Genomic DNA, 263,960 nt, shown 5'->3' with positions numbered 1-263,960 from the left:
CCTGCCCATCCCCAGGCTCTCCGCACCGGCCAGGCTGACCCCCCTCCCCCACCGCACATTCCTTCCAACACCCCTTTCCCTGCAGGGGCTCTGCCGAGAGGGGATCCACTCCCCAGACCCCACCCCTGTGGTGGAGCTGAAACTTTTCTGGTTCCCCTACATGCCCTCTCCGCAGTCAGGCCCCTCTCCTTTGTCTCAAGGGCGGTGGTCAGAGGTTGGGTGGCAGCTCTTTTCTCCATCCGCAATTTATCCCCAACTCAGTTTAACCTCAGTTCCCAACCTGAGGAGGAGAGGGACCCGAACCAGACCCAGTACCTGACCCTCACCCCGGAAAGGCTTGAAGTGATAGAGGCACAGATATGCGGGAACATCGGGTGGTCTTGGGGGGCCTGCAGGGGTGCCCACTGAGCAATGTGCTGTGTGACCCCCAGGTGACTGTAACTCCTTTGCTGGGCCTTAGTTCCTTTGGCTGTGAAATGTGGTGCTAAGTCATTATGGGCACAGACCAGTCCAAGCTTTCTTCCCTGTCTGGTTTCTGTTTTGTTGTTGTTGTTTTTAATTGATCTTTATTGTTGAAAGTATCGTCCCTATTTTTCTCTCTCCTTGGTCATCCCTGCCCCCCTCCTTGTCTGGGTCCCCTCCCACAGGCCCAGGTCTCACTATCAACTACTCCCACCTCACCCTCCCACAACTGATAGCCCCTTGATATCTGAGCTGAGCTGGGGCATTCAGTTTTGTTCTAGGTGCTGAAGACGGGACAAAGTCCCTGCCCTTGAGGAAGTACATCCTGAGTCGGGGTTGTGAATGCTAGCAGGGAACTGAGGAAGGCAGAAGATTATTTAGGACACTCTTCCCCTCCCCAATCTTCTTTAAAAAAAAAAATATATATATATATATATATATATATATATATATATATATATATACCGAAACCGGTTTGGCTCAGTGGATAGAGCTTCGGCCTGCGGACTGAAGGGCCCCAGGTTCGATTCTGGTCAAGGGCATGTACCTGGGTTGCGGGCACATCCCCGGTGGGGAGTGGGAGTGTGCAGGAGGCAGCTGATCGATGTTTCTAACTCTCTATCTCTCTCCCTTCCTCTCTGTAAAAAAATCAATAAAAAATATATTTAAAATATATATATATATATTTATTGATTTCAGATAGGAAGGAATAGGGAGAGAGAGAAACATCAATGATGAAAGAGAATCTTTGATTGGTTGCCTCCCACACACCTCACACTGGGGATTGAGCCCAAGACCCAGGCATATGCCCTGACTGTGAATGGAACTGTGGCCTCCTGGTTCATAGGTGGACACTCAACCTCTGATCTTTAATAGTGGAATCATAGGTAACAGATGGGCACAGTATGGAGCTGAAGGGACACTTCATTCACTCACTCATTCAGTCAGTCAACAAACTGTGCTGAAATCGTTCTTCCAGGTATATTCCTGGATCTTAGGGAGCAAATGAGTCACAGCAATGGGGTGATAAACCTTCCGGGGCCCTGGCAGCAGTGGTGGGGGACGGCCCTTCCTGGCCACCCCAGCCTGGTGGCAGCGACTAACTTCTCAGTCTGGTCAGGCAGCAGCTCAAAGTCTGATTGCAAGGGCTGTGGGAACTCTGAGATCCCAAGAGCTTCAGACTCTCAGAATCAGGGTCAGAGATTTGGAGATTACTTGAGTCCTAACGTGATTACCATAGAATAGGACATCTTACTCAGAGACCCATGAAATCTTTGAATCCGCCTTAAAACATCTTAGAATGTTAAAGCTCAGAGTCAAAGAACCTTAGAACAAAAGTATTAAAGACTGTGGGCTGCAAGTCATCGTAGAGGTTGTGGATTCCTGTCTGCAGCCCCAGGCAGGAGTCCTCTCTGTTGTCTCCCCAGAAAGGCCAGCACCCGGGCACCGCCGAGGATGGAGCTCGGTCCCGGGGAGGCAGCCCAGGATTCGTGCACAGGACCCATCTCATCCACAGCAAATCTCCCGGTCTCAGGGTGTGGTCACCTCTTTGGAGCGGCCGTCCTGGTTCTCACGTGCGTCCCTCTTGCCTCGGTGTGTATTGTTTCTAAGGACATATATTGCTTATACGGATAAGTCATTGCTGTCCAGGAAAACTATCTGCAGCCCAGGCCAGACCTCACCTTCTACCCACCACCTACCCCCAGTCTGGCCCTCAGATGGTAATTGGCCAGTGAGCTAAGGGTCCATGAAAGCTGGTGGGATGAAGGAGGGGTTTGCCTTGGTTTCCAGCAGGTCCGGTTGTCAAAATCACACAGAGATTTCCTTTCTTCCACACTCTTCTTTCTCTTAGCTCTCCGAGGCCTCGCCAACACTTTAGGGCAGTGGTCGGCAAACTCATTAGTCAACAGAGCCAAATATCAACAGTACAATGGTTGAAATTTCTTTTGAGAGCCAAATTTTTTAAACTTAAACTATATAGGTAGGTACATTATTATTAACTTAATTAGGGTACTCCTAAGGCTTAGGAAGAGCCACACTCAAGGGGCCAAAGAGCCGCATGTGGCTCGAGAACAGCAGTTTGCCGACCACGGCTTTAGGGGGAAGCTGAGGGCTATGACTCTCAGTGACCGCCCTGGGGTTGAAGGGTAAACGGAGGCTCCTGCTGTTGAGTAAACCCAGAATCCTAGAAAGTCACAGTGGAAAGGAACAATACTCTCTATTTACAGATGGGGGAGCTGAGGCCTAGGGAGGGGGCTGGGTCTGAAGACCCTCTGCCAGCCTCGCCAGACCCCTTCCGTAGCTCAGACTGGGTCAGAAGCCTCCTCTGTGCCACATTATCTCTGTGTCGTCGCCTTGTATTGTCCCCGGAGACTTTGGATGGGCAGGGGGCCTGCTCCTTCTCACTTGAGTCCCCAGGACCCAGCATAGGCTATGGCGGAAGAGGCATGGGAAGGGTGGCCAGTGATGCTTCACTCACCAGTGATGGGAGGTGGCTGCCTGAGTCTGCTGGGCTCCAAGCACAGCCTCCCTGAAGAAAGAAGGGTAAGGCTCCTTTAAATTTCCAAGATCAGCAAAAAAAATGTCAAGAGCCTTTGCCACATTATTCTTAGCTCTGAGCCCAGCTCAGCTCAGGCCCCGCTGGCTGCCACCCTCCCCCCGCACTCCCAGGCTGCACTTTCTGGAAGAAGTGCTCTTTGAGGAGTGGGGAGAGGGTCTGAACTGCAAGAAACTCCCGCGTTTCCTGCCTGGTTCCTCCAGTGCCTTCCGCGCCCTGTTGGAGCGGTTCCTGCTCTCCCCTCACCTCCCACACGGGCTCAGCTGGATATTCTCTAGGTCCCAAGAGGTGTGGGCAGCAGGAAACAGAAAACCATCAAGTTCAGCTGTATTCACACTGTGCGGAGGGGGAAACTGAGGCCCAGAGAGGGACAGAAAGCACAGCAAGTCAGACGTGGAGCTGGGCCCCAGTCCCCACCCGCATCTTCTACTGACCCAGCCAGGTAGGCAGGCCCAGTTCTGCCAGGTATTGCTAGCAGAGACGCAGCGTTCTTTGGTGTCCATGGCTAGAGTCATGCAGTCCTCGCCCTCTAAAATTCTAGGACAAAAGCTAACATCATCTAAGTGCTCAGTACATTCATATTCTCATATTGAGTACTTTCCGGTTCAGTAAAAATGTCCTCGTTTTAAACATGAGAAAACTGAAGGTCAGGGAGCCTAAGGGTGTCCAAGGGCATTCTGCAAAGTTGCAGTCAGAACTGGGATTTGAACTCGGTGTGTGTCCACGGGGAGGTGGGGGAGGGGAGGAAAGGGAAGTGACATTTAAGGGCTACTTCCCTGAAGCCAGGCCCTGGGCTGGGCACCCTAAACAGTATCTCACTTTTAATTATAGGACATTAATTGAACGGAAGTGTAATCCCTTTCTCCTTTTACGAGTACATGTGATAGACCTGGGGCCCAGAAAGGCGCCGGTAACCGGCTGTCCTCCCTCAGCTAGCCAGGGCCACCGCAGTCCGTTCTTCTTTGAGACGCTGGCTGGGAGCCAAGAATGTGCTCGCAGCCCGAAGCATGAGTCAGGGAAAGGCAATTTCTGCAATCTCTGATTCTCTCTGACTGGAGCCTTCAACAGAAAGGGCTGTCCTGAAGCTGCCACGTTGGAGGGTGGGAGGCCGGTGTGGGGGCGGGCAGGCACATCATCCCTCCCTGCTCCTCCCAGAGCAGGCAGGACCCACCCCCACCCGTCTGCAGTCCTGGTGCTGAGAAAAGCACACAGTGCCTTCGCCTACGACGTGCCTACCACAACACCCGGGAGACACACACCCACTGACACAACACTGCGGGCACACATGTCCACACACTGTGGCCCCTTCATGCAATGCACACACGTCTGCGTAACTTTCTAGCAACTCGAATACACCACACATGGCACAGGTGCTGAGTAGATACCTGTACACTGGCACAGACTCAAAGGGATGGGGGAAGTCTGTGGTTCTACACTCATTCTCTTTTTTTGTTGTTGTTTTTGTTTGTTTGTTCATTTTTTGTTAATCCTCCCCTGAGGAGATTTTTTCTGTTGCTTTTCAGAGAGAGAGGAAGGGAGAGAGGAGGGAGGGAGGAAGGTAGGGGGGGGCACAGAGAGAGAGAGAAGCATCCATGTGAGAGAGACACATCAACTGGTTGCTCCCCGCATGCACCCTGACTGGGGGCGGGGAGTGAACCGCAATCCAGGTCTGTGCCCTTGACTGGCAATGGAACCCACGGCCCTTCGATGTGGTGCAGGGCCACGCTCTAACTGCTCTCATCTCTTAACCCCTATTGCCTGTGAAGCCTTGGGGAAGCCACTTTCCCTCTCTGGGCTTCCATTTGCATTTGTAAAATGAGAGAGTGTGACCTTTCTTTGCACCCCACTCCCTGCCAGTTGGCATCTCCTGGTCTTCATCTCAAAACCTCATGCCTTTCTTGAGCATCTCTTATGTGTGTGGTGCCAAAACCCAACAAGGCAAGGACATAGATCCCATTGGGAAATGGAATGAGCCCAGGGCAGAACACAGGGACAGGGCTTCTGGGCAAGCCCGGGGCTCCAGCCATGCACCACTTCAAAACCCTCTTGTGGCCCCCATGGTCCCTAGAGAAAGTCCAAGCCCCTTCATTGCCCTACACCTTGCACCAGGCATGCCAATTTGCAAGGACAGGCCCAGGGTGCCCCTGGGCAAAGCTCTCTCCCTACTTAGGGCCAGAGCAAGGGATGATGCTCTTAAGAAAGCTTAGGTTTGGGGAGTGAGGAGTACATTTTATTTTGGGTGGACTGGGAGCTTCCTTCATTCTCCAGCCTTGCCCTCCCACGCCTCCTCTCACAGCCCATGCAAACAGCTCCAGCTGCCTGCAAGGCCGGGCCTGGAGGGCTGGTAGCATGGTAGTGTAGTTGCTAAATACTGCCTTGTCTCTTCCCTTCACCTGGTGCCACCCACTTGTCCAGCACCCAGTTCTTCTCTCCTCCCAGTGACACCAACAGCTGTGGTAATAATGATGCCCAATCAGCCACGGGGCTGCCCTCCCTGTCTTAGCATCTCTGACAATCAGGAAAGGGACTGGTGAGCTATGATCCCACCCCCATCCAGCCCTAATTTGCTTCAGCCCAGGGCAACCTTCCTAGAGTGATGGAGTACAAGAAGCTCTAGTTTGGGGGTCAGGAGCCATGGGATCTGTCCTAGCTCGGCTGTGTTTTAGCTGTGTGCCCAGAACCTAGTACATCTATAAAACAGGAATGATAATCTTGAGGATGATGAGAAGCACAGTTGAAACAATTTGGAAAGCACTTGGAGAACTCTCAATAATGTTAGCATCTTCACTCTACACACTGCTCATCTCTTCCTCTCCTCATCAAATCCTACCTAACCATAAGAAGCCCCCTTGGACCACTCCTGCTCTGTCCTCTGAGCAATCTCCTGTCAGTTCCACTCACGCCTGGCCTTGTACATACACATTAGGACAGCAGAGGACTATGACTAGTGTGAGGACAACCCTGAAGATGACAGCCTGGCAGGCAAAGGGAAAAGAACCCCGCCTGGGAGTTAGGAAGTTTGGGTGCCACCATCATTGAGGGACCGTGGAAAGTCACTGCACTACTCTGTGCCTCCGTCTCTTCATCTGTAACATGGAGATCTGAGCAAGGTCTGGAAGGATCTGAGGGATCTCGTTTTAAACTGGAAGAAGTGTTCATCCACACTATTGGCAGGAGGAAGAATTGGGACATCCTTTTCAGAAGGCAGTTTGCACCGGGAGCTTTAAAAATATGTGACTGAGCAGCCCAGCAGAGATTGGCAGAAAATTTTCAAAGTGATGAAAAGCAAGAACCTGCAACCAAGATTACTCCACCCAGCAAAGTTATCATTTAGAATCAAAGGCCAGATAAAAGAGCTTTGCAGATAAGAAAAAGCTCAAGGAGCTTATCACTACCAAATTACAAGAAATGTTAAAGGGACTTCATGAAGAAGAAGAAGGAGAAGAAGAAGAAGAAGAAGAAGAAGAAGAAGAAGAAGAAGAAGAAGAAGAAGAAGAAGAAGAAGAAGAAATATATGAATAATAAAATAGCAATAACTATATATCTACTAGTATCAATAATTACTTTAAATGCAGGTGCATTAAATTCTCCAATGAACTATGTTCATAGCAGCACAATTCACCATAGCTAAGATTTGGAAACAGCCTAAGTTCCCATCAGCAGATGAGTGGATTAAAAAACTGTGGTACATCTACACAATGGAATACTACACTGCGGTAAAAAAGGAGGACTTCCTACCATTTGGAACAGCATGGATGGAGCTGGAGAGCATTATGCTAAGTGAAATAAGCCAGTCAGAGAAAGATAAATATCACATGATCTCACTCATTTATGGAAAATAATGAACAACATAAACTGATGAACAAAAACAGATCCAGAGACAGAGAATCATCGACCAGAACGTCAAACCTCAGAGGGAAGGTAGGGGAGGGTGGGGGTAAGGAGGAGAGATCAACCAAAGGACTTGTATGCATGCATATAAGCCAAACCAATGTACATGGACAACAGGGGGTGAGGGCATGAGTGGGGGGGGCGGTAATGGGGGGATAAGGACACATATGTAATACCTTAATCAATAAAGAAATTTTTTTAAAAAAAATTCTCCAACGAAAAGATATAAAATGGGTTCTGGTCAAGATGTCAGAGTAGGTAGATGCTGCACTCACCTCCTCCCATGATGACATGAAAATTACAACCAGTCCAGCTGGAATGGCTTAGCTGATTGGAGCATTGTCCTATGCACCAAAGGATTGCTGGCTCAATTCCTGGTCAGGACACATTCATGGGTTGTGGGTTTGAACCTGGTTGGGGCATATACAGAAGGCAACCGATTTTTTTTTTTAGAGAATTATTTTCTTTTTTAAAAAAAATATATTTTATTGCTTTTTTACAGAGAGGAAGGGAGAGGGATAGAGAGTTAGAAACATCCATGAGAGAGAAGCTTTGATCAGCTGCCTCTTGCACACCCCCTACTGGGGATGTGCCCGCAACCAAGGTACATGCCCTTGACCAGAATCGAACCTGGGACCTTTTAGTCCGAAGGCTGACGCTCTATCCACTGAGCCAAACCGGCTAGGGCAGAAGGCAACTGATTGATGTTTGTCTCTCACCTCTCTCTCTCTCTCTCTCTCTCTCTCTCTCTCTCTCTCTCTCGTCTCCCTTCCTCTCTCCAAGTATGTCCCCAGGTAAGGATTAAAAAAAATAATAATAACAACTAAATTATAAAACAATCAACCTGGATAACCATCTCCAGATTATAAGTCCTATAACTAAGGATATAAAGAAGAAGCCACATCGAAACCAGTAGGAAGGCAGAGATGCAAAACAGGCTGGCCCCTCACCATCGTGTGGCATTTGAGAACCCAGAGGGATAGCTCAGTTGCAGAGGCCCTCCCTCTAGCCCAGAACATAGAGCCAGGAAGAGGAGCCCACATAACATCTGGCTGTGAAAATCAGCAGGGGTTCTATCTGCCTGGGTGACACGGAAGTTTGCTGGAAACTCAGGTATCCTCTTACAGCACATACTCTCACTGGCACATACTCACCTTGGGATCCAGTGGAGGGACAGCAGCAGCTCGGGGGTGCCAGGGACAGAGAGAAATGGAGTTGTGTGGTTTGGGGGTGAAGGCAGGAGGGAAGGGGGCCATTATCCCTGCATTGAGCCATCCCACATGGCTGATGGGTGGCATCTTTCTTGTGTTGAGTCTTCCGTCCACATGGAGGAATCTGATTCTACATTAGCCTAGTCAGCACCAGTAGCTCCACCCTGATGTCTTCCTAAGACAACTCACACACAGCCCCAGGCTCTCTCAGCACCAACCAGCCTAGGCTTGTGCAGTAGTCTTTCTTTAAAAACTTGAAGAATTCTGTCAAGCTTGGCGGTGGGGGGTGGGGGTGGGGGTGGGGGGTGGGTTCCAGAGACATATAGGGAGAAACTGAGTTGTGTGTCTTCAGGGTGAGGGCTGGAGGAATGGCTGCCATTGTCTCTGTGTTGAACCCTCCCCCAACATGACCAAATCTGAATCTGCATTAGCCTCGTGAACTCCACTAGCTCTACTCCGTTGACTCCTAGACAGCACCCCACCGCAGAGGTCCACAGGCCCCAGGTGGTGGGTGGCTGGCCTAGATGTACCCTAGGACTTTTGCTGAGTGGCCTCAGGTCCAGCACTGGAGCCAAATCTGAATCTGTAATAACCTGGTGAACACTACCACTCGCCCCATCCTGGTGACTCCTGAGACCCTGCCTCACACAACAGGTGTTCTGCCCGAGTCTTTCAGGGGCTGAGCCTAATGGCAAGCTGGCAGGTGGTAGTAGTTTGTGGGGTGCCGTGGGTCTTTTGTTGACTTGCCCCCGGCCTGGTACTGGTGGCAGCCAGTCTTGGTTTGTATCATGGACTCACCCACATGCATCTAGACCCAGCACAGGCAGCTACAACCACAGAGCACTCTGTAGCTCCTAACAAGTAGCCCTAGGCCAGTCACAGACAGTGTCTGACATTAACCTACACCAGACTCCTTCCTGAAAGACCCCAGAACCATAAACTCCAGTGGCTGGCTTCAGACCCCAACAGAGCATCACCAGATTAGCTCCACAAGTGGCATACTCAGGTCTCAGCAGGCACCTGACCCTGCTGGGGAGAATCCCACTCTGTGAGGTCAGCCCCAGCACAGCAGCTCAGACACTGTGGTCATGGCCAATCTTCACAGCTAGCCAGCCTGAGGATCAATACACAGCACTCAAGGATCAACTACAACAGAAGGACACTCATCTCAGGTGACCAGAGAGACTGTAGCACTGGACCTCCCAAGACACCCACTCACTATATAAGGCCACTCTGCCAAGACTGGGAGACATAGCAGATTTGTCTAATACATAGAAACCAACACAGAGACAGCCAAAATGGAGAGACAAAAAATAAATAAATAAGTCCCAAATGAAAGAACAGGAGAAATCCCCACACACAAAGAAAAGTAAATGAGATGGAGGCAAGCAATCTACTAGATACACAGTTCAAAACACTGGTTATAAGGATGCTTAAGGAACTTAATGGAAGAATGGATAAACTCAGTAAGAACGTTAACAAAGAGATAGTAAGCATTAAAAAGAACATAGGAACCATAAACACACACAGAAATGAAGACTACAATAACTGAAATGAAGAAGGAATCAACAGCAGATTAGGTGAATAAGAGGATCAGATCAGCAATTTGGAAGATAAAGAAGCAAAAAGCACTCAATCTGAACAGCAAAAAGAAAAAAGAATCCAAAAAAATGAGGGTAGAGTAAGGAGCCTTTGGGACAACTTAAAGCATACCAACATTTGCATGATGGGAGTAGCAGAAGGAGAAGAGAGAGAGAGCAAGAAACTGAAAATCTATTTGAAAAAGTAATGACGGAAAACTTCCCTAAATTGGTAAAGGAAACAGATATACAAGTCCAGGAAGCACAGAGAGTTCTAAACAAGATGAACCCAAAGAGGCCCACACCAAGATACATCATAATTAATATGCAAAAGGTTAAAGACAACGAATCTTAAAAGCAGCAAGAGAGCCCTAACTGATTTGGCTCAGTGGATAGAGTGCCGGCCTATAGACTGAAGGGTCCCAGGTTCAGTTCTGGTCAAGGCCACATGCCCAGGTTGTGGGGCTTGCAGGAGGCAGCCAATCAATGATTCTCTCTCCCCCTTTCAAGAGAAAAGCAGTTACTTAGCTATAAGGGAGCTCCCATAAGACTGTCAGCTGAGCCCTAGTCAGTTTGGCTCAGTGGATAGAGCATTGGCCCTCAGACTGAAGAATCCTGGGTTCAATTCTGGTCAAGGGCAATTAGCTGGGTTGCAGGCTAGATCTCCTGCCCTGGTTGGGCACATTCGAGAGGCAACCAATTGATGTGTCTCTCTCACATCAATGTTTCTTTCTCTCCCTGTCTCTCCCCCTCCCTTCCACTCTAAAAATTAATGGAAAAATATCCTCGGGTGAGGATTAACAACAGCAACAAAAAACATTTCTGCTATTTGGAGGTGTATTTCTTTTCTTTTTAAAAAATATATTTTTTATTAATTTCAGAGAGGAAGGGAGAGGGAGTGAGATAGAAACATCAATGATGAGAGAGAATCATTGATCAGCTACCTCCTACATGCGCCCTACTGAGGATCAAGCCTGCAGCCCGGCATGTGCCTTGACTGGGAATTGAACCATGACCTCCTGGCTCATAAGTTTAAGCTCAACCACTAAGTCACACCAGCTGGGCTGGAGGTGTTCTTCCCCGCCCCCCACCCCCCACCCCAAAAAATGTGTGATAATAATGGATAGAAAAGTAGATATAATACTCAGAGAAAAAGGCCAGAAGTAAATATTCTTTATCTTTCTTTTATTTATTGTTTAGGGGAGAGTGTGAACGCAGTCCCCCACTACCACAAATCATGCAGTCAAGTTTCCCACATTTGGAGAAATCGCAGGGGTCAGCACATCGGGGTGCGATGGATGAGCCTCACCCTGGGAAAACCACCTTCGTCATCATGGCATCTCCCCTGCCAGGTAAGTAAAGAAGGAAATATTCTTAAATGGTTCAATATTGTGCATCTTTGGAGATGAAGATACGTGTTATTTATATGTTCTCCTCTCTGCCTCTCTGAATTTTTTCAATAGCATATTTACTTTTATAATCTGGTTTTGTTTTTTTAACCAATAAACTTAATAGAAAAGAAACATCCAGTGGGCAGTGAAGATCTGAGTGGGGTCTGGGGACCTGGGGATGGGACCCTTCCTGCAGCTCTGGGAGAGATGGGAGCCTGGGGCAGGAGCCCCTCTGGCCAGGCCTGGCATTCTCCACCACAGGCCTGCTGGCTTTAGGCCTCAGGCTAAAATGAGCGAGACCCTTATAGGGTTTCCTGGGAAGCAGCCAAGGCAGGCAGGCAGGCAGGCAAGAATCCCTACAGTGCTGCCACGCAAGGGGGCAGGAGTACGTGTGGGTAAAGATACAGAAAAGAAGATGGTCAGCCTGCTAGTAGGAGCTTGAGAGCCAGAAGCTCAGAGCTTCCTCCTGAAGACAATTTAGTAGGGAAGTGACGAGGTCACATTGATGTTTATGTGTTGTTGTTTTCAAATATATTTTATTGATTTCAAAGAGGAAGGGAAAGAGAGAAAGAAACATCGATGATGAGAGAGAATCACTGATGGGCCTCCTCCATGTCCCCCACTAGGGATTAAGCTCTGCAATCCCGACAGGTGCCCTGACCAGGAATTGAACTGTGACCTCCTGGTTCATAGGTCAACACTCAACCACTGAGCCGGGCCACATTGATGTTTTAAAAGGAGTTCTATGCCTGTTGAATGGAGAATGACAGAGGGAGGTCAGAGAGGAGAATGTCACAATAACCCAGAGATGCTAGTGCTTAGACCTGGGCAGGGGCCATGGGGCTAGAGAGGACCCAGGAGGAGGAGGACTCTTGTGTGCCCAGCCTGGGTGAAGGGGTGGCAGATAACCCCCTTCCTGAGATGGAGGTTCTGAGGGAAGATGTGAGCTCCGTTGTCCATAGATTGGAGACATCCAGGAGGCTGTAGCACCCACGAGTCTGGCACTAAGGAGAGAAGGCCGCAGTAGAGAGGACAATCTGGGAGTCATGCACAGGAAAGTAATGGATGCCATGGATGGTGGGTGTGAGTAAAAGCAGGCGCAGAGGGTGAGAAGAGCAGAGGCTGGGGGAAAACAGGCCCACGCCAGGCAGAAGGGCACCTTTGCCACATCCAGGAAGGAGAATCAAGGTGAAACTGGCAGGGCCACGGATGGGGCAGGGCAGGAGGGAGGAAGGCCATGTGGGATGCAATGGAGCGCTGGCCTCCTCTGACCCCACCTCCCTGGCTGAGAATGCTGAGGGAGGACCAGGCTGCCTGCGTGGTGATTCCGTGGCCTGTGGGGTGGGTCAGAGCCTCAGAGCCGGGATCTGTACACTCGGCCAGGCCCCATTGGCTGGTGGGCAGGAGCGGGCGCAGAGACAGGCCGAGCTGATGCAACGTGGGCCTATCGTTGCAGCCCTGCGGAGGGGATGCAGCTGTGCTGGCTGCTGCCCAGAGGTTCCAGCAGGGAGGGGTGAACCGCTCTCAGGGAAGGCTGGAGCTCCGGGACTGCAGCCCAGTCGGGCCCCAAAGCCCTCTGCTCTGGGTTGGCTCTGGCTCAGGAGGGAAACGCGCCTTTCATGGAAGTCCCTGAGCCCTCAGCTTTGTGGCTGTGTGTGTGTGTGTGTGTGTGTGTGTGTGTGTGTGGTGGGGGAGGGCCCCCAGCTGATGCTGCACGCACAGTTTTCCCTCTCAGGCTTAGCATTTTCTAGGCAAGATGGGAAACAAATGGGAAAGGAGGAGCCGGGCATCTGCAGAGCACAGGCTGAGAGTCAGGTCCTGGGTTCCAGTCTGTGCTCAGACTCTGTATGCGACTTCCAGCAAGTCTCTGATTCCTCTGAGCCTCAGTTTCCCCATCTCTCTAGAGAGTTTCGAAAAAGAACTCAGAAGTTGGGGGCTGGAGCAGGAAAGAGGTCACCAGGGGCACAGCTGACAATCTAGGCGCCCAAACCAGGCATAGGAGAATGGGAACTAGTATTCATTCATTCATTCATTCATTTATTTATTGGAAGGGGGAGAGAGAGAAACATCAATTTGTTGTGTTTTTTGTTGTTGTTGTTGTTAATCCTCACCCAAGAATATTTTTTCATTGATTTTTAGAGAGAGTGGAAGGGAGGAGGGGAGAGAGAGAGAGAGAAACATTGATGTGAGAGAGACACATCAATTGGTTACCTCTTGCATGCTCCCCAACCAGGACCCAGATCGATCCTGGAAGTACATGCCCTTGACCCAAGATCCTTTAGTCTGCAGGCCGATGCTCTATCCACAAAGCCAAACCAGCTAGGGCCATTGGTTGATTCTTGTATGTGCCCTGACCGGAGATCAAACCCTCAACCTTGGCATATCAGGAGACACTCTAACCAGCTGGGGCTCAAGACCCATATTTTAATCACATCTGCAAATTTCCCTTTACCATGTAAGTTAACATATCCAGTGGTTGGGACATGGACATCTTTGGGGGCCATTCTTCTTCCCACCACAGAAGCCAACCCTGTGAAGGCCTTGGCGTGGAGGCAAGCACCCCAAGCAGAGGGAACTGCGTGTGTAAAGGCCTCAAGGCTAGAATGGACTGGGCATGTTCTTGGAACAGCAAGGCCACTCTTCTAGAAAGTGATAATACAGCTAGCTTCATCCTAATCAACTTCCTCCAGGGGGTCAATCCCACCTCTGAAGGTAAGTGTGGGGTACTCCATGGACCCCGAGCATCCAGGACAACCCTTGTAGAGCACCCCTTGGCACTTAAGGTTGTCTGCTCCATCCCTCCGCTTCTGGCTGGCCAACCCTCCATATGCTTGGAACGAGATCCCTGGATGTTTGAAGAGGGTTCCCGCCTGGGCCTTCACTTGGAGCTGGGGGCAGACTGACTCTGATGGAAGAGTGGGCCCAGCTCCTGGTACCTGCCTATAATCCTGCTCTTTCTCCCACTGAAGGCCAGGATTGTGTGGCTGGGGGAAGACGGGGGCAGGAAAGGTTGGACCTTCATCAGTGGCAGCAGCCATCAATAGCCGTATTGTTAGCTCTGGGCTGTGATGGGGAGGGCGCCAGTCTGGTTGAATGAGGCTTCTGTGCTCACTAGGTCAGGGTTCCCAGGTCAGGGGCTCTCCTGAGAGATGCCTCCCACCCTCGACCACTGTCCAGACCCTGCCATTCATCTTCCTGAGCATCCCTTGTACTGTGTGGCTCACTGTGCCACTGGCTTCTGGATGGTAATCTTTGTTGTTAGAATGTAAGCTCTTTGAGAAGGCAGGAACGGTCTGCCTTGATCACACCAAGTTCTAGCACCCAGCCCAGGGCTTAGCTCAGAGAATGTGTTCCATAACGTGTACAGTGCATGGATGGATGGACGAATGAATGAATGAGACACTGTTGCCGTTCTTGCTTCCTCTTCCTGGACCATTGCACCAGCCTCCTCACTAGCTTTCCTGCCTCTGGTCTCTCCTCCTCCTCACAGTTGCCAGGGGATCATTCTAACACACCTTCTAGTTAAAACCCCCTGGGTGTTCCCTGAGACCCTCAGGATCCAGCCAAGCCCCTGCCAGCCTTGCCAGGTGTTCACCCACCAAGTCTCATCCCTGCCCCTACACTGCTCCTTGAGCACACCTGACACTTCTCAGCCTGTGTGCCCTGGAACTTGTGGGTGCCCTTCCTCTTCTGTGACTCCTACTCATGGTTCAGGTGACAGGCTCCTGATTACCACCCCCAGCCTCCCCTGGGCTCCCACAGCCTCCCCACGCCACCCCACTCCGTGCTTCCCACCACCTCAGCACTAATTGTAATCGCCAGTTAACACCTTCGTCTCTCTCTGCAGACCCTGAGCTCCTCAAGGGCAGGCACTAAGTCTGACCATGTTGTTGTTTTTTGTTTGTGTGTTTTTAATATATTTTTATCGATTTCAGAGAGGAAGGGAGAATGAGAGAGAGATAGGGACATCAGTGATTAGAGAGAATCAGTGATTGGCTGCCTCCTGCACGCCCCACACTGGGGACTGAGCCTGCCACCCGGGCATGTTCCCTGACCAGAATCGAACCATAACCTCCTGGTTCATAGGTCGCTGCTCAGTCACTGAGCCATGCCAGCTGGGCTCTGACCCATGTTGGCTGGGCTCTGACCCATGTTTTGTTATAGCCAGGGCCCTGGACATGGTCAGGCACAGAACACACGCTCAGCAAAGGTGTCATCTTAACCTCAAGGTTGTGGGTGCCACCTGAGGCCTGACTAGTGGGCACTTCTACCCTCTAGTGGTAACATTGGGTCACTGCACTTTTCTGTGTCCTATTTTCTGGTATGGGCTTCACTAGGGTGATAGAATCCTACAACAGTGGTTCTCAGAATGGGTCCCCAGTGACAGCATCACCTTGTAACTTGTTAGAAATGAAAATTCTTGAGCTCCACCCAAGATCTGCGAATCAGAAACTCAAGAGGTTGGGCCCAGCAATCTGTGTTTTTTTAAAAATATATGTTTTATTGATTTCAGAGAGGAAGGGAGAGGGAGAGAGAACTAGAAACATCAATGGTGAGAGAGAATCACCGATCGGCTGCCTCCTGCACAACCCCCACTGGGGATCGAGCCCGAAACCCAGGCATGTGCCCTTGACTGGGATCGAACCCAGGACCCCTCAGTCCCCAGGCCGACACTCTATCCATTGAACCAAACCAGCCAGGGCCCAGCAATCTGTTTTGATAAACCCTCCAGGTGATTCTGATGCAGGCTCAAGTTTGGGAACCTTTCTTCCAGGAGCCCCAGGTAATGGAGGAGACAGCAGGGCCCACTGGGTAGCATCGCCCGCCAGCTAAAATCCAGGACTCCCAGTTAAAGTGGAATTTCAGACAAACAACTGTTGACGTAAGAAATATCCAAACCTGTAAAGAATTTTTATGAGTTTGAGCCAAACTGACAATAATTACTGGGAAGCAAAATCTCAATAAAATGGGAGTTTAACCACTTACTTTACATATCATAATCAAAGGAGAAGGCAGGGGGGTTACATGAAATCCACTGGTGATAGATTAGGGAGTTGGGGAAAAAGCAAAGTGGGGAACCCTCTGGGATTGGATAAACAGTTCAGACCATCCTATGTGGTTACTTTCCATCTGAGTTTGTAAGGCCACCACACAGGCCTCCCCTGAGCGTGTCAGGTTTAGTATGTGGTCCCTTTTTAGTCCACACAACAAATGAAGAGACACTTGCTTCTTTTACATTGGTGGGTATAGGACAGCTAACAATTAACATTTACAGCACGTAGAGATGGGGGGCAAGATAACAATGAGGGGTTCTGTGGGCTCTTATTCTGGTGGGTGATTGTCCCCTGAGGGATCTGGAATACAAAGGGAATTACTCTGACCTTCCAAAGGTAAGTCATTGTAGATCCAAAGAGACAATAGACAGGCTCGTTAAGGTAAAAATTGACCTTTGTCAAGAAAGATATCGGCCTAGGACGTGACTACCTGCCGTGACTCGCTTATAGGTAAGTGATTTTAATTTCAGACCATCCTATGTGGTTACTTTCCATCTGAGTTTGTAAGGCCACCACACAGGCCTCCCCTGAGTGTGTCAGGTTTAGTATGTGGCCCCTTTGTAGTCCACACAACAAAAGATTTTTTATTGCAAATACTGCACCAAATACATTTATTATAAAGCATTATCTGAAATCCAACTTTTACTGGGAGTCCTCTTTTCCCCCTTCTAAATCAGAAAATAATTGCCCATTACTATCAGCTTGGCTCTAAGCTGAGGACTCTGCTCTTGATTTTTAAAAATATTTTATAAATAACTGGGTTTTTTTAAAAAAAAAATTAAAATTGATTTTTAGAAAGGAAAGGAGAAACAGTGATCGGCTGCCCCCTACACACCTCCTTCTGGGGATTGAGCCTGCAATTCAGGCCTGTGCCTTTACCAGGAATCGAACCAGTGACCTCTTAGTGCATGAGACAACGCTCAACCAACTGAGCCACCCTGACCAGGGCTCTGCTCTTTATTTAATTTTAATATTTATTTATTTATTATTTTTTTTAATCCTCACCCAAGGATATTTTTTCATTGGTATTCAGAGAGCCCAGAAGAGAGAGGGAAAGACAGAGAGAAATATCGATGTGAGAGAAACACATCAATTGGTTGCCTCCCACACATGCCCTGACTAGGGCCTGGGCTAGGAGGAGCCTGCAACCGAGGTACATGCCCTTGACTGGAATCAAACCCGGGACCCTTTGGTCCACAGGCCGACCCTCTATCCACTGAGCCAAACTGGCTAGGCCTAATTTTATTTTATTTTATTTTATTTTATTTTATTTTATTTTTAAATATATTTTATTGATTTTTTACAGAGAGAAAGGGAGAAGGATAGAGAGTTAGAAACATAGATGAGAGAGAAACATCTATCAGCTGCCTCCTGCACACTTCCTACTGGGGATGTGCCCGCAACCAAGGTACATGCCCTTGACCGGCATCGAACCTGGGACCTTTCAGTCTGCAGGCCGACGCTCTATCCACTGAGCCAAACCAGTTAAGGCCTAATTTTATTTTTTAAAATATATTTGTATTGATTTCAGAGAGGAAGGGAGAGAGAGCGAACCATCAATGATGAGAGAGAATCATTGATCGCCTGCCTCCTGCACACCCCCTACTGGGGATCGAGCCTGCAACTAGGGTATGTGCCCTTGATTGGACTCGAACCTGAGCCCCTTCAGTCGCAGGCTGACACTCTATCCACTGAGCCAAACCAGCTAGGGCTCTGCTCTTGATTTAATGCTCTGGTGTCACCATTTTGAAATTCCTGATAATTTTTGGACATGAAGCCCTGCATTGCCATTTGGCATGGGTCGTCAGTCCCAGAAAGGGCCCTTACAAAGCCCCACCCTGAACATTCAGGACCCTGAGCTCAGAGGCAGGCGGGGTCAGACCTCCAGCAGCTGAGTGGTGCCACTAAGTTTCCCAGCCCCGTCTTCCACATCCCCTCCTTCATCCCTTCCCGGATTTTGGTAACTATCACCTCACTTTCTTGCTGCCTCTGTTCTCATCCCTTCTATTCCACCTTGCACACAGTGAGGTCCCTAAAATGTCTGCCCACGTGTCCCCCATGCTCAAAATTTTCTCTGGGTGTCTCCTTCCGCTGCTTTTATTATCAGAGCCATCTGCCGTTACAGAGCTCAGGGCTAGGCACTTCCCTTCATCACCTCCCGTGTTCTGCCACGTAATCCACTCGGGCTGATGCCTGGGTGAGGGGGTGCCGTGGGCAGGACCTACCTGCAGCGTCGGGTATGAAATAGGGAGTTATTGCTTAATGGGCACCGAGTTTCAGTGTCACAAAATGAAAAAGTTCTGGAGATGGATGGTGGTGATGGTGGCACAACAGTATGTGTATACGTAATACCACTGAACAGTACACTTAAAAATGGTGAAAACGTGAAGTTTATGTTATGTTTTGCTTTTTACTACAATATTGTCTTAGAGTTTTATTTTTTAAAATGTGTGTTTTTTAATTTACTTATGGATTTTAGAGAGAGAGAGAGAAACGTCAGTTTGCTGTTCCACTTATTTATGAATTCATTGGTGGATCAAACCTGCAACATTGGCATATTGGGATGATGCTCTAACCGACTGAGCTAACCGGCCAAGGCTAGAGTTTTATATTTTATTTGTGTGTGTGTTTTGTAGGTAATTTTTAGTAAATACTTAACATTTTTCCAGTTTAATTATTATTTTTATGCTTGAATGTGAACTGGTCAGTAACTTTGTAACCACTTTGATATCTTTCATTATCCCATTGTATCCTCTACGTATAATAATCTTTTCTTTAACTACCCAACACTTTTTCTTTTACTTTATTCCCACCCCCCACCTTTGGCAGCCATCAGCTTTTCCTCCAGAAGTATACTTTTGGTTTTTGTTCATTCATTTATTTGTGTGTTGTTTTTTTAAGATTTCACATATAAGTGAAATTATACAGTATTAGTCTTTCTCTGTCTGACTTATTTCACTTAGTATAATAACCTCTAGGTCAGTGGTTCTCAACCTTCCTAATGTCGGGACCCTTCAATACAGTTCCTCATGTTGTGGTGACTCCAACCATAAAATTATTTTCGTTGCTACTTCATAACTGTAATTTTGCTACTGTTATGAATTGTAATGTAAATATCTGATATGCAGGATGTATTTTCATTGTTACAAATTGAACATAATTAAAGCATAGTGATTAATCACAAAAACAATATGTAATTATATATGTGTTTTCTGATGGTCTTAGGCAACCCCTGTGAAAGGGTCGTTCGACCCCCACAGGGGTCGTGACCCGCAGGTTGAGAACCGCTGCTCTAGGTCCATCCATGTTGTTGCCAATGGCAAGATTTCATTCTTTTTTTTTTTTTTTGGTTAATCCTCACCCAAGGATATTTTTCCATTGATTTTTAGAGAGAGTGGAAGGGAGGGGAGAGACAGAGAGAGAAACATCGATGTGAGAGAGACACCTGGAATTGTTGCCTCCAGACCAGGGCCTGGGATTGAGCCTGCAGCTGAGGTTCGTGCCCTTGACGGAATTGAACCAAGGAGCCTTCAATCCGGAGACCATGCTTTGTTGACTGAGCCAAACTGGCTAGGGCAAGATTTCATTCTTTTTTATTGCTGAGTAATATTTTATTGCATATATGTACCACATCTTTTTTTTAAAATAAATCTTTATTGTTCAGATTATTACAGTTGTTCCCCTTTCCCCCCATAGCTCCCCTCCACCCAGTCCCCCCCGCTCTGCCCTTACCCCCCCTCCCCCACTGTCCTCATCCATAGGTGTATGCTTTTTGTTGCCGGGTCATACACTTGGAAAATGTAGCTATTTCCATCCGCGATGTGTCCCTGTGTTTGGCCTCACAGGGACCGTCTCAGCCTCACAGGGACCATCTCAGCCTCACAGCGGCCGTCTCAGCCTCACAGGGGCCGGCGCAGCCTCACAGAGGCTGGTGCAGCCTCACAAGGGTCGTCGCAGCCTCGCAGGGGCCATTGCAGCCTCACAGGGGGCGCCACATCCCACATTGGGGGTGAAGGTGCGAGACAGAAGATCCTCACACTGTCTCTCCTGCTGCTCCCTTGCGTATCACCGATGCTGGAAGTTTCTGAGAGCAATCTGCAGGTGCTGGACATCATACTTTAACTGGTCAACACAAAGTTTGGCATTCTGTCTTTTGTTGGGCAGCTCCTTGCTGGACAAAATCTCCAGGCGTTCTTGCTGGCTGAATATCTGGTATGCTTGCTTGGATTTCGTTTTCTACTAAGTGCACAGACTGCTTGTCTGCCATCTCCCCGCGTCCCATGTGAGACTGGATCTGGTGGACCTGTTTGTGCGTTTGCTGGTACAGTGGTTCCATGTTGCCAGCCCAGCTGGGTCCAGTTCCGGCTTCCTCCGAACCTGATTCTGCTTCTTGAGGGTGTCCCTTATGGGTGCGAGGAGTTGAAATCTGCAGTTTGTTGGTGGTTCCTTTTGTGCCACTGGCACAGCTTGGGCAGGGACGTAAATTGAGTAGGGCGGGGTTTCAGGGAATCACCAGGGCGGAGCAAACAGCAATGGTGTCTCTGCAACTCCTCGCCTCTCCACGACTCCGAGTCCCCGAGTGCCGGGCCAGCAAGCAGCTCTGCAAGAAAGCCACTCTCGCTTTCCGACCCACTGCAAGGCTGTCCTGCCTCTCCCCGAAAGGGTCTGGGACCTCAGAATCCCGCCCCAAACAAGCTCAGTGGATTAGAGAGTTTGTAACCCCTTTCGATTGAAAAAAACCGCACATCCAGTTGCAGCCCGCCTGGCGCGCGACTCCGTACCTCTGTTCTTGGCGCCTCTGCATATCCTACTCAGTCTCAATGCTCTTCTTTCTTTCCTTCCAGTTGTAGAGCTTCCACTGGGCCAGCTTTCCCACGGTTCTGAATGATAGCTGTTTTGTCTTATAGTTGGTATTTTCAATGTTGTTGTGGGAGGCAGCACGCACAGGTCTGTACCTTACGCTGCCATCTTGGTTCCTTCACCACATCTTTTTTTTTTTTTTAAATTATTGATTGATTGATTTTAGAGAGAGGGAGGGAGGGAGAGAGATAAAAACATCAATTTGTTTAAAGAAATTTGTAAACATATAAAACAACGCCACTCTTCTCAATAATTTTTTGTTTTTGGAAAATATGTGTCTCGTAAAAATATATGTTAACATTTAATAAGATTGCTATTGTTAAATTAATTACTTAAATTTTAATTTATAATACTTTAAATACAACACAAACTATGTAAAATAATTTCTCTATACTATATATAATAATTAAAATTATTCATTTCAATCATTTTGGGGTATGAAAATGGTTCTGAGAACAAGAAGTTTGAGAACCAGCGCTCCTGTTATTATTCTGCACTAACCAGTATTACCCCGCAGGGGGCAGCAGAGGCGGCCAAATGAACATGTCCCCTCCACATTTCTTTAGCTGAAGGTACTCAGCACCTGACTATTGGGTGTGACCCTCACCCTGTCTGTGCTAGAGACACAGAAGTAAATTCGTGAAGTTCAATCCCGCAGGTAACAGACCCTGGCAATTGGCAGTGGTGGGGCTACACTAGACATTCCCTCTTGTTAGCGTGGGGAGGTGCTGATAAACGGAAAGCTTGAAGTTACCGCGATGGCTCTTATTCCCACTCTGAAGCTCCCACCCTTTCAAGGCCAGGTATCCTTTTTTATGAAGTTGACACGGGCATTTCTCGAAGCCACCCCCAACCCCTCCACCATGGAAAAGGGGCCACCACAGAGTGTGGCTCCTACCTCAGATGGCCTTGTTCCTCCCTGTCCACTTCCCACAGCCATGGCTGCAGCTTCATGCCTCTCCTCATGGCCCCTCTCCTCCCGGCTGGGTCTTCAGCGGCCCCATCCCCACCCCCGAAGTGGAAGTGCTGCCTCTCAGCCTCAGGTCTGTGCCCAGCCTCTCCATTACCCTACGGTGACCTCCTCTCTTTCACGTGGCCTTAACTCCTCTACAAGCCTCCACTCTGCCTCCTCCTCCAGCTGCCGCCCAAGCACGCACCCTTTGGCAGCTACCCTGGGAAAGGCAGCCCTGACTGGCTCCAAGTGCACCCCTCCCCCTGCCTCCACCTCTCCCGGCCACCCTCACTCAGTCCCAGCTGTGGACCCCGGACACCTCAGTGCTGGAGCTCTTGGCCCTCGCTATCCTCTCCGTACAACCCCCTCTCCTCCGCTTTTGTGACCAGTCCTCCTCTGGCTCTTTCCTGGGCTCCATCCCGTCCACCCCGCTCCCTGTGGATTTTCTGCTTCCTCCTTGCAAGCCCACCCCCTCCCTGGGGCTACTCTCGTCTCATCCCAAAAGCTGTCCCTGGCTGTGGCCTCAAGCCTTGGCCCCTCTCCTGAGCCACAAACTCCTCAGATTCTCTATCTCCCTTAGCCCACACACCACACAGTAACGAAGAGCTTGCCTCCTTCCCCTAAATGTTCCAGGTTCAGACACTCATCCCTCTTGTCATCAGACTCAAAACAGGCCTCAGACAGATTCCCTGCCTCAGCCTCTCCTCCAAAGAGTGACCAGGGCGAGCTCTGAAGGGCAAACATGACCTGTAACCCCCGCTTAAACCCTCCAAGGCTCCCTTCTGCCCCCAGCATAGAAGCCAAACTCAATGACAGAGACGTGTGACATGCCCCCTGCCCACCTCTCCAGCCTCAGACACAGACTCTCCTTACCTTTCTGCCTTGGTGCTGTGGATCTGACTGTGGTACACACACACACACACACTCACACACACATACACACAAAGACACACATACACATACATACCCACATACCCACATACCCACTCATACACACATACATACACACAGAGACACACACGCACGCACACTGCTAACTCTGGCCTGGCTGACTGAACACCAGGTCTCTCTCTCTCTCTCTCTCTCATTGATTTCAGAGAGGAAGGGAGAGAAACAGAAACATCAATGTTGAGAAAGAATCACCGATCAGCTGCCTCCTGCATGCCCCCCATCGGGGACCGAGCCCGAAACCTGGGCATGTGCCCCTGACCGGAATCGAACCTGGGACTCTTCAGTCCGCAAGCTGATGCTCTACCCATTGAGCCAAACCAGCTAGGGCACCAGGTCTCTTTTAATCCGTACCACCTTTGAGGGGCCACTACTTTCATCTATGCTTTAGTCAGGAGGAAGCTAAGGCATAGAGAGGGAAGGTGACTGGGCCAGGATGTGTGTCTGGTGCCAAACTCGTGTCACTTTCCCTGTGAAGCTGCCCTCGATGCCACCCTCCCCTCCCCCTGCAGCCTCCTGTGCTCACAGGGCACTCTGCACACACCACTGCAGAGAGCCCTCGGACTGGGCACCCCTTGCCTGTCCAGTCCCTGGGTGCCCAATGTCTGGTCTCAGCTCGGAAATTATTGGTAAATGTGGGGTGAGCTTAGAGCATAGAGAGACACCCCATCCCTCGCTCTCTAGAAGCTCATACTCTGGTGGGAAACCTGACCCACAAACAGCCCAAGACCCAAGGGGTCAATGTCCCAAGAGAGGCCCAAAGAGCCGGCAGGGTCACCGGCTCCAGTGGACGGTACTGGGCTCCCCCCAGTGGAGTTGGTTGGGCAGGGTCCCCAGAGGGGTCAGCCTGTGTCCTGGGCCTCGAGGGATGGAGGAAACGCCAGTGGCTGAATGGGGCACACGCAGGCAGGAGACCTGGAGAAGGATTCCAGGCTGTCGGAGGCAGACCAGTAGGAAAGCAGGCTATCCCACAAGGGCCCAGAGTTCAGCTGAGTCTACAGACCCTACCAGACAGCAAGCTTCGGGAGGGCAGGGCCACCTCTGCCCGATGCTCCATGGTGCCCCCGAGCACAGCGCCTGCACATAGTGGGTGCACATAAGGATTTGCTGGAAGCAGGCCTCATGGGGCATAACGTTGTATACAGTGTGGTGCCCCTACTTAAGAGAGTGCTACATTCCTAATATAAATGTCGGCACAAAGTGGGTGTTTATTTGCTGCAAAAATAGGAAGCTGCGCAGCAGAGCTGAGGCGGCCCGCAGTAGCGACACTGTTAACTCCCCTCTGGCCAGAATATAAGGAGGGGGAGGTCCTCGGAGAGGTGGGGCACCGCCCATAAGGGCAGCCTTTTCTGTCAGCCCCAGAGGCCCAGGTTCAGAGCCACCTCGGAGCCCTCGTCACCCACCCAGGCAACCCACCACGACCAGGCCTCGGTCACCCTTCAGGAGCCTCTCTGGCTGCATAAAGGCCTGATTCTCCCAGATCAGGAGACTTCCTCCCCCTGGAGGGTAGCCAGAGGGTGAATGTGGGCATTGAGAACTGTTTGCTGGTCACCCCGTGGCGACCTTGGGCACTCCTCTCTGGGGCCTCGGGGGTCATGGAGGGTCTGTTCTGAAAGCCTTCTTTTATTCTGGCTTCTGCTCCTCCGGCCCGCTCAGGGGCCTCATTCATCTCCCCATGCCCAGGTCCCCCGGGGCCAGCCAGCACTCAGCTGAATGGGGGTGGGTGGGAATGCTCTGCCACAGAGGTGTGAGGCCAACCAGACCAGAAAGGCATAATTACAGAGCCTTCGAGCTGAGAGAGTCCACGCCAAAGGCAGACTTCCTGGAGGAGTCCAGGAAGTCTTCTTAGAGGAGGAGACACGTGATCAGGGAGATGGAGCATTCATTCGATAAGTACTTGCTGAGTCCTTCCTATGTGCCAGGCTCCGAGGATACAGCAATGAAAAGGCAGATGGGCGTTTGCCCCAAAGTTTCTTCCCTTCAGTCCAGCAGGGAAGTAGGAATTGACTCAGGAGAGAAGGGGAACACAGTCCCCCAGACAAGGGGTCAGCAGGAGCAACCACATCCGGGGGAGAGATGGTACCCTGCTTGTGGATGGAGCTGACTTTGGTATGAGGGGAAAAGGAAATTATCAGAAGATGAGGCTGCTTGGCAGAGAGTAATAATGGAGAGCCTGGAACACCAGGCGAGGGACTTATAACTTAATCATGCTGACAACTGGGAGCCACAGAAGGTTCTAAACAGAGGGAGAAGTTACAAGGTTTCTTTTATAAAAAATATTTTTTAATTGATTTCAGAGAGGAAGGGAGAGGGAGAGAGAGATAGAAACATCAATGATGAGAGAGAATCATTAACCGGTGCCTCCTATACACCCCACACTGGGGATCAAGCCCGAAACCCGGGCATGTGCCCCTGATCAGAATCGAACCCAGGACCCTTCATTCCGCAGGCTGACGCTCTGTCCACTGAGCCAAACCAGCTAGAGCACAATGTTTCTTTTTTAAAATATATTTTTATTGATTTCAGAGAGAAAGATGGAAACATCAATGATGAGATAGAGTCATTGATTGGCTGCCTCCTGCACACCCCCTACTGGAGATGGATTCTGCAACCCTGGCATGTGCCCTGATGGGGCATCGAACCATGACCTCCTGGTTCATAGGTCGACGTTCAACACTGAGCCATTTGGGCTGGGCAGGTTTCTTAGCACCATGACCAAGCTCAACACATAAGACAAGCGCAAGCTTCCTGGGGCCAACCTGCCCACTGCCGACCCTGGGTTTGGCTAGGAGAGGGCACCCCCCAGCCTGGACTTCAGCCTCCAGCTCCAGCTCTTCCCTGTGCTTCCAATCACACTCAGAGGCTGATGCACTCTATAGGGAGGAAGGGACAGAGTGTCTGGGTCCAGGACTCACTGAGGACTTAACCCTTAACCATACAGGCCCCACACCATTTGCCTTTTGTGGGCTTTGGGTGTGTTCGTGCTACCTGGTTTCCCTACCAAGTTCTCTCTTTCCCATATCAATACCTGGCATAAAACTTCCCAGGATACCCTTCTGACAACCAGTGAGTCCAGACTTGGGGTCTTCAGGACTGGGGCCTCAGCATGACCCTGTTGAGTTCAGGGTCAAGAGCAAGACCCCAGCAGAGTCCTTGGCTCCTGGAATAAAATCCGAAGTCCTTTCTGTCTGGCCCCGTCTGCCTCTTCACACTGCCCCGAGAGCTCCAGTCACCCCAAACTTGTCTGGCTCTCCAACAAAGCAATGCTCCCCCTCACTTCCAGAGTCTTACCTAGACTGGCCTCTCTGCCCAGAGCACTGCCCATTCCCTGAGGTTCCCCCCTAACCTGGCTAACCCCCATTTCTGGCCTGCACTGCCTATCGCTCCCTCAGGGAAACTTCTCCTAATCCCCCAGAATAGGCCAGGGGTCCCCAGAGGTGTTCTTTCAGATCCCATGCCTTTGCACATGCCGTTTCCTCCATCAGGAATAGACTCCCTCCATCCTCTGGAGCCTGGTGCCTGCCCAGTAGCAGCATCTTCATTGCCCTGTTACAGGGGAGGCGCCGGAGCCTCAGAGAGGCCCAGTGACCTGTTCAAAGCCACACAGCTGTGCCTAGAGTGCTACAGTGATGAGTGGGAAATATCCGGGCCAGCTTTATGGTCTTGAGAACATCATTTGGCCTCTCGGTGCTTCAGTGTCCTCACCAGTGAAACGCGGCGCCTCTGCATAAGGTTGTACGGTGTGAGCCTCCATTCCTTTGCTCCCCAGGCCATTCCTTCAACTTTCGCTCCTTCGGACATCAAAACCCGGCACTGCCCGCTCTGTGCCCCGCCCTGAGCAGGGTCCTGGGAACTCGGTAGGTACGAACCAGACACAGCTCCTGCCCCAAAGCGCTTGGGAGGGAGGGACGGGAGCAAAGGGCAGAAAGGTCCCTCACAATCCGCTGCTGATAATGATGTTCCTCCGTGTGTATGGGGCCGAGAAGGGGGACATGCTTAGTAACAAAGATCCTCTCTGTATTTTTCAAAAACTTAGTTTTCACCGCTTCCTGAAATCTGGATATTGCACAGCATCCAAGGCTCACTGGCTTCCCCACGCTGAGCCCTAGAAGCTGGGAGGGTGAAGAGTATCGTGAGGGCCGTCTCACAGCTCCAGAGGACTCCACTCATCCTGGGGATTCCACTACCTCGGGTAACGCACCTCCATCCTGTTTCTTTCCCTACCTCGACCCCTGTCCCATCGCATGACTCCTTCTCTCCCCTTCAAGGCGGTCTCCACGCCCCGGTCCCAGACAAATCAGTCCTTTTCACTTCTCCCTCCTCTTCACCTCGCCCTCCATTCAGGTCCCCAGGTCACCTTCCCTCCCGCTCCGCTCTTTAAACTACCCCCACCCCGTATTGTCCTCCCTCCGGCCTCACTGCTCCCTGTTGGCCCCGCCCTCTCCAAGGTAGAGTCCGCGTCCCGCAGAGCCCCGCCCTCCTCCCACTCTTCCATTGGCTCCTGCCCCCTGACGGCGCGGGCGGAGGGCGGGCACCTGGAGAGCGCCCCGCCCTCTGCCCCGGTGGGTGGGGCCTCGGGTGACTCCGCCCCCTTCTGGCGGGGCCGCGCCTGCTGGCTCTGGGGCGCTGGGCGGCGCTGCCCCGGCTCCGAGCTGCTCGGCCCGCAGCTCCGTGGGGGTGGGCGACCGGGATGACAGCGGCGGCGGCGGCGGCGGCGGCGGCGCGGGGCTGAGCGCGCGGCTTGGAGCCAGGGAAAGAGGAGGAAGTGGAGCGCGGCCCGCAGCTGCGAGTCAGCCGCCGCGCCGAGGTCCGCCCCATTTTGCCGAGCGAGCCGAGTCCGGAACCGGGAAGACTTCCCCGCCGGGCTCCGGCCCCCGCGGCTCCTCGCCGGCGTCCCGACCAGCCCCGCCGGCCCTGGCCCCGGCATCCGTCACGGGACGCTTCCAGCCCCACGGTCCGGGGCGTCGTGGCCGGGACTCCCGAGCGCACGACCCTGATTGAGTGCACCTGGGCGGGACGCTCCTGGCCCACCATACGGGTCCACGGTTGCGGGCTCGTTCTCAGCCTTTTGCAGCGGGTGTCGGAGCCCTCCGCCCGGGGATAACGCACGCTGTCCCCAGGACCCCGACCGAATGCACGGGAGCCCGGACACCCTCAGCCTCTTTCCCCGAGACCTGGACCTTCAGCTGCTCCGACCCGGTGCTTCGGACTTCCCGGCGGCGAGCGCCCAGGAAGCCCCTGCCAGGGTCCAGCGCCCCCTGAAGGGTCCCAGGCGGGTTGGACAGTCGGACTGAACCGGACCCGGGTGGTCCTGCGAGCCGAAGGTGCCACGTTCCTGCCGTCCCAGGCGAGGGGCTTGGTGCTTCCCGCGAGAAGAACACAGGGCCCCCTGCGCCCCCGTCCCCGCCCCGGCGGCCGGCGGGAGCCAAGAGCTGCAGGTGAGAGCCTCCGGGATGCCGGGCTAAGCGGCTTCCCAACCCATCGGGGCGGCGACCGGCCAGCTGCGGGGTGTGCCCGGCACTAGCTGAGGCTGGAGGGGCGCGGGAAGGGAGAAAACGGGCACTTATTGAGCGCCCATTGTGTGCGTGTCCGCGCTCCACCCTTGCGCAAGTGGTCCCTCATTAAGCCTCACTGATACTCGATGAGATAAAAGGTGTCGTGTAGTGTTACAGGGGCTTACAGATCGGGAAACTGAGGCTCAATGGGGTTGTGTGACCCTGCTGTTTTCACTCTGGGGGTTGAGACCGGGAGGAGGGTTAGGTCGAGGTGGAAAGAAGCAGAAAGTGAGGAGGAAAAGAAAGGAAGTGGATAGCCGCGGGCAGGATGGTGGAAGCGGTCAAGGTGGGGCCATTTGAGACACCCTAGAGCTGATCCCGAGGCCCAGGAGGTAGGTCTGCTGGCTTCCTTCCCTCCCATCTGTGGCCGGGCCACCTCCCAGGTCCAGGACAAGGAGTTAAGGGCAGAGGTGGGAAACTTCCCACCCTCACAGCTTCCCCCCTGTGGGCCTCTCTCCCCTGCCCCAGCCTGCAGGTCCTGAGGCTGAGCTTATGTGTTGGGGAGACTCACTGTGGGGGTGCCCCAGTCAGAGCGCATCATAGCCGGAGAAGGTGAGGCCCCTCAGCTCTCACCCAGCTCACACCCTTCACATGACTGACACGGTGTGTGGGGGAGGCTGGGGGGTGAAGGTAGGATGGAGTGTGTGTGCCAGCTGCCCCAGGTCCTAGAGCAGTGAGTGAGTGAGTGACTGAGCCGCAAGTCCGCTTGAGGAAACCTTCCCAAATACCCTGCAAGGTACCCCCTCCCCCGCCCCAGTGAGCATGTCCTGGGTGGGTGGCTGGGGTTTTTCCTACTCTGATGTGAGGTCAGAGTGACCACATATGACGCTGTGGGAGAGTCTGTGTGGTTGGTGCAGGGGCCCTAGGCACGCCAGCAGCCTCCTAGCCTTTGGCCCAGACTAAAGGTCTGACCTTAGCCTCCCCTGGCAGGGGGCCCTGCGAGACACCTCTGACCCTGGCGGGGAGGGCTTGTTCCAGGGCTCAAGGCTGGGGCTGCCGGGGCTGAGGGCAGTGTCCCAGATGTCTGGATTTCCAGGCAGGGGTTCCTTCTGCTCCCCACCCTCCCCACCCCCAGGGCAGTGCAGGGAGAGGGGTGTTGTGAAAGAGGGCTTGGCGTGGATTCTGTGGGCTCTTGTTCTGGGTGGGATGGGGGAGGGGACATGGCCTTGGTCTGAGCCCTGTGGCCTTGACTGGGACTGTTTAACCCCTGCTGTGCCCAGCTTCCTGGAGTGTAGAGGAAGCCACCTGGGAATGCCCCTGGGAGGTGGAGGAGAGTGGAGAGGTCAGACTGGAAGCTCAGTCCCTGGGGGTCTGCAAGAGGAAGTGACAGAGGGGCTTGGGATGCCTCCCCAATCTTTGGAGATTCAAACTCTCCTAATAATCCTGCCTCTAAACAAAGCTCCTTGTTAATGACTTCATTTCACACCCGTGATCTCATTTCACGGTGTGATGGAAAGAACCTGGAATGAGGTGAGCAGGGTTGGGAAGCCTCGTGGGACCTCTCAGATGCATCCATGGCTTCTCAGCCTCACCTGTAAAATAGGGTCAAGGCAGGCTGGCGTTATCTGTTCAGATAATGAGGCCATGATATCTGGCAGACTGTCAAGTGCTAAAGAGGTTGTGCATGCGTGTGTGTGTGTGTGTGTGTGTGTGTGCATGTGTATGTGTGTGTTTGCCATGGCTAGGATTGTTATTAATGGCTACATTGAGTGAGGAACTGAGGCTCAGAGAGGCGAAAGCACTTGTCCAGGGCCTTTGGGTTTGCTTCAGTGACTGCGTGCCAACTGCATACCAGGTGCCCTGGAAGTTACCCAGATGGAAAAGGCAGTGTGATGACTAGCTCACAACCGGGTGGGCGAAGTGGCACAGACAGATAGTGGTGAGACAGACCAGGTGGGCGTGAGTGCGCTCTGCCTCCCACTGGCCATGTGGCATTGGGCAAATCCACTCCTCAGAGCCCCAGCTTCTGCTCTATAAATTAGAATTCCTCCTCCATGAAGTTGTGTGAGGATTAAGTGAGATATAAATATATAGCGCTTGGCAAAATGTCTGTTTCCTTCCCTGTAAGGAAGGAAGCTTGAATTTTGACCAGGAAATCTGGGAACATTCTCAGGCTTGCTCTCCTGTGCCACCTTCCTGGTCTCAGAGTCCTCTGGAACCTGCTTGGGGACCCTGGATTCTGACCCCCACCCCAGGGCCAGGGTTGTGGGAGCTGGGACTCATTCCCTCTGGCTCTTTGTCTGGCCTCCCTTAGGCACAAAGGTGCAGTGAATAATTTATGGGTCCCCTCACACCGAGAGGCAGGCTCACAGAAATTGCTCTGTGCCCAGATGAGCTTCTGAGCTCGCCCCAGAGGAGGGGGTTGTTCCCGTTAGTGCTATATGAAGTCTTGGATGTGGGGGGAGGGAGGCAGGACAAGAAGAAAGTAACCTGTTATCAACCCTGGCCCTCTCCAGTGGAAACCAGGCTAGCTGGGCTAGGGTCAAGCTGTGGGCCTCTGATTCCAATGGGTGATGGGAAATGGCAGGGAGAGGCCCATGACAATGAGTAACCCGGGAAGGCTTCATCAAGGAGGAAGGTGTCTGGGTTGGGGCTAGAGGCAAATGGCTGTAGAGAGCAGGGATCCTGACATCAGCTGAAGGTTGAATCCTGGCTATGCTACTTACTCACTGTGAGACCAAGCAAGACACCTGGCCCTGCCAGGCCTCCATTTGCTCCTCTGTAGAATTAGGGTTAGTTATGGGTGTCTGTGAGGCCACACATATAAAGCACATGGCACCATAGGTACTTAGTGAAAGGGTGCTTCATTGTGAACGTGAACCTTGGGGTGGGCTAATGGCAGGGGAGGTGGGATAGGGTAGAAGCAGAGAAGTGGGTTGAACTCTGAGGTCCTGATACTGGGGTTTATGGGGTCAGTGAAGGGTGTGGAGAAGAGGGAGGGTAACCAGATGCCAGAGGGCCTTGAATGTCAGACAGAATTCACATTTCAGAAAGCAGTAGGGAGCCATAGCCAGCTTGGCTCAGTGGATAAAGTGACAGCCTGTAGACTGAAGTGTCCCGGGTTCAATTCTGGTGAAGGGCATGTACCTCAGTTGTAGGCTTGATTCCCGGCTGGTCCGGGCTCATGCGGGAGGCAACCAATTGATGTGTCTCTCTCACCTTGATGTTTCTCTCTCTCTGTCTCTTCCCCTCCCTTCCACTCTTATCTAAAAAATCAATGGAAAAACATTCTCAGGTGAGGATTACAAAAGAAAAGAAAGAAAAAAAGGCATCATGGAGTGCCCACTCAGAACCCCTTTGTGGCTACCTTCGGTCTGTAAGTTGGGGACCAGTCTCCTTTGTTGCGTCTTCAAGGCCTTGCCCACTGTAGCCACTGCATGGACCCTGGCTCACTGCTCATCACTGTCTCCCAAACACACCAGATGTAGCCTCATCGCTGCGTCTATGCTCGTGGGGTTCCTCCTGTCGGAGCTGCCATCCCTGCCTCTTCTCTGCTCATCTCCCCATCTGTTGAGGCCCGACTCCAGTCATAAACATCCCTGGATTATCCAACCCACTGCTCACAGCCCTCTGAATATTTACCACTTCATAGTAATAGTAATAAACAGTACCTACCATTGCACCACCTTTTACAGTTTGTAGAATGCATTCACATACTCATTAGTAACACTGTGATGATGATATTAACAGTAGCTACAGCTCTGAGTACTTATTATGAGCCAGACACTGCTAAGCACTTTCCGGACACACTCATTCACAACTCGGGGAGGTGACTGCTGTGGTCTCCAGAAACGGGGGCTCAGAGTGGTGCATTGTCTTGCTCAAGGTCACACAGGTCAGACTGAGGGGCGTGAGGAGTCAAACCTGTGCTCCTATCTGGGACTAAACAGACAGCTTGACAGCTTTTAGAAGATATCCCGTCTCCTCAACTGGGGCCAAGTACCTTGAGAGCATACTTCGCATGTAAAAAGCTTGGAAATGAGCCTTCTTTTCAAAGCGAAGGAAGGAACCCTGAGCTGGGCAACCAGGGCCCCAGGCCCCGGACTGGCTGGCTGTGTGACATGGCGAATCAGCCCCGCTCCGTGGTCCTGTTTTCCCGCAGGTGAGTGGGGTGGTGTCCGAGCTCCTGGCGCTCCAGCTTCTGCAGTGTCCTTCGTGACCCTGGAGGCAGAGGAGACCACAGCATCAGGGCCAGAGGATGTGGTGTGCTGGGCGGCTGTGATTCTTGGCCTGGCTGCTGCCGGGACAGCAGGCTCTGTAGTTAGCTGCTGCCTTTCCCGAAGAAGGGTGGTGCCTTGTGCTGCTGGCGGCACGGTCATTAGCAGGGCAGAGAAGACCCTGCGAATTGGGAGCAGCTGGGCCAGGCCAGGTTGGCAGTGCCGGAGGCAGGCTGGCCCGGCCACAGTGGGGTCATTGGCGGGGCAGCTGGCAGGGCAGCCGCTGCTCCTCCCTTTGCAGCCTCCAGGGCGGTGGCAAGTACCCACTGGGCACCAGAGCTCTGTAGGCTGAGGCCTGCCCTAGCTCCTGTTTCGGTGGTCCAGAGGAATCTAGTCAGGCCCCAAGGTGCCTCCTCCTAGAAGCTTGCAGGACTCCTCCCTCGAAAGTGGAATCCCACCCTCCTCCTCTGCAGAGCCATAGCCCTCACTCACTGAGTGTGGTCTGTGGATTGGGGCTGTGTAGGTCTGCTTTCCTTGCCAGCCAGTCAGAACTAGATTCTATGCCACCCCAACCCTCCCCTCCCCCCCAGAGTGCCTAGCAGCATGCCTGGCACACAGTGGCAACCCCCTGGGCAGGGGAGACCATGTGAGTTGCCCCTTGAGCAAGTGGCTCCACCTTTCCACTTGTAAATGGGCCTGGTAATGGTAATAACAGTGTTGCAGGAGTGAAGTGGGGTGATGGGCGGAAGAGGCTGCATCAGCCTGAGTCCACTTGCCTGTCTTCTTGGTAGCCTTGTGAACAAGTGACTCAGTAGGAAGTTGATTGAAGTCTAGCTGGTGATGCCAGGAGGAGGGGTGTGCCAGGTGGCAGGGAGGACTTCCCAGAGGAGGACACTTCGCTGTCTGGGGAGGACTCTGTGTCAGGTGGGATTTATAGAGCTGCAATTCCCATCACCTTCCCGGCGAGCAGGTAGTTGAGAGAGATGAGGAAGGCTCTGAGATGAGTTCAGGGCAGGGAGCAGGATGACCAGGGGCCTGGTTATTCTCAGGCCTTAGTGGCAGAAATGACCCAGTTGGGAGGAGCCATCTGGGCCCAGCAGGCAGATGCTGGCAGAGCGAGTCCTTCCTTAAGCAGCATCCATTTTCAAGTTCTCTCTCTCTCTTTCGGAAATGTAACATGATTGGAGATTTTAGTCTGTTGGGGAAACAGACATGAAACAAGTAAACACACAGATACAAAACTTCCAAATTGAAAAGAGTAAGCTCCTGAGGTGGGGCCAGTCCCATCGTTGTCTGTGGATGGTTGGTAGTCAAGGGTAATGCTCAAATCACAGGCCGAATGCACATACTAGCAAATGATTTAACCTCTCGGGCCTTCAGTTTCCCCATCTGTAAAATGGGACGATGAGAGCACCTGTTTCATAAGGTTGTGTTCAGCATTAAATGGATTATACATGTAAAGCGCTCAGAAAAATACACAGCACTTATTAAGTACTCAGTGCATGTTAGCTGTCATTGGCTGTATCTCTGGCACCTAGCAGAGCGCCTGAAAGAGGACAGGTGCTTGGGAATGGGTATGGAATGAATCCCAGGTAAAGGGCCGCTGCTCTGTGCAGGGAAAGAAAGGATGGTAAGCAGAGAAGGACACAGAAACAAAGACAACACAGAATGTGGCAGGGACGGCCCTGGGCTGGGGTTGTGTCTAGAGCTGGATGGAGGACTTCGGGACAGGCTTCTGGGTGGTGGTGCTCCCAGTGCTGAGTTTGAAAGTGTCATTGAACACACGCATGTGCACACAAGCACATGCACGCGCCCTGGCACTGCTGTGAGGCCAGCGCTAGGAATGAGCTCAGAAGTGAACGGTTTCTGTCTCAGGGTAGCCAGCTAGAGTAGAGCTTGGGAAGTCCCAGGTCTACTGGTCTCCACAGGCCTCCCTTTCCCACTGCCTCACTCACGCTGTCTCGCCATCTGTGACATTCTGTTTGAGGGCATAAGGAAGGCAAGAAAGCAATTTGGGAGGAAGTGTGGGCCGAGATCTGAGACCAGATCTACAGAACAGAATAAACAGGCCTTGCTCCCTGGACACACCCGCCGGCAGAGGTGGTCTCCCAGCCTTAATCCTGCAGCTGTTTAGCTTTGAATGAGAGGACTCTATTTTTTTTTTAAATGTCATGAAGAATTCCTCTCACGCTCCCACCCAGGAGGCTCAAAGGAGAGTTGTCTTCTACTGACCAGGGAGCCAGGACCCCCCAAGTATCTCAAAGGAGGTCACCCCAGAGGCACCCTGAAGTCAGGGTGCCCTTGTGCTGCTTGCACTCGGGGTTGGCTGTGGGCCTTGAGGACATGGCCTCAGCCCTTCTATTGTGCCTGTTTTTTGCCCGTCCTGTAACATGGGGTCAGCGCAGGAAAGTCCTTCTCTCCTTCAAGAGTGTGGGGTGGAGCACTTGTGGGGCGAGAGAGGCTTCAGTGGGCACCTGTGCCCATGGCTCTCGGAGTTTGCCACACACATTAGAATCATGTAGGAAATTTTAAAAGTCCTTCCTGGGCCCCGCCCCACAGTCCAGGGCCAGACCCGGGCAGCAATCGTTTTGTAAAGTGCCCCAGGTGAGGTCAGTGGGCTGTCAGGAATGAGAACCACTGGCCGCACTGCATGCCTCCGCAGCTTCCCCCACGGGACCTGCCCATCCCGTGACAAGGAGCTCATTGCTTTCAGCTGCCCCCTCCTCCATGGCCGTGCGTTCCCGGAGACCCCCTTGCCTGGGGAAACGGGGAGGTGGGAAGACTTTACAATCCTATACACTTGGGTTCCAACACCCCTCTGCTCTTTGCTTGGGTGTCTTCTTGGAGCCTCGGTGTCCTCATCTGGAAATAGGAGTGACAATAATCCCTTCCTGAGAGGGCCGCAGTGACCGAACAAGGCCACACACAGAAGCCCTAGCGCGGTGCCTGAGGGTCTGCACTGTGCACTAGAAGGCAGAGACTGGCAGAGCCGGCCGCGCTCAGACCCTGGAGTCCCCTGCAGGGCTCTTCCTCCTGCCCTAGCCACTGAGCCTGGAGTCTCAGAGATGCTGGGGGGGGGGGGGGGGGGGCAGGGGGGGGGGGGCTAGGGAGCAACACCCAGTCTCGAGGCCCTTTCCTCCTGTCCCCCTTCTCTCTAAGAGATAAGACAAGACAGCAAGCATTTTGTTTTGCTTGGTTTTGTTTTAATGGCCAAAGAGTCAGGCTCTCCTTAACAATGAAGCCTTGTCTGAATCTGCTTGTTTTTCCAATTGGACACCCAACTGCACCGCCCGCTTGGGGCCCCCCAACCCCCCTATCCCCACCTGGAAGAATGTCAGAGGGTTTCTTTTTCATCGAGGGGAGGGGGCTGGGAGACACTGGAGGCCTCTGTCTGGCCCTCACCAATAATTGACCCCAATTAAATGAGCTACCTTTGTTGGAAGCTAGTTCGCAAAAACTAATTCAAGGTGGTTACCGGGATGGGCTTTGGAGGCAGAAAAACTGGTGTTTGAGTCTGGACTTTGTCTCTTTCTGGCAACCTGACCCTGGGCGAGTCCTTTCAGCTTTTTTAGCACCAGTGTTTTCTCCTGTAAAATGCATACGTGGGATGCACTTCCTTGGGTTGTTCTGAGAAGCAAATGCAGAGCTTGGTGTGTAAAGCTCAGTGCCTGCCGCATAGTGAGCCCTCAGACACTGTCCACGATCTTCCTCTGCCCTGCCCCTCCCGTCACTGGCAAAGAACCTACTCCGCGCACCCAGCCTGCTCCACGTGTGGGGTCAGGCCCAAGCTCAGGCTCAGACAGTGGCGGCCTGCATCCCTGCGAACTGCCCTGTAATCGCCTGCTCCATGCATCCTGTGATTAGAGCAGACCCGAGGGCTGTTGGTGGTAGTGCTTGGTCTCCTCTCGCTGGCCCAGCCCAGGGTGCACCGTCAGGCTGTAGGGGGTAGCAGACGCACAGAGGAGAGTACAGCGCCAGGCCTAGCAGCCCCTGGGAGCAGTTATGGCCCAGGCCGAAGTGCACAGGGAGGAAGTGGTCAGCTCTATGGACAGGGGCTGTGGTCTGCAGTCAGGGAATCAGTCAGCCCAGGAGAACTATCGGGAGCATAAAACCTCAACTATTTTTCTTCCTTACTCCAGCCTCCCACTGGGCCTTCCCGTTGGGTGAACCTACTCAGAAGCCAGAGGCATGGAGCCCAAATCATTCCACTGAGAGCAGCCTCCAGGTCCCCAAGCCGGACGGAGGTGGATCTGGGAAGGCAGACAGGAGACATTTCTCACTCTGATGGTCAAAAGCCCTGGTCTCACCCTCCATAGGATGCAGTTTAAGGGTCTGTTATTACCTGGGTGTTCCTCTTATGCCCCCACCCCAAAGACAAGCCAAAGCGTTCCAACTGCCACAGCCCTCTCAGGGAGAGGAGTTCTGGGGTAGCCAGCCTTCCGTCTCTGTCTCTCCAGAGGTGCCTTAGCACCCCTTCGAGATTGGTACCCAGGTCCCCGCCCACTGTGCCCATCACTTCATCCGGCTCTGCCACCACTGGTCCTCAGAGGCCCTGGCTGTCAGTTTTCTCCAGCCTGATCACCTGAACAACTGTGTCTCTGTCCCTCTTAGTCAGGCCATGTGGAGCAGTGGTTCTGAAAATAGACTTTCTCCTGAAACCCTGGCTCCGCTGTAATATGGTTGTGGAACTACACGTGTGCCCCTTAATCTGTCTGTGCCTGGGTTTCCTCATCTTTGAAGTAGAGATAACATAGAGCAGCGATGTTGTAAAGATTAAATGAATGTGCCCTAGCCAGTTTGTTCTCAGTGGATAGGCCTGGGGACTGAAGGGTCCCAGGTTCGATTCCGGTCAAGAGCACATGCCCGAGTTGCGGGCTCGATCCCCAGTGGGGGGCATGCAGGAGGCAGCCAATCAATGATTCTCTCTCATCTTTGATGTTTCCATCTCTCCCTTTCCCTTCCTCTCTGAAATCAATAAAAATGTATTTTAAAAAGGATTAAATGAATGAATTAACATAAAGTGCTTAGGATGGTGCCTGGTGAGCAGAAAGTGCCCAGTAAGTGACAGCCTTCAATCATCACAAATGATACAGGCAGAACCCAGAACACAGTGTGGCTGGACCCTTAGTAAGAGGATGGGGACTGTCACCACCCTTAGTCTAGGCCAGTGATGGCGAACCTATGACACGCGTGTCAGAAGTGACACGCGAACTCATTTTTTTGGTTGGTTTTTCTTTGTTAAATGGCATTTAAATATATAAAATAAATATCAAAAATATGAGTCTTTGTTTTACTATGGTTGCAAATATCAAAAAATTTCTATATGTGACACGGCACCAGAGTTAAGTTAGGGTTTTTCAAAATGTTGACACTCCAAGCTCAAAAGGTTCGCCATCACTGGTCTAGGTTCTGCTCCAGTGATGAGGCTGTGACAGTTTCTCACAGCCTTGTCACGTGTGGACACTCACCTATCCGTTCTCCACCCCTCCCTGCAGTCCTCCTGCAAACCACGTCCTGTGAGGTGTGGGTCTCGTCCCCCCGAGCTGCAGTTGGACTAGATGTCCCCAAGTTCTGCCCCTGAGTCTGCACCAGGAGCTGGGAGGAAGAGGACTCAGGTTGTCCCTGCCCTGGAGGCTGGGGGTGGAGGGGAGTGGTTGGGGCACAGTCCAGTTCTCTTCCTCATGGGGCACCTGGGCAGCCGTGAGGAGGAGACAAGCAAAAACCGAGGAGCTCAGAGGAGAATGAGAGCAACCAGGGAGCTTCATTGAGAAGGGGCATTTGAAATGAGCCTTGGAGGTAGGCTGGGACCTCAGTTGGTCCACAGTGGATGGGAAAGGCCTTGTCAGAAGGGGGGAGAGTAAGGATGAAGCCAGGAGACATGGCCGTAGGGCTATAGCAGGAAATGGGGTGAGCAGCAGGCCCTCAGAGGTAGAGTGGATCTGGAAAACATTCGGCTTTCTGGAATCAGGCAGGCCTGGGCTTGAATCCTGGCTCAGTTCCTGGTTGTTTTGTTTTTGTTTGTTTTTTACTGTGGGCAAGTGGCTTGGCTTCTCTGACCCTCCATTTCCCCACTTGTACAATGGGGCGGCCCTCACAGGCTGGGCAGTGACACCCAGTGTGCTGAGTGAGGCTGAAGGCAGGCTGCTTCTCCACCTGGGGCTGCAGAGAAGTCAGGGACCCACGGCACCTGCCTTGGCCCATGCTTCCTCCCCCAGGAACAGCCTTATCTCCAGAGTGGGGCAAAGGTCACGGGGAGGCTGGTGTCAGGTGAGCTCAGGTGCCCCAGCTCAGAGCCGGCGCTGGTGTAGCCACCTGGCATGTCCTCCTTAGGTCTGGGTGGCTGTCAGCAGCTCGGGGGATCAGCCCTGGGCCCACATCAGCCTCTGACTCCCAGAATGAGCCATGCTGCCCTGAGCTCAGATGGCCCGCAGGAGCCTATGCAGACCAGGTAAAGGGAGTTGGGGGGCCCGGCAGGCCATGCTGGTGTTGCTGGGATGTAGGCCTAGAACTCAGAACCCTCTCTCTCTAGCTGGCCATACTGCGCACTCCCTCTCCTGCCTGATGAGAGTACCCTGGCATCTCTAGCTGTGCATGCAGGGCGGGGGGTGGGGGGTCAGGGGGGGGAGTTGTCTGGGCAGAAGCTGTGAGATGCCCTGGTGGCGGTGGTAGTGCCTTGAGCTTCAGAGGCCTTACTGAGAAGCAGGTGTGCGGGCTTCCAGTCCGTCCTGGCTTTGAAGACACTGGGCAAGTCACAGCCTCTGAGCCTCAGTTGCTCACCTATAAAGTGAAGGCAACAACACTTACCTTCGAGGTCTGTTTTGAAGCCACGGACGAGGCAGCATCTTGCCTCCTGGACGAGGCAGCATCTTGTATTTTAGAAGAGACTCCACAACCACCCTCATCCTGCTCCCTTTCTCTGTGCACTGTCCATTCTTGTTTTTTATTATTTTTTATTATTAAATCTTTATTGTTCAGATTATTACAGTTGTTCCTCTTTTTTTCCCCCCCATAGCTCCCCTCCACCCGGTTCCCACCCCACCCTCTGCCCTTACCCCCCTCTCCCCACTGTTCTTATCCATAGGTGTATGATTTTTGTCCAGTCTCTTCCTGCACCCCCACACCCCTTTCCCCCCAAGAATTGTCAGTCCACTCCCTTTCTATGCCCCTGATTCTGTTATATCCACAGGTTTATTCTGTTCATCAGATTATTTATTCACTTGATTTTTAGATTCACTTGTTGATAGATATGTATTTGTTGTTCATAATTTTTATTTTTACCTTTTTCTTCTTCTTCCTCTTCTTAAAGGGTACCTTTCAGCATTTCATATAATACTGGTTTGGTGGTGATGAACTCCTTTAGCTTTTTCTTATCTGTGAAGCTCTTTATCTGACCTTCAATTATGAATGATAGCTTTGCTGGGTAAAGTAATCTTGGTTGTAGGTTCTTGCTCTTCGTTGCACTGTCCATTCTTAATGCTGCCTCAGGAAGTTCTTCTTTTTGTCTAACTTAAATCTGTTATAATGCAACTGGAACCTCCATCCTCTTGTTGAGAGCTCTGCAGCGATAGACCGAGCCCTCTGTATAAACGTGCCCCATCAGTACCTGTGAGTGAGGCAGGGAATGGAGAAACGGGGAGTTGGTTTTCACCTTGGAGGCTGGGTGCTCAGCCGTCAACGGTCAGTACCTTCTGACCAGCGTGTAGAGGGGGGTGGGTGCATCATCTTGGCTGCTCACACTGCTTTTCCTCTCTGTGCTTGATCCATGCTTCAGAGGGATGACTCTGAGGCAGTGGGGAGAGCCCTGGGCTGGGCCTAAAAGGCCTGGATCCCAACATACACTTGACCCCTTCATGCTGTGTGGCCTGAAGCTAGTTAGCAACCTCTCTGGGCCACTATAGGCCTGTGAGGATTTCTGTGCCCGAGGGCCCAGTCTCTCCAGTGAAGATGTATGCATTTCAGCCGGAAGACCCTTTTTCTATCTCTCCCCCACCTGGGCCCAGCCAGCCTGGGAAGCTGGAAGATTAGCGTCCTGATGCATCCTGATGGCTGGTGGCGGTAGGAGCTGGGTCCACCTCTCAGACCAGGGCTCCCATGGGCAGGCAGTGAGTTGGGATTCCTGGTGGGATGGGTAGCGCCTTCCTCAGACCATGGATTTTGAGAGCCTGGATCTCCTCCTACTCACCTAGTTAAACTCATCTAGCTCAAGGGTGGGAAACGGTGAGGGGTGGGGGGTCAGAGAGGTGAGAGAAGACTAGCCTGAGGTCCCCCAGCGGTCAGTAGGGAGTGGTGAGGGAGTCCCCGTGGCACCTGGGGTAGGTTGTGCGTCTGAATCCTCAGCAGGTGTCGAGTTCGTGAGCCAAGTGGTTACCAGTGAGGCCGTGTCTGGTCTGGGAGGGGCTCTGTGGGCTGTGAGGGGGTTGGCTGGGCTCCCTCTCCCTAGGAAGAAGTTGGCCAAGGAATGCAGGAGGTGGAGGGATCAGGAGCCCCAGAGCCCTGGGCTGCAGCCAGTTCTGAATGCCCCCTGTGAACTTCAGTGTTTGGTTTCATGGAGGAATTAAGACTTCTTTCTTGTTGGCTTTGGACACATAATAGTTTACCTTTTATAAAGTGCTTTGATATTCACGATGTCACCGAATCCTCACGGCAGTGGGTGAGAGGCAGCATGGGACTTGTTTGGGAGGGCAAGGAGAGAGTGAGCTCTAGAATCGGACAAACCCGGGATCCAATTCTGGCTCCCACCAACTCCCTCAGGCAAGTGAGTAACCAGCTGAGCCTCAGTTTGCTCTTCCGTGAAGGGGACAATCATTCCCCATAACAAATAGTTAGCAACAGTTGTCTAGCTGGCTGTGCACATTAGGGGAGATAAGGTCTGTAACCACTGATTCAGTGCCTCATGCAATGTAGTAGTTTTCACGATTTTTATTATCAGCCCATTTTACAGATGGGAAGATGGAGGCTCAGAGAAGGAAGGTGACTTTCCCGAGGTCATGTAGTGATTTAGCTTGGTCCTCCGGACTTCCTATCTGTGGCCTTTTTCTCCAGCACCACCTTCTCTGTCCTCAAGTGACCAGGTGATCTGACCCCTCATCTCTCCAGTCTTCAACACATGATGCTGTCTGCGGAGGCCTTGTGCCCAGCCCCCCACCTAACAGTGCTTGCCGGGCACATGGCAGGCACTTAAAATATCTTTTTCCTGTGCACGACTATGTTGCTAAGTTGATGTAAAAACATAAGAAGTATTTTTCCAGGCAGCTAAGGTGTGTGCCCCCAAGCCCTCCTTCTGCTCCTTTATCCCCTTTAAAACCAGCCCTTGGATCGTTTTAGTTGGAAACCTTGTGGACAGGATTGACGCTTCCTTCCTCTGCACCATGCTGATGTGGTAACCGCTCAGGGATGGGCTCTGGGAACACGGACTGCTTTGCTGGGAGTGCCGACACTCTGCACCGTGTGCCCTGGACTGCGGCACCTGTTCAGCAATAGTTCCTGCCTTTCAGGTCTCTGGCTCTTCTCGCCCTGACCCTTCAGTCTGCTGTCCACAGACTTGCCTCCAGCAGCCCAGCACCTCCTCCTTCTCCCTTCTTACATGGGTGTGTGTGTCCCCTTCCTAATTTGATGCTTCTACCAGTTGAGGACTGAGAAATGGGACAATTTTTATTAGAGTTGTTCATCCATTCATTAATACCTATTCAGCCAGCCATTATTGATCCTGGAGTCTTGCTAGGGATTCATCCACCCTTCCATCCATCCACCCACTCACCCATCCATCCACCCACTCACTCATCCATCCACCCACCTGTCCATCCACCCACCCATTCTGATTGGGACCCTCTGCAGTAGCTTGTGATTAATCAAGACATGCCCACACACCAACCTGGCTGTGAGGCAGGGAAATAGGATGTACACGGCACAAACCAGGTCAGGACTTTATAGTCTGTAATCTGCCCCTGCTTCCATCACCACACTGAATCTTTCAGCCCTGAAAGTAGCATTATCCCCATTTGGTAGCCGATGAAAGCAGAGCTCAGCAGGATGAGGTCCCCTGCGCCGTGGCCAGCGGCAAGCACAGTACTGCAGTTGGAACTCGGGTCTCCAGCCTGGCCCGTTACCTGTTCCCTCTTCTGTGCTCCATCTGGGACCTGTATGACGCCCCATCCATTTTATGCTTCTGTCACAAAGGATTGTTGGCTTCGGTCAGACCTCTGCCTCCATAAAATGGTCAGCGCAAGGAAGTGTGCCCTTGGCTGTGTGCCAGCGCAAGCCTCCTTGGTGTCCATACCTTGTCCGCGGTGGACCAGGCCACAGCATCTAGTACGCACTTCCCAAACCGCTCTGAGCAGGCCTAGCTCCCTGGGATGGTAGCAGGTCCCAGGACAAGTGGCCATACAGGGTCCGGAAGTGCTCGGTCACGTAAGTCACCGCGGGACTTCTCAGGGCCTTTACTGTGTTGACGCGAAGGAAGGGTCCCCAACAGGCGGTACAGTGTGCAGGCAGCCTTGAACATGCAACTCCGTTGTCCCAGTGCCCGTGGCCTGGGGCTAATGTCCAGAGAGAACGCTTGGGGAAGATAGCACACCCTCACTTTCCCATCTCGTACACAGGAGCCTCCAGCTATCGCGTGATTCCTCCCCGGGCTGTGTGATTTTGAGAGGACCACGGGGAGCAGAGTTGAGCCCCAGGATGGAATTGATAATGATGGTGGCTGCAGGGGAACGTGGAAGGTGGGGATATTTTTGTTCTTCCATCCACCAAGCGAACGAATCTCAGACATCGACTGTGTGCCGGGCACAAAGCCAGCATTTGGAAATGCCAAGATGAGTCTGACTAAGGAACCTTCCGTCGCATTTCCCTGTGCCCACTAAGGGTTTTTAAAGAAAGACAAAGGCAAACCTTAAAAGGAAGCAGTGATTGTTTAAATCGTTCTGGGTCTTCGTGGTGGGTGAGGATGGGACACATTTACTCATTTCAGTGAAGCATTAGTGCCAGGTCCTGAGGGGTGTGAGCAAGAGGGTTCCAGGAACGCTTGGCCTGGGCAGAGGGAGCTGGTGTTGTAAGGGAGGTCAGTAGAGTGGGGAGGCTCAGGAGAGGGGGGGAGGGAGGATGACTTCCCCTGGGATTAGCCTGAGCTGGGGGGCGTGGAGGGGAGGAGAGGGGAGGGGAGGGGAGGGGAGGGGGAACTTGAGTGAGGCTTGCAGAGGACAAAGGTTAGCCGTGGGGGGCGGGATAGATAGGCTCTGACCAGTGGGAAGAGCAACAGCAGAGCAAAGGTATAGAGGCGACAACAGGTGGGTTACATCTTCAAGACGCTGTAAGGAGCCTGGGTGATGGGGGCAGAGGGAGGAAAAGCGGGTGTCTTTGAAGTTGGGCTGGGGGAGCTGGCTGGGGCAGATCCTGAGGTCCGAACACTGGCCGAGTGGGTGCCTACCTGACTGGGAGTGCCTTGAAGGCCAGACCATTTCACATTCATCCGCAGCACCTGGCTGGCCCCTGGTAGGTTTGTGGACTCACTGGACTCTTCCACTGTGGGACCTGGGACAAGTCCTTCCCCTCTCCGGACCCTGAGTTCCTCATGCTTGGGTCTGGTCACCCAGCCCACCCTGTCAGCTCTAAAGGACTCTCAGGGATTCTTGCATGTGTGCAGGGGAAGGTCAGACTGTTCCCCTGTCCCCCCCCCCCCCCCCCCCCCCCATCCCCCTGAGCCTCCGGATCCGCTGGGCGGCCCTAGTGGACCCTGGGTGGGGGCAGCCCGTTTGCTGGGTGGGGGTCAGGCTGGCTCTATGTTCTTTCTTCCTTCAGCAGTTGGCCCTCTGAGCTCAGGGTGAAGTGCCCTGGTGTCCTTGCTGGTGGCTCAGATGTGATTTGGGGGACAGGGCCGTGAAACCAGGCTGGGGTTCAGGGTTGTGCGCATGCCCCAGCTTGGTGTGGGGTAGGAAGTTCTGCTTCTTTTCTCGGTGAAAATGGGCCACTTGCTTCACCTCTGAGCCTCGGTTTCCTATCTGTAAAGTGGGAACAACAGTTAACTCCCACACTGGGCTTTCATAAGATACGAGATAAAATTGGTGAAAGCCCGTAGTAAACTGACTTACCCCACGTGCATGGAAACAGTTCTTCTTGGTAATTATATTTATTGGTCCAGTTTTCATAATCCCTCAGGCCTCTGGCCCACTCACCCCTTTCCCAGAAGTGCTCCCTAGTGACGGCTCACTGTTCTCCCTGTGACTTCTGCTGGGTTCATTTTATCCAGGCCAAAGCGATAGGAGGGCCATGAATTATGTACGAGTTGCACATGCAGATCAGGGTGTATTTTGCATTCCTGTTTCTGTGAACGTTTAAATAGCAAGAGAGTCAGCCTGCTGGGTCCTGGGACCAGAGACCACCCTCCTCCCCAACCGCATCCCAAAGGCCTGCAGGGTATTAGGTTTGGCCTCTGGGGAAGTGTGGGGAGCACATGTCAGGAATTCCCCCTCCCCAGCTTATCTGTACTGCTGGGGTCCAACAGGGTTTGCCCACATGCAGGGGACTCTGGCCTGTGTCCCTCATAACTGGGAATTGGGAGAGGGGGACACTGGGCCTGAGGGGGCAGAACAAGGCTGTCACCTCTCCATCCCCTCTACCTCCCAGTTGGTGCCAGGAAATGTCAGTCAGGGCAACTCCGATTTCTGGCATGGATGTGACTTTATCTCAACAGGGCCTGGGGCTCCTGCTCTGGGGGGCCTAGAAACTCTCACATATAGTGCTTGGTCAAAGCTGCCCTGCCCAGGATGGGGTGAAAGGGTGCAGGGCTGGGCTATGCCCAGCATCCTTTCCCCCAGAGACCTGTGGGTCCCTCTCAATGCCACTGAGTGGCTCCCAGATGGTGTCCTAGAGCCACCAGGGTTGGGGTTGAGGGCAAACAGCTGAGCTCGGCTGGTACCTGGAGGCATCACAGGGTATAATGGAGGATCGGTGTAAACTTGAGCAGTTTATTGAGAAAAGAGTCCAATGTGCATCAATTCTTCACCGTCTTTAAAAGGCCCGACACCTGGGTTCCTGTCCCAGATCCAGCAGGCCTTGGATTTCTGACATGGTCACCCTCAGGCTCAGCCTAGTCCAGTGGTTGGCAAACTGCGGCTGGTGAGCCACATGTGGCTCTTTGGCCCCTTGAGTGTGGCTCTTCCACAAAATACCACTTGCAGGCACGCATGTACAGTGCGATTGAAACTTCGTGGCCCATGCGCAGAAGTCGGTTTTCGGCCTGGGTGAGTCTATTTTGAGAAAGGTATGTTGAGATGGTTTGGACATATAGAGAGGATGAACGAAAGGAGATAGACGAAACAAGTATACAAGACGAGTGTCGATGGGAGAGTTGGAAGGGGTTGACCTCAGCGAACATACCTCAATCAGATTGAGGATGTTTTTAGCAAAGGCCAGCTTAGGAGTACCCTAATTAAGTTAATAACAATGTACCTACCTATGTAGTTTAAGTTTAAAAAATTTGGCTCTCAAAAGAAATTTCAGTCGTTGTACTGTTGATATGTGGCTCTGTTGACTCATGAGTTTGCTGACCCCTGGCCTAGGCCAACCTTGCCAGGTTGGTGTGAGGTCAAATCAAACTGCCCAGTGGATGGGACACCCAATAGGGTGCCTGACACATAGTAGGCCACTGGTTTGCAGAGAGGATCTCATTCCAGCTGAGAGCAAAGAAATTGGTTTTTTAGATACTTCACCTGTGGTCTCTCTAAGCAGGAAGGAGGGCATTTCTGTTGAGCTCCTTGAATGGTCAGAACAGCTTGGATATGTTCTCAAGCTATGACTCCAGCAGAGGACCCTCCACATCCCTGGGGCGCGGGGGAACCTCCCTCGGGGGCCAGGCTTAGCCGTGCAGCCAGGCAGTCCTGGGTGTGAGTCCTGACTCTACATAGTGGCCTATGACCTAGGCTGTGGTCGGCAAACTGCGGCTCGCGAGCCACATGCGGCTCTTTGGCTCCTTGTGTGGCTCTTCCACAAAATACCACGTGCGGGCGCGCACGTACGGTGTGATTGAAACTTCGTGGCCCATGCGCAGAAGTCGGTATTTTGTGGAAGAGCCACACTCAAGGGGCCAAAGAGCCGCATGTGGCTCGCAAGCCGCAGTTTGCCGACCACTGACCTAGGGTAAGTCCCTGATCTCCCTGTACCTGAAAAGGGAGGTAAGGGATACCTAACTCTCAGCTCCGTGAGACTCAGATGAGAAATTATCTATAAAACTCTACTGGGGAGCCCAGCTGGCATGGCTCAGTGGTTGAGCATCGACCTATGAACCAGGAGGTTGTGGTTCAATTCCCAGTCGGGCACATGCTGGGTTGAGGGCTCGAGGAGGGCATACAGGAGACAGCTGGTCAATGGTTCTCTCTCATCATTGATGTTTCTATCTCTCCCTCCCTCTCCCTTACTCTCTGAAACCAATAACAATATATTTAAGAAAAGAAAAAACTCTACTGGGGAAAAAGAAGCAACTGATACACAGTAGGTTCTTGATGGAGTCTGGGGTGGGAGGCCTGGGGTGCAGGCCGGTGGCTCAGGAAGCCAGGCCTGGGTTCCCCATGCGGGTGATAGGCAGGCTCCGTGAGGACAGTCAAGTGGCACCTTGTTTGCTTTCCTTCTTGGGACAGCTGGCTAATTAGCCTCTGAGTATCCCTGACAAGTGCCCATGTGCACGTTCCTGACATGTCACAGTCAGCCCTTGCCAGAGCATGTGGTGCTCAGCTGACCAGCCTTGGGCAGGAGGGAATCCAGAGAAGGATTCCTGGTGTCAGGGCCTCACCTGCAGCCTCCTCCTGCGGGCCTCGGGCTTCAGTCCGGTCACAGGATGCTTACCATCTTCTTGCGGGTTGTGATCACCCCCCAGGCCCACACTGCTGGGGCTGGTAGCACTGAGGGCTGCAGGGAAGGAACTAGCCCCTGCTCAGTTAAGAATAGAAGGCTTTTGTGTGACTTAAGTAGCAGCCTGATCATATCAGGCCTCCCAGCCAGGCCCTAGGTAGCTTATCGAGAAGGATCTGGTGCCATCGTGGGTCCTCCTGGGTGGAGGAGGAGAAGGGGGGTTGAGGTGCTGCGGGGCTTTCCCTGGACTTCTCTCTCATTTCCACGTGATGATTTTTTTCCATCGAGTAAGGCTCATTGCTCCTCCCTTCTTCTCCCTGGGGCTGGCTGGGGATCATCACCAGCATTCCTGGGGGAAAATCTCTTCTGGGAAGAGTTCAAACAAACAAACAAACTGGCTTCTGAGAGGAACAGATTGGTGAAAATGGCTTTGTCTTCAAGGAGAAAGCCAATGGTGGCAGCCATTTATTAAGCGCCGACGGTATGCTAGACCCTGAGCACAGCGTTTTGTGTCCTTGACTCATCTAACACTCACTAGGGTGCTGTGGGCGGTGTCCTAGTCCCACGATGCAGTTGAGGACCCTGAGATCCAGCTAGCACATGGCAGACCTGGTGTTGGAACCAAGGACTGTCCCGCCTCATTACTTTTGGGGGCAAAGATTCCTGAGTCGGGAAGAGGTGCGAGTCAGAATCCTTAGACCAGTGATGGCGAACCTTTTGAGCTCGGTGTGTCAGCATTTTGAAAAACCCTAACTTAACTCTGGTGCCGTGTCACATATAGAAATTTTTTGATATTTGCAACCATAGTAAAACAAAGGCTTATATTTTTGATATTTATTTTATATATTTAAATGCCATTTAACAAAGAAAAATCAACCAAAAAAATGAGTTCGCGTGTCACCTCTGAGACGTGTGTCATAGGTTCGCCGTCACTGCCTTAGAGGGAGCCCTGGGCATGGAGGACGCAGTCGCTCAGTGCAATAAGTCATGCTTTACCTTATGCTGGAGTCCATTCCACTAGAAAGAGGAACATCACAGGGTTGGGAAGAGGAATTATGATCCTATCACAAACAGAGCAGGTACAGATGCCTGTCTGTGGAGTTGGAATGGAACCAAACTTCCTCTGTGATGTAGGAAGAAACTGCTCCGGGCAAAATCATGAGGCGGCAGCTCCTGATTCCTGGTCCTCCTCTCTGGTGCCTCCCTCTCGCCCTCCCCTCAGAGATTATTCCCAGTGTGAGAATGGAAAGGAATTCTGAGTCACCTTCTGTGAGTCTAGATGGGAAGACTGAGGCCCCAGAAGGACAGGGACTGGCCCAAGGTCACACAGTAAATGGGCCTGGGAACACATAGTAGGTGTTCAAGAAATCCCTTCGTCCAGGCCAATGCCGGCTCCCCTGTGGGGCACTGCTTTTGTGCGGAGACCTGGAGGGCCTGTGATGGGCTGGGAGATGGAGTCAGCTGGGTCCTGCGAGGGAGGCAGGGCCCAAAGGCTGGCACCTCTGTCTACAGTGCCCCAGACTCATCTATGCTCACCCAAATCCTGCTCAACTCAGTGCCCCCTTTTCTGTAAAGCCTGCTTGGACTCCTCTCCCTAATACCCCTCCTAATCTCTTTCTACCCCAAGAATGGGACATTTTTTTAAACTGTGGTAAAAAGCACATAACACAAAATTCACCATCTTAATCATTTTTTTGTGTGCAGCTCAGTCGTGTTAACTGTGTTCACATTGTTTCACAGAAGTTCACAGAATTTTTTCATCTTGCAAAACTGAAACTCTATACTCATTAAACAACAATTCCTTCCTCCACCCCCACCATCTCCTGGCAACCACCATTCTACTTTCTGTTTCTATGACTTTGACTGCTTTGGATACCTCATATACATAGAAGCATGCAGTATTTGTCCTTTTGTGCCTGGCTCATTTCACTTAGCACAATGTCCTCCAGGTTCATCCATGTTTGCTACGTGGTTATAGCATGTGACGAGATGTCCTTCTTTTGTTGTGGTTGAGTAATATTCCATTGCGTGCATAGACCAGATTTTGTTTATTCATTTGTTTGTTGTTGGACACTTGGGTGGCTTCTACCTCTTGCTATTGTGAAGGGGGTGGGAATTTGGCAGTTGAATGGGCCTGGGTTGGACCCTGGCTTCCAGCATCACTTGAGTTTCGAGTTTGAGTCCTTCATCACTTGCTAATGTGTCTAATGGGGTTGTTGGCAAGGATTGATATTGTGCATACAGAAACGCCTGGCACATAGCAAGCTCCCAGGGAATGGTAGGTAGGATTTGTTCTCATTATCCGCTTTCCTTCTAGGGACAGATCCCTTTGGGGGTTTATAGGACTGTGGATCATTGGACCCACATACCCAAGCTCACCTCGACCCCCATCCATGAGGCCAGCTCAGCATCCGGTGAGTCTTAGAACAATGCAGCTGAAGAGCACCTAGGCCTAAAGAGGGGCAGGGACTAGCCCAAATTCACAGTCAATGGCCATGCCAGGATTAAACCCAGATCTCCAGCCTCGCAGCCTGGGGACCTTCCTGGTGCCGTCCCCAGGATCCACAGGGCTCAAGCTTAGAAGGGACTGGCTCTCCAGGGGCCTGTGTCTAATTCTGCAGCATGTAGAGTTGTGGGTAGCGGGCATCTTGGGCTCATCTCTGATGGGCACAGGCAGGTGGCATCCACCAGGCACCTCTGATCATCACCTTAGCCCATGGCTATGGACAGTGGAGCTGCCCCAGTATGAGGAGCTCGAGTCAAACTCATTTGCATTATGCGGGCTTGTCTAAGTTCCCTGTATTGCACCTGGGAGGTCATTCTCAGCTTTTGTTCATTAAATTTTCCTTTGCTTATTCCTTCCCTCAGTCATTTATTCTGCACCACTCCCTGGGGCTTGCTGTGAGCCTGGAGACAATCCGTGGAGGCGGTTAGTAAGGCATGATAGCGAACAGTGTGGATTCTGGGACCAAATTGCCTGGGTTCAAATCCTGGCTCTGCCAGTTACTAGCTCTGTGACCTTGGGCAAGTTGCTTAAGCTCTCTATGCGTCTGATTCTTCTCTAAGTGGGGGATAATGATGTTCTAGTTACTATGGTTACATAACAAATCACCCTGAAACTCACTGTCCTGTAGTCTTGGGGCTTTGCTCCTCCATGGCTTCCTCACAGCCTGGCAGCCTCCGAGCAGTCAGATGGTATACATAGTGGCTCAGGGCTCCAGCGGGAATGTTCCAGTGAAGGAGGCAGAAGCAGCATCACCTTTGATGACCTGGCCTTGGAAGTCTTGTAGTGTCGCTCCAGCCATTAGTCCCCAACCCCAGATTCAAGTGGGGGTGACATAGACCCTGGCTCTCCATGAGAAGAGTGTCAGAGCTATTGTAAAAAGAGCAAGTGGGAAGGGAAATGTTACTGCAGAAGTGTTTGGGAATACAATCTGCCACAGTCGTGAGAATTAGATGAGTCAAAACACGGGAACTGTCTAGAACAGCGCCTAGGCATTGCATATAAGAGGTAGTTGTATATATAGTCAAAAATAAGGGTGATTTTGAGCATATGTAATTTACTGTCATGTGCTGACTTTAGGACCTGCCTCCTACTACAGAAGCCTATTCACTGAACTGCAGCATTTCCCATTTGGGTATTGAGGGATCTATAGGAGTTCACCAAGCAGAGACAAGTGAGGAGGCATTCCTTGCAGAGCAAACTTGAACTCGCTGTGTAAGGGTGTGGAGTTGTTGAGTTGAGTTCCTGGGGGCAGGGACTTAGCTCCGGGTGGCTGGAGCTCCCCTGAGGGGAGCTGGGGGAGGCCAGGAAGGTGAACTGAGGCAGGAGAAGAAAAGCTTTTTGCAAACAGGGTTTGATCCTACAGGTCGCAGGGAGTCCTTAGCTTTTCCTCAGGCAGCCATGTGAAGGGCTGGAGTGCTCTAATGAGGAGCCACTTCTGAAGCGGCATCAGCAGGATGGGGAGGTATTGGACCACTTTAGTGGGGAATAAGGAGTGGACTTACGGGGGAATAGGGAGAGGTCAGGCATGATGGGACTCAAACCCAGGTGTTTGCCTGGGGCATTTGTGCCAGCTTTGCATGTGATATGCATACCCACCCTGGCTTGCTTTCCCTCATTTCTAGTATGATGCTTTGTGATTTTTCTCTGCTCGGAGCAGCTCTCCTGCAGGGGAAGGCAGGAGGGCTGGAGGGTGACTGTCTTGGAAGACTGGCGTGGAGGAGCCTGGCAGCCAACCCTGGGTTAGCAGGCAGGGCCTTCTCTGCTCCCTGCCCGATCTGTGGAGAATAGCTCTTGCACCCTAATGGTCTCCCCTTCCAACACCCCTCCCTACTCTGCAGGCCTGCAGGGTCCAAATGGAACAGATCCTGGGGGTTGTAATATCCAGCTCCCCTCACCTCACCGATGGAGAAACTGAGGCTCAGTGACTTGCTCCAAATCCCATAGTAAAGGAGCCAGTCTCAGGCCCTTCATGTGGCTGCAGCCAGGTGCCGTGGCACTGAGGGCTGCGTCCAGTTCAGGTGGGAACAGGTGCTCTTAAGGGGCAGGATGCCTCCCTGTTAGACCCTCCCCATCCCAATCTTTCCCTTGGGCCCCTTCTCATATGCAAGAGGAGGGCTGTACCTGCCCAGCCACAGCTCAGAGCTTTTAGGATCAAGATCCCTCCTTCTTCCCCGCCCTCATCCTGCCTTGCCTCCCAGTCACAGCTCAAATGTCCCTTCTGAGTGTCCTCGGCAGTTCCCTTTCCCAGGCACCAGAGAGAGAGAACTCAGCACTGGTGAGTTCACCTAATCCTCGGCCAACCCTGCTGGGCTCTGTGTTCTCCTCCTTTTACAGATGAGAAAACCATGGCTCAGAGGGACGAGGTGACTTCCCCAGGGCCACACAGCTGCTAGCCCTTCTTTTCTTTCCTTGAAATCATGTTCCCAGTCACGACCTCCCTCTGAAGAAGCATTGGCTGTTGAGGGTAGCTGGGAGGGGGCTTTAGGTGGAGTGGTGGGCATCTCCAGGTGGCTTGAGATGGGAAAGGGAGGAGCAGGTTTAGGGGGATGGGATGGGTTCCTATTTGGCCACTATGGGGGTGTGATTCCTCTGGGATGTCCAGGGTGGGATGACCTGAGGTTCATTGGGTATACTGGCCTTGAGCTTGGTCCAGGCAGAGACGAGTGGTGGATGATATCGCCCAAGGAGAGTGTGAAGGACAAGGGAGGGGACAGGGCTCACTCAGGATAAAGAGCAGCAGCATGGGTCCTGGACAGAGAGAGAAGCCAGCTTGGGGGAGGGGGAGGCTGACGAAGAGGGAATAGGGGAACCAGAGCAACTGGTGTTCTGGAAGCCATGGAAGGAAGGTGAGGTCCACAGTGTCAGGGAGGATTGGAAGCTGTCCGTTGAGCTTACTCACATGGAGCTCATGACTGAACTTGGGAACAGAGAGTAGTTGGTTTTGCAGCAACTGGAAGGGAGGAAGTGGAAACATGAGTGTAGACAACTCTTTGAGAAGTTGGGATGAAAAGGAAGGAAGGAAAGGGAGTGCTGGGAAGGGTGGAGGGGGACACACTGGGTGAGACTCCGGCCTGTTTTGTGCTGCCGGGAGAGGGGAGAGGAGATGTAGGAGGCAGGGGTGCAGGGAGAGGCCTCATCTGTGAGCATCCGCCATAGGCCTCTGCATCAAGGAGGGCTCCCAGGGGAGGTAGCTCTTGCTGGAGGGATGGTTGTGGAAAGTAGGAGCACAGGCGGTGGCACGGTGGCTCTCAGTCCTGCCCTGAGCTCCAACAGGCTCCAGGGCCTCTGTCTACTAGGTGTGGGGAGGATGCAGGGCCCTCACCTGTGGAGACTTTGGACCTCCTAGGAGGCAGGAGCTGCACAAAGTCAGAGCATCCTCATAAACTAGGTCCCAGGTCAGTGGTAGAAGCTCAGGGCTGGGCGGGCTTGGCCTGCGGTGGTTTTATGTCTCCAGTGCTCACCAAAATGGCTTCGTAAATGCTTCAAACGAGAAAGGCCTGGGAAGGTGAGGACATGGATTGGTCTGCTTCCAAAGAGGCCATGCCTTATCCCATCCCTGGCTCAGCTCCCAGTGACGGGGAAGTTCTTCCTCTGGATCTAGCCTAAATCTTTCCTGCTATGTGTTCCCTCCTGGTGAACTTGTTCAACCCAGCTCTCTGGAGCCAAACCCATCAGCCGGCCACTTTGAGTGGCGGCCAGTGTTTTTACAACTTGTTTTCATGAAGCCGGTTTGAAGTCTCCCTGCATTCCCAGAATGTCAGACCCGCCCTGATTCACAAGGGTTGACCAAAACAGTATGCGAGCCAACAGAGGAATCTGAGGACTTAGTCATCCCCCTTGGACCATCCACTGGTTCTCCTGCTTTCCTTCCAATAAAAAAAGAAAGAAAGTTAGCTCAGATGGCCAGGATGGAAGGCACTCGAGGATGTAAACAGGCTCAGATGATGCTGGTGGGCAGGGCTCAGGCCTCAGGCTTTGCACTGGGCTGACCCCTGTTCAAGTCTTGCCACAGGGGATCCTTGACAACTCTGTCTCTGAGCCTCACTTTTCTCGTCTCTGAAATGGGAGAATTAATGGCACTTACCTCATCGGTTGGGTGATATAGAAATAGACCCTGAGACCAGGATTTATGTCAGAATGACTCATATCAGAAGTTTTCCAGGAAAGAAAAAAAAAAACAAACCTGCTATGGGAATAGGAAAAAGAACCAGAAAGAGGAGAAGCAAGAATGTGATTTCAGGACAAACCCCTTGAGGGGAACTTAGCTTAGTTCCCAGCGCTCTCCGGACACGCAGCCAGAGCTGTGTCAGGGGCAAGGGCAAGGGCAAGGGCGCGGGACTTAGACCTCCACCCACCAGGTACTGGTAAAGGGGCGCCTGGGGGACCACTGGGCTGCAGGCAAGGGCATTCCAAGAGCCCGAGGCCAGTCACTCACGCACCTGTGCAGGTGTTGGCTGCTGGACAGGACCACACAAGCCAGTGTGCCCCAGAATGGTAAGAGGTCCCAAGAGACAGGGCGCAGCACGACAGAGCCTCTCCTGAGGATCAGTGTGCGGATTATGTGTGATAAAGTGTATACGGCGCTGGTGATGCAGAATCTGGCACGGAGGAAGCAGCAGTCAGCCGCAGCGCGTCTCACCTGTTAGAAAGAGGGCTGCCAAATGGTGTCCTGGGGTTGTGTGGTCAGCGAGAGGCAGGGCCTCTGAGAGCTCCCCTGTGTCCCCTTTGCTCCCCGAGCCCCAGCTACTCACAGTTTCTCAGCTTCTAGAGGCAGATCCCCACCGAACTCCCCAGCCCAGCCGACTGGGCCCCAGCCCCCAGGTTCTTCCCACAACTTGGTTGAGGGCAGTCTCCCCAACTCTGCCAGGCTGGGCCAGTGCCCTGCCATAGCCCCTCCAGAGAAGTCTGCCTGTGCACCACCCTCACCTCTGCGTGCACAGAGCCCAGTGTGGGTTGGTGACGAGCAGGGGATGGCACAGGGCCCAAAGGCAGAGATTAGGTCAGGGCCATGGAGGCACGGAGCCCTGTGGAGGAAATGGAGGCCATGGAGGCCCCTGGGGCCCATTCCCACTTCAACTGAATCTGGCTTTTCTTCCCAGCCCAGCCCAGCCCAGCCCAGTGTGTCTCCTATGCTTTTTCCAATAGAAAGTGCTGAGGGATCACTTCAGAAGTTGTGTCTCAGGGATGAACAAATGGAAGTTGTGCTTCCAGGACTCTGATGACTTTAACTGGTGATGTCAGCCTGGGTTGGCCCTGATGGAATCTGACCCAACCCCTCTCTGGCCTCCCCCCCACCCCATGATATCACAAGGAAGGTCACCCATGATCTGGTCTCCCCACTCAGGCCTCTGTGGTTTAGCTCTGCAGAGCATGACAGGCCTCGGTTCTGGTCCAGACTCCATCACATGCGGTTTGACTTTGGCCAAGTCACCTTTGCTCTTTGAGTCTCAGTGCGCCATGTTCCTAACCAGAGTTTTGTATGCGCTCACCTAAATCAGATGATATCAGCGCAGCGTTAATCCCCGTGTGACTGATACCCAGAGAGGTGAAGTGATTTGCCTGTGATCACACAGCACAAGTGTGGAAGTGAAAGGGCCAGGATCTGCTCATGGGTTACATGAGCACCTTACCCTTCATGTGCCCTGGCCCCCTGCCCACATCTGACCCAGAACCTGAACTAAGCTCCCAGTGGCCAGGATGAACAGAACCAGGCACCCGAGGGGACAGTCACTGCTATTTAGTCATTAGTTCATCTGACAACCGTTTATTAAGCACCTACTAAGTAAGGGGTTCTGCGCTCAGATGGGTAGGGTCCTGCTTTCTCCAGGCTTAAGGTAAGGCTGTGCCCTATTCTGAAGCCTGGGGTCTGGGATGAGGGGAGACAGATGGAGGTGGCCCCAGAGCAGGCTGGGAGTGGCTGGCCAGGGTGGTGGGTGCAGGGGAAGCAAGTTTGCTCACTCCCAGGTATTTGTTGCTGCCCGTGGGGGGTCCCCCCACTGGGTTAGGCTGGAAGATGGCTTTGATCCTTCAGCAAGTCCCTCTGGTGTCCCTCCCCTGGCTCCCACCTCCTTTGTTCACGCCCTAGCTCGCATCTGTGCACCATTAGTCCCTAGTCCCCTTCAGCAAAAGCTCTGTCTGTCCACGGGACCTCACGTCCTCCCCTGGCACACGAGAGAGCTTAGGAAATGTGTATTGGTGACTGGTTTATGTTGTCTAGGCTCGTTTGGGAGTCAGAGTATGAATCCTGGCTCTGCCACTGGCTTAGCTGTGCCCTTGAGCAAGGGACCCAGACCCCCTTGAGCCTCCGTTTTGTCATCTGTAGAATGTGTTGCAATGGGAGGCCGGCAGGAGTAAGTGAGAGGGCAGACAGAGAATCTTGGCCTTGTGCGAGGCTATGGCCAGCCCTCCATAAGTGGTGCGCCGTGGCACAGTAGATGGGCTCGGCATGTGCCAGGCTGAGTAGGAAACACAAGAGAGATGGAGTTAGGCCCTGGTCACATGGCTCAGCGTTTACAGTTTACAAAGCCCTGCCATGTCCCCATCGCTGGGCTCCTCCAGTCATCCCATGAGGCACTCCGGGCTGGTTGCAGAATCCCCATCTGACCAATGAGGACTGTAAGCCTAGAGAGGAGGCTGACCTGCCTTCCAGTGGCCACTGCAGGCTGAGAACCCAGATCTCCCGGCTCTCAGCCTCCTGCTCTCTCCTCAGCACCCCTGCCGCCTCCGGAATCCAGCTCCTGGCCTCTGGAAGCTCTTTGTGAAAGATGCTAGGAAAGAAGGTAATGTGGAGATTTGTCATCCCGGATGGCAGGGGGCTAAGGGTGCATTCTGGGCTTTAGCACGGATCACTGTGACCAGTAGGCTCAGAGTAAGGGGGCAGGAGGCGGGCTGGGTAGAGGTGGACTGTGTAGGGGTGCAGAGGAGGAGAAAACAGCTATGGGAGCCCATAGGTCATTCACCTAGCCTGGTGGCTGGGTACAGAATTTGAATTTCCCCCCAATATTTATAAAATCTTTAAAAATTTGAATATTTAATCTCTATTTAAATAATTTTATTTTAAAACTGTTATTTGTTCATTATGATGGGTATAGTTTTAATTTCCATAATATTTCCAAGAAAAACAATTTTTAAGAATATAAATTTTTCTTTCTTTACATTTACTTTAATTTACATTTTTTGATGGGGAAAAAAAATAATAAAATTCTGTACTCTTTAAATAGTTGCATTTTAGTTTTGACCCTTTAGATTACTACCATCAATACAGCATTTTCAAATGATGTGCAGATCATCGCTATAACAATATAAATAGAGTGATCTTGCTAAAATGAAGGCAATAATGTATATTTTATGAAATAATGTATGAACTCTGTCTCATTACTCATCCGAACATCACCAGCCCACCATCAAAACATCCAGCTGTGTAATAATAATTAAATTCCGTCTTCCTTGATATTTTGTCACTTTCAGTCATATAAAACCATCACTTTACATGCATATTTCACCTTTCCTTATGCAGACATATTTGTCAAGGTGGGGAAATCAAACGATTTTATTTAACAGTTTCAAATATCTGACAAAGATATGGAGACCTCTATTTATATTTTTGTTCTGGGCTCTGCAAATTTTGGGCCAGGCCTGCCTGTCCACTCCCTGCCCACCGGCTCTCCCTTTTGTGGGGCTTAGGCCACCCGTGCTGGTCATTTCAGCTGAACATCATCAGCTCAGTTGCCAGCCGCCCTGCCTTCCCCGGAGTCTGCCTTTTAGAAAGTGCTCTATACGTGCAGCGTCCGGAGCAACTCAAATGCCCTCGAGGGCAGTGACCATGACTTGCCCGGCACCTCCCACAGACCTGGTGCCCCTGAAAGTCCCTTACATTCCAGCCGTATCTGTGAGGGGACCCGGTGGGAGGGCCCAGCAGCCTCTGGCTCCCAGGCTGGTAGCCCCGGCCGCCAGGTTGTTCTAGTGTTTAATGTTCATCTAGTTGCCAACATAAAGAATTAGTATCATACTTCATGTCACATTGATTTGAGTAATAGGCGTTGTTAAGGATAATAGTCCCCCTTAGTCACAGGGGATGCATTCCAAGACCCCCAGCGGATGCCTGACACCACGGATAGCACCAGGCCCTATACAACTGACCCTGAACAACTTGAGGGTTCGGGGCACTGACCCCTGCGCAATAAAAAATCCACCTATAACTTAAGTCGGCCTTCGCGTACGCAGATTCCCAGCTGCAGATTGAAAATACAGTTGACTCTTGAACAACACAGATTTGAACTGTGTGTGTCCATGTCGCTTATGGGATTTTTTCCAAACCTGTGTTGCTCAAGTATATATACTATACTTTTTCTTATACATATGTACCCATGATAAAGTTTAATTTACAAATTAGGCACAGTAAGATATTAATAACAATAACCAATAATAAAATAGGACAAGTATAACACTATGTTGCAATAAAAGTTATGTGAATGTGATCTCTCTTCAGCAAACTAGCACAAAGCAGCATGACTTTTTTTTTTTTTCTTATTAAGTTGAGAACTTTCACCTTTTAATTTAAAGGAAGCGTTTTATGGCTTCTGTTGGGCATATCTGAATTTCCAGCATCACTGCTCTTGCACTTTATTAAGTGAAATATGGTTACTTGAACACAAGCACTGCGATACTGTAATGGCTAGAGGGCTGCTAAGTGACTAAGGGTAGGGAGCCTAGACAGTGCGCACAAAGCATGGACGAAGGGATGATGGATGTCCAGGGCCAGATGGAGTGGGACCCTGTGGCATTTCATCATGCTGCCCAGAATGGAGAGCGATTTAAAACTCATGAATTGTTGATTTCGGGGATTTTCTATTTAATAATTTTGGACCATGGTTGACCATAGATAACTAAAACTGTGGAAAGTGAAACCGCAGGTAAGGGGGGACTCCTGGACCATAAGATGTTCCACAGCCACCGAGCGCATTAACGGTGAATAACACTAATTCACAAGTACTTTTAGGACCACAAATTGGAAGAGGGAGAAAAAGCCCCCTCCCCCGCCCAGTAAAAGGATGCCCAGCATTACTGGGAAACAGATGAGGTCAAGTCTTCACTTAATGCTGTTTACAGGCTCTTAGAAACTACCACTTTAAGTGAAACGACATATATCCAAGCCAACTTTGGCATAGGCTAGTTGATATAAAAAAGAGTTAAGTTCCTACAGCATATTTCTGGTCACAAAACCATCACCAAAATTATAAATAGGGACCCAAATTATTTCTAATATTTTTTTTAAACATATTTTATTGATTTTTTTACAGAGAGGAAGGAGAGGGATAGAGAGTTAGAAACATGGATGAGAGAGAAACATCAATCAGCTGCCTCCTGCACACTCCCTACTGGGTATGTGCCCACAACCATGGTACATGCCCTTGACCGGAATCGAACCTGGGACCCTTGAGTCCGCAGGCCGACGTTCTATCCACTGAGCCAAACCAGTTAGGGCTATTTCTAATATTTAACATTGGAATAAATGTGAGCTGTACATACATTTAAGAAAGACGAATAAAAAGTAAAATAATGAGTTTCCAACCCACTTATTCTGGTTTAGGGTCAAGGATGGCCAGAGCTGGAGTTTAAATCTAGGTATCGGCATTCACTCATATCTGTATATGCATTTGTCCATTTATTTAAAGCCCGTATTCACTTCTTCCAATTCTTCATTTCATTGTAGAATGCTAGGCCATCACAGTCTTGTAGCACAGCCCCATGATCCTACAGGTGAGGGGATTGAGGCTCAGAGAAGGCGGCTGATGTACCTAAGATCGCACAGGGGTTTCACCGCGGGAGGATGGGTGCCGTGTTTGAGTTCCAGGTAAAAATCTGACTGTCCCAACCAACTTCCCTTCATCAGACTCTGCTACCCAGGCCCCCCACCACAGGGCCCTGGGGAGATCCGACAGGGGGTTTCTGTTTGAAGAGCCACTTCCTGTTTGGGGCTGAGTACTTCCTTCAGGTGACTCACAGGCTCCCGCTGGCCTCGTGCTGGGAAGCCAAGGAGGGGGTGGAGGCAGCCCCGGCCGTGCCACCCTCTGCCTGCAACCCCAGCTGGGTGACCCTGAGACTGAGCAGTGCCACAGACTGGAGGTAGGAGATGGAGGTGGAAGGAGGATGCTAAACTGTGCTCCTCACCCAGCTTGGTGGGCAGGGCTCTAAGAGAGCAGGGAACTCAGGCTGCCGCGGGCGGAGGGGCAGCCTCCACACCCAGCTATTCACTCCCACATCTGGTTTCCAGGGTAGCTGCTGCCAGGTGGGGGCTGACAGCAGAGCTGGGACCCCTTAGGATGAATTTGTGATACTTTCTCTTCCTTGCAAGACAGTAAAGTGTGATAGACAGTGCACTAGGCCAGGAGTGATGGACTTGGATTTCTGGTGCCAACTTTTGGTGACCTTGTCATTCTCTGCCCTTCTCTGGGCCTCAATAGCCATGCCTGTCTAATGGGGGGGGGGGGGGGGGGATGCTGGCTATGACATTTTGTGGCCCTTGGTGTTGTAGGATTTACATGAAGAGAACTGGGTTTGGCTGGCTGGTGTGGTTCAGTGGTTGAACATTAACCCATGAACCAAGAGGTTGCAGGTTCAATCCCGGTCAGGGCACATGCCCCGGTTGCGGACCAGATCCTCAGTGGAAGGTGTGCAGGAGGCAGCTGATCGATGTTCCTATCCCTACATCCCTCTCCCTTGCTCTCTCAAAATCAATAAAAACTTTTTTTTTTTTTTTACAAGAAAGAGGGAGAGAAAATTGTGTTTGAATGCTGGCTCTGCTCCCTTGTTGGATGTGCCTACCTCTCAGAGGTGCCATTTGAAAATCTGAAATAATAATCCCTTTAGTCATTTTACATAACGTAATCCTCAAGCCTCAACCCTATGGGTAGATATTATTGCTGTTTTATGCATAAGGAGATTGAAGCCCATACTAAGTCCACATAGTAAGAGCCAAGATTCTATCTTATGCAGTGGGACCCCAGCACCCATGCTGTGGTCTTGCTACTCAAACTGTGGTCCCTGCACCTCTAGCCTCAGCATCACCCAGGAGCTTGTCAGAAGCATAGACTCGCAGACCCCAGCCTAGACCTCATCAGCCTGCATTTGAACAAGAGCTCCGGGTGACTTCTTTGCACGTTAAAGTTTGAGAAGCCCTGCTCTACTGATATTCCCTCTGTCACTGAGGTCTTAGGATCACTGTGGCAGATGAAGGAAATGAGTGTGTTTTGTAAACTGTAAAGTGCGATACCTTCAGGACACTGTGGAGGTGGAGAGAGGCAGGGCTGCGGGTGCCCCAGGAATCTGTCCCTCAGTAGCAGGATATCACTTCCAAACTGTCTCTGAACCCAGCTCTGCCCCCTTCCCATCCAGGGCTGAGTCTTGGCTGTGTGTGTTTATTGCTGGTGTGTGGCTCCAGGGCCCAACTGGGTCAGAGAGAGTTTTCATGTTGGCATGAGCTGGTGCTGGGCACCAGGTCTGAGCTATCACTGCGCTGGGTCTGCAGGGCACCAAGAAACCTGGGTTCCAGCCCTGGCTCCGCCTCTGACACTCTGGGTGGCCTAGGCAGGCCCCTGGCCCTGCCAGCCTGTATCCCCTAAAGGGCAGTGTGGCAGCATCCTCTGAAGCCTGCAGTCTGACCTGGACCCCTTCCCTTTCCTCCTCTCTCCCCGTGGCCTGTTGGCACCATCTTTCCTCCCTGGTGCTGGGCAGGAGGGCTGCCCAGTGGGCCGTAAGAGCTGGTGTTGGGGGAGGTGGTGCATGAGTCAGAAGTAAGCCACATAATTTCGGTGCCCCAGATCCCGCCTCCAGCCCTCCAGCCCTTCCTCTGCGGCTGCTTTAGAACAGCTGGTGTGGCGGCTACCTCTGGAGAAGCAGGTCCCCGGGCAGCACGCAAGGGCCTCTGCCCGCCAGGAGCTGGGCACAGCCCCAGGTTTCATCCCAGGGCGGCTGGACCTGGGATCATGTTTCCGCGGGTCCTGGGGAAGGGGAGGGAGAATGGTTCAGGGAGCAGGTTATACTGGGTTTGGGGTCGGCCTGGTTTGTGGACAGCATGTGTGGAGGGGGACTGCGTGTGAGGAGTCTCGTGGCCTGCAACGGGGTCACGTGTGTCTCCTCGGCTCACCTACCAGCTTGGTGACTTCTCCAGGCAGAGACGAGGTATTGCCCATCTCTGGACCCCACACCGAACCCAAGGTGGGCACGGTGTGGGGGCTACTAAGGGTCAGGTGGGAGGGGAGAAGGCAGGGTGACCTGATGAGTGATCTGACCGGGTTTGTCCCCTTGTCCCCACAGCTCTCCCAGTGAAGCAACATCACCGCCTTCCTGACAGGACACTCCTGGGAGCCCAGCTCACAGCCACTGGTACCTTCTTCCAGGTAAAGAAAAAAGAAAGGCCCTAGCCAGTTTGGCTCAGTGGATAGAGCGTTGGCCTGCAGACTAAAGGGTCCCAGGTTCGATTCCGGTCAAGGGCACATGCCCGGGTTGCGAGTTCGATCTCCAGTGGGAGGCGTGCAGGAGGCAGCAGATCAGTGATTCTCTCCCATCATTGATGTTTCTATCTCTCTCTCTCTCCCTCTCCCTTCCTCTCTGAAATCAATAAAAAAAAATTCTTTTTTTTTTAAAGAAGAAAGGAGGCGGGAGAAAGGAGTTAGAGACTCCCAGTGGAGCAGCCCACTGGGCTCTAAAACAGTGGTTCTCAGCCTTCCTAATGCCGCGACCCTTTAATACAGTTCCTCATGTGGTGACCCCCAATTTCATTGTTACAAATTGAACATAATTAAAGCATAGTGATTAATCACAAAACAATATGTAATTATATATGTGTTTTCCGATGGTCTTAGGCGACCCCTGTGAAAGGGTCGTTCGACCCCCAAAGGGGTCGCAGCCCACAGGTTGAGAACCGCTGCTCTAAAACGATATCTGGCTCTCACATGGGGGCAGCACTTTACAGTTTACAAAAACAGGCAGGGCGAGCGGGAATCGTTGTCCCATTGTACAAGCAAGAAAAGGAAGAACGGATGCTCCTGCTTACTCAGGCGTCCCTGTACTTACCTAAGCACCTTACGTGTATAAGCTCATGTAATCCTCACAGCGGCCTAGGAGGCTGGCACTGTTATTATAACTAAGGAGACGGAGGTGTGGAGGCATTAAGGAATTTGCTCCGTTAGTAAGTGGTCGAGCTGGGTTTCAAACCCAGGCAGGCTGGCTCTCCGCGCACATTCCCAACCCCGTGATTTCCTGCTTCTCCAGGGCCAAGTCCTAAACTCATTTGCCTTGCCCTCCCATTTCCAGGGGAGATGTGTGTTTTAAGAGAGAATCCTAGAGAATGATGCTTCAGCCAAAGGAATGGATAGCATATAATGGAACAGGAGGCCTTGAGCCCTGGAATTGGCAGGAACCTCGAAGGTGTGCTGGCCACCGACTCCGGGACTGTCCTCCTCAGCAGTGGAGCAAGGCTGGGGTTCTTTGGTTACTGAAGGGAAACCCGGACATTTGAACGAGAGGTAGAAGCGTTGGGGCCCTAGGTCCTCAGACTTGCCTGGAAGTAGAGGGGCTGCTGCTCTTCACAGACACCGTGACGAAGAGAGATGTGAATGACCATCAGGAGTCCGGATTCTGTGCTAAATCTGAGGCCCCCTTATCCTAGATCGGGAACAGAAGTGTGCAAGCAGATAGATACCAGAGGCTTAAGGGAAAATTGTGTGTATGTGTGTGTGTGTGGGAGGGGGGGTTAGGGGGGGGTATACTTCATTGAGACCTTTTTTTAGGAACTTGACTTTTCTGTAAATGAGGAAAGGCAGAGGCAGAGCTGGGATCAGACTCGGAGGGCTCTGCAAGTGTGCGGCGGACGGGGCTCTGATTGGTTCCTTCTTTCCTTCCTTTGCACATTAAACCAGCTTTTCTGGCTGACAGACAAACGGGCACCTCTTGGTGCCAGCATAGTGCAGGGACCCGGGTCGCCTGCACAGTGGCTCCTCTAGCAGGGACGGGCCTGGTATGCTCGCGGAGTGGATCAGAAGCCTGCCTCTGGGGAAGCTTTTGGCCTGGTGGGCATGGCAGCCACGGAAGCAGATAATTGCTGAGCACACAGGCCTGTGATCCTGCCTCAGGAGCTCTGCCAGACGGCAGCACAAAGGGAGGAGGCAGTGGGCTGGGGGAGGCAGGGAGGGTGTCAGACTGAGCTTTGCACAGGATCCATTTGTTAAGATGGATGGGATGTGTTTCGGGGTGGTGGGGGGAGGGCTTTCCAGCAAAGGCAGGGCTGTGGGAAGGTGGGCAGTGTGGTGTGCTGGGAACACTGCAGTGTGAGAGGGGGTGGGGAGGGGAGGCGAGACAGGTAGGTATGAGTGGAAGGAAGCAAGGGAAAGACTCCTTAAATGGCAGGGCTTGTTTTTCTCTTCCCACCCCAGGGCCTGATGAGGAAGCCTGTTTGTGTCATAACCCCACTATTTTACATAAATAAATAAAATAAATCATTGCTCTCCATCCCCTCAGGGGGCAAAAACTCGTCCGAGACAAGTTTGCTCAGTGCACGTTTCTGCCAGACTCAGCTTCCTCCTTCTCCTCCCCTCATTCGGGTGCCTCCCTTCCCTGGGACTCGGGGAGGGGCGTTGGAAAAAGCCCACCTGGTCCCTGTGGCAGAATCCCTGGGCTCCTGGGAGGGGCTGAGAGTGAAAGTCGTCCCCTTCACCAGGCCCCTGGTCTGGCCCTTGAGGCCCAGCCTGAAGCGCTGGAGACATTTGCTCACGCTGCCTGCTCCAGGAAGAGCCTGTCAGTGCCAGGTTGTTGTTGTTTTTTTGTGGGTTTTTATTTTTTTTGGGGGGAGGGGGGTACAGGGGCAGGCCACTCCTCTCAGGAGGGCTCTCTACAGACCTGACTTAAGGAGTGAACCACTCAGCCCTCCAGGGAGGGCGGCCTTCACCGAGAGCGTGCAAGCCTACGCAGGCCAGGCCACTCTGCTGGGAACCACCACTAGGACCCATGCTGGGGATTTCTGCGTGCAGAGCGAGGCTGGATGGGAAGGCTGCAGGTCTTTCCTGGCGCTGACTTTTGATGATTTTTAATAATCTGAGATCCAGGGGTAGTTCTGTTGGATCGCACCAGGATTGCATGATTGCGTGAGTCTTGGGTGAGGTGATTCTAAGACTGTTTGCAGCTAGAGCTGTTGAGTCTGAGATGCTAAGCTCCGCTCTCTGCCCAAGCCCATATTCCCTGACATGGGAAAGTGAGGTCCTTTCTGTGCCAGGAGAACCCAAGGCCCCTGGGCAGGGTCCTGAGCCTGACTCCTGTTCAGCCAGTAGCCCCAAACTGTCCCAAACATGTGGTTCCGTCCCCCGAGGGCCTCGACTGCGGGTGCGTCTCAGACCTGTCCTGGCCTGCTCCAGCCTCCAGCCCTCGTCCGTAAAGCGGGGATCTGGTACTTACCGGCAGAGGAGGTGAGATGCTTCATTGAAACGATGTGAGGGAGACCCTTTGTTATAAGTACCGAGCGCTAACCGATTGCGCCACTGGAGCCCCAAGGGAGACCCTTTGTTAACAGCAGAACACTGGCCATGTGGTTAGAATGGCTCTGTGGCTGCAAAGAGGTGTCCCCCTAAAAGGAGGGTCCATGTCCGATTCTCTGTGAAGCTTTCTTGGCTCCCAGTAGTGCCTGGCACACTGTGGAGGCTTCTCAAACATTTACTGAATGACCTACAGAGCCTTAGATACGGGACAGGTGGTACCAGAGGCCACGTTCCCAGGGACAAGCCAGGAGCACTTCCTACAGGAGGACCCAGGCCTGGGATGCCGTGAGCCTGGCCTGGCCCCCAGGAAGAGCAGTCGGAGATCTCTTGGGACAGACGTGTTGTGTAAACAGGAGGCTCAGACATCCCCTCCGTGGCCAGAGGTTAATAGTGGCCCTAATTGTGGCGTGATTGATCTCCGAGGGCTCCTGCTGAGCTCCAGCCTCAGCCGGTGAGTAACTTTTTCCCAAAGAATGTTGCGCGTGACACCAGAGGCCTCCCTCCTGGCACCTCCTCTCCTGGGCTCTCCCCACTGGCAGCTGCCTCAGTGACAGATTTCCTTCCTGTCCCGCCTCTGCTTACCTTCTCTGTTGATTGCATTAAAATGTAGGGCTTTCTCTGAGGCTCGGAGGAGTGGAGTGACTTGCCCCAGTCCATAGCGTAATGGGGGCAGCCCAGATCTCTCCATGCAGGCCATCCGATGGGCAGGGCCATGACCAGCCCCTAACCTGGTCACAGGCCTCATTTTGATGCCCCCAGTCAGTGGCGGGCTAAGGACTCCCAGCCGTCAGCCCTGGGAGTGGAAGGGGTCTGCGCCTCAGACCAGACAAGGACTGAGGGATTGCCCCTCCCTCCTCCCTGAGCTGTCCCATCTCTGCTTCTCTCCCAGGGATGAGGAGCGAGCAGGTGGTTAGAGGGTTTTAGAAGTTGAGTGCCCAAAGGGATTTTGGAGACCATCTGGTGGTGTTCAACCCCCTCAGGATACTGACGGGAAAGCCAAGGCCAGAGGCTTCCGGAGGTCGCCTAGCCTGCTTGTGGCTGCGCTCAGCCACAGCCTGCAGCCCTGGGGTGGGACTGGGGTTGAGGCCCCAGGGAGGGCAGCCATGGCCAAGGAGAAGCAAAGCGATTCCTTCTCTGCATTTGTGCTTTGCCTCCTTCCGCAGGGCCCTGGCAGGCTGCTGGAGAAGATCGGGTCTCTGCCAGCCCCAGCCCTGTGCCCGTCATGGTGTGTGGGGGTTGCCCTTCTCTCCCGTGGGTCCTTGGCCCTACTCCGTGCCCTTTGCTCCCTTGGAGCCAACCAAAATATTGAGCTTGGCCCTTGAGGTGCAATTTGCAGTGACACATGCTGTGGCTGGCATAGACATGGAGGATGGCAGAAACGTGGGCAGACGCTTCCTCTGGGCTGTAGAGCCAGCCGCCCTGGATTCAAATCCCTCTTCTGTGCCCATTGGCTGTTTGGCCTTGCGGGAATCACTTAATGCCTTGGGTGTGGCCACCTATCTGTCAATCGATATAGATATCTAAATTAAATGCATATCTATTCAGTGAATAGACTTTTTTTTTTTTAAAAGAACAGTTTTAGGTTTATAGAAAAATTGATCAGAAAGTACAGAGGGTTCCTACATGCTCTCCCTCCCCGACCTCACAGTTTCCCCTATTAACATCTTACATTAGGGCGGTGCTTCTGTAACAACTGATGGGCCAACGCTGATACAGTATTGTTAACTAAAGTCCATGGTTTGCATTAGGGTCCATAGTCTATGGGGTTTGATAAATGTATAATGACATGTGTTCACCATTACAGTATCACGGAGAATGGTTTCAGTCTTTAAAGTCCCCTGTGCCTCCATCCCCAACCCCTGGCAACCACGGATCTTTTGTTGCTTCTATCATTTTGCCATTTCCAGAATGTCTTGTAGTTGAATCAGACAGTATGCAGCCTTTTCAGATGGGCTTCTGTCAATAGCAATATGCTTTTCAGGTCCCTTCGTGTCTGTTCGTGGGTTGGGAGTATATTTCTTTTTATCGTTGAGTCCTATTTCGTTTTCTGGATGGACCAGTTTGTTCATCCATTCGCCTGGGGCCCATGTTTCTAATCTGTGACAGAAGCCTGTCGAGCTCTACCTGGCAGGTTGATGACACAGGTCCGATGCTCAGCATGGGCCCGGCGAGCCCCACACCACCTTCTGCCACTAGCTTCTTTCGCTTAGCATACTGTTTTCAGGATTCTTCCATGGTGTAGCATGGCTCAGTGTTTTATTCCTTTTTATTGCAGCTTGGGTCCTTTTATTTGTTTTTCCATCTAGTTCCCATTTCTCAGACGAGTAAAATAAGGCTCGGAGAGAGCTAGCGACCTGTCTAAGCCAAGTGACAAGTCAGTTGCAAGAGACTAGGCTGGAACCTGGGCACTGACACCTGCCCCAGAGTCTTTCCTCTCTCAGGAAAAAGAGTGGGCTTGGGCCACAGGCAGCAGGATATGGGGGCCATGAGGGCCTGGCCGCCTGGGGGTCATGGGAGGGAAGAGGAACAGGGAAGTGGGTTGGGTGCCTTCCCGGGACATCAGGAGCTTTGTAGCAGGCGCTCCGTGCTTCTCAGGCCTGGACTCCTGGAAGGCCCTTCCCTGTGCAAACAAGAGTTCAGGGCAGGAACCAAGAATTCAGACAAATCAGGACTTGGTGCTGAGGGGTGGGGCTCAGAGGTGGGGGCTATCTCTTGTCCCAGAGTCAGCAGGGGCTCTGGGTAGGGGATTTCTTGCCAACTTGGCTGATGCCCTGGGAGGTGGCTAGGAGAAATCAATTGATCCTAAGTCATGCCGTTGCCCTGGCGGGAAGAGAGGGGGGAGGGGGCAGGGTCCGGTCTCCGGGAGCTTGTCTGAATGCCCAGCGTCTGAGCGGCACTTTCTGTTAGTAGAACTTCCAGGCCTCCTCGGCTGTACAGTCCAGGAAGCCCTGTGCCTCCTCCTCTTGCTGCCCGGTGCTGGCCACTGGGGATGTAGGAATAACTCAGGCCATCTGATCGGGGAGAAGGACGTGTCCACGGAACTTACACAGGGTGCCCGGAAGCATTAGGGATGCTCAGGGCTATGGGATGCTGGGGAGGGCTCTAACCAAACCTGGGCTCAGGGGAGGCTCCCTGGAGGAGGTGAAATCTGAGCTGAGATTGGAAGCGTCAGGAGGTGTCCATCAGATGCAGGGACAGCAGGTTCTGGAGTGGTGAGGCAGGAGGAACTGGAGGGGCCTGGTCACGTGCCTTTAAAAATCTTTCTCTAGCTTGAGCCGGTTTGGCTCAGTAGATAGAGTGTCGGCCTGCAGACTGAAGGGTTCCCGGTTCAAGTCTGGTCAAGGGCATGTACCTGGGCTGTAGGCTCAAACCCCGGCCCCAGCCAGGGCCACGTGTGGGAGGCAATCAGTCGATGTGTCTCTCACATAGATGTTTCTCTCTGTCTCTCCCCCTCCCTTCCACTCTCTCTAAAAATCAATGGAAAATACTCTGGTTTATCTTCAGATCGCATAAATCTTTCACCTTTTAAAGATCAATGGGAAAATATCCTCAGGTAAGGATTAACCGAAAAAACAAACAAAAAAATCTTTAGCTGGCTCAGTTGGGAGCTTGGATTGATGGCCAGTGCCTTCCTTTCCCAGGGCAGTGGCCGATGGGATGGTGAGAAAAGGGCTTTGAGGGATATGAGAAGCAGATTGGGGGTGGTGAGGAGGTCAGTGTCTATGCAGGGCCCGAGTGCACCCCCCGGAGACAGCCAGGAGCCTCTATCTTGATGGAGAAGCAAAGATTGGGTGGCCTTGGCTGCACCTGGTAACCGAAGCCATGGGAGTGGACGAGATGACCCCAGCAGAGCGTGGAAAGAAAAGAGAAGAGGTTTGCCTCCCGAAGAGTGCCTGACGTTATGAACAGTGTGAACATTTTCCTGGGAGAGGCGGTTCCAAGAGCCACAGTCAGCTGAGTCCTGGGCTGAGGCCCAGTGCAGACAGTTCTACTTCCCTCTTTTCCAGACCTGAATGGAATTTCCATGCCTAGGGATTGTATTGCTCAGCTGCGGGGGTGGGCGAGCAGGGAAGGGCGGAGGACACGTGGGAGCCAGTCCCAGGGTAAGGGGTCCTGGGAAAGGAGTGTGAGGGCAGGGGCACCTGGGTGTGGGCTTCTGCTTACGGAACACCCACCTGCGGTGCCTCAGTCACTGCAGCCATGGTCCCTCCTGGCACCCTCCCCACAAAATCTGGTCCCTATTGAAGTCAAGGCGAAGGCTGTTACCCCATTTTACAGATTCAGAAAGCAAGGCTCAGGGAAGAGCCCTGAGAGGCCTCAGCCACTATGCAAGTCAGCGGCTGACACAGGATGAATCCAGGCTTCTTCCTAAATATTAGCTGCCCCTGCCCTTCGTGAGGGCCAATGTGGTGGTCGACCTAATCTGGGGGCGCACTGGATGAGATCTGGCTGCGTAAAGCCGAGAGCATCCCCCACTTGCTCCCCAGGCCTCCCCAACCCCACGGGAGCTAATGCTAAGCCGACTGCAATAGCATCCCCATCCCTCATGTCCCCCAAGCCCACGGCTCGGCTCGACTCAGAGAATTCCCAGCAGCTGCACCAAGTTCTCATGGCTCCCCAGGGAACCACGGGCCCAGAGACTGCACCACACAATTCCAGCGATTAGGAGGCCCTGGGTCAGTCGATATTCCCAGCAAACCCCTAATGCATCTCTCTCCTCAGACTGGAGGCTGGACGCCCTATGCTGAGGCTAGCATTTGGTGGGGGCTGGGGATGAGGGTGGGGGTGGGAGGCAGAGGTCCCGAATGAGGCCCAGAGGTGGACATAGGGCAGTGATGGCAAACCTATGACACGCATGTCAGAGGTGACACGTGAACTCATTTTTTTTGGTTGATTTTTCTTTGTTAAATGGCATTTAAATATATAAAATAAATATCAAAAATATAAATCTTTGTTTTACTATGGTTGCAAATATCAAAAAAATTCTATATATGACACGGCACCAGAGTTAAGTTAGGGTTTTTCAAAATGCTGACACGCCGAGCTCAAAAGGTTCGCCATCATTGACGTAGGGGCTGGGCCTGAAACCCTGGGTGCCCCTGTGGTGCAGCCCGTGGGCATTTAGAAAGAGGCATCTTGGTGTGGGTGGGGGTGGGAAAAAAAGAAAAGAGGCATCTTAGGAGCTCATGTTATAGGCGCCAGCTCAGCGCTGCCTCCAGGAAGCGTGGCCTGACCCTCTCTGCCCTGTGTTAAGTGCCCACAGCCACCTTTTACTCTCTCGACCATACGCTGCACTTATGAGCCATTATGGCCCGGTGGTTGCAGGGGTCAGCGAACTTTCCCTGTGAAGGAGCCAGGCAGCGCTTTAGGCTTTGTGGGCCATATGGACGCGGTCGTAACTCCCCGGCTCTGCAGTTACAGTTAAAGCTGCCATAACAATACATAAACGGACGAGCCTGGCTGCCTCCCATGAAACGTTATTTATGGATCCACTGAAATGTGACTCTCCTATCATGTTCATGTGCCACAGATGTGTTCTTGTTTGATTTTTTTTCTCTTCTCAATCCTTTAAAAATGTAAAAATCATTCTTAGCTCGTGGGCTATACAGAAATAGTTGGCTGTCTATGGCCATACCACTTTGAACGCACCCGATCTCGCCTGACCTTGGAAGCTAAGCAGGGACGGGCCTGGTTAGTGCTTGGATGGGAGACAAAAATAGGTGGCTGGCCAGATACCGCCCCTGAGTTACCTTTTGCCAACCCCTGGGTGAGAGCAAGGCCCCTCCTGGAGCCAGACTGCCTGGCTCTGCTGTGTCACCTACGGCAAATAGCTAAACCCTTCTGTGCTCCGTATTCCTCATCTGTGCAAGGGAGATGGTAATGATAGTACTTTGAGATATGAAATGGTGCCGCCGCTTGCAGAAGCAGCTTTTGGCGGTTCTTCAAAAGGTTAAACCATATGACCCAGCAATTCCATCCCAAAGTACTGACTCAAGAGAAATGAAAACATATGCTCACAGCGGTGTTGTTCGTGACAACCACAAAGCAGTAACAACCCAAATGCCCATCAGCTGGCGAGTGGGTGAGATGGTATATCTGTACGGTTGGATATTCTTCAGCTGCAAAAAGGAATGCACTGATTGATGCTACAGCATGGATGACCCTTAAAAACACGGTGCCAAGCGAAAGAAACCAGTCACCAATGGCCACATATTGTGTGATTACATTTATATGAAATGCCCAGACCAGGCACATAAATAGAGACAGAAGGTAGATGAGTGATTGTCAGGGTGTGAGGGGTGGGAATGGAGTTGATGAGGGGTGGACGGGGTGAGTATGGAGTTTTTGCTGAAATGATGGAAATGCTTTGGAATTAGTCACAACTCCGTGACTATCCTAAAAGCCGAAAACGCTCAATACTGAATTATACACTTTAAAGGGGTGAATTTTATGGCGTGTGAATTATAGCTCAATAAAAAAAGTGATAACACTTATACCATAGGTTGCTGTTCGAGTTAGGATATGGACAGCACTTGGACTGGTGCCTGGAGCCGAGTGTGGGCCTGCTCGTGCCCCTCGCCGGTCCTGTGAGGGCCCTGAGGGGTCACTGCGTCTGTCCTGTCCACCTGGTCTCCAGAGCCCTGGACAGGGTCTGGTGCAAAGCAAATCGCTCCAGTGTCTAGAATCCATAGACCAGGAGCTGAGTCCTGGCTCCTTGGGTAAAACGTTTGCTGCTCTGAGCCCCACGCTCCTCATCTCTAAAATGGGACCATGATAACAGGGGTGTTGAGGGTCGGATGATGCCTGACATCAGGGTGTGTGAGGTGCCCCAGCCAATGGCCACTGGCTACAATGAGCCCCAGCTGGTATGTCCAGGGCACCAAGCAGGGCCGGGGCAGTTGCTCCTGGTGGCAGCAACTCAACCCACTAGACACATCCCATAGTTCTACCCACGAGCCCTGCTGGGCTGGGTCTCCCTGGGCCTGAAGGATTGAACTTGTCAGGCTCCAGATTCCCAGATTGACCACACCCAGCTCTGTGACCGCAGGCCAGGCGCTGCCCCCTTCTCTTCTGAGCCTCAGTTTGTTCAATTGTCAAATGGGTTTGGGACACACAGTACCTTCCACTCGAGACAGGGAGATGGTTATAAAGTGTTCGCACAGGGCCTGGAATATTTTAAATGCTCAGTACATGTCAGCTTTTATGATAATTTATTTATTTTTATGATAATTTATTTCAAAATATTTATTTGGGAAGTTCTGTGTGCTAGGCTCTGTTCCAGTTACTGGGCATATAGCAGAGAATAAAGCAGACAAAATCCTTGCCTTTATGAAACGTACATCATAGTGGGATAGGCAGATGAGAAACAAAAAAAGTAAATTATGACTGAGAAAATAAAGCTAAAAATGGCTGCGCGGTAGGGGAAGGGGTTGCAGTTTTACGGAAGATGACCTGGGGCGTCTGGTTGAGACAGATATTTGAGCAAAGACCTGAGGGGAGGAGGGGAAGGAGGGAACCATGCGGGTACTTAAGGGAAGAGCCTTCCGGGCAGAGGAGGCAGTAGCAGTGTGCTGGCCGGTGTGGCTGAGCGGGGGATTAGATCAGGGGAGGGTGGCAGGGGGCTGTCCTGGGAGACCTGCAGGGTGGGCATCGGACTCCAGGTGGGCCTGGGACCCACTGCAGGGATTTGTGCGGAGCTGACCCACCCTGACCTCGGCTACCATGACCTTTGCTGTGTCTAGGGTGACTCCTCACCCCTCCCCTGCCTCACAGCCTTGTGCTTTCTCCCACAGAACCAGCCTGGGGCCCCCATGGGCTCCTGAGGGCCGGGCACCAGGGCCTCGGGCACGAGCATGGTAAGACACCAGCCCCTGCAGTACTACGAGCCCCAGCTGTGCCTCTCCTGCCTCACGGGCATCTACGGCTGCCGCTGGAAACGCTACCAGCGCTCCCATGATGACACCACACCGGTGAGTCACACTGGGACCTGGGCAAAAGGACCCAGGGAGCCCCCGAGTCGCGGGGGGTGTGTGTGTGGGGGGGTGTGTCAGCTCTGTCAGGGCCCCTTCTGGGTTTCACTTCTCCTTCTGAAAATGCACCCATAGCAATTCTTGAATCTCTCTGACCAGGTGGGGAAGGCCATTCTGTTGGGGAAATACCCAGTTGTTAACTCTCTTCTGACAGCAGGGGGGCTGGTCTGCTCCTAAAGGCAGGGCAAGGGGGGTGCTCCAGGAGGGGTGCTCCAGGAGGAAGGGGTCACCCCAAGGTGAACAGAAGTTCTCAGCTTCTGGCAGATCCAGCCTGGCAGGCATGCAGGTGGGGGTGGCTGGAGGGGAGGGTGAGGAGGTGGGCCAGGCCATCGGGAGCCTGAGAGCTGGCAAGGCTGTGGCCTGGCACCAGGGCCCTGTCACCTGAGCCACGGGCCTGCCAGAGCTGGCAGCAGGTGCTCGGCCGGATAAGAAAGCCTCCTTCAGTGTTCCGCTCCCCAGCCAGGCTCCGGGCTGCGCTTCATCCCTGGGCGCTATCAGCCGGTGAATCTAGTTTCTTTTCTGAAGGAACCCAATTCCTTTAAGAAGGAATAGAGAGAGAGATAACTCATGTTTATCTAAGAGCTTTGCTGCCTGAAAAACAACTTTCTTCTTCCTTCCTTGTCTGAACAAAGAAGCCAGCTTCCCAAGTCAGATAGCCCGCAAACAGGCGGGAGTGGCCAAGGGTCCGGGTGGCGGCTAAGGGCAGGGCAGGCCTCTCAGGGCTACCTGGATGGGGGGGGGGGGGGAGTTGCGCCCCCCCCCCCCCCCCCCCCCCCCCGTCTCTTCTGCTTCTCTGCTTGTGACAGTGAGGGACGAAGTGCTAGATGAGTCAGGAGCCTGGGCTCATGGCTCCCACATGGTGAGAAGCAGGTACCTGGTGGATACCTGGCCTGATTCATGGTCATGTCCCCACTCCCAGCAGAGAGGCAACATGGCAGACTGAGGCAAAGGAGAGGAAGGGGCCTGCCCAAGTCACAGAGCAGGTCCTGCCCTGCTGGGACAGCCTTTTCGTCTTATGTGGACATAGGGTCTCCCCACAGTGGTGCAGACTGTGAGGTCAGGAGTCAGGCAGACCTCAAGCTCAAGTTGTGCCTCTCCTACTTGGACTGTCGATGTAAGAAACATCCAAACCTGTAGAGAATTTTAATAGACTTTATTTGAGCCAAACTGACGACAGTGCTGGGAAGCACGGCCTCAGATTGCTCCGGAGAATGACAGTTCTGCGGTTTCTCTCATGCGTTTAGAATTCAGGAGGGAAGATTACATGAGGGTGGGAGAAAGCAGGGCCGGCGTTGGACTCCAGGACCGTTAACAAGATCCTGGGCTCCCTTCAGGTTAGTTCCACTTCCCAGGGGTCTGCAAAAGGCATCGCAAACAGTGTGTTAACCTAGATGCACGGAACCGACGGACAGGGCTTGCCAGAGGCAGAGATAAACCTTGTGCTAAAGAAGTTATGAGCCTGGGGTGTGACTGTTCACCATGTCCCGCCCGGTTAGGAATGTGTGATGAGATCACCCTGTGAGGTTACTGTCGGTTAGGTTTACGACAGGGCCCCTCTGTTGTCCACAGTATGCGCTTGACTTTGAGCTTTCTCACCCATGAAATAGCACTCACACCTCTCAAGGACCTGCTGGGCGGACGGCATGCGATAGCGACATGAAGTGGCCAGCACGGTGCTAGCTGTGACTAGTCATGAAGACCAGAGATTCCCGAGGCCCACGCCCGGCCTCTCCACTCTGACTGGAGGAGGGGTAGGGTTAAGACTGTAGAATTCCTCGGCCACTCCGCTGTTCTCTGAGCTCCATTCTCCCCTCAGACTGGGGCCCGGCAGCCGGGCCTCCCCGGGTCAGGAAAGGCAGACGCGAGGGCAGCAGTGAGCTTCACCTGTGTGTCTTGTGCCAGGCGCTGTGCTGAGCACTCACCTGCCCGGGAGCTGGGTGTCACCGCCACCATTTCACTAGGGGAAACAGAAGCCAGGTTGCCAGTGACTTGGCCCAGGTCATACCAGCGGGTAAGGGGCAGAGCTCAGGTGTGACCCCAGGCAGTGTAGGTGGAAAGCTCTTGGTGGGGGTGGGGAGACAGCTGAGGCGAAGGAAGGGAGCAAATGGCTGAGCTTCCACGCAGACAGTCCCTTGGCTGTGGCAGTAGGCCCTGGAGGAAGGTGTGTCTCCCAGAACACACCCCTTGGTGGGCACGGGCCAGCCAGTCCTAGGCTGTGGGGTCAGGAAGTGATGCGTCCTAGCTGTGGCCAGCACAGGGCCCAGAGTGGAGGAAGTGGGGCTGGGGCTGGTTTTGAGCTGACTGGGAGCCTACGTGGTGCAGGCTCTGCAAATACCAAGGTCTGGGGCCAGGTGTGGGGCAGAAGCAGGAAGGGTTGCAGGAGGTCACGAGCCAGCCAGTGGCTGGGAGAGGGGAGAGGGCTCTGCAGCAGCTCGGGGTGGCAGGGCCTCTGCAGAAGGGGCTGAGCTCACCTCAGGTGACCCTGAGACTCGAGCTAAGGATGAGCATCCACCCCCTTCCCTGTCACTCACTCCGCTCCTGCTTCCCCTCCCGCTTCCCGGGCTCAGCCTCAGCCTGCTCACCCTTTTCTCTTTTCTCTCCCAGTCCCTCGGAGACAGCTGGGTGAGGACTGTGATGGGGTGCTGGCTCCCTGGCCTGACACAGTGAAGGGAACAGCCATCTGGTGTCTCAGAGTCAGGGCTGGTGCCGAGAAGGTGCTCCGTAAATTTTGCTGAACAAATGGAGGCCCTGAAGCGAGCTCTGGGAGCACAGGCTGGGGAGGGAGGGGAGAGCCACTAGGGCTGGGGGTGGAGGAGAGGCCTCAGCAAAGGGGTGGCGTCCAACTTTGGGCCTCTGCCTCTCCTCATCCCCACCGTGCCCTCTCCTTTGGGGAATGGCCCAGGCACTCCCTCCCCTCTGGTCCTCTTAGGGGAGCCCTCACCCCAACCTGCATCTCCCAACTTAAAAGCCTGGGGTCAAGTTCTTCTGTGAAGCCCACTTCCCTGGGCCTCATCTGTGAAATGGGGTGACAGACGGGTGGTGAGTCAGAGGCAGGAGGCTGGGGAGTGAAGTGTGAGGCTAGCAGTGAGGGTGTATTGAGCACCTGTTGTATTGGGGGAGCATATGGCTTGCTTGCCTGGCCCTGTTCGCTGTGTAACACCCCTGTGGGGCGTGTTTAGTTTCTATGCCCCACTTATAGGTCAGAAACCGAGGCCATGTCACACCTGCAGTCTGGGACAGGTTTGCAGCAAGAGCCTCAGGAAGATGGAGGCTGTCGGGGAGGATTCCTGTGTTTTGAGTCCAGGTGGTTTTTTCGTGAGAGCTTGCAAGAGGGAAAAGAACAGAAGGGCGGAGAGGACGTGGGAAGTTGCCTGATGCAGGAGAAAGAGCACTGGACCAGGAGCGTTTTGGACAAGATGGGGAGTGTCTTCCCTGCCACACGACGGACCCTCTGTGTTGCCCTGGCTGGGCCTGGCCCTGCAGGACCGGAGTGGAGCCCGGGGAGGGTGCGGGGCGGGGGGAGCTTGGGTAGGAGCCCCCTCCTCGCTGACCAAGCTGGCCGCCTTCCTTCCTGCCCCGAGCCTTGGCTCACACGGCCCCCTCCCCCCAGGACACACACTTGACAAATAAGGAAACAGGAAACTGAGGACCAGAGAGGTGAAGTGAGCCCTTCTCCTGCCCCAGCTCAGTGGGTGGTGGAGCCTGGCAACAGAAGGCGGCTCGCTCACTCTGGGAAGGGGAAGCAAAGCTTTTTATAACCGGGGCTAATGAATTTAGTTGTTGTCCGTGACTCATTACTCTAATGCTGCCAGTGAGGGCCTTGGTGGACAGAAGGCAGTTCTCAGGCCGTGCCCACGGCGACCCCTGGAGACTGGGCGGCGGTGGGAGGCAGCCCAGTGTCAGTACCAGCTTCTCTGTAGCAAGAGGGATACAGGTCAGATGCCTGGAGGAACTTCCCAGCCCCGGACCCCAAAGGAGACAGTGACCGTCGACTCTTGCCTTTCGAAGGCTGTTGTGAGGCCGTTTGACCCCGTCCATCTTAAGGATGGGGCTCCAGGGAGAGTAAGTGATTAATTCAAGGTGAGGAGTTACAGGCACAGCCTGTGCAGCCCCTGCTCGAACCCCCAGTCCTGCGCCTGCTCCCCTGTTCCACGCCAGTCTTGTCTGGGAGGCACTGGTTACTTATTCAATCAACAAACCATCATGATGCCTGCTCTGGGCCTGGAGGCCACAGGTGTATCAGAGCCGGCCCCCTTCCCTGAAGGGCTCCTAGGCAGGCAGGGGAGCAGACAGATACCAACTGACACACCCAGACCACCCAGGGGATCGCTGCTGAGGCCAGGAAACCCCAGGCAGGAACATTTGCCTGAGCCAGTGCCTGAGAGAGTTACACCGTCGTGCCAGACTGGGGAAGTGATCCTGCAGGGAGCTGGGTGTACAGTGTCTTGCACTTGGGAACTGAAAGCATTTGGCTCCAGTGTGAGGAGGGGAGGGCGTTGCCTGAGGCAGGGCTGGAGAGCCTGCACTCATCCTGGGCAGTGGGAGCCCAGGCAGACTCGGGCTGTGCAAGGGCCACTGTGGTTAAATCTCGGAGAAAGAGTGCTGAGGGGACGGAGTGGAGGGGGGGAGGGCAGGGAGCCAGGTGAGAATAGTTGAGGTCTCAACTGGGGGCAGGAGGATGCAGGGAGGTAGTGAAGGGAGGGATTCTAGAGACACCTAGAAGGTGCAGTCAGCAGGCTGGCTGTGGAAGAGGTTGGGAGTCTGATGATGCCTCTGTCAGCCCATGATTTCCAGCCCGGCTGGATGAGGCCACCATGCTGTGCCCAGCACTACGTGAGAGGGGAGAGTGGCCTCGGGAAAGTCCAGGAATGGTGCAGCTGGATGGGTGGGACACAGAAATAGAAAACTCCCCATCCCCAATTGCCTACCTCCTAGGACGGGAGCAGTAGACACCTGCCGTGGGAGTTTCATCAGCACCCCTCCTCACACACAGCCCCTGCAGCCACCCCAAGACCACTGTCCCCTTTCACAGCTCTGCCTTTGCTCAGGCAGCCCCTCTGCCTGAACTCTCTTTGTCTCTGCCTTTCAAGGCTTATTGCAAACAAGAGGCCCAGAGCATGAAATTCGTGCACGGGTTGGGTAGGGTCTCTAGAAGCTGCCAGTTGCCGGCTGGGGCCTCCCTTCCCCTGGCTGCCTGCCGCTGCCGGCACCAGCAGGGGACTCCCTCTGCACCAGCCTTGGCCTGCCACCGCCCGCTTACCTGCTCCACCATCCCACCGCGGTCCCGCTCTCGGGCCCATTGGGGCCGGCAGCACCTCCACTACCTCCGGCTGCCAACAGGTGCCATGTTCTGCACTGCCCCCTGGTGGTCAGGGCATGTCTAACTCCCTGTTGGTCAAACTCCCACCCATGGAGACAGTTTGCATATTAGCCTTTTATTATATAGGATGTCTATTCCTCTACGTTTCCCCCTTCCCCAACCAAAAATGAGTCAGGTCTCTCTCCCTTCTTCCCTCCCTCCCTGGGCTCTCGCAGTACCTGCCACGTGGAGTGTGACTTTCTGTGTCTCCCGCTAGACTCTGAGTGTTCTGAGGAAAGGGCTTGGCTCAGGAGGGGCTGGGCAAGGACTGGAGGGATGACTGAGCCCCGAGTTGGAGAACGAGTGAGGAAGCCTGTTAGGGGAATGCGCTGCCACCCCATGACTGTGTGAAGAGGCAGGACCCCAGTGAGCTCACAGGTGTGGGGTGGTCGGGAGAGTGCAGCTGTGTGCTGCCTTGCCCTGCCCCTGGCTGAGGCTGGCAGGGAAGGGTGTGGACTCAGCTGTGGCACCTCTCAGGCTACCCTTGGGGTTGGGGTTGGGCTCTGTTAGTGTACAGGAGGATTCCAAGCTGGTGCCCCACCTCCCTGTTCTATTATCACCATGTGGGCCTATGACAGGGATGGGTGTGTGGCAGGGAAGAGTGGATTCCACTTGGGAATCAAGGTGGGCTCCCTGGATGAAGCGGCCTTTGGGACAGGATGCGATTGGCGTCAGCCAGAAGCACCTGGGTGGGCATTCCTGGCCAAGGGAGCTGCATGCAGTCTGCACTCCTCCCTGCCTCCTCCAGTGACTTTGTGTGTGACCTTGGGCAAGGCCAGACTCTCTCTGGTCTCCACTTGCTTGTGGGCTGGATGGAGATACATATTCATGCCCCAAAGGTCCGGAGAGATAAAGGATACCAATGTGTCTTTACCAAAGACACCACCGCTCCCACCCTGGAGAAACGTGTCCTACCCACAGACTTGCAAAGGGCTGGCTGCTCCCTTCTTCAGTGCTTTGGGGAAAAGGGGCCCAGCAGGTGAGAGAGGCACCCTCTGAGCTTCAGTTTTACCACTTCTAAAATGGGGAAGATAAGCCCCCATTCCGGGGGTGGGGGCGGGGAATGTCTGGCCCATGGGCTGTACAAGGCCCTCAAAATCATTTGGTCTGGCCCTGCCAAGGCATTTGGGGTGAGTTAATGAAAAGTTTGACTAAATAGAGCAGGCTAATTTTTCAGTTGATAATTTTGTATGGCCCGTGAATGACGTTATAAATATCCAAATGGCCCTCCACAGAGAAAAGGTTCCCCACCCCTGCTGAACCTTACAGGGCTGCCAGGAGGATAAGAAAATGGGAGATGGTATCATTGCATCGTGAGAGAGAGGAGAGGCTGAGAGCACCCGGGGTTGTGGCAGCACCGGGAGCTGAGGATTTATCTCTGCAAGAAAGCCATGTCGTCTCTGGCCTTTGGAGAACCCCCCACACCCACCTAGCTCTTCTCTGAATGTTGTGAGGGGGGCATGGCCATGCCGTGCTCCTGGGGACGTGGTCACGCCTTGTTCACGACACTCCTGACAGCCTTGGGTGACTGCTTAGGGAGTGTGGAGGGGACAGCATGGTGATGGGGAACAGCAGGGCGTGCGACCACCCACCACCTGCGGCAGGGCCCTCAAAGGGGCTCTGGGATAATCCCTCCTAATACTCTCAGCTCTCCCGCTCGGGTCTGCTCTTGGACGGATGCAGCCCACAGGATGGGCGGGAGAAACTGGGCGCTCCAGGCTGGGCCTGGTTCCATTCCCCTGCCTAATGAGCAGCTCTGAGTACCTCCTCTGCTCCCCCCCGCCCCAGCAGAAGAAGGGCAGACAGAGGCCTAATTGCCCTGCTCTCTGGAGCCCAGAATAATAAATCCAGCCTCTTAGGCTGTCAGGAGCTGGCTGGGGTGGGGATTCTCATCCCTTTGCCTGCGAGGCCCTCATGCTGTCATACATCTCAAATCTCCCCAGGCCGCCCCTCCCCCAAATCTCCTGTGTCAGGGCCAGAATAATCCTGCCAGGGCCTGCCCACCTCTCCCTTCCAGGAGCTCCCCGCACCCTTCCCAGCTGACATTTCCTGGGCTTTTTTTGTGTGTCAGTTCCCCCGTTTGGAAGTTGGTGAGGGTGAAACAGGCTGGTGATTGGAGGAACTGGGTGGCCAAGATCTGGCCTGCAGGCGGGCAGACTAGATAGGTAGCACCCCTCCGTTTCTCTCTCCAATGTGGTGCTCTGTGGTCCTGAGGGCATAGCTGGGCTCTGGGACTTCAAAGCAGAGCCAGGACCACAGGGGTGGCCCAGGGGCCAGAGCCCAGCCATGCGGAAGAAGCCATACCAGGCAGGGCCAGCACATGGGGTGAGGGCTGCCTCAGGACAGACTAGACAACCCAGAAACAGACCACACACATCCGAGCACGTGCCTCTGTGCTAACGGAATGTGGGAGTTGTTGCACGTATCACGTATGGCACCGGGACAGCCGAAGCATCCGTTTGGTGGAAGTAAAATGAGATCCCTGCCTCTTACCTCAAACCAGAATAAGTCCCAGATGGATTAAAATGTATTTTTGTTCTCTTGGGGGAAGCACACATTTGTTGAGAAGACTCGAACAACTTGGGAAGATGTAAAGTAAAAGAAATTCCAGTCTTGATGCTTTAGCAATAAGGCTTTCCAACCTCTCTCCCTACATGTAGACATCCGTATGGAGCTATAGATAGATGGCTATAGACAGATGGGTTACATACAGATTTAAATGCAAACAGTGAGGCCAGGAAATTACCACTGTAAAATAGGAATTAGATATATAATCTTGGGCCACCTTCCTTAACCATGAGACCAAAGACAAAACCTATAAAAGGAAAGAGATAAATTTGAGTGCCTAAAAACTTAAATTTTTATCCCCCAAAAAATTTGAAAACAAAATTAAAGTCAAATGACAGAATAAAAAAAATACACCTTATATGAAGGTTAATACTCTTACATAGAGAAAGCTTTTATAAGCCCATAAGAAGCCATTTCCCCAAACAAAACCTGCCTGGTTCTGTGCCTTTGCACCTTCACTCCCTCCCTCTGCGTGAACCGAGGCTCCCTGGCTTTGTCATCCTAGCAAGCCCCTTTCCTCCAGCTTTGCTGTAGGTGAAGCCTCTTGGAGGCCCTCCATACCTGGCAGTGTGCTCCTAAGCAGCCCATGTTTCCCTATTCGCCACACTCACTCCTAGGACTGGAGTTGCCTATTGGTCGGTCAGTCATCTGGGTGGGTTGCTCAGAGTGGAATCCAAGCCTGTTTTATATTCCAGTGCCAGCACCAGTGTGTAGAACTCCTGTAAGAGAGTGGTGGCGAGGACCTGGAGGGAGATGCTGGGATTTAGTTTGGTATAGGGCGTGAGGTAGGGGTCTAGTTGTATTTTTTTACCAAATAGATGTCCGGATGTCCCAACACCTTCTGTTGGATTCTCTAGCATTTCCCTACCAATTTGCCCTGTCCATGTCCTGTGTCCATGCTCCCAGGCCATTTCCCCTTTTTGGGGTCTCAGATTTTCCATTTCCTAATAGGACCTTGAGAGGACAAGGCGAGATGATCTCTGAAATCTTTTCTAACGCTGGCATTCCAGAGGTCCCGACCTGGCATTGCCTGTGACTCGCTAGGTGACCTGGGGTAAGGCCCTGCCTCCTGAGTCCGTCTTCTCAGTCAGACAAGGATAATTACATGTCCTGTTCCATGTTGCTTTGAGACAGTTGGCACTGGGGGCAACCAGGCCTGGGTGTGAATTCTGTTCCACCATTATGTTTGCCCTTTGTGATTTGGGACAAATCACTTCTCTTCTCTGAGCCCTGGTTTCCTCCAACTCTCCCGCCTGCTTTGCAGAGCTTGGAGAGGATGAGATGAGATGGGAGCAAATAGAGAGCTCTTAGGAGTCCCCCCTGATCGACCTCCAGCTCTGAAGAGCTCACACAGGGCTCTGTCCTCTGTAGCCAGTGATGGGCTATGAGATGAGATGGGGCAGCCGGGGTCTTCTTCCTCCATCCCTGCTGCTCCTAGGGCTGCAGCCTGCAGGGCCAGACCCGACCTCTGTGTCCGCTGATCCGGGCACCCACGTGGGCTGGGGGTGGCCATCTGTTGGCTCTCCTCAGCAGCCGGAAAGATTTGGTGCAGTGCAGGGGGCAGGGGGAGACTTGATCACTGTCTTCACGTAATTAAAGGGCTGTCAGATGCGAAATGATAATTACAGGAACGATCCTGGATTTGGCGATTTACAGCTTACATCTGTAATCTTGTTCAGGCTGGCAGCCCTCCCATGACATAGAGGTGATGTCATCCCCGTGGACAGGGGAAGCGGAAGCTTGATGTCCTGATGGGTTGGCCCACAGGCACCTGGCTAGTGAATGAGAAGGGCCGGCTCTTGATTATATTCCCCTTGGTCATTTGACCCCAATATTTCTTGCCCTTTTGGGGGGCTTGTTCTGTGTGGTATCAGAGAGCCAGCTGCAGGGGACAGTCAAGGAGACGGGTTCAGCTGCGTCTCAGGGAGGGATGGACAGAAGAGAAATAACTCCTACGGCCCTCCCCTCACCGGGCACCTTGCAGGTTCTCCTGGTCTGTGCCACCTGCCGGCCCTGCTGTCCCATTTACAGAGCAGGACCCGGGCACTCGGAGATGATGAATAAATGTCTTCTCTGAGGTCACACATTCAGTAGGTGGCCAGTCTGGGATTCAAATCCAGGGTTGCTGGACCCCCAAACGCAGCCTGTCCCTATCCGGCTTCTCTGGGAAGGAAGAACTTTCGGGCCAGAGGAAGACCAGGCAGCATCCAGAGGGAGCCCGCCCATCCCTGGAGCTGCGGGAGCAGAAGCAGACTGAGCTCCTGTCCTGGAGGCTATAGAAGCCGGCTGTGCCCCAGGTGCAGGCCGGGAGCAGGAGTCCACTATGGATCCGAAGTCAATGATGGTGTCAAGGTCAGGGAGGTGGCTCCTGCTCAGGTGCTGTCCTGACACAGAGTTCAGGCTCCAGGTTCTATTTGGGGACCCAGGGGAGGTGCTCCAAACCCACAGGGTCCCCCGCAGTGGGCGCAGTGTCTGTGCGCATCCTGGCCTGAGGTCTCGGTTCAGGGCACAGGTAGCAGCAGCACTTCCTGTGTGTGGCGGGGGTTTGCGGCTCCAGCCCAGCTCCGTGGCTGCTAATAAGCTCTTGCCACCATTTGTCTCTGAATGCAGAAGGCTCTGGGGTGGGCGGGACAGATGAAGAGGGAAAGGAGGAGACGTGACAATCAGCATGAGGCAGTGAGAGAGAAGGAGCCGGGTGTTTGGGGAAATGGGCACGCTGGTGCTCGGCAAGGATGGAGGGTCTCATCTGCGGGGGGCGGGGGGACAAGAGTGGGAGGAGACGAGGCTGGGGGTGTGGGCTGAATGCCTGTGGCCGCCAGGATTCTGTCACAGCCACAGCTGGGAGAGTGAGCAGTGCACAGCCAGGGCCCATCCCTTCCCGGGCTGCTCTCAGCCTCCTCCTCCTCCTCCTGCCGGCTGCACCTGTCAGCGCAGGAACTGCTTGACCTTTGTCCTGCAGAGGAAGGAGGCTGGCGTGTCACAGGAGCGCCTTCCCTTGGTTGCGTGGGGCCGCCGGGCTCAGCCCGAGATGATGTCTGGTCTTGTCCACTGGCACCCTGAAGCCTTCCTGCATGACAGCTACCATCACACATCCTCTGTTCCTCATACCAGTCTAAGCACTACCTGTGCCCCACAGGATGTGGGCCCGGGCACGCCGCGATATCTTCATCACCCCGGCCCCAGGGAGCCCACAGCCTGCAAACTGACCATGTGAGGCTCCGTGTGCCCCTTGACGTTCGTCACCTCATTGAACATCAACCCTCTGAGGCAGAGCTTATCACTGCCATCTTGTGGGTGAGAAAACCGAGACTCAGAGGAGCTGAGTACGTTGCCCAAGTGGCAGGGCCAGGTCTGTCTTCTGCCTCTCAAGCCTGGCCTCTTCCATCGCCGTCATTCATGTGGTAGAGGGTCACGTCGGCGGGTCCATCCCAGGAATCTCTGCAGAAGGGGTCAGGGAAGGGAGGTCTTCAGAGGCTGGGCAATGGGAGGGCTTCCCCTGCGAGAAAGAGGTTGGGGGTGAGGGTGGCAGAGAGAGAGGAGAGAGGAATCCCAGCGAGCTGAGCTGGGCCTGGGGTGGCCATGCCGGGCACCGGTGGAGTCTGTGGGGACTGCCTCCTCTCAGGACACCTGGGTTCAGTCCCACGTCCCCTCCTCCCCCACTGGGTACATCGCTCCACCTCTGAGCCACCTCCACTCATCCATATGGATGCAAATTAGCAAAAGGCGCCCCTTCCCCAGGACTCCTGACCGGCATCCACTGGAAAGTTGTCATGACAGATATGCCCGTTGCGGGAACCACGATGGAAGTGGCACTTTTCAGTGCAGGGCTCCACAGCTGGCTCAGCCATACATGGGGCCCTTCTCTGAGGTGCAGTGTCTTCATTTGCTCCCCGCTGGGATAACTGTCCACAAATAAGTACCCCGGCGTCGTACCGACTGTGAGGGGTGACGGGGGCCCGTGGATCCGCTGCCGCTCCTCTGGCTGCTCAGCCCGGAGCAGGGCCCGGCTGGCTCATTAATGTGAGCAGCATCCCCGGCCTCCCTGCGCCGCCCTGACAAGGACCATTAGTGCCGTTGGAGCCTCTTTGTCAGTGGAGCTGCTCCCCGCCCCCCACTTCCTCCTGCCAGTTCCTTGCCTTCTTCTCCCCCTTCCTCCAGCCCCTGCCATTCAGTTTTTCCTCTGATTGTTCTTAGAATGACCCTCTGTGCCCCTCCCCCACCTGCCCCCTGTGTTGGTGCCTCTCTATCCCCATCTGCAGGCTCCCTGTGGCCATGGGGCCTCTGGCTTCCAGTTTCTAGGACAGGTTTCCCTAGGTGCCCCCAACCCTAGCTTATGCCTGATAATGGGGTTCCTGTATCCCCGTTGCGTAGGCCCTGCTTCCTTCCGTGTCATGCTCTGGGTGCCTCACACATCTGCCAGCTCTAGTCTTGCCGCTCTGGCTGGTTCCCAGGGGCAGGGCAGGGCAGGGCAGGGCAGCCCCTCATTGGTGCCCTGTCCTCCCTGCCCCACTCTCAGGATCTAGCCAAGTGAGGACAGTGACCCTTAGTGGACAAGACGCCTGCCTGCCTGCCGTGGCCCCTCCCGACACCTGTGGTCTCCCTGGCCACCTGTCAGCATCGCTCCGGGTCCTACATCACAGCTTGTCCCAGGACATCTCCCAACACCCGTGACACTCCCTGTCCCTGCAGCCAGCCCCCTGGTCCCACCAGCTGTGGTCCCCTAGCCTGCTTGCCTGGGACAGGACCCATCACAGGCTGAGGCTCAGCTCTCCCCGGGGCCCCTCCGAGAACCTCATCACCTGCTCAGAGGCGCAGCGGCCTTGTCCCACTGAGGTAGAACGATCTCTGGACAGGTGGCCACTCACCACTGCCAGCTCAGGGTCCGCAGAAGTCTAAGGCTCCTCTGTTGGGGGGCCCCAGTGAAATCTCTCCTGGGAGGGCGTACTCATTGGGGAGAGGAGAAAGGTTGTTTTCTCGCCTTCTATTTCATTATCACCTCTTCCTTAAGTTCCCACTCACCCTGGGAATATGAAGACCATCCAGATTTTCAAGGCTCTCACAGTACAACAAGGAGACCCACACTCAGAGAGACAGTAAATAGAACTGCAGGGTGTGTGTCGGAGCGGACATGGGTGCAAGGGTAATGGGAACGCTGAGGAGCGGGAGTCTCCCCTGTGAGGAACGGTGGGTAATTCGGTGCGTGGCGTGTAGAATGCACATGTGGGGCAGAGGTGGGGCTGGGATGCAGAGGGGGGCTGGGGGGCTCAGGCCCGTGGGACTCTCGAGCTGGACCAGGACGTCACCAAGGTGGACCAGCCTTAGGAGACCCAGATGTTGAAGTTGTCCTGGGACCTGCCACTGCCCTCTGCAGGAAATGGGTGCAAATGAGTTTTTATCTGTCAGCAAATAAGAAATGGAGGTAGCAAGAGGGATTCTTAGAAGGATGTGGAGGGGAAGGAGGCTGGACCCGCCGGGTGGGCGTGCTGGCTCCGTTGTGTCAGTGTGGGCCAGCCCCTCTGAGCCAGGGCCCAGACGCAGAAAGCAAGGCTGAAATTGGGCCCTTCTCTGCCCCGCTAGACAGCCCCAGCCAGTCTCTGGCAGTAGCTGCTGGGGTTCCATCGCTCCAGAAAGGCACATGGCTTGCCCGCCCCTGCCAGGTTCCTCCATTCCTGAGCAAGGCTGGGCCTTGCTGGGCCTGGAACTGGGCTCATGCCATTCTGTGTCTGGGTGGGGCAGACACCAGTGGCCTACTCTCTGAGAAGCCACCCCCTCCACCTCCTTCAGCGTGGTGTCATCATCACCTCTCCATTTATGTTCCAAGTGGAGGAGGCTGCTTTGTCACCCACCTCCTGCCCAGGAAGTGTTCATAGTCACGACTCGCCAGGGTTTGAGGGCCTTCCCCGCGTGCTGGGGAGAGGCAGCACGTACTTACAGATGCGCCGAGAACACTGACTGCTTGCCAGCGCCGAGCGCCTGAGTTGTATTATCTCATTTAATTCTCACATCGACCCCACGGATAAGTACTATGGTCCTCATGTCACAGAGGGGGGAAATGAGGCACAGGCTGCATCGGCTTGCACTGCCCAGGTTATACAGCTAGTAAGTGGTGGACAGGGAATCTGGCTCCGCTGTGCTGTCTGTTGACAGTGTAGGATGGCAGCGAGTGAACGCTCCCTCTTCTTCTCCCGTCACCAATACTGAGGGAGTGGAGGCAGGCTCAGGCCCTGTCCTCGCAGAACCCGAGGCGACGCAGAGTTGGCATGGGGGAGACACAGTCACATGGACAGATCACAGTGTACAGAAGGCGAGTTTAAAGAGGTTCCCTCGCCCTAACCGGTTTGGCTCAGTGGACAGAGCGTCAGCCTGCAGACTGAAGGGTCCCAGGTTTGATTCCGGTCAAGGGCATGTACCTTGATTGTGGGCACATCCTCAGTGGGGAGTGTGCAGGAGGCAGCTGATCGATGTTTCTCTCTCATCGATGTTTCTAACTCTCTATCCCTCTCCCTTTCTCTCTGTGAAAAATCAATAAAATATATTTTAAAAAAAATAAAATAAAATAAAGAGGTTCCCTGATGCTGTGGGAGCCCTGAGGAGGGAGCATGGTGGCAGGGGCAAAGGCCAGGAAGGCTTCCCAGAGGAGGTGACATTTGAGCGGACTTGAAAGGTAAATGGGAATGTGAGGTGGCCACACCCAGAGCGAGGGAACTGGCAGGGGATATGAAGCGGGAGAGGTGAGGGTGGGGGGCACCCCCAGAGGGAACCCCTGCTTGGCTAAGCAGTCAGGAGCCATGAAGAAAGTAAGTGGGATTAGAACTGTAGCCCAGGGCTGGCTGAGGTGAGGTGAGCTGCACGGAGCCTGGCAAAGGCCTCCTGACAGTGCCCGCGCTAGAGATTGCCCAGCGGCTGCAAACCCTCCGGCCCATCGAGGGGGTGGTCTTGGTTCTCTCCTGCACTGACTTCCCCTCCAGGGCCGTGGGTTGGTTCTGATGACCTCAGCAGTTTCCCAGACAGCAGGATGTCCAAGCTTGCTGTGCTTCTGAGATAAGGGGGCGGATGGAAGCAAGGATTAAACCCGGGGCCCAGCGGAAGCGGCTGCAGACTGAGCAGCAGCCGTGTGGGTCAGCAGCCCCCACCCTCCGCATCCCCACTCCTACAGGAGACAGAGGGGTGGCCTGGCCCAGCCTTGAGGGGCCAGTGCCTGGTGGGGGGCCGCAGAACCCTGCATTTCCTCAAGTCCAGAGTGGGGGGGGGGGGGCGGGGGGGGGGCTTTAATCCTCTGATAACTGGCTGTGTGACTTAGGCAATCGCTTTGCCTCTCTGGGCTTCAGCGTTTAATCAGTAGTTCAGAGAGGAGGTGGGGAAGAACAATGCCTGCTCTGTAGGCCTGTGTGAGGAGGGAAGGAGATGAAGACTGTGACCGATCACAGACTGCAGGTCACCACGCCAGCGGGAAGGCTCCGGGCAGATGTGGCCTTTGCTCCTGGGGCCACTGCCAGAGCCGAGAGACTGGTGCATGCTGGCAAGGCCTCGAGCTGCGGCCGTAGGGCCCCCCTCGGGGGTGGAGCCCCACCCTGCTCCCAGCTCCCAGCTCCCCCCCAGTTTGTGCCTCAGGCTCTGCGATGTTGCACAGGACACTTCCCCCCTCTGAGCCTCAGGTCCCTACCACTGTGAAGAGGGCACTAATCCCTGCCTGGCAGGTTTGGCTGCACAGGGGGAGAAGGAGGGCACATTCAGGCAGGCGGCCTGCTGGGCCAACCCGTGACTTCACTTGACCCCTCTCCTGCTCTGCTCCTCCAGTGGGAACGCCTCTGGTTCCTGCTCCTCACCGTCACCTTCGGCCTCACACTCACCTGGCTCTACTTCTGGTGGGAAGTCCACAATGACTACAATGAATTCAACTGGTGAGTGGGGACAGGGGGTGGGGACGAGGCCTGGGTCCCCGGCATCCAGTGGCTGACACTGGGGGTGGGGGTGGTGGGGGTGGAGTTTGAGCCTCTCTCTCAGGCTAGCCCTCAGAACTCTGCCACCAACTCTGTGTGGCTTCCGGGCAGGGGTCTCTGGAAAGACAAAGCCCAGGGGGAACTGAGACCAGCTGGGGGGGGGGGGGGGGGGCGGGGGGATGGGAAGGGAACTCCTTCCTGGTGCTATTTTGGAAAATAAGAATGGCCTCAGGCAGGGCTCAGCAGGGGGCTGGGGCCTCTGGCTGTGTTTGTAGATGAGGACTCCAAGGCCAGAGATACAATGGCATCAGCAGAGGAGGTGGCCCTGACACCACCTCCTCATCCCTCACCACCCCCTCTTAACTCCTTGATTAGGGCCTTGGGCAGGGCTGGCAGATGCTATGGTTCTGGGACGGCTCAGCTCAGGCACCTGCTTCTCCCCCCGCCCCCCCCCCCCCCCCCACCTCCATTGCCTGTCTTTGTCAAATAGTGAAGGGAGGAGGTCAGGGACCCTGAGTTCTAGTGGGAACTCCTTCAGGCCCAAGTTCACACAATCAGTTGGGTGCAGAGTTGAAGCTGGAAAGCCAGACCCCTCCTGGCCCCTCACCCTTCCCCCCGCCGCCCCCCTTTCAGTGCTGTCTCTTCCTTTTGGTCAGAAATTCAACTCAGTGCAACTGTGAGCCAGTCTCTGGTCCACTCTGAGCCTCAGTGTCCTCTTCTGTAAAATGGGGTAGCTCTGACCTCATCAGGTCTTTCTGAGAGTGAAATGAGATGACGGACTTGAGAGGGCTCAAAGCTCTACTTCACCCCGAGGGACCTTTCCTGGGAGGCCCATTCTCTAGCTGGAAGGGGCCATGATGTTAGAATTAGGGACTTCTAGGGCTGTGGACTTCTGATGGGCCATGGTTCTGGGATTCCATGATGATCCTAAGCTTCTGTTCATGGAGGTGGGCATCCCCTCCCCTCTGCGTGGCCCTGGGTCGCGCCTCCATTATTAACGAGCACAATAAAGGGTGTGCTGCTGTCCCGCCCCAGCCTGGCAAGACGAGCCCCAGCCCCAGCTGAGTCCCCAAGTGGCCTCTGGCCTTTATTAAATGCCATAAATCAGTTACTCATCCGTGTAGGCATCACAGCGCCGGCACTGTGCTGGGCGTATAGGAACATTCCCTGCTGGCCCTCGCTGCAGACCGTGGGCAGTTCTGCTGAACCGGAGGCTGGCTACCTGGAAAACCACCGGGTCCATCCCCTCATGTTCAGGTGGGGAACCGAAGGCCCAGAAAGGGGCAGGACTCACCCGTAGCCACCCAACCACTTCGTACCAAACAGTCATCCCGAGGACAGTCTGAGGAGACTGAGGCTCAGAGAAGTTAAGCAGCCTTCCCGGAGTCACACAGTGAAACGCAGACAGCCCTAGGACAGCTCGAACTTCTGGCTTTGGTTCGAGCCTGGCTGACTGTTCAATGCCGTCTACAGAGCCACCGCCTCTTCCCAGAGAGTGAGCTCCCTGTCACGGGGTGGCTCAAACAGAGGATGGGTGCCTGTCCATCGGGAGGCTGCCTGGGACTTAGGAGTGGCCTGAACACCTGCCTGTCACCTCGGTTTCTTGAAGTTGGGGCTGGGATTCGGGGGAGCCTGGCCGGGCCTTGTGGTCTCTGGAGAGGGTGTGAGTGAGACCCAGGCAGCCAGGACTGGATGACAAGAGCCAGGGAGGGGCTTTGGGGCTGTTGCAGCCCAGGAGGGCTCCCTGGCGAGTGAGTGACACGTGGAGCCAGGGCATTTGGCGTAAGTCGTTACCAGGAGCGGGTCCCACCCTCTCTGAGCCTCGGTTCCCTATCTATACGGTAGAAGAGTGCACTCCGTGATCTTCCAGGTGGTAGATTTTCCTCTGGAATCAGAGGGCGAGGGCCAGGGAAGAGCCGGAAACAGGTGCCTTAACAAGTTTATAGCCTTTAGCCCTGTAACTCTCTTTGTAGGAGTCTACCCTAAGTAAATAATTACCAGTACAGAAAGATATGTGCAAAATTTTCTTTTTTGTGTTAATTTATAATAGCGAATAATTGGAAATGATTAATTGCCATTAGTGGGAGGTTGGCTACATATGGTGCATTAATTCAACAGAAGACTAGGGGCTGTTGAAAATCGCATTTCCTCGGATTTGTACTGACCTCAGTAAACGCCTGTGTTAATTAGAAGAGAATTGATTACTTATCACATGTCCCCCCCTCAACTCCCAAATTCATCCTCAGGAAGTCCTTTGAAGGTCATTTGATCAATTCTAAGGCCCCTTATTTTCACATTCCAGCACTGAAATAGAAATGAGTGTCACAACTGATGGCATTTTAGGATCAGTGGAGCCTGTCGCCTCCACAGGGACCTACAAGCCAGTAAGAGGCAGAGTGGGCATTTGAATCCGAGTGTACTTCCCTCCAAAGCCAAACTCTGACCACTATGCTATGCCAGCGGGTCCCAGCTTTGCTGTTTATGCAAATCTATAAGCATAGGCGGGAACCCACTGGAAGAGAAGTCAGCCCCGTCTGGGAAATGTTTATGTCTGGGCAGTAGAACTACGGAGATTGTTCTCTCCTTTATGCGCTTGGCATGCCCAGGCTCCACCACGAGCCCTCGACAGGCCTGGCTGATGATGGAGAGACAATAGCATCATTGCGGAGTGGGCAGGGCCTGCCCCTGAGCCTGGCCAGCCCAAGGCAAGGCCCTGGCTCCTGGTGGAGGGCTGACCCCGGCCCCCTCTCCTCCTGCAGGTACCTCTACAACCGCCTGGGCTACTGGAGTGACTGGTCCGTGCCCATCCTCATGACCGCAGCCACCGCCTTCACCTACATCGCGGGCCTCCTGGTACTCGGGGCTGGCCCTGCTCCGGGGAGGGGTGGCGTGGCCTGTGCAGGGCTGATGGAGGGGCCTGCCCAGGCTGAGGAGGGAAGCTGGCTTTCCCCTTCTCTCAGGGGCTTGGCTCCTTCAAGGTGGGAGGTCGCCTTGCTTCTACCCCATCCTGCAGTGTTCCCCCCAGCCACCCCCCCCACCTTGGGGGGAGGCATCTGCCCTTAGGAGCCGCTGCAGACTTCCTTTTCCCGGAACTTCTGCTTTGGTTCCTGTGCCCAGAGCCCTATTCCCTTAGACTCCGGTCAATCCCTTTGTTGGATTAGGGGCTCCTTGGGGCCTGGAACTCCTACAACATGAACCGAGCGGTCCCAGGGCAGCAGGGCCCAGAGAGAAATCTTAGGGGAGGAGGAGGAGCGGAGGCCTGAAGAATTTGGGAGGAGGCCAGGCGTGGGCTGGGCTGGGCATTCCCATCGCCTGCGGGGAGGGTTTGTTGACTTTTCTGAGCCAAACCCAGAGCTGAGTGGGGAGAAGTGTGTCTGGGAATTGGCGGAAACCTTTGAGCCACACGTGGAGCCTGACGGCCGCCCTGTGGCCCCTCTCCAGGTCCTGGCGCTGTGTCACATCGCCGTGGGGCAGCAGATGAACCTGCACTGGCTGCACAAGGTAAGGGAGGGCTCCTCCGCGAGGGCTGAGGGGGAGAGGGGGCCGCCGCATCGCCCCTCCTCGGGGTCCCAGTTACAATTGTTCTGATAGCTCACACTCCGTACTCTCTCTGTGCCCAGCACTGTCCTCCCGGCCTGGCCTGTATGAACTCATTTAACTCTCACAGCAGCCCTATGTTGTAGGTACTGTTATCCTATTTTGCAGCTGGAAACACTGAGGTACAAAGCGGTTAAGTAAGTTGCCCAAGGTCTCCCACTTCGTCAGTGGAGGATCCAGGGTCCTCACCCCGTAGCCACGCAGGGAGCCAGCACGGGGTCCCACGGGTTGGGCTCCGCCTCGGTCGCACCCTCTCCTCATTCCACAATGAGCTCATCCTGAAACCGACCCAGCTTAGCATCCTTTCCACCACTCCCATTGCTCCCAGGCAGACCCCCCCCCACCCCCTCACCCTCCCCCCCCCCCCGCCACCCACCCAGGATGACGGCCCCCATGACTTGGCCCTGCTGAGGTCTCCCAACTGCCGTCGTGGGTCGCTCACCCCCAGCTCTGGATGGGACGTCTCGGGCCCTGCCAGCATGGCTGCCTCTCCTCTACTCTACCTCCTCAGTCTCGCCTCCCTCTGTCTCCCTCCGGCCCTTCCTTGGTTCTCCACCCCCTGCCCAGGATGCTTGGACTCCCCACCCCCTGCATGGCCCGCCCACCACCACAGCCTGCAGGTCCGCCTTGTCCGGTTCCCTCTGGCGCCCTGACCCCGGCCCTCCCCAGTCTGGGAGCTTCTTGTAGACCAGGACTGGCTTTGTCCATCTCTGTCGCTAGCGCCTCACTGGGTGCTGGGCCCAGCGCAGGGAGGCTTCGGAGAATCAGAGCCTCGGACCTCTTGGCCCTCTTGCTGCTTATTGCCAGCACGGTGCTGACTGGTTCTGCCTGACGCCTGCTCTTCTTAAGGCCCCAGGGGTTGCAGGGATGGCACAAAACTGACTGAGAGAGAGAGCCCTTTCCTCGCAGGAGCACCTGGGCCGTGGAGGGAGGGCTCGGCCGTCTCTCTATTCCCAGAGAGGCCATGCCGTTTAGGAAGGGGTAGACATGTCTGGAAATAACCATGAGCCCATGGATGGGTCCAGAGTGACTCTGAGGGGAAGGGCTTCCTTCCCGCTAGAAGAGTGATGTGAAGCAGGAGCTGGAAGGAAGACATAGTGAGTCCGAATTGGGCTGCGTAGGGGGAGGTGCCTGAGGGCATGGGGCGGGGGGGGGGGGGGGGGGGGCGGGCTTGGAGATCAGGAGCTGGGGAGCCAGACTGGGGACTGGAGTCTTGGAGGGTGAAGAGCAGCCAGCAGCCCCGGGGTCCTACCTCCGCCTGCTTGTCACTCTACCCGGAGGCCTCCTCTGGGCTTGGGAAGTCCCCTCTGTGCGGCACTTTTATCTCCCTGCTGCAAAGCTGACACTTGAAAGAACCGCACCAGATGGCACCGGGGTGGGGCTGGCTCACACCGCGGTCACCTCCTCTAGTCATGCCTGGTCCTCAGCAGGTCACACCTGCTCGGTCCTGGTGGAGAGGCCTCCGGAGGCGCAGAGCCAGCAGGGGCGCAGGTCACTGTGCGGATTCTTCTCCTGGGCGGGGGTCAGGTCCCTTCATCTGCATGGAGCCAGCTCCGGTGCCAGCCCTGACTTCCTGCCCCTCTGCCCCCTCCTGTGAGCTCTCAGCATGAGGAAGGTCCAGCCGGAGCTGATGCACAGCTGGACCCTTTGCACCAGGAGGGAGGCAGCTCCCTGGGGCTCAGAGTTTTCAAGTAGATGCTGGACATGCTCCTGTTCTGTTTCCAATATTCTACCATTTGAGTAGGAGACGCTAAGGAATCCTTGTCCTTTTTTTGTTTTAACCAATTTTTGACCATCTGATACATTGACACGGTTCAAAATTAGGTACAAAAAAGTACACAATGTCAGTCTCCCTACTATCTCTCCCAAAGTATTGTAAGCATATACACATATTCATATACTAGTACACTTCCTTTTTCCTTTTCTTTACACACAAGCCTACTATACCCTCCATTTCTTACATTAACAAAACTCTCGGAGCTCCTTCCTCTCAGGCCATTGAGAGCTTCCATTGTTGTCCAGCCCCTGCTCCTGTCCCCGTGTTTAACCCTGAGTCCCAAGGTATCTAGTCGGCCCCCTGATGACATCCCAGTTGCTTTTTAAATATATGTTTATAATATATATATTTTTTATAATATATATATTTTTATTTCAGAGAGGAAGGGAAAGGGAGAGAGATATGGAAACATCAACGATGAGAGAGGACCATTGATCGGCTGCCTCCTGCACACCCCCTACTGGGGATCGAGCCCACAACCAGGGCATGTGCCCTGACCTAGAATGGAACCGTGACTTCCTGGTTCATAGGTCAATGCTCAACCACTGAGCCACACTGGCCGGGCCCCAGTTGCTCTTAATTCATTGCCAGGACCATGTGATCTGGGTGGGGAATTCTAGAGTGTGCTTTTGTGACTGTGATAGTTCTTGTCAAATCGCCTCCTTGCCAAGGGCCAGCAGTCCACGCTCCCTCGGCAAGCTGTGGTTTGCTTATCCAATCGCCCTTGCCCATGAAGTGTTCGAAGATGTCTCGGCTTAAGCCCACTAATGGGTGAGCCTAGCCCCTCGGTGTCATTTTGATTTGCGTTTCCCAGATGATGCGTTAGATGCAGCATCTCTCGTGTGCTTGAGTCACTTGCATGCTCTTTTCCGTAAGCTGTCTCTTCATATCCTTTGCCTTTTTGCTACAGGGTTTGCTTTTTGCTTATTAATTTGCAGGAGTGCTTTATAGACTCCGAAAACCCGCCCTTTGGCTGATGAACTGCAGTAACTCCTCCTCGTGTGTCCCTCCGCCTCTGACTTTGCTTGCTGTGGTTTTGCCGTGGGAATTTTTTATTCTTAAGGATGTGACTCTGTCTTCTCTTTTTATGGCTCCTGGCTTTTGTGTCAGAGTCTTTCCCACCCCAAGATTATAACAATGTTCTCTGTGGCATTATTTGATAATTGCATGTTTCTACTTTTAATAACATTTAAAATTTTAACATTTTGGAAGTTACTTTCGAGTATAGGATGGTCTTTCTTCTTCTTAGATGGTTTCCCCGTTCCTATCTATTGAGAAATCTATCCTTTCCCTTCTAATTGGAGATGCCACTTTTATCATATGCTGATTTTTTTTTTTAATCCTCACCCGAGGATATTGCTCCATTGATTTTTAGAGAGAGTGGAAGGGAGGGGGAGAGACAGAGAGAGAGGAACATCGATGTGAGAGAGACACATCGATGGATTGCCTCCCGCACACAGCCCCAGGGCTGGGGATAGAGCCTGCAATGGAGGTACGTGCCCTTGACCGGAATTGAACCCAGGACCCTTCAGTCTGCAGGCTGACCCTCTATCCACTGAGCCAAACCAACTAGGGCATATGCTGATTTTTAAAATCTATTTAGATCTGTTTTTGAGCTTTTTATTTACTTTTGTTTATCTCTCTGCTCTTATATCAGCATCCAACGGCTTTAAATACTACAGCTTTACACTGTGTTTTAATCGGGATCTTTATTTTGAGAGTCCCTGGTTCCCCCGAGCCCTGAGCAGGGGAGGGCTGGGGAGTGGGTGCCAGGACGTGCCAGGCACTGTGCTCATCGTCACAGCCACGGCCGACACTGATTGGGCTCTCACTCTGTGTGTCGGGCACGTGCCACACAGTATCGCATGTTCTCCTCGTAATCATCCTGTTCGCCTGATGTTGGGCCCATTTTTAGAAATTACACCACTCGCAGGTAGGGAGCATTTGCTAATTTAGTGCCAACCACTGTGCTAGGCACCTCCCTTGTACTTTCTCATGGATCCGTGGGGTCCGCACTCGCTCTCCCCGTTTCACAGCGCAGGAGCCCTGCTCCGAGAGGCCCCCTTAGCAGCAGAGCTGGGATGTGCTGGTGGATGTATCCCAGTGTGTCCCTGAGCCCCGGCCAACCAGCTGCTACCGAACCCAGATTCCAGCCGCCCCCACCCCCCGCCTGCCCCCAGGAGGCCAACCTGTGGCACCTTTGTGAGGCGGGGCTCCCACTCCTCTTGGGTGCCAGCACCCAGCAACGCTCACTGAACAAATGGATGCAGCTCCCGTGTCCCTATCCTTCCCACTGTCCTCACACGCCACAGTCTCACCAGCACGGAGACCAAAGGCCGGTTCTCAGGACAGCGGCCGCCTCTGGGCTTCTGGGGGGCTTCTCCCTCCCAGTCAGGTGGGAGGAATGGCGGTCCCGCTGCTGGGATTCAGTGCTGTTCTTGTGGCTTAAGGTCATGCATGGGGGAGTCCCTCAGACAGTGGGCATTACAGCCATGCTGCTGCGCACAGTGGTGCCACCACAGCAACGGCAAAACTCATCATCAAAGTTTTAATTGCATGAGGGTTGTGGGGAATTTGTTTAATTTCCACTAGCAATTAAACATTGCCATAAGGTGCTCTCAGCAATGACCCTTCAGAGACGCTGGCTGTGCCCAGCGCTTGCCTGGCGGGGCAGCGGGGGGCAGGTGCCTGCGCAGTGAGGGCGCTCTCAGGGGTGGTTAGGCCTCCCGCACTGCAGCACCACCTCTGACCCAGGCAGAATGGGGTTTGGGTCCAGCTCCACCCCCTCGATGCTACCCGACCAAACAAACCCTATGGTCTCTGAGCCCAGTTTCTCTGTATAAAATGAAGACAGTGCCTCACCTGGGACGTAAGGAGAATAAACACGAGGAAACCCGGGGACCTCTTCCCCTTCCCATCTCCCCAGTCAGGCAGGCCAGTGGCTGGAGGCCCCGCCCGGCTCAGCCTTATTGCTGCTTCTTATTGGAACATTTGTTTCCAGCCTGATGGGCTGGCATGACAAACCCGCAAAGGAAAACTTCATCCCGGGCCGGAACGAGATGGATCTGCCTGCCTGTGCCCTCACCACCTAGAAACCCATTCAGAGCTTGTTCGGGCTGGAGGGTGGTCAGAGCACTGCTGAGAGGGGCTAGACTGGCCCTGCAGGAAGAGAGAGGCGGGAGGGCTGCTGGCCGGCAGAGAGGACAGCCTGTCTCAGGCCTGAGCACAGCGGGGGCAGGGGGTGGTGGCCTGGCTGCCCGGCCCCTTAGAGAGAGCAGGGTAGGGCTGTGGGTAGAGGTGTCACCTGGGCACCACCTGGCCTGCCTGGTGTGCAGGGAGGTGTGCAGGGTGAGTGCCAGGGCTCGGGGGGGGGGGGGGGGGGTTCTGGAGACTAAGTAGCCAGACACCAGACTTCGCTTAGTTTGGGGGAGCATCTGATGTGTATGAGATGGCCCAGATCCCCTCTGTCCCCAGAGACCTCTGTCCTGTGAAGTTCCCTCTAGTCTTCCATCAGGACTGGGCTTGCTTTCTCCAGGAGCAGCTGGGAGGGCAGCCCTGGTGACACCTAGAGGCTGGGGGCTTGGAGGCTGGGGCTGAGGGCAGGCCTCTGCCATGGGTTGGGGCTGAACCCCCCTCACCTCTGCTTGCTCAGCCTGAAGGGCCATGTGGGCCTGGCTGGCAGGGGACATGCTGGGCTGGGCACCAGGCTCCCACAGGGACCTGGCTCCTCAGCCTCCTGCCCCTGTGGTCCAGGCAGCTCACCCTTCACTCCAAAGGTTGCTGGCAGGGCTGGGGGAGGCCTTGGCTGGGCCCTGCTGGCCCAGGAGAGCCCGGACGCCTCAGTTAGGAGGGGTGTCTTCCCTCCTCACACCCTCCGTGGGGCTGAGCCTGGGCTTCACCTCCACCTTGCTCCAGCTCTTCCCACCTCTCCACCCCCTTCTGTGTCTCTTGGTCCTTGGCTCTTCTTCCCTGGGTCTGTGTCCTCCTCCTGCCTCTGTCTCTCGCTTCATCCCTGTCTCTCGCTGTCCTCCCTGTCTCTCATTGTCATCCCTGTCTGTCCCTGTCCTCTCTGTCTCTCGCTGTCCTGTCTCTCGCTGTCCTCTCTGTCTTTCACTGTCTTCTCTGTCTCTCACTGTCCTGTCTCTCACTGTCATCTCTGTCTCTCGCTGTCATCTCTGTCTTTCGCTGTCTTCTCTGTCTCTCACTGTCCTGTCTCTCGCTGTCCTCTCTGTCTCTCGCTGTCCTCTCTGTCTTTCACTGTCTTCTCTGTCTCTCACTGTCCTGTCTCTCGCTGTCCTCTCTGTCTCTCGCTGTCCTGTCTCTCGCTGTCCTCTCTGTCTTTCACTGTCTTCTCTGTCTCTCGCTGCCCTCTCTGTCTCTCACTGTCCTGTCTCTCGCTGTCCTCTCTGTCTCTCACTGTCCTGTCTCTCACTGTCATCTCTGTCTCTCGCTGTCATCTCTGTCTCTCGCTGTCCTGTCTCTCACTGTCCTCCCTGTCTCTCATTGTCATCCCTGTCTCTCGCTGCCCTCTCTGTCTCTCGCTGTCCTCTGTCTCTCGCTGTCATCCCTGTCTCTCGCTGTCCTCTCTGTCTCTCACTGTCCTGTCTCTCGCTGTCCTCTCTGTCTCTCACTGTCCTCTCTGTCTCTCACTGTCCTCTCTGTCTCTCACTGTCCTGTCTCTCGCTGTCCTCTCTGTCTCTCACTGTCCTGTCTCTCGCTGTCATCTCTGTCTCTCGCTGTCCTCCCTGTCTCTCATTGTCATCCCTGTCTCTCGCTGTCCTCTCTGTCTCTCACTGTCCTGTCTCTCGCTGCCCTCTCTGTCTCTCGCTGTCCTCTCTGTCTCTCGCTGTCCTCTCTGTCTCTCACTGTCCTCTCTGTCTCTCGCTGTCCTGTCTCTCGCTGTCATCTCTGTCTCTCGCTGTCCTCCCTGTCTCTCGCTGTCCTCTCTGTCTCTCGCTGTCCTCTCTGTCTCTCACTGTCTCAGCTTCTTTCAGTCTTGCTGTCTCTCTCCTTCTCCCCTTCCCTGCTCTGTCTGCCTCTCCTGTGCTCTCATCTCTTCCCATGGTCCCGGCCCCTCCCCACCCCGCTCTCCCTCTCAGACACACTGGGGCCCTTGGCCTGTCCACCCACACCTGCTGTTCCCCTTCCAGATGGGGCTGGTGGTCATCCTGGTGTCCACGGTGGTGGCCATGTCGGCCATGGCCCAGCTGTGGGAGGACGAGTGGGAGGTGCTGCTCATCTCCCTGCAGGTGAGTGAGGTTGGGGGTGGGGCTTCCCTCAAACACTCAAAAAAAGGCAGCATCTGTCTCTTTATCACATGATTTCCTCAGACCAAGACCCCGAGGGGGCAGGAGGGGTCCAGGTCTCAGCAGGTCAGGGGAGGGAGGGTGACAGCCCAGGGTCCCTGATGCCCAGTGTCTCCGGGGGTGCCCTGCCCTGTGGACAGAGACGGGCCATCAGGGTGTTGGTGGCCAGAGGGTCTGGCATGGCTGGGAGTCAGTGGTGCCTTTGCCCCTCGCACACAAGGGCACAGCTCCGTTCCTGCACATGGGGGCCCTGGCCGCCGTCACCGCGCTCTCCTGGATCGTGGCAGGACAGTTCGCCCGGGCAGAGCGGTCCTGTAAGTACGGCTGGACAGGACCTCCCCCCAACCCCGCCCTCCCCTAGATGTTCCCTGGGTGCCCTGGGGGGGGGGGGGGGCTTGCTCTCGGCGTGGCCGTGGGGTCCATGGAGGGCTGCAGCTCCAGTCAGCGGTGCCCGCTTCCTCGTCTGCATCTGCGTCTGTGTCTGTGTGTGAGTCAGAGGCCAGGTCCCCTCTCTCTGGTCACGATGGGGGCTGCCCTTAGTGCAGGGTCTCTTCAGAGCATGTGTGTCCTGACACTGGAGGGGACGGGGGTCTCCCACAACCTGCCCGGGGCTCATGGTTGGGCTTGATGGGAGCTGAGCACTCACGGGCGGTGCTCTCGCTGTGCCCACAGCCTCCCAGATGGCCATCCTCTGCATCTTCTCCGCCGTGGTGTTTGCCCTCTACCTGGCCCCTCTCACCATCTCCTCCCCCTGCATCATGGAGAAGAAGGACCTGGGCCCCAAGCCCGCCCTCATTGGCCACCGCGGGGTCCCCATGGTGAGTGCCCCTGAAGGCCCTGACGGGAGGGGCGGGAGCAGAGCTGCCGTTCTAGATGAGCAAAGACCCTGTCCTTGTAGGGAGGGACTTGCAGGGAAATGAGGAGGATGCATGGAATGAAATACTACAATCTTCAGCCTTCGGAGGGAATGTGGGAAGGGCTGATGAGAGGCTGAGAGCTGGTGGGTTAGGAAGACCCAGGAGAGGGCTGCCTGCAGGCTGTGCCCGGGCTGTGGGGCAGGAGAGGCGGGCGCAGCCCAGAGCCCACTGCCAAAGGGAAGACCGCCCCAGCTGAACTGGGCAGCAATGGAGAGAGGAAGGAGTCCGAGTCAGCGGCAGCCCCTCTACTGACACCCTGGGACCCCGCAGGGGCCTCTCCTCGAGTGGGCGTCCTCCAGAGCCGGCTTCCTCCGCCCCCTGGCGGCTCTGGGAGCCCGGCTGACTCCATCTTCTCTGTGCCAGTTTCCTCATCTTGTGCCCTGAGATACCGAGAGCCGAGGCAGAGGGCCTGCGAGGCAGGACACACACAGCACGTGGGAGGTGCCCAGCTGTGACCCTGGGAGACACCCGTTACCTCGGGCAGCCCTCCCCCTTCTCTGGGCCAGGGTTTCCTCCCCTTGAACCTGGGTTCTCTGCAGAGGGAGTACCGCTCCCCGCTCAGTGGGGACTTCGCGAGAGCTTTTTCTTGGCTGTCACAGTGACTGGGAGGTCCGTGGTGTTGAGTTTCAGGGGAGCCCAGGGGCCCTTCCACCCAACCCCGCTCTGGTCACGGTACCTCCTGGGGGCAACGAGCTGGACAGGCCATGGCTTTGGAGTCAGAGGGATCTGGTTTGGGGTCCGGTTTTGCCATGTGCTCCTGTGTGTGTCCAGAGTCACCTGTCCCCTCTGAGCCTCATGCCCTGTCTATGGAGAGAGAGAGACGCACAGCCTTCCCAGACTGATGGTGCTGAGGGAGGGGAGGGGCCGGGGAAGGAGCAAGGTGGCCCAGCCTGGATTATTATTTCAGTAGAAAATGTTCAAATAATCACAGACATGGAAAGAGCGATATAATGAAGAATAAACAGAGTAATGAATCCAGTACCACTTTCAACATCCATCCGTGCTTTGTTATTCTTATTTCATCTTTCCCTACTGTAATACTTTATTTTTAATCTTTTAAAATTTTTATTGTTGAAAACTAGAAGCCCAGTGCATGAAATTTGTGCATGGGAGAGGGGTCCCTCAGCCCGTCCTGCACCCTCTTGCAATCCTGCCTGCGTGATCGCCCCTAATTACTCGCCTGCCTGCATGATCGCCCCTAATTACTTGCCTGCCTGCGTGATCGCCCCTAATTACTCGCCTGCCTGCGTGATCGCCCCTAACTGCTCACCTGCCTGCCTGATCACCCCTAACCACTCGCCTACCTGCCTGATTGCCTCTAACCACCTCTCCCTTGGTCCCCTGCCTCTGTGGTTTCGTCCAGAAGGTTGTTCTGCTGTCCAGTCTAATTAGCATATTATCCTTTTATTATTATAGATATTACATATATCCCTTTTTTCCCCTATCAACCCAATCCAGCCCACTCCCATCCCCACCCCCAGCCCCAGGCCTTCACCACCCCACTGCCTGTGTCCATGGGTTATGCACATATGCATACAAGGTCTTTGGTTGATTACCTCCCACCCAACCCCTCTCCCCTGCCTTCCGAGATCCCACACTCTGTCTGCTGTAATATTTTAAACCAGATCTCAGACGTGGTATAATTTAGCCATACTTCAGGGTGTATCTCTAACCATAACACATAAGGACTTCTTTCTTTTTTTAACATGACCACAACCACAATGCTGTTGTAACACCTAGTCCTAGCCAATTAATAATGTTGAACCCGTGCTCCCTTTTCCTTTATCTCAGAAATACCCGTTTACGGTTCAGTTGTTAAAAATCAGAAGCCACTGGGGTCCAGCCAGCGCATCTGGCTGACCTCTCTTTTGAGTACATTTAGTTGTTTAATTGTTGAAGAAACAGTCATTTGTGCCGTGGAATTTCACACATTGTGCCTGTTCTTGGGGTGTTTTCTGAGGGGCTGGCAAAGGCATCGGCACAACTCTGTGTGTTGCTGCGATACCCGTGCACATCCCCCTGTGGGAGGCTTTGACTCGGTCCACACATCTGGGTGTGTAAGCCCAAGGGCACATCCCTGTCTTGGAGACGGTGCCCATATGCCCTTCCTATGCGAGTGCCTGAGTGTATGTGCACACATGCACACTTTAATATTTGGTTGGACTAACTCCAAAGCTTGGACTTTTAGCCACAGTGGCCTGCCCACTTGAGTTTGTGACACGCCTCCCCCTGCAACCTCCCCCCCGCCCCCACACACATTCCTGACAGCAGAACCACACGTGGGCTTAGGCCAGAGGTATTGAGAGCCCCAAGATGGGGATTAACAAGTCACCTGAGTGCCCACATACTTCTGGGGGTCCTCCTGGAGTCCCAGGACTGGCCAGGGAGGGCCAGCTTTCCATGCCTTTTCTCTAGGCCAGCACTTGGCACAGGGAGAGCAGAGTTGAAAAAAGCCTCGAGAAAGAGACTTTGCCCCTTCCAAACACTTCCTCGGGCCACCCACAGTCTCCCTCTGCAGCCCCAGCCCGAGCAGGAGAGAGCAGTGGCCCATCCTGGGTGGTCACTCATGGAGACCTGGCCACAGGACCCTCGTGCTCTCTCCAGACGCCTCTGTGGCCCTGCCCCACCTCTGGGCGAGGCCTCACACAGCCCATTTCCCTGGGAGACAGGGCTGCTCCTCGCCAGGGAAAGGGGGAGAAAGAAACTCGAATGATAGAGCCCACTGATGTCTGTTATACCACCCATGAGCTTGATAATATTAGCCCATTTTACAGCTAAAGAAACTGAGGTTCCAAAAAGGGAAGTGATGGCCCAGGACTGGGAAATGGTATTGCGCCCTCTCAGCTCCCAAGCCCTTTCCACCCCAGGCTGCCTCCCAGACGAGGGCGGTGTGCTACATGTTGGGGAACCGCACGGCCAGGGGGAGAGAGAATGGGAATGACCTTGTCTTGGTGGGAATGAGATCAGCCATGGGGACCCTTTCCACCTCATCCCTTTGTAGCCAGGAGCCCTCCCTGGTCTTCCTTGTGCTGCTCTTGCTCCGACCTAGCCCAACCCTTGGTGTGGTGCTGACCCTTAGTGGCAACAAAGGATATGACAGAGTCCTCAAACCAGCCAGAACTAGGGAAACTTAAAACCTCCACTCTCCCAAGTGGAAAGAGCCTTAACGAAGAGTGAATATGCTCTCTCAAGGGGTATGTGGGGAACCTGGGGTCTATGAGAGAAATGGATGCATCACCCAAGGCCACACACTGGTTGACGGTAGAGTCAGAGCTAGAACCAGGCTCTTCCGATGTGAATGCTATAAGGTTAGCAGTTGTCACTCGTTATTGTGTATCAGCCAACATGCTGGGACTTTCAACCCAGGTAACAGTCAGGAGATGGTCTTGTCACCTGCACAGAGGAGAAGACCAGCCGCCCCCTGAAACTGCTGCGGATCGACCCTCTCCTCTCGCTCTGGGACCTCTACCTGGGACTCGGGGGATAACAGGGGAAACTTGGCATTCACCGCCCCCCCCCCCCCCGGCCCAAGACTGCCATAGGCAGAGGACTGGACCCCCACATTTATATACACCAACCCTAACCACCCCTGCTTCCCACTCCCACCCAGAAAGCCTGTGGGGCAGGCGCGATTTCACAGAGGCGGCGGCTGAGCCTGTCACACAGGATTGCCTGGAGGAGTTGGAGCGAGAACCAGGCCCAGCATGGAAGATCTGCCCTTGGCTGGGGAGGTGCACGTGAGCTGAATCTCAGCTCCCCCCTCACTACCCCCTTTCCCGGCAGCTGGCCCCAGAGCACACGCTGATGTCTTTCCGGAAGGCCCTGGAACATAAGCTGTACGGATTGCAAGCCGATGTCACCATCAGGTAGGCGCTGGGTTGTGAGGATGGTACCACCCCCCACATCGGGGTCTCCACTGGGGAAACCGCGGGTCCCAGAGCCTCGGAGATGGGAGGGCAGAGGCTCGGATTATCCACTGCAGGGCAGGCACCGTGTTCGTGACATTAAATCTTGTGCCAAATTCCAGAACAGAGGCTCTTGGTTGAAGCAGGGCTGGGGGTGGGAGCTGGAGTCCTGCCACAGAGCCGCTTGAAGGACAGACTAAGGACTAGGGCTCAGACAGATGGAGCCAAACACTCTGATAAGGGAAATGCGCACATTGCAGACTATACACTCACTGTGGTGTCGATTATATTTTAAAAGACCACATTAGAATGACTTACACAGCCCTGGCCAGTGTTGCTCGTTGGTTAGAGCAGTGGCCTGCGCACCGAAGGGTCTCAGGTTCGATTCCCAGTCAAGGACATGGACCTGGGTTGCAGGTTCGATCCCAGACCCTGGTAGGGGAGTGTGTGGGAAGCAACTAATTGATGTGTCTCTCTCACATCAATGTTTCTCTCTCCCTCCCTTCCACTATCTCTAAAAAGTAATGGGAAAAATATCCTTGGGTAAGCATTAATAGCAACAAAAAATAAAAAACCCTAAAATGACTTACACATTTTCTACATGTAGATATATGTGCGTATTAGTATAAAGGACAGGAACCCATACCCGTCTCATGACGGACCACTGAGAAGGGGGAGGGGCAGGGCTGCCACGTACGGCTGCACGGGGAGTGTACTGAGGGCACCACTTACCTTCCCAGTGTAGACATCCTGGCATTATATATTGATCTAAACTTGGGGTAGGCTCAGATGATGGTGGGTAAAGCTTGCCGAAAGGGTCTGCGTTTGCACTGTTCTCATTATGGCATCGCATGGACTGGGTTCTGAGCCAGATTCCACCACTTACTGGCTGTGGGTCTTGAGCTAGGTCAGTGATGGCGAACCATTTGAGCTCGGCGTGTCAGCATTTTGAAAAACCCTAACTTAACTCTGGTGCCGTGTCACATATAGAATATTTCTGATATTTGCAACCATAGTAAAACAAAGATTTATATTTTTGATATTTATTTTATATATTTAAATGCCATTTAACAAAGAAAAATCAACCAAAAAAATGAGCTCGCGTGTCACCTCTGACACACATGTCATAGGTTCGCCATCACTGAGCTAGGTACTTCCCTCTCCCAGCCTCAGTTCTTCCTTTATCAAATGAGGTAGCACCTACCTGCCAAAGTTGCTAAGAGAATAGGCCCAGCCTCCTCTGACCCTCATAGAGAACTTGAAGGAGTCGCCCACCAGCCCACTGCCTTCCCTGTGCAAACAGGGAACCTGATGCCCAGAGAGGGGCAGAGCCTGCAGGGTCCCCTGGCGGGTTGGTGTACGTGGGTGGGGGGCAAGGGTGATTACTGGGAGCAGGTGAGGGGCTGGGTGGGCAGTGACTCCGTGGCCCGCCCCCCTGCAGCCTGGACGGCGTGCCCTTCCTAATGCACGACACCACGCTGCGGCGCACCACCAACGTGGAGGAGGCGTTCCCGGAGCTGGCCCACAGGCCCGCCTCCATGCTCAACTGGACTGTCCTGCAGAGGCTCAACGCCGGCCAGTGGTTCCTGAAGGTCTGGTGGTGGCACCTGCCCCGGTGCGAGTGTGGAAAGCGTGGGTGGGGACCCCGTGCAGTGAGAGCTGGGCGGCCATCAGCTCAGGGGACCCCACTCCCCAGCGTCCCTCACCGCGGCTTGCTAGCGGCCCCCTTGGGCTCTTGCCTCTGCAGCCCTGAGACTGTGGTTGTCACTGCGTGTGCTGGTCTGTCCCCCTCACCAGGAAACTCATGGTGACAATAGTTTAAAATGGTCAACTCGGTAACACTCCAGAGAGGAAAGTGGTTTCTCTGGTCTGAAATGTTACTCAAGGAGAAGTGTGCTGGGGTCTGGGAGATGTTCCAAGCAAATAATTCTTTTGGTGAGCAGGGTGTGGGGGAGAGAGGTGAGGGCGGGTCTCCTAGAGCCCCCCCCCCCCCATCCCCGCCCAGGGTCACAGCCATCAACCCACCTGACACACATGCTGGCAGCTCAGGGGTCTCTGTGCTCGGTAGCCAGGAAGGCACGTGGGGGCCCCTAAGGTGCTGGTGAGGCAGCCATGTGTGTCCTTGTCTCTGCAGACGGATCCCTTCTGGACGGCCAGCTCCCTGTCCCCCTCCGACCACAGGGAGGCCCAGAACCAGTCCATCTGCAGCCTCGCTGAGCTCCTGGCGTTGGCCAAGGGCAATGCCACGCTGCTGCTCAACCTGCACGACCCTCCGCGGGACCATCCCTACCGAGCCAGCTTCCTCAACATCACCCTGGAGGCCTTGCTGCGCTCCGGCTTCCCCCAGCACCAGGTGAGGCCTGGCGCCCAGCCAGCCTCCGGGACTCAGCATTAACTCACAGGCCCCCTCTGCAGACCTCAGCTTCCACATTTGTGAGATGGGGTACCATGCCCCTCGCCTCCCTGACAGGGTCATTGTGGGACAAGAGGGTAACAAGGAAGTCCCTTTACTGCCAGGAAGCAGTGCCCACATTCTCGTGGGGTAATATCTGGAGATCTGAGGAATCTCACACCAACGTGTGACGCACACTAGATGCTGGTGGCCGCGTGCAGAGTAACTGACATTTCATTATCAGTCATTGTGACCAGGGGCTAGAGCAGTGATGGCGAACCTATGATACGCATGTCAACTCATTTTTTTGGTTGATTTTTCTTTGTTAAATGGCATTTAAATATATAAAATAAATATCAAAAACATGTCTTTGTTTTACTATGGTTGCAAATATCAAAAAATTTCTATATGTGACACGGCACCAGAGTTAAGTTAGGGTTTTTCAAAGTGCTGACACGCCGAGCTCAAAAGGTTCGCCATCCCTGGGCTAGAGGGCAAGCTCCCTGGGTTATTGCCAAAGCAATTCCCAGCCTTGGCTGGGACCAAGTCATCCCGATTACGGTAATTACATGTAAGCTTTTCCACGTGTCAGGCCTGCCTGCCCTGTCTCTTTTCACCCTTCTAGGTGCTTTCGGAGGGGTAGGCTCAAGCCATTTACAGATGAGATCTGAGGCCGCCCCCTCTCTGCCTGCAGGTCATGTGGCTGCCTAACAGGCAGAGGCCCTTTGTACGGAAGGTGGCTCCTGGCTTCCAGCAGACGTCAGGCTCCAAGGAGGAAGCTACCAGCCTCCATAGAGGCCACATCCAGTGGCTGAACCTGCGCTACACTCAGGTGTCCCGCCAGGAGCTCAGGTGCCCACCCCACCCGCCCCAGCTCAGCCAGAGGGCAAGACTGAGTTCCTCCATACTGTCTGTCCGTCTCTTCCTCTCCCTCTCAAATGCACGCGCGCGCGCGCGCGCGCGCACACACACACACACACACGCGCACACACACATACACGCGCGCACACACATACACACACACACACACATACACGCGCGCACACACATACACATACACACACACACACACATACACACACACACATACACACACACACATCTGGGCAGGTGGTTAAGCACAGGGACTTCTGGCTCAAGGAGGAGATGTCAAGAGCATCAGGCAGACATGGGTTTGGCTCTGAGCTGGGCCCTCTGGGAGGAAGAGTCCTCTCTCGGGACAGGTGAGGATGGCATGACGCCTCCCAGGCTCCCAGACCCACAGGCGGACCAGTCTGTGCCTTACCCCACAGGGACTATGCATCCTGGAACCTGAGTGTGAACCTCTACACGGTCAACACGCCGTGGCTCTTCTCCCTGCTGTGGTGCATGGGGGTCCCCTCCGTCACCTCCGACAACTCCCACACTCTGTCCCAGGTGCCTTTCCCGCTCTGGATCATGGTGAGTTGGGGGACTGCTGGGGGCAGAGGGCACCTGGGGGGAGTTGAGAGCTTCCAGTGACACCCAGGAGGGTGCAGACTCCACTTGGGGTCTCTGGTGCTCAGGTTGGGGGAGCCGCTGGGGGGTACAGGCCTGAGGCACGAGGAGGATGTTCGTGGCCGCTGCGTGGGCACTAAGGTGCTGGGAGAGGGGAGGGACCGGGCCGGACCCACAGGCAGAAGCATCACTGACGGGCCCTAGAGAACTGGTGAACAACGACTTGGGTTTTTTGGTTTGGGGTGTTGTTATGTTTTATTTTAAGGAAGGGAAGGCATTGTGAAAAGAGGGTAACAGGATAAGAATAGGGAACAGTAAAATCTGCTCAGAGATCACAGCGGATCAAACCAGTTTTCAGTTGGTTGACCGAGCACCTGCAGACAGGCCTGAATTCCAGGCCCAGCTCTGCCACTGGGGGTGGGAGTCCTTGACCTCCCCCCCGTGCTCCCACTACCTCTCTGAGGAGGGGAACGGCAGGTGGAGGGTCTTGTCACGGCTGAGACCGAGCCAAGGTCAGGGATCAGATCTAGGTCACGGATGGTTAAGTCCATCCACCTGCCCTCTGTCCTTCAAGATCTCCGAGGCTCAGCCCGGAGGAGATGAAGTAACACTGTGGCAGCAGTGGGGGTGAGCACACTCGCGTTTTGGGGTCACAGGAGTTGACCAACGCCCCTCCTCAGTCCACTGAGGTCAAGAGGTTTGCCCTCCTGGCCCCTCCCCACTGTCCCTGGGGGAAGCCCCGCAGTCCGCACCCTACAGTGACACGTGCACTTACACCCACACGGATGCCACACATGGCACACCTGCAGGTCATGGTGACCCTCACACTCATCTGCCTTCATTATTGGCCTCTGGCTTGGAGCCTCCTTAAGCACCCAAACCCTCCAGGCGGAACACTAACCGTCTTTACTCCGAACACCACACGGGCATCTTATCCTGTGCACACACATACCCGCTCCCCTCCCCGACCCACAATGCCCAGAGCTCAGGCCTCCGGGTCCTCCCCTGCCCGTGGACCCTCCGTCTGGAGCCTGACGTGGACTGGCTGTGACTGGAGGCTGGCCACGGGCCGTCTGTCCACAGCCCCCGGACGAGTATTGCCTCATGTGGGTCACCGCGGACCTGATCTCCTTCACCCTCATCGTGGGCATCTTCGTGCTCCAGAAGTGAGTAGGCTCTGACCACCTCCTCGGCCATCCCTGCCCCAAGGCAGACCCGGCTCCCACCCAGCCAGCTGCCCCTCCCCCCGAGCTCTGGGCCGGGAGAAGGCCTGACCACATGGCCCACGCGGGGAGAAGGCTCCCAGTGGCCCCCAGCCCACCCCCCTCCGCCAGAGCTGGTAGCTTCTGGAATGAGCACCCAGCTGGGGGCCCAGAGCCAACCTCTGCCGGATTTGCTGCGTGGACTCGAGTTTCCGCTCCTCTCTGCCTGTCTCCTCACCTGTTGAACACGGTGGTTCCCCCAGCACTCAGCACCCCTCTGTGCCATGCTGGAACCTCCCACCCTCAGACAACAGCTGGGCAGTGGGTGCAGTGGGGAGGTGGGGGTGGCCCCGGGGAGGGTGGAGGGCCCGGCTGGGGTCCCAGCCCAGCCACGCACCAACGGGAAGGGCTTATTCCTGACTGACGTTCTCTCTCTGTCCCATTCCGCTCTGCCCTGGCGCATGTCCCTCCTCTCTCCCCACCCTCCCCTCTCTGCTGCACTCTGGCCTCTCAGCTATCACTTGATCAGGTAATTCTGGTGTGGTCTTCCTCCTCCTGGCCCGTTCTCCCTCCTTGCCGCCCCTCTCTCCAGTTCCTTTGGAACCTGCCTGAGCCCTGTACCTGGGTCAGCTCCCTCCCCGGAAGCCTCCTTCCCTCCCCGGAATCCTCCTCTCCCTGCCATCCTCCCTGCTCTTCCCACCTGGCCGTGTGTGCCCCTCTGCTCTCTCCCTCCTGCTGCTTCTGCACACAGGGAGCCGGTGTTTCCTTGTCGGTTGTTGACCTGGCTTCTGAGCACCAGCGCATCTTCCTCTGCAGAGGGCTCTGCCTGCTGCCCCCTCGGTGTCCCTGCAGGGCCTGCCCGCTGCCCAGCACACGCCCCCCCAAGTTCTGTCTCTCCCTTCCCAGCTGTCGCCTTTCCGCTCCCTGGGTTTGCCTCTCCCATCACTCATTCCCTCTTTACCTTTCTCTCTGTCTCTCATCTCTCTTTCACTTTCTGTCTGACGCCCCTCCCCCATACACACGCTCCCACTTTCCCCTGGAGAGGCCCACAGTGGGCGAGCTTCCTGTCTCAGGTGTGCATGGCCGCAGAAACCCTGGCCGGGCGCTCTCCTTCGGGGTTAATGTTAATTTCCAATGAGACTTCGGTCTCGGAGACCCAAGTCCTTGGTCAAGCACCTTGAGCCCTCCTGGGTCAGAAGGCTTCACCGAGCGGCTTCTAGGATAGTGATGGCGAACCTATGACACACGTGTCAGAGGTGACACGCAAACTCATTTTTTTGGTTGATTTTTCTTTGTTAAATGGCATTTAAATATGTAAAATAAATATCAAAAATATACATCTTTGTTTTACTATGGTTGCAAATATCAAAAAATTTCTATATGTGACACGGCACCAGAGTTAAGTTAGGGTTTTTCAAAATGCTGACACGCCGAGCTCAAAAGGTTCGCCATCACTGTCCTAGGAGAAACTGCTCCCTGGCTGGGGGGCTGAGCCAGGTCAGGTACATCACCCAGGCCTTCCTCCACCCTCACCGGCAGCAGACGTTCAGAGGTGCTGGCTGGCACTGCTGGGCCTGCAGTGGGGTCGGCGTGCCTGGGAGGCTGGCCCTGCGCAACATACAGCCAGGGTGGTGTCAATCTCTTCCTGGGGGTCGAGAGAGGCCTGACGGAGAAGGGCGCCCTGGTGCAGAAGATCATTTCCTCGTTCTTCCATTCACCCAAGTACTTAGGGCCCCCACCACACACACACACACACACACACACACACACACACACACACACAGCAGGCATTGAGGTTGGTGCCAGGGACACAACGATAAATAAGACTCACTTGCTGTCCTCAGGACACAGAGGACACGAAGGGTGCTCGCCCAGCCAGAGTGCAGGCTGCCTTCCCCTCTGCTTCCGGCTTTGCCCTCGTCTGTCCGCTCTGTTCACCCACCCATCCGCCTGTCCATCTGTCTGTCCGTTTCAGCTGTGCTGACCCCATCTGGAAACAACTGATTTCTTGTGGCGTCTGGGCTCCCTCCATCCACCCCAGCAGGGCTCCATGCCCTGGGGTTGGGTTGTTTCCAAGCTGACCCCCGCTTCTCTTGGTGGGAGTGGAAGTGGGGGCCCAGTGAATCCTTCTGTCCAGGTTGCAAAGTCTCAAGGTCAGAGGCCAGGGGTTTGGGGCTAGTTGAGGACGACAACAGGAAAAGCAGTGCCTGGCTGCACGTGGCCCCTCATGCCTGTGCAGCCCGGCCTCGGCCATCAAAGGGACTGACACTTCAGCCAGGGCTCCCCATTGGGGAGTATATGCCCCCCTCTTGCAGGGCTGTTGGTAGAGAGAGCAGCACAGACCCAACCCAAGTCATTCTAAGTCCTTGGCTACGAGCCTGTGAAGACCAGTTCTGAGCAAAACCCCCTGCATCTCCCCTCCTCTCTGCTTTCCTCCCTGGGGTTCCCTCTGGCTTCCCTCAGCCTAGTCATAACAGTGGAGCTGTAGGAGACATCAGCTGGGACTCCCCAAGAGTAGGTCATCAGAGTCATGTCTGCTAAGCCCTCCCCCACCCCACATGTATCACGTCCAAAGAAACCAGGTGAATAACTGCAGGCACCTGAGACAGAACCAACCAACCAACCCAAAACATCCTGGGCCCGGGGAGCTGAGCTGGGTCTGGAGTAAGAGGAAGGCAGGAGAGGTCTGGCTGAGAGTTAGGAGACTGATTCCAGCTCCAGCTCTGCCCTCGCTGGGCCCCACCTGGAGAGTCAGACAGGAGTCCTGCTGGTCTCTCAGGCCCGATCCAGAGAGGCTCTGGGAGAGGGCAGGACCCTGCGTCAGGGATGGGTGGGAAGGGCTGATCCGTGGGGTCGTCTCTGCAGGTGGCGCCTGGGTGGCATCCGGAGCTACAACCCTGAGCAGATCATGCTGAATGCGGCCGTGCACCGGACCAGCCGGGACGTCAGCATCATGAAGGAGAAGCTCATCTTCTCAGGTGGGCAGCCCGAGACAGGCCCTGGGCCCAGTTCTCTACCCTACACATGCACACAGCACAGACACACGGCATGGACATATAGATGCCCACACACGTACAGAGGCACACACATACAGACACACACGCCCTCCACATACGGCCATGTCAGCGTCATGGGTGGTAGGCAAGGGTGATGTGCAGGAGTGGGGTGGAGGGGAAGAGTCTGCTCTGAAGGCCTGTCCCCCTTTGCCTGGTTCATACAGGGACCCCAAATATTGCTGCTGCCGGCCGGCACTCCCAGTCTGATGGAGGAGGAGGCAGCTATATAAGCAAGAACACGGGAAACTGGGTGCCACTAGAGCTCTAACAGATGAGGGCACTGAGCCCAAGTGGGGTACAGAGCAGAGAGTGGTCAGAGCTCCCTGGGTCGGTAGGGATGGTTTTGGAACCCACTTTGCAAGGAAGTGACCTAGCTGAAGCGGAAGGATGGCTAGGAGGGGCCTGGGAGAGGGGTCTGCACTGAGGGCGGAGCGAGCAGGGGCAGGAAGGCCAGTCCAGGCAGGAGCGGCATGTTCAGAGGAAATGAGGGAGCCCTACCTCAGGGCACTGGCAACCAAACACCGTTCCATACAGCGGGTGTGGCGGGGCCGCGGCTGGCTCACTCCAAGGTGGTGCCTGGTGGCCTGGTCAGGAGCTTGGGCCTCATTCTGGAAGCAGAGGAGGGTTGTGGGAAGGTTTGTATTTGGCCGTTGTTGCAGTTGAGCTGTAACAAAGTACCACGAAGCGGGAGGCTCAAACAACAGAAGTTTATTGTCTCACAATTCTGGAGGCTAGGAGTCCACAATCCAGGTGTCGGCAGGGCTGCGAGGGAAGGATCTGGTCCAGCCCTCTCCCCTCGGCCTGTAGATGGTCATCTTCCTGTCCGCATGGCGTCCTCCCAGCATGCATCTTGGTAATTCAGGAGAGAGATGTGAATATGGGAAGAGAGAGAAAAGCAGAGATTTATTGAGCACTTAGGAGCCAGGTGGATCTGGAGTCAAATCCCAGCTCTATCCCCAACTAGCCGTGTGGACTGGAGCACACTGTCCAACCTCCCTCAGCATCAGCCTCCTTGTCTGTAAAGTGGGCTGGTAACCCTCAAAGGAAACATGTGAGGGGTGCGGCCACGCCGGTCCAGAGGGGTCCTGGGTAAACATGCATGGACGAGCAAGAGCCCAATGGGGGTGACTGTGGTTTTGGCGGGACTGGCTCCAAGGATCAAGGATCGTGTGACCATCTCACTGTTCACTCCTTTACGATTCATTTCTCGAACAGATGAATGTCACTGTTTCAGGTGCTTAGGAGGCACACATTCTTGCTTACCTTTGCTCAAAAAAAATCCTCCTGGGAGCATTCCCTGAGCACGGAGACGGGTTGGAGTGCCCCCCCCCCCCTCCGCCCCGCATCCCACAGCCCTCTGGCCACACTGCAGAGCCCCTTCCTGGAGGAAGGGGCCAGTCCAGGGCGCCTGGGATCCCCAGGCCCCCGCACTGTGCCTGGCCTCAAGTCAGAGGGCTGAGGAGCATGAATGGAAGGCAGGAGGCCAGCCCCTACCCCTAGGCCTAGCAGGTTCCACCCAGACCCCTCCCGCAACTTCTCCTGTGCCAAAGACCATTCACTGAGCACCTCTGAGGCAGGCTCTGAGGGGAGTCGACCACAGTCCTCACTCCAGGCTGAGAGGTCGTCTCCAGAGACCCTCAACTCCACCAAGGAACCCTGAGTCCCCTCAGGGAGGTCTCAGCTCCGCTCAGCAGACCTTCCCCTGGGCCTCTGCTGTGTCCAGCTCTGTGCCAGGCACTGGGGACACAGAGGTCCAGACATCACCCCTATCCTTGCAGTGCTCCAGCTGGTGGGGGCCACAGGCAGGGGCAGTACAGGATGTGATGGGGTGGGAAGGAGCGGGGGGTGGGGGGGTGGGAATGAGAAGGTCCCATCCCTGCCAGAAGAGGGGGGTCAGGGAGGCTGTGAGGAGGCTGCAGTAACACAGATGAGAGGAATGAGCCAGATTTTTAAAGAAGGTGTTGATGGGGCAGTCACTCCCAGGAGAGGGGCCAGTTTGTGCAAAGGCCCTGGGGAGAGTAAACACATGGGTGTCGAGCGGATGGTTTGGATGCGGGTGGTTTTCTGTAGAAGGAAGAGTTCCGGGGGAGAGGAGACACCCAGGGGGCCTTGAATACCAATCTCAACACCCAACCTGAACCCAATGGTCTCATCAGGCCACCCTCCCACATCTTCCCGCCATTCTCACTGACCTCTCTTGCCCCCACTCATATTCTGCCTCCTCTGGCCCAACAGAGATCAGCGATGGCATGGAGGTCTCCGATGAGCTCTCTGTATGTTCAGACAACAGCTATGACACATATGCCAACAGCGCCAGCACCCCAGTGGACCCCCGAGGGTCTGGCGGCCACACCAAGACCCTCGCAGACCGGAGTGGGCGTTAGCTGAAGCCCTGTCTTCCCAGGCTGAGCCTAATGGAGAGACCCGGGAACCCAGAAGAGCAGGCAGAAGCTTGTCTGGCCTGGGAGTGCTCTGGGAGCTGGCGCCATGGCCTCCTCGTTGGCTCCAGCCCCTTGTCTGCCATGACCTCTCTTAGGGGGTAGGGGCTCCTCTCCCCGCTCAGGCCCAGCTGGGCCAGGACTCCGGCCTCCCAGATGCCCCTGCAGGCCTGGGGATCCTTCCTCTGGGAAGTGTGGGGCCTGGTCCTCCCCTGAAACCCTCCCTGGAATCCCGGACGCTTTGATGGGCCACTGGGCCGTGCCCTATCCCGTGGCAATGGAGGATGTGGATGCTCACGTGGGACCACCCTCCTGTCTGGGCTGTGAAGCAGCCGACTTCTCTGTTTCTCCTGCTCAAGGACCTGGGGCCGGGCCTCTGCCCCCAGCAGCTCTGCTCTTCACCTCAGTCTCACAGCACAAGGAGGCTCGCCTCAGGAGGAAAGCCTGCATTCGTGGGGATTCTCCTCCGACCAGCCCCACCGCCACTGGCCCTGCCCCAGGAGGGGGCCCAAGCCACGTCCTTAGGAGCAGCTGGAAGTGGCCAGAAGAGCAGGCTCCGGGCTGCTCGGTCCCTGCCCAAGTGTCCAACAGCCTCCAGGGCAGAGTGACCTGCAGGCTCAGGAGAGCGAGGCTGGCACAGTGACCACAGGGCAGGGCCCCCTGGGAAGAGCGTTCTCTGGGCGTGGTCAGGGGGCGGGCATGTGGCCAAGGAGGCCTATAGAGGAAGGAGCCGGAGGGGCTTGGCCAAGTGGTTAAAGCTGCCATGCTGACACATCATTTCTGAACTGTTACTGGAAGGATGGGGACCGAGCTCGCCGAGTTTGGGATTCCGTCCTGGCCCCATGACATGAGGAGGAGCCGTTCTCAGAAACGAGCGGGAGAGGGGCAGGAGAGGGGCAGGCTGGCAGGTTCCTTAACAGCCAGGGCTGGGGGCCGATCTTGGAGAGAGAAAGTGACCGTCCAAGGCCACACAGAATAAGTGGCACGAGAATCCCACCCATGCCTTCTGTAACCAGCCAGGAACAGCACGGGAGATGGGGAGGGCTCCTGGGTCTGATGTCAGGGCGGGCAAAGGGCCTAGGAGGCCCCCTCACAGCCCCATGGAGGTGTTCTGAGCTCCCTGACCTGTGCAGAGACAGACCTGCAGCCAGCAGATGCCTCTCCACCATGGCAGAAGGCTGGTTTGGACTTCTCAAGGATTTGGACCTGACCAAAGCCAGCCCACCCCATTCCTGGCACATTGGGGTGCCTGGGTTGAAAGCCCAGTATAGTCCACAGATGTCCCTTTCTGTCATTCAGTCCTTGGACCTCTGCCCTCCGTGAAGGAGTCAGCAGTGGCCCCGAGGCAGGTCTGTAACTCCCATCTTTGTCCTAAGAGTTTGTGTGATCTTGGGTGTGTCCTAAGGGGAAAAGGGAGAAGCTGAACTCTAGCACCAGCCTGCATTAAATAAACATGGTGCTTTCTGGAACCAAGGGATGTGTCTCTTCTCCAAACAGGGGTCTTCTGGGTAGAATTCTTGGGGTCGGAGTAATTCTGCCACCTTCCTGGAGGAAAGGAAGAGAAACCCCTCCCAAACGTTGGAACCCAGGCTGGGCCCCCCACATTAACTTCTAAGACAGCCTCTCAGGACCTGTGAAGGGCTCACCCCTTCTTTCCTCCACTGAGCATCTGCCAAGTGCTTCCCTTCCTGGAGCAGAGGTCAGCTCCTGCCCCTCCGTGGGCACAAGGGAGTCCGAGTGAAACCTGGAACATCTGGGTCAGGAGTGGGGTTCACTGTCATACCCAAAACGCCCAATAGCCTGCTCTCAAGCCTCTGGCAGGCCCAACAGGAAAGTGGCCTTGACCTTTCATGTCTGCTCCTCCCTGTCCAGGCAGTGCCCCTGGCCAGGATGTCCCAGGCTCCTGGCCAGACTTGGGCAACTTGAGACATCCCGGAGTTCCCAGGAGGGGGTAGAGCAGGCTAGGAGTTCTTGGTGGAAGAGCCAGAGTCCCACTCTCACCAGAGCCCTGCACCATACCCGCCCCCCCCCCCCGCCCCCGCTCCCAATGCAGACAGTCCAACCTCCTCCTCTCACCCCAAACAATGGAGGAAGGACGGAAGCCAGCCTCTACTTGGGCAGATGGCTGGCCTGCCTCCACCCTCAGTTGAGCCCACAGCCCGTGGTCAACCCTGCCTCCTATGCCTTGACCTGAGGAGTTTCTGAAAACCCCAACTTCCTGAAGTCTTCCCTTGTCTGCAGAAGACAACCTGACTACCTGCCCTTCAAAGAGGCCTTCCCTGCCACCCCCTGTAGATCCACTCCATCCTTCCTCCCTTGGACCTCAGTGGGTGAGATCTCCTCAAGGTTGAGCCTTCCCTCTACTTCCTCCAGGGTCCTCCTTCCCAAGGATAGATATAAAGGTGCCTCAATCTAGAGGTCCAAGATGGCAGTGGCATAGGAAGACGCTGAACTCAACCCAGTATACACATGTATAGAGAGCAATCACTCCAAACAACTGAGGACTGAATGAACTAAATATGAGAAAGAGACCTAACAGAAGGCTGGGAAGCCACAGGAGTTCTCCAGGAACCTCGGGAATATCTGGGGCTAGAGGGCCAAGTGAAACTATCTACATCCCCCTCGACCCCCACAGCACAGGTGGGGCTTTAGTCAGGTAATCGGGCCTACCTGCAAGGCTGCTGCAGTGCATTCCCAACACATCACCTGAGCCCATTGTGGTTCCAAACAAAGGCAGCAAGCACAACCCACAGGACATTACGATACACACTTGCCTCCCACTTGCAGCTGCTCAGGGCTAGTAGGCCAGTGCCCCATGTATCTCAGGCACTTGCTTGGCTCCTACCAGCCTGTCGACTTATGAACCAGGAGGTTCCAGTTCCATTCCCGGTCACACCACATGCCTGGGTTGCGGGCTCAATCCCCAGTGTGGGGCATGCAGGAGGCAGCCAGTCAATGATTCTCTCACCATTGATGTTTCTATTTCTCCCTCTCTCTCCTTCTAAAGACACACACACACACACACACACACACACACAACACACCATAAACCATGGAGGGGATTGTAAAAAATGTAGTCCTTAAAAATATACTTAAATTTAAATGCTTTAAAATAGGTTGCTATTGATATAGAACAGTGATGGTGAACCTATGACACGCGTGTCAGAGGTGACCCGCGAACTCATTTTTTTGGTTGATTTTTCTTTGTTAAATGGCATTTAAATATATAAAATAAATATCAAAAATATAAGTCTTTGTTTTACTATGGTTGCAAATATCAAAAAATTTCTACATATGACACGGCACCAGAGTTAAGTTAGGGTTTTTCAAAATGCTGACACGCCGAGCTCGAAAGGTTCACCATCACTGATATAGAATGATATACATAAACCTCATGGTAGTAACAAACCAAAAACCTATATTAAAAAATAATAACAATAAGGAATCCAAACAAAATACAAAAAGAAAAAGAAAAACCCCCCAGCAAACTACAGGAAGGCATCAAAAAAAGAAAGAATAAAGGACTATAAAAACAACAAAAAATAAAACAACCATTAAAGTGGCAATAAGTACATACACATCAACTACATTAGATGTAAATGAACTAAATGCTCCAATAAACAGACATAAGATGCTGAACCGATTAAAAAAACCATGCCCCATCTATATGCTGCTTACAAGAAACTCACTTCAAATCAAAAGACACATTCAGACTGAAAGTAAAATCAGTAAGGAAACAATGGCCCGAAATGACAATTGGGCCAGATGGACATAGCATTTTTTAACATTTCATCCAGAAGCAGCAGGGCACACATTTTTTCCAAGTGCACATAAGAAAAGGTGAGAACGTTTTTCAGGACAGACCACATGTCAGGCCACAAAACAAGTCTCAATAAATTCAAGATTAAAATCACAGAAAGTACCTTCTCTGACCCCAATGGTATGAAACTGAAAATCAATTACAAGAAGAGAACTGAAAAACACACAAATGTGTGGAGGCTAACTAACATATTAAACAATGAATGGGTTAACAATGAAATCAAGGGTTAGGTTAAATAAAAAGATACTTTGAGCTGAAAGAAAATACAATGACCCAAAAGATATGGGTCACAGCTAAAACAGTCATAAGAGGGAAGTTCATAGCAATAAAGGCCTACCTCAGAATTAAGAAAAATCTCAAATACACACTATAACCTTACACCTAAAGGAATTAGGGGGGAAACAAGCAAAGCCCAGAGTAGAAGGAAGGAAATAATAAAGATCAGAATGGAGCCCTAGCCGGTTTGGTTCAGTGGATAGAGCATCGGCCTGTGATCTGAAGGGTCCCGAGTTCTATTCCCGTCAAGGGCAAATGCCCAGGTTGCAGCAGGCTCGATCCCCAGTAGGGGGCATGCAAGAGGCAGTTGATCAATGATTCTGTCTCATCATTGGTGTTTCTATCTCTCCCTCTCCATTCCTCTCTGAAATAAATAAAAATATATTTTTAAAAAAGAGATCAGAATGGAAATAAACAAAATAGAGACTAAAATTAAAATAAAAAAAGATCAATGAAACTAAGAGCTGGCTCTTTGAAAAGATAACCAAAATTGATAAACCTTTAGCCAGACTCATAAAGAAAAAAAGAGAGAGGGCCCAAATAAATAAATTCAGAAATGAGAGAGAAGTGACAACTGAACCATAGAAATACTAAGAATTGAAAGAAAATACTACAATCATATGCCAACAAATTAGACAACCTAGAAGAAATGAATAAATTCCTAGGAACATACACTCTTCCAAAACAGAATGATGAAGAAACATAAAATCCAAACAGACCAACTTCTAATGAAATAGAATCTGTCATTTAAAAAAAAAACTTCCAACAAACAAAAGCCCTGGACCAGATGGTTTCACAGGTAAATTTTATCAAACATTCAAAGAAGAATTAATATCTATCCTTTTCAAATAACTCCAAAAAAATTGAAGAGGAGGGAAGGCTCAAAAATTCACTTTATGAGGCCAGCATTACTGATACCAGTACTAGAAAAAGACAATACAAAGAAAGAAAAATTTTGGCCAATATCCCTGATGAACATAGATGCAAAAATCCTCAACAAAATATTAGCAAACCAAATTCAGCAGTACATTAAAAAGATCATACATCCTGGTCAAGTGGAATTTATTCCCAGGATACAAGGCTGGTTCGTTATCTGCAAATCAATTAACGTAATACACCACATAAACACACTGAAGGAGAAAAATCACATGATAATATCAATAGGTGCAAAAAAAAAAGCATTTGACAAAGTCCAACATCCATTTTTAATATAAATTCCCAGCAAAGTAGGGATAGTGAGAACATACCTCAACATAATAAAGGTCATATATGACAAACCCACAACTAACATCATACTCAATAGCATAAAACTGAAAGCTTTTTCTTTAAAATCAGGAACAAGACAAGGTTGTCCACTTCCACCAGTTTTATTCAACATAGTATAAAAAATCCTAGCCTCAGTAATCAGACAAGAAAAAGAAATAAAAGCCATCCAAATTGAAAAGGAAGAAGTAAAACTCTCATTAGCTGCAAATGGCATAATACTATATAAAGAAAACCTTAAAGATTCTACCAAAAAAACTATTAGAACTAATAAATGAATTCAGTAAAGTAACAGGATACAAAATTAACATTCAGAAATGGGTTACATTTTTATACACCAATAATGAACTATTCAAAAGAAAAAAATGCCTTTTACAATTGAATAAAAAAATACCTAGGAATAAATTTAATAAAAAAGATAAAGGAATTATTTCTGAAAACTGTAAGACACTGAAGAAAGAAACTGAAGAATACACAAATAAATGAAAGGATACACCTTGCTCATGGATAGGAAGATCAGTATCATTAAAATGTCCATACTATGCAGAGCAATCTACAGATTCAATGCAACCCCTATCAAAATACTAATGGCATTTTACACAGAACTAAACAAATAACCCTAAAATGTGTAAGGAATCACAAAAGACCCTGGAGAGACAAATAAATCTTGAGAAAGAACAACAAACTTGGAGGTATCATGCTACTTGGTATCAAATTATGTATATTACAAGGCTATCCTAATCAAAGCAGCATGATACTGGAATATAAACAGACACAAAGGTCAATGAAACAGAATAGAGAGTCCAGAAATAAAAGCACACCTACATGATCAGTAATCTATGACAAGGAGGCAAGAATATGCAACAGGATAAAAACAAATGGTGTTGCCGAAACCGGTTTGGCTCAGTGGATAGAGCGTCGGCCTGCGGACTGAAAGGTCCCAGGTTCGATTCCGGTCGAGGGCATGTACCTGGGTTGCAGGCACATCCCCAGTGGGAGATGTGCAGGAGGCAGCTGATCGATGTTTCTCTCTCATCGATGTTTCTAACTCTCTATCTCTCTCCCTTCCTCTCTGTGAAAAATCAATAAAATGTATTTAAAAAAAAAAAAAAACAAAAAAAACAAATGGTGTTGGGAAAACTGGATACATGCAAAAAGAGATTAGATCACTTTCTTAGACCATATACAGAAATTAACTCAAAATGGATTAAAGTCTAAATGTAAGACCTAAAACCATAAAAGTCCTAGAAGAAAACATAATAGGGAGTAAACTCTTTGACATTACTCTTAGCAATGTCTTTTTGGATATGTCTTCTTGGGTAAGTGCAACAACAGAAAAAAATAATGGGGCTACATCAAACTTAAAAGTTTTTGCACAACAAAGGAAACCATCAACAAAACAAAAAGACAACCCACTTAATGGTAGATCTTCCCAAATGACACTTTCGATAAGGAGTTAATATCCAAAATATATAAGAAACTCATACAACACAAAAACACACACACACAAAAAAAACCAAACTGATTTAAAAACGGGCAGAGAACCTGAATAGGTATTTCTTCAAAGAGGACATACAGATGGCCAACTGTCATATGAAAAGATGCTCAAGGTCACAAATCATCAGGGCAATGCAAATTTAAAATGAGATATCACTTCACACCTGTCAGAATAGCTATCATCAATAAATAATAAGTGTTGGCAAGGATGTGGAGAAAAGGGAACCCTTATTCACTGCTGGTGGGATTTTAAATTAGTGCAACCACTATGGAAAACAGTATGGAGGGTCCTCAAAAATTTTAAAAAAGAACTTCCATACAATCCAGCAAATCCATTTCTAGGTATTTATTGGAAGAAAACAAAAAGAATTCTAATTTGAAAAGATATATTCACCCCTATGTTCACTGCAGCATTAGTAGTAATAGCCAAGCTATGGAAGCAAACTAAGTGTCCATCAATCGATGAATAAAGAAAATGTGGTACATATATACAGTAGAATATTATTCAGCAATAAAAAAGAATAAAGTTTGCCATTTGCGACAACATGGGTGGATTATGTTATGTGAAATAAGTCAGACAGAGAAATACAAAAACTGTATAATTTCCCTTATATGTGGAATCTTAAAAAAAACAAATAAAATAAAACAGAAATAGACCCACAGATATAGAGAACAAGCTGATGGTTGCCAATGAGGAGGGGGTGGAGGATGGGAATAAAGAATAACGTTCTTAAAAAGTGCCTGGATCTCTCACATCCTTTAACAAAGAGTAACACATACCACCCTATTTTTAGGCGGAAGGGGGATACCTCATTCCCTGCAGCAGGGTCCTCCTCGGAACACTCTCTCCAAGGCCTCAGGACACATACCTGGCCACCGTCACAGTGACCCCTCCTATCAGACTGGGCCGCCTAAGCCTGGCCAGAGAAGGTTCTTGCAACACCCGGCCTCAATGACTCCTCATGGCATAAGGCTTTCTGTAAAAAAAGCTGGAATCTGGAGTATCCCTCCTGTCAAGATGAAAGACCAGCCAAAGGCGGGGCTGGTCTAGGGCTTTAGGACAATATCATGGCAACGCCAGGATAGACCACAGGTGCCCCAGGCCCATTGGTACTCTAGTCAAGGCAACCTCCTTCCAAATTGCTGTCCTTTTCCATGAAGCTAAATCTGTTCATCCACCCCATGGACATCAGGCCCTGGGGCCCTTTGTAGAGGCAGCAAATGATCTGGCATCCGTCTATGGAGTCGCTTCCCTCTGGCTCCAGGAGGCCAGCCCAGCCCACAGCTGCCTCCTCCTCTCCACCCCAACCAGGTCTGTCCAAAACCACCATGCCAGTCCTACTGTACCCCTTCCAAGGTAGGTACATTCTTGAGGGAAAACCTCAACTCATACCGTATCACAGAGGACCACAGGATGTTCACACGCATGACACGGTCCACGGACAGAGACCCCTGTCATGCACACATTGTCCACAGAGATGCGACCGTCACACACAGAAATGAACAATCACATAGAGACACAAAGAGATAGGGAAACACAAGGCATATAACCAGAAGCATGGTCCCATCAGCAGGAATACAGACATGGCACAGTCACACCGCAGGAAGGAAAGCTAGACCTTCAAGCCACGAAGTCACATTCTTAGTCACACCTGCAGCTACAAGGTTACACTCACCCCAATGCTATGAGGCTGCTGAGCCCCACATTCTCTCCCAGTCTCATACAAGTACCCTGGAACACCGGAAAGCTCACCACCACAGGCTATACACCATCTCCCAGGAGAGGCACCCACCCTCACACCTGTGCATCATTCAGGCGCAGTCAGTGCCAAGCCACTCCAATCCAGGCACACGGATCCCGGAGTTGCACATAGTCAATCGCATGCTCATTCCTCCCTCCTCCCCCTTTTCCTCCCTTACAGGGCTGTCCAAGAGTGAGTGGAACAAAAGCCCAGCATCCCCTCTTTCACTCCACCCTCTTTTCCCCTCCCCCTGGCGTCCAGCCCCTTTGTCCTTCCGCAGCTGAGCCTGAGTGGCAGTCTAGGCAGCGCAGCAGAGACACTGGAGCCCAGGCTGCCAGGGGTTCAGGCGGCAGGACACACAGGAGTGGTCCGTGCAAGAACAGCAGCTTCAGGGCGCCTGGGAGAGGGAATGGCCAGGTAAGTGCTTAGGACACAGGGCTGCCCTGTGTGGTGTCTACAAATCTAAGCATGTTTGTATGGGTGGGTGTGGGCGTGAAAAAGAGGCAGGGTGGCATGTCAACTTTTAGGGGCTGGGTGCCTCAGTCTGCATCAGGACCTATAGCTTGAGATGCCTAGACTCTTTGCTGGATGGGAGAATGTTCCAACGGGGTGCCCTTCAGCTCCCAGAATGGGAATCCCCAGGTGGAAACTGTGTCTGAGGTCCCTGTGTGTCCACAGTGCCCAGAGCAGATGAGCTGTAGAATGAGTAAGTACAGGTGCACTTCCCAAACAGCCCTATTGCCCTAGGACAGTGGTTCTCAACCTTGGCTGCACATTAGAATCACCTGGGAGTCTTTTTAAAATCCTGATTTCTGGGCCTCATCCTCGGGAAATTCTGTTTCTTTGTTACTAATGTTGTGGCCCCACCCCATAACAAAGAAACAAAATTTCCGGAGGATGAGGCCCAGAAATCAGGATTTAAATATATATATATATATATATATATATATATATATATATATATATTTCTTTATTGATTTCAGAGAGGAAGGGAGAGGGAGAGAGAGATAGAAACATCAATGATGAGAGAGAATCATTGATCAGCTGCCTCCTGCACGTCCCCTACTGGGGATCGAGCCCACAACCCAGGCATGTGCCCTTGGCCGGAATCGAACCTGGGACCCTTTAGTCCGCAGGCTGGCGCTCTATCCACTGAGCTAAACCAGCTAGGACAGAAATCAGGATTTTAAAAAGATTCCCAGGCGATTCTAATGTGCAGCCAAGGTTGAGAACCACTGTTCCAAGAGCTCCCCTAATATTCTGTACTTCCCGTGGGAACGCCACCACACCACCACCAAGTTATAAGCTCCCGAGTGCAGGAGCCATGACTGCCTTGCTCACTGCCTGGCAGAGAAAAGGTTCTCCATACATACTTGTTTAATACTACACTTGACCTTGAACAGGCACTGAGCACCTGCTATGGGCCCGATCCGATGGTGCTGGGGAAGAGGCCCATACAAGAGATGGGCAGGAGACAAGATGGGATGAGGAGAGGGAGGCAGAGTTGTACCCCTCCACATACACTGGGTCTCTGTGGGGTAGCCTGAATTCCTGAACCAAAGGCTACAGCTCCTGTAAGGGGCCCTTCCCTGTACAGATATTTTGTACAGGTTCCCAGCCCTTCAAACCGTGGGAGAGGTAAGAACTCTCTGGAGTTGGTAGCCACGTGGCACTGCTGCATCCCTTGTGGTAGTCCCTAAATACCTTCTACACTTTTGAAATCATTCCTTTATTAGACCCTTCTCAAATTACCCAAATGAAAGCGTGCCAGCTGTGTTCTATCGATACTAACAGAAAACAGCTTGGCGAATTTGAAGCGCAGGAAGGGCAATTTGGCTTAAATGAGTACGTGACGGAGAAGGTGCAACAGCTAAGGCAGGAGCTAGCCCCTCAAGTAGGCAGGGACTGCTGGATCCTTGCGGCCAGCCATTAGGGATCTGGATGGGAGAGTGGAAGGAAGAGTAGTTGAATGAATGAAAGAAAGCACACTACTTACTTTCATGCCTTCCTGGGGCGAGGGGCCTCCTGCCCTCGATTTGGCCCCAGCCAGGAGGACTTCACCACGCTATTTGTGTTCTCTACCCAGCAGGATGCTAGAGGGCCCCTTGCTGGAGGAGTCAGAGCCAGGTGCTGAGGCGCCCTGCTCAGGGTCTTGCCACGCGCAGCGCGTCCTGCAGACCCTCAATGCCTACCGTGGGAGCGGCACCCTCACCGACGCGGTGCTGCGCGCTGGCGGCCACGACTTCCCGAGCCACCGAGCTGCGCTTGGCACGGGCAGCGCCCACTTCCGCGGCCTCTTCGCAGCCGGGCAGCCAGAGCTCGGTCAGGCCGTAGTGCCCGAGATGCCGGGCGCCGGGCGAACCAGGGCGGCAGCAGCGCTGGCCGTGGCACTCGACTACATGTTCAGTTCAGGCGGGCAGCTGCGCGCCGAGGGCGAGGCGGCCGAGCGGCTGGGCGTGGCGGGCCTGCGCGAGGCCTGCGCGCGCTTCCTCGAGGGCAGCCTCCGCGCCGCCGACAGCCGGGCGCTGCGCCTCGTGCCCGCAGCCTTCCCGCCCCGCTCCCCGGCGGGGCGCTGCGGCCGCGGGCGGCGCCAGGGCTTCACTGAAGCGGTGCGCCACGGTGACTTCCTGGAGCTGGCGCCCGAGGACGTGGCCGCGCTGCTGGCGGACCCGGCGCTGGGCGTGGCGCGCGAGGAGGCCGTGTTCGAGGCGGCCATGCGCTGGGTGCGTCACGACGCGCCGGCCCGACGCGGGCAACTGCGGCGCCTGCTGGAGCACGTGCGCCTGCCCCTGCTGGCGCCCGACTACTTCCTGGAGAAGGTGGAGGCGGACGAGCTGCTGCGGGCCTGCTGCGAGTGCCGCCCGCTGCTCCTCGAGGCCCGGGCCTGCTTCATCCTGGGCCGGGAGGCCGGTGGGCTGCGTACGCGGCCACGGAGGTACCGCCCCCACTTCCCCAACATGATCCACTCACTCATTCCTCCGTCATTCTTTAATTCATCCTTCAATCATGCCTCTTGCATGAAATTCACTCATTCATTCAACAAACGTCCCATGGGCTTGGTGTGGGGCATTCTGTCCTTGTAGAGTTAACAGCCAGTGGGGAGGTGCAGGGGTCTCACACCTAATGCACTTTTTCTCTTGCCCATCTGTCTACAATTCTGAGTGTTCCCTTTGTGCAAGTCTTGTGCTGGGTCCCTGGGACTCAAGAGTGATTTGAAAACACCTTAAACGCAGGATATACGTAGGCAGGGCCTGGAACACCAGGCCAGGAGACGGGTGGAGTAGTCCAAAATAGAAGACAAGGAAGTCCACTCTCTTACCACTGTATTTCCAACACCAAGCACAGGGCCTGGTACAAAGATGCTCATTATTTGTCATAGGAATTAGGCAGGAAACCAATGGTTAAAGAGTTTGGGAATCCTGGTGGGGTCAGAAGTCTGAGGGGTCAGTGGGAGGGTATGTAGCCTGGTTCAGTGATTAAGGTATGGGTTTAGGAGATGTTATAGGAGGGAGGCAACAGAATTAGGGAGTGGAGGCCAGAAAGGGTAAGGAGAATGCGTTAGCATCAGACAGACCTGGGCTTGAATTCCAGCTCTTTTGCTTACTGGCTTGCGTGACTTTGGGCAAGCCTAAGTGTTTTAGCCTCAGTTTCCTCCTCTGTAAAAGGAGTAATAATCCCTGCCTACTAGAACTGTCATAAAGAATAAACCAGGTGATTTTTCTAAGTAGGGTTAAAGGCTTTGTAAAGATGATTTTTCTGTAACTTCGAGGTCAGTGGAATGGGATAAGGATTGGTGATCCTTGTCCCATCGATAGCCAGAGGGAAGGTTGGAAGTGACAGTCTAGCTCGGGGATTAGGTGAGGGATGGAAGGACAAGGAAGGGCAGGAGGACTCTACAGTGTGGTCAGTGAGAGGGCTGAAACTTGGGCACGGATCAATGGATATTGAGCTTATCCCCATGCCAGATTCATGGATCTAGCTGAAGTGATTGTGGTCATCGGCGGTTGTGACCGAAAGGGACTTATGAGGTTACCCTTCGCCGATGCCTACCACCCAGAAAGCCAGCGCTGGACCCCACTGCCCAGCCTGCCTGGCTACATGCGCTCAGAGTTCGCTGCCTGTACTCTCCGCAATCACATCTATGTCTCAGGTGAGAGCAGGGCCGCATTGGGAGCCCCACAGGATTGGCTCATGGCTCCTGAGCACTGCCCCTTTTTTCCCACCAACCTGGAGATTGGGGTGGGATTTTTCCTGATAACCTAGTTTTGGCTGAAATGGTATGTAGTCCTGCACAGCCAATCACTGGTGTGACTCCACCCTTTATTCAGTAAAGTCAGCTTCAACTCATATTAATCACTTCTTTTTATTAGCTACTGTGTGCCAGGCATTATGTTAAGAAGCTTACATTAATTAATTCTCTCTACAGTCCCATTTCACAGATGAGAAAACAGGCTCAGAGAGGTTAATAATTTCTCCATTGTCACAAAATTGACAAAGCTAGGAGCTTTGATACCAACAGACTGTGCCTTTCCTGAGATTCAGGCCCTAGAGACTCAGAGGATAAAACACAGTTCCTGCTACCCTGATGTACCCTGGAGAGGGGAAAATGGACATCCCTTTATGACCAGGCTGAATTTGATGGGAACTCTCAGAGACCCCAAATGAGCTGGAATCCTACTCAGGGAATCTAGCCCGACTTGGAGGGAACAGCACAGGCAACGGCATGAAGGCAGGAACGTGCAGAAAGGAACCCCCGGTACTCAGGGCTCTGAAGTGCAGGTTCAGTGTATCTGTTAGAGGAGGGGAAGCCATTGTAGGTGAGGGAGGAATGGGAGTCTGGAGTCGGATCAGGGAGACTTTGACTCCAGGCCTAGGCAGACTGCACTTGATGTTGTAGGACTTTATCACTGGACAGCTTATCCAAGGCCACTGGAAATACAGAGGCAAGGGCTACAAAACAGAGGTGTGGCTCAGGCTGGGGGGGGGGGGGGGGCGGTCAGAATTGTCCCTGGGGAAGCTACTCCTAAGAGGTGAGTCGCTGGTCAGGAACCCCATGCCAGCCAGGGAGGAAGAGTCCACAGCCTGCACCCTCGGTGCCTGGCCTGCCCCCACCCCCACCCCCGGAGCGTGCTGTGTCCTTCACTAATACCAGTGTTGGGCTTGGGGGCTGGAAGCTCTGGTTGGGATCAGTGATTTTCAGCAAGTCATTCCTGGCCTCTTCTGCGTCATCCAAGTTTCCTATCTGTCAACTAGGTAGTAATCCCAACACCTCATGGAGGGATAAACAGACATGAAGCCATGCAGGTGAAGGCAGAAGTGAGACAGAAGCCCGGGGTCACCCTCTACCCCTCCCCATCCTGTGTCGGTGGCTCTGCTTTCTCTGTCCCAGTGTACTCCTGATTCTTGCCTTGGGTACCTTCAGTAGACTTCTAACGTGCCCCCTTTGCTTCCCTGAGCTCAGAGCCTGGCACACCACCACGATGTACCGAGTGAAGATTAGTTCCTTCTCCCTGAGTCCCTCAGGCCTCTCCTCTCAAAAGTCTATGCCTGTTGTCCTAACTCAGATTTTGCCACCACTCATTCAAAGCACACGGTCTGGGTCACACCAGCTCAGGAGAAAGTCCTTCTTGATGTCTACCCTTAACTCTTCCTTTGGATCTGGGGGCAGTAGCTGCTTCTCTCTCCCCAGGAGGCCACATCAACAGCCATGATGTATGGATGTTGAGCTCCCATCTGCACACCTGGATCAAGGTGGCCTCATTGCACAAGGGCAGATGGAGGCACAAGATGGTGGTCTTGCACGGACAGGTAGGGACATGCAGCAGCTGCTGCCGCTGGGGCCCAGGGTATAGATCTATAGATGTCCTTGGAGAGGCCCTCTCTAAGACCCTCTCTCTCTGTAAGGGCTCTGAAGTCTCAAAATAGAAAGGGACTTGCTCAAAGTCACATCAAAATACTAATGCTAATAGTTAATTACTGTCATAGTATAGCCTACAGCCTAGGGTGTGGGCTCTGGGGCCAAATAGCCTAGGTTTGAATCTTGACTCTGCCACTTAAGACCAAAACACACACACACACACACACACACACACTGCCAGTTATCTTTGTAAGCTACATCTCCAACTCAGAAATGCAAATAAAAGCGCTTCTTAGAATCATTTAAGGCAGTAAACCCTTAATTGCCAGCTATTATTTAAGCATTAGCTTGGTGTTGAGTATTTTACAGATCAGTTCTACATGCAGGACCCATTCTAGAGATGGATGTCATTATCCCCATGGGGCGAGGTTGTCACTGGGTGGTGGGAGCATGGGGGTTCACCCGGGCCCTTTTGCTGGGGTGGGATAGCTTCTGGCACACAGCCAGAGCCAGCCCTGACTCCAGCGGGGGGACCCCCTTGTCCTCACACATAGCTGTTCGTGGTGGGTGGCTTTGATGGACTACAGCGCCTGCGCAGCGTGGAGCGCTACGACCCCTTCTCCAACACGTGGGAGTCCGTGGAGCCGCTCCTGGAGGCTGTGAGCTCGGCAGCGGTGGTGCCCTGTGCTGGCCGGCTCTACGTGATTGGGGGTGCCAGGCAGGACAACATCAGCACAGACAAGGTGGGCGTGGATAGGATACTGGAAGCCTGTTATGTGTTGGCATTGAGTTGGCACTTTCCGGTCCTCATCCATTTTCTTAATCCCATCAACGGCCCTGAGGAGTAAGCTATGTTTGAGGTCACACACTGGGTCAGCAGCACAGCTAGGCCTGAATGTTTGGGCTGCTTGGTGCCATATGGTGTTGTTGTTTTTTTAATATATATTTTATTGATTTTTTACAGAGAGGAAGGGAGAGGGACAGAGAGTTAGAAACATCAATGAGAGAGAAACATCGATCAGCTGCCTCCTGCACACCCCCTGTTGGGGATGTGCCCGCAACCAAGGTACATGCCCTTGACCAGAATCGAACCTGGGACCTTTCAGTCCACAGGCTGACGCTCTATCCACTGAGCCAAACCGGTTTCGGCGGTCCCATATGGTTTTATAGATTAAAAAATTAAGTGGGGGTGCTCGGCCAGGTGTCTGTTAGTTGGAGGGTCCTCCCACACACACACCAAAAAGGTAGCAGGTTCGATTCCCGGTCTGGGCACCTACAGAAGAAACAAGATCAAGGTTTCTCTCTATCTCCCTTCCTCTCTCTCTAAAATAAACAAACATATCCTTGGGTGAGATTTTAAATTAAGTGAGGGCAAGAGTGGGAGTAATTAAAATGTTTTTCTGCGAGCGTGTCTGATGTGGCTCAGTGGTTGAGCATCGACCTATGAGCCAGGGGGTCGCACTTCGATTCCCAATCAGGGCACATGCCTGGATCGTGGGCTCGATCCACAGTGGGGAGCATGCAGGAGGCAGCAAATCGATGGTTCTCTCTCATAATTGATGTTTCTATCTCCCTCTCTCTGCCCCTCTCTCTGAAACCAATAAACACATATTTTTTTAAAAAGAAGTTTTTGTGCCATTCAAAAATGTAATACTCATTATTGAAAAATGTAGAAAACCGGAAACAGGAAAAAAATCACCCATAATTCCCCCACCTAAGGATAGTAACTACTATTTAATATTATGGTGCATTGCCTCCCGGCTTCCTCTAAATTGACTTTTGATTTTCTGTTCTAGTTTTGCCTTCTTACTGTTGGTGGTGTTGTTTATTCGGGTTTTTTTTGTTGTTGTTTTTTTTTAATATATTTTATTGATTTTTTTACAGAGAGGAAGGGAGAGGGATAGAGAGTTAGAAACATCGATGAGAGAGAAACATTGATCAGCTGCCTCCTGCATACTCCCTACTGGGTATGTGCCCGCAACCAAGGTACATGCCCTTGACCGGAATCGAACCTGGGACCCTTGCGTCCGCAGGCTGATGCTTTATCCACTGAGCCAAACCGGTTAGGGCTATTCGTTTGTTTTTTTAATTACTGACTTTAGACAGAAAAGGAGAGGGATAGATAGAAACATTGATGAGAGAGAATCATCGATTGGCTGTCTTCTGCACGCACCCGACTGGGGATGGAGCCCACAACCCTGGCATGTACCCCAACTAGGAATTGAACCAGTGACTTCTTGGTTTATGAATCAATGCTCAACCACTAAGTCACACTGGCTGGTGCATTCTTATTGTTAGTAAAATTTCGCATTCTGCTTTTTATTTATGTAAGAGTAAGAAGCAGAATGTACTTTCCACATGCTTAGCAACTCGTCTAAGCCATCACATCAGTAACTGTGTAATAGGCCACTGGGCAGATGAGCTATAGTCTACTAAAGTCATTTAGTTTTTATGAATAAAAATTAATCTTCATAATGACAGCTCTCTCCTTGCCCAGATGGCCTCACAGGCTGTGGTCTGGGATTTGAATCTTCCCCAGCTAGGATCACGCGTCTTTCCTTATCCCCTGACCCCATTTTCCCAGCACCTTCCTGGGGTTGGCTGAACTGCCCATTTAGTACCCAGTACCCTCTCATGCAGCACCTACTTGTTTTAGGCCATTCTGGGGGTCTCCAAAGAAACAATGAAACGGAGTAACGGTGAGCAGGCAGCTACAGTACAAGCCCTCAGACATTGTGAAAGGTGTCTTAAACACCTGTAGGACTGGGAGGCATGTGGACAGCTGTAGTAATGAGCTGCAAGACACCCCAGCTGGAATCTGGTCATGACCTCATAGCACCAGGAAGAAGGATGAGGATTGACTGACAGTGCATGCAGCCAGGAACACATCTCCATGGGGGACCTGCTCTGAGGACTGCTATAGCACTAATGCAGGCGGCATCTCCATGTCCTGGAATGGAGACCTCCTTGGACCTTGAAAGATGAAGATGTTTTCAACACAGGGAGTCCAGGGGTAGGAGAAAGAAGGTGGAACTAGACTTGAGGGCAGGGATAATGGGTTTTCTCTACCCTCCCAGACACTAGCTGAGGCAAATATTGTGCTGAATGAGTCCCCCTGACGGAGAGAAGTGGGAGTGCATGGGCAGCAGGGCAGGTGGGGGGTGAAGCTTCACCACTGCCAAACCTCCTGCCTCCCAGGTGCAGTGCTTTGACCCCAAGGAGGACAGGTGGAGCCTGCAGTCACCAGCACCCTTCTCTCAGCGATGTCTTGAGGCTGTCTCCCTCAAGGACACCATCTATGTGGTGGGAGGCCTCATGAGCAAAATCTACACCTACCACCCTGGTACAGATGTCTGGGGGGAGGCAGCTGTCCTCCCCAGCCCCGTGGTAAGTGGAGGGTCCTAGGCAAGGCCCTGACACTGGTTCCACTGAGGAGAGGGAAGACCCATTTCTAAGGATCTGCATCTTAGAGATAGTGAGTCTTGTGTCTCATTCCATGCTAGGTGGTTCTACACGGTTCTCTAGCTTTGCCCTCACAATGAAAACCAGCCTTGCATTTCGCAAATGAGCCTGGAACCCCAGTCCCAAGTGCTGTAGCCTTGGGTGGGAAATTTGGTCTAAGTGACCTTGCACTCTCCTGTCCTGAAGGCCACTAGCTGGTAGCCTACTGAAGAGATGGGAGGGGGGAGCATGGAGAAGGACCTTGCTGAGTTCCCCTGCCCCAGTGGTATCAGAGAAGGGAGGCCCGGGCCCTGGATGGATGCTCTGGCCCCTGTATACCTTGCCTCTCCCACCTTTTGTCACCTCCTGAAACTCCAGAGACTGTAGAGGGGTGTGGTTACACTGGTAGTCCCAGCCGGTTATGACCTTTAGTGATCCTAAGAGCCTGAGACTTCTGGCTTCTCTAAGTTTGAGATCCTAAGATGGTGATGGTGTTAATTATTATTATTGTTACTGGAGTGCTTACTGTGCTGCAGGCACTATGTAAAATACTTTACACGCTTAACCCCATTAACTGTTAAGGGAACCTAGGGAAGGTACGACTGTTCTTCTCACTTTGCAGATAAGGAAACTGAGGCCCAGAGAGGTTAAGTGACTTGGCCAGTATTCATTTAGTAAGGGTCAAGCCAGAGCTTTCTGCCTTCCATCCAATTTCTGGTCTCTCTAACATTCACACTGCTTGCTCACATTCTGTGGGTCAAGGTTTTGTTGCCTGGCCTGGCCAGCTAGGGACAACGTGAGCCCCAGGCTGGACCCCATAGCTGACTGTCTTTCTATTTGTACACCCAGGAGAGCTGTGGCGTGACTGTGTGTGATGGGAAGGTCCACATCACTGGTGGGAGAGATGATCACGGGGAAAGCACTGACAGGGTCTTCACCTTTGACCCCAGCAGTGGGCAGGTGGAGGCCCAGCCGTCCCTGCAGCGCTGCACCAGCTCCCACGGCTGCGTCACCATTGTCCAGAGCCTGGGCAGGTGACTCAGATTTGGACAACCGGATCCAGGAGCAGAGAGAGAAGGGAGAACTCAGGCTCACCACTCTGCTTTCCTCATGGAACCGCCATGTAAATAGCGCCTTAACTTATTGCCCCCTTTCTCGTAGAAATAAAACATCATTCAAAGGTTGGGTCTGTGTTCCAGCTCATGCCTGCTTTGCCTGGAGAAGTATCTGCTCCTTGTTTTGACTCTTTACAAAGCACCTACATGTTACTTCATTTACTTTCATAATAGCAGTGTGGACATAATTTAAAATATTATGAAATATTCCATGCATAAAAGAATATATATTTTTGTGCAGTTTAATAATAATAATAAAACATCTTCCTTCCTACCACCTAGCTTAGGAAATAGTCTGTCACAGCCCTGGCTCATGGGGCTCAGTTGGTTAGAACATTGTCCCATACACCAAAAGGTGGCAGGTTCGATTAAAAAAATTTTTTTAGTCTACATAAAAACAAAAAAAGAAATAGAATGTTAGAAATGCCTTTGTAGGCTCTGGTGTCTATTCCCGAACCCATTCCCTTCCCATAGTCCTCTGAGGTAATCACTATCCTTCAACTTGAGATTATCAACACTTTTAACTTTTAGTGAGCTAATTATTAATATCTGTATTTCATGAAGCTGCAGAATCAATGAGACATTTCTGGTCAGGAAGGAGAACAACCCTCTCAAATTCGAACACCTAGCAGAGACAGACAAAATTAGAGCCCAGACAGCGAAAAAGACAAAGACATAGGTGTAAAAGTAAGCAAACATGTCCAAGGATCAGAAACAACAGAATTGTAAAACCCCAAGGAAGGCAGAAGTTTGAGCTCTGGGGCTCAGGCTCTGAGGGATAAAGGCCTTAAAAACAGGATTCCAATCCAGGCTCACTGCTAGAGGCCAGGGCCGAGGTGCTCCACTCGTGAAAGAAACTGAAACAAAACAGAAACCCAAATGGCCTTGGGGTCCGAAGCTTGCGGCTGGGTGATGGGTGCCAGAGCCACGGGCCTTCGAGAACCCAGCCAGGCTGCATCTGGACCTCCAACATCCCCAGCATCAACAGGGGGCACAAACCCCTGATGTGACTAAGCACCTGGGTTAGCCTGGGCTCTAGAAAAAGCAACACAGAACTGCTGGATAGGAAGGGGTGATGAGAGAGGGAATGAAAGATGCCACAAAGGGAATCTGTGAGGCAGAGGCCTAGTGGTGCAGGTTCTGTGCCTGTTTCTAAGGCCCAGAGGACGGAAGACCTAGCCAGACCCCATCTGAGGCTCCCCTCATTTGCACCCAGATTGCCTTTTAAAAATCTATCATAGGCTCCTGCAACTCCTCCAGCACAGGGCCAGCCCCACTCCCCTCCCATCTTCCAAAGCCCCAGGGCCCCATCTGGGAGATCTTTCCAGCTGGGTCTAGCCCTTTACAGCCCAGCACAAAGGCCCAGGTCACAGCTGAGCTCCTACCTTCTGATTATCCCTGATTAGGGAGCCTGTGACCATCTGGACACAGCTGATAATGGCAGAGGGGAAGTGGGTGTAGGGGGAGGCCCAGTTCCTCAGAGCCCGCCTGCCCCCACCCCAGGGATAACATCCAGGACAAAGAAAGCACTATTATTTGCCTATCCCGTCAAATGCCCAAGTGGAAATGAGAGGGGCAAATCCAGGGCAAGCTCTCCCTCACCTGGGCTGGGCACCTCCTGTGTGCCAAGCAGACTGCACCACTTCCCCGACGATGACCATTCGAGTTCCCTATGCCCTTTCATGCAAGTGCTGATGCCCCTTCCTGCTGTCTGCTTGGGCAGACCTGATACCCTCCATCTCCCGAGTTTACCACTCTCCTCGTGTCCCTTATCTGCCCTGGTTCTATCAGGTGACATATGGCCAGGCCTTTGTCTCCCGACACCCAAGGGATGCCCTTTGAGGCAGAAAAGGTGTCAGCTTCATCTGTGTCCCCCAGTGCCCAGAACAAGGCCTCCCATTGAATACATTAAATCAAAGTTTTTGCTGTTTTCTACCTCGCAATGCCTATGAGTTGGTACTATTGCCTACCCCACATTTACAGACTCAGTTGTAAGTGACTTGCTTACTAAAGTCACTGAGCTGATAAGTGGTGGCAGAGCCAAGATTCCAACCTGCATCCAGCTATCTCCAAAGCCTGCTCTCTCCATGCAGCCACATCCAGGCTCTGCTAATCTGAGAATGTGGGTGTTGCACATATGAATGAGGCACAGCTGTTTAGAAGTAGGAGACACATCATTTCCACAGAGGAAAATCCCATCCTGATAGAATTTTGTTCCTGTCCTTAGGGGCCTCCTTGAATGAAGAGAGGCATTATTCATGTCCCTAGTGAGTGAGGCTCACAGGAACACAAGCAAAAGTTGACACCCCATATACCCTCATTTCCTAGGACTACTAGTTATACCTAATACTTTGGTCTCTCAGTCTAACTAGTCCTTTTGTGGAATGTCTCCCTGGCTCCTAACCCACAGCTTCCCCACTTCCACCACTCCCTGCAGCCAGACAAGATCAGAGCATGAACCCTGAGCATGGCCCCTTGGCCGTGCAGTATGCCAAAGACTTAACTCTGGTATACCATCAGAAGCCACTGGAGCCAAATTCAGTTTTTATTTTTCTTCCCGAGCAGTTCTAATTATTTGTAAGGATTAGAATTTTATGACTGTTCTTTTTTAGTGGGCTTCCAAAGAACAATGGGGAAATTTATTTTAAAACACTAGGATATGCATATAAGCATAACCAATGGACACAAGACACTGGCGGGTAGGGGAGGCCGGGGGAAGGCCAAGGGGGAAAATAAAAAGGAGACATATGTACTACTCTGTGTAATATTTTAAGCAATAAAACAAAATTTAAAAAAAATAAACACTAGGATAAAATTCATTCTTTCTTACAATCACCATATGGAATAGTTGGATTCTTGCATAAATCTAAAATACATTGAGATCTTGATGAACTTAATTTTTCTGTATCTTGAAAAACTTTATTTCATAATAGAAATTATCATATTACTCGTCAATTATTCCCAACTATGTCAAACAAGACTAAGATGGTAAAAAAATGGAAGAATGATGGTATTGCCTAAAAGATGCAATGAAATAAATCACTATTACATCACCTTTCAGTTTCCATTGCCCAAAGGATTGGTTGTCATCTTTTAAAAAGATATCAAAGAAGTCTAGAGACATCAATTAAGAATTCAGGCCCTAGCTGGTTTGGCTCAGTGGAGAGTGTTGGCCTGCAGACTGAAGGGTCCGGGTTCGATTCCAGTCAAGGAATACCAGGGTTGTGGGCTCCATCCCCAGTAGGGGGCATGCAGGAGGCAGACAATAATTCTCATCATTGATGTTTCTACCTCTCCTTTTCCCTTCCTCTCTGAAATAAAAAATATATTTAAAAAAATAATAAACTCAGGACTTTTTATTTCCCACCCATAATGACAAGAAAAGAAAGTTGACTGAGGACATTTCACACTTATTACACAAATTAGAAAAAGAATGCAGAGGCACATTGCTGGACTCTAGTCTCTAAAGATAGGAAATTGGTCACATAAGCAAAATCTTTCCTAGATGAATTTTCTCGAGAATTAGCGAATGAACAATGTATTTCTTTTTTTTTTTTCGCTTAAAGTATTACAAAGGGTATTACATAAGTGTCCTTTTTTCCCCCCCCCCGCCCTTGACAAACCCCTACCCTCCCTTACCCCCCAGTGTCTTATGTCCATTAGTTATGCTTATATGCATGCATACAAGTCCTTCGGTTGATCTCTTACTCCCCTCCCTTCTGCCCCCCAACCTTCTCTGGCCTTCCCGCTGCAGTTTGACAATCTGTTTGAGGCAGCTCTGCCTCTGTATCTATTATTTGAACAATGTATTTCTAAAAATAGAAAGGAACTATGGTATTTTAAGTCATAAGGCATTATTTAGTGAAGTCGTTCAACAGGATTTCATCACGCAGAATTTTTATGACAAAAAAACCTGGACCATCCTGTTTTGCTAAAGGGTGGTGTAGCAATATTCTTTCATCTTTTATGATGCTTATGCACCCAAATTTACTTCATACTGTTTGTTACAGTTCATAAGTGGGAATACACTGAAGACAGTTGTGTAGGTGAAGGGAAACAGATGATATAAAAAATTTTAAAAAATAAAATTGGTGCCCAGCTGGTGTGGCTCAGTGGTTGAGCATCGACTTATGAGCCAGGAGTTCAAGGTACAATTCCTGGTTAGGGCACATGCCTGGGTTATGGGCTCCATCCCTAGTGTGGGGCATGTAGGAGGCAGCCGATCAGTGATTCTCTCTCATCATTGATATTTCTATCTCTCTTTCCCTTCTTCTCTGAAATCAATAAAAAATATACATTTAGAAATAAGTTTTAAAAAGTGTTTTAAAAGCAAGGAACATGGCTGGCTGTCCTTAAATTATGAGTCATCAAAAATATTGCATGTTGACAAGGCAAGTGCAAAAAACCAGAAGAAAACAAAAGCAGTAAGCTAGAGCCTATTAGAGATGTATCTGAAATCTGGAATCAGTTATATGAGTATGTTCTAGTCCAGGGGTGGGCAAACTTTTTGACTCAAGGGCCACAATGGGTTCTTAAACTGGACCGGAGGGCCGGAACAAGAGCATGGATGGAGTGTTTGTGTGAACTAATATAAATTCAAAGTAAACATCATTACATAAAAGGGTACGGTCTTTTTTTTTTTTTAGTTTTATTCATTTCAAACTGGCCGTAGTTTGCCCACGGCTGTTCTAGTCACACATAGCAGCTGATGAGCAGTTCATTGCATTCAAGGAATGTTGCTCATTTTGGGTATATGTACCTTCAAAACAAGGAAAATTTGGAATTGTTTGCTGTTTTAATTCACATATATTTATGCATATACACATGACTTTATTGATATAATTCATCCATTTGCAAAGTATAATTCAATGGTTTTTAGTATACTCAGAGTTGTACTAATACTTGTGACGGTTATGGGGCAGTTGATGGTTCACCAGTGAGGGCAGGATGAATAGGTCACAGCAGTCCTCCCCGCAGGGGAGAAAGGCCCAGCTGCACCTGGCTAGGTGAAATGGTACAATACAGGACTGAGCAGCAGAGGCTCAATGGTTTCATTTCAATTTCAAAGCTCCTGGGGGGCTCCATCTTATTTATGAATGTGAGGATATGGGATCAGATAAGTTCTTCTTCCCAACCTATGGTCTTATTATTCTCAAATCAGAAGTGGGGATCTTGAGATACCCTAAATATTTTTCCAAGCCTAAGGGAAATCACACATTCCCCTAAGATGTATTGCACAAATTAAAATCGCTGTAAAGTGAGGTAATGGAATCTGCCCATTAGAGGGATGTTGGGAAGTTTAAATGACATATTCACAGCAGGCTCAGGGCACATAATTATCTTCTCACCATGGTCATGCTGCTTATCAAGCTATAAATGTAACTTTAGTAACAAATATGGAAATGGTTTGTTTCATAGGTTAAATAACATCAAAAATCTGATGACCCTAAGGTAATAGTAAGAAAAACAATCTTTGAATCCAGAGTCTGGCTTGAAGGCCTGGGCTCTTAGCTGTTAATCATATCTCCAAACAGAAATAATATATTAGATGATAAATACTAGAAGAAACATGTATTGGCATTTAGATCTCCTTTAATGGCCACAACAGCCCTGTGAGATAACCAAAACCAGAAAGGTCCAAAGTGTCAGTGAATCAGTGTTGGTGTCAGAATTTGAACCCAGATTTCTAATTGTAAAGCCCAGCTACTCAAATGTACCTTGTAAAATGCTCTGCAGAGAAGGGCATCCTTCAGTCTACTACATCTTGGCTGACTTCCACATGCCTTTGCCTAACTTCCCCGCCAGGAGTTGAGGTGGTAAGCTGAGGACTGTGGCTGGTTTCTTGAACCTCCACTTGGGAGATCATCGCTGGGAGGAGCAGGACGACCCGACCCCCCCCAGCCCCCCCCCACGCTCACTCTGCTGTGGGTTCCAGCAGCCTTTCCAAGTGTTTTGCAAGCCCAGATTCTGTCTGGAGGTAAAACCCACCCCACCCCGCCTCACGTCAAAAAATCCTGTTGCTTTCCTCTGGCCCCACCAGTTTGTGTCCTTTTCCTGGTTCTCCAGAGCTATCTGCTGGTTCTTTGTCTGCTCTCTGGACCTATTCCCAAGTTCTCAGACTTTAGTAGGTGTTCTTTCTTTGCCCAATTGGTCAATAGGCCGTCAGCTCTTGTCATCAGCTGCCACATATCCTAATGACCACAAGCTAACTCTTCAGAGCCTTTTGGTAAAAAGTCCAGGAAAGGCTTTGGCACTTGCTTCCATATTGCCACCAGCGGGTCCCAAGGGCTATTTCACAAGTTTTGGCTGCCTAACACGAACACTTGGAGGGGAGGGAGGCAGTATTTGAGTTTGGGCCTCACTTCCACTATGAAAGCCAAAGGGGCTAGCTATTTGCTCACCTCTGGCAGCTGGGCCAGATATCAGACTTGGCCAGTCAGATGCTCCTACCTGAGATGTAAAGAAAATGACAGCCCTAGCTTGTTTGGCTTAGTGGATAGTGTCACCTGTGGACTGAAGGGTCCCGGGTTCAATTCTAATCAAAGGCACTGCCTGGGTTTCGGTCTCCATCCCCAGTAGGGAGCGTGTAGGAGGCAGCCAATCAATGATTCTCTCTCATCATTGATGTTTCTATCTCTCCCTCTCTGAAATCAATAGATGAAAAACCATTCACTGAGAAAAATTGGGGGAGGCTAGTGATTATCCTCTAGGAAGCCTGCATCTCTTGGTGAGCTATTATTCAGTGTTCACCTAAGCTCTACATTTCTTCTATGGTTTTCTGAAATGAAAAGTTTAAAAACTCCCTTTCTTGATCTCAAGTAATGGCTATACAGGGGTGTTTATGTTAACAATTCAAGCTGCACACTTAAATACTAATAATTTACATACTTTTCTTCCTATCAGCCGACACTCCCAACTGACAATGTTTAACTTGTGATTTTTTGACTTAATAATGGTGCAGAGGTGATTCCCATTCAGTAGAAAGGCTAGCAAAATGTAGTACTCTCATGATGCTGGGCAGTGTCAGTGGGCCACAGCTCCAAGTCAGTCCCAAAATCCCAAGGGTAAACAACTGATACTCTAGCAGCGGTTCTCAACCTGTGGGTCGCAACCCCTGAAAATACATCCTGCATATCAGATATTTACATTACAATTCATAAAAGTAGCAAAACTAGTTATGAAATAACAACGAAAATAATTTTATGGTTGGGGGTCACCGCAACATGAGGAACTGTATTAAAGGGTCACGGCATTAGGAATATACATTGAGCGTACTGTGTTGCCAGGGTGTTTGGGATAGTGTTTTTGCATTCCATCATGTCTACAAAATGCCCACCTGTATCTCCTGCTTTGGGTGAGAAGAGGAAGGTAATTACTCTTGAGAGGAATACTGACGGTAACTGCCCAACTGTAAAACATAGTGTTCTGAGCACACTTTAAAGTAAGCTAGGCTGATTTGGTGGCTAGGTTCACGGAAGGCATTTCTGACCTACGGTATTTTCAATTCATGAGTTAATCTGGATATAACACTATCTTAAGTCAAGGAGCAGCTGTTCTTCAATACGTTTATTTTCCTCTTCCCAAGCTGCTACTTGGGTGCACATTTGTCATAGCGCCACCTGGTGGTAAGTTAACAGCACTACTGAACGCTACAGACTAATTTCCAATTTTAGTAGACTGAGGTTTATACACCATTTTATGTATTTTTTACTATTGATTTTAGAGAAAGGGGGAGAGAAAGGGAGATATCAATGTAAGGAAGAAACACTGATCAGTTGCCTCCCACACACACCCCTACCCTCCGGTGCATGGCACAATGCACCAACCGAGCCAGATCACCTAATATACAAAGACCTGTGGCTGGCTGTGTCAATATTAGATGTTAAGATCCTAGGTGACCAGGATTGTCATAACCTGTTGCCAGCACCCAGACCTTTGGATGCTCACATTAGTAAACTAATTTCTCTTAAAAAAAAAAAAAAAAAAATCCCCTCACAACCTGTTACTAATCCTGTTTGTTACTAATGTTGTGGCCCCACCCCATAACAAAGAAACAGAATTTCCGGAGGATGAGGCCCAGAAGTCAGGATTTAAAAAGATTCCCAGATGATTCGAATGTGCAGCCAAGGTTGAGAACCACTGGTCTAGTGGGAAAGACAACCAAATAATCAGAGTACCCACTAGGCAGCCTGTGGAGCCAGGTTATCTCACAGCCAGGCCTCACTACCAGGACAGTGTGACTACCAGACTTGGCCTTCCAGGCCCATGACAGTTGTCATCAGGAAGGAAAGTCCCAGCTCTGTGATAAATCAATCTAGTTATCATGAGTCTTATAGAATTATCAAGTCTGTCCCTCATTAGTTTCACCTAAGTATAACAAGAGCACCAGTTACTTATAAATAGCAATAGAAAACATTTCCAAATATGATAAAACAGGAGACAATTTTAAATATTCTTTATATCTGTGCTTCAAGCTCTTCATCACTGGCACAAATTCCACTTACACTTTAGAGATGTTGAGGATTAAATTAAAAAGTATGTGAAGCACAACACCCAGAGCCTAGCATAACCCAAAATATAATGATCAATATATTTATTTTCTATGTGCAATGGAGATTTCTTTATGCACTAGGAAAAAAAGTCTTCAATATTATCCCTCTTCTAAACCTAACCCTTACAGATGAGTTAATCAAGGTGTTGTCAAACCTTAGTGTCACTACCCCCAACAGGTTATCTTTCTGGTTACCTCTGCTTGGGTCCTCCTGGCCTTTGTCTCACAAGTACAGTCAAAACCAAGAGGATTTCAGTGAAAGCATAAGCATCATGAGCCAGGCAGCCCTAAAAACCAACCAAGTAATGCTCTGATGAGGTGACACGACCTCAGTCTGAATACTGGATGTACAGTCTGTCAGGCCATGCAGCTTTTAAAAAGATTTTATTAAAGGTCTTTATAGAGCAACATCCAGACTCCAGATCCAGCTGCCAAGGAGACCCTAAAACCAAATAAAGCACAACAGTAAGAACAAAAATTTCACCTGAGTATCGGGTTCTTTCATTTACCAAATGGGTATATACTCCCACTGAGAGTTTGCATGAAGACTAATGAACTTTTAGGAGGAAAAAAAAACCACAGGTATTCTTTGTAAGGGGGTTGCTGAAAGGTAATAGCTTATGACTAGCAAGAGTGCCTTGAAATTTTTGAGTAAATGAGAATAGAGGGAAATTCCTATTTCAAACTTTGTAGTAATCAGGAATTTAAGAGACCAAGTCCAAACACCCCTCCCAAAAGAATCCTGGGTTAAAATTAAAAGGGCCCCTGGCTTTAACCAGCATTCTTCCATGTAAATTAAGTGCACTCCAATTATTCACCAAATGCTTACCACAGTGTGCAAAACAAGTAGTACTAGGGAGACAAAGGAACAGGGTCCCATTCCGCCCAAGGGGCTGCTAGAGACATACCTGTTATGCTGTGGGTACTGGCTGGGGCATGGCAGGCGGCTCTGGCTTTCCACCTTTCTGTTCCGAGATGGGGGTGGTGGGCAGTATCTCATCTTTGGGTTCCACAATGCTCACGTGGTCAGGCAGGGGCTTCTTAGGGCCTATCTTACCACTTGGGTCCCAAGGAAGCATGATCTTCACTTTGATGCCCAGCACACCTAAAGGACAGTTAGGATCATGGTTAGGACCTGCCTGTGGTATCACCGGCCCCCACAACACAATAGGACAGGGCAGAGGAAGAGAACAGTAAGTTACTCAAGTATCCCTGGTTCTGGTCCCTTCTCAGACAAATGCCTCTAGTCAACCAATGAACAGGACACTTGTGCAAAAGGAACCTATGCAGTGCCACAGAACATGGCACTGACAAGGACCAAGAGCAGGAGTGACCTTTCTGACTCGTCATCGTGTCATCACTGAAGGGTACACAGGAGGCTGAGACAAGGACAAGCCAACCCTTGGATCTGACTGATCTCAACAATTCTCTTCTTCCAATTCAGTGCAACGAATCAATAAGCCCAAGGAGTACTAACATGCTCTGCTACTCTGAAAATGAATTTTCTAAACACCGAGGTGTGCATGGAAAACCACATCTATTCACGAAGACCCTTTGCCCTAAGAGCTACCAACTGCTCACCTTGCCTGAGCAGCACATGGCGCACGGCAGTGTCAACATAGTAGTTAACAGGGTCCCCACTGTGGATCATCAGACCATCAACAAACTTCATGGACTTAGCCCTCTGTCCTCGGAGTTTCCCAGACACCACAACCTCACAGCCTTTGGCCCCACTCTCCATGATGAACCGAAGCACTCCATAGCAGGCCCTTTGGGAAAACGAGACAGATATCCATTTGTGTTATCACCAAAGATAGAATCACCCAATCCCACCCCATGTTTAAAAAACATGTAAGACTTACTAGTTTTCCGTTGTCAATGTCCCTTTAAAGCAATGGTTCTCAACCTTCCTAATGCCGCGACCCTTTAATACAGTTCCTCATGTTGTGGTGACCCTCAACCATAAAATTATTTTCGTTGCTACTTCATAACTGTAATTTTGCTACCGTTATGAATTGTCATGTAAATATCTGATATGCAGGATGTATTTCCATTGTTACAAATTGAACATAATTAAAGCATAGTGATTAATCACAAAAACAATATGTAATTATATTATGTGTTTTCTGATGGTCTTAGGCGACCCCCAAAGGGGTCGCGACCCACAGGTTGAGAACCGCTGCTTTAAAGGAACAACCAACCCCCCCCCACCACCGCCCCCACCCATGCCAGGTGAATTAAGTTGGCAATCTGGGGAACTGGGAGTGGTAAAGCTCAGTAACAAGTATTTAAAAATAAATAAAAGAAACCCCAAGTGATTCTAATGTGCAACCAAAGTTGAGACCCACAAATAAGATTTTAAAAATAAGGTTGAGGCCCACACTCAATCTCATGATTATCAAGTTGATACCCCCGCCCCCATCACTCTCAAGCAAACCTTTCCAGTCCAGTCCATCTCTGCCAACTCAGGCAAGCCATCAGTGAGAACCCAGAAGTACCCAATCACTAAGTGACCCCCTTATGGCTTACTGAAACATTCCTCAACCTCCAGAATTCCTGTTCATTTGGCACCCTATCGGTTTAGGATCCTAGCTGCCTTGACTATTAGCACACTGGAAAAGCGTATCTAGGTCTATGTAATTGATAGTAAGCCTTAAAAAATATCACGTCAACAGGAAAGTAAAGAGCAGACCCACCACCATGCCCCACACCCTGTCATATAATCTCATTTAATCCTCACAAAAAAAGGGTGGTGATACATGATTCCCATCTAGAGACAGGAGACCCAAGGGTCTGAGAAGTTCAGTAAGCTGCTCTGGTCTCAGAACTTCCAAGTCAAACTTCTGAGAATTTTTTCTAACAAGTCCTCAGATGATGTCAGTGATGGTGGCCCAGGGACCAAATTTTGAGAATCACTTATTGCCTGAGCAGCAACATAGATCTGGCATTCAAACCAGGTAGGCAGTCTTCTACATGTCCTTGTCTATAGCCTTTCCTACCCATCCCAACATCAACCTGCAGGCAGCGCAGCACTTGTGTCCTTCCTCTGCTGGAAAACCTCCGGGGGCTCTGCTGCAGCCCATCACTCCTCACATTACTATCTATGTACAGAGCTCGCTTCCACGTGCGCTGTCTTATCTTCTAGTCCCCAGAAGGATTAACACGTGATGGAACTGAGTGACTTCAACAGGAAGCCTAACCTTCCCTCTCTGAGTTCTATTTTTGTTTTACTCCCCGGGCATTCAGAACAGTTCTCCATTATAACACTGATCACTCCTTCAAAAATTTCCTTCTTGCCCAGCCAGCACGGCTCAGTGGTTGAACATCAACCTATGAACCAGAGGTCACGATTTGATTCTTGGTCAGGGCATATGCCTAGATTTTGAACTGATCCCCGGTGGGTGGTGTGCAGGCCAATCAATGATTCTCTCTCATCATTGATGTTTCTCTCTCTCTCTCCCTCTCTGAAATCAATTAAAAAAATATATTTAAAAAAAAAAAGACTTGTTTCTTTACTAGTTTTTCCTGCTACACTGCCAGTTCAACAAGGACATGGAGCCCTAGCCGGTTTGGCTCAGTGGATAGAGCGACAGCCTGCGGACTGAAAGGTCTTGGGTTCAATCCCGGTCAAGGGTACATGCCTGGGTTGCGGGCTCGATCCCCCCCCGGGGGGGGGGGGGGGCGGTGCATGCGAATTAATAAAATGGCAAACACACCATATTCTGATCCACAAAAAGGGGATACGTACTCACCTCCGCACGGCAAGGCCCCCTAGGAGTTTGTAACGCAGAGACTCTGCCTGGGCAATGGCACACAGACCTCTTGTGGCCACCTTTTCAGCATAAAGCTTGAAGAAAGAAACATATATCACTATAGCACCCCTTAGTACTCCCCACACCTAGCACACACTCAGTGACATGCACTGAACCATTTCTCATTGCCCTCGCATCCCTAGCTCTTCCTACAGTCACACCAAGGAGACCAATGGGCACCCGATCCATCATGTGTATCATTACCACTCAAGGTGGATGTAAAATTCCCTAACCACCAGAACTGAGAACAGGCCTGTAAAATTAAGCTTACTACTTATTAGGAGATCTTCAACAAAACACCAACCCATTTGTAATATTCAATGAGCACGAATAAACAGTCTTCAGTGAGAGAAGGGTTTTAGAAGTGCCATCCCAAGAGCCATTTCCAGGCCCACAGTCATCACTCACCTCCACACTGCCCTCAGGGAAGCCAAACCTCTTCTGAACCACGGCGGTCAATTCCCGGATGCGTCGGCCCTTCTCACCAAGAACATTCTGCGTCCTGGGAAAGCAAAGAGCGGCAATTCACAGCTTTCACAAGGTTCCACATGTAACCTCCAATCTCCCATCTGCGGAGCAGTAAAACCTCATTCATCAGACACAAGCAAGAAGAAAGTGTGGGTGACGGGAACTCCTAGTTAGAGTTTAAAAATGCAGTTCACAAAAACCAATTATTGCCCTAAGCAGTTTGGCTCAGTGGACAGAGCGTTGGCCTGCGGACTGAAGGGTCCCAGGTTTGATTCCAGTCAAGGGCATGTACCTTGGAGGCAGCTGATCGATGTTTCTCTCTCATCGATGTTTCTAACTCTCTATCCCTCTCCCTTCCTCTCTGTAAAAAATCAATAAAGTATATTTTAAAACAAAACAAACCAAAAACCAATTATTGCACTCCCTAAGGCCAAATGTACTGGCTGCCCCCTTAAGCTTCCAGACCAAAACCATCTCGGTCTATGCAACATTAACGACTTTTTACCTGGTGGCCAGAATAATAATTTCTGTCCTGTTTGGCGTAACTCGGACCTCAACTCCAGAGTAGCCATCTTCGGCCAGCTCCCGGGTGAGAAACTCGTTCAGTTCGGCTTTGAAGATGCCATCAGCAACAAACTAACAAAAAAACAAAACAAAAACAGAATTCAAAGTTAGGGCATGGGTGCAGGTTCACTTTCCCCCCCGCCTGGTCTTTCAGCCAATGCAGCCCTCGTCCAAACTCAACCCGTCCAACAAGCGGCCCCTCACCCATCGTCCTGCCCTGGTTCCGAAAGGGAGGGAGCAAGCCCTTCTCAGACAAATGCCTCTCGGTCATCGTCTGGTGGCGACTCTGACCCGGGGCCCTGACCACAGCGCCGCAGGACGCAGCTCCGAGCAGGGACCACCTGGACAGCAACACCCCAGTCAGACTCGTCATCGTCTCCTCATCGAAGGGCTCTCAGGACCGTGGTTCGCACGTACACACGCCCAACAATGCGCTAACGGGGCCCGCTGACGACTCATTCATCCGCACAGCAGGGGCCCCAGCAGGGACGGCGCGGACCGCAGAGGCGGGACCCGGCCCCGCGCTCTCGCCGGGCCGGTGTGGCCGTCTCCCAGGGGGTGCAATTCACAAAAGCGTGTGGATGTCGTTCGAATGTGGACGCAGTGTCCGAAAAATGACCAACTTCTCCAACAAACGGGCTTGAGTCCTTCCAGTGGGAAAGTGAAGAGACACGAGGGCGCACTCTCCCGCGGTCCCCTCCCTCCGCTGGCCCACGGCTTCTCCCCGGAGTAATCAGCCGTCAGCAGCCCGTGCAGCTCAAGCATTTAGGGCCCGAAGGCGGCACCCAGACACGACTAGGAAGAAGGCCAGACGCCCACCCCTTCCCAAAGCCACGCTGTTAAGATCTGAAGCGGCCGGCTCGGCTCACACTCTCCAGACACCACGCGTTCACTCATCGTTATTTGTTGGCCAAGAGATGCTCGCACGCGCCTTCTCCGGGGCAGGAGAGGAGCCCGGTGCTCATCTCTACTCTCCGCCCCGAACCGGCGGAAATCGTCTCCCTTTCCCCGCCACACCGCGCTCGCCTGGCCCGGGCCCCCGCACTCAATCCACCGCCATCCGCAGCCCGCGGGGATGCCTCGCGGCCCAAGCCACTTCCCCGAGCAGGGCAGGGAGCTGCGGGTCCCGACACGGCACCCCGAGAAGGCCCTGACCCGCACGGCGCCGCAATCCCCAGGGCCCCGAGCCCAGGAGCTCACCTTCCTCTTCTTGGAAATCTGCACCGCCATCTTGCCGCCGTGCGTCGCCGAAAAGAAAGGAAGTAGCTCACGGGCGGAAGTGGGTATAAAGGGCGCGGAGTGACGACGAAGAACTGCGCGACGTTGACGCCTGTGGGCGCTCCTGGGAAATGTAGTTTTTCTGGTAAGGAAGGTTTTCAGGAAAAGAGAAGAATGATGGAGACAGCTACAGAGGAAACAGGAAAGGAAGCAGATGAATCAGAATGTGGGAATTGCAGGGGAGCTTACTGTAGTGTAAAAATAAACAATGTGAGGCGCAGAGATGAAAATGACAAGTGTAAACTCACAGAGCAACAGAGTTCAACAAGCGCTGAATCCTGGCCTCTACACTCCACACTGGAATGAAAATAGACTGAAAGTCTTTGGTGAAATTCATTTAGGACCCCAGCTCTTTCAGACTGTTTTCCTTCCCTCCGTTCCAACTGATATCTAACATTTATTAAGTATTCTAAGGGCTGTTGTATGTCCTGTATATTATTAACTAATTTACCGGTAGGCCTCACTTTCTTAAAGTCTGTTACAACTTGTAACAAGAAGTACTAAAGTAGTGGCTCATGGGTTCACAATTATTTTTCAATAAAAAATATTTCCCTCTGTATTTTAGTATGAAAATTTCCAAGCACACAGAAAAGTTGAAAGAATTTTGCAGTGCACACCCATATATGAATTACTTAAGTGCTGCCATGAACATTTTTGCTATATTTGATTTATCACATATCTATCCACCCCTCTATTCACCCACCAATGCACTTTTTGATACATTTCAAAGTAAGTTGCAGACATCAGTACACTTCACCCCTAAACATTTCAACAGTTTTATGTTAAATTTGGATAGTTTGCCTGAATTTAAAATCAGGAGATACTAAACTATTTTAGGTTACTCTTTAAAATACAGAAAGATCTAGCAACATATCAGGTCTACATTTCCTTATAACTATGCTCTCCTTCCCTGTTGGATGGCAAAGGGCTTTCCCCGGTGCCACAGTCCCTGGCAGCTTCATTCACTTCTTGTCTGATCCTTGAAGACATTTGTGCTTTTCTCCAGCACTAATACAATTTTTAGGCAAAGACCTGTCTTATAATCATTGAATTAATGGTGTTCTAGGGTGGGGGGACTGAGCAGAGGGACAAGAGAAGATGAAAAGAAGTGGATGAACCAAAAAGATAGATAGGTTGTGGGCCTGATGTGCCTTGATGATGGACTGAGGTTGAAGGGGGAGAACTGAGAATGATGCCCAGGTTTCTGACTCCAGTGGTGGATGCTTGGTGACAATCCTCACTGAGATGAGGAACCCAGAGACAGGTATTTTTCTTTTTGTGTCATCTTCCTCTGCTCTTTACTTTCTTCTTTATCAAGCTCCATGGTCTGTTAACACACTGGTGCCAGGCTGCTAAAATCTCAACCCTGATGACTCTGACTACCTGACTTTGCTATGCCCTCTCTTGGGATATGGGAGAGAGTCTGGCTTTGTGCAGCAACCTTTTGCAGCAAGGATTCAGAATCTGGATAGTGCAAATGGATATACTAGATAAGAAATATAAATTTAGGAAGTATTGAGGGGAGCCAGGCAGAGACCTACTCTCTAGTGGAGTGGCTCCCTGAATCTCTGGACCCATAGCTTTTTATTTACTAGAATACACACTTGCCCTTTAGCAAAGCAAACAGACATTTCAATGGTAAGGTTTGGTAAACCATAAAGGATTATCAGGTTAGGGCCATGGTCAGCAAACTGCAGCTTGTGAGCCACATGCGGGTCTTTGGCCCCTTGAGTGTGGCTCTTCCTAAACCTTAGGAGTACCCTAATTAAGTTAATAAAAATGTACTTCCCTATATAGTTTAAGTTTAAAAAATTTGGCTCTCAAAAGAAATTTCAATCATTGTACTGTTGATATTTGGCTCTGTTGACTAATGAGTTTGCCGACCACTGGGTTAGGGAATTGCCTTCAGCCATTCAGCCAGCAGCAAGTAATATAATGCTGATTCTCAGCCCTTGCTGAATATCAAAGTCCATTAGCCTTCTGACAGACCTCTCAAATTTACATGTCAACTGCTTTTTGGTCTTTGCCTCCAGCAGCTTTGCATACTGTAGTCAGAATATTTCCTCATTCAGTTATGCCCCTCATTCTCCCACAGTGCTTACTATAACCTTTGTCAAATCAGAACCTCCTCCTCATTCTCAGCAGTCAACTTCCCTCCTAACTTATTACCCCAAAAATAGGTTGTACAGTCAAGAACTGCCTCTCACCTATCCTGTAGCTGTATGTTTCCTTGGCCAGCCTTCTCCTTTTCCCTCCCTGCTCAAGGAAGAGACCCTCTTCTTGCCCAAGGTAAGTCTCCCCTGTGTGTTTTAGTTTAAGTTTAGTTCTGTTCCTTTGAGGCCTTGTTCTAGCAATCAAGCTCTACCTTTCAGGTGATATCCTCCTTTACTGGCTCTTCCTTCCCCATCCCTTGGGTTAAATATGTCCAGGGTTGTGACTCTCCTCGTTGCCCCTAGTTGTAGGACAAATGTTAAAAGATTTCTTTTTACTGCTTTTGTATTATTGCTTTAGGACTCACACTTCCAATATCCCTACTTACAATAAAAATAAGACCCAGAGTACGAAGGATGTGAGAAAACGAGCATCCTCACCCTGTAGGTGGAATGTGAACTGGGCTTCTTTTTTGAGGGCAGCTTGATGGTAACCACTGTAATTTAAGATATAGATTCCCTTTGGCCCAGCAAATGCATTCCTTTTTATCTACTCCAGAAAAACACCTGCACAAATATACATAGAGTTAGTTGAATGCAATAATGCGTGTTATAGCACTATTAGGAATAGTGAAAAAAAATAAATTAAGAATAGCTCCACAGCCCCTCAGTAGAGAAGTGGTTATTGAATATTATGTGGTGATTAAAAAGAATGATGTGACTATATGTACACACATGAAAAGAGCATCAAGAAATATCATTATGGCCCAACTGGCATGGCTCAGTGGTTGAGCATCGACCTATGAACCAGGAGTCACGGTTCAATTCCTGGTCAGGGTACATGCCTGCCTTGCAGGCTTGATTCCCCAGTGGAGGGCATGCATGAGGCAGCCAATCAATGATTCTCTCTCATCACTGATGTTTCTATCTCTCTCTCCTCCCTTTCTCTTTGAAATCAATAAAAATATATTTTAAAAAATAAAGAAATATCACTATGTGACAAAACCTAGTTGCAGAACAATATAAACTGTATAATACTGATGTACAATAAATAAAACATTATGTATGTAAATGCACATAAGGATAAATAGCCAACTGACAGATAACCAATCTTACTTCTGGGAATGGAGTAGTTTGGCGGGGAGGTTAAGGGGCAATCTATTTTATTGCTCAACTGTTTAAAAAATATATTTTTATTGATTTTTAACAGAGAGGAAGGGAAAGGGATAGAGAGTTAGAAACACCGATGAGGGAGAAACACCAATCAGCTGCCTCCTGCACGCCCCCTACTGGGGATTGAGCCGCAACTAAGATACATGCCCTTGACCAGAAATGAACTTTGGACTCTTCAGTCTGCGGGGAGGGGGTGGGGGTCGACATTCTATCCACCAAGCCAAACCCATCAGGGCTCAACTTTTTTTTTTAGAATAAAAATATATTCATACATTCCTTGTAAAATTGAAAATGAATAAAAAAAATTGCAAGGACCTCATTTCTGTTTATGTGGCCACTTGTGAAACAATGTGAATTGGCTCAGCCTCTAACACCAAATCCCATAATCCTTGCTTTTGAAAGCTCAGGATAAAGAAAAGCTTATTCTCTTAATCAGACTATACATCTCTGTCTGATACAGTAGCCACTGGCCTCACAGGGCTACGAAGTACCTGAAAGGTTGCTGCACTAAGGGGAAAATTGTTCTATGTGTAAACAAACCAGATTTCAAAGTGTGAAAAAGGAATACCTCAATAATTTTTGTATTGATTACATGTTAAAACAATAGCATTTTATTTATTTTTTAAAATATATTTTTATTTATATTTTTACAGAGAGGAAGGGAGAGGGATAGAGAGTTAGAAATATCAATGAGAGAGAAACATCGATCAGCTGCCTCCTGCACACTCCCCACTGGGGATGTGCCCGCAACCAAGGTACATGCCCTTGACCAGATTGAACCTGGGACCCTTCAGTGTTGGGGTCCAGCCCCAGCAGGTCCAGGGGTTCCCATAGGTGTGGATGGAGTCGGTGAAGAAGGAATTTTTTTTTTTTACCATTTATGCAGATTTGCTTTAGTCAGATCTATTCCTGTTCATTTTACCCATGAATCCTTACAGGTTCAGTTCAATCGCAAGAAGCAAACTGCTGGACAAGCATCATGTTTCCCTCATGAAGACTGTTTTGTCTTGGAAGGTGTTCCTCTTCCTTCAGCTTCTAGTGATGACGGTACTTGCGATCTCGGTCTCGGTCCCGATCTCGGTCACGATGTCTCTCTCTTCCTCTGCCTCTCTCTCTATAATAATCATCATGACGATCTCTACTGCGGGATTTATGGCGCCGACGCTTTTCTCGTGATCTACTATGGCCCCTCTCTCTTGATCGTTCACGTCTTGATCCAGAACCATAAGACTTGGATTCAATTCCATGAAGGCAAAATTGCAAAGAGCTAATAAGAACTTTGCAACGATCATCAGCAGATACTTTGGATTGTTTAATTAAAGAAATTGCAGTTACCAGTGCCTCAATTGCACTCCCATAATCACCAGCGCTGGCATCAGACACGGCTCTTGAAATAGCACTGCTTGAGACTGCCCTATTTCTATTCATGATTTCTTCAAACTCAGCTTCACTCAGTGGAGTTCTTGCTGTATCCATTTCCCTTCCAGGAGGCCCATAGTCACCCCTATCATATGGCAGAACCTGACCAGGTGGAGGTGAACCTGGTGGACCTGGAGGACCTAAGGGTGGACGTGGTGGAGTCTGTCCAGCTGGAAAAGGTGGGGGTGGCCCTCCTGGCCAAGGAAATCTGTTCCCACTGGGAACAGCCCTTGGAAAACGGCCCCGTCCTCTACCACCTTGTGGAAATGCTGCACATGAACTGCCTCCTGGAGGACCAGCTTTACCCTCCCCAGACATTTGTCCTGATTGTGTAGTTTTCCTGGTCCGCATGCCAAATTGACTCAGGAACTGTTTATTGCTTGGAGTTACAACAGGATTCTGACCATGAAGTTCTCTTTTAGGCAACAGATCCATTAACTTTTTTGAGGATGCTTCAGATCCAACACCAACAAGGGCAAACCCCTTTGATTGGCCATTTGCTCGGTTTTCCAAAAACTTTATCTCCAAAATATCATTTACTCCCAAAGAATGCACTGCTTCAGTTAAGTCTTCATCTGTTGTCCACCATGTTAGATTTCCAATATATAATGCAATTCTCTTTCCCGTATATGTATAGACAACATTCGGTGCTGCTCCTTTACCCACATCATCACCAACAGCTGGTGGGAGAATATCCATGTAATCCTGGTCTTCTGGGGCATCTCCATTATTTGCGGATGGAGAGATGACATCATCATACAAATCTATCTGATCATGCCCACCATATTCAGCTTCCTGGTTGAACTCTTCGCCTACATCCGCGTAAATGTCTATGTGGTCCACACCGTCCACCATCTTCCCTCGGCCTCGGCCACCGCCGCCACCACAGCCGCCTCCTGCAGGTCTAGAGGTTCCCAAGGGTGTGGATGGAGTCGGTGAAGAAGGAAGGACACTGAAACAGCGTTCAGTTGATCAGCAGCCTAGCCATGTTCTCTCGCTAGGTTCTCCAGCCAGGTTCTGTTCTTATTTCTCCTGTTACATCTGTATTTATACCAGTTGATTTTAATCCTATCCATTCTATTCCAAAGTTTAGGGCGTTTCTTATCTCCATTCCAGGGAGTAAAGATTATGTAGCCTAAGCGTGATTGTTCGTAGTTAAAGTGGTTAACTACCCACCTGGCACTTAGTTAAGGGGTTTTACTGATAAAAATCCCTACCTGGGGAAACAACCTTTCTTGGAGAGGTGACCTTGGTTAAAACACGTAGTGCTAAGGGGAGCAAACATATTAAGAACAGTATGCCTTGCCCTAACTGGTTGGGCTCAGTGGATAGAGCGTCAGCCTGCGGACTGAAAGGTCCCTGGTTTGATTCCAGTCAAGGGCATTTACCTTGGTTGCGGGCACATCCCCAATAGGGGGTATGCAGGAGGCAGCTGATTGATGTTTCTCTCTCATCTATATTTCTAACTCTCTATCCCTCTCCCTTCTTCTCTGTAAAAAAATCAATAAAATATATATTTAAAAAAAAAAGAACAGTATGCCAGATATGCCAGGTCCCTTGAAACATAAGCTGTGCAGATGTTTCTTCCCTGCAGTGACTGTGTCAAGCAGGAAGGGTTCCTGAGTCAATTTGGCATGCGGACCAGGAAAACTACACAATCAGGACAAATGTCTGGGGAGGGTAAAGCTGGTCCTCCAGGAGGCAGTTCACGTGCAGCATTTCCACAAGGTGGTAGAGGACGGGGCCGTTTTCCAGGGGCTGTTCCCAGTGGGGACAGATTTCCTTGACCAGGAGGGCCACCCCCACCTTTTCCAGCTGGACAGACTCCACCACGTCCACCCTTAGGTCCTCCAGGCCCACCAGGTTCACCTCCACCTGGTCAGGTTCTGCCTCCTCCTTTAGCTGGGCCTCCTAATCGAAGAGATCGCCCTCCACCGCCATTTACAGGCTATGGCCCCCCTCCTGGGCCACTACCTCCACAACAGGGACCACCTCCACCTCCAGGCCCCTTTCCACCTCGTCCACCTGGTCCTCTTGGGCCACCCCTTACACTTGCTCCTCCTCCGCATCTTCCTGGACCACCTCCAGGTGCCCCACCGCCAGCTCCACATGTGAACCCAGCTTTCTTTCCTCCACCAACTAACAGCGGCATGCCTACATCAGATAGTCGGGGTCCACCACCAACAGATCCATATGGCCGACCTCCGCCATATGATAGGGGTGACTATGGGCCTCCTGGAAGGGAAATGGATACAGCAAGAACTCCACTGAGTGAAGCTGAGTTTGAAGAAATCATGAATAGAAATAGGGCAGTCTCAAGCAGTGCTATTTCAAGAGCCGTGTCTGATGCCAGCGCTGGTGATTATGGGAGTGCAATTGAGGCACTGGTAACTGCAATTTCTTTAATTAAACAATCCAAAGTATCTGCTGATGATCGTTGCAAAGTTCTTATTAGCTCTTTGCAATTTTGCCTTCATGGAATTGAATCCAAGTCTTATGGTTCCGGATCAAGACGTGAACGAGCCAAAACCGGTTTGGCTCAGTGGATAGAGCGTCAGCCTGTGGACTGAAAGGTCCCAGGTTCGATTCCGGTCAAGGGCATGTACCTGGGTTGCGGACACATTCCCAGTGGGAGATGTGCAGGAGGCAGCTGATCGATGTTTCTCTCTCATCGATGTTTCTAACTCTCTATCCCTTTCCCTTCCTCTCTGTAAGAAATCAATAAAATATATTTAAAAAAAAAAAAAAAAAAAGACGTGAACGATCGCGAGAGAGGGACCATAGTAGATCAGGAGAAAAGCGTCGGTGCCATAAATCCCGCAGTAGAGATCGTCATGATGATTATTATAGAGAGAGAGGCAGAGGAAGAGAGAGACATCATGACCGAGATCGGGACCGAGACCGTGACCGAGACCGTGAGTATCGTCATCGCTAGAAGCTGAAGGAAGAGGAACACCTTCCAAGACAAAACAGTCTTCATGAGGGAAACATGATGCTTGTCCAGCAGTTTGCTTCTTGCGATTGAACTGAACCTGTAAGGATTCATGGGTAAAATGAACAGGAATAGATCTGACTAAAGCAAATCTGCATAAATGGTAAAAAAAAAAATTCCTTCTTCACCGACTCCATCCACACCTATGGGAACTGCTGGGGCTGGACCCCAACACTTATGTTGACAACCTCATAGGATTTCTATGATTGAATTAAACGTTATCTTTAAAGCACCCAGCTCAGGGAAAGTATTAGTAAAATGGGACAGATTATCATCACTCTTAGTGCAAATTAACAACTTGGCATTTAGGTTTACATTAATCTTCAGTGTTTTTGGTTAGGGTGAGTCACCTCACCAAGTACTACCCAACACTAACACCTGGGCTCTTACCTCTGCTCTTTACAATAGACACACACACACATACACAGCACAATTTGACTACAAGCAAAAGAACCATCCTATATAATACAAACCTAATATGCTAAGTGTCTGACCATTCAACTGTTTGACCAGTTGCTATGATGCACACTGACCACTAGGGGGCAGACGCTCCGACCAGTAGGTTAGCTTGCTGCTGGGGTCCCACCAATCTGGACTGGGCAAGACTGGCCAGACTCACCCTGGAGCCTTCCCGCTCCCTGATCGTGCACCCAGTGGGGTCCCTCGGTCTGGCCTGCGCCCTCTTGCAACTCGGGACTCCTCAGGATGTTGGAGAGCCAGTCCCCCCAGCCCCCATCCCAGCAGGCCAGGCCGAGGGACCCCTCTGGTGCAGGACTCCATGCACTGGGCCTCTAGTACTACTCTAAAGCATTGGGCAGAGAAAGCTTCCTTAAAGGAATGATGTGGGAATAATTGTGCCAGAGATCCGGCCGCTGAAGCAGAAAGACGTGGCCAAGGGAGAGAAAAAGGCCCAGGAAGTCCCAAACCATCAGGCAGCCCCCAGGAGTGTGCGGTGAGGGTCCGGTTTGGAGAGGTGGGGCCCCGGAACTGAAACAAGGCCCTGCCCAGGGCCAGTGAGGATTCGGTAGGGAGAGCTGAGTCTGTGTGGGAGGGTGCAGGTAAGAAACGCCAGCTGGATCATTCTGGGGTGTCGCTGAGCCCATCTGGAGAGAGGGTGGAAACACAGCGCAGTACCCAGACAGTAAGTTCGTCTAGTTTAATTTTAGAACGCGGAAATTCCACCTTTCCTAAACTGGCTCTCCCAAAACGCGGCATGCTTTGCCCTCTGGTGAGCGCCCGCAACTACAGTGCCTTGTTCCTCCTCTTTCCCAGAAAGGGGTGGGACTGCTGCTTTCCCCAGCCAGCACCCCTCAAGCGGTCAGCTTGCCATGTGGGCATCTTTGGTGACTCCATTCAAGTGGCTGAGAATGTGGGACAGACATGGGTGGGGAGGTGGGCGTCCTCCATAGAAACAAGAGGCAGGAGGCGGGAGGCCGGCTTCCCAGGATTTGACAGTGAAACCCACACATGAAGGACAGAATTTACTGTGATTCCACTGAGGTGGCCTCCGGACAGGACAAGCCAGTGCTACCAACTGCCCGGCTTCCTGCCCAGAGCAAGGCCATGTGAACAGGCAGCTGGTTAGCTTGGAGACAAAGGGAATGGGTAAGAGCCAGGCTGGCATGCAGCCAACGCTGCCCAAGGGGCAGGATCCAGGCCTGGGGTCCTGAGCCCGGAGGGCTCTTTCTTAGAGATGAACGCTTTGGGCTTTTGTAGAGAGAAGCCGTAAGAACCATCTAACTCAGCGGTTCTCAACCTGTGGGTCGCGACCCCTCTGTGGGTCTAACGACCCTTTCACAGGGGTCGCCTAAGACCATCGGGAAACACATATATAAAAACACATATTGTTTTTGTGATGAATCACTATGCTTTAATTATGTTCAATTTGTAACAATGAAATTGGGGGTCACCACAACATGAGGAACTGTATTAAAGGGTGGCGGCATTAGGAAGGTTGAGAACCACTGGTCTAACTAGTTCTCCAGACCCTGATCCCACAGGCTCCAGGAACCTCTGCGTACAGCCGTGTGCTTCTGCAGGGAGACACGGCCATGTCTGTCCCATGGATGGTGTGGGTCCCCACAGCCACTGAGCTCTGGGGGAAGATTCAGAGCGATGGAACTCGCCTCCGCTGCTGGGGTCGATGTAAGTTAGCAGAGCGGCTTTGGAAGGTTTGTTATCCTCGAGGAATGTTGATGGTGCGTTCCCCAAACCCAGCGATTCCACTCGGGTATACAGCCCAGGGCCTGGTCCTCAAAATGTTGTTCTCACATTCTCCCTTCCAAGAACCTGAAGGGTGTGGTCTCCCTTTGTTCAGTCTACGTTATATAGAACTTTAACATCGGTAGGCACTTTCCACCATGTTTAAGTAAACTTGCAAAGACTGTATTTTCCAGCATCATCACAATGTCAACACGGTAAAATAAAGCAGTTACTCTCTCTTATAAATGTCTCCGTAAGACTATAAAAGCCGCAGTGATTTGATACCCACAATTATCCACTTAAAAAATACAAAAACGGGTTTTTCTCGAACAGTTGCACAGTTTACATTGTTTCACTTTCTCCTCGAGCTTACATTTCCATTCTGCACAAGCCCGGGAATGTCTTCATGCTCCTGGATAGTCCCGAGGACCCCATGGAGTGGATCCGCGACCTCCTCCCTGTCCACTCTCCTTGCCTGGCTGGCGGAGGTAACGCGGGTGGTTTTCCAGGAAGACCCTGAGCCAGCTGGGTGTTTTCCCAGGTCAGTGACCCGTTGAGATTTAATTTCTTTCCATTACCCCGTGCTTACTCATCAACAGGGGTCTGAACCACAACACAGTTTAACCTATTTATTTACCATACTATTAACTCGTTTTGCCAACAAAAGGAAACTGTCTTCTAAGACCAAAAGTCTGACCCCCTGAGTAAAATGACTTATTAACATCCATGAAGGTAAAGGGTCAGACAATATTGTTTTTCGGATGTTATTGATAATTTTCTACCAACAAGGAGCCACAGTTGGAGAAGTTAAGACAACTGTGAGATGCCTCCCTCTTGCTTGTATTGAGACCTGGTGAGACGGCAGTAACCAGGGACCAGGACATTTCTTAAATTCTCTCTGTAAAGGGAATTTGAATGAACTAAAATCAAAGCAAGTTGGTGAGTGGGATAAATGGTTGGGGACCACAAAGTGTTTCAGGATACCAAGTTCATCCAGTCCAGTATCATCAGGAAGATGGGATGTCGCTGAAGAGCAGGGCAGCTTGGAAGAGAGGCCGCTAGAGGGCGGCAGAGCACAGCGGACCCGGCCGATCATGGGAAACCCAGCCGTGGTCAGATTGTCCATTGGACCCAAATGAAAAAGCCTGGCAGAGAGCACAGCTAACTCACCAGCCTTCACCAGGGGCCGCAGCTTCTCACCGCGGGGAAGGGAGGCAGGCACCCGGAGGAAGGCTATGGATCAGAGTCGTCTAACAGAAATATAAAATGTGAGCCACATACATAAGTTTAAGTTTTCCAGTAGCCACTTACGAAAGAAAAAAAACCCCACAACAGGTGGCATTTGTTTTAATGATTTTTTATTTACCCCATAGATCTGAAATACCTTTTTAACATGTAATTAATACAACAATTATTGAGATATCTTACTTTTTTGGTATTAAGTCTTTGAAGTCCAATGTGCATTTTCTACTTACAGCACTTCTCAATGTGGACTAGCCACATTTCAAGGGTCCAGTAGCTGCTAGTGGCTATAGACCAGTGATGGAGAACCTATGACACGCGTGTCAGAGGTGACATGCGAACTCATTTTTTTGGTTGATTTTTCTTTGTTAAAACACATTGAGGACCAGTAGTTTTATTGCTAGCTTTACCCCGTGGCCAGATTAAATTTCTATTGAATGAGTACAAAAACATTTTACATAAATGTTAAAGGCACGCTTTAAAATTAAATACCCATTGCATTTTGAAGTTATTTATTACATGTCCTTACAAGCTAGTATCTTTTTAAAGAATTTTCGTGATTGACCACAAGTCTTAGAACAGAAAACACGAGAATTCTTGTGATCCGTCTGCAATGTGTTAAATGGCATTTAAATATATAAAATAAAGATCAAAAATATGTCTTTGCTTTACTATGGTTGCAAATATCAAAAAATTTCTATATGTGACACAGCACTAGAGTTAAGTTAGGGTTTTTAAAAATGCTGACACGCCGAGCTCAAGAGGTTCGCCATCACTGCTATAGACATTTAATTTCCAGCAGGTAAGTACCTCCTGCAGGACAAGGGCTTCAGGAAGATTCCACTGTCATCTCAGGGGGAAAAGTCCCAAGGACCTACAGCACTCCTCCATCAAACTCCTCCTGCAAATGTTTCTGCCAGGGCGCTGCTACCTCTCTCTCCATCTCCCAGCCCGCTTCTTTGCTACACCAGAGCTGCTATCTAAGATTCCCGGGTTAGGAAGCTGTCATGACTCCTCCTGTTCCCTCTGGTCTGTGGCCAGAGCTGTGCAGGCTTGAGGCGGTTCCGACGTTTTGATAGCTTCACTTCGAAAGAGCACAGTGATTGACAAGATGACAACAACTTGAGCATAGATCGGGTTTCCCATGGAGAGAGGCTGAGAGCAGCCTTTGATCTCACCAAGCCTGGTTTGGATCCCCTGTGGTGGCCTTGGGCAAATGGTGCTCTCTTGGTGCCTCGGTTTCCTCGCCTGTAAAATTTGGATAATATCGGCAGTTATCCAGTAGGCCTGTTGTGAAGACTAAATGATATACTTAAAGTTGTGCTTTGCACATAGTAAGAGCTAAATAAATGTTAACTCATAAAAAATCTAGATTTGCAAACTGCATTTCAACACTTTTAAAGAATGATAATTTGATAAAATATATAAACTACCGAGAACTGCCAGTTACTGTGCTGGGCCTAGCGCTGCTCTGATAAAACTTTTGTCTGTGGTGCTTGGATTGGTCTGTTAGGATATGACCTCCTGTCACTTTCAGCCAAATAATTAATCCCATTATTACAGTCTGCCAACTAAAAATTTTAAACAACATAAAGAAAAAGATCACTGCCTGGCCGGTGTAGCTCAGTGGTTGAGCGCTGACCTATGAGCCAGGAAGTCACAGTACGATTCCGAGTTAGGGCACATGCCCAGGTTGCAGGCTCAATGCCCACTGTAGGGCATGCAGGAGGCAGCCAATTGATGATTCTCTCTCATCGTTGATGTTTCTATCTCTCTCTCCCTCTCCCTTCCTCTATGAAATAATATATATATATATATATATTTTAAAAATTACCAATTAAAATCAATTTAGTTATTCTCTAATAAATGGCTAAGGCTATTGAATGCTTGCAGTGTCAGGTGCTTTTTTCTTTTTAAAATATGCTTTAACACATTTAATTTCCATAACAGCTTTATGAATTGGATTCTATAATTTTTAGATGAGACAGATCACACATCTAGGAAGTGGCAGGAGTAAGATTCAATTCCAGACTGTCTGGCTCCTGCGTCTGAGCGTGGGCCACCCTTTTCTATTTTTCACCAGCAAAATCTATTCCTTCAACCCTAGGCCTCACCTTGAAAGCTCTCACCTTTGTAGTAAAGCCCTTGCCTCCACCCACCCCCACTCCTACCCACCTTCTGCTTTGGGCCTGTGTTCCCAGGCACTTGGTTCAGGCCTCCTGTCACTTGTCATGTGACATCACCCTGAGATATGCTGGAATCTAGTTCCTCATACGAGGGTGTCAGCTTCCTGCCTGGTGACAAGTCCCAGACCCAGGCCTAGGGGAGGGAGCCTGGCAGGCCCAGGTTTGGTTTCTAGCTCTGCCGCCTACTTGGTGGGTGCCTTAAACAAAAGGCTTAATTCACTGTGCCTCAAAGATGTCATGTGTGTTTTTGGCAATATATGTAAAGTTCCTGACACAAACTAGGTGCTTTATAAGTCATGGTTTCTCTGAATTAAAAATAATTTCTTTATAATCGTGAAATTAGTTAATCAGTGAATAATATGGAAGGCAATTTGGGTATAATCTAAAACTCTTTAAATATACTTGCCCTTTGACCCAGCAATTCTACTTTTAGGTAATTACCCACAAACATATTCCCATATGTGAGAAATGATCTATGCGTAAGATATTCATTGTAGCATGAGAACCACCAAAATGTCCAACGCCACAGACCTGTTTAAACAAATTTAAATATACCCGTCAGATGGGACGCTATACGTCATGAACAAAAATAGCATGGCTCTGATGTACCGTGAGATGAACCACTTTCCAGATTTAAAAAAAAAAAGAGCAAAGTGCAGAACAGTGTGGAAATATTATGATTTGTGTAAACGCTAAAGAGAAAGGCTATATGTGTAAGTACTTATGTGTGTACTGAATATCTCTGAAAGGAGACGCCAGCAACCGCTTTCAGAGGAGGATTCTGGGTGGGGTGAGGGGGGTGTGCTGCCGAGCTATGCCTCAGACGTGGGAAAATGGCTGACTTTTCACTGACTACCCTTCCTGAATGCTGTAGGGTGTGCATGTATATTGATTATTGTTTTAATTAATTTAAAATTAAAAAGAACATCTGAATTTATTCAATCTTCGTCACAACATTTTTTCCAAAGATGGTGTCCAAATGGCCAACAGATACATGAAAAGATGCTCAACATCCCTAATCATCAGGGAAATGCAAATCCAACTGCAATGAGATGGCATCTCACACCGGTTAGACAAGAGATAGTAAGTGTTGTGGAGGATGTGTAGAAAATGGAACTCTCTTGCACTGTTGGTGGGAATGCAGATTGGTGCAGCTACAATGGAAAGTAATATGGAGGTTCCTCAAAAAATTAAAAATAGAACTATCATAATATCCAGCAATTCCACTTCTGGGTATATATCCAAAGGAAATGAAAACAAAATATAGCTAAGAGATATCTGCACCCCCATGCAGGAATCTAAGACAAACAAACAAGCCTGGCTGGTGGGGCTCGGTGGTTGAGCATCAACCTATGAACTAGGAAGTCATGGTTTGATTCTTGGTCAGGGCACATGCCCAGGTTGCAGGCTCGATCCCTAGTGTGGGGCATGCAGGAGGCAGCCGATCTGTGCTTCTCTGTCATCACTGATGTTTTTAACCTCTCTCTCCCTCTCCCTTCCTCTCTGAAATCAACACAAAAAAAACATTTTTAGAAAATATACTTGCCTTATGACAGTGTGATCCCACTTTCCAGTGTCCGTTCAAAGCTAGGGGTAGAGCCAGGTCCCTGCCTTAGCCCAACATCAGCCCCGAAGCAGCAGTGTCTCTGTGGGGGGCTGGGGCCAGATGGTCAAAGGAGACTGGCCTTGTTGCACTGTTTCTAATTTTTTTTAATATAATGAGAACGTATTCATGCATTACTGACATAATTACAAGTTTAAACATTTAAAAATATTTTACAAACATGGTTCTCAGGAAATGTGTGGGACAAGGAAAAAATGAGAGAGGGAAAAACCGTTTTCATTGCCTTGACATTTTAGTCATTTTTCCTCCACTGGATTTTTTTATGCATTGTTTACCCCTGTGCAGTGTTGAGAAGGCACACGATTTCATATTCTATTTCCCCATTAGCTTCATAACAGCCTTGGTTAACAGCTGGGACAGGCCCATGACTCTCTCTCTCAATGACCTGAGGGAAAGCAGGCAGGTGGGTAGGGGGTACATGGTGGGGGTGGAGTGGGGAGTTCCATGTGCTCTGGATGCCACAGGGTGAGTTTCTCAACCTTGGCACTTTTGACATTTTGGTCTGGGTAATTCTTGGGTGTGGAGCTGTCCTGTGCACTGTAGGATGTTCAGCAGCATCCCTGGCCTTTACCCACTAAATGCCGGCAGCACCTCCCTTCACCCCCACATTGTGACAACCAAAAATATCTGCAGACATTGCTAAAAGTCACCTGGGGGTAGGGTTGCCAGATTTAGCTAAAAAAATAAAAAAAATGAGAGGAAATCCAGTAAAATTTGAATTGGGATTTCAGATAAACAACAAATAATTTTTTAGGCAAGTATGCCTCAAAGAAAATACTGGGTAAGGGAACATACTTATACTGAAAATTTACTTATCTGAAACTCAAACTTGCCTGGGTGGCCTGAATTGTATCTAGCACCTAGAGATGGGGTGGGGAGATAGCCCCGGCCACAGGGCATCAAATACACTGGAAGAGACAGAAGGCACCCTCCCTCCAGGGGGCTGACATTCTGGGGCTTTCAATCTTGTCTGGGGAAGCAAGCATAGCAGGGTGTTGTGTGGGTGCTGCTACTGAGGTTCTTCAGGTGCCTGGCTGGCGGGGCCCTTCAACTCCGGGTTCTGCTTCTGCCCCTCCTCCTACTCCAACTGCTCTCCCCCAGGGTTCTCACGATCTATTCACAGTCTGTCCCCTACAGGCAGGAATCACTGAAACCTCCCTCCAGGGGTCAGGGGTAAAGGGCTGGCAGCCTTCTGGGCCCCAATCTCCCAGGAAGTACACTTCAGAGTCTGGGAGGGTTTTGAAGGGTAGGCTCCAGGGCTTCTCCACTCAGGTTTGGGGGAGGCAGGGTTTCTGGGGGTGGACCCGCTGGGCCTGGCAGGGGTCCCTGGGAGAGGGGGTCAGATTCAGAAGCTGGAGGCAGTGGATGAGGCAGCCCAGCCATTTGATCAAGTTTATTGAGAGAGAAACCAAGATGGCGGCATAGGTAAACATGGGAAATTGCTGCCTCACACAACCACTTCAAAAATACAGATAAAAGACAAAACGGACACCATCCAGAACCACAGGAAGGCTGGCTGAGTGGAAATTCTACAACTAGAAGGAAAGAGAAAAGCACACTGAGACTCAGAGGAGGTGCAGAAGTAAAGTGCAGAGGTATGGAGGCGCATGTGGAAAGGGCTGGCAACTGAGGACACCGTTATCTTTTTTAATCGGGAGGGAGACACAAGCTCCCGGACCTGAACTCCAGTTCCTGGTAAGTCTCTGAGGACCCAGACTCATACAGGGCGAAACTGGACTGTCTGGCAGCGGGTGGAACTCCAGGGCAGCTTTCTCTCAGAGGTGCTTGCAGTGAATACCGAGGAACACTGAGACCCGGGGCCTCTTAAGGCAGAAGTGAGGATCAGCCATAGCTGTTTGCTCCACCCTGTTGATTTCCCGAGACCCTGCCCCACCCAAGCTGGGCACAGAGGCTTTTGCATATGAATGACCTGGCCCTTTGCAATCTGAAAATTACCTAACAAACTGCAGCTGAATCAGAGAGACACAGAACACCCAAAAGAAGGCCCAAGGCCCCACAGCAGCTTGCATTGCTTCACAGCTGGGCCTCATCTGGGCACCTCCAAACCCAAACAAAGAAGAGGAATCTGCAGATCTTTCCATAGCTCAGGGGTGGGCAAACTTTTTGACTCGAGGGCCACAATGGGTTCTTAAACTGGACCGGAGGGCCGGAACAAAAGCATGGATGGAGTGTTTGTGTGAACTAATATAAATTCAAAGTAAACATCATTACATAAAAGGGTACGGTCTTTATTTTTTTAGTTTTATTCATTTCAAACAGGCCGGATCCGGCCCGAGGGCCGTAGTTTGCCCACGGCTGCCATAGCTCCTGCTGGGTAGCCTCAGGCAGAGGCTAAATTAGCACCTCCTTAGAGATCCAAGAGCCAGTGTACCCAGTGGTCAGAGTGGGACCATCCAGATTAAAATTCCACAGATCCGTAAGGGACACACTCTGGGGGAAGACTCAGTGAGCACCAAAGCCCCACTGAAGCAAGTCTTGCCCCAGAAGGGTGTCTCCAGCACAGAAGTTCTACCACCATAGACACAGCTGATTCTCACAGCCAATTGGCCTGGAGGTCAATTCCTCCCAGTGATACCTACAACAATCAAGGCTTAACTACAACAAGACTGTGCACATAGCCCACATAGGGGTGCACCAAGAGTGTCCGCCTCAGGTAATTGGGGAGGCTGAGCCACTGGGCCCTATAGGACACCTAGCACAGAAAGCCACTCTATCAACACAGGGAAGCAGCCAAAATGAGGAAACAAAAAAATGGGTCACAAATGACAGAAATGGAGGAAAGCAAACTACTGGATATAGAGTTCAGAACCACGGTTATAAGGTTACTCAAGAATCTTCTAGAAACCGCCGATAAATTTAGTGAGACCCTACATAAATCTAGTGAGACCCTCGAGGATATGAAAAAGGACCAACTAGAAATTAAGCATACACTGACTGAAATAAAGACTATTATACAGAGATCCAACAGCAGACTAAAGGATCCCAAGAATCAAGTCAAAGATTTGAAATATGAAGAAGCAAAAAACAACCAACTGGAAAAACAAAAAGAAAAAAGAATCCAAAAATATGAAGATAGAGTAAGGAGCCTCTGGGACAACTTCAGGCGTATCAACATCCGAATTATGGGGGTGCCAGAAGAAGAGAGAGAGCAAGATATTGAAAACCAATTTGAAGAAATAATGACAGAAATCTTCCCCTACCTGGTGAAAGAAATAGACTTACAAGTCCAGGAAGCACACAGAACCCCAAACAAAAGGAATCCAAAGAGGACCACACCAAGACACATCATAATTAAAATGCCAAGAGCAAAAGACAAAGAGAGAATCCTAAAAGCAGAAAAATAGTCAGTTACCTACAAGGGAGTACCCATACAACTGTCAGCTGATTTCTCAACAGAAACTATGCAGGCCAGAAGGGCGTGGCAAGAAATATTCAAAGTGATGAATATCAAGAACCTACAACCAAGATTACTTTACCTAGCAAAACTATCATTCAGAATTGAAGGTCAGATAAAGAGCTTCACAGATAAGAAAAAGCTAAAGGAGTTCATCACCACCAAACCAGTATTATATGAAATGCTGAAAGGTATCCTTTAAGAAGAGGAAGAAGAAGAAAAAGGTAAAGATACAAATTATGAACAACAAATACACATCTATTAACAAGTGAATCTAAAAACTAAGTGAATAAATAATCTGATGAACAGAATAAACTGGTGAATATAATAGAATCAGGCGCATGGAAAGGGAGTGGACTGACAATTCTTGGGGGAAAAGGGGTGTGGGGGGTGCGGGAAGAAACTGGACAAAAATTGTACACCTATGGATGAGGACAGTGGGGGGTAGGGTAAGGGCAGAGTGTGGGGTGGGAACCGGGTGGAGGGGAGCTATGGGGCAAAAAAGAGGGACAACTGTAATAATCTGAACAATAAATATTTAATTAAAAATAAAAAAAATTTTAAACGAAGACAAAAAAAGTTTATTGAGTGCTCACTGTGCCAGGCCCGCTGCTAGGTGTTGGGGAGGCCTCGGCCACCAGGGGGCGCTGATCCTTGCTCAGGTGGGCAGGTATGGAAGGTGCAGGCCCAGAGCAACAGTGCCATCCAGGAGAGGGCGTCCAGAGGACCGGCATGTCCCGTCTGCAGGGCAGAGGGGCGATCAACAGGCTCTGGACATATGCGGAGTCCAAGGTGCCAGAGACATCTGGGGCAGATGTCCAGGGGGCGGAAGAACTTGGGGTCTGGGCTAGGGAGAGACGTGTGGGCAGAGGTCCAGGGGAGGATGGGGCAAGAGCAGGTAAGAGAGGAGAAGAGGGTGAGGACAGAGCCTGAGAGCCTGGTGTGTAGGGCAACGAGGGAGACTCAGAGGAAATGGTCGGAGGGTGGATGTCGGGAGGTCAGTGGAGAAGAGTTCCCCGGAGGGAGCAGTCAACAGCAGCCAGCATCGCTGAGAGGCAGCCCAGCTGGGGACGGCCATGGCAGTGAGGACACCAGCCGGCACAGTTCTGGGCATCGCACTTTAAGATGAACATGCAGAGAAGATTTAGGAGGAGCACCTGGTGTCCTTGGGGGAAATATTTGAAGGCACTGGGAAGGCCATCATGAGAAGGAGGCCTCCCAGGGCCATGAGCCACTCAAAGGCTGCAGCCTGTAGACTCCGAGTGCCTGGGGTGGCCAAGCTAGCACACCCCCTGCCCCTGGATCACTCTGCTCCCACCCAGCTGGTCCTTGGACATGCCAGACAGCTCCTACCTCAGGGCCTTTACACCTGCTGTCACCACTGCCTGGGACACTTCCCTAATACATCCTCATCTCCTTCAGGTCGTTACTCAAATGTTATCTTCTCCATTAGGCCTTCCCTGACAAACACTTTATTTATTTATTTATTTATTTATTTATTTATTTTTTGACAAACACTTTAAAACAGGGGTCCTCAAACTACGGCCCACGGGCCACGTGAGGCCCGCCGATTTTGCTGCCGATGCCTGTTGCTTAGCAGCCGACTCCTCCCGGGCCCACAGTGCGCATGTGTGGAATGTGTGCCGAACTCTCCGACTCCCTTCCTTCTCTCTGTCGCTCCACTACTCCTGTCAGTCTCGGGTGTGATCGGACGAGTCACGAGCTTGCCTGTGCAGAGCCTGCTGCTGCCTGAGGACCGAGGTAAGAACAAGTTAGGATTTTTTTTTTTTTGAAGTTAGGAGGTCTATTTTTTATTTTATTTTGCAGTTAGTAGGCCTTTTTTTTTTGAAGTTAGGAGAGCCTCTTTTTTTGAAGTTAGGAGAGCCTCTTTCCAGAATGAAACATCTGAAATCTCCAACCAGATCTAGACTAACTGATGCACACTTGCATCACTTGTTACGACTAGCAGTGACAAATATGGAACTGGACATTGACCATCTCATTAGCCAAAAGCAGGCCCATAGTTCCCATTGAAATACTGGTAAGTTTGTTGATTTAACTTTACTTGTTCTTCATTTTAAATATTGTATTTGTTCCTGTTTTGTTTTTTTTACTTCCAAATAAGATATGTGCAGTGTGCATAGGAATTTGTTCATAGTTTTTTTTTAAAACTATAGTCCGGCCCTCCAACAGTCTGAGGGACAGTGAACTGGCCCCCTGTTTAAAAAGTTTGAGGACCCCTGCTTTAAAATAGCAGCAACCGAAGCCTCTGGCCAAACGGGATACTCATCGTTGCATCTCAGAGGTGTGATGCTACTTATTTTGACTCTTAAAAAAAAAAAAGCAAAACCCCCTCCCAGCATTACCTAGTTCCCTTCCTTGTTTTTCTCCAAAATACATTTATCATTATCTAATAAAATTTATATTAAATATTTTTGTTTTGATTTGAATGGATATGTTCACAGAGTCGACACTGAAAGTTGTGCCCAGTCTTTTGTTATTACAAACAGTACTGCAATCAGTAACCTTACGCCTACATTATTTTACTGTGCAGATGAAGCTCTTGCCTAAAGTCCCAGAAGTGGCATTGCTGGGTCAAGGGTAAATGCATTTGTAATTTTATCTGATTAATTTTTCCCCTGCTCTCCTCACTGGCATGTAAGCTCCTGGAAAGGGCAGGACTTTTTAAAAATGTTAATCATTGCTGTATCCCCAGTGCTTCAAACACGGCTTAGCACACAGTAGGTGCTCAATAAATAACTTGTTGAATGAATGAACCCACCCCTGGAAGCCTGAAGATATGCTCCTGAGGATCACTGCAGTCTGCCTCCTTTCCAACCTCAGGGCTCGGGATCCTCAGAGACTCCCAAACACAACGCATAGTCCCTGCCGGCCCCACAACCCCTCCAGAAGCCGAAAGCCTTTGTCTACAGGGGTGCTGCCCCAAGGCGGGTGTTCTCTCCCTCCGCTTCCCTTACTTTGCCCAGGAAGGTGTTTAAGAAATGTGTTTACTAGGTGGCATGCCTCATTTCACCTCTCAATTCCCTTCCCTCACCACAGTTTTCTCTTTTTAAAAAATTTACAAAAATCACTAAATGCTTGAAGAATGATCAGGTGGCAGAGAGACTGAGCTAATGTTCAAAACTGAAATTCGTTCATGGAGTGAGCCTTTATTTTGTGCCTGGCCCTGTGCTGGCGATGAGAACATGATGAAAATTGCCCCTGCATCAGGGGTTCACCATTCACAGGAACAGAGCACTCAGGAAGTTTCCTTGAGGCAGGGACTCAGTATTCACCTCATCCCCTACCCCTCACAAAAATGAGCTGGTTGAGCCTTGCCGGTGTGGTTCAGTGGTTGAGCATCGACCTGTGAACCAGGAGGTCACGATTCGATTCCCGGTCCGGGCACATGTCCAGGTTGCAGGCTCCATCCCCAGTGGGGGGTGTGCAGGAGGCAGCCAATCAATGATTCTCTCTCACCAGTGATGTTTCTATCTCTCTCTTCCTCTCTGAAATCAATAAAAATATATTAAGTAAATAAATAGATATTTTTAAAAAACGAGCCGGTTGATGTTTGAGTCCTCCAGGCCTCTAGAGCAACAGCGAAGAGGATGACGTGAGTAATTCTCTGGTTTTTTTCTTCACCTGTCAAAGGGACTGTTTTGTTGGTTGCCCTTTTGACTTTTGGTTTCATGTTGCTGGGAGTGTCTGTTGGTACTTGTCTGAGTCAATTGTTTAACTGTAGGAAACGTGGTCATTCTGATTCCAGGTGTTCCCCCTTGGGGCCCCTCAGGGAGCACCAGGTTGAATGAGGCCTTCTGCCATTGGCTCCCAGTTTTCACCAGAGTGGGGAGGAAGGAGAGGGCTGAGGGGTGGGGGATGTTGGAGCCAGACTGACCTGGGTTCAAATCCTGGCTTGACAACTTAGTAACTGAGGTCTTGAGCAACTAAGGTCAAAATTCCGTTCATCCTGTGTTCCAGGCACCGTCTGTCCTTTCGGCCCCTCCTACAACCAGCCACCGCGATAAAGAGGAGTGAAGGGGTAAAGTCCAGAATGTATGTGTCAGGGATTAGCAAAAGATTCCAGGATGGCAATCTGTGTGCCTCGGGCCAGGCCCTCCCCTTCATCCTCAGGGAGCTGCAGATCACCCTTGAGGGTCTTTTACAGCCGCAACTCCAAACATGTTTTGCTCCTAACCTACATTTTTTTTGGATCTGAGCATTGTTTAGATCTCTTTCATCACATCTGGCAGTCAAGCAGCCATAGCCTCGGTAGCCAGGGGCGCTCATACTAAACTTCAGTAAACAGAAAGGTCTAGCAGATTCCTAGATGTTAGACACCTGCCTCCCTGTTTATACTGGAATGGGGGTTCCCAAATTTCCATATGGACTGGCCGTAAAGGAAAGGTCGTTCAAGACCGAAAGAAACTGGAGATTCTTTTGACTCTAAAGAAACTGAAGATTTGAGAGAGCTCGAAGCAGCCTGAACTTGAAGACTACCCCGTGGTTATTTCAGGAGATGATAGTGATTAAGACCAAGGGTTTGGCTTTAAAACAGGAACAAAACTACCCTTGCAGATTTGAGATGGGGACTGGTTCAGGAGAGAAAGAAATGCCATTTCAAGTCCTTGAACTGGTGCTGTCTAAAGCGGAATGATCCACTGTAGCCTGGGAGAGATGTAGGAGACCTAGCAACTACATGAAAACAAACCATCTGTAAAAAAATGTGAGATATTTAGGGGAATTTGGAAACTGACTAGATATTCAAGATTGAGATCTTGATCACCACTGAAGCTGAGTGATGGGTACATGAGGTTCATTTTGCTATTCTTTTTACCTTTATTACTTTCCCATAATAAAAGTAAAATAAAGTAAGGCCGCCCCCCCCCGCCCCCCCCCCCCCCCCCCCGCAAAGGAATACTTTAAATGTGAAAGGGTGAGGGCTAGGCCCTCCACCTTGCCCCAGGGTAAGGGCTAGGCCCTCCACCTTGCCCCAGGGTAAGGGCTAGGCCCTCCACCTTGCCCCAGGGTAAGGGCTACGTCCTCCATCTTGCCCCAGGGTAAGTGCTTCATCTTACCTTGGCCACGTGCTTGTCAAGGAGCTTCTTCCCGGAAGTCTAAGCCTCTGCTAGCCACACCCAGGAACAAGACACAACTTGCTCCTGGCCAATCGGCAGAGCACAGTCCTTTCTCCTCCCCTTACTCCAACCCCCACTATAAAACCCGCCTCCACACAGAGTTATCTCTCTCTCTGCTTCCTGCTGCTGTGTCGGCAAGGTGGGGGAGCCGAGCTAGCTCGAATAAAGACTCTTATGCTTTTGCATCGGACATGGCTGGCTCCCTGATGTGGTTTCTTGGGGATCCTGAAATCTGGGCATAACATTTGGGGGCTCGTCCGGGATTCCCAAGACCATCCAGGGACCCCCAGTTCGAAGAGTCTGACTGGCCGCGGTAAGTGTCTCTGTGTTGTGTATTCTGTTCTGTGTGATATATGTTATCTCTAAGGGACTTTTGCTGTATCTGGAGGAATGGCTTCTAGATGGTACTCACCGTCAAAACTCGGACTGGCTAAGGGTTTGAATCTGGCCTATCTTTTAAAAAAGGTAGAAGAGAAGCATTCCTAGGCAGTTTTCTACTGCCTCTGTTCAGGGACTTGTTCTGTATCTGTTCTTGTGAGCTCACTTCTGAAATCTGTAATCGCCCGCAATGATCTAAGTGGACGCACAGGGGGATCAAGGGCGGGAGGAGTCGGGGGACGCTTCGACCCTCCATCTGGAGGGGTGTAGTTTTGCTTCCATGGAGTCGGAAGGTCTGTAGGAACCCCCTCAATCTGAGACGAGGCGGGTCGCTCCCGCCGGTTTGGCGTAAGGCCATCGTCTAGTTGCTTCCATGGAGTTGGAAGGCTGTTCTTTGGGGCCCTCTGTTTGTCTGTGTCTGTGTTTTTCTGTTTTCTGTGGACTTACTGGATGGATGTTATGGGACTGACTCAGACTGCTCCTTTGGGTATTGTGATTGATATGTCAAAGTCTTTAAAAGGGACTAATAGCAGTAATCCAATTTCTAAAGTAAAGTACGATTATTTCAGGTAGAAACTGTGGTTTCATACTGGGCTTAGAGGGCACATTTTTCCTTTGCCTGGGAGGGACAGCACAGCTGTCCCAGGATCGGAGGGCTCCAGTTAACTTATCAACTCAGTGTTCTGGAGACCCAGGACTGTAATTTAGATAACATGCCTAAGTTTAACCCAGGTTACCCAAGGGCTCTAGATAATATGTTAATCAAACTAGGTTAGCTGTTGGTATTTTGTGCTGTAAATGTGGCATGCGCCTGTGTAAAAGTGTTTTTGTTAATTTCTGTTTTGTTTTGTTTTCTCTTGTGGTGATTCAAAGTTTTTAATAGGAAATGTTATTTGTCTTTATTGAAAATTGTTTAGCTAGTGAAATTTCTGTTTGTGTCTAAAAAAACAAAAACAAAAAAACAAAAAAAACCACAGACTTGATTTCTTTGAGGCTGAGTGCTCTGACTGATAGCAAAGTACCCTGAGTGGCCACTGGGATCTTTCCCTAAGGGTGCTTGCTCTCTGTCAGAGGTGGAATCGGCCCACCTAACTAGTAAACATCTCTGTCTGTTTGTTTGCTGGGAACTTTGATTTGCTATGTGATATTCTGTGCTGGGTTGGGATTTTGGAATTCTGGGGTAGGTTTAAAAGGTATTTGTGGCTTTTCTAGTCTGATTGGGACATTTAAGGGTGGGGCTCACAGTTCCTCAGGGCAGAGATTTCATGGGCCCTTCCCCCTGCCTGTGAAAGGAAGGCAACGGGCCCTAGAATCTCTACAAGACCAGCCCAACCCCAACTCCTCCTCATCAGCACAGACCAGGAGATTGGGTCTACAGCAGAAGGCACCGCCAGGAGACCCTCGAGCCACGTTGGAAGGGTCCCTACACTGTGGTGCTGACGACTCCCACCGCTCTCAAGGTAGACGGCGTCGCGACCTGGGTCCATCTGTGATCCGGGAAGACTTTGTCACCAAATGGAGCGTCGATCGAGATCAACGCAACCCGCTCAAGCTCAAGCTACGGCATGCTCGACCTGCCTGATGCTGGTAACATTGCTCGCGATCACTCCCGCTACCGGGAGCCCCCACAATACTGTGTAATAGACTGAGATGATGCCTGCATCTTCATGGACATGGCTCCAAAGAGACAAGGATAATTCATAGGAAGGTCAAGAATAGACTTTAGTAGGATTTGGCTGCCTGAAGAGGCCATGATCCCAATATTATGTTTCATTGTATTGATATGTTATATTGACCTTTGATTCTCTTGCAGGTTTGAATGTATGTTGGCTGTCCTGGAAGGGGACTGTGTGGGGTGAACCCCAAGAGTAGAGGGTGTCTGGCTGCCAAGAGGGCAGGTGCTCAACTGGGCAGGGAAGGGTGCCCATCAGGTTTTGGTCTCTGTTGAGAGACAGTTGATGGTTGGCAGCCTGTATATTGTCTTGCAGGCCTGCGTAACCATGCCCATGTCAGGGGTAGTACAAACCTCAACTGTAGAAAGCTGGGAAAGGCCTGTTTGGAATAGAAGGTCTAAGGCATGGTTATGCATGGAAAGAAGGTTTAATGCCAACAGTTACTGTTTTGTTATAACTCCATGAAAAGGAATTGGCAAGGAAAAATCAGAAAATCTTAGAGCGGATCAGTATGTTTTTCTCCTTACATAATTCCTCTGAAATATTGGCAATGCTAAATAAGTCATGGAAATACATTTCTTTGCATAGATTCAATAAGACTGGTTCCTAATAGTGGTTTTATTAATGGAAAACTTTGACTGGAGTATCATGTTTTGAGGAGCCCTGCCTGAGCTCTAAAGACTTGAAGCCGGTAAGAATGCCACGAAGAAAGTCTGGTATCCTGCTTGGGAGCCCTGAAGATGGCTGGCGCTGGAGCGTCAGGCCCATGCCCTACCATCACTGGAGGTTGGTAAGAGTAGAAGGGGAGCAATAAGGATGCCTCTGCGTCCCTGCGGAACCCCCACACACTCTGGGCCGCAACGAGTAGGAGGGCTACTGAGATGGGCCTTAAAGCCTGGAGCGTGGGCTCAGGTGGAGTTGCTACAGGTGAAGGATTCACCTAACTCAGCAGATACTGCAGGCAGGCCTGATGGCAACTGGATGGCTTGGCTTCCTGGCCCTATGGGGCACATTAAGATTCAACCATGAGATTCCAGCAAAGGTGGTCGGTTACCATTCTTGTTGTGTTTATGCAAACATCAGGCCAAATTGAATACAGTAGATAAATTAATCTTGATTTGGTTTTTTGATAGCCATGGAGGAATTTTAAGAAGAAAAATCCTATTTCAATAGAAGTTGTTAAAGCTAAAATGGTTTCTTTCCCTTCCACCGGACCATTTGTTAAGCATATAGGGATAGTTCCGTTGATAGTTCTGTGTGCCCAGTTCGGGCCTCTAGCAACGGTGGAATAGAAATGCAGTCCGTCTCATGATTGAGCCGGAAGTTCCAAGACAAAGGGGGGAATGAAAGGGCGAGGGCTAGGCCCTCCACCTTGCCCCAGGGTAAGGGCTACGCCCTCCACCTTGCCCCAGGGTAAGGGCTCCATCTTACCTTGGCCACGTGCTTGTCAAGGAGCTTCTTCCCGGAAGTCTAAGCCTCTGCTAGCCACACCCAGGAACAAGACACGACTTGCTCCTGGCCAATCGGCAGAGCACAGTCCTTTCTCCTCCCCTTACTCCAACCCCCACTATAAAACCCGCCTCCACACAGAGTTATCTCTCTCTCTGCTTCCTGCTGCTGTGTCGGCAAGGTGGGGGAGCCGAGCTAGCTCGAATAAAGACTCTTATGCTTTTGCATCGGACATGGCTGGCTCCCTGATGTGGTTTCTTGGGGATCCTGAAATCTGGGCATAACAAAATGTTAAGATCAAATACTTCTCTTTCCTTACATATCATCAATTGCTTAGCTTCATGCCACAGTTTTGTTTACTTCATATCTGAATCACAATTTTCTGGTACAGTTTTGTGTTTTTCCTGGAGTTTCTTGGCACCTTTCTCATTAGTTTCTGACTAAGAGCGTCTAGTGTCTTAATCATACTATCTATTGACTAGAATTCACTTTATTCTTTTTTTTTTTTTTTTTTTTTTACTGATGAGAGAAACATTGATTTGTTGTTCCATTTATTTTTTTTAAGATTTTTAAAAATTGACCTTTAGAGAGAGGAAGAGGAAGAGAGAGAAACATCGATGTGAGAGTGAAACATTAATTGGCTGCCTCCTGTACATCCCCTACCAGGGATTGAGCCTGCAACCTGGACATATGCCTGGACTGGGAATTGAACCAACAACCTTTCGGTGCATGGGATGATGCCCAACCAACTGAGCCACACCGGTCAGGGCATTGTTCCACTTATTTATGCATTTATTGGTTGCTCCTTTATGCACCCTGATTGGAGATTGAACCCGCAACCTTGGCTTATTGGGATGACGCTCTAACCAAGAGCTACCCAGCCTGGGCCATTTTATTCCTGAAGACATTTTTAAGACACTGTTAATGAGAGCCTTCTGTTTTCCTGTTCGCATTTAAATCAAATACTTGCAGGAAAACAATTACCAACCTGGGGGTTCTGTTCAGTGTGGGGTCTGGATCCGTTCTATGGTTTCTTGTATATGATGTGTCTTAGTCCAGGCTCCCCAGAAGCAGAGCCTGAGACGAGGATTCTGATGAAAGTGAGATACTCTCTCAGTTAACCACTGTCACCTGAATAGAGCCGGGGAGAAAGCTAAGCAAGGACATATTCTTTGCAGGAGACTAGGTTCAGCCTGGTCCTATGGAGACTCTGGAGTTTGACCCTCTTGAAACGGAGGGCATTTTTATGTAGCAACTCACAGCAGCTGGCAATGGGTGCACCAGACTGGTGAAGGGGATGAGAGCACCAAGCCACGACTCCAGGGGTTCTCAAACTTGTTAGAACAGACCGCTGGGCCTCACCCCAGAGTTTCTGATTCAATAGATCAAGAGTGGGGCCTGGGAATGTGCATTCTAACATGTTGCCAAGTTCAGCTCCTGGAACTATACTTTGAGAATCAAAGCACTGCATTATACCTTCCTTGTTTGTTTTCCTATAGCACAAGCTCAAGTAATTTTTTTCTTCAGCAAGAGTGCATGGGAGGCCCAGCTGGTGTGGCTCCGTGGATGAGCATCGACCTATGAACCAGGAGGTCACTGTTTGATTCCCAGTCAGGGCACATGCCCAGCTTGATCCCCAGTAGGTGTTGTGCAGGAGGCAGCCGATCAATGATTCTCTCACATCATTGATGTTTCTATCTCTCTCTCCCTCTCCCTTCCTCTCTGAAATCAATATATATATATATATATATATAGAGAGAGAGAGAGAGAGAGAGAGAGAGCACGCGCATGGGGGCTAAACTTAATTTATTCTCACAAATCTATTTTGTCTCTATTTTTCTTTTTCTTTTTTTAAAAAAATATATCTTAACTATATCTTAACTATATCTTAAATATATCCTGGTTCATAGGTTGACACTCAACCACTGAGCCACTGCGTCCAGGCATCTATTAGTGTTTTTCTTTTTAAATTTAAAAAAAAAAAATTTTAGTTTTGGCTGTTTCAAAAACATTTCTCCTCAGAACTTTGCAGGTCATTGTTTATAGGCGTCCAGCTTCAGAGAAGCCCGATGCTCATTTGATCTTTATTGCTTTATAGATACCTGCTCATTTGCTTTGAACTTCCTGAGCTGTTAGGCTTTCTGAAACCTCATGAGATCCTAGGGTGCATGGTTTTTCTTTGATTCTGATTACCATTCAATGAGCACTTTCAATCTAAAGTATTTTTTTTTCATTGCTCTGGGGAGATTTTTTCTATGATTTCTCTGATTCTCCTCTTGCCTCTTTTTCTTTTCCTCTCTGGAATTATCATTACACAGATACCAGGTTCTTGAATTGATCTTTTACAACTAAATATTTTTCCCTTAATAAATTTTTTTTGTCTCTATATTCTTGGAGAACTCCATGACTTTTGCTCCTAGACATTATTAAATATATTTTTTTAAATTTTGGAAAGCAGAGATAATCCAGAGCGTTCCCATGTGCCCTTTACTCAGTCTCCCCTCTTAGCATCTCACATAACCATAGTACGTCAAAACCAAGAAATGAAAATTCATACGTTACTATGACCAAAACTCCAGATTTTATTCGAATTTCAACAGTTTTCCCATTAACACCCATTTTCTGTTCCATGACACAATCCAGTGTTTAGTCATCATGACTCCTGAGTCTACAATGTGGCAGTTTCTCAGTCTTTCCTTATTTTGTGTCTTTTTTTTTTTTAATCACGTTGACACTTTTGAAGAGTACTAGTCAGGTATTTGGTAGAACATCCCTTAATTTGGATTTTCCCCTCCTGATTAGACGGGGGTGAGGTGTTTTGTGGGAGAATACCCAAACGGTGAAAGGCCCCGCTCATCGTAGGACATCAGCTGGTAACCATACCCTTGACTACTTGACTAAAGCAGTTTGTCAGGTTTATCCACGTAAAATTACTATTTTTCCCCTTTCCCTACTCTATTCTTTGTAAGTGAGTCACTAAATGTAGCACAGATTCCTGTCGGGACAGCCAATTAAGCCCCATCTGGAGAGGAGAGGAGCTACATATGTTACTTGGAATCTGCTGTAAGGAAGGGTTGCCCTTCTCCCATGTATTTATTTATTCAGTCATCTATTTAGATCGGCACGGACTCAGATATTTATTTTGGCCTTTGGGTTATACTCCAATACTACACTATTTATTTTGTTTCTCAAATTGTCCCAGCGTGGCTATGAGAGCTCTTTCAGGTTGGTTTCTGTGTCCCTTCGACACGTCCCATCCGGATTTATTTAAGCACTTCCTGACTTTCTGGCACTAGCTTCCAGCTTCCAGTCAAATGATATATATCTCTTATTTTGGCAATCATATTTTTCATTTCCCAGAACATTTTCATGTTTTCTGATGGGTCCTTTTTATTAGCAGTCCTTTCTTGTTTTATGGAGTCAATATCATCCCGAAACTAGAAATTGCTTCTGATCTTAACTTTGTAAGTGCCGTTTATTGGATTTAAATGATAAGAATTACTCTCTAGATAAAGCACAAAAGACTTAATTATAGTTATAATATATGTAAATAGGATTATTCTTGTCAACGGAAAAGTAATAGTATAATTGTCAGGGTCTGAAGGTTGGGGTGGAGGGCAGGTGACAAGAGTATGGGTGCTGATTTTCATTTTACATAGAAATCATGAGATACAGCTAAAGCAGATGGGACTGAAGATAAAGATTTTAAACAATTTTTGAGACTGAAGAAATAATCACTAGAAGAATAACTAGCACAACGTGGAAGGAATTGGAAGATGAGCAGTAGTGTGAGTAGATGTCTCCATTTTTCATGAGTGCATATAATAATTCATAATAAATATTAATTCAGTTAATAAAGAAATAGAGGTATGTACGTATTAATCGGGTTTGTGGTGAAAGCCACCACCTCTCAAAGCCAGGAAAGATGATGGGTTTCCTTCAGAGAGGCGACCGAGAGCAGGGTAAGACAGCATGGAGCAAGACTGAGTTTTTCCTTCGTAATATTCTGTATTGAAGCATTTTTTAAAAACCAACAAGCATTAGTTTGATAAAAGTAATATTTCATAAAAATAATTTCAGTGTGTGTAACTGTTGAAGGCAGCGACATGCCGGTGCCTGACAGAATGTGCGGGTGGGAAGGGAAATGCCGGGCCGGGCGCGGTGCAGTGTGCACAGGGCTGTGGCTGCAGAAAACAGTCCACCTTGGGTAGGCGGTTCCCAGAGGCAGGGCCCCTTTCCTCTGCTCCTCCAGCGTGTCCGTTCATCCAACGATGTACCTAGTTCTGGCTGAGTTTCAGACCCTGTTTTGGGCAGAGGCTGTGGAGTTACCTTTGCTCTTGACATTTAAACCAATTGTTATAGCCCTAACCGGTTTGGCTCAGTGGATAGAGTGTCCGCCTGCGGACTAAAGGGTCCCAGGTTCGATTCCGGCCAAGGGCATGTACCTTGGTTGCAGGCACATCCCCAGTAGGGGGTGTGCAGGAGGCAGCTGATCGATGTTTCTAACTCTCTTCCTCTTCCTTCCTCTCTGTAATAAAAAAAATCAATAAAATATATTTAAAAATAAAACAAAGAGTACAATATCAACACTGATAAATCATGTTGATATTAAAAAATAAAATAAAATAAACCAATTGCTACAAAAGGCTGCTCACCCTGGAACTGGGCCCCCACCTTGGGAATGGTACATAGTCCACGTGCACTTTCCTTCCAGGATGAAGGAGGTTGGGGGAGGAGTTATGGTGACCACCCCTCCCGGATTGCCCACCATTGTGCTGGTTTTAAAACTCAAAGTCCTTCCTCTCAGGAAACCTCCTGTCGTGGGCAAACATGGGCACTTGATCACCCTTGCCCAGGGGGCAGGGCTAGCCCTACCTCTCACTTCTTCTTGGTCTTTGTTCTGCTGGAGGAGGTCAGGGATTCCACCGCTTGTATCATCTCGAGCTGATGACATAATCTGCTTTCTGGATTTGGTGTGTGTGTGATGGGGGGGAGGGAGGGCGCGGCAGGGTGGGCGGTTCTGGAGTCCTAGGGTAGGCAGGTAGCAGATCAGGGAGCTGACGATGCTGATTTCTGGATGGCTAAGGTGAAGGGAAGAGAGGACTCTAAGTAAGGGAACTGGGAGAGATGGGGTGGGATCCCTTAAGGTAGGGTGGTTTTGTTAGGGGTAGAAATAGAATACTGGGGATTAGCTACAATTATAAGAAATATTAATCATGCTCTGTTAACCAGGATTGTTTTATTCAGATTAAAGAAAGCACTTTCTAACCTGCCTGGGAGTTGTACACCCTGGGACGTGGGAGCTAACATGGGAATGCAGTCCATCCTCCAGTTCTGAGAACTGCCTATTGTTATGGAAAGATTTACAACCTGGTGGCTGAGGCAACCTCTCCTGCTCTTTACAACCCCCAGACCCCGTAGCCTGTATTCTGGCCCTATGGCTCCGGGAGGCACCAGCCCTCTGTGACCCTCCCCACCAAGCCCACATGACTTGTGACCTGTAATGTGTACGTGCGTACTTTCCCATGCCTGTAATTCCTAATTTCTCATGTAACCTTTGTCCTTCTACCTAATATAAGCAGCTGGCTTATGGGGAGGGGAGAGCAGATTTTTGTGGATGACCTGCTGCTCTCCCATCCTGCCAAATGCTCATATATGATTCAACCCTTTCTCTGCTTAATTGGCTCAAATAGTTACAGTTTCTTTGCCTTCAAAATTGCATGTCTGGGAGCATCCAGTTTGACCTTGGGAGGAGACCAGATTGTTATACCCACCTCATTCCTTAAAATGCAAGTATTTAATAAATATTGAGTTTCTACTATGTACTATGATCTGATTACTAAGTTGCATTATAATAATTTGTTAATTGAACCCTGTTTTAGACTCTGGAAATGCTGCAAGGAACCAAACTCAGAAACAGAGAAGAGAGTTTAGAGACCGGAAGGGGATGTTCACCGGAAATTGACGAGTGAGTCTATCTATTTTTTAAATCTATTTGTCTTGCCGAAACCAGTTTGGCTCAGTGGATAGAGCGTCGGCCTGCGTACTGGGGGGTCCCGGGTTCGATTCCGGTCAGGGGCATGTACTTGGGTTGCGGGCACATCCCCAGTAGGAGATGTGCAGGAGGCGGCTGGTCGATGTTTCTCTTTCATCGATGTTTCTGACTCTCTGTCCCTCTCCCTTTCTCTCTGTAAAAAATCAATAAAATATATTTAATAAATAAATAAATAAATAAATCTATTTGTCTGTCCTTAACCAGTACCATTCTGTCTTCATTATTGTAGCTTGATAGTAAGTTTTAAAATTATGTAGTATCGGGGGCTGGGAGCAGGGTGGAGGGGGACATTGGCGAGGAAAAAGGGGCATCTGAAATACTTTCAACAATAAAGATAAAAATTTTAAAAAGCATGTAGTATGGGTCTTCCAACTTTGTCCTTCTCTACCCACCCAAAATTGATTTAGCTATTTCTATATAAATTTTTACTAAAAAAAGTTTATTGGGATTTTAATTGGGATTGTGTTGAATTTATAGATTAATTTGGGGAAAAAGACAACCTAATATTGTCTTCCAAGCCATGAACTTGGCATACTTCTTTATTTATTTAGATCTCTTTTGATTTCTCTCAACAATGTTTTATAATATTCAGTGTGAAAATATAAATTATAAATTGCATATCTTTTGTTAAATTTATTCCTAAGTATTTTATGTTTTCAATGCTCTTGTAAATAGAATTTTAAATTTTATTTCCAACTCCTTCCTGCTGGTATATAGAAACACAGTTGATTTTTATATACAGACTTAATTTATTAATTCTAGTAGTTGTTTGTACATTTCCTTAGTATTTTCTATGTTAACAAAGCATGTCACCTGCAAATAGCACTACTTTCTTTCCGATCTTTGTGCCTCTCATTTCTTTCTATTCTTTACTAGAGGCCCGGTGCCATTTCCGGGATCCTCCCCTTAAATTTCTAGCCATTCTAGCAACCCCACATTTCTTCCTCTAATACAGTGGTTCTCAACCTTCCTAATGCCGCCACCCTTTAATACAGTTCCTCATGTTGTGGTGACCCCCAATTTCATTGTTACAAATTGAACATAACTAAAGCATAGTGATTAATCACAAAAACAATATGTAATTATATATGTGTTTTCCGATGGTCATAGGCGACCCCTGTGAAAGGGTCGTTCGACCCCCAAAGGGGTCGCGACCCACAGGTTGAGAACCGCTGCTCTAATACCTCAAGCAGCCTTCTGCTCCCTTAAGGTTTCTGCTTAAATTCTAGCTTCCCTACACTGCCCAGAATGAGGAGGTCCCCCTGGGGAAATGCATATAAAATTAGATTTCACCCAGTGTGATCCCAATCTTTCAGGAGTGAAATTCCACCCAGTTTTGACTGTTTTTGCTTGCTCTCCAGTGCCTTCAAATCTTTATTGTTATATTTTGTATTGTTAAAGTTTGAATTGTTATCTGCAGGAGGGTTTGTGATACAAGATACTTTACCATAACTAGAATCAGAACCATTGCCTCTGTTTTTTTGTTTTGTTTTGTTTTGTTTTAGAAAGCTAGCAATACTAAGGCAACCTGACAAAGGCCTTTCTGTTAACAAGGGTTTCTGTCCTTTCCTGTCATCTCCTGGCTCTGAGTTCTTATTGTAGCTCACTTGGCTGCATTTCACAGTAAAATGGATATTTATATTTTTTTGGCTACTCAGCCTCTAAACTCTCTTCTTATGTTTGGGGAATCCTTTACCCTATGGTTCTTGGAGTAAGTTAAAGCCTGCCTCCCAGTATGGAAATCACAAATGCCAACAACACAATTTCTGGGTCCAACAAGAAGGACAGGGTCACATGACCTAGGGCAAGGGCACATGACTAGGTACTGCCAATCAAATGCATGGCATTTGACTTTGACTCAGAGATGAGGCCCAGCAAAGAATTCTTTCTGGTGCAGTGGCCACATGCAGTGTTCTTGATTCATCAGTAGCAGCTACCTGGATACCCTGCCAATGAGTTCTTTGTATATTAAAGTCAGCCAGAATTGGTTTTGTTGATTGAGATGAGAACCTTGAATTGTCCACTTAGTGATAGTTAAACACCAGTAATCCCATCCTGAAGAAATCTTGACAGATAGATGTAAAACATATTGGAAGCTGACCCATCTGTGAGTTGCTTCCTCAGGATATAGCCCCTCCTCCTTTTCAGCTCCTCCCTTTCCCTTTCTGTCCTCTGGCCACAGATCCATCTGAATTCCTCCAAAATATCTTGCCCTTTTCTTCCTCCCTGGCTTTGCAGCTGTTGAATGTCCTCTCCTTGGAATGCAGTTACCATGCCTGCCCTAAACTGCGCACACTGCCTCCTAATTGGTCTCCCCTCTGCATCCCCTCTGGCCCATGCCCAATTCATTCTTCACACGACAGCCAGAGCCATCTTTGCAAAACACATGTCTGAGTGTGTCACTGCTCTGCTTAAAATCTTTTAAAGCTTCACCCTAGCTGGTTTGGCTCAATGGACAGAGCGTTGGCCTATGGACTGGAGGGTCCCAGGTTCAATTCCAGTCAAGGGCACACACCGGGTTGTGGGCTCGATCTCTAGTAGGGGCCGTGCAGGAGGCAGCCGATCAATGATTCTCATCATTGATGTTTCTATCTCTCTCTTCTCCCTTCCTCTCTCTGAAATCAATAAAAATATAAAAAACAATCTTTTAAAGCTTCTTTACTGACCTGTGGATAAAGATCAAATCCTTAACATGATCCCCTAGGTAGGGGGACACGTAGGAGATAGATGTCCAGGACTGGCTTGATAAGGATTGAGGGGATTAAAGGAAGAGTCAATGATCACACCCAGATTTCTGGTTTGGGTAGAGGTAGGGAAGCTCCTTGGTTTATTAACCTTTAACATCTCCAAGGTATGCACCAGTCAGCCTCACATCCTTTGTTGAGCAGGGAGCTGAAAACTCATCCACCCACCTACCCACTCACACTTCAATCTGACATTTAACTACCTGACCAGCTAAGCAGAGGCTTTGGGTTTGAGCTGCAGCTCTACCTTTTATTTGCTGTGCCCTTGGCTTAGGCACTTCCCCTCACAGAGCCTTTCTTTTCTCATCTATAAAGCAGGGATAATACTTTATTTCTCTCTTTCAGAAAGGAATTATTATTGTGAGTGGTAAATAGTCAAGCATGTGACTGTCTCAAATTGGGACTTACTTGAAGATAACCATCTCCTACGAGATGTAGCATCTCCTCAGTAGTAGAATCTACTTGCCTTTTAGAAAAATTACTCTGGTTTTCAGGTGGAAGGTGTATTACAAATGGGTTGAGACAGGAAAGAAAGAGCCTCTGGGCCTCTCAAGCATCAGTGCCCTTGGAGAAATGCATGGGGAGGCGGCCTGCATTGAGGGTGGAACACACAGACCTGCCCAGCACCTTAGAGTAAGCCTGGATCCTCCCCTGTCCACAGTTGGTCCCTCGGCAGGTGCCGTTGGCTCTACCTCCAAATATAAATGAATCTCTTTTTTCTTTTCGTTTCTGCTGCCATCACCCTAGTCCAAACCATTACCCACTCTCTCTTGCCTGCTGCAATAATAGAGTGCACTGCTTCTGTTCTTGTCTTGCTCCAAGAGATCTCTTTCCAATAGCTAGAGTGACCTTTAAAAATGTAAAGTAGTCGCTGTTACTCATCTCCCAAGTCCTCCACTGGCTCCCCAAACTCCTTAGTTCCAGCCACAGGCCCTACATGATCTTCACTATTTCTTCCCATCACCCAAACCCAGGCACCCTGGTCCTGGGCTTCCAAAGGGCCCAGCTTCTGTACCTGCTACTCCCTCTGCCCCTGGCTCTCCCCACACACCACACAGCACTGGCTTCTCATCTGCAGGTCTCAGCCCACAGGTCATCTCCTTGAAGAGCTTTCTCCTAAGAACACTTGCCGCCAGTATGCTTTGAACATCGTTTTATTTCCTTTTAACACTTATCGCTGCCTGAAATTAGATTGTTTATATTTATAGCGGTCTCCTCAAGATTACTACATTTACATTTTTATTGATTTTAATTACACTAGGAATACATAACAGATTGTATTCCTGACAGGTAAAGTAAAAATACCCCCTTCACTCCTCTTCCCCCCTCCTACATCCCTCTCTGGAATGACAGCTCCATCTGTCCAGTTGATCACTGTTTGTAAGTACCTAGAACCACGTATGGCACATTGAACAAACAGTTACTGAATGAGGAGTAAATCAAGGGCCAAGTTCTGGCTCTACTACATGTTAGCTTCCCTTTGGGGAGGGCCTTAGAGGGAAAGTCAGAGGCCAAGGGCCACATGAACCTATGGCCTTCGGCAAACTACTTAGCTTCTCTGAGTGTCAGTTTGCTCTTTTATAAAAAAGGGAAAAGAACATTTATCTCATAGAATTGTGAGCATCAAGCAGTGCCGGGCACACCGTACACCCCCTTGTGAAGTTTATGGGCTAGCGGGATGTACTTGAAATCCTGCATGTTGACTCCACAGGCTATCAGTCTGTTCAGCATCCCTAGAAGGTTAGAGCCATGCTTGCCAAACTGGGCTGGGAAGAGTTGTGTGCAGGCAGAGAGTGTCTGAATGGAGATCATGTGGTTTGGTTGAACTTCTGTTTTCTAGGTGGGGAAACTGGCCTCTCCATCTTAGTAAGGATCCTCTCTGGCTCACACAGTGAGCCTCCTCTCATCAGACAAGACTCTGGTAGATTCCTCTCAAGATCTCGGCCCTTAGTGGAAACAGCAGGTGGCTTCCTCTCCTTCCCCTGTGGGAGTGAGGGTGATGCCCAGAGACCAAGGCCAGGAGGAGGGTTCTAAACTGCAACCCACACTCTCCTAGCTCCCAACCTTGTCCAGACCCTGGACCACCCTGCCTGCCTATCCGTCCCTCAAACCCCCCAATCACTTGCCATCTGGACATAATTATGGTAATTCCACTGGGATATCCTTACCCGACTATATAATCAGCATAGGTATCTGTTTCTGAGCATAATTACAGGAGATGTTTACAGACCCACAGTCACATCAGAGTAACTGATAGCTTCATTTCCTCCCATTAATATGCCAATATTAGGGACCTATCGGGGCCAGTGAGCCAAATCCCAGCAGCGAAAGACCTCACACTCAGACAAGCAGGGTTTCAGCCAGGATTCCAAAGGACACCATGAGGCATGCAGGGGGATGGGTTAACATCTCCTTGGCACCTACTGTGTCAGGCACTCAGGGGAGACCAGCAAACACCTATGGCCAATTCTTCAAGCTGCTATTAGTTTCCCACTTTACATGTTTGGAGAGGGCTGATGTGCCGGGTCACCCACAGCAGCCTGTGGAGCTGGGCTAGGGTACTTTGCATCCTGCTACCTCACCAGGCCAGACTCCAGGCAAAGCAGGCCCGCTCTATGCCCTCTTCCTTATCTCCTCTTCTCACGGCTTCCTCTTTTCAGGCAGCCACTACCGCTGCCCGGGCTCCCTCCGGTCCCCCTCCCACCCTCATCAGTGCCCCAGCTTTGTCGCTGTCTTCTCCTGCCCCCTCCACCCCTGCTTCCTGTCTCTGTTGGGTTGTTGGTGTTATCTCTCCAGAAGGGTGGGGAGTTGGGTTGAGGGGAGGGTGGAGCAGAGGTCGACTGCCTTGCCAGGCACCCAGAGTCCCCCTCCAACCTCCATTCCTACCCGACCAGGGGCGCCGCCAGGAACTCGGCCTTGGGGTGGGCAGCCCCTCAGCTTTCACCTTCCCGCACACACAAAGGCTGCCCTCGGTGTGCGCGGGGGAGCGCGCCTGCACTCATGCACAGCTGCACAAAGGCGTGCACACCGCTCCATCCGCACCCATACACTCCTAAACGGCCTGCGCACAGGGCGTGCACACGGACCCGCACCAGCACATTCTCGCGTGCACACACGCGCACGGTATCTACACCAGCGTGCGCCCTCACGTACACACCAAATACACCACACACACGCGCATCTGGACACGCACCCGTGTGGACCCCCAAAGGCCCGGCGGGCCCTGACGCCTCCAGCTGCCCTACCCTGGCGGCTGGCTGGGCGGCGCGCGCACACACAGACACGCGCGCACACACAGACCCACACGCACACTCCCCGCGCTGCTCCACGCCCCTGGCCGCGGCCTGGGTGCTGTGCGGCCCCGCGGGCGGTTCGGCGGGCGGCGATCCGGGCGGGGGCGGGGGCGGGGGCGGGGGCGGCGGCGGCGGCGGCGGCGGCCGGAGGGCGGAGGAGGCGGAGCAGGGAACCGGGAGCCGGCTGGCCCGCGCTCTTCCTGCCGGCCGGGAATTTTCCAGCCCGGGCGCTTACGCCGTGGACCTGCCTGCAGCTGCCGCGGACCATGGGTGACAAAGGGACACGGTGAGTGCGGGAGGCGGCCGGGCCGGTGCGCGCGGGGCTGACCTGGGCCTGAACACGGGCAGGGGTTCCAGTCCGCGCCCTGGCTCTGCGATCGCGGTCATGCCAGGACCGCCAACCTCTGGCTCAGCCGCACTCAGTTCTCTATCCCTGAGGGCTCCCGTGTAGTCGCTGGCAGGGCCGTGGGCGGGGGCACTGAGAGGCGAGGACCCGGCTGCCCCATTTGGCTCATGGCTCCTCAGACACACTCACTCGCTGACACCCAGCTCTGGCCAGCAGACACAGAGACCCACGGGGCAGGCTGACACACAATGGCACACACGCTCATGTGGACACATGGACACACTCATCCATGGGCATGCTCATGCTGTCTCACACACACACACACACACACACACACACACAGACATTCACTGCCACACACTGATCACACACAGTGACACTGTCACACACTCAGTGGTACCACTTGTCAACACATTCTTGCTGACAGTCATGTTGGCATACACAGTCACACTCCAGCACACATCAACTCTCACATACCTTTATGCTGGCATACATGTTGGCCTACACTGTACTCACCTACACTGTCACTCTAGGTCACTGTAACAGACACTCTTACTGGCATACACAGGTTGTCACCCTTACTGACATGACTGCTTATGCGGGCACCTGTCTCACTAACATGGTGTTCGCAAGACCGCACCAACACTGACCCCAGCAGACACACACCAGACTAATGCCCACACCGACCGGCACCCCATGGTCACAGCTAAGAGACCCGGGGCTGCTGACACACTCACTCCAGTCCCCACATGGAGAGAAGTGGAAACACACACATCACACAGTGGGAGGCCCCCGGAGCCTGGGAAAACGCATCCTATCCACTCTATTTCCTTTCCCTCTGACCTCCCTGAGGCCTGGCTGGCTGGCCAGGATCTGTTTGGAGCTGGAGGTGGGACAGGGGCTCCTCTCTGAGGAGCCTGCCCTGACTCAGGAAGGGAGAGGATATGCCTCTGAAGTGGAAAACTGGGACAAAAAGGGGAAGGGGCTGGGGCTGGGGCAGGGTGGCCCCTGGGGATAGCCCTGGTCAGGTGCTCAGCTTTGCACCCTAGCTCTGCCCCCTCAGTCTGCCCACTTCCCTAAGTTCTGATAGAAGCTTCTCCTTTACCTCCTCCTCTTACCTCTTCTGCAACCCTTCTTGCATTTTTTCTTTCTTTCCTCTCTCCTGTCCTTGTGTGCCCCACTCCTTCCTCTTCTCTTCCCTCTCTCCACCCTCCCTCTCTCCTTGCTTCCAATAATTATTTGGGCCCCTGCTGTGTACCAGGCATGGTGCGGGGATCAAAGATGTGTGCTGCAGGAGCTAATGGGCTAGGGAGCAATGACCCGCAGTGGTCATCATGTCGTGGGACCACTGACAAGGCAGTTTCACACCCACAGCCACCTGACACACTCTCTCAGCAGCATGAGAGAGGTCTTCCAGAGATCATGGACATTTTCCAGAAGAAGAAATTGAGGCTCAGAGGTAACTGGTGCTCCTAAGATTTGGAAACTGCCTCCTAGCCATCCTCCTGACAGCTCTTCAAGGGGGTTAATTTTCCTCTTCCTGTTTTCTTGAAGAGGAACCAGAGCAAGAGAGGTTACCTGACTTGCTTCAGCAGGGGCCAGAGGCAGGGCCTAGCCTGGAGCCCACTTGGTCCCGTTTCTCTGTGGCTTGGTCTTGGGCACTGCCATGCCCCCGGGGGGTCCTGGGTGTGAGGCCAGGTGGGGGTGCCCTGCTCTGTGTGTGGAGGCCCAGGCTGGTGCTGGAGGCTTCAGAGGACTGTGAGGTGTCTGCACGCATCTTAATGGCTAACCCCCTGTGACCCAGGTCTCTGTCCTCAGCAGGAGGGTGTGACTCTTTCCCACATCCATGTCCCCCTGACCATTGAGGTGAGACTTTTCTCCCGGCAGGAAGTCAGGAGCCTCCTCTCCTTCATTCTTCCTGTGCTGCTTCGCCATCAGGGTGACTCAGCCCCTCAGCTCGCCTATCTGTGACTTGGTCCCCTGCGGCCATGGGTTGTCAGCAGGGTGAGGACACCATGAGCAGCCAGGCATCTCTTGGAGACCCTGTTCTTGGAGGCAGGACCTTTTCCGTGACTCCCCCTGCTCTGCATCTAACTCACTGGGGGACCTTGGAGACGTTGGGCAATTGTCTTCACCTTTCAGGACCTTAGTTTTCCCATCTGTAGACTGGAGCTATTAATTCTTAACATTTTCAGGACTCTTCTTGTGTTTACTGAGTTCACTGGGCAGGGTGGGAGGTGTGGCCTGGCTACACTCCACCCAACCATAGCCCTGCTCCCCTGTCAGTTTTTCCTGTAGCCCCAGTTGGCCTCCCTCTCCCTCCCAGGCAGGTTTCCCGAGTAATTTGGAAGAGAAGGGTAAAAATCAATAATGGGCTGTACCTTGCCTTGTTCCATGAGCAGTGGGACTCTGCTTTATCTCGGACTTGGACGAGGAAATGGCAAATATCCAATACTCTAAGGATTAGGAGTCATCACATCCATCCCTGGGCCTGGATTTGCATCCCCACATGAAAGCGACAATGGGAATTACTCAGAAACTGCCACTCCCCTTTAGGAACTTTGGGGTCAAGGGGGAAAAACAAATACCCGGATAGGACTCTTTATAGGCAGGTAGTATGCTGACTGCTCCAACAAGGTGCTCTGGGAGCAAACATAGATCCATTCTACAAATGTTGACTGAATGCCAGGGCTGGGGCTTCAAGATGAATGGCTCCACTCTGTCCCCAAAAGATTTAGAGCAGAGTAGGTGATTGTCATGCAGGGTGACATGTGCTGTGAGAGGCTAAGGAGGAGTCCCAACCCAGTCCGGGCAGGCAACATGGTGAGGAAAGCTTTCCTGGGAAGGAGGTGGCATTGGGGCCAGTGAGTTTCATCTGGAAGGATGAGGAGGCCAAGTGGGTGGGATTGGGGACGTCATTCCTGGCCGAGGGTGCAGAATGTGCAAAGGCTGGGAGGCGTGAAGCAACATGCGGCCTGCGGGTTGGGCAGGGGATGCTGGGTGAGCCTTAAGAGGTAAACACAGGCCAGTCATCAGCAGCCTGGAATGTCAAGCTAAGGAGCGAGGCTTTTCTCCTGAGTGGAAAGTGACTCAGGGAGGAGTGTGAGGAGGGGCGAGATGGGAGCATATTTTCATTTCAGAGGGGGGCCTTTGGCCGTGGCAAGGAGAGTGGATGGGAAGAGCAGGCCTGGAAGCAAGGAGACCTGTGAGGAGGTGGAGGAGGAGGAGCCTGAGAGAAGGTGAGCTCTGAAGGAAGTCTGTGGAGAGGATGGAACTGAGAAACATGAATAAGGAGGTGGAGCCATTTAGCTGAGTGGTTGGGTGTCTGGCATGTGTCAGGAGTTACATGTATGATCTCATTTGGTTCTCCCAATGATCCGATCCTATTAATGTAGGGACTGCTGTTCCCATGTCACAGATGAGAAAACAGACTAGGAAAGATTAAGTAATTTGTCCACTGCCATTTAGCCAACAAGCTTCGGAACCCAGGCCCGTCTGCCCACGAAGTCCCTCTGCTGCTCTATGCTCTCACGCAGAGGGAGGGGGCTTGTCTGGCTCACAGTTGGCCTCCCCCAGCTCCCTGGTGACCCCATCCTCAAGTCGTGCCTCCCTTCTGGTTCTTGCTGTTCCTACTAACTCAGTTGGCAACACGGAGGATCAGAGTTAGATAATAGGAGGGACTTCCCGAGAAGCAGTGGGATGGAATGGATTTTCCTTTCCTACAGATGTTTATGAACATTTCTTTTCTGGTGGGGGAGGAGGGTGGGTGTGATGGGGACGCATAACCACCAGCTGTCTGTGAGCCTCGGCCCTTGTCTGCCTTGGCTGTTGTCTCTCTTGGCGGTTAAGCTCTGTGTGACCCATCTTGGCTAGAACATGGGGAAATCCTGTGGCTTTGGCCGGGGTCACTTGTGGGGCTGCTGGGAACAGAAGTGTTGAGCCTGACACACCGTCTATGATCCCCGGTTCTAGGCCGGCCTCTGGGCTTCAGTCTTCTCTCCATGGCTGTCTTCCTTCCAAGCGTGGGCCTCCTTGCCCAAGATTGAAGCATGGGTTCAGTGGTCCTGAGTTGTGGGCTGGCTACACCTCAGCGCTGCGGCAATGGAAGAACACAGGCTGGGGTCAGCGTGCCCTGGGTGGCTTCCTGGAACTGCTGCCAGCAAGACCATATTGACCATCTAATGAGGCCTGCAGGGGGGAGGGGGGAGGAAAGGGGGCAGCAGCTTGGCAAGGGTCCAGGCTTCAAGTTGAGGAAGATGGTAGAAACGCTTCTTCTACATAGAAGGGGTGGGGGGGAGGGGAGGGATGGAAGTGGGAGATGGGAATCTGAAAGTCTTCTGTTTAGAGCCGGTAGTTGACTTGGGGAGGGTGGTCTCATGGCACAGGGAGAAGGTGTGGCTTATGAAGAGAGGATAGTTAGGGACAGCTGGGGCCTTGGAGAGCACCGATGGCCATGGCTGAAGGTGGAGAGAGGAGGGAGGACGCAGGGCAGGCTGTGGAGCCAAAGAAACAGGGAATGACCAGCAGAGGAGGAGGAGGTGGGGAAAGACCCCTTGGATTTAGCCAGAGGGCACTTACTGTTGACTTGGTGAGGGGTCTGGGCAGAGTGGAGTGGCGAGGACAAAGCCAGGGGCAGAGGAGAGGGGGAAGACCCTGTTTTTCCTCGTGCCTGGAGCTGGGCTGAGCCTCTTGGAGGAAGGGTGAGGCCCTGGGTGGTGGGGAGAGCCCAGCAGGGTTTGGGGACCTGGGGCGTGAGGCTCAGCTGAGGGCTGGGAGGGACATTTTGGGAGTGTGAGCTGGTCACAGGGGAGGCATGTCTGTGCTGACTTCTGAAAGAAAGTCTTGGGAAGGCTTCTTGGAGGAGGTGCCCTCTGAGCTGGGTCCTGGGCGTGAGGAAGGCTTAGGTGTTTTAGACAGAAGGAAGAGCCCATGCCAAGGTGCAGATGGTGGGTGCAGGCACTCGAGTGTGAGGGCCGAGGCTGCCGATGGAGATGGTAGCCCTGGCGCGAGGGCCGTGGGGGCTGGGGTGGTGGGTTTCCAGGCACTTTCTCACTCGTTTATTTATACCCAGGTGGCTCTGTTCTCCACTGGGGGAGCTCCTTGTGGCTCGGTGTGATTTCTGTTTCCTGTTTGCTGGTCATTATTCACCTCTGGGTCTGGGCCATAGGAGATGTCTAGCAGGGATTTATTGACCGGACTGTACTCCTTCCTCCCTTCTTGCCTCCGCTATCAGCCTAGGGACTCCCTAGTTGCTGAAATTAGGTCTTTCCCATTGGGGATCCTAAGGATGGAAGCCATGCTTTCCACATTAGCCTGCATGCTGGGGGGTCTCCTCCATCAGATTGGGAAGTCTGGGAGGGGCAGGGGTGTACCACCCCTATTAGAATTGGGTTCCTGCGAGTGCAGCCTGTTCTCCCCCATGAGGCAGACTTCTGCAGGTGGGAGCCCTGTCTCCTCACCAGAATGGGGGCTCCTGAGGCCCAGCATGTCTCCAGCACAATCCCTGGGATTAGACCAGGCATTATCCCTGATGGTTCCTAGGCATCCTCCCTCCTGCCCGCCCTCCTATGTGCAGGAGAGATCCTGCCCCAGGGGTGGCTTGTGTCCTAGTAGGGTATGTAGAACAGGGGGTGGGGCAGGACAGGATGGCTGCCTTTGAGAGGGGAACAAAGGACTCTGTTGTCCCAACCCCCGCTCCCCCTCCCTCAAGGAGCTCTGGCAGGGTCATCTCTCTGGAGACAGGCCTCCTCCTTCCTGGGGCTGGCCTTTGGTCCCACTTTAGAGGAACTGCTTGTTCCATCCCAGGAGACCTGGTGCCAGACAAGGCCCCCAGGAGGCCAAGGCCCAGGGACTGGACCAGCTAGGTCCCTGGAGTTCTATATGACTGAAGTCATCACAGCTACTGAGCAGCTTTCCCTCGGCCTATGTCTGGGCTGGGCCTGGCTGAGAACACAGCCAGTCCAGTGGGGCCCGCTGTACCTGGAGAGGGATCTGTCTGTCGGTCTAAAGCAGCGGTTCTCAACCTGTGGGTCAGGACCCTTTCACAGGGGTCGCCTAAGACCATCAGAAAACACATATATAATTACATATTGTTTTTGTGATTGATCACTATGCTTTAATTATGTTCAATTTGTAACAATGAAATTGGGGGTCACCACAACATGAGGAACTGTATTAAAGGGCCGCGGCATTAGGAAGGTTGAGAACCACTGGGAGAGTGTGGAGCAAGGCGGGGTGCTGTGGCTGATGTCAGGCCAGCAGGAGGCAGGACTCTGCACTCAAGGTCTGAGCTGCTCAGTGGCCATGCAGGGTGTAGCTTCTCTCTCTGGGTGCACCCAGAGGCCCAGAAACTGGATGGGGCAGGAGGCCCCTCCCCTTCTGGCCCTTAGCCCCTAGGTGTGCTCAGAAAGAAAAGGAGCATACTGCTTCCTTTTGCAGCTCTCTCCCCCGCCCCCCGCCCCTTCTCCTAGCCTGCGCAATCAATGGCCATCCGTATGTTTTGGAAAAGGACGATGGGAGAGGGTAGGGAGTGGACAGCTGGGATGCACCATCTCAGGAAGGTCCCAGAGTTATGCCTTAATGCTTACTCATTGCCGTGTGACATTGGGCACGGCATTTATCTTCTCTGGGTCTTGCATAAGGCCCCTTTCCTGTGTTCTGTTAGTGTGTTTTGGGGTGACCTTTCTTCTGGAGGACCAGAAGTGGGGGAGTGGGCAGCTCAGGCCTCTGTCACAGACCTGGGGGCTGAGACTGCCAGGTTGCTGGGCCTGGGTGATATGGGTGGTGCTTTCTCCAAGTCCTCACCTCAGCAGCCTCCCACCTCTCTAAGCACCTGCATTCTCTCTGCCCAGGCTGTTCGCTCCTCACGGACACCCTCCCCTGGGTGTCCGCAGGCTCCTCTGTGATCTGATTAGCATAGATTAGAGGTTGATTAGAATACTGGGTAGGCTCTAGCAAAAACCAGATTTCCTGGTTTCAAATGCCAGTCCTGCCCCTTATCAACTGGCTGACCTGCCCTGATGACTTAACTCTTTCTCTGCTGCAGCTCCCTGGTCTGCAAAATGGGGTAGTAATAGTGCCTGCACAGTAGGTTGCTGAGAGGATTAAATGAGTTAAATAACATGTTGTGCCCGCCCCCCCTTTCTGGCACTGGCCCACCTCTCTGTGTGGGTCTTGGTTATTTGCACACGTGTGGATGTCCTCTCTGTGAGGCCAAGGGCACCTCGCCTGGGTCTGTTGTCCCTAGCACCTGTGCGGGCCCGGCATGGCACTGAGCTCCATAAATATTTGTTTAGTGAACGAAGGAGGCTGAATGTAGGTATTTCACTGGGAAAAGATATACTTGGCGGGCGGGGGCGAGGGGGGAGGCAATATTGTTGGTGAAAACAATGGGACATCATTGATGACGCTGAAATGTCTAAAGGTGGCCCTGAGCCACAGGCATTAGGTTATTCTTTGTGACCCAAAGGGTGGAGGTCACTAGATGAAGGGCTTTCTCTTGCTGGGAGAAGGTGTTTTCTGAAAGCCAGAGCTACCTGGAAAGGGGATTGCTGGCTCATTCTAGCCTCAGTGTCTTTGTTCCTGCTGCTCCCCCCTCCCACCTAGAATGCCATCCTCACTTCTCTCTGCTTGTCCAAATCCTATTTCCTAAATAAGTGCCCTATCCATGGAGCGTCCTTTCCTGGCCCTCAGAGGGTGGGCTAAATTCACCACACCATTGCCATCCTCAGACATTACTGAGCCTTTTCTGGGTCTGGGCAGTGGTACCGGAGAATGGGTAGTTCCTGGTTAGGATGGACATCTGGATCTGGCTACAGTCTATCCAGTGTGGTTTGACCTGGCATGAGGAGGGGACCATGGCTTCCGATGACCCACTGTTGATCAAGGAGCTCTTTATGCAGCTGGAGAGCACAGAATTCCCATTGGCTTCCACTGGGCAAGTACCCAGACCCACCTAATTACTGGGGACAGAGTTCTGGGCATTGCATCCAGCAGGCTGAGGTCATAATCAGCTAATTAAACCACCCAAGAATTGCTCCTTGGCCAGAGGAGTAGAGGGAAAGGGGGTGGGGGACGATGAGGCTCAGAACAGATGTGAGAATGAGAGGGAAGCTATGCAAGGGGGGTTCAGACCCTGGGCCTGTTGTGCACAGCTGGAAGGGTAGCAGGTTGGGGGTAGGGGAGCAAGGAGAGAGATAAATGGGCAGATGAGAGAAGGTCCCATATAGAGACATCACCAAAGTGACATGACTCAGGGGTAGGGGTTCTGACCTGGGAGACAGGACCCCATTTCTCCACTGTCCCTGTGATACCATGGAAGAGCTGCTTTTCTCCTTTGGGCCTCAGTTTCTCCATGTATCAATCTGGAAGTAGGGGAGGCATTGGCCCAGAAGGTGTCTAGGAACTTTACTTTTTTTTTTTTTTTTTTTAACACAATATATTTTTATTGATTTCAGAGAGGGAGGGAGAGGGAGAGAGAGAGAGAGAGATAGAAACATCAACGATGAGAGAGAGAGTCATTGATTGGCTGCCGTCTGCATACCCCACACTGGGGATCGAGCCCACAACTCAGTCATGTGCCTTGACAGGGAATCAAGCCATAACCTTCTGGTTCATAGGTCGACGCTCAACCACTGAACTGTGCTGTCCAGGAAGAACTTTCCTTCTTGATTCTAGAGCTAGAAGGGGAGAGGGCGTTAACAGCAGCTGTGCTCTAGCGTGGCCTCTAGCATCCCTGTCCTCTGGAAGGAGCAGACTGTATACCGGTCTGATCCAGCCTGAAATTGAGTTGCTGTAGGTTCATCAGAAGGCAACACTGTGGTGGCAGCAGGCAAGCCCTCGGCCTCGGTCATACCCTTATCCCTGCCCGGTCCTCATGATGGTCCTAGCAAATTAGGGTTCTCAGTGAGCGATTATTTGAGCCTGCACAGTGTCTTTTCCAACAGTCCAGTAATTTCTCAAGTAGCACCCCCATGTGTGTGGAGATGGGGCTCCCTGAAGCTAGAGCCACGAGGTTTGGAGTATGGATTTTAGTCAGACAGACTTGGCTTTGCTGTCCAGCAATATTGCTCGCTATCTCCAGGACCTTGGGTGAAGGTATTAAAGTGTCTGGGAGCAGAGAGGGTAAGGACTTGATCAAAAGTCATTGTTATTATTCAAGACCTGGAGTGGATCTCAGCTTTTCTGTCTCTGCCCCCCTCTCTCCAGCCCGTCCTGGACTGTGCACACAGCTGAGTGTGTGGGGGTGGGGAGGGGGTTGACCTGGGCCCGAGGAGCCACTCACGTGATGGCAGGAAAGGGAAGTGAGATTGCCCAGGGTGGGAGGGGTGGACCAGAGTGGTGCTGGGGCAGCCTGGGGCACCGCCCTTTCGGCCCCTCACCCATGGCTGATTCTCTAGGAGGAAGTGGGGAGAACTTAGGGTGCAGGAAGCTAGGAGCATGGGTGGGCGTTGTGGAAGGCCCGAGGCCTCCCTCCCTTAGCTCCTGCCCCCAGGTGCCAGTGAGGAGCCCAGATCCTGGTTTTCTGCCAGGGAAACCAGCAGATCCCTGTTTCACACACTCAGACAACAACCCTTCCTGCTTCCCAGCCCCTAGCAGGAGGCACCTCTTGGAGCTGGGGCTCTTGGGAAGCATCTCGCCTGCCTGCCCAGGTCTGAGGTCTGCCCAGGTCTGCAGAGGTCAGGAGGAGAGGCAGCAAAGGCAGGGACGAAAGCCACCTTCCCTCCCCCAACTTCTCCCCAAAGCTCTGGGCTGTGACAGCCAGGGCCTCTGACTCTGAGGAAGCTGGTTACATAACTCAGCACGACTCCCAGCTTCCCTCTTTCATTTCTCCCCAGAGGGGCCACCGAGGAGGTGCAGCTCTGCTGGGAATTCCTGGGCCCGAGAGGTCCCTGTGACCATCCCCTTGCTTGGGGTGATGGTAGGTGCTGCCCGTACCATTTCGGGAGGAAAGCTGTGTGCACTACCTTGGTGCAGGCCACTGGCGCTGTCTCCACGCACTGCCCCGTTTCCCACACTCCTGGGAGCAGACCACAAAGGGGAGAAGCCTCAGTGGAGGAAACAGGCAGAGTCCTGAGATAATTTGCCTGCAAAGTGCCCCCAGAGGGGCGCTTCTCTGAAGCCAGAGGAACAAATAGCCAGCATTTTTCAGTTTGTTCCAGTCAAGTGCACAAATACTTCTCAGTGTTTGTTGGGTGCCAGGCCTGTCTCTGAAGCCGTCTGTGGCATCCAGTGAGTGTTTGGGCCCGGACAGAGGAACTGGGGGCAGGTTCATGAGGAGACACTGGGCTCAGCAAACTCACCATTGGAAACCTGGGTCCGTCCCAGTAGCATGCCTCTCTGTTAGTGGGAAGCTGATTGAAGGAGCAGTCTGCTCCTGTCTCCACTTAAGACCATGCCCTTTCTCGTAGGGTGGGGTTTGGCCCTCCTGGGTCCTGGGGTTGGCAGGGAGCATCTAACAAAGAACACCCGCACCCCACCCTACAGGCCAGGGGTTTCAGGGTTGGCTTATACCCTTTCTGTTCAGCCACCGCTGCCCTCCCAGGGAGGTGTCCGTGAACAAATACTTCTGTGAGTATCTGCCATATTGCAGGCCCTGGGTTGGGCACCTGAGGTATGAAGAGGAAACTGACAAGTCTTGGCCCTCGGCTGCTCATGTCTTTTGGGGGAGAAGAACTGGATCATCACCGCCCACTCTACGAAGTGGGGCAATGGGAATCAGTTTATACCAGACAGAGCAAGCCCAGTGGGTAAGGGTCAGAGGCAGCCCCACAGAAGGGAGCCCGCTTTGGAGGTGAGCCAGAGCAGACACTTGTCTTGGTGGGGTTTGTGACCGATGTTTTCAGCCAGGACTGACTTGCTTCATCAGATACTTGAGCACCTACTATGTGCCAGGCAGCGTCAGGCACTTGCTTCATCTGCTGTTAGTAAGCGGTGTCCTAGATCTGCAGACTTCTTGAGGCCACAACATCTAGGGCGGCGGTTCTCAACCTGTGGGTCGCGACCCCTTTGGGGGTCGAATGACCCTTTCACAGGGTTCGCCTAAGACCACCGGAAAACACATATATAATTACATATTGTTTCTGTGATTAATCACTATGCTTTAATTATGTTTAATTTGTGACAATGAGATTGGGGGTCATCACAACATGAGGAACTATATTTAAAGGTCGCGGCATTAGGAAGGTTGAGAACCACTGATCTAGGGTTAAAGTGGAAGTTCTGCCACATGGCATCCAGTGCATGTTTGGACTCGGACGGAGGAACTGGGGGCAGGTTTATGAGGAGACACTGAGCTCAGCAAACTCACCATTGGAAACCTGGGTCCGTCCAGGTCTCCTCTGGTTGGTGGAGGGCAGGGGAGCAAAGGCTTCTCGCTGGCCTGAGAGACCCTGCGGAGGTCTGATGACTGTTTCCAGGTGAAAAACGACATGAAATAGCCGGGAAACCATGAGTATGAGAAACAGCTCCAGGCGTGGGGCTGTGGGGACATGTGTGCTGTCTCTGCACCTCAGAGGGCCCAGGGCGGTGCAGATAAGCATAGATTGCCTTCTTTCCATCCACCCCCCCGCCCCCCCCCCCCCCCCATTAGTAGCTTTGTGTCTGTGGTGAGTTCAGCCTCTGGGCATACATTTCCATGCTTTCTCTGTTCTATCTGTGCTAATAAAAGCGCCCAGCACATTAGTAGGCTGATTTTATTATGGGTCTATTTAGCCCCAGGCCAGTGGAAGAAATCTGGAAGCATTTTAAAATTCAGTAAGAATAATTTTTTGCAATCGTTTTTTTTTTAATATCCAAAAAATGACAAAAATGATCACATGGCATAACCAAGTGGTTAATATGCACATACTCATTTCTCATGTTATTTAGAGTGCTGACTTCAGCATCAGCAACTCAGCATGGGTACTTGAAACAACCCAGCCATCTCTGATGTTCACCATTTTGCAGAGTCGATTTTGCAAAAGGAAAAAAAAAAGTAAACGTTTTTAATAGGAAGAACTTTCAAACACAGAACCATGACCCAGTCCCAGACTGAGCCCTGACCCTGAACGCAGACTGACCTGGCTCTCTCCAGCCTCAGCTTCCTGTGGAGTGTAGAGCTGGGGGAGGGGTGTATGTTCAGGGAGCTCTGTACAGAAGAGAAATCCTAATCCTAACCCTTGGGGTACCCACCCTGATGTGATGGATACGTGTCCCCATCACCAAAGTGTTTTTCTTCTCTCCATTCCATGGCTACCAGCTCAGTCCAACCCCCACTTCTGGCCTGCACTATCGCAGTCATGTATTCTGGCTGCTGTCCCTCTGCTCAGTCTAAACCAGTGATGGCGAACCTTTTGAGCTCAGTGTGTCAGCATTTTGAAAAACCCTAACTTAACTCTGGTGCCGTGTCACATATATAGACATTTTTTGATCTTTGCAACCATAGTAAAACAAAGACATATTTTTGATATTTATTTTATATATTTAAATGCCATTTAACAAAGAAAAATCAACCCAAAAAAATGAGTTTGCACACACGTGTCATAGGTTCGCCATCACTGGTCTAAACCCTCCAAACCCTCCTCTTGTTCTGAAATTCACATCTGACCCTGTTCTTCCCCAGCTTAAAACCCGATCAGCTGCTCCCCATTTCTTATAGGACAGTCCACATTCTTCAGGTGGCCCTGGGGGCCCTTCATGGTCTGTGCCAGACTCCTTCCCACACGCCTTTCCCAGCTCTTCCAACCACACAGCCAACCCTCTGGCTACACGGACTTTTTGGATGTTCCTCCACAGCCTCTGTACTTTCCACACTTCTGTGCCTTTGTGTGAGCCAGTCTCTTTGTCTGGCATGCCTTCCTCCCCGACTGATGAAATCTCCCTTATATTTTAAGGTTCAACTTTATGTCAACACCGTTCAATTGGACATGGTGTACTGGGCACCTGCTGTGTGCTTGGGCATGGCGCCTTCCCTTGACTCTTCCCTCCCTGCCCGGGCACCCCTCCTCCACGCTCCTTCGCGGCCTTGCAGGCTTCCAGCCTCCATGATGGTCCGTTGTATTGTAGCTGGCTGTTAACATCCCAGTTTCCTGTGCCAGAGGGCAGATGTGTGTTTGATACCTCTTGGACCCCAGCAACTGATAGGGGCCTCAGATCAGCGGGGGGCCAGAATTGGTTGGGGAAGTGAGTCAGAGAAGATTCCCTGGAGGAAGTAGCCCTGAGCTGCTGACCCAAAGGAGAAGCGCCCTATCTCTCTTTTCACTTCCTTCCTTGCCTTGGTGCTGAAAGAGAACAGCTGAAACTGGGGAAAGGGAAATGTATACATTTTCAATTAGGGGTTGGGAATGCCTAGCCTGGAGATGATTCCATGAGGCGTATACCCCCTCCCCCCTCCCTCCCTCTTTCCTTCCACACACATTTTCCGGACCGCTAGGACGAGAAGAAGGAATGTCCTCAGGAGCCTCTTCTGTCTGTTGGGCTGGAGGCAGGGCCTTTGTGAAGGCGGGTTGTGCTCAGATCGCCTCTGGGCCCTTCCTCCAGCCTAGAGGCGGGTTCACCATGAGGCTGGTGCGGCTGCAGCTTCAGGCCCTTCACGCTCCAGGGCCCTTTCCAAGGCCCAGCAATGCGTCTGCATGCCCAGGGGTTTTGTGAAATGTGCAAAAGGGAGATTTTTTTTTTAAAGCTTTTTTTAAAAAGGGGGCTTCCAAACTCTATGAGCTTCAGGCCCATTCAAGCCTGGACCTGTGCCTGCTCTGGCTGGTGGAGCTTTGTGCCAGGACGTTGGTGCCACGTTGTTGCATGACAGGTCTCATCCCACCGAGTGGACCTGGTCATCGGTTGGCGCCCTCCCTGCTGAGCCAGTTCTGTGTCAGGCCCAGCTCACAGCTCCTGCTCGCTGTGCAAATAAGAGCCCGACCGGAAAAGGCCTCTCTGCCCTCAATCTTACTCATCTGCTAAGTGGACATAATACCTACCCAAAAGGGCTGTGGGAAGGTTTAGATAACCGACCGGAGATAAAGCTGCCTGGGACAGCCCCAGGCTTGTCGTGGGAGCTCAGTAAATGGTGGGAACCAGATGGAGATGGCGCAGGGGAGCCCACCCCTTCCACTGGTACGGAGCCCGTCCGCCTGTGGATTCACCTGTGCTGTGCCTGATGCTGGCGGCTGGGGATCCAGCTGGGGGTGCGTGGGGGTGGTAAGATGTGCTAAGAGGGTAAAAGTGTTTATAAGCTGTGAAGTTCAGCTCCCTGGGAAGGCGCAGGCCCTTTCGTGGGAGAAGGGCAGGATGGAAGTCCGGACTGACTTTCCTGCTCCTGGGCTGGGGTTGGGCGTTGGGGGTGAGTGAGGAGCCTGACCTGTCAGTGAAGTCCAGGGGTGGCTGGAGTGGGGGATGGGGTGGGGAGGGTGGGTGGTAGACTGAGCTGACCTTTTCTGCTTCCCCCTGCAGTGTTGGGGAGGGTTACTGAGTGGTGGTTGCCTCCTGTCCCTCCCAACCTAGTGCCCCCTTCATGATGGGGAGGGAGGAGACTGGAGTGGGGGCGCTACGAGGAAAGAACATGGGCTTTGGGGTCAGGCCAAATTTCAGATCCCACGCCCATGACTTGTTATGCCTGTGAACATGAGCCAGTTATGCAATCTCCCTGAAACTCAGTTTTCTCATCTTTAGAATGGGGATGATAGCATTCTCTCTCTACCCCAGGGTTGTAATAAGGCTCAAAGGAGATAATGTAGGGCTTAGCACAGTGCCTGGCACAAAAAGTTGCTCAATAAATGTTGATTGTCCTTTTTTTTTCCTGTCCCAGGACCCTCATCAACCTGTCTTGCACTTTACTCTTTACCCACATTTGGACTGTGGGCTCCCTGGGGGCAGGGGTTATGTCTTGTTCTTCCATCATTATGCCCCCAGCTCTGGCACAGTACCTTTGAAACACTTTGAATTGGTTGGTGAGAAATTGCACTGGCCCGAAGAAAAGATAGAAACTCACTGTGCACCTACTGTGTGCTCCTGCTGAGGCCTACTCTGTGGTCTCTGCACTGCGGAACTCAAATGGCCCTTGTGACTTGCTGCAGAAGGGACTTTGTTTTCTTTTTTCTTAGCACCCCTGAATGAATCATTATGTAGTCAGCATCGTCCCCACTGGAATGCACGCGCCTCTGGAGCTGTGTTTCCACGTCCCAGTGCCTGGTACAGGAGGCCTGTATACATTTTTGTTGAACGAATGGCTGTCCTTTCCTTTCCTTTCCCTTCTCTGAAGTCAGGCCTGGTGTCCCGTCCAGCCCAGCCATTTTCTAGTTGAGGCAAGTCACCCTGCCACTTGCAGCTTCAGTGTGTCCTTCTTTAAAATGAGGAAAATAATGGTCCCAGACAATCAAGTGCTCAGCTGTGCCTGGAACAAGGTAGGCGCCCAGTCACGTCAGCTGCTGTTTTCCCAATGATCTCGGAAGTGTCCTTCCAGTTCTGACCTTCAGTGACCTCACTGCCTCTGGCTAGGAGGAGACTGGGGAGAACATTCCTTTCCTCCGACCCTCTCTGCCGGCCTCACAATGGATTTGGAGCTCTGTGCAAACTGTTTATGTTTCCCCAGCAGAGTTTATTACCCAGCCCGGCCTTCTGCAATTAATTACAAGCAGAGCAAATAACTTGTCCCTGGGAGGCTGGGCTTGGCATAAACAGTTATATCTAGCCAGGGGCCAGCCCAGGCGCGAGGCTCTTCCCTCCAGCTCTTGGAACAGACTGGGATTGGAGGGTTGGGTGGGGTTGAGGGCCAAAGAGAAGTGCTTTTCCTGGACTCCTCCTTAGCCCTTGAGGGGCTGGTACACGTTCTCTTTGAATCTTCCTAATTGCCCCATAAGTAGTCCCTGTTTGCAGGTGAGGAAATCAAGGATCAGCTAAATGAAACAACTTGCTCCAAGCCACACAGCTTGCAGGGGATGCAGGAGGGAAGGTTCACATGGTGGCTGTGTCGAAAAACAGACTAAAGAAGATGGCTAGAAATTGGGAAATCACCGAGGGATTGTTCATTCATTCATTCCTTTTGCTGTGGGCAGTGGGCAGGGCACCAGGTGTTCCGCTGGTGGGGTCAGACTGGACCTGGGTTCAGCAACCTCAGTACGTATTTGGGTTCTGGCTAGGAAAAAATTCAGAGCCAAGATTCAAACTATAAGAGAACATTTATTTGGAAAATCACAGAGGTAGAAGGAGCAATTTATGGGAGAAAAATGGGCTTAGAAAACAAGTTATAGAGGTAAAGGAAGGGCTCAAGTAGCTTGGGAGGAAGCTAATGTAACTCGCCTGGGGGAAGGAGAGGGGGAAGGCAAAAGCACAGGTGGGACAGTGCGGGACAGTGCGGGACAGTGCAGGACAGTGTGCTGGGTCCTCTGGCCTAAGAATTTTAGGGGTGGAGGTTTTAGGGGAGCTCCCCAGGGAAGATCTCAATAGAACATTCAGCAGCTTTCCAGGTGTGTCCTTTCAGGGTCAGGTCTCCACTGATTGATTGGTCAGCACCAAGGCAGGGGGTCATTATTCAATGCAGCTGGTCCTGAGGTCAGCCATGGGGTCGCTGGTCTGGTTTCCTGCTTTTCTGGGCCTGGAGCTGAAATATAACTGAGGCCTAAATGTTATCTCTAGGGAGGAAAGATGAGAGGCTCCCAACTGTGACCAGGCCCTGGCTGGTTTTTCTCAGTGCGTAGAGCATTGGCCTGTGGACTGAAGGGTCCCAGGTTCGATTCCAGTCAAGGCCACATGCCCGGGTTGCGGACTTGATCCCCAGTGGGGGGCATGCAGGAGGCAGCCAATCAATGATGCTCTCTCATCATTAATGTTTCTATCCCTCTCCCTCTCCCTCACCCTCTCCCTCTCCCTCTCCCTCTCCCTCTCCCTCTCCCTCTCCCTCTCTCTCTGAAATCAATCCTATAAAATAAAAGGCTAATATGCAAATTGACTGAACAGCAGAACGACCGGTTGCTATGATACACACTGACCATCAGGGGGCAGACGCTCAATGCAGGAGCTGCCCCTGGTGGTCAGTGCGCTCCCACAGGGGGAGTGCTGGCGAGCGTAGCGGTGGTGGCGGGAGCCTCTCCCACCTCCGCAGCAGCACTAAGGTTGTCTGACTGCCGGCTTAGGCCTGTTCTCTGTGGGGAGCGGGCCTAAACCACCAGTCAGACATCCCCCAGGGGCTCCTGGACTGCAAGAGGGCATAGGCTGGGCTGAGGGACACCCCCCTCTGAATGCAAAAATTTCGTGCACCGGGCCTCTAGTAAAAATATATTAAAAAAAAAACAAAACAAAAACAAAGAAGACTGTGTGACCAGTGATTTGCTAGGGAGGAAAGGTCCCACCCTGCAATTGTCCTTTGCTGGGCACCTGGGCTTTCCACCCTGGTGACCTTCAGTACCTGGCCCATCGTCCTCACTCTGTTCATGTCTGTCTAACTGCCCACCACAGTCTGTTCATGCATTTATTTATTCATCACATATTTGCTGGGCCCTGTCATGTGTGAAGGGGGCTGAGGAGGCAGTGGTGGCTGAGATTCTTTGCCAGATACTCCCTTAGGATGGTCCCAGAAACAGGCTAATGTGTAGCAGAAGGCAGGTTCTTGGAGGCCTAGGAAGGGGGTGGCCTCTGTGGGTCGCTAGTGTCATCGTCACACCATCCTGCGCAAAGGGATGGCTGGGGAGTAGTCTTCAACAGGAAGGGCCCTCCCTCTAAGGCCAGCCCATTCCTCCTAACTTAGAACCTGGAATTCTCAGTCCTTGAGCCCCTGCCTTTGGGCAGAGAAGGCTCAGAGAAGGTTTGGCTCCAGATTACACAGCAGGAAGGCTTAGTGGGACTTTCTGGCAAGGGGCTTTTCCCAGTGCCTCTACGTCTGAGAGGGCAAATGACTGGCAGGGGGAACCCTCACTGGCTGCCCTGATCCCATGTGCCCTCTCCCCTCCAGGGTTGAGAGTTCTGTGTTTCCTGAAGGCCCTTCGATTCTAGCAATTCCTGCTCCACTGTACAGTCTGTGTAGACCTCTGGAGCCTTCTGCTGGGGCCATCTTCCCTCTTTGCAGGGAAGAAAGCTGAGCCCAGAGAGGAAAAGGAGCAGGGAACTCCTGCCTCTGCACTCATTTTGGATATGACGTGCTTGGATCCTGGAGCCCATCTCTGTGGCTTCAGGCCATGGTGGAGATTGTGGCTCAGCCTGAGCCATTCACTCCGTGTCACCAGCACCTGGCCCAGAGCCTGGCATGTAACAGTCACTGATGCCCAGGAAAGGTGTGACTCAGGGGATGAGTGACTGGCTGGTTGGAGACAAGGACACAGGGAAGGACCCTCTAGTCCAGGAGGCGGTGGGCTCCAGTCCAAGTCACCATCTCTACCACAAACGAACCTCAGTGCTGCCTTCTGGGAAACAAGACAGAATAATAGTTCTCACTCACAGGGTCATGGTGATGATCAAAAGGCAGCAGTGTAGCTGCCTGGCTAGGGTGGCTCATTGGTTGAGCGTCAACCTATGAATTAGGACAGTGATGGTGAACCTATGACATGTGTGTCAGAGGTGACACGCGAACTCATTTTTTTGGTTGATTTTTCTTTGTTAAATGGCATTTAAATATATAAAATAAATATCAAAAATATAAGTCTTTGTTTTACTATGGTTGCAAATATCAAAAAATTTCTATATGTGACATAGCACCAGAGTTAAGTTAGGGTTTTTCAAAATGCTGACACGCCGAGCTCAAAAGGTTCGTCATCACTGAACTAGGAGGTCACGGTTCGATTCCTGCCCTGGTTTACAGGCTCAATCCCTAGTGTGGGGCATGCAGGAGGCAGCCAATCAATGATTCTCTCTCATCATTGATGTTTCTATCTCTCTCTCCCTCTCCCTTCCTCTCTGAAATCAATACAAAAATATATTTTTTTAAAGGCAACAGTGACTATTCACAGTTGCCAAAAAGTGGAAACAGATGGCCCAAAAATCCATCAGTGGTTGGACCCATGCCATGGAATAGTATTCAGTCATCACAAAGAATGAAATACTGATCCATGCTACACCAATGAACCTTGAAAACCTTGTGCTAAGTGAAAGAAGCCAGCCACAAGGGCCACATATTGTATGATTCCATTTGTATAAAATGTCCAGGATAGATACGTCCATTGACACAGAAAACCAACATTGGTGGTCGCCAGGACCTGGGGGAAAGGGAGGATGAGGAAAGAAGCTACTCAAGGGTGAGGGATTTTACTGTAGATGATAGAAATGTTTTGGAACTAGATAGAGGTGGTGGTTTTGCACGGCACTGTGAACGTACTAAATGCCACTACACTAATTATTCACTTTACAATGGTAAATTTTATGTCATGTGGATTTCACCCCAATACATTATTTTTAAAATTTGCTAATTAAAAAAAAGGCAACATCTGTGAGAAAGGGATATTGGAGATGAGATATGGGTGTTGTCATGAGGCTCCTGGGGAAAGGATGGCATGGGAGTGCCCAGCTGTGACAGGGTCAAGGTTTTGAGTGGGTGGCAGCTTGGCGGGCTGGTGAACTCCAAGGGCTTTAGAATAAGACTACCAGGGTTCATCGCTGCACGGTCTTGGACAGGTTATTTAACCCTTCTTTGTTGCAGTTTCCCCGTCTCTAAGAAGGTAATAATGAAGTTTTTATTATGGGAATCTTTATCTTTTATCGTGGAAACCTGAAAGTTTTTCTGAGGATTAAATGAGTTAATCTCTGTAACGTGTTTAGCATAGTGCTTGGCACTGTTATTTGTCCATTTACGGAGCACCCCGTGGAGGCAGGCCCCGGGCTGCGTTCTGGGGACACAGCTGTGAGCATGACTCAGGGCCTGCTCTCTGAAGCTCCCTCACATCCTGGTACAGGAGTCACACCCGCAGCACCGCCTGCCGGTGCTGCGTCTGCAGCTTCAGCTGTTAATGACAATTGTTCATCACCTCCTGCTTCTCCAGAGAGCTGCCTGAACAGGCACCGACGCCCCCAGGACTGGGCAGACCTCTTGCATGGCATTTGAAAATGCCTTGGGCTTGTGGGGACCTTAGCAAGTCCCTGGGCCTCTGTTCCCTATGTGTCTCTGGAGAGGTCAGTCGGCGCTTTCAGACCTTCAGGCCTCTGAACCATGTAGTTCACTAGCCCATGCTTGGGATAGACCTTAGTTGTGTCATGTCTGCTGAGATTTAATTTATAAAAAAGGTGGATAATCTTTGGGGGCTGGCCAGCCAGGACAGGGGTGGAGGCGGTAATCGGGGCATCCTGCCTGAGCTTCAGCCTTCAGGGACTGGGCTTCTGCCTCCCTTTGGGGGTAGCCACCCCCACTGGCATATTCATACACACTTGTGCTTAATCCACGTGACACTTGATTACTGCTTCTCTTCCTTCAGCATTTCCCGTGCCATTAACTCATCTAATTTCCGTATTTGTTAATGACACGCAAGAGTCCCTTGTGTGAACACTCCACAGTGTATTGAACCATCCCCTTATTTGGCATTTACATGATTTCCAGTTTTTGGCTCTTGTAATGGTGCTTAAATGATTAGCTTTGAAGCTACCCAATCATTTCCTGAGGGCGGGATCCTGGAAGTTGCCGAGATCCCAGGTTTGGCTGCCACCCTCCTCCTCATCCCTACATGCCTTTCTTGCTCCTAAGATGAGCTTGTTTGTGGGGGCGAGGAGGCTCCCTCCGGCTAACTCTCACTATGAGTTGTTCCCTTTATCTTTTGCCTCAGAATCAATCACTCAACAGCGCAGTAGCCCAAAACAACCACAGTCATCTTCTCGTCTCTGGTTTCTGCTCAGCTGGGCAGCTCTGGCTCAGGGGCTGGAGCCGCTGGGCGCTACAACAGGAACTGGTGGTATTATCCCTGGACCCTGGCCTCCATTCTCTCTCTTGTCTCTCTCATTGCTGTCTCTCTAATCTGGGCTCCCTTCATTTCTGACCTGGATGAATCATATCAGCTAAACCCTCAGCACTCTCTGTGTGTTCCGAGTTCTTTACATGCGTGACGTTGTTCATGTAATCCTCACAACAGCCCAAGGAAGCTGGTGCTGTGGGGAACTCTATTCCAGCTAACGAATGGCAGACGGGGAATTTGAACCCAGAGCAGTCTTGTGATTGATCCTGCTCCTTCACTGGTCTCCCTGTGTCCACTCTAGCCTCCCGGCCCTTCCATTCTCCATCCAGCGGCCAAAGTGAGCATGTGAACGTGTAACTACATCATGTCTTTTCCCTGATGCAGCCCCGTGAACATCTTCACACAAATGACAGTAAAATCACGACTCCTGAGGCTGCCTGGCGGCCAGGCCCTGCTGCCCTGCCCTCCGGGCTTCCGCTACCCACCTCCCTCGGGGCCTTCAGTGAGTTTTATCCCCCAGAGCCTTCCCATGGCAGGTTTTGTTCCACTCGCCATAATGTAACATCCTCGCCTATTTCCCCTCTCAGAGTTCATGCTGCTGCTTCTTTAGCTTCTAGTTCGGATGACACTTCTTCAGAAAGCCTTCCTGACTCCCATCCCCACCCCCACCCTGGCCTCTCGCAGCACTGAACTCCACAGCACTGATCAAACCATCTTGGACTGTTTGTTTGATGCCTGCCTTGCAGGCCGTTGTATTGCACACTTGCAGGGGATACTATTGGCATTGTGATCTGTGCCATGGCACCCCCTCTCGAGTTGCACGGGGCCCTCTTGTCTTCCTGGCCAGAAGGGAAACTTCACGTAGACAGGTTCCATTGCACGAATCTGCCCTAGTCACTCTATGTCTCTGGTGGCCAGCAGTATCTGACACACACAGTAGGTGCTCAATAAATATTTGTTGAATATTATTAGCAACAATAGAGCTAATATGTATTACTAGCTGCCAGGCACTCTGCTCCTTTAATCCTCAGAACAACCCTTTGGGTTGTCCCTTCTACAGAAAGTCAGAAACAGGCTGAGGGAGGGGGAGTCACCTGACTGGTAGCTTCTAGCGAGCAAGGGTTTCAACCAAGGCAGACTGGTTCACTGTGATAAAAAAGTGAGTGAAAGAAGGGCCCCTGTATTCTAGCAGCTGAGAGCCAGTCAGATGAGGGTTGTGAGGGAAAGCCCAGACACAACGCATCACAATAAAGCCGCTCGAACAGCAATAAGGACACATGTGGGGAGGGAGAGCGGAAGGAGAGAGAAGGCCCTGGACAGGAAGTGGATTTGCTTTGGGGCCACTCTCCCCCGTGTGTGTGTGTGTGTGTGTGTGTGTGTGTGTGTGTGTGGTCCCGCAGCTGCTCCTGAGTCCTCACCCTCGCAGTGTGTTCTGCCGGAGAAAAGGCCTCTGTTAAGGCTCTGAGGACTGGCCTGAAGGGACTGTCAGTCCCTGGTTGTCTGGGAGTCCAGAGCGGCTTCAGTGCCCACACTCCCTCCTCTGAATTCCAGGGTTTCCCACTGGACTGTGGGCTCTCTGAGGGCTAGGCCCGGACTCCCCCATCAGGCCAATTTTGTTTTATTTTTCTTCAGACCCTTGTGGCTCTGACTTTCAATAGATTGCAGCGAGGGAGCTGCTCTGCTACGTACGAAAATTTTGCTCCCCAATATTTTCTGAGTTTGCACCATCTCCTGTCTGGAGTCCAGCCCAGCCCAGAGGCCGGGTCTGGGGCTTTGGGGCTAGCGAGCAAGATCTGAGCGGATCTTGAAGGAGCAGCAGGAGTGACCAGGTGGAGCCCACATCCCCTTCCTCCTGAGCCTTTGCCCCTGTGGGTACAGAGCTGGGCAGGCCCTGGTGACTGACGGGGCCTCCCCACCTCTGTCACTCTCCCCCCAGGTCGCCCTAAGGCTTCCAGAGCCTCCAGTCCCAGCACCTTCCCAGCCTCCCTGTCCCCCCTCCAGTTCCCCCTCCCCCTCAAGGTCTCTGTTTCTATCCCCAGCTCCTTCCTCACAAGTTCAGGCTGCTGGGGATTCTGTTTTGGTTGGAGAGAGGAGGCGGAGGTGTTTGCGTGTCTGGCTCTTTCCTCCTTTCTCGTTCCTCCTCCCTTCCTCAGGCTTGCCTCTCAGGATGTTTCCTCTGTCAGCCTGGCTCTGCTCCAGCCTCTCCCCTCCTGGGCAGGCAGCAGCCGCCCTCTCCCACACGGGCTCCTGTGGGCTGTGGCTTTCCAGAGTGTCCGTTAATGCCTCTGCCCCAGAGGAGGGGTCTGCAGGGCACGGCCCTCAGGGTGGGGGCACATCGCCTCCTCCTTCCTCCATTGTTTAAACCCACATCTCCTGGGAAAGGGGGCCCACTCACAGCTGCCTCCTGCTCTGCATGGGACCGTGGGACCTCCCCCCTCTGGGCCTCGGTTTCCGGGGGGCGGGGAGCCCATGGCCAATGCGGCCCCTTGGCACAGTGTCCATTTGGTAGTACGTTTGTGCTTCTTTGCCAAGGATCTTTACTTCTGGCATGAGGGCATTGGGGAGCTGCCCCCACAGCTTGGCAGTGGCTTAGAATGTGGAATTGGCATTGCTTTCTCCCTACCCCTGCCCCCACTTCTCCAGATCCCCAGCTGAGGTCCCATCACCCGCTGGGGACCCTCACACTGACCCCCTCTCTTTCTGCCCTCCTTGGCAGAGGTTCCCAGGGTGAAGCAGACCCATGCCCTGTGGGCCTGACAGATTTCATCCTGGGCCTTAGATCCCCAGCACCATGCACTGTGCCTGGAGCGGGGTCGCAGGAGCAGCCAGGGCAGTGGAGAGGGGTGTGAGAGCGGTGAGGACGGATAAGGTGTCGAGGGAGCGCTTCTCAGAGGAGGTAGAGCTGACCCGGGGTTTTGAAAGGTGGGTAAGAGTTGCACAAATAGGCAGGTGGGAAGGGCATTCCAGGCAAAAGGAACAGCTGGTAGAAACTCTGAAACAGATGTGTGTGATCAGGGGCGTGAGGTATGTTGGGGAAGTGGCTGGAGGGGAGGCTGGAGAGAAGGATGTGGAAGGAACCTGTGATCAGGGGCGGGCACCTTGGCCTGCTGCTGTGATGCCAGCTCTTAGTCCCTTCAGCTTGGTCCCAGGCCTTTGTGCTGCAGGCCTGGGCTAGGAGGGCAGGCAGGCAGTGCAGGGGTGGGCGCTGGGGCCTGGCCAGGCCTTGGGACTAGGTAACTGTGCTGCTCCCCTGGGCCGAGCAGGTGGTGGGATTAGAACCTGTCAAGGCCAGCTGGTTACAGCAGGCTTTATCACAACATGTAAAATAGAACCAGGTTCAACTGTGGTCTCCATCATTTCCTGGCTGTGACCCTGGGAAAATTATTGACTTCTTTATACTGCGGTTTCGTCTACAATAAAGATAATAGAAGGTACCTCTCAAGATTGTTACATAAATTAAATAAGGTAACTTGTGTAACGTTTTCCTTTTCCCCTTTTCCCCTTCCTCCCTCACACTCCTCTCCTTCTTAGCAGGGCTGAGGGTAATTTAAGGACTCCCGGCATCCTCAGCCCTGATAGCTTACCCCTAAATCTCTCCTCCCATAGGCCCTGGATTGGGGATGCCCTGGTCAATATGTTTTCCTAGGGCGATGGGTCTCAGTGTCTCAGGGCCCCAGCATCAGCATCACCTTTAGAAATGCAACAGTGAGAAATGCAAACTCCCAGGCCTGCCTCAGACCTGCTGAATGGGGACTTCTGTTGGGCCCCCAGAAAGCTGGGCTTTAACTAGACTCCCAGGTGATTCTGACGCAGGTTCCAATGTAAGACAGGTGCCCGAGGGCATCTCAGTGGGAGGAGCCTGGCTTTGGGCCTGGAGTCAGAAGACACGGATGCCCAGGGGATCGACTTCCTGGTCCTGTGAGTCACACAGCGCCCTGAGCTCAGAAGGGCCTCACGATGGGTCTAAGGCTCTTCTGTCTCCATCTGGAAATCTCAACAAGGGGCCCTGCCTTTTCATTTTGCCCTGGGCCCACAAATTACGTGACGGGTCCTGGGTGCAGGTCAGCTGGGTATCCTCGGGGAAGTCACTTTCTCTCTCCCAGTCTCACTGCCCTCATCTCTACGGGGGTGGTAGTCCCCATGTTCTGGAGTAACTGTGAGGATTAAACGTGATGCCTACGTTCAGCAGTTGGCGTGGTGCCTGGCCCAGGCAGTGGAGAGTGGCTTCCTGAGGCGGTGTGCCAGCCCTGAGCACACCTCTGGGGAAACCATGGCTTAATGGGGCTTACGGCCTGGAGCAGGGAGACAGCCGGCCAGAGGTGCACACTGTGAGACGTGCTCTCGGAGTGCCTAAAGGGGGGGGCCCTGACCTAGTTGTGGGGTCACTGAAGATCTCCCTGAGGAAGTGCCTAATGGGTAAAAACCTGCGATGAAGTGAAACCAAGTGGATGTGAACTCGCGTCCGAGTGGACAGGGTTGTGCCGATGGAGGCAACGGCATTACGATGTGCTGTTTTCCTAGTTATTAATGACCGATCTTCGGGGCAGGCTGAGGTGAGATGAGTAGTCCTCGAGGGAGGAGACGGGTCACAGGGACTGAAGGCGGGCCGGGAGGCAGCCTTGGCCTCGGGGCCTCACGGCCTGGTCTTCCCTTCGGAAAGGCTCTCGGCCACAGCTGGAGTAGGAGGGGGCCTTGCCCAGACGCCTCCTGCAGCAGGGCAGGATTGTGGCTTTGCCAGCTGGTGCCTCAGGCAGGCACGTTATTAATCCTCCGGAAACCTCGGCTTCCTCTTTCGAGAAATGGGCCTCAGAACCCCCTCTCAGCAGCTGTGGTGAGGTTGACGGGAGGTGATTGCACGGAAGCCCCAGCACAGCGCCGCCCGCAGGGAGTGCTCAGGGCACCGCCTGCTTCTCTTACCCTCATGCATGTGGAAGCGGGAGCCCAGGTTTGCATCAGAAGCCCCTCACCCAGGCTTGCTTCTTGGCGGTGGTGGAGGAGTGTCCTTTTTTTTTAACTCTAAGGAAAATTAGGCTGATAATCCCTTTCCTAGAGGTGATCAGATGAGATTAAAGACTAGCCAGCTTTGGGGGCCCGGAAGCAGAGGCTAAGTGGCCATTTTTCCCGTGGGGGTCCAGCTCGGGGGCTGGCCCACCAGCTATGGAGCAGAGACGGGTGAGCAGCCCCATCTGGAGTCCTCAGTGCAGGCCTGGCTCTCAGTGGTGACAGCAGCTTTATCGTATCACAGGCTGCACTGCGCCAGGCACTTCCCATGCCTTCGTCAAGAAAGGCACGAGCGTTGCTCTCCTTTTAGAGGTGAACCAGAGTGACCCCCTATTTGCCCAAGGTCACCCAGCTAGTGAGTGGCAGACCCCAAAGCCTTAACCACTGCCCCAAACTGACTCACACTGTGGGGCCGGGGCAAGTCCTGTATTGCTCTGGGCCTCAGGGTGGAACCTGATGTTCTCTGCGGTCCCCTCAGCCCCAGTGTCCTGGGGCCTGCGTCTCTGGGAGGGCCTGCCCCCTCCTCCACTCCCCAGGTGTTGATACCACACACCCTGTCCTGCACCCAGGCTGCTGTTGCCTTTACTGTGCAGGAAATGGCCAGCTTACTCCGGCCCTCTCAGCTCCAGCCTCCCAGGCCTCCTGCCATCCCGGGCTGGCCCCGGGCCCTGCTCCCTCTCCCTTACCCACAAGGAGGAGCAGGCGTGGCCAGAACCCATGGTTTCTCCACCGCAAGTGCATGTGGCCCAGGGCTGGTGGGGCTGGAGCCCTGTGGGAGATTCCAAAGTTAGAAAGCGTTTGGTGGCCCTGGGGAACTGACCAAGGTCAGTGTGGCTGGAGGGTGTGGGGGGAGGAGCAGGGGAACATGGGAGAGGAGGTTGAGAGGGAGGGCAGGGGCCAAATGGCAAAAGGGTTTATGGGGAGCGGTTAAGGGCTTTCAGGCAGAGGAGGGACTTGATCAGGTTTGCATCTGGAATGTGACATGTCAGGTACATAGCACGTGTAGCTGTTAGTCCTGGTTGTGATGCTTCTCATTGAGTTGGTCATTTATGGTCACCCAGATACCACTTCTTACCCGCTGTGAGACCGTGGGCCAGTCACTGCCCCCGAGACCTTATTTTCATCACCAGCAATGTGAGAAGAAGGTTAAGGAGCCTTCCTCCCAGGGATTATATCAGGATTAAAGAGAGATCATGACGGGATTTCACAGAATCCCCGTTAATCCTGCAAACTGACCCACCCAGCGCAGCTGTGCAGCCAGGGCCCTTCTCACCTTCCTCCCTGGCTCACCATTTGGAGCAGGACAGGACTCCATCACCGGTTCCGGAAGGGCCCAGCCATACTGTGACCCCTTGCAGGCAGAGCTTTACTTTCCCCGGATCCCTTCCTGTCCTCAGCCTTCGCCCTGCACTGGCCGATCCCTGCCTCCTCCTCAGACTCTCCTCAGTCGGGAAACCCTGCCCCAGAGGCTCCGGCCTTAAGCGCAGAGGAGATTCCCAATTAGCCAGCGTGGTGTGGAGTGGAGGTGCAGGATCTGAGGAAGTCGCGCGCCTTCCCTGAGCCTCAGTTTCCTCTTCTGCAAAATGAGGTTGGAACTGCCCACCACAGTAGTCTCCTGCCGTCTGTAATAGATGACCACCGATGTAGAGGCCTAAACAACACACATTTATCCTTTTATGGTTCCAGAGATCAGAAGTCCTGAAGTGGGTCAGCAGGGCTGTGTTCCTTGCAGAGCTCTAGGGAAGACTCATTCCTTTGCCTTTCCTAGCATCTAGAACAGTGGTTCTCAACCTTCCTAACGCCGAGACCCTTTAATACAGTTCCTCATGTAGTGGTGACCCCCAATTTCATTGTTACAAATTGAACATAATTAAAGCATAGTGATTAATCACAAAAACAATATGTAATTATATATGTGTTTTCTGATGGTCTTAGGCGACCCCTGTGAAAGGGCCGTTCGACCCCCAAAGGGGTTGTGACCCACAGGTTGAGAACTGCTGGTCTAGATAGAAGCTGCCTGCATTCCTTGGCCCCTGGCTCCATCCTCCGTCTTAAAGCCGCAGCGTAGCACCTTCCAGTCTCTCAAAGCTTCTGTCGTCACCTCGAATTTCTCTCTCTGACCCTCCTGCCTTCCTCTTATACGGACCGCTGGGCCCACCCAGATAATGCAGGGTGGTCTCCCCATTTCCAGATCCCCAACTAAACCCCATCTGCGAAGAAGCCCCTTTTACCGTGTGAGGCAACATTCACAATTCGGGGAATTAGGACGCAGGCATGTTCATTATTCAGCCTGCAGGGTGGTTGTGAGGAGTGAATGGGACAAGGCATGTGAAAGGCTCAAACGGTGCCTGGGACATGGCACTCAGTCCCTCAACACACTTTCTTTTCCTGCCTTCTCTGGGCCTGTCTCCCCACGCACAACACGAGGCCCTGCGCATGGTCAGCAGTGGGATCTCACCTTATCTAGAGCATGCGGTACCCTTGGCCCAGCCGGGGATCCCGAGGAAGCAGCAGAACTGAGCCCTGCCCCTAGGATGCCCCCAGCGGCCCTCAAAAAACATCCCCTCTGAGCCAAAAAGAAAAGAAAAAGCGAGAGAAAACCCAGGGACATGGACAACAGTGGTGACGGTGGATGGGTGGTCGGTGGAGATTGAAGAGGGCAGAGAGGGGATTAAAGGTGATGGAAAAAATAATATAAAACAATTAAATGGGGGGGAAGCCCCCCCTTCTCCTCCTCTCTGACTAGGACAGACCTCCTCTCAGTTCCTGGCCTGCGGAGCATTTCCCATCATTCCCAGGGATGGCTGATGGGAAAGGCTGAGCTCACCGATCCCTGGGGAGGGCAGGGGGTGGAGGGAGGAGAGGGAGAGGCTGGCAGCAGCCTGTGAGAGGAGGGAGGAGAGGCCAGGAGATTTACAGGGGGAGAGGTCGAGGTTATCAGTGCTCAGGATGAGTGGGAGAGGGTGGGGCGGGGCCTCCAAGCTGGGCCCTAAACAATGGTCAGCTCTTTCTCTACCTCCTGGGCCTGGCCCCTGGCCACGCTGCTCTGTCCCTCTGCCAGCCACCCCTTCTGAGAGGCCCTGGGACCGGAGGAGTGTGTACGCACGTTGGGGATAGGAGGAGGGTGTCAGAGACCAGTGGGGGCTGGAAGTGAGGGATTGCTGCCTGGCACAAATAGCCTTTGTGAGGCGGGGGCCCTCTCAGCCAGTGTCCATCCCCACCTCTCCCTCTGCTCAGAAGTCAGTCCCCGTTTGCCCTTGGGCTCATCATCCACCTTTACTGCGCCTCACTTTTCTTATTTGTCTGTGTGTGTGAAGCGGGCAGAGGCAGGTAATGACTCCATTATGGGATCGGAGAGAATTAAGTGAGATAGTGATTTCGAAACGGACACTCTGCTGTGTAAGGCTGTGTAGTTCTGTGCAAACGCATGTCACTTTAATGTTCTCTCTTCCACACCTTGACAACCCGGCCAGCTCTTAAGCATCCTTCAAGTCTCCGCTCAGATGTCCCCTGCTCTCTGCAACTTCCTCAGCAGCCAGCACCTGTTCATCTGGAAAGAACTGAGCCACCCCCCCCCCCCCAAGTTACTGTCCCTCTCTTAACTCCCTCTGGTGGTGCCTGTGCAGGATGGTTGGTGGCACATCCACCATGCGTGAGTAGTGCGTTGACCACAGACCCCTCTGCTTCTCAAGGTCACTGTAGTTGCGGCAGGACAGAGGCAGGATGGTGAAGGCACAGGGGGAGCTGGCCTCCCGGGCTCTGACCTGGGCAAGGTGCCCACATGGCAGTTTAGCCCTTAGACTTGAGCAGGCCCCCGTGACTGACACAGAAGAGACCCAGCTGAAAGCTGATGCCAAGTCATCCAGGTACAAGGGCCCTTCCCTTTGTGTGATGTGAATGCTCATGCCCGGGCCTGGGCCTGGGACCTCCTGCTGATAATCAATACATCAAGGGGGGAATGTCGGTCGTGAGGTTTCCTGATGAGGATGAAAGCTGAGGTGGGCTGCCCAGGCCTTAAGGAACGTATTTCATCATCTCATCCATCACACTCGAAGCACTCCCAGGAGGCCCATGTCCCAGTGCCTGTGGCCCACTAAATACAGAGAGCGTGCCAAATAAATGCTGGGCGACGCGGCATGGTGGCCAAAGGCTCCTCCTCGCCCTGGCTGTGTGTTCTTGCATGTGATGACTTAAGCCCTTTTCCCCACTAGACCTTAAGCCACATGAAGGTGGGGCCCTGGATAGCCCTGTTCACCCTGGTGCCTCTCGGTGCACTAATCCTACCACATATCGAACCTGGACTGTGTGCCAGGCCAAGGCAGACGTCGGCTTGTTCATTCCCCTCAACACCCTGAAGTAGGTTGTGTTACCCCACTGTCCAGGTGAGGACGGGCGAGGTGAAGGACCCTAAGTGCCAGGATAGGGATCCAGACCCCGTTCATTCCCAATTGCTCGTCCCACGTCTGTCAGCATTTGCGTGGCCTCCGTGGGGCTCAGGGAAGCATGAGCATCTAGGTCGGGGCAGGTGCAGCTGGTTCCGAAGCTGTCGCTTCAGACAGGTTGGTGGACAAGGAAGAGGCCAGCATCACTCCCCCTGGCAGGTCCTCCACAACCTCCCAGGAAGAAGAGAGGGCACCAGAGTGAGGGGCAGGGGCAGGGTTTGGGTGGGTCTGGGGGTGTTTATTACTAAGTCCCAGGTGTGGTTTGGGAGAGGTTTGGAGGTGCCCCAGGGTGTGCCTCCCTGCTCGCTGCCTCACGTTCAGCTGCTCTTGGCTGACTTCACTGTGACCACTTCACCGGCAGGCCTGTGTGTTCTTGGAAGTAATGGAAATGCATTTCTTAAAAATGCTCGATAATTCAGCCTTGTCCCGATAACAGGCCTTTGTCTCTGCCCAGCACTCTGGCCTCCCAGGAACTCCTCATACCCATTATCTCTTCCCAGCTGCCCAGGCCCCTGTGAGGTAACGTGACCCCCGCTGAGAGCCGGTGAGCCAGCGAAGGCCACGCTGGACAGGGACCTGCCCAAGGCCACCCAGCCCGTCTGCTTCTTGTGGTGGTTGTGATGGTTGGTATTTTCACCACTTACAGAGCCCTATGTGCCAGTGCCTCGTTTAACACTCCAGACAGCTGAAATGCAGGCTGACGGAGAGGCAGGCCTGCCCAACCCCAGCCCTTTATGCTTTGATGATGCGCCTTTTCTGTGCCCAGCACAGTCCCTGCCCTGGAGCAGCTCCCATCCTGGGAGTGCAAACGGCCGGGAGGTATCCATGAGATTGGCACCCGCAGCCGGGAGGCACAATAAATCCTCCCTCGAGGGAATGGTGCATTTTTTTCCTGTGTTTCTCCATAGTAAACATGATATAAAGTACCTAGCCCTTGACAAGTAAGTGATAAATCTTAAAATAATTTTTTGTTTTCTAAATTTTAATAAAACTACTCAGTGAAAAGTTTCAAAGGGAGGATAACTAGGATGTTTAGTTGACTGATGAGCACATGTTTTACATTGGAATGCTGCTCTTTTAGAGAACCTCTTACCTCCTAAACTATACCGTCTGGGTTGGGGCGGGTGGAGCTGGTTCCGAAGCTGTCACTCAGACAGGTTGGTGGACAAGGGAGAGGCCGGCACTGCTCATTCAGCCAACCTTCACTGAGTCCTCGTTGTCTGGGCTCAGCCTTGGGGCTCAGCTGCTCTCTCGCTCTGCCCAGTGGCCTGGGCTCGCTCATTTCCACCTCTTGCTCCCAGCCCCCAAGGCTGAGCTCATAAAACGTGTAGGCAAAGCACTTTGTGGATCGATGCTAACTAATAGCAGTTCCCTGGAGCTGACACGTGTGTAGGGAAGAAGATGCTGGAGGCAACTTAGACCGGGCTCAGGGCCGGCCCCCTGGGGAATACGGGTGATGTCCTCAAGGTGGGACCTGGGCAGGGCTGTGCTTTTCCTCCCTGTCGCTTCAGCCGGAGTGGGCGTTCAGAGTTGGGGGACTGGGGAGTGGGGGGTTAGTGGGAAGAGTTTTGCCCAGTTAGTGGCAGAGCCAGGAGCAGAGACCCGTTCAGCCTACATATTTGGACACATCCAGGCCAGATCTAGGCACGCAGCCTGTCCTGGCACTCCTCTTGTCAGCACTCTCCCAGTGGCCCACTCCACTATCTCTTGAGAAGCTGACGGCCCTGGCCAGGACAGACAGCCGCTGGCCCCTGCTCAGACACCTGGCTGTCTCAAGGATGGCAAGGAAGCGTCCGTTTAGCTGAGGGCACGAATGGGAAGCTGGCATGGGGCCTTGTGCAAGGGATGACATGGGCAAGTCTGCCCCCAGGGCTGCCCCAGGGGAAGCCCTTCTCTGTATCTCAGACCAGTGGTCACCAACCGCTGGTCCGTGGACCACTGGTGGTCCGCGAGGTCGGAAAGGTTGGCGACCGCTGTGACTCAGACTGAGCAGAAGTCTAACAGGGAACTGTTGAGGGGATAACAGATGGGGATTGTCCCTCTGGGAGTTCCTGGTCTGAGGGAGGAGGCATGGTCTTGTCCTGCAGGAGAGAGGCTCCTATCTGATGGGGGAAGGTGGCTCCTGGTCCCTGGAATTTTCCTAAATAATGGACAGGACATGGTCCTTGTCTGAGGAAGGAGGTATGACCTTTATCCTCAGAAGCCTCCTAGCCGATGGAGGAGTCATGGCCACCTCCCTCCGGGAAATCCTTGTCTGATAGAGGAGATCTGACCTCTGTCCTCCTCTGATGGGGAGACTCATCTCTCAAACTCTCACTCAGGAAGTCCCATCTGCCCAGCCGGTTTGGCTCAGTGGATAGAGCATTGTCCCGAGGACCGAAGGGTCCCGGGTTTGGTTCACATCAAGGGCATGTACCCTGGTTGCAGGCTCGACCACTGGCCCTAGTTGGGCCACGTGGGGAAGGCAATCCATCAATGTGTCTCATCCACAATGTGTCTCTCTATCTCTCCCTCTCCCTTTTGCTCTCTTTAAAAATCAACGAAAAAATTTCCTCGGCTGAGGATTAACAAAAAATAAATAACCAAATAATAACTTTAAAAAAAAAGAAGAAGCTCTATTTGATGGCTTCTGCTGTTGCCTCCCTCTCCACCCCCTCACTCCCGATTCTTGGGGAGCCCAGGTCTACAGGTAATGGGCACAGAAAGCTGGGCAGAGCAATGTGCAGGGCAGGCAGGAAGGGAAGAAGAGGGACTGTAGAGGAGCCCCTATAAAAGTAAGGGTGACATGGAAGATTCCCAGTGGAGGTGCCTTTATGGGGCAGTCTGATGGACAGGAGTCGCCTAGCTGTGCCGAGTATCCGCTGGGGATAAAGGGTGGAGGCCTCCCAGGCTGGGAAGGGAGACGTAAGTGCTCACTCCAGGGAGCCCTGTCTCCATGCAGGATGGACTGCTGTGGGGTGAAGGGCCCCGGAGACCCTCACCCTCAGTGAGTCCAGGCACAGGCCGAGTGCTGCCAGCCCAAAGACATCCGCCCTCCGAGGCCCGAGAAACCCGGAGGAGGAGAGGAAACAGGACGCATATCAGGAACGCCTTTTCCTTTTCTTTGTAACTAACCCCTCACTTGGGGCTGGGGAGAGCCGCTCCTGCAGGGCCTGCCCTGGCCTGGTCGCTACTGCCTGCAGCCCCGGCTCCGGCTCTGGCTCCTGCTCTTCCAGGACCTCCCTCTGTCCGCACAGCCCCCTGCCTGCCTGCAGGGGCTGCTGCTCCTGGGCTGGTCCGGTAACACCTGTAAAATGGGGTAAGACTTCCTATCTGCCTCATAAGGAAGCTGGTTTTTCTCTTTATAAAAGAGTGACATAATTGAGATGTGCACTGAGCGCTTCCAGTGTACTGACCTCTGGGATGGTCAGTGGTGGAGAGTGTGGGGTAGGAACAGGTGTGGGCAGGCAGGAAGTCTGGGACTTGTCTGAGAAGTCAGGGGCATCCGAGTAGAGATGTCCCAAGGCTGGTGGGTGTGGGGTCAGAGAGGGCCTGGCTGGAGGTGGAGGTGTGGACTTACCAGCATCTGGTAAAGTGGCCCAGTGGGTGGAGTCACTCGGAGATCTCTTGTCATGGGCTCTGGGAAGGGGTGGAGGCCAGGCTCTGGAGGCCATAGCCAGCGGGCTCAGCAGCGGAGCCTGTGGAGAGCTGGGCACACAGCAGGATGGGGGCCCTCAGCTAGGGCTCCAGGGGCCAAGAGGACTGGGCACCGAGATGGGGTTACTGCATGGTGCTCCCAGGGGATGTTGAGGCCTTCACCTCAGCAGGCTGGTGTGGTGTGTGGGGAAAGGTGGGCCATAGATGAGGAGGTGGTAAAGGTGAAGTTGCTCGGACATCCAAGAATGTTGTCAGACAGACTGGCATTCTTTTATTTTCTCATTATTTGAGTTAATCCTCTGCTAGCTATCGGGCTACTACATTTATGTGGTATGTGTACTGTATGGTTTAGGTGTGTGGGGTTGTATGTGAGATGGTGTGGGGTGTGGTATGCAGGTGTGTATGTGGGGTGTGCTTAGTATTTGTGTGCGTGGTGTCTGTGTATGTGTGTGGTGTGTAGGTGGCATGTATAAGTGTCTGTGTATGGTGTACATTAGTGTGAGGTGTGAAGTATATATGGTATGTGTGTGGTGTGTATGTGACAAGTGTGCACAATGTGTTTGTGATGTCATGTGTGTGATGTGTGGTGTGTTGTGTATAGGTGTGGTGGATGTGGTTCTGTAAGTATGTGTGGGGTGCATGTCTGTGGGTATATGTGTGGGGTGGGTATGGTGTGCATGCAGTGTGTGTGGATGAGATGTATTGCGTTTGTGCATGGGGCCATGTTCAGATCCTGGTTCCACACAGCATAGAGCAGGCTGGTGCTGAGCTGTCTGCCTGAGCTGGACCTTAGAAGCATCCACTAGGCTTGTGAATTTCTCTTCTCTACTTAGGGTTACACCCAATGGTGCACTGGTAACAATTTGGCCTTCCAGAAAAAAAGGGGTTGGGGTTGTGGTATTTGCCAATTGCTATGGTGTAAATTCTCACAGTACTAACATGATGTCATTGAACATGGAGCTGGGAAGAAGTGCACAGTAGGGCACCATCATATAGCATTTCCACCATATAGATTAGTAGACAGAAGTAGGTCATTGTATATCAGATTAGGATCATCATAGTAAAATTTAGTAAAATAATTAGTGATACATTTTGAGTATTCATTCCCTTTGTTTTTATTTATCTATTATTATTTTTTGAAACATAAAGTCTTTGTTTATTATTGCTATAATCAAGGCAAAATCTCTTAAAACAATTAGTCTTGATAATGGAAATATAATCAGAACCATTATTCATGAATTACAGTTTGATCTTCTCTGCTGCTCAGACTTCACTCCTTGTTTTTAATATAATTTTTTTCATTACGAGTTTAGATCAGGATTTCTCACCATCAGCACTATTAGCATTTGAACTGGGGATTCTCTGTTGGGGTGGGGAGAGGGCTAACCTGTGTATTGTGCAGGCAGCATCCCTGGTCTCTATCTACTAGATGCCAGTAGCCCCTTCGTAACCACCCCCAAGTTGTGACAACCCAAAATTTCTCCACGGTTGCCAAATGCCCCCAGTATAGAGCCACTGGCAAGGGCTGTATTAACAACTAGCTCCCCGAATTCCTAAGAATGTGACAGTTGGCTCTTATGAGCACATCGAAGACACCTTATCTGGCCAAATGTAAGGCATAGATTCCCCACCTCCCTTCCCAAATTCTTTCTTCGGAAAGAGCTGCCCCTTAGGCCACAGCTGTCAGTCCTTATAGAGCCCCGGGCCACAGAGGGCTCTCAGCCCCCATAGGCCCCATAGTGGTTGATAAGTGGAGTCCCCAATGCACCACCATACCGATCTGTTCTGATGTTTTATGAAATGGGAAAATGGGAAACACATAATGCTTCTGAATTAATATCTCATTTTAATACAGTATATTAGAGACCTAGTGCATGAAATTTGTGCACTTGGGGGTCCCTCAGCCCGGCCTGTGCCCTCTCGCAGTCTGGGAGCCCTCGGGGGATGTCCGACTGATGGCTTAGGCCTGCCCCCTCCCCCCCCACACCCCCCCACCCCCGCATCCTTAGCACCGCCACTGCACTCACCAGCTGTGAGCCTGGCTTCTGGCTGAGCAGAGCTCCCCCTGTGGGAGCACACTGACCACCAGGGGGCAGCTCCTGCATTGAGCGTCTGCCCTCTGGTGGTCAGTGCGTGTCATAGCGGCTGGTCATTCCGTTGTTTGGTTGATTTGCATATTAGCCCTTTATTATACAGGATAATTCTATATTCCTAAAAGTTACATGTTGAAATTGACAAACAAAACAAATACAACTTTGAATGCAACTTTCCCGCTGGGGAAATCATGGACCATGTATGTCTGGGGCCAGCTTGTATCTAACAGGCTACTGCTGAGGCCCTACACGTCCACCCGTGTCTCATCCTGGTGGCAAGGCTGTGCCCGCTTCGGATTCGCCACTTGGCCCAGGTCCTATTTTTCCGAGTTGTGGGCTCAGAGTTTGGCCTTTGTTTATTCATTTATTCAAAATATTTACTAAGCACCGACTGTGTACCAAGGAAAATGAATGCCTGAAGGAAGAGAGTTCCTGCTCTCCAGAGTGTGTCAGGGTTTCAGTTCCAAGGCCGTCCACTGATGGATGGCCCCGTGTGGATGCTGCAGGGATGCAGAGCAGGATAGAGGAGAGGGAGGGGGCGGGGCAGCTGTATCAGTGGCCTGGAGCTGAGCTGGGCAGATATACATCATCTCATTCCACCCTCCCACTCTGCTTTTGAGGGATGGTTCGTTTATTTGTGGAGCACCTGTCTCCCTACTTCAGAGTGCAGGTAAGAACAGTGCCAAGGCCAGAGATGGGAAAAATAAAAGGAGAAAGAGAAAGGAGGGAAGAATGAAAGATGGAAGGAAAGAGGAAAGAAGGGAAGGAGGTGTGGGGGAAGGGAGCAAGCAGAGCCTCCCCCATAAGAGGAGTCAGGGCAAGGACACTTTAAGCTGAAGCAAGCAGGGAAGGCTTCCTGGATGAGGTGACATTGGGAAGGAAGGATGGAAAGGCTTGCCCAAGGGAGAACTGATGGAAAGGCTAGTGCAGAAAGAGAGAATAGCAGGGTTTGCCCCTGGAGATTTCTGGGGTGTGAGGGACTAAACTGGAGTTTAGTTTAGTCCTAAACTGTTGTGTTTCATCTGAGAATGGGAGGGAGACAGACAACTGAAAAAACCCTCCCTGTCTCCAGCAGGGACAGCATCACCACCTCCTCCAACCCCAAGGCCTTCCTACCTGAGCGACATCTGGCAGGAGCTCTCCCCTGGGCCCTGGAGGGGAGGGCGTTGTGATGCCAGGGGACTGATGATAACAACAGTAATAATTGTAGTACCACTGATGTTGGCTTCTCCTTATCAAATCCCTACTAGGTACCAAGTCTTTTTTTTTTGTATGATCCCTTATAAATACCTTCAACCTATGGGGTAGATATCACCCCATATTCCAGACCAGGGAGAGTATTCCTCAGAGAGGATGCTAACTCACCCGAGGTCACACTGGACTCGGGCAGGGTCTGCTTGCTCCAGCACCACACTCTCTCCTCTGCCTTCCTGCCTCTCGCCCCTAGAGAAGGCTGGAGAGCCTCCAGGGGCCGTCTGTGGGCTCTTTGGGGTCCAGCTGCCAGCCCACGTGGTGACATTTTCATTAGCCTTCGGCTTTCAGATCTCCAGTTTCTGGGGCGACCAGAAAACAGGTTATGCGCCTCTAAGAAACGCTCCCCTTTGTCATGGCCACCTGGTGGCTCCCCTCCTTCCTCACTCTGCACCCCCTGAACATCTCCACAAATATGGATCACGGGTGGAAAAGTGAAGCCGTGAAGGCGGCAGGAGGCTGGAGGAGTTGCCGTCTGCCTAGAAGCAGGGGCCGGAAACTGACTTGGCCAGATCCCCCTTCCTGCCAGACACCACCGTGCGCTCCGCGAGCCTGCAGAGGCCAAGGGAGCCCCGAGGGATTGTGAGCCAGGACGTGACAGGGGCACCAGAAGCCTGGGGCTCACCTCCGTGTCTGTGGCTCTGAGCACGCCAGCGGGTCTCTGAGCCTGAGTTTCCTGGCCCCAGAGCAGGACTCCTTCCTCCCTTGGGTTTTGGTCTCTCCATCTGGGACATGCAGCAGGCTGCACTGTGACTCCCCAGGCTCCACAAATCTGTGAAATGGGGGTGGCATTCCCCACCTCCCTGCTTCCTCCCCCTCCCGGGCTGCCCTGAGAAGCAGGTGCACTAATGGTGGGTAAACAGGCAGGCAGTGTTCTGACACAGGCCGGCTGTTCGGTTCTGGCGGAGCAGACAAGCCCATCCACAAATAACTCTGCTACCAGGGAGAGTGTGATAAGGGCCCTAGAAACCTCTTTGCTGCCACAGCCACCTGCTCCTCACGCCTTCCTGCTCCCTGACGGCTGTTCCCACACCCAGAAAAGTGGGTCAGAATGTAGGGCGGCTGTCCCTGAGCGTGAATGCCCCCTGCATCTCCCCACACTGCCCAGCTGAGCCGTGGTGGCTGTCACAGGCAGCGGTGGGGGCAAGTTATGGGGTCCGGAGCACCTCTGTGTCCAAAATACAGTCCCAGCCAATCATTCGTCCTTCCCCCAAAGGCCCATGACTCCCCATTGCCTTCTATGTGGTCCAAGATCCTTAGCTGGGTTTCAAGACCCTTCACACCCAGCTCAGGGCCCGGCGCGTGGAGGTGCTCCGGGACTACCTGGCAGTGAGTGGACCCTTCTCTGGCCCATCCTCCTCCCTGGTGCTCCTCTCAGGTACTCGGGACACATTTCAGCCGTATCAGTCTGCGCGCTATCTCCCAAGCACCCAGGAGACTCAGTTGCTCTCTTCAGACCTCTGCCTGCAGTGCTGTTGCTTCCCCGTTGAGTGTTCTTCACCGTCTCCCTCCTGGCTACGTCCTCCCTAGAAACCTTGCTTGGCTTTCCAGACAGAACTACACATCTGCACCCAAAAGATGATACTGTGAGTGGCTAAAGGTGTGACCTCTGGAGCCAGGCTGCCTGGGCTCTAATATCTAGCTCTACTCCTCACTAACTGTGTGGCCTTGGGCAAATGTGACCTTTGATGCTCTTTGCCTCAGTTTTCTCATTTGTGAAATGGGGATGACAGTAATACCTCCTTATAAGGGCGTTGCTATTTATGACACCCTTAGAGCAGGGACTGGGGGAGTGTTCTGATGTTGACTGAAGACTGAGTAATATTTGAAGGTCTTCCCACATTCACTGTTGGAAAATATATAACAGTTTCCTCCAATAGGAATTTTCCAGTGCTCACAGAGGAATGAATTGTTAGCAATGCCCTCTCAAGTCGCTGATGGGGACTCCGCATTCACGGATAGCTGCCCCAGGATGAGTCTTCTGATATTCAGACATGTTTTGTCTAAATAATTTCCCATACGTGGCCCGTTCATGGGGTTGCTCTCCTGATGCTGGCTTGATGACTTTGTTGAGTTATTTAGGTTCGCCGAGTCTCAGGTTTCTCCTCTGAAAAAATGGGAATATTTAGGTGGAATAATATAAGATCCTAACGTGTGTGAAGTGCATATGTAACGGCACCTCGCTCATAGGGAGAACTTAATGCACGGAGAATGTGGAGCTTAGTGGGTGTCTAACTTGGTCTGTTGTCAGCGGGGACCATGATTGCTTGCCTTAATGCTCCCCCAGAGCCTGGCCGTGGTAGGGCCAGTGTGAATGTGGATAAGCAAATAGTAAGTGGGAGAGCCTTTGGTCAAAGCTGAGTCGACGCCTGTGCTGGGTGTATCAGTTATATTCCTGCCTCAGCTGATGGTGTCTGGGACTCTGTCCCTATGAAGCATTTTCTGAGCCCAGTGTTTATTGATCCTGAGAGCCAACGGGAACCATAGACAGTTGAGCTCCCTGGAGTCCACTCGCCTAGAGAAAAGGATCATTACCAACCACCATCTATTTAAACTTCATCCATACTCACTTTTGACTGATTCTCTCTTAGACCATTCATTCAACAACATTAAACCTGTATTTATGTATTGAGTACCTAGTGTGCCCCAGGCATGGTGCTATACCCCAGGGGTCAGTGTCAATAACGCAAATAAAATCTCTGTTCTCATTGAAGTGATATAAGTGAAGCAGAGGGTGGGTAAACAGACCATTACAAAGTGTGGGAAATGCTGTGACCCGGGGGCACGTGGGTGTGGGAGTTGGGAGGGTCTAATCCAGTCTTGAGGGGACTCAGGGAAGGCTGCCTGGAAAAGGGGATGGCTGAGCAGACGACACAGCACAGGAGTTCTAATCACTGGCACTGCAGGCCTGGGGAGGGATCAGAGGGATGTGGTCTCTGGATTGTAAAATTGCAGAACCACAGTCTAACTTCAAAGGATTTGGAGTCATAGGGTCCATGTCTCTACTTTCCTTACAGTATTTTTTCCAGACTCTCTTTTCTCCAGCACTGGAGATCTATCTTGTTAGGGAAGTCCTGGCAACTTTATAAAGTAATTTATGTTTATTGTACAAAGTGGAAAAATAAGAGATATAAAGAAGTAGGTGGGTGGGTGGAGGGAGTCTCAACCTCTGTTAATATTTAAGCATATGCCCTTTCCTTTCACTTTTTTTTTTTTTTTGGCGGGGCCGGGGGGGGGGGGATTGTTTTTAGTTTTATTTTTGAAATTTAGATAATCCCTGGCTGGTTTGGCTCAGTGGATAAAGCGGCCTGTGGACTGAAGGGTACTTGGTTCTATCTGTCAAGGGCACATGCCCAGGTTGCGCACTGGATCCCAGTAGGGGGTGTGCGGGAGGCAGCTGATCAATGATTCTCTCTCATCATCGATGTTTCCATCTCTCCCTCTCTCTTCCTCTCTGAAATCAATAAAAAAAATATTTAAAAAATAAAATAAAATTGAGATATAATTTACATACCATAATAGTCACAATTTTAGTGCAAAATACCATAATAGTCCCAGTTTTAGCTTGTTCACAGGTTGTACAGCCATCACACTGTCTAATCCAGAACTTTTTCATCAGCCCTGAGAGGAGCTCCTCTCCTTCAGCAATCACTTCTTATTCCCCCCGCGCCAGCCCCTGGCAAGCACCAATCCACCTTTTGTCTCTATGTACTTTCCTATTCTGGACATTTCAGATAAATGGAATCAAACAGTGTATGGTCTTTCGTGACGAGCTTCCTTCACTTAAAATGTTCAAGGTTCGCCCATGTTGTTGCATGAATCAGCACTTCATATCTTTTTGTGGCTGAATATGATTGTATGTATATATCACATTTAAAAATACATTCATCAATTGATTGATATTTGTTTTATCTTTTATGACTATTATGGATAATGCTGCTAAGAACATTTATGTACACATTTTTGTGTGGACATCTGTTTTCAGTTCTCTTGGGTGTATACCAGGAATGGAATTGATGGGTCATAGGTTAACTCTATGCCTAACTTTTAGAGGAAATGCCAAACTGTTTTCCAAAGTGACTCCACCACATTACATTACCACCAGCAATATATGAGGGTTCTAGTTTCTCCGCATCCTTGACAACACTTGATATTATCCTTTAAAAAAAAAAAAAAAATATATATATATATATATATATATATATTGATTTCAGAGAGGAAGGGATAAGGGAGAGAGAGAAACATCAATGATGAGCGAGAATGGCTGCCTCCTGCATGCCCCCCACTGGGGATCCAGTGTGCAACCCGAGCATGTGCCCTTGACTGGAATCAAACCCAGGACCCTTCAGTCCATAAGCCAATGCTCTATCCTCTGAGCCAAATCAGCTAGGGCTATCCTTCTTTTAATTATAGCTATTCTAGTGGATATGAAGTATCTCACTGTGGCTTTCATTTGCATTTCCTCAATGACTAATGATGTTGAAGAACATTTCAGGTGCTTATTGGCCACATGTATATCTTCTTTGGAGAGATGTCTATTCAAATCCATTGTCCATTTCTAATTGGGTTATTTGCTTGTTTATTATTGAATTGAAATAAGGTCTTTATATATCCTGGATACTAGACTTTGATCAGATACATGATTTGAAAACATTTTCTCCATTCTGTGGATTGTCTTTTCACTTTCTTGACAGTGACCTTTGGAGCTCAAAAGTGTTTAATTTTGATGAAGTCAATTTTATATATTTTTTCTTTAATTGCCTGTGATTTTGGTGTCAGATCTAAGAAAGCATTGCCTGATTCAAGGTCATGTTTTCTTCTAAGAGTTTTATAGTTGTAGCTCTTACATTGGGTCTTTGATCCATTTTTAATTCATTTTTGTACACAATGTGAGCTAGTGAGTCTAACTTTATTCTTTTGCCTGTGGATATCCAGTTGTCCCAGCATCACTTACTGAAGAGACTGTTTTTTCCCCGTTGACTTGTCTTGGCTCCCTTGTCAAAAATCAATCGACTATAAATACATGGTTTATTTCTGGTCTCTCAATTCTGTTCCATTGATCTATGTCTATCTTTATGGAAGTATCAGAAAGTCTTGATTACTATAGCCTTGTAGTAAACTGTGAATTCAGGAGTGAGAATCCTACAACTTTGTTCTATTTTTCTTTTTCAAAATTTTCTTTTCTTTTCTTTTCTTTTGGCTATTCTGGGTCATTTGTATTTCCATATGAATTTGATGATCAGCCTGTCACTTTCTGCAGAAAAGCCAGTGGGGATTTTGATAGGGATTGCATTAACTATGTAGATCAATTTGAGGAGTGTTGCCATCTTAACTTTTTTTTGTATTTATTGAGTACAAATTGAGCTCATGACAAATGTATGATTTTGAATCCTGATTTATTATGCTTAATATTCTATCATAGGCATTTCCCTGTGTTATGAAAGATGCAAGCACAATTTCCGGGCAATGTAACATTCCATTGTTTGGCTGTACCACACGGGATTATAAACTCTCAGTTGTTGGGTAATCTATCATGGAAGGTACTTTGTTTTGGGTCCCTCATGGTGCAGGTCTCTTCCTACAGGCACAAATGGACACTGGGAGGACTGGTGGTTCACTGAACAGCGGCAGAATATTAGTTTAAAGTTGATCAACAGGTGGGCAATGGGGCTATCTGGAGAAGCCAACATCCTGGTTCAGGGAGAGGTGACCTGCCTCCAAGAAAAACGAATACAGTGGACACGCACCAGCCCTTAATGCTCTGCCTAGAAATGAGACATGACACGTCTACTCCTGTTTCATTAGCTAAAGCAAGCCACACGGGCATGCCTGACTTCATAGGACTGGAGAAATTTGCCTGGATTTGGAGGGGGTTAGAGTATTGGTAAATATAGTAATATCTACTATACCCTTGCTACCTGTACCTCATGCTTATATATTCTATTCCATTAAACCAACAATAGCAAAGTGCTGGTGGCAGTCCTTTAAGTTGACTTCATTATCATCTAATGGGTTGTGATCCTTGGTTTGAAAAACATCGCTCTATCGACTTTCTTCTGCCCATGCCTCATGGACCATATGGCACACCCTAGGCAGAGCTGATTGGCCCGGGCATGGGACACCTGACCAAAGTTGGCCAATGAAATTTCTCTCCTGGGAATTGGAATTGGGCCATTCAGCAGTTAACAGTGGGAAGTGAGTGAGAGGCAGAGTAGGAAGAGGGTCAGAGTGAGAGCCAGATGCAAGCCAAAAATGATGGAAAAGCAGAAAAGCCCCGAGTAAGCAGAGAGAGTTGGTCCACAGAGACAATGGAGCAGCCGCACAGAGAGCAGTGCAGCCGGGAGAACATGCAGCCCCAGAGGGAGAGGTGGAGAGAGAGAGCAACCGTCTGAGAGGCTGATGGCTTCCCTGGTCCCGGCTCCAGCACCAGTGCATCCTGCCTGCGCATTCTTCCCGTGAGATTTTTTGTCTCCTTATACCCCCTCCTCCTTTTCCAGAGCTACCCTCGGTGGGTTTCTGTTTCTTGTCTCCAGGAGCCTTAGTCAGCTAGAGCACCCCTGGTGTGTTCTGTATGGGACCCTGCTTGGACTCTGAGAACCAGGCTTGTGGGGCATAGATGGGACTCGGGGGTGGGGGCCGGGGGGCGGGTATGCCAGCCCCAGCCATCCCACAGTCTGGAAGTTTGGCTTGGACCACAGTCTTGTGCGTTTGTGTTTGCTCTTCAAAGTGGACGGGCAGAAGCCTTCTGTGTGGTGCTGCACACGTGGGGGTCCCGGGACCTGGAAGCACCCCTCAGGGGTCCGTTTGCTGACACCATTGGGGTCAGGAAGCTGGTGGAGTTGCTTCAGGGAGGGTTTGGTTGTGTGACAGGGTGGAAACGTAGCCTCAGTTCACCTGTCTGACCCTTGGTTTTTTCATCTCGGAAATGGGATTGTGGAGGGCTCAGCAGTGTTTCTGGAAGACTACTTCGAGACGTGACTAGCCCTTAACATGCTCTCAGGTCACGGGCAGCTGCTGCTGTTGTTTGAGGAAACCATCAGCAGCCCAGCTCCCTGAGGAGGTGGCCTCAGGGGCTGACTGAGTCAGTGACAGAGCATTCCCCACCCCTGGCCATGCTTCCTGCCTCTGGTCACCCTCCTTCTCCCCCTCACCGTGACTGGCCCTTTCATTTCTCCCCTCCCCTCTCCTGCCCTCATTTCCCCTCTTTTCTGCTTCTGATCTGGATAAAAGCACCTGCTGTAGAAAGCAGCAGTGCTGATAGAAAGCACCCGCTTCTAGAGGCAGAACTGGGTCTGGATCCTGACACAGCCCCTGGCTTGCTGTGCGTTCCTGGGCAAGTTAGGACATCTCTCTGCACCCCTCGTTTATTATCTATAAAACAGAGGTTATAATGCTCATTTTACAGCACTGTTAGGAGAAACAATTAACTAGGCACTTAGCAAATGCGAGTTCCTTCCTAACTCCCTTCCTCCCTTTTTTATTATCTCAGCCTGGCCCTCAGCCCCCTTCTGTGCCCAGGATGTCACTGTCCCTCTAAGGGATCTCTGGTCCCCTCTGCAGGTCCAGCCCAACTTGGGAGCTGCTAATTCAAACCATGTGATCTGAATTTCTTTCTTTTCTTTTTATCACTTTAGCAGTTATTACACTCCAGCTGACTGTGGCATCTTCACACTCCAAATACTGATAAATATTTATGAGGAGGAGAAAAGCTCAGAACTCCTAGGGGAGGTGGGGGAGGAGTGTGCCAGGCCCTTCCTTGCAAGCCAAGCTCAGACTCAGCTGTGGTCCCTTGAGCCCCAGAATAAGGGGTAGGTGTGGGGGGCGGGGCTATGGAGGCAACACAGAGCCCCTTCCACTCGCCTTTTTGGAGGAATGACTGTTGCTGTGACAGGGTGGCCTCACCCTGCCTGGCCCTGGGTGCCTGCTGGGCCTCCTGCTCCTGGGGAAGGATTTGGGCTGTGCGATCCCTCTTGGCTGCATGCGGGCCTGCTCCACGGCCCTGAGACTTCTCCATCTCTCTCTGCTTCTGACTGTTTCTTTCTCCCTCTTTCTGTTTTTTGTTTGCTTTTTCATTTCTAATTCTATCTTTTAAGAAAATCCTCATCCAAGGATAATTTTCCATTGACTTTTATAAATAATGGAAGGGAAAGGGGGGAGAGAGAGAGAAACATTGATGTGAGAGAGACACATCAATTGGTTGCCTCCTGCATGTGCCAGGGCCAGGGATCAAGGTTGCAACTGAGGTCTGTGCCCTTGACTGGAATCGAACCTGGGACCCTTCAGTCAATAGGCCGATGCTCTATCTACTGAGCCAAACTGGCTAGGGATCTAATTCCATCTTTTATTTTCACACCTGCCAGGCCATGTCTCTCTCCTGCTCTCTCCCTCCTCCAACATGTTCTCTTATCTCCTGGGTCTCTGTCTCTCTCTTTCACTTTTCTTCTCTCCCTCCCAACATTACTCTGAGCATTCCTGGGGCTCAATGATAGGGGAGATGTGAGGGGGTCTCAGGCTCCCACACCCAGCTGTGGGGCAGAGGGCAGGGGAGCTGCCACAGACTGCAGTGTGCTCTGGAAGGCAGAGTGAGCACTTGGCGGAGTCCGGGACCAGGCCTCTGCCTGACTATATCCAGTGCTCTGCTGTGTGGCCATGGCACCTCCCTTCCCTTTCCTGGGCCTCAGTTGCTCAGCTAATTCCTTCACTAGTTCATTCACTCACCCACTCAACTCATATTTATTGGGTCCTTGCTACCTGCCATTCATTAACACATTTATTAACACCTACTAGGTGCACTCTTCTAGGCACTTGGGACGCATCAGTGAAGAAGAGAGACAAAGATGCCAGCCCTGGTGGAGCTGACACGTTAGCAGAGTAGACAGGCATATGTGTAATCAGCAGTTATGGAGTAGGTTGAAGAGAGTGCTGTGGAGAAAGGAAAAGCAGAGTGAGAGAAGGAGCGGGAGTGTTGGGGGCACAGGGTGAAGACCTGGCCCTTAAGGCTGGTCCACAGATCTATGGGGGGAGAGTGCCCCAGGGGAGGGGACTGCTAGAGCAAAGGCCCTGAGGCAGGAGCCACCCTGGTGTGTTGGAGGAACAGCAAGGAGGCCCTGTGGCTGGAGGAGTGAGGGAGGGAAGTGGGAGTTGATGCTGGGAGGTGAAGGAGGCAGGGCAGGCTCTCAGACAAGACTTGTCCTCTGAGTGAACTGGGCGGAGTTTGAGCGGGCGAGCGGCATGGTCTGACTTACACCTGCTGGTTGAAGAACAGACTGAGGGGCCCTGGCCAGAGCCCGGGAGAGCTGTCATGGCAGCAACAGTGGTTCGGGTGGGGGCGGGGGTGGAGATGGTGAGACCTGACTATGCTGGGCACTGTTCTGGCTCTCAAGGCTTATACGGTGCCTGAAAACCGCTCCAGGCCCCCTGTCCTCGGTCCTGCCGCAGCCTTCCCCGGGGTGCGACATGCTAACCCTCTTTCTCTCCACAGGGTGTTCAAGAAGGCGAGCCCAAATGGAAAGGTGAGTCTGCAACAGCTGTACCCCAGCTCCTCCCTGACCCCAAACTCTTGTCCTCTCTTGGGCATGTCTACTGACCATGCAGGACCCCCCACACCCTCATCGGAGGCCCTTAGGAGCCTTCGCCACAGCGGGAGGGGTCTCCTCAGGAGTCTCCCCTGGGCTCTCAGGAGCCCCTGCTCTGGGGTGGGGAGACGCAGCCAACCACAGAGAGAGTTCAGCGTGAATGCAGTCACTGGAGTAAGTCCCAGGGCCTCAGGGCACTGCTCCCCACCCCCTCCACACACCCCGTGTGAGAGGCCCTGGAGCCTCTCTCTGCTGAACCGTGTCATCTCTTTCACAGGGGCAGCTCCCGCGCCTGCCCTGCTTCCTTTCTTCGCACAGGCCCCCAGCTCTGTCCTGCGTTCCTCTCAGTTCAGCAAACAGATATTACTGACATCATTCATGTCAGGTCGGGGCTGGGGAGGGTATATGGAGATAAATAAGGCACAGCCTGAGCCACCCACAGCCAGATGGGGCAGGCAGACATGACAAGTGATCCTTTCCATTTAAAGTGGCAGATGGGAGATAAAGGGCCGTCCAGGGGCTGCGGGACCCAGCCCTGTGGTCAGGGCCGGCTGCCCCCAGGAGGTGTGTTTCCAGGCAAGGCAGGGTGCAGAGAGCATCTGGGCACCCACATACATCATAGGGCGTGTGGGGGGACCGTGGCGGTTGCATCTGAGTGCCCAGAGGGAGGCCAAGGGAGCCGGAGCTGAGGTGGGGGAGGCTGCAGGGCTGGGTCCTGGGGAGTCTGGGGCAGGCTTAGTGGCTGGGACTCCGCCTGGCTGGCGAATGGCACCTCGTGGGCTAGCGCAGCCGACACCACCAGCCACCTTTCCTGCTGAGCCAGGATTCCAGCCTAGATTCCGTCTCAGCCCAGGGCCCCAGGCGCTCCTACCCATCGATCAGAGCTGGCATTTGGATGAAACCCATTTGTCATCTTACCTCTGGGCACTGAGGAGCCAGTAAGGGTTTTCAGAGGGGAATAGCGTCGTTAGATTAGCATTTTAGGAGGGCCAGGCTGGCTAAGGAGGGGATGTGAGGCTGCAGGCAGCAGACCACGGAGCCCCTGGTGCGCACACAGTCCAGGCAGGAGTGGCTGTGGGAACAGAGAGGAGGGGGTGCACTGTGAGGGTTTAGGGGTCGTGGAGGAGGAGGAAGTGTCTAGGATGACCCTCTGGATTCTAGCCCGGGGTCTGCCCTGAAGGATGGCTGCCGAGGGGGGCACCAGCTACGGATTCCTCGCTGCTCCAATACCTTGCCTGGGTGGGTTTCTGCCAGACCGTGCGGAACGCAGTGTTCAGAGCTTCACACCGGCATCCCTGCTCCGGGTTTCCCTGGCCTCTCGGAGATGCGCCAGGACTCCCACCTCGCAGACCTCTGCCGCGGCAGCGGCTGCACCCTCAGTGGGGCTGGGAGAGAGATCTCCAGAGCTCAGTGTCCTCATCTGTAGAATGGAAACAACAGCAATTTCTTCACAGGAGTTGGGGATGAATAGGTGCTTTCAAAACTGCACCAGGGTTTGCTATTCTTAGTATCGGGGCCGGGGCTCACGCCCAAGGCCAATCAGGATTTCAGTGCGGGTCAGGGATGGGCCTAGGGCTCTAGGCATTTCAAGGGCAGCTCCCAAGGTTTTCTCCAGGGCGAGGCCAGTGGTTTTTCAGGATTGTGTTCTCGGGCCCACAGCTGCTAACGCAACCTTGTGCCTCTCCTCCCCAGCTCACCGTCTACCTGGGGAAGCGGGACTTTGTGGACCACGTCGACCTCGTGGACCCTGTGGGTGAGTCCTTGGGGGCCAGGGAGGAAGGCAGTGGGGGAAGTGGGCCTGGCCAGGCCCCTTCCAGAGAAGTGTGTGTTCACGCAGCCCAATAGCAGCCCTCAGACCTCTGGTGCCAAGAATGGGGCGTGAGAAGCTTCCTGCATCCGTCGGAAAACACTTACTGAGCAGCTGCTTTCCCCTTAGCTGAGGGCCGTGTGGGAAGGACTGAGGTGAGAAGCAGGGAAGGCATCCTGATGATAAGGCAGGATGAGGAGGAGGAGGAGGAGGACAGCAGCCTCCCCGTTCTGTAAGGCTTCTGCCAGACACCAGGAGTAGCTCCTGCTATTATCCCTGCTTTACAGACAAGGGGACAAGGCCCAGAGAGGTTAGGTGACTCCCTCCAGGTCACAGAGCTTGTAGGTCAAGGACCCTGGGCTCAAACCCCACAGACTGGCTCTACAGAACCGTTGCTCTGCTGCCTCCTGGTGGCGAGGGCTGGGAGACGGAGGGAAAACCGTGGGGCTTCTGAAACGGAGACTGTTCTCACCGACAGACTCACAGGTCCTCCCGGAGCCTGAGACGCCTTCCAAAGTCTTATTCTAGGTCAGGGTTTCTCGGCCTCTGCACTCGTGGCATTTTAGGTTGGATGAGACTCTGTTGCTGAGGCTGCCCAGTGCATGGTGGGATATTTAGCAGTATCCCTGGCCTCTCCCCCTTAGACCCCAGGAGCACCCCGGCCGAGGATGACAGAACGTGTTTTTAGATATGGCTAAGTGTCCCCTGGGGAGGCACAGTGACCCCTGGTTAGGTTTCTAAGAGCCAGAGCTTTCACCTCATTGCCTTCCCATAACTGTTGGCGGGAGGGAGGGAGGCCCAACATTACTCCTATTGTCTATATGGGGCCAGTGAGGCCCAGAGAGGTTAAATGATATTTTTGAAGAAAAACATGAACAAATGAAAGTGAGGCAGGTGGCGGTGACAGGTTGGAAGGATGGGCACTGGAAATTGCATGAGACCAAGTCCAGGTGAAGAAACGGGGATGTGTTGTTTGGGGGGAAATTCGGAGACCGAGGCCTCTGTCTTCACATCCCTGGAGGCTGTTCTGGGCCAGGAGGGCCGGAGCGAGCTGACTGTGGTGACGGAGTCCAGAGGGGAGCCGAGCACAGAGCAGGCCTCAGCTCTCTGAGGGGAAGACCCTGTGACGTGAGGGCAGGAGACCGGGGGGTCCCTGGGTCAGAAGAGCTGTGAGCAGAGCCTCAAGGCTACAGAGTGGTCAGCTCCGGTCCAGGTCCCCCCCTTCCTGCCCAGAGCAGGAGGCCCCCGCTCCTCTTCCCCACGCTGTCTGGGGACGCTGTTTATGTCCTGCGAAGCTCAGTGTCCCCCCTGCCATTTGCATCTCCTTCCTGAACTGGTCCCTTGGAGGACGTGGGCAAGCACCCCAGTGTTCACCTGTGCCCTGCGTCAAGGCGCAGCTTCCAACCCAGTGGCCGATTAGGGAGGGCAGCAGAGGTGGCACAGAGCCTGGGGGAGGGGCGGCAGCAGGAGGGACCAGCTGCGCAGCACGCCGGGCACCCCGAGAGCCGTGTAGCAAGTGTTCGCGAGGGCACCGGCTTCATGCAGGCCCTGTGCTGGGCCCTGGGGTCCCAGAGAACTGCCTTGCAGTGCCCCTTGGCCATCTCTTGCTGACCCTTACTTGCCCTTTAAGACCTGGTTACAGCTTTTGTCCCCGGAGAGCCTTCCCTGACGCCTGGCTGGAAGGAGTGCCCTCACTGGGATGCCCTCTGCACCGATGGGCCACTGAGGCCCTGGTGCCCGGGCACCTAGGAACGCCCTCAGTAAAAGGAGGGAAGATGCAGGGCAGGCTCTGGGAAGGGGCGGGCACTCCCGGGCCAGCTGTCCCTTGGACCTGCCCAGCACTGGGATAGGCCCTCTGGACACTCACTTCCAGATGTGGGCACTCACTCTCAGAGTCCCTGAGGGGCCGCTGTGGGGGCAGCGGGAGGTGGGGTGGGGGTGGGGGTGGGGCAGGTTAGGGTGTGGGCAGAATGAGACTTTTGCTTGTTCAATGCCTTTAGCTGGGTCGAGTTCGGCCAGAGGTGACTGGGGGATGTGAGGCCTCCAGGGGGTTCTGGGCAGAGACGATGTCCTTTGTGTCTGGCTGGGCTCTACACTCGCAAGGCCAGGCCTTGGGACATTCTCCGCCGTGTCACCCATGCCAGGCCCCGGTTAGTGCTCTCTGCGTATTAACTCATCAAGTCCTACAGGAGCCCTAGGGGGCAGGTGCAATAGGATCACAAACCTGATCTGCAAATCCCAGACCCAAGAAGCTCCGAAAGCCTAAAATTGTTCATAAGTTTGATGCAGGACTCGTTTCATGGCAAAGCCTGACCGGAACGAATAGGAGGCCATTTTTGCCTCATTTGGCTGCTCAGTGAGAATATTCATGCTTCCCAGCGGAGGTAGCCATGGGTTTGATCATGGGGCTTCCCAGAGCCTGCGGAGGGAGGGGTTCAGAATACAGGGAAGCTGTACCCACAGCCTTCCTGCAACCCACAACTCCTAAATCCCCAATGATACCCTGGAACAGGGGCTCCGGACCAGGTGGTTATTTCAGCAGATGAACAAACAGAGAGGCTGACCGGCAGAGCCCCCAGCGGGGTCTGTAGGGCCAGCCTGGGCGGGAGGTGGGCAGGGCAGTGCCATCCCTCGGCGCTGGCGTCCCTCTCTCATGCTGCTTTTGGACAGACCAATGCTTGGGTCTGGGCTTGGGTTTGGCTTGGTGTTGGGGGCTTAGGAGTTGGAGAGGTCATATTGGGAGGGTCTGCTCAACTCGCTGTCCTTCCTCAGATGGTGTGGTCCTGGTGGATCCCGAGTACCTCAAGGAGCGGAGAGGTGAGGGTCGCGCCCCCCCCCCCCCCCGCCCCCGCAGCCTATCCAGTGGCCTCCTTTCCCCCAGCCCCACAGCCTCCAGTCAGGGCCTCCCTGACTCCCAGGCGGGACAGCAGCCAATGATACTGCCTCTCCCCGCCCATATCCCCCCCCCCCCCCATCCTTCCCTCAACTGCCCTGCCCCATGCCCGTGGGAGAGCCACTTCAATGCCCTGAGCACTTGCACATCAATACACCACGAGGATCGCAAAGGATGCGTTGCAAACAGGGCAGAAGTTAGTCATTTTATGGAAGAGCAAGCTGATTGCTGGGGAGGTGAAGGGGTGTCCAAGGTGAGCAGGAAGACAGGAGGCGGAGGTTAGGCTGGGGGACCCCATGCCTTCTGGATACCACCCCCCACTTGTTTCCCCTCCTCTGCACTCCCCACCTGTGCCCATCACACGCCCTGGGCTGGCGTTGGGTTGGGGTGGAGGACAGAACCGATCCAGTCATCGGCCCCCACCTCCTCCAGGTGCCCCGCTTCCAGGCCCCCAATGCCCCTGTCCCCAGGGCAGTGCGGCCCTCCCCACGGGAACTTGAGGACAGACCTGTGGCCTCCAGTTGTCTCGGTCTCAGGGCGACAGCTGCTGCCGTGGGGCCTGTTTGCTGCCCTCCCGGCCACCTCCTCAGTGCCCCCTGCTCCCACAGTCTACGTGACCCTGACCTGCGCCTTCCGCTATGGCCGGGAAGACCTGGACGTTCTGGGCCTGACCTTCCGCAAGGACCTGTTTGTGGCCAACGTGCAGTCCTTCCCGCCGGCCCCCGAGGACAAGAAGCCGCTGACCCGGCTGCAGGAGCGCCTCATCAAGAAGTTGGGCGAGCATGCCTACCCGTTCACCTTCGAGGTCAGGGACCGCCAGCCCCTGGGGCCCGTTCAGAAGCACCACCTGTAGGGAGCCCTCTGGGCGGTGCCCCGTGGGCAGCTGGGGCAGCAGCTCCATGTCAGTAGTTCCCCAGGTTAGGTTGGGACCCGGTGCACTGTCATGTCTCTTCTCTGCCAGGGGCGTCACCCCTACCTCCGAGCCACTCCCCAGACACCCCCACCCTCCAGTCTCACATCCCATCACTGATGCTGACCGACTCTTCTGCTTCCTGCTTTCACCGTTAAGCACTCTGGCCCCAGATCCTTAGCTTAACCACATCCTTAAAGGCCCTTTTGCCGTGTAAGGTACCAAAGGCACAGGTCTGGGGGATTGGGATGAGGCATTTTTGGGGCCATTATTCTGCCCACCACAGCGACATCCTGGAAAAGTCTTTCTCTGCAGTTCTCTGAAGACCGGGCTAGGCTGAACCCTTTAGAACAAACCAAACACTGAAGTCCTTGGCTTTGCCGGAGGGGCCTTTGGCCCCCTTGGGGTGTGGCTTGGGGAGGCGGAGGTCTGATGGGGGAGACACCGTCTGTCCCCTGGAGCCCCTGGTCTGATGGAAGAGACATGCCTGTCTGTAGGGGCCCCTGGTCTGATGCATGTGGGTGGGGGTGGGGCACCTGGGGAGGGAAGTGGGGAATGCGACAGGAGGCTCATTCTGTCTGTCCTCTTAACAGATCCCTCCGAACCTCCCATGCTCGGTGACGTTGCAGCCGGGGCCTGAAGACACAGGGAAGGTGGGCCACCCCCGAGGGAGCATCTCTCTAGAGGGAAGTGACACCAGAAGTGTCCCAGGCCCCAGATCTCTGAGCCCGTTTCCTCATCTGCAAAAGGAAGATAACAGGATATGCCTCCTTGTGTGGTTGGGAGGGTGGAGTGAGACGCGGAAGCACAGCACCCAGTGCCCTGCCTGCAGCCAGGAGGTGCTCCCCACCGGGCTGCTGAGGTGCCTGTTGTATGTCTGGGCAGCTGTCCTGGTGAGGATGGCCACCCAGGCGAGGCAGGAGTCTGCAGAACAGAGCCCAGTGAGGGTGCTTGGGGATGCCCTGTATTGGGGGAGCTGGGGAACAGCTCCGTGAGAAGGTCAGATGGCAGCCACAGAAGGAGGCAGCACAGCCCTGGGGCTGAGCACAGGGCTCTCGAGTCAGACCAAGGGGCTGTGGGGCTGTGGGAGCTTGGGCTTCCGTCCCAGCACCCTCCTTTGTAAAACGAGAGGGTGGCTGGCCATGCTCTTGGGACCCCGCACGCTCCAAGGCCCTGTGGTCAGTGACCCCTTCCCCACAGGCCTGTGGTGTGGACTATGAAGTCAAAGCCTTCTGTGCAGAGAACCTGGAGGAGAAGATCCACAAGCGGTGAGGAGGGCGCAGCTTCCGGCGGGGGTGTGGGCTGCCTGCTGGCAGAGGGAGGGAGGCCGGCTGGAGAGTCAGAAGAGATAAGTCACAATACCTGGAAGTGTTGGGAGGGGCCACACATTCCAGCTGTGGGAGCTCTGAGAAGGGCACTCTGGAAGGCCGGCAGGTCATGGAGGGCTTCCTGGAGGAGGTGGCTCCATTGCCCTGGCTCAGGCCTCGGCATTTTTTTTCTTTACACCATTGTACCTGCTTCCTCCATCTCCCTGCCTCTAGTCTCGTCCCCTCCAGATTTTATTTATTTATTTTTTTACTTTGTTTTGGAAAACCCCTGACATCCAGACTGTTTTAAATAGTGAGCTTAGTTATTCCCAGGCCATCCTAGGCCCCATTCCCAATTCTCCTCCTGGGAGGCCACCAGCAGCAGGTGGTGGTGGTGGTGGGTGTCCATGGAGGCGGCTAAGCAAGGGAGGGAAGTGGAGAAAGTGAATGCACCCAGGGGAAAAGGCAGGGGAGGGCAGCTCATGTCTCAGAGAGGGATGTATTCTCCTGGAGAGGCACAACCTGGGCAGACAGAGAGCCCAGGCTGGCAGCCCCAAACAGCTGGCTCTGACTCAGATGCACCCTGCCTGGGACATTTCCTACAGGAGGCGGGCTGACGGCACTGCAACCTCTCAGGGAGTGGGCTGAGTGCGCCACCTGGTGGCTATATGTGTATTGCAGGCATCTCCTGCCTGGGCAGCTTGTGTGTGTGTGTGAGTGTGTGTGTGTGTGTGTGTGTGTGTGTGTGTGTGAGTGTGTGTTGGGGGGAGAAAGGGGAATTTCTTCCTTACTTTTCTGTCCCCAGAGAAAAGGAGGGGGGTTGTGGATTTTTGGATGGAGCCTGATCAGAGCAAGAAAGAGGAGCAGCATTGAGAGCCACTGCCCTCACCTCACCATCAATGGGGCACTTTAAGTCCTGGCCAGAGTTACTACTGATAATGATATAGCAGCTATCATTTATGGAAGATTTATTAAGTGCCGGACAGTATTCACAGTGATGGGCATGCACGAACTAATTTAAGCCTCATAGCTACCCTAAGAGGCTGGTCCTGCTACTGTTACTGTTTTACAGATGAGGAACTGAGACACAGAGGGTAGTTTACTAAGGTCATAGCTAGCAAGGGGAGAGTGAGGACTTTAAGGCTGGCTGTCTGGCTCCAGGGAATGGAGGTGGCTTATCTGAGAAATGGGAAGGCCAGCATACCTAACATGTCATGGAGACTGCCTCACCGAGGCCCCTGTCCTCCCTGTCCTTGTTCCACCCTGAGCCCCAGTCACCTTCATCGAGCCCCATCGTGTCTCTGGGCCTCCTTTCCCGCACTGAGTCTTTCTCCTCTTTCCTGGCCTGCACCCCCTGACAGTCCATGCCCCGTCACTGACCCCGCCCCCTCTTCAAGGCCCCATTTCTTCACAGGGTCCATGTTCCCGGCATATTTTTATTTAATAGATAGTTAGCAGGCATTTGTTAAATGGCAGACACTGTCGCCGGTGCTGAGAATACAGCAGTGAGCGACTTAGACAAACATTTCTGTCTTTAAGGAGCTTACACTATCAGATGACATAAGGGATGCAGGAAGTGCTACCAAGACACAAACCCACATGACGTGCTGCCATGGGGTGGTTCGGCTCCGATGTTGTGGGAGTTCAGACCACGAAAAGATCCAAGTGGGTAGATCCAGGAAGGCTTCCTGGAAGAGGAGGCATTTAGCTGGGCCTTGAAGAAGAAAGCAAACGAGGGCAGAAGCAGTGGAAAGAGGGTATTATAGGTGGGGCCCCAGTGCAAGTGAAGCTTCAGAGAAAGGACTAGATAGAGCATCCAGGATGATAGTGAGGAGGTGGGGGTGGCTGGGACAGATGGAGGAGGGCCAGATGGTGACAAGGCTCCCATGCCAATCTCTGCAGTTTGGACTGAAGTCTAAGGCCGTGGGGAGCGATGGCAGTCTCTTGAGCAGGAGAAGGATGTGAGGATTGCAAGGAAAGGGGATGGAGGCAGGGGACTCTGGTCATCATTCGCTCTGCCTTCTCCACTAGGAATTCTGTGCGCCTGGTTATCAGGAAGGTTCAGTATGCCCCGGAGAGGCCTGGCCCCCAGCCCACAGCCGAGACCACCAGGCAGTTCCTCATGTCGGACAAGCCCCTGCATCTAGAGGCCTCCCTGGATAAGGAGGTAGGCGGCTCAGACTTGGGGGTGGGGGGCGGGGAGGGAAGAGAGCTGGAGCCTCAGATACCAGCTCTTTCATGGCTGCAGGACTCCTCCATAGGAGCTTCTACCCCCAACTCCAGGAGCACAGGGTGCAGGGGGCCTGAGATTTCCACTGGGGGTTTGGGGAAACCTCCTGGGACCTAAGGGCTGGCAGAAGAGGGCATGAGCCTGAAGGGTGTGATTGACTTCAGGAATCAGGGTACCTCCCAAAGGGTCCGGGTCCTGGTCATCTCCCCACACCCCCATCCACCCTTGAGCTGCGACCATCCCTCCTTCTGTCTGAGAACAGCTGAAGGCAAGTTCCTGGGGCAAGATTCACGTTGAGGTCCTTCCCTAAGGATTCAGAGCGGCTCCTCGGGGCTCCCAACCCTTCCCCACCTCATTCCTGCTTCTTCTAGATGCTCCTGTGTCTAAAATTCCAGGCGCCATCACCTAGTCCAGCTCCCCCATTGTCCAGAGGGGTAAGCGGAGGCTTATGCAGCCGGTCCAAGGCCACCGCTCTCGTTCTGATTGTCATTATTTCTGGTGCGAAGCCAGGATTTAGGAAGTGGCTGATGAACTAGGGCCAGTGTCAGAGTGGCCAAGGTCTGGGGAGCCCCAGGAGATGTGTGAGGCCTCTTCTCCCCGCCCCCCCCCCCCCCAGCTCCCCCAGAGCTTTGGTGTCTTCCCATCCAACCCTTCTCCCTTCTTACGCCTCCCAGATCTATTACCACGGAGAACCCATCAGCGTCAATGTCCATGTCACCAACAACACCAACAAGACCGTGAAGAAGATCAAGATCTCGGGTACCCCAGGCCGAGGGCCAGCCCCGGGGGGCGGGCAAGGGGGACTCCTCCCAAGGATAGGGGTAGCGAAGGCTCTCCCCTCCTTAACAGCCTTGTAAATAGCGCCTGGCTGCAGGGGAGCCCAGGGCTGCTCTCAGCCAAAGGGTAAGGCTTCTGAGGCTGCTGGTTGGCCAGGGAATGAGTTTACTGTTTCAGCCGCCTCCTCTCAGGTTCCCTGGGTCCCGGGCAAAGCTGTCCTGAGGGGAATGGAAGGGAATGGGTGTGTTTGGGCTGCCCTTTGGGTGGGGAAGGGGGACGGTCTCCTGTGGAAGCCCCCAGTGGACTCTGGCCATTGCCCGGGGCTGAACATCCCCAACTCAGGGGCGCCTAGGATGCCTGGGAGCTGCACCCCTGGCTCACACCACCTCGTTTCCCTCTCCCTCCCCAGTGCGCCAGTACGCAGACATCTGCCTTTTCAACACAGCCCAGTACAAGTGCCCCGTGGCCATGGAGGAGGCTGAGTGAGTGAGCAGAAGGCCAGGCTTGGACACATGGGGTTGGGTGGGGATTGGGTGGGGATTGGGTGGGGAAGAGAAACCCTGGGTCCACTTACAGGTCCACAGGCCTCTGGCAGAGGGCAGGGCCTCAGACTTCCTCACCACGCCTGGTAGATGAACCTGAACGGCCTCTAAAAAACATTCACTCGATTTAGCTACAAGAAAATGCATGCTGCAGTCAAGGAAAAGACCCACTAGAACTAGAATGACAGCCCAGCCGGTGTGCCTTAGTGGTTGAGCATCCACCTATGAACCAGGAGATCACGGTTCAATTCCCAGTCAGGGCACATGCCTGGGTTGTGGGCTCGATCCCTAGTGTGGGGTGTGCAGGAGGCAGCCAATCAATGATTTTATCTCTTCATTGATGTTTCTATCTCTCTTTCCCTTTCCCTTCCTCTCTGAAGTCAATGAAAAATAAATTAAAAAAACTAGAATAACAAAACAAGAGCTAATGAATATAAGGGAACTGCAGTCATAATTATATTGTACCTGAAACACATATTGAAGGGAGATACTTGTTCTGAGTTTCCTGACAGCCAAAGCAAAGAGGTTAAGGCACTTGGTACACAGTTTTTCTAGTCTGTAAAGGAATAATCCAGCTCACTGGGTAAAAGGTGGGAGGGTAGAGAATAATTATTTTTTTAAAAATCTAGGTTTGAGGAGAGCTATTATGCTGGAGCATGGAACTTTGTTCCAAGCTTGTTAGCAGCTAAGGAAAGAAGAAAAGATCTTAAGTGGAACATTTTTTCCTCAGCTGAAGGAAGTAGATGCTCCTATTAGAAGACACACTGTTTTTCTCTCCTGACCCTGCATGTAGATTTTTGAGTAGTTGCATTTCGTTTAATTTTTCCTGTATGTGTGTGTTTATTTACATGTAATAGCAGTCAGTATGTTTGCAACTACAAAAACATTTTTAAGACGTTACTCTGTGGTCTTGGAGACGTCCCGGCTGGGCTGGGGTTGGCTCTGCGGGGCATTTCTACACCTGCCTCCCTCCTTCCCAGTGACACAGTGGCACCCAGCTCAACCTTCTGCAAGGTCTACACGCTGACCCCCTTCCTGGCCAACAATCGGGAGAAGAGGGGCCTCGCCCTGGACGGGAAGCTCAAGCACGAAGACACGAACCTGGCCTCCAGCACCCTGTGAGGACCCGCCTCCCTAGCTCCAAGCTCTCAAATGTCCCCCCCCCTCCCCCCTCCCCCCCCGCACCCAGGGGGACCACACCCCGCTTGGCCCCACCCGTGCCAGCACCAGGCCTGGGTTAGACTCTTCCCAAGCGTGGTCCAGGGACCATCCTCGGGAGCTTAAACTGCCAGGGAAGCTGTCCCTCTGCTCCCCCCACTATCCAGGAGTGACCCAGAGAGTAGGATGGGTCCTAGACCAAGGCCCCTGAGTGCTGCGCTCTTGCCTGGGGGAGAGCGCCCTGGAGAGGCTCCTGCAAAGGGCCCCAAACCCTAGCCTAGTGCCTTCAGTCTATGGGGTTTGTCCCTGAGGCTGCGAGGGAGGGAGTAGCGCTCTCAGCAAGAGAGGATGAATCAGGAGGGGTTGGGAAGGCTGGAGGGCTGAGGGCAGGTGTGAGGGTGCTCCTCAAAGGCAGGGATTCCAAGGCCCTTGGGTCATTCCCTTCCAAGCTCCCACACCCCCAGGCAGAGCTCGCCTTTCTCACTTTGCTCCGCTTGCTCCAGAAGAAGGACAGGTGGCTCCCCCCCCCCCCCCCCGCCCCCGCCCTGTCTTGACCGCCCAGTGAACCGGCTTCCCTGTGTTGCCTTGCAGGTTGAGGGAAGGCGCCAACAGAGAGATCCTGGGCATCATTGTTTCCTACAAAGTGAAAGTGAAGCTGGTGGTGTCCCGGGGCGGGTGAGTGTTCCTTCCCACCAGGACCCCTGGTGCAGAGGGGAGTGCCCCTGACCCCTGCAGCTGCTGCCCATCCTGCCTGTTCGCTGGACTTTGTAGCTGCATCCCCTGTGAGGGTGAACCACGCTCCAGGGCTTCCTGCTCCCTCTCTTCTTCCTCCCTGCTCCCATTCTCTCTCCCCTGCCCCTGACTTTCTCTTTTTTAACTAGCTCAACTTCTGATTTTATTTAGCATTTCTTATTTTTTTTAAATTTTTTTATTGTTTAAGTTATTACATGTGTCCTTATTCCCATGTTACCCCCTACCCCCCCACTCATGCCCCCCCACATTGTCTGTGTCCACCCCTGACTCTCTCTTGCTTCAGAGGCCTTCAGCCCCTTCCTTGCCCCTCCCATCTATCTCTCCTTCTCCTCCCCCCTCCTCTCCTATCCCCCCACAACCCCATGCTCATGGGCAGGGGGAGGCTTCCCAGAGTCTAGGCTGTGGGTATCCAGGGGGTTCTATGCCTCTCATCCTACCTGAGGGCACAGCACCCACCCCCACTCATGCCCATGCTGATCTGGGGAAATGGCTAAAGGGGCCAAGACTCCGACAGCTGGATTGGGGGTGTCCTGACGTTCCATTTTACAGATGGAGAAACGGAAGCCCAAACAGTTCCCCAAACATGTCCTGCCGTCTCCCCGCCTAAGCTCTGGTCATGGGGGTGGAAGGGGTGGGGTCATGGCCGTGGGCTAGACGTACTCCCCGCCCTGGAGCACAGTCTGGGGCAGGGGGCGCTCAGAAGGAACGACCTCCCCCCGCATGTTGGACCTGCGTGTGGTTATAAACCTAGGTTTCTGACTTGGATTAGAGAGCTGCCACAGGGATATTTTTCTCATTCATGCATTTCTACAAAAGCGAATAACACTAGATATCCGACCCCTTGATTATGAGAATAATGCCTCATGCAGGTGGCAGCGTGTAACACTGACAGCAAATTACAGACCCTCTCAGAACCGCAAACCCAGGTCCCGTGTCCTGTGACTCTTGCAGGACCGGGGCTGACTCGAGCCGCTTCCCGGAGAAATCCTGGGTGAACCCCAAATGCTTCCTTCACTGGAGAGGCCTCCCAGGAGAGGCAACTCTGGTTAATTTTCACATCTCCGCTGCAGACATGGATCCTGGGGCTCAGCGAGGCCTCGTAGGGGGTGTGGCTGAGCCTGACCGCATCTCAGCCCCCGGGGCAGGGCGAGTGCCGTCCGTGTGTCCCCGAAAGAGCAGCCACAGCCACGCAGGGGTGGGTGGGAGTGTGTCCCAGGGTCTTCTCTACGGACGGGCAGCAGAGGTGGTGAATGAACATGCTTTCTGTTTTCTTCCTCTGAACTCTCTCCTGACCACTCCTCCCGCCTCCTCTGACCCACCCAGCCTGTTGGGAGACCTTGCGTCCAGGTAAAGTCCCTCCCTTGGACCTGACTGACCCACCTTTCAGAACGGCAGGGCACGCGGTCGGAAGGAAGGAATCTTCCAGCCGCCGGGCCCAGGCCTGCATTGGGCCTGGAGCCCTCTCCCGGGAGCCCAGGGGGTGCGGTCCTTCCTTTGAAAACCTCACGCTGCCCTTGCATTACGCCCAAGTGACCAGGACCTTTGCAGACGGCAAGGCCGGCTTTACCGCTGTAGGGAGTAGCCCCCAATTAGTCTGAATTATGGGATGCTTTGAGGAAACGCCAGCGTCATGGCTTTCAAACTTCTGCACTCAGGAGAAAGAACTGCTGGCCAAGTGTGGCTAAGGAGAGGCCCTGTGGAGACCTGCTTCTGTAGACAAGACTCCCTGGTCACCAGCTGGGTCCACTTACCTTCCAGAAACGCACACGTCCAAGACGCAGTGGTTTTGCCTCCTTCTGCCACAAGATGGCAGCATTACTCGCCCCAAGAAACCAGTCCATTTTTTGCAGAAGTGAAGTTCAATTCAGTTCAGTTCAATTCAATGCATTTCCGAACCCAGCCTTGTGCCCCGCCTCGTGCTGGGTGCTGAGGTTCCAGAGAGGGGTCATCACACCCCCTGCCTTCGATCACTCAGGGTCAGGTGGGAGGTTAAGGTCCGGAATCTTCCATCTGTGTCCTGTATGGCTTTAGTGAAGGCTGCGGACTCGGTCTTCCACCAGCTTCCATTCCGAGATCTCCCAAGTGCACCTGGAAAAGCAATCTCCTTTGGAAGCAAAAAGAGAGAAAGAGAGTAAAAAAGCCAAATTATTTATTTATTTTAAAAAATATATTTTTATTGATTTCAGAGAGGGAGAGGGAGAGAGAGATAGAAACATCAATGATGAGAGAGAATCATTGATTGGCTGCCTTCTGCACGCCCACACTGGGGATTGAACCTGCAGCCCAGGCATGTGCCCTGACTGGGGATCAACCGTGACCTTCCAGTTCATAGGTTGACGTTCAGCCACTGAGCCATGCCAGCCGGGCATGAGAGCCACATTGTGTCAACGGCCTTATGAAACCTCCATGTTCTTACCGAGGGGAAGTCATGATTTGGACAGGCGCACACTTCGCTGTGTAACCGAGCCTTTTACCTGCACCATCCCCTGGGAGTTCTAGTGGTTCTGGAATGTAGGTGTTGCTGTCCCATTTTCCAGATGAGCTCAGTGAGACTTAAAGGTGTGAAGTGCTGCCAACTGAGTGGTGGGGCTGGCGGAACAGACCTTTCTGGCCGTCTGTCCCCTCTGTCTCCCTGTCCCTTCTCCCTCCGAGCAGGGCCCTGGGCAGCAAGGCCAGTGAGAGGAGGATGTGCCTGGCAGCACTCACAGTTGGCAGGGCCTCCTAGGTGACACCCCCCCCCCCGCCCCCCCGTCCCTCAAGCTGAGAGGAGGAGCCTTAGGCGGTGAGGGCCACCTGAGCACTTTTAGTGGAGCCTCCTGGAGATGTTGAGAGATGGGACAGAGTGAGGGTCAGGGGAGTTCCAACCAGGAAGGTGGGAAGGGCGGGTCGAGATGGCTGTGGTGACGTGAGGTTGGCAGGACCCTTTGCCACCTCTGGAACCACCAGTGACCAAGATGCACACACCGTCCTCAGCCATCCTCTTCCCACCCCTGTGTCCCCGCCCAGCTCGTGGGCATCCAGGGACCCTTCTCAGGGAAGGGGAGGTTTCCATTGCTTTTGGAGCCAGGAGAAGAGGCCTCCCAGTTCAACTTCCAGAGAGACTGAGGCTCAGAGAACCAGGGTCTGAGGCCAGATTTCCCACCTCTCAGCCCAGAGCTACCTCTTCTGACCATGAAACCCTCCCCCGTCCTCAAACTGACAGGGCGTTGAGTCTCACAACCAAAGACTGGGCTCTGGGCTCACCGGGTCTGGGTCTCTGTTTCAGTGACGTGTCCGTGGAACTGCCCTTCACCCTAATGCACCCCAAGCCCAAAGAGGAGCCCCCACATCGGGAAGGTGAGCAGGATCTGTGGGTCACCGGGGTGGGGGTTCTCCATCAGCTGCCATGTTTTCCCATCACCCCACTTCCCTCTGGGTCAGCCTTTAGCCCAGGGTCACCCCTCCTCCCCAGCTCCCCAGGATCTTTTGTGAGGCCCACATTCCTATTTACATTTAACTCCCCAGGAGACAGAGGTCTGGCTCTGCTCTCTCTGTGGGCGGGGGGTGGGGGGGGGGGGGAGACTGGGATAGAGGGGGCCCACTGGCCGTGCTTGGAACCCTCATCTTGCATCCAGATGTAGGAGAAAGGGCTCCATGGATAAGGCGGCCCCTGGACACCATTCCCATAATTTTCCCAAGAGATTCCAGATTGGTCCTACTTCATGAAGACTATTTCAGCCAGAAGAGACATTACATAGTACCAGTATGTACCACAAAGAAAGAAGAATGTTCCCACGATGAGAACATGCAATGCTGTTGATTATAAAAACACCCCAAATTCAGAGATGTGAAAATGTGAGAAAAACGGTTGTTTTAGAGTAGGTGAAAGTGACGCCTGGAGGAAATGAATCTCCGTCACATTGGGAATAAGCCCACAGGAGCAGGGTCCGGAGGCTTTTTCTTCTCCTGGGGCTGCAGGGGGCCTCGGGGACCCGCCCTGAGCCTCTAATCTGCCTCTAGGAAGTTTTGGGGTATTTCTTCCTTCCCCACTCCCTTCTTCCATTATCCTCCTCACCTTAGCTTGGTTGTTCTGGGCGGGGACCTGTGCCCCCCTACCCACTCACACTAACCCATGGGTGCCTGCCCATCCTGTGTTTAGTTCCAGAGAACGAGGCGCCAGTAGATACCAACCTCATAGAACTTGACACAAAGTAAGCCAAATCTTGTCTGCAGATGCCTGGGGAGCAGGAGGTTGGGTGGTGGGTGGGGCAACAGGGTCATTTGCATATATGCTAATTAACCCCTGAGGAGCAGCTGGGCTAACCCCGTCTGCTGAGAGCTACGTCTGCTGCCTCTTGAGCAAGCCGCTTGCCTGCATGTGACTTGAAGGATCCTCCATGCCTGTTCCTCTTCCTCATGCCTCAGTGGGGTTTGTCTTCTTCCCTCATCCTTTGCATGTCCATCAGTCTGTCCACAGCACCTGCTTGGCTCACACAGGGCTGGTTCATGGCCCTGGGCTGGGGCTCTCATGTCCCACCCACGCCCGACCAGTGACATCAGGCTATGAGGTGGGGAAGGTTCTTACTGCTTCTGACTCCTGAGGCCTGATGTGGACTTCCCTGCGGCCAAAGGCCACCGGCTCACCGGACAGTTACCAGAGGGGGAGGACGTGGGCCAACATCAGGAACCACCTCCAGGGCAAACCAGCTTTCTCTTCCAGCTCCAAGTCCGCTCTTCCCTTGTCTCCCAGGAGATATTTGGGATGTGGGATTTCAAGTCACCCCAGGAGAGCACCCCACACCGCTGGCTGGATTCTGGGGGACAGAGGACTCGGATGGGCCTAAGGGGACATGTTTCAGAGTAGAAGGGAGCTCATTGTTCTTGGAAGCAGTGCTTAGTCCTGAAACCCACTCAGGCACCCCCTTCCCCCACCCACCCTTCCTCTGCCCCCCTGTTTAGATTTTCTACCCCCCAAACCCTTCTTCTCCAAGACCCCTCAGGGTAGAATGTGAGCGGGCACTTTCCTGGAGGAAGGGCCGTGGCGGTTTTCTCTCCCAGTAAGTCAAGCCGCTCCTTCCTGTGCAGAAACCGAAATGCTTCCTGAGGGAGTTCTTTGGGGAGTGGGTGGGGTTCCTTGGGCCTGTTCTTGGGGAACCCAGAGTATGCTGCAGACCTGCTGGTGGCCTGGCCTCACAGTGGGAACGAGTGCTTCCTCTGGTCCCAGCCCAGCTACACCCGCCCCCAGCGCCTCAAGAACCGGTCACTTTTCAGCCCGTAGGCGTGAACGGCAAACGTACGCCTTCCTCTGGTGTTTCCACAACTGGCTGGAGGCCAGGTGTGACCAGGTGTGTCAGCCTGGCAGGCCATTCTGCCCAGGGTCAGGCTCAGTGTCTAAATCCCATCGGCATGCTGGCCCTCTGACCCCTCTGAGGACGCCTGCTCTCGCTGCCCTGCAAACACCTCCCCGTTTTCCTTGTCTTTCCCACCAGCGACGACGACATTGTGTTTGAGGACTTTGCCCGGCAGAGACTGAAAGGCATGAAGGACGACAAGGAGGAGGAGGAGGATGGTACTGGCTCGCCACAGCTCAACGACAGATAGACCGGGTCCGGCCCCCGCCGGGCAGCTCCAGGTCCGCCCTCCTGCACTAGGCTGCTTCCTTGTCTTCTTCCTGTTCTGGTGCCCCCTCCCCTTTGTTCTTCCAGTTTCTACCAGGGGCCCAGTGGTCTTCCAGGTTGTGGTGGTGAACCTCTGGCCCCAGGATGGGCCCCGCATCACCACGCCAACAGGGCCGCGTGCACCACCATAACCCTGTCGCTGCAGTCACCTCTCCATCCTCTCCCTGCTGACCCCCAGAAAGGCCACCATGGCTCTGGCCTTGGAATTTCACTTGGGATGGGGAGCAGAGGGGACGATAGGGCACAGGACTTGGAAGGGTGGGGTTGAGGGGTCCAGATGTGTGAGGGAATGCCCACAGTCCCAGGTGGTTAACACAGTCTGGCAGCTACAAGATGCCCATGGTGAAGGCCACGCTTTCTGGCTGGGAGGACAGACTGTGGATAGACGCTCAATGCCTTTCTGCAGTCCTGACCCACTAAACACCTCCCCCTCCTCCCCCTGTCCCTCTGTGTCTGACAGTGACATTAGTGTAGACACCGGGAGTGGACAAGAGCAACTGGACCGACTTCTTACCAGCAGTTAGCTAGTCTAAGGCCAGCTGTCGTCTATTTCAGTATTGTCAGGATATAACCTCCTAGCTACCCTGTATCTTACGTGTGTGTCCTACCTAGAAATATGCACATAGAGAGAGAAAAGGAGGGGTCTTCAGGCAGAGCGAGCCGAAGCTACAGAGATTTCCTGAAGGGTGGCTCTGAGAGATGGGTGCAGGGGCGGAAAGGGGAGAATCTGTCCTGTTTCCTTGCTTTGTGGACCTGTGACTGGCGATGCCATGGGAAGCAAGCCTGGCAGTCTAGAGGGGTCCGGGGACACCGGTGTCCTCCTGCCTCCACCTTGCAGTTCTCCAGGGCTGGGCTGGGCCTGTAGGCTGGGAGGTAGCACCTGTGGCCACCATACCCACAGGCAAAAGGGGTCCTTCCCCAGAAGGGGGCAGGGTCCATCAGGGTGCCCTCACCTAAAAGGGAGGGGCTGCTGCATAGCAAGGAACCTTTTGTTTCCATGGGGAGTTGATGATCCCTCCCCCTGCACGCCCCCCCACTCCCAGTGTCATGGGGACCCATACCCATTGGCTGGTGTGATGGAGACCCGGGGTGTTTCCAGGGCAACAGGACAGGCAAATAATGAGGTAGAAAGTGTTCAAAGGTCTCTGTTGTCTGGCCTTTGCTGCTCACTTACTGTGTGACCTTGGGCAAGTGTCTTTCCCTTTCTGGACCTCAGTTCTTCACCTGGAAAACCATGGGGTTTGACCCATGATCACAAAGGGTCCTCCCAGCTCTGGCCTCCTAAGAATTTGTGAACATTGAAGTTTCTGGTTCAGTGGGTGGAGCCAGAGCCCCTGACCCTGTTCTGGCTATCTCCTCAGGGGACTCATTAGACCCCCGAGGTGGCAGGATCTTGGAGAGCTCCCACTTCCCCACCCCGGGCCTGGGCAGGGCCCTTCCTGGGCCTCTGGAGGGTTGCCTGATGTCAAGGTGTGGCCATAGCTAACATGAGCTGCTCAGCCCTGGGGCCCGATTGTTAAAAAAGAACAGAGCTTGTATTTGCTGAGCCTTGGCGGGGTGGGGGGAGGAAAGCTTGTGATAGGATTTCCAGTAACTCACAGCCCCTGTGAATGCCGATACCTGAGGTTTACCTTAAACCCAAGCAAGTATATTGATTTATGGAGCAAGAGGCTCTCTCCTCAATTCCTGCTTCCTTCTGTTTCTATCCCATACTTGTCTGAAAGGAGACAGCAAAATTTTATGATATAAATTGAATCTCAATCCTTTTCCATCCAGTGCTCTCCAGGGTGGACTGGGCAACCATTTACCACGATGAGATTACCCCGTTCCCATGCTTGGCACTGTACTAGCCCTTCACTTCTGAATCTCATGAAGAGTCAACCCTAGGGACCCCCTCCCCAGGTGAGGACCAAGTCAGCTCAGGGCAGTCACACCTCCCTGGCCAGATCCTGGGTCCTAGCTGCAGGGGCCACAGGCATCGAGCCCCTACCAGAGCTTGCCGGGCTGTGTGCACCTCCCTGGGCAGCTGTAGCGCTGGTGAAATGCTGGAACAACACACCACAAGCCTATGGTCTCCAGCGTCTTCCTCTGGAGTCTTTGGAGCTGGCATAAGACCCTTTAGGACAGCGGTTCTCAACCTGTGGGTCTCGACCCCTTTGGTGGTCGAACGACCCTTTCACAGGGGTCGCCTAAGACCATCGGAAAACACATATATAATTACATATTGTTTTTGTGATTGATCACTATGCTTTAATTATGTTCAATTTGTAACAATGAAATTGGGGGTCACCACAACATGAGGAACTGTATTAAAGGGTTGCGGCATTAGGAAGGTTGAGCACCACTGCTTTAGGATTTGGGATAGTCACTCTCGACACACCGTCCCCTCCATCTCTAACCTGTGCGCACAAAAGACTTGCCACTGGTTTCTTCAGCTTCTACCCCAACATCTCACTGACCCTTTTGTGTTTACCCAGTGTTTACCTGAAATTTCTCCAGCTGCAGGAAGCATCATAGCCCCACCTGGCTTTTCACTCTTTGGGTGCAGGACTGCAGAAGGGCAGTGGTCAAGTTCATTGGAGTTTGTCTTAACCGTCCTTGGCTGATAACTTCATTGCTCTGTCCCGAGCACTGGAGATCCTGTCCTCAGGGAGCTCATGGTCAGGGGAAAGTCATGGGGGAGGAACGGGGCCGTTGTATTCAGAGCTCCATGGCTGCTGCTAGTCCATTTAGTGCCTTGATGTGAATCAGACCTGGTGCCCCTTCCAGGGGGCCTCGGCCCAGGTGAGAATGTACAGTTTTGTGACGGGTGCACAGGCTGGAGTTGAGCCCTACTTGCCCCTGGGCTGGCGCCCACCTGCATAGTCATATGCTGCAGCTCAGGGGACGCTCAGACCAGTGTTTCCTCTGGCCTCGCCCTGAGAGAAGGGCCCACATCATCTCTCCACGCTTCTGGTCGGTTCCACTCCCCCTGCAGCCCAAACATGACCGAGTCCCCTGCAGGCCCCTCTCCATCTGAGTCATGAAACGGGGGGTTGGGGAGCCCCACTAGGCCCAGGCACCAGCCCACAGTGTCCGTTCTTTCTCTGCCCACATTTGGGGCCTGTGCTGACCAGGTAGTGTCACACGGGGACTTCCCAGTAGGCCATGCGGGTGGCATTTAGGTTGCAGTGTAGGCCGGAAGGAAGACCATGGCTCTGAGTGAAAACCCCCAGGCAGAGGGTCCGTAGGACTCAGCGTTCCTGCTCTGAGAAAAGTCAGGCCCAGGGAAACTAAGGACTGAGTTATTTGGTGAGACGCCATGGGCCTCCTCAGCCTCAGAGCCCAGACAGGCGAGAGCGGGCTCACTTGGGGTATTGCTTCAGCTGGGGGGTCGCTGACAAGCTGGTTCCCACAGGGCGCAGTGAAAAGCACGCTGGCCCGCCTGTCCCATGCCTCTCAGTTCCGACCGTCATCAGCCGGCTGCGTAGCCTTGAGCAAGTCACTCCACCTCTTGGGCTCAGTTTCCCTGACTATACAATGGGGCAGCAGTGCCTTCCCCACTGGACTCAAGGAACTGTGAGGTCCAGGTGGGTGGGAGTTAGTAGAGATGAAAGTCAACCCTATGCCAGGTACATTGCAAATGGATGCACTGACCGTGGCCCTGCCACCGCAGGGGCGTGGCCCCAGGTCACACAGGAAGTGGGCTGTGGGGTGGGCCTTCCTCCCACTGGTCATCTCTGGCCCCTTCTCACTGAGGCAGATGTCAACCAGAATGAGCTGTAGCCAGGTCGACTTTGGGACCCAGCTGAGGGGGAAACCGAGGCACTATTCAGGAATTCCATGCCCACATGGTCTCAGCATCAGGACAGAGAGACAAGACATGGATATTGTCAGTGACGGGGACTGGGGCACTGTTGCCCCTCCCCTTGGTGTCACCCGCCTCTTCCATCTCAGACCCCACAGAGGCCAGGAAGCCTTGGCTCTGGTCCCAGGTGATGAGAACCCCTAGCCCCAGGCCCAAATCAGTGCTCCATCGAAGAACCCAGGAGGGAGGCGGAATGGAAATTGCCTGCCCCTTCCCTCAAAGTACAATGTCCCCTCCGGGGTCAAACAGGACGGCCAGTGCTTCTTGATGATACTCGGGAGGTATTTGGGCTCAGGGAATACCCAGGCCTCGGACACCGAGAGCTGCCCCCAGCTGACCTGTCCCCAGTGGTTCCAGCAAAGGCCGGATCTCTCCTGCCAGTGACCGGTGACTGGACATTCTCTCCCTATCCCGGAACAAGGCATTAGGCCCCAGTCTTGAACTCCTATAGGGTCTCATGGACATAGGCCTCTACCTGTTCTGATGTTTTTCTTTTTAAAGTCAACAAGGACCAAAACAGACTCCCTCCACCCTCATGCATAAGCCTACTTTGGGCCTGCAACTCGGCCCAGGCGGTTCCATCACTCTGTCCTCCCTCCGGGACTGAAATGGCCTACCTGTGGGGGCAGGATTTTCACCTCTGATACTCCGCTGCAGGGTCACTGCCCAGTGGCTTCAAAGAGAGGTCTCTTGAAGGGGGAGCATCCTCCCCCCCATCGCTCTCTCCCAACTCTTCACCCTGAAAGGGAAGTCAAAGCACAGGTCCCCAGGACCCAGGATCTGTAGACATGCTGACACAGGGGTTTTCAAACCAGGTGCTGTGGAACCCCTGGTGTTCCACAGAGATTTGCCAGGGGCTGCTAAAGTGGGAAGGGAGGGTGGAGGCGTAGGATAGGTCTCCAGCCCTCCGCCATTCCCACTTCCACCAGAACAACTCTGCTTTTTATCTGACTTGCCTATGGAGGTTTCACCTTCAAATTTTCTTTTGAAGAAAAAAATTCTTCAAACCACCATTCTGAGGTTTGATCTTCGACCAGCAAGCACGGGTTCTATTCTTGCTTTTCATGTTGGAATGGCTCTAGCATCCCAATACAGATTTTGTATTGGAACTTGGGTCACACACCCAGGCCCAAGCATTTGCCTGTTCTCAATCACACACACACACACACACACACACACACACACACACACACACACTTGATGATTTTGTAGCCTCCCCCACCCTGTGGCTGGGGCTTAGGTTTCATTTGGGCCGAGCCTGGAGCTCCGTGAGGGTGGGTCCTGACCCTGATATTGGCCCCTGCAGCTTGGGGGACGGCGGAGCAAGGGAACAGGCCCAGCCCTCACCCCAGTATGATACCCAGCTCTCCTGGCCCAGGCACGTGGGATGACAGAAGGGACAGGGTGATGGGAGGAGAAACTAGAGTCAGGTTCCTCTTTACATACAGCCAGGGAGATGCAAGTCCAGGTTTCCTAAAAGAAATGCTGAGGCAGGACTTGACGGCAAAATCTCTCCTGTGGGAGCAGCATCTGCCCAGAGACTTTTTAGGCAGCAAGTCCCCCTTGAGCAGTTCTAATAGGATCCCACGCCCACATCTGTGAGCAATCGGGTGTGTGGGCCACAGGAGGGTGCCGGAAGGGAGGCTGGTCCCCTCCCTGCAGTCTCCCAAGTCCTCTCCCTGCCAGCCTGTCCCGGTACCCAGGCCCCTCATCAGGGCTGAGGGTGGGCCCTTGGGTGAGACCTAGACCAGCCCCTGGCACAGAATCTGTCTCCCCCTGCCCAGGGCATTCTAGGTGAAAGGGTGAGGCTTAGGGCACTGCCGGCCATGCGGTGCTCCACGTACAGTTGCGTGTGCTCTTGGAACCCGACCTCAGTTTCTCCTTGTGTAACGCGGGGCTGGTGCCAGTCTCTGCCCACCTCAGAGGAATTACAGAAAGACTCATAGGAGGTGTGGGAGGTGGGATCTCATGAGAAGTGGGAGCCTCACAAACTCGGGGTGCGATCTCGGTTTGTGCTGCAGACCAGCAGAGCCCTCAGGGGGACGAGTGCAGGATGCAGGGTCTCACTGGAACATCTGCTCAGTGTTAAGGGCCAGCCACAGACCCCGGGCGGGGGGCAGGGGGGAGGGGCTCTTCCTACTTTCCTACTGAATGGGAGCCAGTGCTCAGCCTGATACAGCGACTGCGTGGGTCCTGGGTGCAGGGAGTGACAGGTGACTGGGACGGGTCCCCAGGTGTGTAGCCCTTCTGTGAATGATTATGTTGTGACACCCTCATTCCTGGGCCACCTGCCAGGTTTATTTGTTGTACCTGTGGCGTTCCTTATTATGTCAGATAAGTTATTAAAGTTCATTCAACTCTATCAGGACAATGAACAAAAGAACCATAAATAGGAGACCATTAAAGATCTTTTGTGACAGGTGCTGGCTGTGCTTTTATTTCTGTCTCATACGCCCCCGGCAGGACCGAGACCAGCAGGCGCTGGCCTGGTGCCCTGAGCTGGTGGGAAAGGCCTGTGGCTGGGCCAGGCGTCTTCTTCCCCTGGCTGTGGCCCCAACTCCAACCTGGTTCCGGCACCCCCTTCTGGAGGCAGCCAGGAAGTTTTCTCCTCCCGCTCTGCCATTTACCAGCCTTAGGGCCCTGGGGAAGTTGCCAAAACTCTGACCCCTCTCAGACACCACACAGTCCCCAAACCCCTGGTTTGCTCCTGGGGTGAAGCCATCCCATCCTCTTTTGGGCACCACCGACCACTCCAGCTGGGGTCTTGCTCAGTCCCAGCCCTGACTCTTGTTCAGTTCCCACCTCCTGCTCTTCGGGGTCTTCGTGAAGTCCCTTCAGTTTCCCACAACTTACCCCGTCGGCCTGTTCCAGAAGGGCCCCTGGGAGGAGTGGGGACACAGGTGCGAAAGATTCTAAACGATCATCTACTGGATTAACACCAAAGGAAGATGCTGATGAATATGAGACCACTTTCCTGGAAAATGGATTATATATGAAAAACGAAATCTTACATTCCTGTAAAACAATGTGCTACTTAGATCAAGGCCTTGCCCTCCGGGTTGGCCAGAAGGTGGTCTGTTTCCCGATGCTCCCGTTCGGCCAGAGAAGGGCAGCTGGGAGACACTGACCTGTGAACCAGGAGACCCGAGCTGGAGTTTTCTTTCTGCCTCCCGCGTGGACTGTATCCGCCCGAGTCCAGATAAACAGAGCCTATGCCGGTATTTCCATAGCAGGCATTTAACAGAAGAAACTGGTTATAAAAGTGTTGCGAGAGTTGAAAAGGTAGAAGGCATGTGAGGCAACCCCGAGACCAGGTAAACGAGAAACCACAACCACTCGTAGGGTGGAAGGATAGGGAGGGGAGGTGGCGTCACGGGGCTGAGGAACCAGGGCAGCGCAGTGGGGACATTGCGGGAAAGGGTATCTGAGGAATCTAGACCCCAAAAACACAGCTATTGCTGCCTGAAGCAGAGAGAGTGGGAGGAATATTCTGGTCTCTCCTCCAGCCCTCCAATGTCATGAGTGTGCCTCCTATTGGTGTGAACTAATTAAAGCTAATTGCCAAGGAATCTTTGGAAATGTAGTTTGTAATGGTCAGTGCCCTGCATGCGGCACAGAGCAGAAGGAGGTCCGGGGATTAGATTGGAGCCCAAATAGGCATATCGCCAGCTCTTTCTTACCCTTCTCATCCAGAAAACAGAAATGATCCCATCGGTCTGGGTATCACAAGTTAGGAGGAGGGCCCCCACCTCTAACCAGGACTCTAAACGTGGGAGAAGTATTTATTTCCTCTCAGCTCTGAGCTTTTCTCCTGCTGTCACTCTCTTCTTGATGCTTTGGGATTTCATTTGTCTAGCTTTTTAAGACTCTAGCAAATCAAAATAAACTGGGTAGGAGTTTCAAATTCTGGGCAAGGCAGAGTAAGTCCACTATAGCTTCTCTCTCCTACTGATTACATAAAACTCTGGACAAAAATACAAAACACTACCTACTGACTGAAAATTAGACAAAAGCAGGAAGGTGGTGTTGAGGAGTCAAAATGTGGAGAAGTAATTTGTGTGGGGTAAATTTCCCTTTCTTTTCCCTTTTCTCTTGTGGATTTGTGCTGAAATTAGAACCACCACCAACAGAAGATGAGATAGACTTAGGGTCTGAACCTAAATTAGTTTATTGCCTCTATAAACAACAACAAAATCAACATTCTATAAAGGATTATAATAGGACTGAGTCTACACAATGTCTAGGATACAATCTAACGTTATTCAACATACAAAGAACCAGAAAAATATGACCACTTCTCAAGGGGAAATAAAATCAACATACGCCAACTCTAAGACGACTTAGATGCTGGAATTATTAGACAAGTTTTTGAAGTTGCTATTAGAACCAATTGATGTGTCTCTCTCACATCGATGTTTCTCTCTGTTTCTACCCCTCCCTTCCATTCTCTCTAAGTATCAATGGAAAAAATATCCTTGGGTGAGGATTAACAACAACAAAAAATGTTTCCTGACAATAACAGAATTAAGTGAACTAGAAACAAATAACAGAAAAGACCTGGAGAATTCACATATGCTGGGAAATTAAGTAACACATTTTTAAATGGGTCAGAGAGAAAATAAGAAAAATTAGAAAGTATTGTGAATTAAGTGAAAATAAAAACACAAATAACTAAATTTATGGGATACAGTTAAATTATTTCAATAGATGCAGAAATGGCATTTGACAAAATTCAATATCCATTCATTTTAAAAACTCCAAATTTTCTTAATCTGATAACAGGCATCTACAAAACACCCACAGCTAACACCATACTTAATGGTGAAAGACCAAATGCTTCTCCTCCAAGGCTAGGATGATGGTTCTCAGCACTCATTTTAACATCCTCCTGATGGTCCTAGCCAGTGCAAAGAGGCAAAAAAAAGATATAAAAGGTCTACGGATTATAAAGGAAGAAATAAAGTGATCTCTATTCACAGACAATGCGACTATATATATATAAAACAGAGCTACTAGAATTAATAAGTGAGTTTATATAGGTTGCAGGATACATGATCAATATACAAAAATAATTATACTTCTGTACAGTAACATCAAACAACTGGAAATTGAAATAAAAAAGATAATGCCAATAAAAAGATACTAGCATCAAAATAGAAATATTTAGGTATAAATATAAAAAAGATGGTCATAATCTCTGTGCACATCTCTAAAGTACAAGATGTTGAGAAAAGAAATCAGAGATGACCTAAGCAAATTGAGACATGTACTATGTTCATGGATTGGAAGATTCAATATTGTTAACATACCAATTCTCTCCAAACTGACTATGAATTCAATGCAATCCAAATCAAGATCTCTACGGGATTTATTTATTTTTTGTAGACATAGACATGCTGATTCTAAAATTTATATGAAAAGCTAAAGAAACTAAACTAGCCAAGCAAATTATATATATATATAGTTGATTTCAGAGAGGAAGGGAGAGGGAGAAAGAGATGGAAACATTAATGATGAGAGAGAATCCTTGATCGGCTGCCTTCTGCACGCCCCCTACTGGGGATAGAGCCCACAACCCAGGCAGGTGCCCTTGACCAGAACCAAACCCCGAACCCTTTAGTTTGCAGGCCGACGCTCTGTCCACTGAGCCAAACTAGCTAGGGCCAAGCAATTTTTAAAAGGAAGAACAAAGTTTGAATTCTTCACTACTTGGTCTCAAGATTTACTATGAAGCTACAGTAATCAATAAAGTATAGTAGTCATGAAAGAACAGACACATACATTGATGAAACTAAATCCAAAATCCAGAAATAGACCTACACATACACTGTCAATTGATTTTCCAAAAAGGCAGTTCAATTGTTGTCTTTTCAATAAATTGTGTTTGGTGAGGAAGAACTGGAATGCTCATGGTGGTGATGCAAAATGGTAAGACACTTTCTTAAAAATTTATTTTTCAATTACAGATGACATATAATATTAGTTTCAGGTATACAACATAATGATTCGACATTTACATACCTTATTAAGTGATAAATCTAGCACCCATCTGGCATCATACATAGTCATCACAATATTGTTGACTATATTTTCTATGCTGTGGTACAGACACTTTGGAAAATAGTTTGGCAGTTTCTTATAAATTTGTACTGTAGACTTGTACACCCAAGCCAATATAAGTTTATTCACCAATACTACCCCAATAAATTCAACAAAAAATTAAAATAAAACATACTATAAGACTTAGTAGTTCCACCCCCACAATAAATGAAAAGTTACATTCCTCAAAAGCCAATACAGCCCTGGCAGGTGTGGCTCAGTTGGTCGGAGTGTCTGTACACCAAAAGATGATGCTCTAACCAACTAAGCCACCCGGCCAGGGTGGAACTGTTCCATATCTTGATTGTCCACATCAACTGTAAGCCAAAAAGAGTGGATTTTGCTCTATGCAAATATGTATCTCAATAAAGTAGCAAAAGGGGAGGGGGCAAAAAGAAACGAAACAATTTATAGCTCCCAAACTGCGAACAGTATTTACTGGGCATGTGCCATTTGCTGGGGATTAGGCTGGGCCTTGAAGACACAAAGATAAATAAGACAATCCCTTCCTTCAAGGAGCTCACAGAGTCACA

General features: G+C 51.9%; 4 protein-coding genes, 3 non-coding genes and 2 pseudogenes across 18 annotated transcripts; 4 read left to right on the top strand and 5 right to left on the bottom strand.

Moving 5' to 3' along the window:
- Positions 1 to 10,898: 10,898 nt before the first annotated feature.
- Positions 10,899 to 11,061, bottom strand: LOC139019206 (U1 spliceosomal RNA). The gene has a single exon (XR_011473084.1). It is a non-coding gene; the product is annotated as a U1 spliceosomal RNA (small nuclear RNA).
- Positions 11,062 to 27,591: 16,530 nt separating this feature from the next.
- On the top strand, positions 27,592 to 116,921 carry GDPD5 (glycerophosphodiester phosphodiesterase domain containing 5). 7 transcript variants are annotated; one of them, XM_070425637.1, is made up of 20 exons: positions 27,592 to 28,344; positions 31,697 to 31,777; positions 32,288 to 32,563; positions 62,278 to 62,360; positions 73,283 to 73,459; positions 89,244 to 89,347; positions 92,146 to 92,239; positions 92,828 to 92,887; positions 99,911 to 100,009; positions 100,287 to 100,380; positions 100,739 to 100,884; positions 104,767 to 104,849; positions 106,330 to 106,480; positions 107,023 to 107,241; positions 107,975 to 108,132; positions 108,573 to 108,720; positions 109,840 to 109,922; positions 110,473 to 110,487; positions 112,824 to 112,936; positions 115,250 to 116,921. In XM_070425637.1, exons 5-20 carry the CDS (start codon positions 73,343 to 73,345, stop codon positions 115,396 to 115,398), a joined length of 1,833 nt encoding a protein of 610 aa, XP_070281738.1. In that variant the 5' UTR covers positions 27,592 to 28,344; positions 31,697 to 31,777; positions 32,288 to 32,563; positions 62,278 to 62,360; positions 73,283 to 73,342; the 3' UTR covers positions 115,399 to 116,921. The 7 variants fall into 7 exon arrangements, with proteins under 7 accessions (XP_070281738.1, XP_070281737.1, XP_070281739.1 ...); XM_070425636.1 differs by lacking the exons at positions 31,697 to 31,777; positions 32,288 to 32,563 and adding an exon at positions 49,774 to 49,870; XM_070425638.1 differs by lacking the exon at positions 32,288 to 32,563.
- RPS3 (ribosomal protein S3) lies at positions 113,708 to 149,136 on the bottom strand. 2 transcript variants are annotated; one of them, XM_070425644.1, is made up of 7 exons: positions 149,059 to 149,136; positions 147,800 to 147,930; positions 147,235 to 147,328; positions 146,767 to 146,861; positions 144,596 to 144,783; positions 143,923 to 144,119; positions 113,708 to 113,863 (listed from the first exon to the last, which is right to left on the bottom strand). In XM_070425644.1, exons 1-6 carry the CDS (start codon positions 149,086 to 149,088, stop codon positions 143,926 to 143,928), a joined length of 732 nt encoding a protein of 243 aa, XP_070281745.1. In that variant the 5' UTR covers positions 149,089 to 149,136; the 3' UTR covers positions 113,708 to 113,863; positions 143,923 to 143,925. The 2 variants fall into 2 exon arrangements, with proteins under 2 accessions (XP_070281745.1, XP_070281743.1); XM_070425642.1 differs by lacking the exon at positions 113,708 to 113,863 and adding an exon at positions 143,382 to 143,456.
- KLHL35 (kelch like family member 35) lies at positions 126,051 to 134,515 on the top strand. Its single transcript, XM_070427041.1, has 6 exons — positions 126,051 to 126,985; positions 128,016 to 128,200; positions 129,740 to 129,858; positions 130,462 to 130,650; positions 133,106 to 133,294; positions 134,198 to 134,515. The coding sequence occupies exons 1-6, from the start codon at positions 126,051 to 126,053 to the stop codon at positions 134,384 to 134,386; spliced, it is 1,806 nt and encodes a 601-aa protein (XP_070283142.1). The 3' UTR covers positions 134,387 to 134,515.
- On the bottom strand, positions 144,239 to 144,380 carry LOC139019097 (small nucleolar RNA SNORD15). Its single transcript, XR_011472996.1, has one exon. It is a non-coding gene; the product is annotated as a small nucleolar RNA SNORD15 (small nucleolar RNA).
- LOC139019099 (small nucleolar RNA SNORD15) lies at positions 148,102 to 148,247 on the bottom strand. Its single transcript, XR_011472998.1, has one exon. It is a non-coding gene; the product is annotated as a small nucleolar RNA SNORD15 (small nucleolar RNA).
- Positions 149,137 to 153,494: 4,358 nt separating the features above from the next.
- On the bottom strand, positions 153,495 to 154,733 carry LOC139018437 (cleavage and polyadenylation specificity factor subunit 6 pseudogene; annotated as a pseudogene).
- Positions 154,734 to 155,455: 722 nt separating this feature from the next.
- Positions 155,456 to 156,886, top strand: LOC139018436 (cleavage and polyadenylation specificity factor subunit 6 pseudogene; annotated as a pseudogene).
- Positions 156,887 to 182,053: 25,167 nt separating this feature from the next.
- ARRB1 (arrestin beta 1) lies at positions 182,054 to 259,750 on the top strand. Of its 5 annotated transcripts, none has more exons than XM_070425631.1 (16): positions 182,054 to 182,145; positions 235,354 to 235,384; positions 237,140 to 237,200; positions 240,027 to 240,071; positions 240,756 to 240,952; positions 241,651 to 241,710; positions 242,258 to 242,325; positions 244,396 to 244,531; positions 245,269 to 245,353; positions 245,781 to 245,853; positions 246,894 to 247,031; positions 247,663 to 247,746; positions 249,148 to 249,171; positions 251,090 to 251,160; positions 251,963 to 252,014; positions 253,293 to 259,750. In XM_070425631.1, the coding sequence occupies exons 1-16, from the start codon at positions 182,069 to 182,071 to the stop codon at positions 253,402 to 253,404; spliced, it is 1,314 nt and encodes a 437-aa protein (XP_070281732.1). In that variant the 5' UTR covers positions 182,054 to 182,068; the 3' UTR covers positions 253,405 to 259,750. The 5 variants fall into 5 exon arrangements, with proteins under 5 accessions (XP_070281732.1, XP_070281735.1, XP_070281730.1 ...); XM_070425634.1 differs by lacking the exon at positions 182,054 to 182,145 and adding an exon at positions 188,425 to 188,555; XM_070425629.1 differs by lacking the exon at positions 182,054 to 182,145 and adding an exon at positions 191,597 to 191,854.
- The last annotated feature ends 4,210 nt before the right edge of the window (positions 259,751 to 263,960 follow it).

This window comes from Myotis yumanensis, unplaced genomic scaffold (assembly GCF_028538775.1).
Source record: "Myotis yumanensis isolate MYYU_CA2020_CCGP unplaced genomic scaffold, mMyoYum1.0.hap1 SCAF_10, whole genome shotgun sequence".
Classification (NCBI taxonomy): domain Eukaryota; kingdom Metazoa; phylum Chordata; class Mammalia; order Chiroptera; family Vespertilionidae; genus Myotis; species Myotis yumanensis.
Note: the sequence above shows the minus strand (reverse complement) of the source record. Positions and strands in the feature narration are given on the sequence as shown.

What these genes read in the sequence shown, in the direction of transcription:
- GDPD5 (XM_070425635.1), top strand. Translation starts at nt 73,343, where the DNA reads ATGGTAAGACACCAGCCCCTGCAGTACTACGAGCCCCAGCTGTGCCTC. An exon ending in CGCCCGGGCAGAGCGGTCCT is followed by an intron (nt 100,381 to 100,738) that starts GTAAGTACGGCT and finishes CTGTGCCCACAG; the next exon opens with CCTCCCAGATGGCCATCCTC. An exon ending in GCCACCGCGGGGTCCCCATG is followed by an intron (nt 100,885 to 104,766) that starts GTGAGTGCCCCT and finishes CTTTCCCGGCAG; the next exon opens with CTGGCCCCAGAGCACACGCT.
- ARRB1 (XM_070425629.1), top strand. Translation starts at nt 191,733, where the DNA reads ATGGGAGCATATTTTCATTTCAGAGGGGGGCCTTTGGCCGTGGCAAGG. An exon ending in GTACCTCAAGGAGCGGAGAG is followed by an intron (nt 240,072 to 240,755) that starts GTGAGGGTCGCG and finishes CTGCTCCCACAG; the next exon opens with TCTACGTGACCCTGACCTGC. An exon ending in GGAGCCCCCACATCGGGAAG is followed by an intron (nt 251,161 to 251,962) that starts GTGAGCAGGATC and finishes TCCTGTGTTTAG; the next exon opens with TTCCAGAGAACGAGGCGCCA.
- RPS3 (XM_070425644.1), bottom strand. Translation starts at nt 149,088, where the DNA reads ATGGCGGTGCAGATTTCCAAGAAGAGGAAG. An exon ending in AGATTTCCAAGAAGAGGAAG is followed by an intron (nt 147,931 to 149,058) that starts GTGAGCTCCTGG and finishes TTTTTTTGTTAG; the next exon opens with TTTGTTGCTGATGGCATCTT. An exon ending in ATTATTATTCTGGCCACCAG is followed by an intron (nt 147,329 to 147,799) that starts GTAAAAAGTCGT and finishes TTGCTTTCCCAG; the next exon opens with GACGCAGAATGTTCTTGGTG.
- KLHL35 (XM_070427041.1), top strand. Translation starts at nt 126,051, where the DNA reads ATGCCTTCCTGGGGCGAGGGGCCTCCTGCCCTCGATTTGGCCCCAGCC. An exon ending in TGGTGGTCTTGCACGGACAG is followed by an intron (nt 129,859 to 130,461) that starts GTAGGGACATGC and finishes CCTCACACATAG; the next exon opens with CTGTTCGTGGTGGGTGGCTT. An exon ending in CTGTCCTCCCCAGCCCCGTG is followed by an intron (nt 133,295 to 134,197) that starts GTAAGTGGAGGG and finishes TTGTACACCCAG; the next exon opens with GAGAGCTGTGGCGTGACTGT.